The 270499-nt window shown below is 36.2% G+C and overlaps 5 protein-coding genes and 4 long non-coding RNA genes across 11 annotated transcripts; 8 read left to right on the top strand and 1 right to left on the bottom strand.

Moving 5' to 3' along the window:
* Window positions 1–35415: 35415 nt before the first annotated feature.
* LOC137927491 (uncharacterized) lies at window positions 35416–37620 on the top strand. Its single transcript, XR_011107767.1, has 3 exons — window positions 35416–35504; window positions 36613–36640; window positions 37480–37620. It is a non-coding gene; the product is annotated as an uncharacterized lncRNA (long non-coding RNA).
* Window positions 37621–38852: 1232 nt separating this feature from the next.
* On the top strand, window positions 38853–40937 carry LOC137927485 (uncharacterized). Its single transcript, XR_011107766.1, has 3 exons — window positions 38853–38883; window positions 39131–39313; window positions 40838–40937. It is a non-coding gene; the product is annotated as an uncharacterized lncRNA (long non-coding RNA).
* A 1698-nt stretch (window positions 40938–42635) lies between these two features.
* On the top strand, window positions 42636–43647 carry LOC137927484 (uncharacterized). Its single transcript, XR_011107765.1, has 3 exons — window positions 42636–42728; window positions 43381–43482; window positions 43557–43647. It is a non-coding gene; the product is annotated as an uncharacterized lncRNA (long non-coding RNA).
* Window positions 43648–44534: 887 nt separating this feature from the next.
* LOC137927483 (uncharacterized) lies at window positions 44535–46068 on the top strand. The gene is made up of 3 exons (XR_011107764.1): window positions 44535–44627; window positions 44791–44889; window positions 45979–46068. It is a non-coding gene; the product is annotated as an uncharacterized lncRNA (long non-coding RNA).
* A 229-nt stretch (window positions 46069–46297) lies between these two features.
* Window positions 46298–65671, top strand: LOC137927257 (mucin-2-like). The gene is made up of 23 exons (XM_068771036.1): window positions 46298–46370; window positions 46881–48284; window positions 48953–49087; window positions 50024–50119; window positions 51175–51315; window positions 52268–52360; window positions 53043–53426; window positions 53763–53906; window positions 54267–54458; window positions 54555–55082; window positions 55251–55985; window positions 56706–56851; window positions 57035–57818; window positions 58587–58730; window positions 59307–59465; window positions 61314–61730; window positions 61827–62066; window positions 62139–62282; window positions 62763–63002; window positions 63075–63218; window positions 63315–63554; window positions 63627–63770; window positions 64155–65671. The coding sequence occupies exons 1-23, from the start codon at window positions 46298–46300 to the stop codon at window positions 65537–65539; spliced, it is 8112 nt and encodes a 2703-aa protein (XP_068627137.1). The 3' UTR covers window positions 65540–65671.
* Window positions 65672–80754: 15083 nt separating this feature from the next.
* LOC137927489 (uncharacterized) lies at window positions 80755–174596 on the top strand. The gene is made up of 9 exons (XM_068771305.1): window positions 80755–80939; window positions 144536–145160; window positions 154951–155759; window positions 167493–167620; window positions 169434–169567; window positions 170383–170518; window positions 171675–171781; window positions 172521–172654; window positions 174270–174596. The coding sequence occupies exons 2-9, from the start codon at window positions 144570–144572 to the stop codon at window positions 174367–174369; spliced, it is 2139 nt and encodes a 712-aa protein (XP_068627406.1). The 5' UTR covers window positions 80755–80939; window positions 144536–144569; the 3' UTR covers window positions 174370–174596.
* Window positions 174597–181595: 6999 nt separating this feature from the next.
* CycG (cyclin G) lies at window positions 181596–225846 on the top strand. 3 transcript variants are annotated; one of them, XM_068771307.1, is made up of 11 exons: window positions 181596–182026; window positions 207339–207454; window positions 207821–208027; window positions 218121–218236; window positions 219028–219155; window positions 219721–219872; window positions 220857–220959; window positions 221441–221535; window positions 222052–222177; window positions 223228–223316; window positions 224038–225846. In XM_068771307.1, exons 3-11 carry the CDS (start codon window positions 207860–207862, stop codon window positions 224117–224119), a joined length of 1059 nt encoding a protein of 352 aa, XP_068627408.1. In that variant the 5' UTR covers window positions 181596–182026; window positions 207339–207454; window positions 207821–207859; the 3' UTR covers window positions 224120–225846. The 3 variants fall into 3 exon arrangements, with proteins under 3 accessions (XP_068627408.1, XP_068627407.1, XP_068627409.1); XM_068771306.1 differs by lacking the exon at window positions 181596–182026 and adding an exon at window positions 182176–182263; XM_068771308.1 differs by lacking the exons at window positions 181596–182026; window positions 207339–207454 and adding an exon at window positions 182176–182263.
* Window positions 225847–230648: 4802 nt separating this feature from the next.
* On the bottom strand, window positions 230649–251155 carry LOC137927256 (uncharacterized). The gene is made up of 13 exons (XM_068771035.1): window positions 250903–251155; window positions 248753–248854; window positions 248419–248543; window positions 246045–246187; window positions 245276–245406; window positions 242491–242597; window positions 241934–242050; window positions 241098–241270; window positions 239926–240037; window positions 236740–236792; window positions 234507–234774; window positions 233328–233445; window positions 230649–232009 (listed from the first exon to the last, which is right to left on the bottom strand). Exons 1-13 carry the CDS (start codon window positions 251062–251064, stop codon window positions 231251–231253), a joined length of 2370 nt encoding a protein of 789 aa, XP_068627136.1. The 5' UTR covers window positions 251065–251155; the 3' UTR covers window positions 230649–231250.
* Window positions 251156–251513: 358 nt separating this feature from the next.
* On the top strand, window positions 251514–260251 carry LOC137927372 (uncharacterized). Its single transcript, XM_068771167.1, has 6 exons — window positions 251514–251857; window positions 251975–252291; window positions 254752–254940; window positions 257110–257279; window positions 257508–257715; window positions 258847–260251. Exons 2-6 carry the CDS (start codon window positions 252122–252124, stop codon window positions 258923–258925), a joined length of 816 nt encoding a protein of 271 aa, XP_068627268.1. The 5' UTR covers window positions 251514–251857; window positions 251975–252121; the 3' UTR covers window positions 258926–260251.
* The last annotated feature ends 10248 nt before the right edge of the window (window positions 260252–270499 follow it).

Genomic DNA, 270499 nt, shown 5'->3' with positions numbered 1-270499 from the left:
AAGCGTTTTATGTACACTTACTCTAAACGAGCAATGATAAAATAATTACCATCACATTTGCAAACTTCCGAATTTAGATTAAATTAAATCTTTTAGATTTTCATGAAAAATGTTATTATGAAGTAAGTTTATAATTTTGTAGAAGTCCTGGAATGCGAGCAGCGCAAGGCCATTGGAGAAGACCTGTGCGTTGCAGTGCACGTTTTTTGGCCGAATGAATCAATTTTGCAGATGAGCCTTTGGAAGGTAATAAACATCACCAATGGGATTAAAAGGAAGGTTGGTAGGAGAAAGTAGTCGTGGCTTCGTAACATTAGAGAGTGGACCGGAATCGCCAGCGCTGCTGAGCTATTACGCAGAACCAAAAATAAGGAAGAGAGCAGGAAGCTGATAGCCGACCTCCACTAATTGGAGAGGCACTTCAAGAAGAAGAATGGGATTAAATCATCATCATCATATCAGCCGACAGATCTCTCCCTCGGGAGCCTCTCTTAACCCTTTTCTTGATAATGTATCTGTAGAGATACATCAGAATTAAAAGAAATAGTGTCATCAATTTTGAACGCCAAGTAATCATTTGTATGTGAATGTTTAGGTAATTTTTTAATTTTCGAACGCATGTTCAGTTTTTTCTGTTGGCATCCTTGGGTCTTAAATGTCAAGTGGTATGAATATTAATGTAATATTATAAAAATATTTATGCCAAGTTAAGGGCTAGAGGCCTCCCCTAAAGATCGTCAAGATGACCAGGGACCAGGATACTACGCTGCCAGCATCCAGCGATTTCCTGAAACGTTATCTATATCTTCAGTTTACATAATAGAGGACGTTTCCGGTGGATATGTACCTACGCCTATGGTTATATATGGGATTAAATTCTAGAAAAAAATCGAGTCTCATTTTTTATCTAATTCAACTTAGGCAAGCGTGTAATTTGGCGCGCAAAATAACTATTGAAAAATACCATCACCAATCTCATATGTTATTATTCGCCGGTTTGCATCAACAAATGTCTTTATCAGTTTCAACCGGCCTTCCAGAACGTGGTGTATCTTTTATATCAAAATTTCCGAAATTTTGCAAACCAGTTCTGGCATTGGCGTATTGTCAACATACACATCTCCGTACAGATGGGTTAATTTCTTTCTGGCTTAAACAGCATTTGTATCTTTTCTATAGTAAAAAAGTAAAACATGTTGAAAATGCTGCTTATTGCTCTTCATATTTAAAAGGGCACCGACCAAAAACTATTGCGTAAAATCAATTGAAGTTATTCACACATTTAATTATCAACTTTATTCACACACACAAAAGCCTAGCTATATCAGCTGTCGAAACATTTAATGACAATGCGACGAGTGAGGCGAAGTGTGAAAAAATATAATTAAATCCTCTGTCGGGAAAAAAAGAAATTACTTTCCGAACAACCCAATAATACAAGATAACGTAGTATTTATATACAATCAGAAGCCCTAACAGATCTCGTATTGTAAAATATTCTTAGCCCGCCTCAATGTAAATACAAACACGTATTTCAGAGTGTTTATTTATTGGTTTAGTACGAGTATCTTAACAATCGATTCGTATGATTTTAATAATGAAATATCTTATCAATTTCGTGCATTTCAAAACATTAATAATATTGTGATTATATTTTCATTGTAATGCATTATGGAATATAATATTTTTGTTTGTTTACGTCTTAACGTTCTTTAAACTCTTTTTTGGATTTGGAGGTCGCCAAGTGATCAGGCTCAAGGCGTCCCACGACTGGACCTGGGCTTGTGTAGTCGTCAATCACCTACTTAGCATTCCGATAAAATGGCGCCCAAGATGGTCGAAACTAGACTTGATTATGGGTTATATGTGTACAATTGGGAAGTAAAATCATACAAGACACAATTCCAATGTGATATTGTATGTTTACTGTGTCTGTGATATTTCGGGAATTATGGAGCATGAGAGACACTTTAAAGGTATTTGAAAAATGATAAAAATTGCAGAACTTTTGAAGGAAGAAGAAATAAAAACTAAAACTGAAAAAAATTATTAACCCTATGAATATTAAAGTTCCTGCCCATATTTATAAAGGATGAACGAAAGACCCTTATAATAGAGCCATAAAAACTGACGTGGTCTATTGCCTAGCTAATATCACTACTACACTTCGGAGAGCGTTACCACTGGGAGAAGAACTAGCGGAAGAAACTCCAGGAACGTTTCTATCTATTTTGGTCAGGGGTTGGCGTTGCCTATGATATACAATCCTTTCTGGTTTCCTATGAGAGCGGCTGATTATGGAACGGCGTTAATTGACGTCAAATGTTTAACTAGGGTCAAGTATTCCTATTTACTCTATGGTTTGTATGAGAAAACTTGTTTTGACTTTAATATTCGTATTGCAATTTTTTTTTCGTTCTTACCTTTGTCTGTATAACTAAAATTTATAAAAAGTTAGCACGCGTTTTGTTTTACAGTAAGCACTCCTTTGTAAGTCCGATAATATTTGTATAAAAAAGTTATCAGCAAATAGACGTTTTGTTTTAATATAGTCAAATTTTATATAAAAAATCAGCAGTCCAGCGTTTATAAAAAAAATTGTTCCTTCTAAATAATAGATTTTCCGTAGACCCTCAGAATTCGAAATTTTACTACCAAGTACATTCATCCAGGTTTGAAAAAATAATATAGTCGAAGAGGGTAAATCTGGAAAATATTCTGGGTTTGATTGCAGTTCGTAACCCAGATTATCTATTTAGATTAGTCACATGCATTGTACACTCATGTATCGTCCTGATAAAACTACACTTTTTTTCGCCAAATTTTGCTCTAAATAAGTAAAATTACACCGAACGCATCCAAGCAAACTGTGGTTATAACTTTGTTGGCTGACTGACTCACCTTGTCCTTCTTTGATGCAGGTTCACCTGGGGTATTGCACTCGTCAGGTTGCGGTTGAACATCGTCAAGCACTCCTTTGAAGTGGTCACACGATTGTAGTATATAACACCAGTCTCGAGGATACGTTTTCATGTAAAAATATTAATGTAAAATAAAAATCGGTAAAAAAACTTTTAAGTTAAACGGTTTTATTTGATACCCATATTGTGGTGGTTGTTGAGAAATATGTACCTAGTCCGCCATATTGGAACGGCGTCCATCTTGAATTTTAAATTTTGACATAATCATCGTGTTTTACTAGTGTAGCCCTTTCATTTGATATCCATATTGAGGGGGTTAAGGAAAAATATGTAATCCGCCATTTTGTATCGGCGGCCGTCTTAGATTTATAATGTTATTGATTTTATGGCCATCTAAATTAAATGTGTGTACCAAATTTCAGATCAATCTGACAACGGGAATGTGCTTAAATTTCAATTTCTAATTTTGACCCAATTAAATAAACATATAAATTCCGTACGGGTCGAACTAAATAAAACCGTTTAATATAATGCAATCGCTCAGTTGAGATATCTACCGTCTCCGCGTATATTTTTTCTCTGACCATCCAATATTATTCCATGAATTTTATAGATGATTTCTGTCGTGATGACCTCTTTCGAGCGACCGGAACGTAACAGCGTCACGTGTGATGATACCATCACAATGGAACTTAGTTCAACCACTTCTCAACCATCGATATGGTTGGTGCAGAGTTCCCATAGAATTTAGGGTGATGATGGTTTTTCCAAAAAAATGCATTAATCCACACAACTTTTTATACACTTTTTTATATTTGTTATACCTCATGAGATTGTAGGCTTTAAATGGTTGTCAAACATACTATATGAACCTGCTTGCTTAAAATTTGTCAATAGCCAAGTTACAGTGAGGTGAAATTCCTTCATGTCTCTCATCTCTATCTAAAAGTTGTCTGGTAGAGATCGCCTCTAGCGATAAGACCGCCTGTTGTAACACCACTAAATTTGTTTAATTTATAGTTATTATCTATTTTTTTTATACATTTCCTTTTAAATTTTTTTATTGTTATTTTCGTTTATTATAAATCCAAAAAGTTACGGAATAATCAAATCTCACTCGTATAAAGAATTGCACGTATGTACTGACTCATCACAATATGACTAAAACTTTTAAGTTCAGATACTTGAAAATTTGTAGTAATACTTATTTTGCTAAGTAAATATCACCTAAGAAAGTATTTTGCAAAATTCTATTCCCAAGAGATAAAAGGGGTAAACGGCTAGTAGTATATAAACTCGCAGTAATTATGTTAGTCTTTACCAAATTTCCCACTGCTGAGTTTTAAGTTGGTCTATAAAATAGTACGGATGGTAAATAATTCGTGCAGCCTTATCTGAGTGGTCATGGTCAGGTCCTTTTGCTAAACGTCATCATGCAGCTCGGTGTTTGGCAAACCTACATATAAGTCCAATTGAAATATATAACAAGTAAATAAATCTAAAACAGAATCAAACTTACAACCATGCCTAGAACGACAAGTTAACCTACTAATTCTTTTTTTATGTATGTAATGCTATGAGTCAGCCAAAAAAGCCTAAGGCAAAACTATACACAAAGATGATAAAAGTCTGCGAGTAGTTGTGCCCTGCGGTAGAGGACTGTGACTTGCGATCGTAGGATTGGGGTTCGATTCCCGGCGTACAATCTTATATGATTCACCCTTTTTTCATTAATTTGCAATTGCTACTGCTCACAGAACAAGTTTCTAGAGAATGGGCAGCAGCGTCCTCTGCATCATAATACCACATTACGATATCTAACCCGCCTACCAAGGGTTTATGGTATATCTCTCCATAGATATATAATGGGGAAATCCTATCCCATGCAGTGGGCTTCTGTTGCCTGAAACGATGACGAGATGAAAAGTCTATCCAACGGTTGTGTGGAAGAAATAGCTAATATAGATATAGGCACAGGTATTTTCCAATTTCGCCACTATCTCCGGTCTTGCGTTGCCCGCTCCTAACAATTTCCCTAGGCTTTCACTATTTCGTCGGTCCTCCTAATATGCTACCCACGTCACGTCCACTGCATATGCGATGTCCTCCGCCCCCTCCTTCGCCCACTCCCACGCCCACTCCCACGCCCACCCCCGCCCGTGCAATTTTTTAAGATACGTCTGTAATTTAGGTTTTTGTGCAGAACTCCTGATTACTGTTTGGATCTTGCAGTGAATCTTTTCCCTATTCATTGCTCTCTGCGTCACCTACAGCCTAACGTAATCATTCTAAATAGTAGCGAGTTTGTTAACAATAAAGTTACAAAACCTGTACTTTATAATTTTTTAAGGCATAACTTTAGACAACTAACTCCAGTGGTACCATCTCCATTCAACACTCGACTCCTTTTAACTTAGGTTAGGTTTTTCAATTTAAAACTTACGACTCAACTCTTATACTAGTTATTTTCATAACATTTTGTCTTAGCGTATTTTATAAGAGATAATGCCGCCGAAATTAATTCTATATTTATTTTATAGACACCTTAAATAAAATAAAAATAAACTCGTAACGCTTAAATTTCGCTTTCAAAAAGTTAACGAATACTTCTCGGGTCTGGGTGTACGCATATATAATAATGTTCCACAAGATATCTTATGACATACTTATCTTAGTTTCAAATCTAAAATTAAAAATATATTTTTTAATGAAACTATTTTTTATTCAAGAGTTTTTAGTTGATCGAAATGTGTGAAAATTGATTTGTACACTCATTTCGTTGATATTACATTATTACATCAAACATAGATAGATTTCATTTATAAAGAGTAACTAACAAATTTCTGACTGGCTTTTCTCAGTGGATCAGTATTCCTGGTATCTTACTTCTTTTGTTAAAATAATTTATGGTTCAAATGTGCGTGTAGATGCAACGATGAAGGCATTTAACGGTCTGTAGCGCTTGGGCAGCGACTTAAAATAAAATAATGTAGCAACCAATATGTAATTGAGTATTCCAAATTTTATTTTTAATATATATAAAAGCTGTATTTACCCATAAGAGAAAATTGTGTAAGAAAAATTGTAAAAAATTATAAAACGCTGTCGTGCCTCGCAGCTGAGAGAAGAAAGATCCGTATCAAATAGCGGCAACCCTCTCCCAACTGTCTGCGTTTAGTTAAAGCGAAAGATAAATACTGTAAAAAAAAACACTAGCGATACAAATTAGAATTAATAATGATAATAATAAAAAATAAAGATGCCACGATGATCGCTCTTGCACTGCCCTCATCCTGCGACTGCTCTTGACCCTAATTATGTTGTCGCCACTTGAAAACCTTTTGGCCCCGAAAAGCCATCGGTTTCACGAGCTATATGCCCCGCCGAGCAACGAGCAATTCTTCGAACTCTGTCGGTGATCTTGGTTCTTCTGCTTTATAATATCTACTTCAATAAAGACAATTTTAAATTTAAAAATTTACTCATAATTTTAATACGAATGTCAAAATCAGCTAGTCACAGACATAGCTGTATGATAGACCATAGCTGGGATAAATATTGCGCGGGAGTGGGCGTGGGCGTACAGCGTCAAATTACGTTACGCTGTGCAGGACGTATTGAAGGTCACCCTTATCATCGCCGGGAAGTGTCTGTTATGAACAGTGATCGAAATTGATCAGACTATTTACTGTCTGCATACGTATTCTTCCTATTATTTAGTAAAATGTTCATGAATACCATGCTAGAAAAGCGAGAAGATAAAGTGGCAGTGCAGACACAGGCGATACGTTTCGGGGTAGAAACCACGGACTGGCAGGCACACAAGGTGAAATCAAAATGAACCCCGAAATATTCTTTGTTCGAATAGGTTGGTAAAAGCACTTTCAAATCGTCAATCAACATAAAATGTCGGCATTGTTGTCCTTACAGAAACTCAGTGGCGTAGCTATGGTATTTGGGGCCTGGAACAGATTGGGGCTTGGTGCCCCCCTCCCCCCCCCCACTGTGTATATTATATTTTGGTAACCGTTTACTTTTTTTTAATGTTCATATTATTTAACAACTTTTTTAGCACAGTAATAGTAAAATTCGATATTCTTTTTATGTTATTTACTTTAAATTATGGTTTTCATTTTTCTTTTAACATTTCATTATTCATCATTCAAAAAAAAAAATTAAAAAAAATTATTTTCAACTTTGGTGCCCCCCCTGCTTGTGGTGCCTGGTGCAGCCGCCCCGTCCGCCACCCCCTAGCTACGCCACTGCAGAAACTACCATCGGATGTAAAGGCAGTTCTGCTGATAAGAACCAGCTAGAAACTGAACAGTTGCCCCTTTCAAATATAATTTTACAGAGTCCACGACAATAATTAGCTTCCCGAGTAAGCATCGACAACATTTAATTCCACACATTAACATCAGTAGAGTATTGTTGGATATAATAATATACCTTTTTCAATAATATATTTTTAATATTGATTTTAAATCTCTCCAGTAGCAGATATGAAATTGTGTATGGAATTTTATTGTACATACGTACACCTTGTGTTATGAATGATTTATTTAATTTTTAAACACGAAATCTAGGAGTGTACAGATTATTTTTATTCCTTGTATTAATACCGTGTCTATTACTGTCTTTTTAATAATTCTGAATGTGACGCTATCATAATAATACTAGATTTATTAAAAACATCTCACAAAGGATCCTGAGTTGGTGCAATTAAATTGCTCGTCCTGCTTTCTTTTTGAAATAAAAGTATTGACTCAAAATCTGCAGTGTTGCCGCAGTGTAATATGACAGATCTTCTTGTTAAGGTGCTCAGAAGACGCTGGATGCAGACCATTTTCAACCTATCCTATTGGAAATCTATGGAAGTGGCTTATGACTAGTATGTAGAAGCTAGAGAATATATATATATATATATTCTCTAACAAATAAATATATTCTCTCTCTCTCTCTTTCAGTCTCTCTCTCTCCCTCTTTCTCTCTCTCTCTCTATATTACCTAACTTGCCCATTGTCATTCTAACCTGCCAATCCACTGGACACGTGATTGATGTGATTTTTTTTTCTTTCTAGATTCGATCTCGTGAATAAATCCCGAGCATAGCTCTCTCATGGTTTGTTAAATGATTGTGTTTGCCTGATAGGCATGGAATGATAAACCTATATATACTTAATTTGATATGTTATATTAATTTAAAATGTTCCGGCTTATTTTAAGTAAGTAGATGAAAATATTTGTGAAGACATCTCTACTTATTATTAATAAACAATTTCTCTTTACTGTTTTATTATTGTATTGTAAAAAAAACTATTTTGACTTTGACTTTACTTGTAGTTAAAGCAGGTTTGCTAACTTATTTAACGTCAACTTAGTTTGATGATGCTTTAGCTAATGGCGATGTAAGTAATGATTAGATTCGTACTTTATTGACGCCGGTAGCCATCAGGTCAATTGAGTTATGTAGATAATATTTCTATAAATAAATTTTAATGTAACGTCTTCTTGCAATAAATTTAAGAAGTTCACAAAACAAAAACTGGTAACAAAATCCTATTATACTGTAAAGAATTTTGGCCACCCCTGCCCTATAAGACACGAATGTATATATTATAGCAGCTGCCAGAAATTATTCGCTTATCGCATTCAAATGAAAAAAATATTAATGTAACATATTTACATATAGAGATGATTGGAAATACGGGTAAAAATTTTATAGCTTTTTGCTGCCCAATGACCTATATATATATATATATATATATATATATATATATATATATATATCTCTACCTTTTCGAATCTTTAATATCTATAACCTGTCTTTACCTATATTATTTTTCTATATGAAAGCGATATCCATAACATACCAGCTAAAGGTAATAAAAAGGTGCAAGAGATAAAATCTACAAGCCAAGAATGATAGATTATGTGAAGTATAAAATCAATTAATAAAAGATTGTATGAAGGAGAAAAGAGAGTGTACAATAAAAAAAAAACTGAAAAGCTCATTTTACCCGAACTTGTAAAGACTCAGGGAAAGCAGGGGGATTGAGACGCGTCCATCGAAGGTCACAAAAAACATGCTAACTCCCTATCCTTAGGTAAATATGGACTCAACTATCTAATCTCAGATAATATCTTGACTATAGCAATAATTACTATGACTAAATAGGTTTTTAATAAATAACACGTATTCCAGTAGCACGCGGGTTTTTACCACACGCTTTTAAATATATTTCGATTAAAATCGGCCAGTGGAGTCAAAACTTAACAATGTCTAAATAAACAAAGATTAAATTTAGGTGTGTCGCAAAAAAATATCAATATACATATTAACAAATATTTTTATTTTTACTAGTACATTGCAATAAACGTATATAAAGATAAATTATTATTTACGTCCTGATATGTGTCGTCTCGTTTCTAATGCTATCTTTAATATTTCAGGAGTGATATCATTGGATGTGAATATCATTAACAAAATATTTACATCGGGCCGCAAGTTTGACACCCCTGGCGTTGGCAGCAGCAGTGGTAGCTGAGCGGTAAGGATTGAGACTCGATCAAAGGTCGCAGACTCGATTCCCAGAATACGGTCCCGTATATAATTCATGTATATACAGAGGATGGGCATCAGTGACATCTGCGTACCATAATACCTCAATACGACCGCCAACCCTCCTGCCAAGCGTGGCAATTATGGTAATTCCCTTCAAAGAAAAAGAAAAAAGAAAGAGAAGAAAGAGGTGGGCGATTCTTCTGTCTTTATAAATTACGAACGTATGTTTACATATTATATAATTTAAGGTATACGCATTTTCAATTTTATTCTGATTAGATATATATATATATTATTTAAATTTGGAAAACCAAAGACAATTCAAAATGATAAGGTAATGATAATATAGTAAAATAAGCATTTTTAAACTTCGAATCACTGCAATTTAAAATTAAAGGTTGTATAATATTTGTGTATATATTTTATACTGCCTTCAATTATAGGTCTGTAGCATTTCAATTGAGTTTCAGAGTTATCACTATATGATGATTTGAAATAGGCTGAAATGAACCTATACATTCTTATATTTTAAGCTTGTATATGTACTTTATATCAGTCTATATTACTTTTTTGGACTTATTACCGTGAAGTGACGAGGAATTTATATTTTTTGCAAATATACCTAATTATTCGAACTTTCACAGCATAAATTTCACGAAAAATTTAAGTTAATATTAGATTTCTTACTATTTTATTAAACGAATGTAACAAACATTAATGTGTACATTAACTATAATTTTCGTTATAGGAAGTCCACAGCTTGGACATATATCTCTCCCATAGATTTCCAATAGAATCAGTTGGAAGAGGCTTCCATTCAGCGTCTTCGGATGACTTTACCAAGGTTGCATGTCCTACACTGTGCTCCAAAATATTCAGGTCCCAGCAGTCATACGTTCTGCGCGTTATATAGCCAACCCACAGCTGGACCACGTCAGTTACTTCTATTGGTGTACGGATCTCATTATTACTGATTTTTTTTAGGATCTATAGTCTGCAGTCATTAGCGTACGTGACTTTTTTATATTTAAATTTAAAATTTCTTTCATTTATATATGAATACTAGCTGATCCCGCAAACGTTGTTTTGCAAAAAAAAATTAAAGTTTTTCATTAACAAATAAAAAATAAGGGTTGATCGTAGAGGGGTGAAAATTTAGGTGAAAATGTATTTTTGTATGCTGTATCATAATAAAATAAAAACCAAATAATTTGTCTAAAAAATAAAAAAAAAACAAATTTAGGGGTGAACCACCCTTATCATCTAGGGGTATGGAAAATATATAGTGGCCGATTCTCAAACCTACTGAATACGCATATAAAATTTGGTAAAAATCAGTCAAGCCGTTTCAGAGGAGTTCAAGTTCGAACACCGTGACACGAGAATTTTATATATTAGATATATATGCTCTATACACATTTATGTTTGTATATATATGTGTGTATGTTTTGTACACATTAATTACCCATTATTTATACTTCTGTTTCAATACTATGGTTGTCTGTAAGAGATAACCTCGTGTGATAAAACCGCTCATTGTACTTTTTCGTTTATTATTATGAAACTATTTATATCTATTCTTTTATACAATAAAGAATATTAAATTGATATTTTGAATGTAACAGTGTTTAAGTCTTAAACTATTTACTAGCTTGAATCGTAAACTTATTAAGTTCATGTATTGTTTATTTTTAATGACTCCCTAAATATGTCCAGTTCTTAAAACCTGCGATAACCATAGAGGATTATCAAATGTAATACAATAGGGTCATGTCATGTTAATTTGTACGTGTTTCACAATATGTTTGACCTTTGCTAAACTAGTTCATTACGCAAGGTTCTAACGCTACAATTTCTAATTTGCATTCACGCCGAAATAATGTCAGATTTACGTAAATTTGGGTATTGTACTAACATTTCAAACTTCACTCAACATTCTATGGTTTTGAATCGCTTCTGCTTGTGTTAATAACTTCTTATTACTTCTATAGGATATTTTATAGGAGGATATTTTATTCTTATATATAGAATATATATTTTCCCGTTTACTGAACGCAGACAGTTAGGGATTGTCGCTATTTGATACGGATCTTTCTTCTGCTGCGTGTTACGAAAGTGTTTTATTATTATGTACAATTTATAAGTAAATACAGCTAAAATTTATACATATAAACAATATCGTTTAAAGATTTTACACGGTTATACATTAATTATTACATTATTATATTTCAAGTCGCTGTTGAAGCGCCTAAGACCTAATTAAAAGATTACTTCTATAGCATAGGCCATAACATAGTTTACTTATGAATAAATACATTTAAAAACTTTTAAGTAAAACTGTTTTTTGACACCCATATTGTGGTGGTTGTGGGAAAATATGTACCTAGTCCGCCATATTGGAACGGCATCCATCTGGAATTTTAAATTTTGACATAATCATCGTGTTTTACTTGTGTAGCCCTATCATTTGATACCCATATTGAGGGGGTTAAGGAAAAATATTTAATCCGCCATTTTGTATCGGCGGCCATCTTAGGTTTATAATGTTATTGATTTTATTATATTGTATTGTCATCTAAATTAAATGTGTGTACCAAATTTCAGATCAATCTGACTACGGGAAGGTGCTTAAATTTCAATTTCTAATTTTGACCAAAATAAACAAATTCCGTACGGGTCGAACTAAATAAAACCGTTTAAAATTGACAATTTTTTATAAAGTACATGTCCCCGAAATGTTCTAAAACATTATTTCATATATCTGCAGGGTTTTTAAAAACACGTCCGCAAGTTGCTTTTGATGCGCCGTCATTTTTTCAAGATTTGTTTTTAATTCAGCACGTGTTTTCGGAGAGATACAAAATACTCTACACTTGAGATATTCACATGTCACAAGGTCACAAATCTGCACTTAATGGTGATCACAGAATGTCCCTCTTTGGTATGAATTTCTTGTGAACATTTCTCGAACGTCCACTCTGGCATTTAAATGTGTGATGAGTAAACACGGCCTCTTGTAACAGGCTTAATGACAACAAAAAATTAAAATAGAACCCTACGGTTATGCTGGAAATATATGACTTACATATTTACTGATTGTCTAGTCCTTAATAAACGTACACGCTTCTTATCAAGTGGCAAGGAATATATAAATATATATATATATATATATATATATATAATATACAAATATATGTACAAATTAGAATTAAATAAGACCCACTAACTTGCCGAAGGAATGAGTCTTGTCAGGAGCGAACATTAGCGTATGTTCGGGCTTCTAAAATATTGAGAAGTGACCGAGATGGCATATAGAGAAATTGTTTATAAATACGTATTATTCATAATTTTCTGTTTATGAATTCCAGTCGATATTCGAATTTGAATTTAAATTTAGAATTATTTTAAATACCATAACATATTGTGTTCGTTGTTACCAGTAATTGTTGTTTTCAAGTGAATGCTACACAATATAGGTATAATCATTTTAACAACAGCTGCTGGTCGTGTGATGGCATGAGGCGCGGTGTGTACGGCGAGGAGCCGGTCTCGCGCGGGCGCGAGATGCCCACCGACCATCTTTTATAAGCCAGTACGGTGTCATCATCGCTAATGTGCCTACACTGTGTATTTTCTTTATAAAATATGTTTTATTATTATTATTAATAACGATAGAATCATTTTTAAACAAACAAACAACAAAAAAGAAACTTGGTTTCTGATTAACTACCATGTTCAAGACACTGACAATGAAATTGTTAATTTGAGAGAAAACTAATTCATTGCAAAACCTGGTGAAGCCTGCTGCACGGACCGTCAGCCCCGAGAACCTTACAACGCTTTGAACTCCGCAACCACAAAAAAATCTTTGAGCTGAAAAATTAAGTCTCTTCTGACCTGGATTTTAATGTCGACATTGATAACAGCGACATAGTTTTAAAGCAGACAAAACACAATACACAATTGAAAAAACTAATGCCCGTTGAAGCTAAAATTTTAATCATAGGTTAAGCAATGATTTGCTAATTTTTATTTAACAAAACTATTTAAGACAAGGTGTTAACGACAGCTATTAGTTGATAATTTTAACCACAATTTTACGTCAATGCCACCTTTCATAAATTGGACATTAGAGTAAGCAATTTTGGTAAAAAAAAAAACAATAAAATAAAAAAAACACATGTTTATAAATAATATTTCGTAAACGCTTGGCAAGTAGCTGTCACATAGCATGCAGTATGTAATGGCTGCTGTGACCTTAAGGATCACGAATGAAGACCACAAATTGGCATCGTAGTAGAGGACGTCCAGACGACCTGATCAAGGTTATCGGTAGACACTTTATGCAGGCGACTTCCAAACGGAGCTATTAGAAGTTTATATGGGGAGGCCTAAAACCAGGCGTGGAAGACCTGCTTCTGAAATGAAGATGAATGTGAAACACTTCAGTCACTTTGTCTTTAGTCGTAACTTCTCTTCTTAGTAACCACTTAAAGTATAGATGTATTCTCATATGTATTTGTTATTCTTTTTTTGATGCCGCAATGATACGATTTAAATTTTGTCGCGTTTTCAACAAATTCTTCCTCAGTCTGTACACAATTTCGGAAGCCATTTCCTCTTTTACTTCTGGGAATTCACCTAATATAGTCTCTTTTACATTCTCGAACATTCCATCAGACACACCGTCTGTTATATCTTCCGAATCACTTTTCAAAGCATTCCCTGTAAATATCTCCGTCAAATCATTAGCAAAAGTTTTTACGAAATTATCTAGATTGATTTTTACTTCTTCCTTTTCTTGATCCGATAGGCTTTTAAACTCTGAATTCACGTATTCGGTCATTAAAATTTTAAAATCTTTGTATGAATCCAAATCCTGTATTTGTAGTTCTTCAAATAACTTCTTTTCACTGCTATCTTCTAGAGGTGCTGAGCTAGCTATTGCAGCGGCTAATAATAAAATTAATGCGTCTGGAACAAAGGTTTTAACAATTAATACAGAATTTTGTTAACTGTAAAGGAAAGAGACAGCGATAATTCTTTCGTTATATCTTGTTAGATATTTATCTTATTACATTATGATGTATTTATGTATTTTATGTATACGATCATTGTCATCATTTCAATCTTAGAAAGTCCACAGTTGGACCTGTCACTCTTGTCGAATACAACTCGACTCGACTGCGTTCAAGAAACTACGAAACATCTTCAAGTCCAAGATCCAGTCCAAGTCCACGCACAGTAGCTTAAGACGAAAGTCTACATCCAAGGAGTGTTACAAGTGATAAAGTATGTTACAGGAAAGTGGTACCTTATTCCTGGTCTCATTTACAAGGTCACAGCTGCTCAACAAGCTAAGAAGAGGGCTATGCTGGAGATTTATCTACGAGATCAAATGAGGAGATCCGTGGAAAAGCGAAATTACCGATCATAGCTCAGTGGATTGGCAATTTCAAGTGCCAGTTGGCAGACCATATATCGCCCAGAACAAGAGATTGCGGAGGCCTTAAGTTTCTGTTTTCAGTTGACCTTATTAAGGTCGTAAAATGTTGGATGCAAGTCGCTTCCTAATGGTCTTGGATTGAAATCTATGTGGATCCAGGTCTGTACGACCTACTGCTGAAATGATGATGATAATGATAAAAGCCATCACTCTTTCAAGAAATACTGCAACGAATTATATCCTGTCAATAATATTATCATGATTCTCATATAAAAATAAATATATTTCCACTTACTCATTTCGGAACAGCGTGAGCCTCTGGCGTATCAACTCGACTGCAATGGATATCTTCATCTCTCTCTTTATATAAGTTACACAGGGTTATGTGAATTATAACAATCGACAATAGGTTACCCAATGCCGTGTCCCACAGAGAGGTCTGTGACCTTTCTACTACCCAACGCGCCACGCTAAAACCTTCATTTAAACTACATACATCGTTACCATATTTAATCTATAAACATCTGAATATTAAAAATATCTATTAAGAGATTCTAATTCGATACGATTAAAGATTTTCATTGACTAACCTTTTTACGGTTTATTTTTTATGTACTCGCATTAATGCGTTTACTTATAATTTTTATTAAAATTATACACACTATTTAGGCCCACCATACTTTGATTGTTATTCTTTCTTTAGATATCAATTTTAAAAATATTTTCTGCCCTGGTCTTAACTTCTTTGCTTCTATTTTAACTTGTCTACTACAATTTTCCATCATTTTTCCTCCCATGTTTTATTTAGAATACCTTGCCTATTTTATTTACAAATATCGTCCTCATTTTCTATATTTACTTGCTTTTTTATGACCGTTTTTGGGTACTTCTCGTTACAACTGGGGTAAATATTTTTTTCATTTTAACAGGTTGTCAAATATCTCCCTTCCGCTTTTTTGCTCTTTATTCAATGCTTTACAAAAAGTGTTACAGTGATCGGATTTAGTTCAAATATGCGCCGTTTTGTTCGATAATTTGTTTCCATCTAGACGGCAACTTCATAATACCTCCCTCGTAGAAGCTCCCCTCCTTATTTGCGAAGAACTCGGACAGCCACTTTTCACAAACCTCTTTTGAGTTCAACTTTACACCACCAAGGGCGTTCGCCATGGACAGAAACAGGTGGTAATCACTTGGCGCTATGTCCGGGCTATATGGTGGATGTGATAAAACCTCCCATCCGAGCTCCCGTAGCTTCTGACGAGTCATCAACGAAGTGTGTGGTCTGGCGTTGTCCTGGTGGAACACTACACCCTTCCTGTTGGCCAATTCTGGACGCTTCTGGTCGATCGCCTTCTTCAAGCGGTCCAGTTGTTCGCAGTAGATGATAGAATTAAGCGTCTGGCCATATGGGAGCAGCTCGTAGTGGATGATTCCCTTTCAATCCCACCAAACACGCAGCAAAACCTTCCTGGTCGTCAATCCCGGCTTGGCCACTGTTTGGGACGATTCACCGGCCTTCGACCACGACCGTTTTCACTTGATATTGTCGTATGTGATCCATTTTTCGTCGCCAGTCACCATCCGCTTCAAGAATGGGTCGAGTTCGTTCCGTTTCAGCAGCATATCGCAGGTTGATCATGATCGGTTTTTGTCGTCATAGGTCTTCCGTCGGCTGCCTTATCCATGGTGTCGTTTTCGCCGGCTCTAAATCGTCGAAACCATTCCTCCGCGGTTCGAAGTGATAGAGTACCATCCCCCAAAACACCATTAATCTCATGGAACGTTTCTCTAGCGGATTTACCTTTAACGAAGGAAAATTAAAATAGCGCGAATTTCGGCGTTAGTGAACTCCATGTTTACACGTCTATAACTGTTGAACGCAATATCCAAACTCATCATGCATAGCGTCGTTTTGTAGGTTATGTCAAGACCTTAATTATATATAATATTGCTAGATACGAGCTCTGTAGCGCTTTGTACATAGCCGCGAAATTCAAAAGACAAAAAGGCGGAAGGGAGATATTTGACAACCTATTATACTCTTATTTCACTTGCTCCCTTTATTCTTCACAATTTCTTTAATAACAATTTCCTTCTGTCTTTCACGATCTCTATCTTTATTACATTTCAATCGTCAGTCATGCCTCACTCTTCGTTTGAAATTTATTTGAAAATAAAGATGGTAAAAAAAAGATTGTTACATTATCACGTTTTTGTCTTAATTTTTCTATTTTATATTCATTTCACTATTTGTTGTAATTTTTATTTTTATATTTATACAATTATAGGTATTTTACTATATTTTCTTTTTTACTAAACCTATATTTCTTTATTCATGACTACTACTTGTAACTTTGTTCTGAGTTTATTATTTTCTATTACCACTGTTTTGAAGAATTCCAGAAATGTCGCCAATATTTGTCGTCACCCATGAGGAAGGCGATGCTGCCTTCTTCGATTTCCTTTTCCATCTTAGCCGTGGAGTCAAAGTGGGGTCCACCAAACATAATTCAACCGGCATATGTTTACTTGTCGTAGGAGATGGTATTGTCAACAATATGGCTGCCAGTGCTTGTCTATTGAACTGGAGACACCTACGTCACTAGGATGGCAAAGAAAGGAGGTTCTTTATCTGCATTGGTAACACAAAGAATATATTACTTTAATCACCACGCATCTCAGTACAGTCATATTCATATATAAGTTATTTACATGGTTGTCTTGATTATAGATTAAACCAACCGTGAGGAAAATACACATTTATATATTACCGTAACTTATTCCTAAATACAATCAAGGTAAGGTCAAGTCAAGCAATGCCTTCCCAAGTTTTATTATCACTCAATAAATCCTTTACACTGTAATTTGAGTGTAAGAACTGCAACACTTCGTATTCTGTGGCGCATCGAGCAGGGGATTCCCACGCCATAGAGCTTTACTTCGGACGAAAGAGAGCGCTCTACGACACTTCTCATTTTGTAATTAACTGACAGTTTTGTGTTTTTATTAATTAAATATATATTCATAGTTAAGATTTAGTATAAACATAGGATTTGTATACACACTTTAACTTTGCACTTCCTCCAAGACCCTAAGAAGAATCCCACCGGAATATTTTAAAAGTCTTTGTATAATAAACTTTTTAAATTTAAATTTAGATCCAGGAAACATTATGCGGCGTTTTGTAAAACTGTTTACATTTGCCTAAAAAAAATTAATAATTTTATAATGGGCGTTCAAGGATACTACAGAAGAAGAAAGAAAATACACGGAATAGCCTTCTATAGTACTCGGCATGTGATATGGCACAACGGAAACGAAAAAGACTTATGAAAAAAAAATGTTGTTTGGTTCTTTATACAGAGCGTTGTTCTTATAACACAACCACTCAACACGTGTTTCACCAATCCACGGGGTATCTTCAGGAGTTATGTTACACCGATTAGTGCCAAACGCAGAGTGACACTCTGGCTGGCGGGCGGTGCACTTTGTTGCACGACTACCACTGCATGTGCGGAAGTGGCTAAATATTAATCCTTTTTTTACTTAGATTAATATTTTTAAAAGGCGAATAAAGTAACTAAATTCTCAGCAAACCAGGTGAAAACCGTCGATTGTTATATTATTTATATTTGTATATTATATTCGATATTCTTCGACGAAAAGATTCGATATTTGTAATTTGTAATCATATAACACTGACCTTCTTCTCACCAAGATGACCTGTCTTATCCAGTCACTTCCGGCGACATTGACTATGTAAGAAAAGGACCAATATTTAGCCACATCCGCACATACAGGGAATCTCTGTGTTTGGCACTAATCCGTGTAACTTATGTTAAAAGATCCTTAAGATCTCCTAAGATCTCTTTAAGATGCCCCGTGGAGGGGTGAAACACGTATTGAGTAGTTTGGCGATGGCGGTTGTGTGATTCGCATTGTTTACTGCATACGCATTTATCAGCGGGCTGGCGGGCGGTGCACTTTGCCGCACGACTACCACTGCATGTGCGGAAGTGGCTAAATATTGATCCTTTTCTTACTTAGGATGGACTTCCGCAAGGTAACGCCTGATTCCAATAGACTTTGACTATGTCGGTCTATCTAGGAAAGCCTACCCATGCCGCGTTTACTGAGTCGTGGCTGTCACTAGAAAACCTTTCAGCCCAACGGCCATCTGTTGCACGAGCGATTTGCCACGCTCACTGCCATTACAGATGAGCAACTCTTCGAGGTACGTCGGTGACTTACTCACCTATCTTTTTAGATAGGATAATTTAATTGATTGCTATTCTTAATAAAAAAAGTATAAAGTCTGAGTTCATAAAGTTTACACATATTTTTTTTAAAATATCATCTTAATTATAGAGTAAAACACAGTGTATAATGTTATCTTTTTTTATTACTTAAAATAGAGACATTTAAATGGTATTATTAAGCGTAACAACTATTAAAAATTCCGATGCACCTGCCTATTAAATGTGTGCGTGTAAAATATTCAATATATTTATGTAGTTAAGCAAATAAATATTAAAATACTTATTAAAATTTCATTATTATGCACATATCTAATATACATATATAGATATAAACAATAAATATTTCTAAACATAACAAAAATTAAATCATTTTTACCAATTTACGACATTACCACATTCTACCGTTTTTGGTAGTTTTAGTACCACGTTCTAACTTGTGTTGGTAGGTTTTAAACTCAAGGACAGTTCATCGAGCGCCTGTAACCCTGCGGTGGACCGGAACTTAGCGAACCAGATCACCGGTTGTCCTGTATTTCTCTCTCTGCTCGGAGAGAATAGATGAAGATGAAAGACTATCATTGTTAACATAATAAAGAATAACAAATCCTAAACCAGTTAGACGAGGGAAAAAAAAACAAATTGTGTGGTAATACGATAAAGCATTTAATAAGGTAAAAGAAAATATGTTAAATATTAAATTTTAATAAAGAAAAATGAAGGAATAAAAATTAAACGAAAATAAAAATATAAAAGTAGTAGTCTGAAGATGAAGGCGAAGTAAGTAAGGCGATATAAGAGAATAAAGTATGGAAAGGAATGATAGTAATAAAATAAATAAAAAAACACTGTAAATATATTTCAAATTTTATCCAATCTTTGTATCATGGTATCATAATTAAATTATGCCCGTTCAGATACACGAGGAATGGTTTGACGCCACGTTTTTTATTCAAATACCTCAGTAACTCCTCTCCACTTTCAGCTAGACGTAACCAAACGACATTTCCTTTCTCCTTTACTTCTCTTTCTCGTATTAGATCTAATTCTTCTGATTCTCTATCTTCTACATCTTCTTTAGCTGTTTGTAATGCTTCATTCTTGTCAACATATTTACGATTATTTGAATCTTTGCAGTCGTTGACTACGATATCAATGATTGTATCTTTTCCATCGTCATCTTGGTCGAAGTGTCTATCTATGCTTAAAGTCATTGACCTGACGTCGAACTGCTCATGCCGGGCAGACATGCTCGAGACGAATTCTACTATATCTGACACCATGTTATTCAGTTTCGCTTCGTTTTCTATTGTCATGTTGATGCAATTCGGGTCATTGTGTATGCGGTCTTCTGAAATTTATTTTCATATTAATGAAGCATAACATACGGGACAATAAATTAAAAACTATAATGCTATTAGATTTTACGAAAAGTAATACTTTTGTTAAAATGAATAAAAAAATTTATTCAATGCATAAATATTTTATTATATAATATTTGCAATCTAGGAGTTTCAATATACCTTGTCAATTTTGTCCATAAATTTTTCATATTTTTTTGGAAAATCTTATACAGATAATTTAATGAGTCAATTTTGAAACACAAAACTCTAGAACGATAGGAGTCAAATTTATTTACAAAGCTTTCTGAGATTAAGAGACATGAATAAAGCGATGATGAAAAGATGATGAAATATGAAGATTAAAAGAAGACGATGAAAAAAAAGATAAAAGGTTAGAAAGAGATGAAGGAATGCTCATTGATAGTGATTATGTCGCAAGTTGCAAAAATTTTACCTGGAACCGCATGTCCAATGGAAGATATCTGAAAAAATACAATGAAAATTATATCCATTAAAACAATCAGATAAACCATGGCAGCCTAGTTGCATAAAAAAATAGGCTTAGGAATTGCACTTCTTGCAGGTTACTTCAATATTTATATATACCAGCAGTCCCCCACCTGCATCGCATGGACTGCAATGCCTTTTGTGAGGGTAATTTCATAAATTCATTTTAACATGCTAAAAAAATATTAGGAGGGTCGAAAAGTAATGTCCCTTTCTTAAGTTAAATCCACACATTTACAAAATTAAAACTGCTACACATTAAAATTAATTATTGTATACTATATAACCCTGCAGATTTTGTATTGCCGGAAGTTATAGGCCTATAAAAATCTATATATTAGGGGATCGTAAAGTAATGTCGCTTTCTTAAGTTAAAATCACACATTTACAAAATTAAAACTGCTTGATTAAAATTAATTATTGTATAGTATATAACTCTGCAGACTTTGTACTGCCGGCAGTTATAGCCCTATAAAAATATATATATTAGAGGGATCGGAAAGTAATGTCGCTTTCTTAAGTTAAATTCGCACATTTACAAAATTAAAACTGCTATACATTAAAATTAATTATTGTATACTATATAACTGCAGACTTTGTACTGCCGGAAGTTATAGGCCTATAAAAATCTATATATTAGGGGGATCGAAAAGTTATGTACGTTTCCTTAAGTTAAATCCACACATTTACAATACTAAAACTGCTACACATTGAAATTAATTATTGTATAGTATATAACCTTGCAGACTTTGTACTGCCGGAAGTTGTAGGCCTATAAAAATCTATATATCAGGGGGATCGAAAGGTAATGTACGCTTTCTTAAATTAAATTCACACATTTACAATACTAAAACTGCTACACATTTAAATTAATTATTGTATAGTATATAACCTTGCAGACTTTGTACTGCTGGAAATTATAGGCCTATAAAAATCTATATATTAGGGGGATCGAAAAGTGATGTACGTTTCCTTAAGTTAAATCCACACATTTACAATACTAAAACTGCTACACATTGAAATTAATGATTGTATAGTATATAACCTTGCAGACTTTGTACTGCTGGAAATTATAGGCCTATAAAAATCTATATATTAGGGGGATCGAAAAGTGATGTACGTTTCCTTAAGTTAAATCCACACATTTACAATACTAAAACTGCTACACATTGAAATTAATTATTGTATAGTATATAACCTTGCAGACTTTGTACTGCCGGAAGTTGTAGGCCTATAAAATTCTATATATCAGGGGGATCGAAAGGTAATGTACGCTTTCTTAAATTAAATTCACACATTTACAATACTAAAACTGCTACACATTTAAATTAATTATTGTATAGTATATAACCTTGCAGACTTTGTACTGCTGGAAATTATAGGCCTATAAAAATCTATATATTAGGGGGATCGAAAAGTTATGTACGTTTCCTTAAGTTAAATCCACACATTTACAATACTAAAACTGCTACACATTGAAATTAATTATTGTATAGTATATAACCTTGCAGACTTTGTACTGCCGGAAGTTGTAGGCCTATAAAAATCTATATATCAGGGGGATCGAAAGGTAATGTACGCTTTCTTAAATTAAATTCACACATTTACAATACTAAAACTGCTACACATTTAAATTAATTATTGTATAGTATATAACCTTGCAGACTTTGTACTGCTGGAAATTATAGGCCTATAAAAATCTATATATTAGGGGGATCGAAAAGTTATGTACGTTTCCTTAAGTTAAATCCACACATTTACAATACTAAAACTGCTACACATTGAAATTAATTATTGTATAGTATATAACCTTGCAGACTTTGTACTGCCGGAAGTTGTAGGCCTATAAAAATCTATATATCAGGGGGATCGAAAGGTAATGTACGCTTTCTTAAATTAAATTCACACATTTACAATACTAAAACTGCTACACATTTAAATTAATTATTGTATAGTATATAACCTTGCAGACTTTGTACTGCTGGAAATTATAGGCCTATAAAAATCTATATATTAGGGGGATCGAAAAGTGATGTACGTTTCCTTAAGTTAAATCCACACATTTACAATACTAAAACTGCTACACATTTAAATTAATTATTGTATAGTATATAACCTTGCAGACTTTGTACTGCTGGAAATTATAGGCCTATAAAAATCTATATATTAGGGGGATCGAAAAGTGATGTACGTTTCCTTAAGTTAAATCCACACATTCACAAAACTAAAACTGCTACACATTGAAATTAATGATTGTATAGTATATAACCTTGCAGACTTTGTACTGCTGGAAATTATAGGCCTATAAAAATCTATATATTAGGGGGATCGAAGAGTGATGTACGTTTCCTTAAGTTAAATCCACACATTTACAATACTAAAACTGCTCCACATTGAAATTAATTATTGTATAGTATATAACCTTGCAGACTTTGTACTGCTGGAAATTATAGGCCTTTAAAAATCTATATATTAGGGGGATCGAAAAGTGATGTACGTTTCCTTAAGTTAAATCCACACATTTACAATACTAAAACTGCTACACATTGAAATTAATTATTGTATAGTATATAACCTTGCAGACTTTATACTGTCGGAAATTATAGGCCTGTAAAAATCTATATATTAGGGGATCGAAAAGTGATGTACGTTTCCTTAAGTTAAATCCACACATTTACAATACTAAAACTGCTACACATTGAAATTAATTATTGTATAGTATATAACCCTGCAGACTTTGTACTGCTGGAAATTATAGGCCTATAAAAATCTATATATTAGGGGGATCGAAAAGTGACGTACGTTTCCTTAAGTTAAATCCACACATTTACAAAACTAAAACTGCTACACATTGAAATTAATGATTGTATAGTATATAACCTTGCAGACTTTGTACTGCTGGAAATTATAGGCCTATAAAAATCTATATATTAGGGGGATCGAAAAGTGATGTACGTTTCCTTAAGTTAAATCCACACATTTACAATACTAAAACTGCTACACATTGAAATTAATTATTGTATAGTATATAACCTTGCAGACTTTGTACTGCTGGAAATTATAGGCCTATAAAAATCTATATATTAGGGGGATCGAAAAGTGATGTACGTTTCCTTAAGTTAAATCCACACATTTACAATACTAAAACTGCTACACATTTAAATTAATTATTGTATAGTATATAACCTTGCAGACTTTGTACTGCTGGAAATTATAGGCCTATAAAAATCTATATATTAGGGGGATCGAAAAGTGATGTACGTTTCCTTAAGTTAAATCCACACATTCACAAAACTAAAACTGCTACACATTGAAATTAATTATTGTATAGTATATAACCTTGCAGACTTTGTACTGCTGGAAATTATAGGCCTATAAAAATCTATATATTAGGGGGATCGAAAAGTGATGTACGTTTCCTTAAGTTAAATCCACACATTTACAATACTAAAACTGCTACACATTGAAATTAATTATTGTATAGTATATAACCTTGCAGACTTTATACTGTCGGAAATTATAGGCCTATAAAAATCTATATATTAGGGGATCAAAAAGTGATGTACGTTTCCTTAAGTTAAATCCACACATTTACAAAACTAAAACTGCTACACATTAAAATTAATTATTGTATAGTATATAACCTTGCAGACTTTATACTGTCGGAAGTTATACCTATAAAAATACCTATAAACCTATAAAAATCTATATATTAGGGGTTCGGAAAGTAATGTCGCTTTCTCAAGTTAAATTCACACAGCTACATTTTTAACAAATTTTTATTTCTGATCAACAATATATGCACCATCGTTTTCAACAACCTTTTGTTATCCAGTATAAAACGTGTTCGAAATACGTAATGAGCTACCAAATGACAATCAAATATCGACATGCGCAGAAACAACATTACTTTCCGGTCCCCCTGATATTTGCAATACTTAAATTTTTTTAATGCACGCCTTCTCAACCCATTGCGGATGAAATTTCTTAGCTCAATTTAACTTGGCTAGAGTAATAATCCTACCAAATATAAAGCCTTATGATTTTTTCCGGAGATATTAAGATAAACCATTACCGATGTACTTAAAATCATATATACAGAAGTATTTTTTTAATGTTTGGATTAACTGAGTATCCTTCGTCTTTTTTTTCGGGTCTAAGCTATTTATCATTTGAACAAAAAGTAAAGTTATGTCAATAAGTGATGCAATCTTAAAATTACATCTTATCACATGTAATGTTCGATAATTTTTTTAGTTTTCTTTTGAGAGCCTTAGCATAGCATTTTCAACCGCAACCACAGAAATTTTCTTTTATTTTTAGGAATAAATGGAAACACCATTGCGCAGGGGAGACTACTATGAAAATCTGAATTAATCATACGGTAGACAAAAATAATTGACACAGCTTAGCGGATTGGCGAGGTGAAGTGGCATTGGTAAGATCACAACGCAACAAATGACCCCTGGAACCTTAAGGTTATGGAGTGGTGGCTACGTACCAACAAGTACAGCGTAAAACAACCCACTAAGTTAAGAGACGACCTTGATAAAGTTGTCAGAAATCAATAAATGCAGGTCGCTTTCAATCGATCTTATTTGAAATCTGTGGCAGCAGAAGCCTATGTCCAACGGTGGACATACTACAGCTAAAATAATAACTTACACATTATCATTCTGAGATGGCAAATCTTAAATTACATTCACCACCAAATATTTTTTTTATATCAGCAACACATACATTATGTTTCTTGGCATGTTCTTCAGAATTCTAATCTAAAAATAGTAAATGTAAAAAATAAAATGGTATCACATATTTTGCCTATGTAACCTATCTGATACTACAATATGAACACAAAATTGAATTGAACCCTGAAGGGCAGACGTAAGAGAACTTAAAAACTACGACTACTACTCAAAAACTAGTGTTTTTTTTACAATATTTTTTGAGGTTTACTAAACGCAGACCGTTGGGAGAATGTTGACGCTTTTTGATACGGATCTTTCTTCTCCCAGCTGCGAGTCACGACAGCGTTTTATTATTATTTTCAATATTTCTTATGGATAGTAATATGCTAAAATTTATACATATAAACATTAAATTTTAAAAGTTTTACTCAATTATGCATTAGTTGGTACATTATTTTATTTTAATTTGCTGCCCAAGCGCTACAGACCGTTAAATGCCTTGAGGTTTAGGAAAATATGCCGGGTCAAATCATCAAAAGATTACACCGTAGATTTTTTCCTGAGGAGGTCTGGTAAGTTGAACGGAGGTATATTGAGGTTTTCGCATAGGGTCACGTGGTTACATTTTTGGATTCGAATCGAAAGCAGTGTCTGTCTAAGTGGTGAAAAGTCTGTACTGTGGAGCTACAATCTCTTTGCATTAAGTAATAGGTTCACTTAAATTCCTCAACTCGAAGCATTATATAACTAGTCAAATGAAATTTTTAAATAGTATTATACATAAACTTTAATAGTTTAAAATATAGGTTTGACGAAAATTAACCTATCAAAATTGTTATTTCTTGCAATAAAAATTATACATATTAATGTTAAATAAGATTTAATACAGTTAATCATACATGATAAAAAAGCCTGGTATACAGATAGTTTTATGTTAACATAAATGAAATAATATGTTATACCTACGCTCTTATTTTCTTAAGAAAATAACATGTATCTTACGATCTCTGTAAGGATCAAATTTTATAAAAAAATACATATTCTCAAATATCAGAGAAACCATTGAAAATTTCTGAACATAAGTTGAAACGGAAACGTATTAAGGACCCAATGGGTCACGTTGGATCCAACAAAGAGTTATTTAAAGTCTTTTTAGTAAAAGATCAATAAAAATTTCTTGAAATTTTTTTTCAGCAAAGCATAAACTTTAAATAAGCTTAATAAATAAACCTTCCATAACTTAACTGAATTACATGTTAATAATAAATTTATACTATTTTATATATGTTACGAAAATGTGAGAGTACTTATATAAGCTATTATAACTTACTAAGAGACAGCAAATAATCAGTAAAATCATGATGGAAAAATTTTTATGTTAATTTTTAAACAACACGGCGCACCATCACCGAAACTCGACTGAATGTTAGCTAATAAAAGCAAACGTCTAAAACATATGTTTAATCACTAAATACATTGTTTAATATGTAAATCATGATTAACGTTGTTAAAAGTAACTTACATTGCTATTTACAACTCTCCGATACAATTATAATACTAGTGTACATTTCCAAGAAATAAAGTTAGAATGTTAAATTGAGCAATGGTAGCACGGCGGTAAACACTGAGACATGCTTTCGTACGACTTTTCAAACTGATTGAGCCATCTCCATTCCTTTATCGTACTACTAGTTCCAGGCAAAAGTTTCATCCATACGTTGTTGACATACCCGACTTTTGGGTAAATCAACAACTAAACGGTTTGACAGCTCGTTTTTGGTGAGAGTCGCAAAGATTTGGAACGACCTGCCTTGGTCTATTTTTCCTGATGAGTTGAACTCTGGAGCCTTTATGAGTAGAGTGAACAGGTTTCTTTTGGATGGGCGAGTACGACCTTCGTCTTTATCTTCACTTTCAATTAGGTGAGATGGAAGATAAACATCTATTCCATTACAACTATATAAAAAAATTCCCATTATACAATCATATATCATTCATACTTTGTGCATTAATTATATATTATTGTCACCGTGAGCAGACATGTTTCCAAAGGATAAGTAACATCGTTCTCTGCGTACCATAATACTACATTGCGACCGTCTGGCAAGCGAGGCGATCATGGTATATCTCTCATAGATATCTATGCCTTAAGAAAAGTCCATCCAACGGTTTTATAGATAAAATAACCGTTTGCTAAAATATTGTATGCACTTCTTTTTATTTTGTCTCTTTTATTCCCCATATTTTCATTTCATTTATTACTGAACAATAAAGAGTTAAATAAATATCTAATTATTGTTTTATTAATAACATTCTGAAGAATTATTCGTCTGTGTGGCTTTTATAAGATATCCTCCCGTAGATATCTTTGAGGGAGGCCTAGGCTTTGCAACACGCGTCTATGGATTGAAACGACGACGACCTGGAAAGTCGGTATAACATTGGTCATCATTTCAGCTGTAGCGCATCCATTGTTGGAGATAGGTTATTCTCGTTCATCCTTCATAAATTATTTAAAAAATTGGAAGCATTATACGGCGTCTTCCTACAATCCTAAATACATCTCCTCAGTCCTTGGGCTTTGGTCTTCACTCCAGAACTTAAGGTTCTGCTCTGCCCCAGTGGTCATCTGTTTTGCGCACTATGCCCACTTTCAAATCAAGTTATTAATCCGCTGAACTATATATGTTACTTTCTTCTTGTATGTAGAGAGAACATTTTATCTTTCATTGGCCAGTCTCAAAGTCTTACTTATCATTTTGCATAAAGATTACGACCACTGCTTGGCGTAGGCTTTAATATAGTCGCCTGTTCTTGTGGGTGGATGCCCTAATCTCTCAACACTATATATATCTTGAGCATTATTAATCCCTTCTGATCATAGTGGTGATCTAAGCCGACTCTCTTGTAGCTTATCGGCAATGTCACGTACCCCGAGGCTACCGTGAACGTACTCGTTGCGTATTTTATTAGGCCCCGTTACTCCGCACATCCACCGAAGCATCTTCATTACAGCGACTTGGACTGAACGGAGCCCAAGTTTTACTCCTTATATATATATATATATATATATATATATACATACATATATATATATATATATATATATATATATATATATGTAATTATATATACATACATATATATATATATATATATATATATGTAATTATATATATATATATATTATAGTGCAATCAAAAGTAAGTTAGATTTGTTTATAAAGTGTAAATTCTTTTTTCACACTTTTGCCATCGCTTTCACAAGTCCTCGTAACATTCAGAATAGTCTTCTTCCAGTGACGCGTATAAAACCTTCGATTAGGTATTTATCTCATCTATCTTGTCCAAACGGCGTCCCCGCATTGGCATTTTGAGTTTGCTGAATAGCCAAAAGTTGTACTAAGCCAAGTCAGACTAATATACAAGTCGAGTTTTTGACAAAAAGTCGGGAAGAACCAGTGCAGTATGACATTGAATAATCGGGACTTGACGCGTTGGAAACACAAAAGATGTTTGAAAATGGTTTGGGCTGAGTCAAATTATTGATCAACTTTTGACAAACAGACGCTTGGCAAATATTATACATAGTCATACCAGCTTAGAAAAATAAATTTACCTGCTTTCCCAATGTCCGAGAGTTTTAAATTACATTTCACCTTATTTTATGATCACAGTAGTTATTATTAGTAGTTTTAGTTATTATCAGTAGTTAGTATTAGTATTTTCCTATGTTTATAACACGTCTACGTATGTAATTTAGAAAACTGATAGTCATCTGGAATATTAACCTAGCATCACTGCAACTGGAAAAAATAATAGACGACGTTTTGAGGAGCTATGAGGCAACTAAACGCATTTAGGATGGACTTCCGCAAGGTAACGCCTGATTCCATTAAATATTTAAGATCAGCATGCCTAGCTGAACAGGCGCGTTTGTACATCAGACTCTGTGTTTGGCACTAATCGGTGTAACATAACTCCTGAAGATGCCCCGTGGAGGGATGAAACACGTGTTGAGTGATTTAACGGTGGCAGTTGTGTAATTTGCATTGTTTGCCGCCTACGCATTTATCAGCGGGCTGGCGGGCGGTGCACTTTGTTGCACGACTACCACTGCATGTGCGGAAGTGGCTAAATATTGGTCCTTTTTTTACTTAGGATGGACTTCCGCAAGGTGACGCCTGATTCCATTAAATAAACGCATTAATTAAAATGAGATTCTGTAGCGATCTCGGTGATAAAATTGTTAACCTCTTCGGTTTATCTACAACTAAATGTATAGAATGAAAATATTAGTGAATTTATTTTGAGTACAGAATGACTTTGGCTATATAAAACATTGAGACTAGAATAATTAATGCATTTCTTTATATTTTATTTCGAGGAACTTGAACTTGGAACTGCCTGGTGTACTTATGGGGTACCTTCACAGCGTATCGAGGAAATACAGGGAGCTTTTACTATCTATTTGACCCACGCGCATCTCGCACAGAAGACCGTACATTCAGCGTCTAAATCACTTTCGTATGTTCTCCCTCAATAACCTTTATTAGTATTTTTGCATAAAATATTGAATGATGATTTTTCTAATTCTACAAATTTTTACTTGCGAGTTCAAAAAAAATCAAACTCCTGTACGGATAGACGTTGATTTATAGGTAAAATTGGTAAAGTTACATTCAGTATTGTTAAATTTTTAAAAATAAAAAGAACTTTTTCGAGTAGACGTGGTTTTTAAAAAATTAAATGATTTTGTAAATTAGCTAAAGCATCGTACGTGTGAGAACATATTGAATTTCCTTAATGAGTTTTTATTTGAATTTCGTTTACAAATAGTTCAAAATTGCGCCATATAGATTTCAGCTTGAACTTTAAGGTTCTGGAGTTGAAATCACGGAACAGCAAGCACAGCGCAGGGCGTCCGATCACAATTGTGACAGACGATCTTGTTAACGTTATCGGAAGGTGCCGGGCCCATTCCAACTAGTCCTATTCGAAATCTGTTTATAATCTATATCCAGTAATAGACGTCTTGGGGTTCAGACGATGATGACAGTTACACATTTTTATAAAAAAAAAGATATTTTGATTTGAATTCAGAACGAAAGTCTGGCCGAAAACCCGGTTTATACGAAATGTTAGCATAAAAATAATATTTTTTCATAAGCAATTATTTAATTGGAATGTTTGTACAATTGTTTCCTATGTTTACCCGGATAACTTCACACAAAAGATGATATATTTTGTTTGAATTTAAATTTACGCATTTACCTTAGTTATATAATGAAGCAAAAGAAAGAAACTTCTGTTACGTATGTTCTACGCAAGAATGAAGTAAATAAAACATCCTGTAACAAACAATGAAGTACTAAAATGTAATTTTATATCATCCGGTATATGCCCATTGCAAGATAAAAGGTCCAATTTGTTTGTTCAACATTGGAACTTGTAACAGAACTCTTAATGATCATCAACCTTATCTATTCTTTTACATTTTTGACGCCATTTCACAGCACAAACAATATGCAATCATTGAAATGTTTCTATTAGGGGGACCGGAAAGTAATGTCGTTTCTGTCGACATATTTTACAGAAAAACCGATTGATTTTTACTGTTCTCTCATTCAATATTTGTATACTAGACGGCAAGAAGCTGTTTACAACCAAGGTGTATATATTGTTGGTTAAAAATAAAAACTTGTTAAAAATGTAGTCGTGTGCATATATCTCAAGAAAGCGACATTACTTTCCGGTCCTCCTTATAATTCATCAACAGATGATTCTAACCAATATTATTATTAAAAAATCCACTCATTTCGTGAAAGACATTACAATTTTTGGGAATAAAAAGTATTTTCAAAATAAAAACTGCAACACGTTAAAATGAATTATAATATACTATCTATCTTTGCATACTTTGTACTGCCAGAAGTTATTGGCCTGTCGCGTTCCTAAAGAAAAATCAACACATATAAAAATAAAAATTAATGTTTGTCTATATGTCCTTTATGGAGTCGTGAAGCATTTATTTGATCATGTGATGATTTGTAGCAAATACTTTCGGTATAACACCGATGTATTTAATCAAAATAAATAAATGAATGTGTAGGAAGTAAAATCATTAAAACTTTCCTATTTTTATAGATCACGGTCCTCGTTTATGAAATGTCAGATACATAATATGTATTAGACACATGTTATATAAATCTTATATGGCTCCTCGTACACCTGTCTTGTTTTAAGTCAGCGTTTGTATTCGTTTTATAATAATTTTTTTCACATGTTTTTTAATTTTATTTCTCTTCTGTCATTCCTATTAAAATCTATATTTTCTCTTCTTTCATTCTTTTCCATCGCCACATTTCACATTCGTATATTTGTTTATGCTATTTTACATATTTATCCTCCTTATAATATGCTAATTATTACTATTTATCACAGATCACCATTTTTTGTTTTATGTTTTATTTTCTTAACATTTAATTCTAATTCTATCTCCTGTTTACTTGGTGGCTTAACGGACCTGTATTTTTTTGTTTTTCTGACATCCTTCACTATCCCCCTGCAGAACTCGAGGAACGCTGGCCTGTCGTTGTGATCTCCCATTAATGAAGCGATGTGTTCCTTGCTTATCTTTTTACTTAAATGGCATTCGGAGTCGTATCGAAGTCCTTCAAATGCGGTGCAGTCAGTCACCAGATGCATCACGGTCTGATCGACTCCCTGTTCACCGAAGCACGAGGGACTCTCCTTGAGAATAAGCTGGTGCATGTACACGAAGAATCCCTTTAGTTTCATTTAAATCTATTTAATTTAAAGTTACATTAACGTACAGTGTTTATACAATCCCATAATAAGCGCGCTAAGAATGGATTGTCGCATTTAGTTGCAACAAGGGTCGAAGAAAGGACCATCGCATCACTGATGGACAACGACGAGAGTCGCAGGACCTTTCTAGAGCTGCGGAAAGTCATAGGTGAAACCATTGAAAGGAACAAGTAAGCTTAAAAACAAAGTGTTTAAGTCTAGTCAAGATAAGTTCTTATATTTGTAAATATAGTGTGAAAACATAGGAAAGAAAAAAAAACATAGCAATGTAATTGTAAGAATAAAGCAAATAAAGAAATAAAAATAAAGCAAAACAGAATAAAATGTAAACCTGTCGTATTCTGGTATGAAGGCGACGAAAGTGAGATGATGAATGAAAGGGTTAGTAAAAATTGAAAGAATCTGTGGAGAACAAAAGATGAATGAATAAACGACATTAAGAAGGAAAAAAGATGAGAATGAAAATATTATGATGAAAAAAAATGTAAAAATAAGCACACAAAAAGGAAGCCATAAAAACAGTGTCCAACAATCTGTGGAAATATCAGAGACTATTCCTGCAATCCTAGCTTATGACGCCAAATGAAACACCGTGGGACATTAGCTTAATTAAATTGAAAGATAACTTCTATGATGGATTCAACATGTGCCAGGTCTATTGCATTGTAGGAGGAAGGGTTGACTGCGATACTCAGGGCTGACGAGCTCTTCGAAGTAAGGTGGGTTTGTTGTTTTGATTTAGTAAATCAGAGAATGGACGTCGTCATCGTACGTAGTTTCAACCCATACACGCTATCTGCAAGGCATAATTCTCCCGCAAAAATATCAACGTGGGATATACCGTGATCGCCACGCTTAGCAGGCAGGCTGGCGATCACAGTGTGTGTTGGTACGCAGTGATCGTTGCTGCTCATCTTCTGGAAATTTTTCTGTGAGCAGTGGCAATCCTATGTAATTAATCCTATGTTAGCAAGTATCAGTCCTCTACCGCTGGGCTACCACAACGGAATGGTATGTCGCCTTTTATCATAAATAGAACGCACATGAGATCGATCATTTTGTTTTATAACAAAACCTTAGATTATCAATCAATGTGTGTTTGTATATTTCATATGGAAATTACTGTTATTTTTTTATAACAATTTTTCAATTATTCAAAATTATTATCCCAGAGGCATCTTTCTGATTCAAGGTGAACTTAATCTAGATTACATTATGTTTCTATATTTGGTTAAATAAATAATAAAGAACTGGACAAAATGAGATTAAGTAGAAATCTAAAAATCTCATTGTAACATGTACTCGTATAAAAGGTGGGTAAGAAAGACGTGCGAATTTCTTTCTTCACTTTTTCTTCTTTTACTTTTTCTTTCCACAAATAAATAATTTTGAAATTAATATTAACGGCCACCTCGGAGCCTAGTTCTGATGCCACTGGATTTTTTTTCCACTGAGGGTCTTCTAGAGCCACGTTTACGTCAACGACGTCTGCCCAATTCAAAAACAAAGATCGGAAAAAATAGTTTATATGGTATAAGAGGCGGTCTTATCGCTCGAGGCGACCTCTGCCAGACAACCTTTATACTAGTTATATTTAGTTGCCTTATTCATCATCGTATACAGCCAAAGACCGTCCACCGCTGAACATAGGCTAAACCCATAAGTTTGTAATAAAACCGGTTAAAAGAAGGATAAAGGACTCGGTCGTATGTCCATCTTGGGGGTTTACTACCTACGCTTCATTTGCCAGACAACCTTTCCTATTGGAAATCTCTGGGAAAGGCTGAATCGTCGTAGACTTTCCTCATCTGACACGACCACGAATAAGTATTTTTGGAATTATTAAAACAAAATTTATATTAGAAAAAACGTATATTCATGGGTTATTCAGCTAAATATTAGCTGATATGTGATCAATTGAAAACATATATGAACGTTTTGTTCAGCGATTGAGAAATTTCATTTTCAAAATACGGGATGCAAGCCGCTTCCGTCAGATGGAAACCTGTTTTGTTATGTCCAGCTGTGGACTTTCTTCGGCTGAAATGATGCCAAAACAAATGTTATTTTAATAATTCTTCCATCCATCTAATATATACTCCAAAGAATTTTCCAGATAAGTCTGATTTAGACTAAATTACCATATATAATTTTATTCATAACAAAAATAAATACATTTAAAAAACTTTTAAGTTAAACGGTTTTTTGATACCCATATTATGGTGGTTGTGGAAAAATATGTACCCAGTCCGCCATATTTGAACAGCGTCCATCTTGAATTTTAAATTTTGACATAATCATCGTGTTTTACTTGTGTAGCCCTTTCATTTGATACACATATTGAGGCGGTTAAGTAAAAATATGTAATCCGCCATTTTGTATCGGCGGCCATCTTAGATTTATAATGTTATTGATTTTATTATATTGTATTGTCTTTTAAATTAAATGTGTGTACCAAATTTAAGATCAATCTGACAGCGGGAAGGTGCTTAAATTTAAATTTCTAATTTTGACCCAAACAAATAAATTCAGTACGGGTCGGACTAAATATTTAAAATTGTTTAATAAAGAAATGGTTGTGACTAAACAATAATCGAAGATAAGACTTAGTTAATTATTTTTGAAGATTTTAACCGTGAAATCTTCGCCACCAGAACATAGCGTCCCATATTTCTATAACAACAGACGCACTGCCCATAAATTATCGTATCGCAAACATTAGCTTATTCTGGGTGAGAACAAAAGATTGTCACTGTACAGGTGAATTTTTGGTTAATTTATTGCTTTCTTGTTTAATTTGACAACAATTTTTTTTGGTATATAAACTGAAAATTTTCAGTATTTCAGCACAGTCAGCCTGGCTTCAGGTCATATAGGGTCATATTTGATCCATAGGCCTCGATATGAGTCGGTTTACGACTTTCTCCTTGGTGTTCGCGCTCAGTGTGAGTATTTATTTACCTTTTCTCTTTTTATCTCTTTTTTTTAGCTCTTATTGTGGTTCTCAATTAAGATATGTGAAATATTTTCTGGTGATTCTGATCTTACATGTAATCACTTTTGGTACTCTTCGTCAAGAGTAGAGTCTTCTACTACTTTTCTTTTTTACTTCTGAACTTCTTCTTTTGGTGTCCTTCGTCAAGAAGCGTTTAGAATAGACTTCTTTCCAATAATTAAACTTTAAGCATAACTCAGGGACTTTTTCTATTTATTCATATAGGGCTTAAACCCTTTAGATCAGATATGTGCAACATGCGGCCCGCCACACGGTCTTCAAAATGGTCCTGACGAAAGATCAGTACTGTCAGTGTTTTGTTTAACGCTTGGTGATATACTGAGTCATCGCCTTTTTTTCGACACAATGTTTCTAATTGTAAAAGTCCGATATCTACTATTTTAATTTATTACTCTGTTACATATTAATATACTCATAATTATTGTTATGATCAAATAAAGATGTATTATTATTAGATTATAAAAAAGTGTTAAAAAGTAATAATTTAAATTGGCCAGTCGAATAAAAATGTTGTTCACACCTGAAATATATTATAAAGGACACTACGTAAATATTTTTGTGTTTCATTTAGGAAAGGCGTGACTTATCGTCGGTTCAGTCCAATGACGCCCACTGCTGGGCACAGACTAAAGATATCTATGGAAGGATGTGCCATAATCACCACGGATGACTGGCGAGTGGTAGTGGTAGTGGTATGCAGAAGACGCTCCTGCCTATCCTTTAGATGAAAACTTGTTTATGAACAATGATAATCATATATAGTTAATGCATAAAATGTGAATTATATGAGATTGCATCCGCCTGAACCCGGGGCCTATGATCGCAAGTCCTAATCTTCTACCGCTGGGCTACCACTACCATCTCAACGTAAACACGGTACTGTCTATAAAGATATCGATTTTCCTAAAGTTTGTTTACAATGGAACCATGTTGTACAGTCAGCCCCATAAGTTGCAACCTTAGGTCTTTCATCAACATTCTGCTACTGAACAGTGTTATCTTTATTTCTATAAGCTTAATTTTGTTTTATTTCGCAGATTTTGAGCACGTATGCTGCACCGCAAGGTAAGGATAACATTTTTAAAATTATTTAAAATAACAATAACGTGTCCTATACGTATCATCCAAAGCATGGACACACAGACCGCGGCCCGCCGGTCGAATACTGGTGGCCCGCCGACAGCAACATTCGAAAAATATTGAATTCTATTCCAGAGTAAAACCAAAAAAATTAAACTACCTATACTTCTGGCGGCCGGCCCGCCAACAGTTCATGATTTGCCCGAGTGGCCCCTAGTCTTAATAAGTCTGTGCAACCATGATTTAAAAGTTATATCTGTATATTGTTCATATTGTTTTATCATCAGGCTATGATCATCTATTTCTGGACAAAGATTTTTAACGATATATTACATCCTGTGTAATATAATTTTATATCGACGTACGAAATACGCTCTTTCGCCGTAGTGGAATCCGCATCAAAACTTCTTTTCTCTCTATTGTTCATTTATGCTACAAAATTTGCGTATTACCTTTTAAATTTTTCCCTCGTTATATTTTTAAGTTAACTTTATTACGAATAATATTTTTAAATTATTTGGTACAGAGATAGAAAGTTTATTTTATTCCTCTACAATTATATTTCTCAGAGATGCTCACAACAATTGCAAATCGCCAAGACCAGACTTAATTTTTAACTAATCAATCTAATATAATAAGTTAATTTTATTGTGGTTAAATTTAAAAGCATAATAGATTATATGATTCACTTTTTCATATATCTACGTAGTGTCATATAGTTAACCAGATAAATAAAGTCTCAACTAATGTTGTAAGTTAGAAGTATAAGATCAACATTCATTGGTCATTTCAGAATCGATATTAATAACTTTTTTTAAATCTAGAATCGATTAACGTCGCCAATGGCAACCAGTATCATACGGTGAGGAGCAGCCATCCTCAGGGTTATGGAGTCAAAGGAGAGCAGATCAGTTACAACACGCCGTGGTACGCACCAGGTTATCCAAGTTACCCCGCGTACACAGGACAGGGCAAGTATTAAAAATTATTTATTTATTTCTAAGACAGTCAAAATTAAAGACTGATATACTCCGATATTTAATGGAATTAGACGTTACCTTGCGGAAGTCCATCCTAAGTAAGAAAAAGACCAATATTTAGCTACTTCCGCACATGCAGTGGTAGTTGTGCAACAAAGTGCACCGTCCGCCAGCCCGCTGATAAATGCGTATGCGGTAAACAATGCTAATTACACAACTGGCACCGTCAAATCACTCAACACGTGTTTCACCCCTCCACGAGGCAACTTCAGGAGTTATGTTACACCGATTAGTGAAAATATAGGCTCTGTGTTTGGCACTAATCAGTACGCATTTGTCAGCGGGCTGGCGGGCGGTGCACTTTGTTGCACGACTACCACTGCATGTGCGGAAGTGGCTAAATATTGGTCCTTTTCTTACTTGATATACTTCGTTTTTAAATAACCTATTCAAATTTACAATTAGTTTAATACTCTTAAATTAAGAGGCAATTTTTTGTTGATAAAGCATATTTATAGGGCCTGTCTGGACTATTGATAGGTTCCTTCAAAAAAAAAAAAAAATTGCTCTGTCTCTATGAATACACATTTTATTTATTTATTCATGTCATTATTCACTTTGGATTACATTTCGTTAAGAACAGATAACAGATAATACCTAATAATCTATAATGACAAGGAGCCCTGATCTGAAAGAATTCCAAAACAAATTCAGAAGACTTTTTTATTTACGACATATATTACATTTTTTGTCTAACACACTTGTAATATTACATCAATGCCGATGTCCATTATTCTAATAAGAATTTAATAATAGACCAAAAATTTAATTATAATTTACAAAAAATAGTTTTACATAGTTACATTAAAAATAACCTGATTCATCCATTTTAAATGAGTAGGTAGTTCAAAAGAATCTGTACAATTTCTTATAAATATTATTCAATAAAATGAATTTGGTTCGAGAGAAAATAACTTTATTTAGCTTAATAAAAACACATACTTTAATCACAGGAAACGTAAAATCAACAATTAATTACGAAGATTAATTAATTTGATGATAATTTTTAATCAAAATGTTATTTTAACGCTACGTGTTAAACAACGATTAACAAGAGATTCGATCGTAAATTAAAAGCGTTGTCTTTACGAAAGTTTCGACTAATCAACATTTATATGAAATCAAAAACCATTTGAATAAACAATTTTTGTATTTTTTCAGATCCACGGGAAATCGACGTTCCACAAGGTGAGTTTATATAATTAAGACATCTATTACAAATGAGGTAGACTGAAAGGTCTAATGTCTACGACCTATTTACTTTTGACTACTAAATATATGAAGAAAAACTTGTTAAAACGTATATATTCAAAGAAATTGCGTTAATCTCATGGCTTGATTTACTATTAAGTCAAAAGATTAGAAGCAAATAAACCAAATATATGTAACAAACCTTAAGAGATAACTTAGTGAAGGAATACCTATTTATTTCTAGGAGCGGCTTGGAAAGGAAGCGGCGTTCCTCCCGTAGTACCCTATCCACCATACCTCCCTCTGTATCAGACTCTCTACGAACCCGTACCTGTCTATCCGACCGGACCTAACTATGTCCCTCTGCCGGAATACGAACCTCTCCCTCCAGTATCTCCGTACCCACAGTCGCCTCTGATTTTACCGAGTAAGTCCTTTTGTTTTATTCATAATTTAAATTAAAATGTAAAAAAAAAATCCCAGTTGATTTGCAGATTTAAAAAAAAAGCGTTTACATGCTTTTCCTTTATCTAATATATAAAATTCTCGTGTCACGGTGTTCGAACTTGAACTCCTCCGAAACGGCTTGACCGATTTTTACCAAATTTTACATGCGTATTCAGTATGTCTGAGAATCGGCTACTATCTATTTTCCATACCCCTAAGTGATAAGGGTGGTCCACCCCTAAATTTTATTTTTAATTTTTTAGACAATTTTTTTGGTTTTTATTTTATTATGATACAGCATACAAAAATACATACAAACCTAAATTTTCACCCCTCTACGATCGACCCTTATCTTACATTTGTTAATTAAAAACTTTAATTTTTTTTGCAAAACAACGTTTGCGGGATCAGCTATTATTTTATAAAATTACTTCAAAAAAATTATTCGCAATAAATATAAACAAGGAGACAAATACATACGATAATTCGTGCAATAACTTAATAAATATATGGAGATTTAAAAAATTTTGCAAAAGGAATTGAATTAACGTTATTGGTAAAGATTTAGCAAAAAAAACAGCGTTGTAATAAATTATTTATTCATTATTCCGTATTATGACTGAATTAATAATTTTTGCAATACGTCGTTACATGAGACACGTAATCTAAGGATTTTAGGAATCCTTTGTACACTTTCAATTGATTTTATTCAACTTAACCCAACTTTTCTATACATAAAGTCTACATTTAAGCATTTAACTTATCCTTCTGTTTCCTTTCGTATTATGTTGCTAATTGTTAAACTTTGACGAATTGTCGAAAATTGTATCCATGCATCTGCAAGATGATTAGTTATAGATGTAAAATCTAAGGGATGATTGTTTATTATATATATTGTACCCTACCAAAAAAATCAATGATTTCAGAAATAATATATAACGTAACAATAGTATATTACATATACGAGTAGGAACAGGCAGACCCTGCAGACATTGTACTTGCCAGAAGTTATTGACCTGCTCTATTCAAATAAACTAAATTAATGTAACATATTTCAGAGTGAATACCATATACAGATTGATTGGAAATATGAAAGGTTTTTGGTGATAAATGAGCTGTACTTTCACCCCTATAACGCTTTCATGTATACGATCAACCACCTAGTTATACAAGACCGAAAGATGACTACACATGTTTAAATTTCAATATATGAATTGTTTAAAATAAATCGAGATACACAACATGTTCTCCAATCTATGAATAGTCAAAGTGTAATTATTTTGAGTCGCACACATGAGATAGTCTCTTATCGTCATAATATCAGATTGGAGCCAAAGGTCGCTACGATGGATAGTGACGCCTTTCTCGGTGCCCGCGTCTAAATTTCCTGCGACCTTGTGGGGACCTACCTGATCCTCGTCTACTGGCTTGTAGTCATCACCCGAAAACCTTTCAACCTCAACAGCCATCAGTTGCACATTCACATATGTTTATTCAATTTCAGGGCCAACGGGAGGAGCTTCATCATATAGCCATGGCAGCAGTGGTTTCGACAGCGATGACTCTGCGTATTCCAACACGTACTCGGGAGCAAGTGCCTTCAATAAAGGTAAAGTAGATCTTATTTCATTTAAATAAAAACATTATTGTTTTGTGGTTAAAAATCTCGGCTGAGGACGTTGAGTAGCAGGTTGATTAACAAAAATTTCGGAAACATTCATACCTACTTCTAATTAACTGTATAAAGCGATCGGTTTAAAATATGTTACATCAACTATATTTCTATTGGAATGCGACTAGCGAATAACTTCTCGCAGTACAAAGTCTCCAGGGAGGGATAGTACACAATAATTAATTTTAGAAGTAATTCGAATTTTGAAAAGAATTTTTCTCTAAAATATCAGGATAAAGTTATTTATTATTTTTGTTAACTTTGATTTGAAGTTTACCCTACATTAATTGGCAGAAAATAAGCTGTACCTTAACCCATTTAAAGCTATTACATTTAAAAAGTTTAAATGCAAAAGTCGCTGTGTGAAGAAAAGGAGAAATATCTCATGAAAAACAGTTAATATATATGGTTTTAATTTCTTGTTAGGCAAGAAACAGTTCCGAAAAGACTTAATAATAAATAGATACATAAAAATAGATAGATAGCCTTGTCAATGTCGGAACACGCTTGATGAAGGCCCCTTCCATTAGGTCCTGTTGGAAATCTACGGAGAAAGAGTAACGTCTCACATATGAACAGATACATTACCGATCAATGTATTTAAATTTTGTACCATCAGGTCTACCATCACCGTTATTGCGAGGAAGACCCATCCCCGGTCTGAAAGGATACTACGATCCATCTCAAGTTATCCATTCAGTACCTTACAACCCTAATCAAGGAGAACAGGTCGTCCAAAATGAAGAACAAGGACCAAATGGAGAGTCTATCCAAATCGGAAAAACCACACCAGGTATGACAATAATCTCTTTTCTTCTGTTCTGATATCTTGGAAAAACACTGCGTTGATCCTTCAACGATTGCAATCGAGTCTTTAAATGGGGGTCTATTGGGGGCCTCTTATTCTCCCTATTTTAATGTTAGGGACAGGGGAGTATTTTACAATTTACACTTTATCCTCTTTCAAACTTTACAATTTTTTGGATTCTATTTCTTTCATTTACCTTATACAAGTCGCCACTCTTTCTTCACCACACTCTTTGATATTACAGTGCAATCGAGATTTAAAAGGTCATCTAAAATAAGACATAAACAAATATAAGAAATAAAAATACAATAAATACTTAAATGAAAGTAATTATGTTAATCATTTTCGCTAGGGACTCAATGGTATGTAGGTTTAAAATCTCTGTGACCCTTTTATACTTTGGAGAGAACCTTTGAAGATGCAATGAAGGTGGCAGTCATTTAGTGATTCTATTCAATACGTCAAGCGCTAAAAATGTACCTGTGCCTCATGTTTATGCACTTTTTGAGGAGTTAAGCTTCCTCCAGTATTCTAATGGTGTCACAGCAAAAAAGAAAATTATATACGACAGGCAGATGGTTTTTGAAAACTTTTTTTAATAGAGTATCTAAGAAATCTATTGAACTGTTAAATAGATAAGATTAAGAATATTACTCTCATTGATAAGATAAATTACCAATAAATGAAGTAAAATGTTTTTTTGTTATAATGCTATTGGTTTCATCTTTGAGCTTGTTGTTTACCTTGGTTTTTGTCTTCCAAACTCTGAGTTTGCTTCTAAAAGACTAATAAAATATATGTTAACCATTGCTCTAACAGGAAAAGGATCAAGTTATACAACTTCGTACAGCGCCTCTGGTGCGTCGGCCAGATCTTCTTCAGCTAGGATATCTTCCACCAAAAATGGACCAGATGGTAATCATTTTGTAATAGCTTTGTAATTTCCCACTGCTGAAATACAAGCCTCTCCTCTAACAGAGAACTATACGTAATTGGTTATAAATGAAGGCTTAGAAGGGGTGAACATATAGCTAATTTTATGTAAATTTATGTATCGCATCTAAACCCATAACGTTAAATGATGAAATATAAAACTAAGTACATTTTAAATTTAATTATTGTTTACTATCTGCTCCTCAAGACATTGTATTGGCCAGAAGATATTGGCCTGACGCATTCCAATATAAATATAAATTAATGCAACACATTACTGACGGATCACTTTATACAGGATGATTAGAAATAATTTACAATTATTAAGAACCTGCCGCCCAAGATCCTAAGCCACAATTTTAACCACGAAGCAATAATTGTTTGGTTTAAATTAAATATGATTTATTGTACCTTTATTGTATGTAACATATTTCATAGTAATTACTTTAAACAAGGTGATTAGATATCGGTGTGAAAGCTTAATTTCTTTTGCTGTTAAAAGTGCTATACATTCCCCCTTTTTTATATCCATAACTTTCGGATTTTTACTAAAAAAAACCATGATACTGACTTGCTAAATGAAAACTTAAATTACTCAAAATAAAAAATAATGAATTGTTCCTTATTTAAACAGGATTTGAAGACGTTTCGATCGCAACCTCGAATAGTGACGGCAGTAGCAACAGTGATGACATCACAACGACTGTAGATATTGAAAGCTTCGAAGACTCTCCAGGTATTTTCTATCACCGTTTTATACATCATCATCGATTTTATGAAAACACTCACAATATTATTTATTCTTCACAGAAGATAGCGATTCTGATGACGGAACTCAACCAGACGAAGATTCCAGCGGAAGTCCTGGCTCAAGCAAAATCATCAGGCATAGAATAATCAAAAAAGGTGACAGTTTTATATACCTATTGTAGATGATCATAACATATACTAGTCAAAAGTGTCATAACTATTTCCGTCCAACTTAGGCTGTAAATAACGCTCTCCACTAATGGGGAGAACTCATAATTCGTTTATGTAGCAGTCGTCGTGCAATAAAGTGCACCGCCCGCCAGCCCGCTGATAAATGCGCATGCGGCAAACAATGCGAATTATACAACTATCACCGTTAAATCACTCAACACGTGTTTCACCCCTCCATGGGGTATCCTCAGGAGTAATTTTACACCGATTGTTTGGCACTACACAACAATACAATCGGTGACACTACACGACAATAATAATCGGTGGTAGTTGTGTAATTCGCATTGTTTGCCGCATGCGCATTTATTAGAGGGCTGGCGGGCGGTGCACTTTATTGCACGGCTACTGCTGCATTAGCGGAAGTAACTATATATTGGTCCTTTTCTTACTTAGGAAGGACTTCCGCAAAATAACGCCTGAATCCATTAGATATCATAATTCGTTTACGGGGGCGGCCTCCCGCTCCTTAGCCGTGAACATCGTAGGCAATCCGAGAGAGGATCCGTATCCTCCCTGATACCACCGAGTGGTTGACGTTGCCGTCCCAAGCTACAACACAATACACCAAACATCACGTCATCATACGTTCCCCGAAAGTTTTTTTTTGTGCAAGTTCTCGAACCTTTCTCTAACAGATGAAGCTGTAAAAGCAATAGCGGGAGGACATATTTTATTGTAAACTCGTGTGGTGAGATGTTACATGAATGTATGTGTTATGAAACACTATAATAACAAAAAAATATATTACTCATTGTATTTCAATGTTTTAAACACTGAAATAATAACTATAATGTTTATTTTAAACAGGATCAAGGAACGTATTTTCAGGAAGTAACTCCAGGAGCAACAGCGGAAGCTATTCATCTTATGTAGAGAATGATAGCTCTGATGATTCTCCAGGTAGGTTATACATATAAGCATTTTTTTTTAAATTTTGGAATCTATTTCTAAAAATTTTGATTTACTCAAGACGTTTTCCATAGCTCCTTTTGTTTATTTATTTCAAAAAATCTTTATATAATAATGCTAAAATGCTCATTCAAGTTATTTTATTGATAAACAGATGATGAAGATGATAGCCCGTCCGACGAATCTCAAGATGATGTACCAAGCCCAGATGACGGAAATCCTAGCAAGAGAAAACACAAGAAGAGCAAGAAAGGTAGATAACATTGTAACTTCCAACATTCTTTAATGCGACTCTCTCTCTCTCTCTCTGTCTCTCTACATTTATTAAAGAGAGAATGACAACAGTACGTCCCCAACGAGGACATAGGTACTTTTGCTAGAGCAGTAGCGAATCTATAATGTCATCTTCGTTTCAATGCATAGACAACCAAAGTCATCGATATCTATAGGAGGTACCATAATCGTCAGGCTTGTCAGAAGGGTAAGGCGATGGCAGTTTGGTATAATGGTATACAGAGAACACTGCTGCCATCGTCTGGAAACTTGTTTGCGAGCAGAAGGAATCCTGCACAATTAATCCACAAAGAGTGAATTTGAATAGGATTTTGTCCTGGAAATCGAACTCGTGATCTTCGATCGCAAGTCTCAGTCCTTTGCCACTGGATTACCACTGAAAGTCACAGTGTAGGTATTTTGAATTACTCTTTTTTTTTTTTGATTGGGCTAAAATTGGATTTAGGACAAAATTATTAAACAAAACTCAGAAGGTTTAGGTTATTATATCAGATTAGTCGATGCAAGATCGTACGGATTTCTCAACAAGATCGGTAATAAAGATATACATAAACTAAAGAAGTAACTTAGGTCAGCTGGTTGACAAGTTGTAGTGGCAATGGACGAACCAATTAGCGCGCAAAATAGATCGCCGCTGAAGCTTCAAGGTTTTGGTGGGCTAAACCACGGGTCAACAAAGATACCGTAGGAAGTTCACCCACTAATTGAATAGACCACCTTATTTAATATTTAATGGAATCATGCGTTACCTTGCGGAAGTCCATCCTAAGTTGATACACTGATTAGTGAACATAACTCCTTAAGATGCCCCGTGGAGGGGCGAAACACGTGGCGGGCGGTGCACTTTGTTGCACGACTACCACTGCATGTGCGGAAGTGGCTAAATATTGGTCATTGGTCGTTTAATATTGGACGCTGAATGCAAAAGGTTTACGACCAGCCCTATCAAAAATGTAAGAGGAAAAATGAAGAGACCGACAACCTATATTGGACGTCTTATGGCTGAAATATATGCTTGTTTGTATTAATAATTGTTGCTCTCTGACAGGTACCAAGATCTCGTCATCTTCTAGCAGCAGCTCCAACAGTAATGGCAGCATCATTACAATAGAAGAGACCGAAAGCTCCGAGGAAATACCTGGTACTATACAAACTCTTATACACAATACATATATAAAGCTTTTAAGACAATTATGTTTGTTGGAAATAGGTATTGAAAAAATCAAATAATGATCGTACCATCGCTCTCAACTTGACGATCACAAAATTAATGAAACATGTGATTTTATACATTAAAACTTCGGTTGGCATCACATGATCAAGAATCACTTTGTATCAAAATAGATCTTTTCGGCGCTGTCACAGCGATGGCAAGTCAATCACTACCTATAGGTGCTCATATACCTATTGTGGATATGGTACAGTATTGCTTGGCAAATTGTAAGCAGTTGGCAGGACATAGTGGACAAATCTAACTACTAGCTTTTGGTAAGGTTCCGCAGTGAAGACCACGGAATAGCAATGGCAGCACAGATCCCCCTATATAGTGCTGGCTTTGTTACCGTCTTTTAATCGATCTTAAGTGATAACGACAATCCTTTTATTATTAAAGATAAACGTCATTTATACAACATTGGAATTTTTAAAGAACTCTTATTGATCAACATATTTTTAATCGTTTTTTTATTCTACTCCGCTTCGCAATGTGTTATCATCATTTCAGCCATTTCACCCATAGATTTTCAAAAGAACTAGTCGAAAGCAGTCAACATCTTGCGTCTTTCGAACACCTTAGCCAGGTCTATTCTGCGCGCTATGTGGCCTACCTATTGCTACTTCAACTTGCCAATCCGACAACAACTATTAACATAGTGATAGTAAAAGGTAGTTAAAGTCAGCAAAAAGTGGTACTGCATATTTTTATCGTCTAATAAAAGATTTGTGATTTAGGTAACAACGGATCGTCTCCTACGGGCGCTAAAGGTACATCCCGACCCGGAAAAAGGCCGTCTCAACCTGGAAGCAAGGGATCATCTAGCCCAGGTGGCAACGAGTCACCTGAATCAGGTAACAAGGGAAAATCTCCGCCAGGAACCAAAGGAACTTCTAAGCCAGATGACAAGGAACCATCAAAGCCAAGCGATAAAGGACACTCTCATCCAGGAGGCAAGGAACCGTCGAAACCAGGTGACAAAGGACACTCTCATCCAGGAGGCAAGGAACCGTCCAAACTAGGAGACAAAGGACATTCTCATTCAGGAGGCAAAGAACCTTCTCATCCAGGTGGCAAGGTACCATCCAAACCAGGTGACAAAGAACACTCTCATCCAGGAGGCAAGGAACCATCCAAACCAGCTGACAAAGGACACTCTCATCCAGGAGGCAAGGAACCGTCCAAACCAGGTAACAGAGGACACTCTCATCCAGGAGGCAAGGAGCCGTCCAAACCAGGCGACAAAGGACACTCTCATCCAGGAGGCAAGGAACCGTCCAAACCAGGTGACAGAGGACACCCTCATCCAGGAGGCAAGGAGCCGTCCAAACCAGGAGACAAAGGACATTCTCATCCAGGAGGCAAAGAACCTTCTCATCCAGGTGGCAAGGTACCATCCAAACCAGGTGACAAAGGACACTCTCATCCAGGAGGCAAGGAACCATCCAAACCAGGTGACAATGGACATTCTCATCCAGGAGGCAAGGAACCGTCCAAACCAGGCGACAAAGGACACTCTCATCCAGGAGGCAAGGAACCGTCCAAACCAGGTGACAGAGGACACTCTCATCCAGGAGGCAAGGAACCGTCCAAACCAGGTGACAGAGGACACTCTCATCCAGGAGGCAAGGAGCCGTCCAAACCGGGTGACAAAGGACACTCTCATCCAGGAGGCAAGGAACCGTCCAAACCGGGTGACAAAGGACACTCTCATCCAGGAGGCAAGGAACCGTCCAAACCAGGTGACAGAGGACACTCTCATCCAGGAGGCAAGGAGCCGTCCAAACCGGGTGACAAAGGACACTCTCATCCAGGAGGCAAGGAACCGTCCAAACCAGGTGACAAAGGACACTCTCATCCAGGAGGCAAAGAACCTTCTCATCCAGGTGGCAAAGTACCATCCAAACCAGACGATAATGGACCTTCTTATCCAGGAGGCAAAGGATCATCTAAACCAGACGGCAAAGAACCATCAAAACCAGACGACAATGGACCTTCTTATCCAGGAGGCAAAGGATCATCTAAACCAGACGGCAAAGAACCATCCAAACCAGACGACAATGGACCTTCTTATCCAGAAGGCAAAGGATCATCTAAACCAGACGGCAAAGAACCATCAAAACCTGATGACAAAAAACCAGGTATTTAACTTTTATCTATATGTTATATAACTAATAATATAACTATATAAGATACAAGATACGTTACTTGGCGATGTAGAGGAAACACAATTTATTATTATAGCAGTACTCGATTTTTTTTCGATATTGAACAGAATTACAAACAATTATTTTAATAAATATCTCTTATTTTGGTTATTGTTTACAAAACGTACACGTGGATTGGTAATAGGTTCAAAAGTATTAAAGGAATGAATGTATTTTAATTTATCAGCAGAAATCCTCAAAATTACACCTATCCTAAATCTACCTGTGTAAAGTGATCACTCTTAAATATGTTGCTTTACTTTGTTTTTTCTACTGAAACACGAAAGGCTATTAACTAAATAATAAATAATTTTAATATGTAGCTAAATGAGTTTTGACAACGGTTTTTCTTACCACATTATCATTACTTTGTTTATTATTTTTAAAACCAGTCATTTTTGGATAGGGCTTACCATACACTAATTGCCAACAAACTAGCTACAAGTCCACTTCTTTAAATATCTAACATATTTTACCAATCATCTTTTGTAAGCGTCAATATATAGCCATTTGCTTGACTTTAAAGTTTCTGTACTTCTAAATACTTCTTTGTTCATAACATAGAATATAAAGTAATTTAAAATAACATATGTGATGAACAGGAGATGGCAGTGGTCAGCCTATTGACAATGGAGGATTACCTGGACCAGGTGATGATGGTAATCCCGATGAAGATGGACCGGACGGACCATCTCAACCAGACAAAAAGGGAGGCAGACACAGGAAAGTCCATAAAGGTAATAGAGAACGTGCATTGAGTAATTTGGTATAAAAATAAATAACAGACGTAAGGCGTCCACTACTGGACATTGACCTACCTTTAAATTTCGAATAAGACTGGTAGAAAGCCTGCGTCTAACGTCTTCTTTGACAAGGTTGTCTGACCTCCTTGTAGATGAACTTCCTACGCTGCGTTTGTCGATCTGTGATTTCCACTCCAGAACTTTAATTATCCAGCAGCCATCTGTTCTGCGTGCAAATTGGCCAGCTCACTGCCAGTTTATCTCGTACCAAATATGTTTAATATCAGACTGCATTACTAGTTTTACTTCTAACTGATTTACCGTCGTCTATAGCAGATCGTAATTCGTTGAATTATGATTTACTGTCAGATTTAAAAAATGCAGCATAGTGTAAATGCCATTGCCAGATGCCATGACGAGAATGTGTGATTCTATCCATAATCGTTTATACGAATTTATTAACAAGCTTTTGAACAAGCTTTATATAACTCTAATGTTATTACATTAATGTATAAACTAAGAAACATTACAGTTAAAAAGACAAAAGATTGTTCTGTAACAATGTTTATAGCTTTAACTAATTTTCCAATCCCAATGTTTGAGTTGTATTGAAAATTTAACTGATTATTTGATCTCTATCTATTGATAGCCGAAATAGATTTTGACGATGCATCTATAATAATAATGCTTGTTTTATTAATTGTTTGGACAATACTAATGATAGGCCAACATACCAAGATCACTAACAATAAATCTACTTACCTACATACCTCAATTGTATTTTAAAAGTAAGGGAAAAACAATGATTATACCTTTATTTAATTATTTACTTACTGTCGGAATGTACTTGCTGTTATTAAAATAGTCTAGGAAAGAAAATAATATATTAAATCTTCATTCACATTAAAAGTATATATTTGTCTTAAACAGGAAAGAGCAGCGTTTCCTTAAACTCAGCAAACAGCAGTTCCAGCACTAGCAGCGCGACATCAACTATTGAGACTGAAAGTTCAGAAGAGATTATAGGTACCAAGAGTCTTTAGTTACTTTCCAATAATTTGATAAGTTTTTTGGAAGACTTTTTAATAGTAATATGTATATGGAACAACAAAGTTCTATTTTAAAACGAAATCTACTTTCTAAATATCGTAACTAAATGTACTTGCGAGCGATCATGATCGTCTATGACTGAGATCTGCGGTCGTAGGTCGCGGGATAGATTTCCGGAATACAATCTTATGGAAAATCACACTTTGTGCCTTAATTACATAGGATTGCCAGTTTCAAGAGAATATGCAGCAGCATCACGAAAAGCGTAACGATTATGACATATCCCACCACAGATACCTTCAGGCAGATGCCTTGCAAAGGCGTCCATGGGTTGAAACAACAATGGCAAAAATAGGCTCTTCCAAAGACAGTACCGTTGGTAGTTCAGAATCAAATTATATCATCACAACTACAATATAATGATAGCAAACACTTTGTTAAATTGAAATCCTGTCGCCAATGACTTGAAGATTTTTTTTTATCAGTGCTTACATTTGATAAAATGTTTACACAGTAGCTGATTCCGTATGTTTCTCGTGTTCTGCATAGCCTTTTGTAGAAGTAATTTCATAACTTTCCTTAAAAATATTCTGACCGTGGTTTATCCTATAAGATATAATTTGAACGAACTTCCACCTTACGTGGGGGGAGGAATTTTGTAAGGTCCATTCTGGACTTAGCTTTACTTGTCGGAAGGGAAATTCCTACCAAATCAATATATAGATGAAAATCTCTTAAATATACACTAATTAAAATATAATAAGACTATTAAACGGTTACCATGTATTCCTAGCTAGTATGTTAATGAGAAACAATGGCACAGAACTAAACGCGGTAAATCAGTGAAAATACAAAAATAAGAGAATACATAAACATAATGATATCAAAAACTAAGGAGCAAATAATACACAGAAAATAGTAAATACTATTAAGTTTTATTATTACCTTAATGACATGGAACCGGGATATTAGTGGCGAAGCTGTTCTTTGTATGAAAATATGACTAATATAAAAATATATATCTCGAACAGATGAGGATGGCACAATCAGACATCATCGCCGTAGGAGACCAAGACCAGGTAAAAACGAGCCACAACCTGATGATGACGATGATTACTCTGACGAAGATGCCCCATCAAGAAAGCACAAGAAACACAGGAAGACCAAAAAAGGTAATATCCCAGATTGAATAACATTATGTAAAAATTGCATTCATTGAAAAGTGTCTGAGTGCTCACCACGTAAACCTTTTACTAAGTGGCGCGATGTCACTGTAACATAGTGCAATCTTATGATGATAACATATGATGATCATATCATACGTTTAGATGATGTTTTAAACATCACATTACTTACATATTCAGACGCCTATATAATGTTATGATTCCTACAGTAGAAGTTTATTCAACAATAACTTTTTATTGATAATAAAATTCCTAAAGATTAAATGCTCTAATATTGTGAGAATTTCCTTGTTCTTTTCATATCCGGGGGAGTTTATAACTATCTTTGTTTTTAATTTAAGGATGCTATTACAGAACAACTTCATTCGGTGTTTCCCATAGTGACGCCCACACTCCACAGTTGGGGCAATTTGATTTTTAAAGGGGGCAATTCTAAAATGGACCCTTTCACTCCAGGCCGTACATGCAATGTTAAATTTAGTGCCAAATTTAAAACAAATGATGAAATAATTATAAATGTTAAGGAGCATAAGAATTTTAAAAAGGCCGTATGGAGTATGGCTTGAAAAAGGTTGGGAAACACTGGCTGTCTCTGATTCGTTTCTATCAAAATGTGCTGCACAAGCTTTCTTATGACGTGCCCTAGTGTTCGGTGCAAATGATCTTTAAAGGACAAGAATGTCAATAAAATTAATTACAGACTATTCGTCTTAATAAAGCAGTGTTACTTTCCACCAGCTAACAAACGAATAGATTGGTTGACCATTCTACAAGCTAATAGACCGTTGGCAACAAATGGATATTTTTTAATAATAAGTGTGTGTCTTATGCAAAATATGCTACAAGATACCAGTACTACGTTAGTTATTATAGGAGCAACTGTAATTAAATCTGAAGTACCATTGAAATGAGTCACAATTATAATTTTTATCCTCCATAGGATCTACCAGCACTTCATCATCTACAAGCATTTCCAGCAATAGCGGTACAGTCATAATAACAGAAGAGAGCGAAAGTTCCGAAGAGATACCAGGTAGTTATCACTTTAAATAAAAAGAAGTATATATATATCTACATAATAAATGTCAAAACACAGTGACATTGGTCCACACTATCTGTATATATTAAATCAAGTTCACGTTACTACATTACTTTTGCACCACCTTATATATTTATGTTATAATCGGTGGTTGATCTAAGTAAACATAATATTATCCTAATCATAACTTAAATCGTATCTCTACTACTAGACATGCTTCCGCATAAGTTTCAAATAAGACTAGTAAGAAGAGGCAAGCACCCAGCATTTTTCTTAACAAAGTCAATTGTCCACCCTATGGCTGAAAAATCAACAGCGAGTACCAAACCAATAATAACTTTCTAACTATGCTTGGAAAATATTAGAATTATTTATATAAAAAAAACTCATATGTAATACACATTTCAAAGAAAATTAATAACATCGATGAGTTTGTTCTTAATTGTTCTTAGTAGTTAGCGCTATACGTAATGACGTAAAATTAAATTTTATCACACGAATGTAGATGATTGTAATGATAATGTTATGGAGTTGATTGACTTCGGATTTTAACTTTGAAACGAAAAGAACAAAAGAATGCCAGCAAAGTGCCAATGACAGTAATTAGATAATAAAATAAGCATTATTAGAACAAGTTTTAGCATAACAATTCGCTAAAATTAATAATATGATGTAGATGATGATGAGCCATCCCAACAAGGCAGCAAACGACCACACAAACCAGGAGACAAGGGATCGCCTACCCCAGGTGACAAGGGAACACCTACCCCAGGCGACAAGGGATCACCTACCCCTGGCGACAAGGGATCACAAACACCAGGCGACAAGGGATCACAAACACCAAGCGACAAGGGATCACCTACCCCAGGCGACAAGGGAACGCCTACCCCAGGCGACAAGGGATCACCTACCCCAGGCGACAAGGGAACACCTACCCCAGGCGATAAGGGATCACCTACCCCAGGCGACAAGGGATCACATACCCCTGACGACAAGGGATCACCAACACCAGGCGACAAGAGATCACCTACCCCTGGCGACAAGGGAACACCTACCCCAGGCGACAAGGGAACACCTACCCCAGGTGACAAGGGAACACCTACCCCTGGCGACAAGGGATCACCTACCCCAGGCGACAAGGGATCACATACCCCTGGCGACAAGGGATCACCTACCCCAGGCGACAAGGGAACACCTACCCCTGGTGACAAGGGATCACCTACCCCAGGCGACAAGGGAACACCTACCCCAGGCGACAATGGAACACCTACCCCAGGCGACAAGGGAACACCTACCCCAGGCGACAAGGGATCACCTACCCCAGGCGACAAGGGAACACCTACCCCAGGCGACAAGGGAACACCTACCCCAGGCGACAAGGGAACACCTACCCCAGGTGACAAGGGAACACCTACCCCTGGCGACAAGGGATCACCTACCCCAGGCGACAAGGAAACACCTACACCAGGTGACAAGGGAACACCAACACCAGGCGACAAGGGCTCACCTACCCCAGGCGACAAGGGATCACCTACCCCTGGCGACAAGGGATCACCAACACCAGGCGACAAGGGATCACCTACCCCAGGCGACAAGGGATCACCTACCCCAGGCGACAAGGGATCACCTACCCCAGGCGACAAGGGATCACCAACACCAGGCGACAAGGGATCACCTACCCCAGGCGACAAGGGAACACCTACCCCAGGCGACAAGGGATCACCAACACCAGGCGACAAGGGATCACCTACCCCAGGCGACAAGGGATCACCTACCCCAGGCGACAAGGGATCACCGACCCCTGGCGACAAGGGATCACCAACACCAGGCGACAAGGGAACACCTACCCCAGGTGACAAGGGAACACCTACCCCTGGCGATAAGGGATCACCTACCCCAGGCGACAAGGGAACACCTACCCCAGGCGATAAGGGAGCACCAACACCAGGCGACAAAGGAACACCTACTCCTGGCGACAGAGGAACACCTACCCCAGGCGATAAGGGATCACCTACCCCAGGCGACAAAGGAACACCTACCCCAAGTGACAGAGGAACACCTACCCCAGGCGACAAGGGATCACCAACACCAGGCGACAGAGGAACACCTACCCCTGGCGACAAGGGATCACCAACACCAGGCGACAAGGGATCACCTACCCCAGGCGACAAGGGATCACCTACCCCAGGCGACAAGGGATCACCGACCCCTGGCGACAAGGGATCACCAACACCAGGCGACAAGGGAACACCTACCCCAGGTGACAAGGGAACATCTACCCCTGGCGATAAGGGATCACCTACCCCAGGCGACATGGGAACACCTACCCCAGGCGATAAGGGAGCACCAACACCAGGCGACAAAGGAACACCTACTCCTGGCGACAGAAGAACACCTACCCCAGGCGATAAGGGATCACCGACCCCTGGCGACAAGGGATCACCAACACCAGGCGACAAGGGAACACCTACCCCAGGTGACAAGGGAACACCTACCCCTGGCGATAAGGGATCACCTACCCCAGGCGACAAGGGAACACCTACCCCAGGCGATAAGGGAGCACCAACACCAGGCGACAAAGGAACACCTACTCCTGGCGACAGAGGAACACCTACCCCAGGCGATAAGGGATCACCTACCCCAGGCGACAAAGGAACACCTACCCCAAGTGACAGACGAACACCTACCCCAGGCGACAAGGGATCACCAACACCAGGCGACAGAGGAACACCTACCCCTGGCGACAAGGGAGCACCAACACCAGGCGACAAAGGAACACCTACCCCTGGCGACAAGGGATCACCTACCCCAGGCGACAAGGGAACACCTACCCCTGGTGACAAGGGATCACCTACCCCAGGCGACAAGGGAACACCTACCCCAGGCGACAATGGAACACCTACCCCAGGCGACAAGGGAACACCTACCCCAGGCGACAAGGGAGCACCAACAACAGGCGACAAAGGAACACCTACCCCTGGCGACAGAGGAACACCTACCCCAGGCGATAAGGGATCACCCACCCCAGGCGACAAGGGAACACCTACCCCAGGCGACAAGGGAACACCTACCCCAGGCGACAAGGGATCACCTACCCCAGGTGACAGAGGAACACCTACCCCAGGCGACAAGGGATCAACAACACCAGGCGACAAGGGATCACCAACACCAGGCGACAAGGGATCACCAACACCAGGCGACAAGGGAACACCTACCCCAGGCGACAAGGGAACACCTACCCCAGGCGACAGAGGAACACCTACCCCTGGCGACAAGGGATCACCAACACCAGGCGACAAGGGAACACCTACTCCAGGCGACAAGGGAACACCAACACCAGGCGACAAAGGAACACCTACCCCTGGCGACAGAGGAACACCTACCCCAGGCGACAAGGGAGCACCAACACCAGGCGACAAGGGATCACCTACCCCTAGCGACAAGGGATCACCAACACCAGGCGACAAGGGATCACCTACCCCAGGCGACAAGGGAACACCTACCCCAGGCGACAAGGGAACACCTACCCCAGGCGACAAGGGATCACCAACACCAGGCGACAAGGGATCTCCTACCCCGGGTGACAAAGGAACATCTGCTCCTTGCGACAAAGGAACACCTACCCCTGGCGATAAGGGATCACCTACTCCAGGCGACAAGGGAACACCTACCCCAGGCGACAAGGGAACACCTACCCCAGGCGACAAGGGATCACATACCACTGGGGACAAGGGATCACCAACACCAGGCGACAAGGGATCACCTACCCCAGGCGACAAGGGATCACCTACCCCTGGCGACAAGGGATCACCTACCCCTGGTGACAAGGGAACACCTACCCCAGGCGACAAGGAAACACCTACACCAGGTGACAAGGGAACACCAACACCAGGCGACAAGGGCTCACCTACCCCAGGCGACAAGGGATCACCTACCCCTGGCGACAAGGGATCGCCTACCCCAGGCGACAAGGGAACACCTACCCCTGGTGACAAGGGATTACCTACCCCAGGTGACAAGGGAACACCTACCCCAGGCGACAAGGGAACACCTACCCCAGGCGACAAGGGAACACCTACCCCAGGCGATAAGGGATCACCTACCCCAGGCGACAAGGGAACACCTACCCCAGGCGACAAGGGATCACCAACACCAGGCGACAAGGGATCACCTACCCCTGGCGACAAGGGATCACCTACCCCAGGCGATAAGGGATCACCTACCTCAGGCGACAAAGGAACACCTACCCCAGGCGACAAGGGAACACCTACCCCAGGCGACAAGGGATCACCTACCCCAGGCGACAAGGGATCACCAACACCAGGCGACAAGGGATCACCTACCCCTGGCGACAGAGGAACACCTACCCCAGGCGATAAGGGATCACCTACTCCAGGCGACAAGGGATCACCTACCCCAGGCGACAAGGGAACACCTACCCCAGGCGACAAGGGATCACATACCCCTGGCGACAAGGGATCACCTACCCCAGGCGACAAGGGAACACCTACCCCTGGTGACAAGGGATCACCTACCCCAGGCGACAAGGGAACACCTACCCCAGGCGACAATGGAACACCTACCCCAGGCGACAAGGGAACACCTACCCCAGGCGACAAGGGATCACCTACCCCAGGCGACAAGGGAACACCAACCCCAGGCGACAAGGGATCACCTACCCCAGGCGATAAGGGATCACCTACCCCAGGCGACAAGGGATCACATACCCTTGGCGACAAGGGATCACCTACCCCAGGCGACAAGGGATCACCTACCCCTGGCGACAAGGGATCACCTACCCCAGGCGACAAGGGAACACCTACCCCTGGTGACAAGGGATCACCTACCCCAGGCGACAAGGGAACACCTACCCCAGGCGACAAGGGAACACCTACCCCAGGCGACAAGGAAACACCTACACCAGGTGACAAGGGAACACCAACACCAGGCGACAAGGGCTCACCTACCCCAGGCGACAAGGGATCACCTACCCCTGGCGACAAGGGATCGCCTACCCCAGGCGACAAGGGAACACCTACCCCAGGCGACAAGGGAACACCTACCCCAGGCGACAAGGGATCACATACCACTGGGGACAAGGGATCACCAACACCAGGCGACAAGGGATCACCTACCCCAGGCGACAAGGGATCACCTACCCCTGGCGACAAGGGATCACCTACCCCTGGTGACAAGGGAACACCTACCCCAGGCGACAAGGAAACACCTACACCAGGTGACAAGGGAACACCAACACCAGGCGACAAGGGCTCACCTACCCCAGGCGACAAGGGATCACCTACCCCTGGCGACAAGGGATCGCCTACCCCAGGCGACAAGGGAACACCTACCCCTGGTGACAAGGGATTACCTACCCCAGGTGACAAGGGAACACCTACCCCAGGCGACAAGGGAACACCTACCCCAGGCGACAAGGGAACACCTACCCCAGGCGATAAGGGATCACCTACCCCAGGCGACAAGGGAACACCTACCCCAGGCGACAAGGGATCACCAACACCAGGCGACAAGGGATCACCTACCCCTGGCGACAAGGGATCACCTACCCCAGGCGATAAGGGATCACCTACCTCAGGCGACAAAGGAACACCTACCCCAGGCGACAAGGGAACACCTACCCCAGGCGACAAGGGATCACCTACCCCAGGCGACAAGGGATCACCAACACCAGGCGACAAGGGATCACCTACCCCTGGCGACAGAGGAACACCTACCCCAGGCGATAAGGGATCACCTACTCCAGGCGACAAGGGATCACCTACCCCAGGCGACAAGGGAACACCTACCCCAGGCGACAAGGGATCACATACCCCTGGCGACAAGGGATCACCTACCCCAGGCGACAGGGGAACACCTACCCCTGGTGACAAGGGATCACCTACCCCAGGCGACAAGGGAACACCTACCCCAGGCGACAATGGAACACCTACCCCAGGCGACAAGGGAACACCTACCCCAGGCGACAAGGGATCACCTACCCCAGGCGACAAGGGAACACCAACCCCAGGCGACAAGGGATCACCTACCCCAGGCGATAAGGGATCACCTACCCCAGGCGACAAGGGATCACATACCCCTGGCGACAAGGGATCACCTACCCCAGGCGACAAGGGATCACCTACCCCTGGCGACAAGGGATCACCTACCCCAGGCGACAAGGGAACACCTACCCCTGGTGACAAGGGATCACCTACCCCAGGCGACAAGGGAACACCTACCCCAGGCGACAAGGGAACACCTACCCCAGGCGACAAGGAAACACCTACACCAGGTGACAAGGGAACACCAACACCAGGCGACAAGGGCTCACCTACCCCAGGCGACAAGGGATCACCTACCCCTGGCGACAAGGGATCGCCTACCCCAGGCGACAAGGGAACACCTACCCCTGGTGACAAGGGATCACCTACCCTAGGCGACAAGGGAACACCTACCCCAGGCGACAAGGGAACACCTACCCCAGGCGACAAGGGATCACCTACCCCTGGCGACAAGGGAACACCTACCCCAGACGACAAGGGATCACCTACCCCAGGCGACAAGGGATCACCTACCCCAGGCGACAAGGGATCACATACCCCTGGCGACAAGGGATCACCAACACCAGGCGACAAGGGAACACCTACCCCAGGCGACAAGGAAACACCTACACCAGGTGACAAGGGAACACCAACACCAGGCGACAAGGGCTCACCTACCCCAGGCGACAAGGGATCACCTACCCCTGGCGACAAGGGATCGCCTACCCCAGGCGACAAGGGAACACCTACCCCTGGTGACAAGGGATCACCTACCCCAGGCGACAAGGGAACACCTACCCCAGGCGACAAGGGATCACCAACACCAGGCGACAAGGGATCACCTACCCCTGGCGACAAGGGATCACCTACCCCAGGCGACAAGGGATCACCAACACCAGGCGACAAGGGATCACCTACCCCAGGCGACAAGGGATCACCTACCCCTGGCGACAAGGGAACACCTACCCCAGGTGACATGGGTACACCTACCCCTGGCGACAGAGGAACACCTACCCCTGGCGACAAGGGATCACCAACACCAGGCGACAAGGGAACACCTACTCCAGGCGACAAGGGATCACCTACTCCAGGCGACAAGGGATCACCTACCCCAGGCGACAAGGGAACACCTACCCCTGGCGACAAGGGAGCACCAACACCAGGTGACAAAGGAACACCTACTCCTGGCGACAGAGGAACACCTACCCCAGGCGATAAGGGATCACCTACCCCAGGCGACAAGGGAACACCTACCCCAGGCGACAAGGGAACACCTACCCCAGGCGACAAGGGATCACCTACCCCAGGCGACAAGGGATCACCAACACCAGGCGACAAGGGATCACCTACCCCTGGCGACAGAGGAACACCTACCCCAGGCGATAAGGGATCACCTACTCCAGGCGACAAGGGATCACCTACCCCAGGCGACAAGGGAACACCTACCCCAGGCGACAAGGGATCACATACCCCTGGCGACAAGGGATCACCAACACCAGGCGACAAGGGATCACCTACCCCTGGTGACAAGGGATCACCTACCCCAGGCGACAAGGGAACACCTACCCCAGGCGACAATGGAACACCTACCCCAGGCGACAAGGGAACACCTACCCCAGGCGACAAGGGATCACCTACCCCAGGCGACAAGGGAACACCTACCCCAGGCGACAAGGGATCACCTACCCCAGGCGATAAGGGATCATCTACCCCAGGCGACAAGGGATCACATACCCCTGGCGACAAGGGATCACCAACACCAGGCGACAAGGGAACACCTACCCCAGGCGACAAGGGATCACCTACCCCAGGCGATAAGGGATCATCTACCCCAGGCGACAAGGGATCACATACCCCTGGCGACAAGGGATCACCAACACCAGGCGACAAGGGCTCACCTACCCCAGGTGATAAGGGATCACCTACCCCTGGTGACAAGGGATCACCAACACCAGGCGACAAGGAAACACCTACACCAGGTGACAAGGGAACACCAACACCAGGCGACAAGGGCTCACCTACCCCAGGCGACAAGGGATCACCTACCCCTGGCGACAAGGGATCGCCTACCCCAGGCGACAAGGGAACACCTACCCCTGGTGACAAGGGATCACCTACCCCAGGCGACAAGGGAACACCTACCCCAGGCGACAAGGGAACACCTACCCCAGGCGACAAGGGATCACCTACCCCTGGCGACAAGGGAACACCTACCCCAGGCGACAAGGGATCACCTACCCCAGGCGACAAGGGATCACCTACCCCAGGCGACAAGGGATCACATACCCCTGGCGACAAGGGATCACCAACACCAGGCGACAAGGGAACACCTACTCCAGGTGACAAGGGAACACCTACCCCTGGCGATAAGGGATCACCTACCCCAGGCGACAAGGGAACACCTACCCCGGGTGACAAAGGAACATCTGCTCCTTGCGACAAAGGAACACCTACCCCTGGCGACAGAGGAACACCTACCCCAGGCGATAAGGGATCACCTACTCCAGGCGACAAGGGATCACCTACCCCAGGCGACAAGGGAACACCTACCCCAGGCGACAAGGGATCACATACCCCTGGCGACAAGGGATCACCAACACCAGGCGACAAGGGATCACCTACCCCAGGCGACAAGGGAACACCTACCCCAGGCGACAAGGGAACACCTACCCCAGGCGACAAGGGAACACCTACCCCAGGCGATAAGGGATCACCTACCCCAGGCGACAAGGGAACACCTACCCCAGGCGACAAGGGAACACCTACCCCAGGCGACAAGGGATCACCAACACCAGGCGACAAGGGATCACCTACCCCAGGCGACAAGGGATCACCTACCCCTGGCGACAAGGGAACACCTACCCCAGGCGACAAGGGATCACCTACCTCTGGTGACAAGGGAACACCAACACCAGGCGACAAGGGATCTCCTACCCCGGGTGACAAGGGATCACCTACCCCTGGCGACAAGGGAACACCTACCCCTGGCGACAGAGGAACACCTACCCCTGGCGACAAGGGAGCACCAACACCAGGCGACAAAGGAACACCTACTCCTGGCGACAAGGGATCACCAACACCAGGCGACAAGGGATCACCTACCCCAGGCGACAAGGGATCACCTACCCCAGGCGACAAGGGAACACCTACCCCAGGCGACAAGGGAACACCTACCCCAGGCGACAAGGGATCACCAACACCAGGCGACAAGGGATCACCTACCCCAGGCGACAAGGGATCACCTACCCCAGTTGACAAGGGATCACCGACCCCTGGCGACAAGGGATCACCAACACCAGGCGACAAGGGAACACCTACCCCAGGCGACAAGGGATCACATACCCCTGGCGACAAGGGATCACCAACACCAGGCGACAAGGGATCACCTACCCCTGGCGACAAGGGAACACCTACCCCAGGCGACAAGGGATCACCTACCTCTGGTGACAAGGGAACACCAACACCAGGCGACAAGGGATCTCCTACCCCGGGTGACAAGGGATCACCTACCCCAGGCGACAAGGGAACACCTACCCCTGGCGACAGAGGAACACCTACCCCTGGCGACAAGGGAGCACCAACACCAGGCGACAAAGGAACACCTACTCCTGGCGACAAGGGATCACCAACACCAGGCGACAAGGGATCACCTACCCCAGGCGACAAGGGATCACCTACCCCAGGCGACAAGGGAACACCTACCCCAGGCGACAAGGGAACACCTACCCCAGGCGACAAGGGATCACCAACACCAGGCGACAAGGGATCACCTACCCCAGGCGACAAGGGATCACCTACCCCAGTTGACAAGGGATCACCGACCCCTGGCGACAAGGGATCACCAACACCAGGCGACAAGGGAACACCTACCCCAGGCGACAAGGGAACACCTATCCCAGGCGACAAGGGAACACCTACCCCAGGCGACAAGGGATCACATACCCCTGGCGACAAGGGATCACCAACACCAGGCGACAAGGGATCACCTACCCCAGGCGACAAGGGATCACCTACCCCAGGCGACAAGGGATCACCGACCCCTGGCGACAAGGGATCACCAACACCAGGCGACAAGGGAACACCTACCCCAGGTGACAAGGGAACATCTACCCCTGGCGATAAGGGATCACCTACCCCAGGCGACATGGGAACACCTACCCCAGGCGACAAGGGAACACCTACCCCAGGCGATAAGGGATCACCTACCCCAGGCGACAAGGGAACACCTACCCCAGGCGACAAGGGAACACCTACCCCAGGCGACAAGGGATCACCAACACCAGGCGACAAGGGATCACCTACCCCAGGCGACAAGGGATCACCTACCCCTGGCGACAAGGGAACACCTACCCCAGGCGACAAGGGATCACCTACCTCTGGTGACAAGGGAACACCAACACCAGGCGACAAGGGATCTCCTACCCCGGGTGACAAGGGATCACCTACCCCTGGCGACAAGGGAACACCTACCCCTGGCGACAGAGGAACACCTACCCCTGGCGACAAGGGAGCACCAACACCAGGCGACAAAGGAACACCTACTCCTGGCGACAAGGGATCACCAACACCAGGCGACAAGGGATCACCTACCCCAGGCGACAAGGGATCACCTACCCCAGGCGACAAGGGAACACCTACCCCAGGCGACAAGGGAACACCTACCCCAGGCGACAAGGGATCACCAACACCAGGCGACAAGGGATCACCTACCCCAGGCGACAAGGGATCACCTACCCCAGTTGACAAGGGATCACCGACCCCTGGCGACAAGGGATCACCAACACCAGGCGACAAGGGAACACCTACCCCAGGCGACAAGGGATCACATACCCCTGGCGACAAGGGATCACCAACACCAGGCGACAAGGGATCACCTACCCCTGGCGACAAGGGAACACCTACCCCAGGCGACAAGGGATCACCTACCTCTGGTGACAAGGGAACACCAACACCAGGCGACAAGGGATCTCCTACCCCGGGTGACAAGGGATCACCTACCCCAGGCGACAAGGGAACACCTACCCCTGGCGACAGAGGAACACCTACCCCTGGCGACAAGGGAGCACCAACACCAGGCGACAAAGGAACACCTACTCCTGGCGACAAGGGATCACCAACACCAGGCGACAAGGGATCACCTACCCCAGGCGACAAGGGATCACCTACCCCAGGCGACAAGGGAACACCTACCCCAGGCGACAAGGGAACACCTACCCCAGGCGACAAGGGATCACCAACACCAGGCGACAAGGGATCACCTACCCCAGGCGACAAGGGATCACCTACCCCAGTTGACAAGGGATCACCGACCCCTGGCGACAAGGGATCACCAACACCAGGCGACAAGGGAACACCTACCCCAGGCGACAAGGGAACACCTATCCCAGGCGACAAGGGAACACCTACCCCAGGCGACAAGGGATCACATACCCCTGGCGACAAGGGATCACCAACACCAGGCGACAAGGGATCACCTACCCCAGGCGACAAGGGATCACCTACCCCTGGCGACAAGGGATCACCTACCCCAGGCGACAAGGGAACACCTACCCCTGGTGACAAGGGATCACCTACCCCAGGCGACAAGGGAACACCTACCCCAGGCGACAAGGGAACACCTACCCCAGGCGACAAGGGAACACCTACCCCAGGCGATAAGGGATCACCTACCCCAGGCGACAAGGGAACACCTACCCCAGGCGACAAGGGAACACCTACCCCTGGTGACAAGGGATCACCAACACCAGGCGACAAGGGAACACCTACACCAGGCGACAAGGGAACACCTACCCCAGGCGACAAGGGATCACCTACCCCTGGCGACAAGGGATCACCTACCCCAGGCGACAAGGGAACACCTACCCCTGGTGACAAGGGATCACCTACCCCAGTCGACAAGGGAACACCTACCCCAGGCGACAAGGGAACACCTACCCCAGGCGACAAGGGAACACCTACCCCAGGCGATAAGGGATCACCTACCCCAGGCGACAAGGGAACACCTACCCCAGGCGACAAGGGAACACCTACCCCAGGCGACAAGGGATCACCAACACCAGGCGACAAGGGATCACCTACCCCAGGCGACAAGGGATTTCCTACCCCTGGCGACAAGGGAACACCTACCCCAGGCGACAAGGGATCACCAACACCAGGCGACAAGGGATCACCTACCCCTGGTGACAAGGGAACACCTACCCCAGGCGACAAGGGAACACCTACCCCTGGTGACAAGGGAACACCTACCCCTGGCGACAAGCGATCACCAACACCAGGCGACAAGGGATCACCAACACCAGGGGACAAGGGATCTCCTACCCCGGGTGACAAAGGAACATCTGCTCCTTGCGACAAAGGAACACCTACCCCTGGCGACAGAGGAACACCTACCCCAGGCGATAAGGGATCACCTACTCCAGGCGACAAGGGATCACCTACCCCAGGCGACAAGGGAACACCTACCCCAGGCGACAAGGGATCACATACCCCTGGCGACAAGGGATCACCAACACCAGGCGACAAGGGATCACCTACCCCAGGCGACAAGGGATCACCTACCCCTGGCGACAAGGGATCACCAACACCAGGCGACAAGGGATCACCTACCCCTGGCGACAAGGGAACACCTACCCCAGGCGACAAGGGAACACCTACCCCAGGCGACAAGGGATCACCTACCCCTGGCGACAAGGGATCACCAACACCAGGCGACAAGGGATCACCTACCCCAGGCGACAAGGGATCACCTACCCCAGGCGACAAGGGATCACCTACCCCTGGCGACAAGGGATCACCAACACCAGGCGACAAGGGATCACCTATCCCTGGTGACAAGGGAACATCTACCCCAGGCGACAAGGGAACACCTACCCCAGGTGACAAGGGAACACCTACCCCTGGCGACAAGGGATCACCAACACCAGGCGACAAGGGATCACCAACACCCGGCGACAAGGGATCTCCTACCACGGGTGACAAAGGAACATCTGCTCCTTGCGACAAGGGATCAAGGGGTGTTGGTAAACCCAAACCTGGTCATTCAGGGCCTTTCCACGATGGAGGAAAAGTCTGCATCTGTTTTGACTCACTTAATGGAATCCCTCATTACCTTCGAAAATCCATTGGACTCTAGATCAACGATCTTTTTGCATTCGCAACGGACCGAATTCGACTATTATTATTTCTTTTATTTCCTAACGTTTGCAATTGTAAAAATGACTACGTGTCGCCAAAAATATTATTAAATATAAAGCATTAAACTGTTCTTGTGTTTTTTTTTCGTATTTATGTAACTTATTTTTTAATTAATTTTATATATACACATTACCGATTCGAGCAATCCGTAGACATTGGTAAAGCTTTTTTAGTTGTGAGAAAAGATATGCGGTGATAATTAAAAATTAAAACCTTTGTAAAGGCGCTTTGTAGACGAAGTTGTTTTCAATCGGTGAATTATACGATGTGATATAGTGTACACATTCAAAAAAATTAAATTATTTTTATTTTAACACATCCTCAAAGTGCCAATGTTTTATATTGGCGGCCATTATGCACTTATTACGCTCATTACAATAGAGTGTATATTTTTTAATTTTTCACCCATCAATAGGTAGTGGTAGAAATTAAAAATTCATTTATTACAATATATGCTATATATATATAAATATATTGTAATTTATGTCACATTGTCATTTATACGTAAAGTAATACTGATTGATTTTTCAGTTAAATCATTTGAATAATAAGCAAATACGTAACAATTTTATTAGTTTATTGAAATCTTTATATTTAAATAGCCTTAAAACTATTGTCATGTACCAATATTTAGTCTTTTTGGTATTTTCATGACAAAAAAATAATAAGTAAGTAGGATACTGGTACTGAAGATCTTAGTCTAATTAACAGAATAATGTAGTATAATAATATACTTCACATTATTAATTTCTATATTAAATAATAACACAATTAACCATCTACCTAGTGTAAACAAAGTTGTTAAAAAATCATTTTTAGTAATTCTAAAGTCTTCAGTTATTTCATTAATTATCGCTTTTATTTATTAGTACAGTATCATAAGATACAACATTTTCGTAATACATGTGGGATAATATTGCTACGTACTTTGGGTACTGACTCAGAATAAAACACCACTGGTTCACAAGGAGTCCTTTATTCACAAATCAGATGGTCACCCTACTTTATCACAAAGTATACTTTTGCTTAGTCCAAACTTCGCTTCCAAATCGCTCAGGAAATCACTGTCCAAATAAAAAATCACCTTCTACTTCAATTTATTCCTACTGATTTATAAATTGAAAGTAAATTGTCTTTCGGTCAACCTTAGTAGATTACTATTGCGGAGATACTTTTGTTATATTTCATATTTTAGTTTCCAAATAAATGCTTTACTTTCAAAGAATTATTTTTTACTAAAGACGCATTCAATAACATGATTGTACCATTAGAGGAATCAATTCAATAACAATGCAATGTAAGGAACGGCAAATGGATGCCACCTAATTCCGACGCTGGTACACGGGGCGTCCAGCGCTGGTAACGAAAGGGTTAAAGTAGCCGGGACTAAAACGACGTTTAATACATATTTATCCTCAAACATGGCCGCCATCTTTTTCACACACATTTTCCCGCCATGTCACATAAGACTACGTAACGTTTTTAATCGTTGATCCTTTGACGTAAGTCCGTCAATTTAAAATAAATTACCGACTGCGATGCAATTATATCAGAATCGATTATGTAACTAAAGTAATAGGTAAAACTAATCCGTACAAACAATTCAATACTCAATACGCGAATTTATGTTATACATACAAGACCTCTTGTAAATATTATATTTAGTTTTGCCATTAATATTGTTACAAAGAAAGACATTTTTTATTGTACGTAATATTTATTACTATTACAATGTGTTTAATTATTACTTTAATATAAAACCATTAACACATATAAAAGCGTATTCGAAGTTGTGTCTCCATTAAAGCTAGTTATCGATAGCAACACTCTCTATCGGAAAAGTTCTTTACTGCCAATTGTTTGGATTGTTTTATGAACTCTAAATTATAATGGCGTTTAGAGGAAGCCATACCCTTTAAAACTTAACATAAATCATAATCCAGTGATTTCGATCAGGACTAGATGACGGTCAGTCTTCAGCTGTAATAAACTTGGGACCATTCATTTCTAGCCAAGCTTGGGTGGATCAAGCTTAATGAACTGGTGCCGTGTCTTGTTGGAAGGACCATTCTTGGTTATCAAACCTGGTTTTGTTAAGAGGATTAACTACCTTCTCAAGAATAGTATCTTGGTACACTTGGGATTATGTTTTGATACCTTTCTCACAAAAATATGGCTCTATTTAAAGTTTTATAAATTATTAATATGTGTTACTATATGTGCGCCCGCCAAAAAAAAATTAAATTGGACCGTTATTTAAAAAGGTTGCGCACACCTTATTTAGAGACATGACATGGAAGTTTACAATACATGCAGTTGCCAATAAAAGAGTTAATAATTTTATGAAGCATAGAAAAAGGTATAACAGTAGTGAGAGATAAGGGTAAACATAAAATACAAGATTTTTACGGACAGTTCATTTTTTATTTTTAAACATTGTGCGCTTTGTCATGGAACAAATGCATGATTATAAATATCTCCATATACACCTGAGACGACTCTCTCGTCCGCTTAATATTCAACGTTTCCAAACGCGAAAAAAATAAATTTGATTTCTTTTGAACAAATTGAGCACTGTAAATAGTAAGTTTATAGTGTTAAAATAATCGATAATTCAAAAGCGCGTGTAAACGTCTACTTGAATAAAGATATTATGAATAAAAAAAAATTCAACCAGTATGCTGAATTAAAAAAGACGATAGACCATCTCCGTTTTTCTAAAAAACGAGTAAGAAGTCATCCCATTAGCACCATTCCACTGGAGAGTTTTCTTAGAGGCGTACCAAGCGTCTCCACTTCCTTCTGATCCACACAGACCGAGTATAGCCCTGATCTCTCCAGAGTCAAAGTGAATAAGTGCCAGCTTGCGCGCTTCTCTTAGACCACATCGTTGTTTTCCATCAGGTGAGTTGGCGATCAAACGCTGACAAGCAGGTGTTAGAAAAAATAATTCTTTTATTACATATATCAAATCTTTTTTTAACCTATGTATATATAGTTTAGGAGTCAGTAAACAATGGCTCAAGCCGCTGGTGATTCTGTGACCAAATTTTAAGAGCATACAAAATGAAATATAATTTCATTTCTTTATATTATTATCAACATAGCATTATTCATAGTGAACTCATTTGTATGTCATGGAAGAAAACAGAAGACTGAAATTTAATAAAAACTAGAAACAGATTTAGCTCTCAAGTAAAGGCAAAAACTTGAACTTAAAACTGCGAGGATTCCGAAGATGTTGTAAGGCGGACCAGCTGGCCAAAGACGCGACCCTGAAGAGTAGAAAGAAGAACCTGAAGAACCAGTGTACGAGAGATGTCCTATTTTATTCGTCAAGCGACAGATTAGGATTCGGTGACGGGAATATTTTTCCCGAACGCCATCTCATCTTACCGCAAGCTTCGCCAGTTAAAGCTGTACTTGGTTCTAGTCCAGATATTCCCCAGGTTCAGATTACACAAGGCACAGGGTTCTACCTGATTACCTGCATAGGTTTAAACTCAAGGAGAGTCTCTCGTGCAAATTCTGCGGTTGACCAGATCGTGGTACGCCTTATCATACGCTGCACCGTATTTGGCGCGGAACTACTCGATTGCCAGTTTCGGTTGTTGTAAAGAATAGAGAAGGCCAACTGGCTATGCTGGTAGAAGATGAAGAAGAACATCACATCTTCTTAGAGCACTGAAAAAGGTAATAAGTTACATAATTATAATAAATAAGTCCTGGTCGGGTAAGAGTAGAATGAAATACAAAATGTAAATAAACAAAATAAAATATGAAAAATGTAAACTAAAGTTTTGAATGCCAAAATAAATAAATATAAAAATAAAAATGTTCAAAGTAGTATCCTGGAGATGAAGGCGAAGTAAGAAAGGCGATGTAAGAAAGGAAAATAAAGTATGAAAAATAATGAGATTATGTGACTAATAAAAGAAACATGTGTGGAAATTATTAAGCAGGACAAAATATGAGGATGAAAATAAAATTACTAAGTGAAAAACTTGTTAAAAAGAATAATTTCCCTGCGCACCCCAGACAGGGGATGTATAGGGTCATATATGGGAGCCATATAAAACAAAAGTGCCGTCGTTCAAGAGGCCACAACAAAATCAAACGGTATGGGTTTTGTAAATACAAGAGCAGGCAATTCATTCTCAAGTTTTACTATTGCATATTTTCCTTTAGACTTTAAAAGGATTTTTTACAAATTTGTAAACTAGTATTTATTGATACAAGGTACAAGAATATTTTTATTTCCAGTGCTCACCTTATGTACATCGCTATTTTTTTAATTTATTATCATACTAATGCATATAGACAAGGTTATATAAGATAAACAAAATAAACAAGACTGACATTTTAAACTTTACATGTAATGGGATGCTAAACATTTTATTTTGTGATGAAATTATAATGCAATAGATATAGATATGTTGTATGTTTTTTTTATTAATTCTAATTGGTATTGCTAGTTTTTTTTTTTCAAATTATTCATTTTTCGCTTAAACTAAACGCAGACAGTTGGGAGATGGTTGCCGCTATTTGATACGGATCTTTCTTCTCCCAGCTGCGAGGCACGAGAGCGTTTTATAATTTTTGCAATTTGTCTTGCACAATTTTTTCTTATGGGTTATTAATTTATACATATTAACAATATAATTTGAAATACTTAATAATATATTAGTTGCTACATTATTTTATTTGATATCGCTGCCCAAGCACTACAGACCGTGATATTTTGTATGTTATACAGGTACGATCGTTAGTTACATATTTAAATTAAGATAATATATGAGGTGCAGAATAATAATCAATAAATAACCGGTTCTATTGTTGGTTATAAAGTAAGCGGATAATAAATCTAAGACATGATAAATTCTCAAGGTTTATTATTAGTTATAAATTCTTTACAATGTATATAGATATTTTTTTAAGTTTTTTTTTTTAATACGCTTCTTAAATTGATTTCATCGTGATCTGTAAATAGCCCAAAAAGAAACAAGTTTATTGTGGTCACTTTTACAACATCCTTTTAATTTTTTCTGCACCGGTCTCACACTGCCCAAATGTGATTTGCAGATTCGTCAAGTTCGAGGTGGCAGAGCTGAGAGTGTGGCTAGCCCAAGATTTCTTTTAAGGTGGCGAAGCTCGAAGATCACTTCGGTGAACGCACCATGGAGTGACTAGGATCAAGGGCGTGCTCTCTCCGATGGGGCGTTCAGGCCGCATCTCCTCGCCTTTATAGACAATATAATTTTTAAAGCTCAGGCAAGGAACGGCAGCTGCACCCAGGTATAGGAAGAGGAAATAACGCCCACGCGCTGGTATGGACTGGCCAATTAATGTAAAAATTAAACAAATATGGAAAATAGTAAAATAAAATGGAAAACAGTAATAGTAAAAAAAATTTCAAAAATTTATATTACAAATATAGCAAGAGGATCTTGTATTATTTCTTGAAACGTTTTCGTAACAATATGTCGTTTATATATTATTTACTGTGAGAGATTTACAGCTGTGTGTTATTATGTAAGTACAAAATAACAGTATTATTAAACTAGAAACCAATTACACGTCTTTACACTAGACACACTATTGTGTTAAGTTACAAATAGCAAGTGAAGTAAATTTATAGATATTGTCGAAAAATTAGGTGTGAACATTTTCAGATCTGCTACTGAATAGATTTAAACCCAATATTACAAAAAATATTGTTGAAAAAAGTTAATAATGTGTGAAATTAAACGTTGTCGACATTCATTTATATAGCTAATACTACAAAAGACACTTTTTCTAAAACTATATTTTCATAGAGCAACTATTGAGTTTCTCGCCGGCTCTCAGCAGAACTGCCTTCCGAGCAGGTGGTAACCGTCTGTTTTTTAAAAACCTCTCTGCTCTCCTACTAAGTGTAAGCAAAGTACATTATTTACGATAAGTTTTTCACGATTAATTTTTTTTTATTTTCACACTCCTCTTTATCTTTCTTAGGATATTTTATTCAATCCTCTGTTGTCCTATTCATTCTCTTCTATTCCTTTCCATATCCTTATACCTATCATACATTGTCTCCTTCAACTTCCCTCCAAAATACTGTAACAATTCTTAATTTTTAATTTAGATCTTTGTTTTACAATTTTTGTGTTTAATTAAGTTTTATTTTATATTTATTATTTTATTATACTTTACTATTATACATTTCCATATTACAATTTTCATTTCGGTTCTTCACAGTTTTTTCGCAATGTTAATCTCTCTTTATTTGACATACGTCTTATTCATTTTTATTAATATTCCGATTATCCTTCTTCAGTACTTCAGAAAGATCTGGTGACCATGCTCTTGGCTAACCAGCGAGGTGATGTAATTGTTCTCTATTCTTTTCTGCAACCAAAACTGCAGCAGTCTGTTTTTTGAGCGCCTTATACGGGATAGGCGGTGACTTTGTATACCACGGTCTGGTCCACTCTCAGATCTATGAAGATACTCGGAGAATCCACAGTGTTCCGTGAAGGTCGCTTCATGTTGAAGTAACAATGCCGACATTTTATGTTGATTGAAGATTCGAAAGTGTTTGTGACAGCCTATTTGAATAAAGAATATTTTGATTACTTTATATTTACTTTATTATTATTAATGTGCCAGTTAAAAACAAAAGATGGACACAAAAAGGTTCTACTTTAGCTGTCACGTTAAAATAAAAAAAATACAAAAACAAAAAGATGATTCTATGAGCTTAATTTATCCATTGCTTGACTTTGGATCTAGTTGAGGTGTTAAAAAAGGATTACAGCATTGAAATGTAGGGGAGAGTAGGGTAATGAGAGTCAGTGGGTAATGAGAATCACCCACACATCCACAAAACAGTACACGAGAGCGACTCGTAAATGAGGTTCTCTACCCTGCCCTGGCCCCCAGGCGTTGCCTCGAAAGTCTCGCACCAGTTGGCGCCCGCACTTCTGAGATATGGCTGTATTTTGTTTTTTCGCTCCGCTGATCGAATTTTTCGTCAATGTAAATTAAAAGGTAAGTGTCGAATAATTTGCAGTATACGATTAAGACATTCACACGTGCTTAGTTAGACATTCAAAATTGTGATGTGCAGTTCTTAGCGTGATAATATGTTACAGTTTTATTTTCATTCATTTTTTTTCTAATTTGTGTAGAAGTGGGTAATGAGAGTCGGGCGACTCCCATTTCCCACGAATGATCATGTATCGAAAGAATCATAATCACCAGTTCCGAGCAAATCAAAAGAATTTCATCCCATAGTACCGAGCACACCAAAACAGTCAGTGTCTGCGATTAACTCATCAGATCCTAGCACTTCAAGTCAAATTACATTGCATGATTTAATCAAGTTACCAGAGAAGACACGTATTATTAATACAAGACAATGCCGAAAGAAACAACATGCAACACTTTTAACTTCAACGCCATTGAAAGAAAACCTTGTAGAAAAAGAAAATAAGAAAGAAAAGAAAAAAGGAGAAACACAGAAAGAAAATAAGAAATGGAAAGGTAAAGGTCAGGGGAAAAAAGTAAAGTAGTGAAGAAGACTCATGAAAAGGTAAAGCGTCAAATACTTCAAGAATCGAATGAAACCTCTGTATCTGATGTTGGTACTAACGATTTGTGCCAGCATGATGAGGATGATGAGCTAAAAGATGTGGGAAACAAGTGCCCAGTATGCAACGATTTCGGCAGAAACAATGAGATATGGTTCAGATGTACCTCATGTGGTCTATGGGCTCACTCGGAATGCACTGGGTGGGACTCAGCTCAAGGTTATGTCTGTGATATGTGCTAGATTTTCATTGACTCTGATTGCCCCCAGGGTGACCACCATTACCCTCATATCGGTGCAATGGGAGTCAAATCTGTTTTTTTTTTAAACTTGAATAATTTTCGAAGTTGATTGCCAAAGTGAATGAAACTGATCTCAATTGATAGTATATTAGTTATATTATATTTAAAGGCGGTTGCAATAAATATTTTGTTTTATAATTAATGTTTATTTGATTTCTCGCTTAAGTGACCCCCATTACCCTGTTTTACCCTACGTACTGGAAGACCTGCAGTTTGACACAAGAGCTTTTTTTTCATTTCTAGACGATAAATTTTTTCGACCCTCGCAACGCATCCGTCATCTAGATACGGTAAAACCTTACAGGTGTACCTATCAGAGACTTTGAATTTTCATTCTTTATGTCCTCCGTTTCTGAGCGCCTCTCGTACCTCGTCTTGCGTACACAAGGATATTATATCAATAATAATTTCTTTACAGAATTCTATTATTTACATCCTCATTTTTCTTCCATCTTAATGTACCACTTTTTCTTTTATTTCACATAATTTTCATTCGTTGGGAATGACTATGGAGTGGCGACCACTAGCCGGCAGGTACTTCTAGGTGGAATGTCGTCATAGGTAGCAGGAATTCGCTGGATAGGAACAGTGGAAGACTGATCATCGTGTCAATTGTTGGCGGATGATAATGCTATGAAATGTTTACTGACTGATATATGATAATGAGTGTGATGTGATACGGCAAAAAATGTGACCGTGAAGTTACTAGGAAATTATATAGCCGCAAGTGTTTTCTGACCCCCACTATCGGGACCTCTAGTAACCTTATCTATTCTGAGACAGAGACTTTGTTTTTATTCAATAATTTTTTCATGTGTTAATAATTTTTTCATTGTTCACTCTTCTATCGTTCGATCTTTCATTCGTTTATTTTCCCCCTTTCTACAATACTTCTATCTTTCCCTTACATATCCATTTTTTCCTTTTATTCACCATTCTTCCTTTTTCTCATATCTTAACTATTACAATTTCTTCGTTTTTATTCTATATCACATTTTTTATCTATTCTAGGTAAACATTTTTTATATATATTATTTAATTTACCTATTTATTTGCCTATTTTTACACTTGTTTTACAATTTTTTATTTAAGCTCAATTTTTGTTTAGTTACACACAATAGTTTTGCACATTAGGAACGTCAGTCTTGTTTCTTCGTCGTTGGTTAGCGAGGCCATAGTCCTCGCCAATGTCGTCCCTGCCTAACCGGCATTCGGAGTCGACCCGGAGTCCTGAGTATATCCTGATGTCGTGAGTATTAGGAGTGATGTACCATCATGCGTAATGGCCCGCGCTATAGGGGACCTTTCGTACAACCTCTGTCTTGGTTTGAAAGGGAAATTTTTGCTTAATCATTTATTTTCTGTCTTCTTACGTCGTTCTCTCCCTCATTCTTCTTTTATCCGTCAGATTATCTTCCACACCTATCAATTTTAAACTTTCACCCTTGCTTAGTAACCCTTACCGTTCCTCCTATATTGATACTTTAAAATTTAAATTCATTTTGTAACATTCTAAATTCTAATTTTTATTGTTTTAATTTATTTTCGTATCACAGTATTATCATTTAATTTCTTTATCAAATTTTGTTACCTTTATTTTTTATTACTTCTTCGTTTCATTACCTCATATTACTTTATTTAAAACCTTCTAGCAGTAATCCAAGAAGTTCCGGCGGCTTTCCTCTTAACTTATCAATGAGGCGATGTTCCCTTGTATTACTTTTTGCAATTAAACCGGCATTCAACTCGTAACGCGACAAATGCGAAACTTCTCATCTAAGAGTGAGTTTATGAGAATATTTCATAATCATCGGTTCATGTTAAATTTTATATTTTTTTGTATTTTGCTCTTTTTCAAAAGGTTGCCGATCTCTGGTGTAGGCGATGTAATTCCACATAAACCGGTCCATCCGATTAAGGCGACATGCTTAGAGAACCTAGCTCTTAGATAGCAGGTTATATGTACAGGATATGAAAGTGTAATATTGAATAAATTCACACTTTTCCTTTCGTTTTGATTATTGGAGAAAGATATTGAGAAGAAGAGAAGAAATTCGTTCCAAAGACGCCTATACATACGTACATTCAGTTTTATTTTAATAAATTTAAATAGTTTGCAGTTGCAGATTGCGTTTACCTAACCCCCACCAAAAATACGCCTTTTAATTTTCTAGAGTTTGGACAACGGAACTGGCAGCGATTCTGCCCACAGCAGCTCTTTCTCTACTGTTCTCACTATTATGAGTCTTGTTGTTCATTTCTCTTCAGGATGTAGACCTAGAATGCCCACAGTATCGGCTTTTATAGTCGTCAACGAGCATTCTAGTATGTAATAATTTTAATACTTGAAAGTTTGAAATGTATGACATTGTCAATTTATTTGCAAGCCAGCTGCAGTAAAAACCTAAGCAGTCGTTACAAAGCTATAATTTGGATACTCGATCTGATGGATTTTAGTCATACCAACTTCTTGAAACTTTTCTTAACATTTTGTGGGTGACAGCTATATTGACGTTTCCTGCTTTCATGACAATATTTATTTATTTTCATTATTTATTATGCACTCTGTGTTTGGCACTAATCGGTGTAACATAACTCTTGAAGATGCCTCGTTGAGGGGTGAAACACGTGTTGAGTGGTTTGGCGGTGGCAGTTGTATTATTAGCACTGTTTGCCGCATACGCATTTATCAGCGGGCTGGCGGGCGGTGCACTTTGTTGCACGACTACCACTGCATGTGCGGAAGTAGCTAAATATTGGTCCTTTTTTTACTTAGGATGGACTTCCATAAGGTAACGCCTGATTCCATTAAATATTATTTATTTACACTTAAAATTTGTGTACTACTATTTCGGATGAAGTTAGTGGTACTAAGCATGGGAACTTTTACAGCTTCATCGGTACTGAGTTCACAGGGTTCGTGAATCCCACATCCATCATCAGAACTCATTTTTCGTTAGTTTATTTTATTATTAAAAAGTATTAACCCAATCTTTATATCCATCTCTCCTTTTTTACATATACACATATGTATATGTAAACTCGTCTACAATTCTAAAAACAAAGAAAAAAAATATATTTCTTGTTTTTACTACTACGACTACTAATATTTTGTTTCTATTTAAACATAAATAAAAACAAATGAAATACAGTTTCAATAAATAATTTATTAGCTTTTCATTTTTTGAAAATAGAACCTTGTAATGTTTTCTTCTATTTTTTTCTCTTCCAAGATCGCTGTGATGATCGGTCTTACATAACACGCAGTCAGACATTCCGATACCGTCAGACATTCCGATATTGCGCTTTTAATAAAAAAAATTAGTTAGATGCAAATATTAAAGCCTAAGAGATTTTGTTACAAGTCTGTGCATACTGTTAGGTTGATCGGAAAGTAAAACCGTTTCCGTCGACATATTTTACAGAAAAACCGATTGATTTTTACCGCTCTTTTCTTCAAAATAAATATAGAATTAACTTCAGCAGCGCTGCCCTGTAATAAATTACAATTAAAAATGCTATTTAATTTATTTTATCGCTCGAGCCGTACCAAAATCCTGCTGATTACCTTGTGATCGCAAAGTATAAATTTCTAAAACCATTTTACCATTAGGAATTTAAGAATAGTTAACGGTGGTGCTAATGTGTAAGAAAAATTGTAAAAAATTATAAAACGCTGTCGTGCCTCGCAGCTGGGAGAAGATAGATCCGTATCAAATAGCGGCAACCCTCTCCCAACTGTCTGTGTTTAGTTTAAGCAAAAAAAAATATCGTAAAAAAAAAAACACTAGCGATACAAATTAGAATTAATAAAAAAAATGAAACATAAAGGGGGATCTGGCGAAGTGGACCCCTGACTACGGGCCCGTACGCATAGAACAGCCTCAATAAGCCTACAGACATCACCACAGATAACTAATTAAATTTACCAATATTACACTCGAAATATAACGACACAATTTTTTTTGTTAGTAATTAGACAAAATATTAAACGAAAAATTAATGCAAGCAATTTCATTTATATAAATAAAACTTATATAATTTTTAATATATTTTAAGTAAGAAAAGGACCAATATTTAGCCACTTTTGCACATGCAGTGGTAGTCGTGCATTAAAATGCACCGCCCGCCAGCCCGCCGATAAATGCGTATGCGGCAAACAATGCTAATCACACAACCGCCACCACCAAATTACTCAACACGTGTTTCACCCCTCCACGGGGCATCTTCAGGAGTTATGTTACACCGATTAGTGCCAAACACAGAGTCATCTCTGTCTACTACCACTGCATGTGCGGAAGTGACTAAATATTGGTCCTTTTCTTACTTAGGATGGACTTTCGCGAGGTAACGCCTGATTCCATTAAATAATATATTTTGATTACATTACAATAAATGGCTACATTGCACTGAACAGATGTTAGCTGGGCCCTTATATTTCTGACGTCCACACCCTGTGTGTGTTCATAATCAATCTTGTTAAGACCGTCAGATGACGCCAGCTGCAAACGGGTCTATTGTAAAAACAATGGGATAGGCCTAAGTCCAGCATTGAACGTAATACGAATGTAATGATTATAATGAATTAGTAAATAATTGTTTATTGATTTCATTTTAAATTTAAATATCTTTAATTGTAAGTATCAAACATTATATTATTATTAAGAATTGTATTTTAAATGTGCGCATTGATTTCAAGATTTAATTTACTTAGACATTTTCTGTATAAATGTATAATATTGTGATCAGAAAGTAAGGTAATGTTTATAAAATCCTTTATTTAACAAATCAAATGTCAAATCAATTTCGTCCCCTTCATAGTAACACTCGTCCGATAAAACAAACTTTTGCCAACACTTTTCCCAATGCTCAGAACAGTCGGAGTAGTATTTTTCCGGTATAGCCTTCAAGACATTCTTTGATTCAGTTTTTATGTCCTCATTTATTTATGTCGTCGGTCCAACTTCCTCTGGGGGAAGGACAGGGTTATGGGTACCACAGCAATACTAGATCACTACGCTTTGCTGCCTTTCACGGGTTCGCTGGTGGACGATGAAGGCCCCCACCCTCAACGCTCGCGAACCTGACAACCTTTTAATCGCCTTTTACGACAGGCAGCGAATACCTTAGCTCTATTCTAGTGAATCTGTGCTAAAAGGTTAAGTTGAACTCTTAGCCGGTTATTGTGCTAAAAGATTGTTAAACTTACCTAGCCGGTTATCATTATTAAAACTAAAATACTATTAAAAAAAAACAGGAACTAAATCTAAATAAATTAAATTTCATCTTTTTAGCGAATAGACGCCCACTGCAAGGTAGACATGTCCGAAATATGGTCACAATGACCGAAATAGCGCTGCTGGCATCCAACGAGTTCCCGCGACCTTCACTGTATTGTTAGACTACCTAGTGCGGGTCTGCCCACGCCGCGTCTAGCTGCTCGTGATCAATACTCGAGAACCGCAATTAATAAAGAAGATAATAAAAAACTATATATGTATATATATTATTTTCTAATAACAAGTTAAAACGCATATATGATATAATATTATATACGAGTCAATTACGTCGTTATCTATAAAAACGAAGAGGACAGAAGAATCGGCACGCGTACTAGCTACATATTAATCGAAATTTACAAGCGTGCGGTAAAACCCGTGTGCTGCTTAAATACGTTTTATTTATAAAACATCTATTTATACTAATTATTGCAATACTTTGACTTATCTGACATTAGATACATATTAACATACTGATGAAGACGTAATATATTATTGAATTCACTTTTGTATAGAGAAATAATCAGCGAAAATCTTTTACATATATCTCCAAACATCTTGTGTAATTATTCTGTAATATGTTATATTAATTTATATTTTCTATTTGATTGTGACAGGCTGATTACTTCTGGCAGCAGTCTGCAAGGACAAAGAAAACAAAAGTATTATCATTATAATTTTAATTGACTTTTTGGATACCATATACAAAACATTAATTAACAAAATCAAACATTTAGTCACTAGTAGAAGCTTTTACACCTATAACCAATCACGCTGTACTTATAAATGCCTTTTCTATTAATTTATTACAAAATTACTTTAGGTAAATAGACTTACATACATCGGATTTATACTAGTGCAATTAAAATGCTTATTGTTATTAAAATATCAAAAAGTAATTAGTATTTGTAACACCGAACGCTTAAATAATTACGCGCTCCAAGGGGAATTACGATTTGCAAAACCTGCGCAGAAACCAGTCTGCTATAACTAACATAAAACGATAAAATCGTAAGGCGCGACCAGAATATATTGTTGCGTCACCGACTGAAATATAACGGACACATTGCAATGTCACCACACATGCCAAATTATTATAATACGTTTCATAAATATTCAGGAAAATCTAAAAATTAACAGGAGCATGAAAAATTGTATATGATCTTTTCCAAAAAATGATAATATTTTTAAACTAAATTTGAATATCGTATTATATTTACAACTCACGATTTTATTCTTCATTTACGCAACATTGTAAAGTGAGTAGTAGTATTATATTACTATTTTTAAAACTTACATGTTTTGTTTAAATTTTTTTGAATAAAACTTTATTTTATCAAAATAAAACTTTAGGATAATTTTGATTTAATTCTCTATTACTGAAAGTTTTGAAATTCTTCCTAGAAATACAGAAATTAATAGTCCTTACTGACGTTTCTTTAATAAACCATTACATAAACTTTATGATGTAATAATGAGATGTATCTTGATGTACATCTTTAGATTAATCAGAGAAACATGTGTGTAAAGCTTACAGTCCAGATTTAAATACTGAAAAAATGTCACATATTCATAGTTACCTATTTTATACCATCCGCATACAAAACTAATTTAGTCTGTTATTAACCATACTATAAAAAAATGTTTACAAAATCTATAAATTGGTACTATAGTATTTATAATACATTACAGACTTATCTAACATATTTCGCAACGTAGTGAAACAATTCGTTAAATTATTGGATTTACGACATAACTATATATATGTTTAAATATCAAAGTAAGTATTTCGAGTCATTGTAAGTAAATTAAATAATAAATATAAATATAAGTGTTTATTGTAGGTGTTGATAATAATGAAAAGTGTAGTACACGTATCGTTATCATGTCGTCGTTGTGATATTGTAAGCAGCAGTTATGTCAAATGTATGTTTAATCTGTGGCTTTGTACACCTGTCATAGTCTGTAGAAGCTATTTTGAGCTCACAAGTTAAGACTCGTGCGCCGAGTGTTGTTGTGTCGTTTGCAAATAAAATTCGCTAACGAAATAGCCATTTTAAGTGTACTTTAATGTTGTGTTTTAATAACGTTAGACGTCCACGGATATAAACTGGATTGCAGTGTTTATTGTGACGATGAAATAGTTATGAGAAACTTGTTTTGGTGATTGCACATTTACCAGATGAGGTATGTTCCAAATAAATAATTGAATCACAATGTTTTCCTTGTGCATTATCAGTGCATTCTGCATAACGGCATAAAAACACTGTTAAATGCTTGACAAGTTGTTTTTATTTAATGTGTATATTATTGTTGATATGAAAATCGATTTATTGATTGTCAATAGCAATTAAATTAAAAATAAAATTGCTCGATTTTGTTTTTGACCTAACTTTTCCTCTAATATTTTTAGACATGTACATTTGTAATACAATTTATTTATATAGATTATCGATATTTAATATAACATACTAGATTTAAGATATAGATTACACAAAATTATAAGAGAGCAAACACAAGATAACCAATACAAACTTTTTAGCAATTAATGCCAGTGGTATTCTTAAGAGTTCTGGACTATTTACGATTAATGTTCTTTGTTTAACACAAATAACTGTTGTAATGATAGCACAAGTATTTTTTTAATAATTTTACCACAGAAATTTTATCCACAGAATAAAAATATACAAAAAGCTTAGCATTATTAAGTTATATTTATTCGATAATAATAATGATATCATTTTAATACAAACTTGCTGTATAAAACAATTCTTCATATCCTTTTTACAGCCATGAATATGTCACAAGCATTTTGTAACTACTGCTAAATCTCAATACTTGTATGAAGTTGAAGAATACACAGAATTCATTATTTCCTTAGAATACACTCACTCCACTACCATGTTAACTTCTTAAACTTCTCTATATAATCAAAAGTCAATGTATCATGCTTTATATCCACAAAAAGTATAAGAATGAACACTTATTTACAAATATATCAAGCATCTGAGCACTACTTCTTACTCTTTACTCTTTCGGTGGCTTCACCCCTGTTACAGTGTTTCTGAGAGCCTGAAAACTTAGTAACTGTAAGGAGATTTAAGATATATAGAGGTTGTATATGGTAGAGTACCCTTTGCATTCTACCATATGTAACCTGGTAAAGTTTTAAATATCAAAGATACTGAAAGACATATCAATTTAATTATTAGCCAAACAGTCACAAGAAACAATTAATATGCTGAATCATCATGTCATCACCTAAATAAGATTTTTCTAAATTGACAATGTGTTGATTGAGTCTGTGCTTGAATATATGTGTATTCTGTGCTGACACTACATCTTCTAGTAATTTGTTTTATGCTTTGAATACTATAACATATTGAATATTTTGTCAGGGTTCCTAATAGCAGCTTATTTGTAGATATTTATCATGTCAGATGGAGATCCTTTGCAAAGCATAGACATTAGTCTTGTGCTGCTTGCTTTGTGATGAATGACTTTCTGGGGCCTTGACTGTATTGTTGGTCCATCTACCCATGCCACATCTATCAGCTCATGGTTGCCATTCAAGATTTTTCTTTCCCCAGCAACCATCAATTGTCCACCACCCACTATTACTTCAAGCAAGCAATTCTTCAAGCTACATTGCTAACCTTGAATTTAATTATTATTGGGTGTACAATTTTTAATATCTTATATCAATATCGTTTCTTGTGTAAATTTTTAAATATGAACCGTAATGAAATATAAATTTTGCTAACACTCACAGATATGATTAATGAAATTTTCACCTCAAGCCTCTAAAATTACACAGTATCCAGTATACTTGCGAATTGATAATTTATGTTCCTAATAGAACATCAAAACAGTCACCGGGATGCCTGTAAATAAAAATATTTATAGTCAGTTGTAATAACTTATCTTTTAAATTACATGTCATGTTTGTACATAAATACATGTCAATCACCTTGCTAGGTATATCCTTAAATATTCTATTTACAGATGTTCCATAATTCAAAGTCAAGCCAATACTTGATATTGATTGCAAAGGTTGTGCTTAATATGCATAATAAATTTGTATTGTAATATAGCTCTTGAACTACATATTAATATTTCATCTAAATTATTTTGAGATTTGTCATTCCATTTTATATAAACACTTATTTTGTTATTCTGGATGAACGCAAATGCTAAAACCCAAAATCATAAAAATTGATCCAGCCTTCTTGAATTAAATGAATGGTGTAATTAACACATGTTTATTTTATGATTGTCAACAAAAAGCTTTAAAGCTTATATCTATTTCCAATCACTCTGTATAGTGATTATATTGAAATATGTTACATTAATTTAATTTTTTTTTTTTGAAATTTGACTGGCTAATAACTTCTGGCAAGATAAATACAGTTTGCAGGGTCTGATAGTAAATAAAATTTAATTTATAATAAGAGGAATTTTGACAATGATTTTTTTGCTATATTTTCATAACAATAATTATTACTTCTGAAAACCATTGATTTTTGTGGATGGGTTGTTACATATTAGTGTAACTGGAAAGTAATGTTACTATAAATTAAATTCACATGACTACATTTTTAACAAGTTTTTATTTCTAATCAACAATATATTCACCTTCCTTATCAACAACCTTTTTCCACTGAGTATACAAATTTTTAATGCCGGAGTGGTAAAAATCAATTGGTGTCCCTTTAAAATATGCCGACAGAAACGACATTACTTTCTGGTCCACCTAACACTTTAATTGACTGCAAAAATGAGCAAGAAAAATAAGTTGCATAAAATTATACAAGTTACATTTGACATATGATATAGTTCTCGGACTCATCTTTGTTTTACTGTTCATATTTTATTTGATAATGACCACACCCCAATGTTATCTTATCAATGATAACATGTCCACACATTTACAATCATCACATGTTTATTATCTACATATGTCTTGGTTAAGAAGATTCTTAGTCAATATTTTTTTTAAGTAGTGTAATAAACTTACAAGTGGATTGGTTGAAATGTACTCTAGGATAGGTATGTAGATTCAATTCCATGGACAGTGCAAACAAAAATATAATTTGAAAAACATTATTGTATTTATTTTCTCCTAAAAGTTAGTAAGTCTTTTAGAGGAACTGTTTATACATAAATCTATTCAATTTAATTGTAAATACAATTGTTTTGGGCACAAAACCTGTAAGGTTATATTTAATAAATGTGTATTATTTATTGGGGGACCAAAAAAGTAAAGTCATTTTCTAAAGTTAAATTCACACAACTGCATTTTGTCATAAAATACGTCCACCCCGAAATTTGTTGTAATTATTATTAATCTGTATGTTTTAAAAAAAATTAATACGATTTATATTTTGGGAGGGTCCGAAAGTAATGTCGCTTTCTTAAATTAGATTCACATGACTACATTTTTAACAAGTTTTTATTTCTAATCAACAATATATTCACCTTCATTATCAACAACCTATTGCCATCTAGTATACAAATTTTCAACTAATAAATAGATTTCACAATGTGTCATCAAGGATATAAAGGTACATTCTGTTTTTAAACATACAGGATAAAATTTTCAATTGCTCTCAGGGTTTTGATACCGGAAGATTTTTGAGGAAAATTTCGACGACTTCATAAGGAAAATAATATGCTGTCTCTGTCTATAAGTGATTTATAGTTTTTTTTTATGGTGGCGGCCATAAACTAGATGCCAGCATTATCTGTCTATGAAGGTTATTACATACATTATGTACACTTATATCAATATTTTTATTACTTTTCTAAATAAATTTTCATCTTATAGAAAAAAATGAGTTACAAGCTTTATAAAGTTTTTTTATCCTTTATGGACGAAACATTTGATCTCTGTCTCGTCTGATCTTAAGCGATGACGAGGTCAATGGTACCTTGGATGGGTTTTATTGCCTCCTAAGTTATAAAGGAAATAATAATACAGAAAGGTTTTCCACTTGGCTGTTTACATTATAAGAGTGTTAGCATCTTATTGTCTGATGAAAGAAAGGAGTTGGGTGAATAATATAGTGTAATTCTGCTGCACAATACAAAATGCAGTCTGCAGAATATGGTGAAACAGGCTGCTAAAACAATCTGATGTGCGCTTAAATAATATATTATATTGGATTGAACAAGACGAAACTTTGTTCGATTTAATAATACATCATGGAAGAAAATACAAAAAAATTGTATGTACAAAATGTAGTAATTTATTATTAATTAATACACATATATAGTAATAAACAATTCGGTGTTAATAATAGTGTATAATAGATGGCGTGGGCGTCAGCTTCTCAAGCCGTCAACGCCATATATGCATTAGCGTTTGAAGTATTTTATATTCAGTGACTTGTACAAGGTCAAGATTCGTACAGTTTAGTTTTTAGTTCGCGGATCTATGATTATAATTTAAAACTTAACAACTTTTCCGCCTATTTCCAATCTTGTGTAAAATTATCACTTTGAAGTATGTTACATTTTTCTTCTATTAGGATGCGATAGGACAATAACTAAAGGCAGTATGTCTGCAGGGACAGATAGTAAACTATAATTAATTTTGATATATATATATATATATATATATATATATACATATATATTCTTTTCTATTTTATATCCACGTAGGAACACTCACAGTGACCACTTGTCGTGTAAGTCATGCCTTCGAGCTACGAGGGTTCTGAACGCGCCCTGATATGAGAAGAGATCACAAAAAACTCGGATGTGTTTTCTCTGGTAGTTTTGTGTCCTATAAGTTATATAATAATCTCCTACCATGTTTTGTTATATATATATCGCGTCTCTTTTCGTGTCAAAAAGCTTCGACAAGGATCGGCCATCTATGATTACTATGTACTAAGCCGGTTTCTAGAAACTTCCACCGATTGAAGTCTAAACGCGAAGCCTTTGATTTTTTCATTCACCGTGATGCTCCAATGCTTCACTGGTGTTATCAATATATGTTTTCCTCTATAAATATTCACGGGTATTACCGACCGGCCATTAGAAACGAACACGGTGATAATAACTTTACTTTGCTTGTTCAATTACGATGATTAGAGAGGATTGATGTTGGAAATGTATCGATATCGACATCGACACATCGATTTTTTTTGACCCTTTTTAATTTTTTGAAAAGTTTTTCCCGAAATATGTATCACACATTATCAGTGATTCTAAAAGCTTTCTTAAAAATTGTCAGTCTACTATCATCATAGAAAGGTATTGTATCATGCATATGCTTTTATGCTGCTTAATATATGAAGACTAGTGCAACCACCCGGACTGCCTACATGTGTGCCTCATCAAGTTATCTTCGGAACCATGCGGTTGAGAAACTTTATATTTAGTTTGAATATTCCTTTTGAAGAGTGGAGATCAGCTAAGAAGGGATTTTACGTAAGTTCACCTACAGGAGGGTTGAAAAGGCGTTCATTTATTTGGCGAATGGGGGCGAAGAGGGACAGATTTATATTATATGATATTTAATTATAAGAAGAGTCTTTAATTATGAAATTCTTAACGCTGTGGCTAGCCCGCGATTTTGTGATAATTTATTTATGTATCTAGGCACTCTAATAGCAAAACATCCAGGCCATGGGCCTCCTCAAAATAAATCTATGGATCGATATACCATTACCATCTCGCTTGGAATGTGTGTTATAGAAACACGTGGTAGACTTATGACGTCAATACGAGATGTAATTCATTCTATGTTGATCCATCGTCAGTTACGTAAACGAGATAGGATCAGTATCCTTCCTTAGATTGCCAAGTGGTCCACGCTGACCTCCAAAGTTTCACGCCACACTTAGTACACGAACAACACTGAATCGACCAGGTAAGCCTTGTCTTAGCTGCCTCATCCTCCATCTGAGTGTCTAATGCAGGTTCAGAAACCCGAATGCTCTGGTTTAGTATAGTTCACAGACCCTTACGTCCCGTGAACTCATTTCAGATGAAACTATAAAAGCCTTAATGCTAACAGTAAAAACATCACAGAAACAATACAATATATGTTGAATAAAGAATTTTATAATTCGAAATTAGTACCTAATTCACCCGGGCGGGTACCCCAGCGGTAAAGAACTGAGACATACCATCGTAGGTCGCAGGATCAAATCTCCGGACACAACTTTATATATTTCACATTTTGTAGCGATAATTATATAGGATTGCCACTGCTCACAAATAAGTTTCCAGAGCGTGGTCAGCAGCGTCCTCTGCGTGCAAATCGTGGCGCCCATTGTATATCCCCCCTATAGATATCTTTGGGAGTGGCATACACCATGCAGTAAGCGTCTAGGGGCTGGAACAATGATGTTGACGAAGCTGTACAAGTTTTTGTTTTATTCGACTTAAAATGCTGCTAAAGGCTGCCCCGGGTAGTGCCTTTGCTTACCGAATTGGACAATCACACTTTCGACTCCCACCTTCCATCTCACTCTGACATACGTCAGTCTGCAAAATTTAATCGGAAAGTGACATCACTTTTGTATCTCTTTCGTTCATTCAATTTGTACACTATTTGTGTCACACACATACGTTTTATTTTCATATGTATATAAAAATATCAATTTAGATGTACACAAAATGTCCAAATGACAAATAAATTGAATGGTAAATCTAACGTCAGAAAATTAAAAAATATATAAACAATTAAGCTGTAGAATATCTTATACGATTTTGTGGAAAAGAAAAAAGATTTAATGGAATGAGGCGTTACATTGCGGAAGTCCATCCTAAATAAGAAAGGACCAATATCTAGCCACTTCCGCACATGCAGTGGTTGTCGTGCATGAAAGTGCACCGCCCGCCAACCCGCTCGTAAATGCGCATGCGACAGACAATGCCAACTACACAACCGCCACCGTAAATTCACCCAACACGTGTTTCACCCCTCCACGGGGCATCTTCAGGAGTTGTTACACCGATTAGTGCTAAACACCGAGTCCGAAAAAAGAAAAAAGAGCCGGTAAACGCGGCGTGAGTAGGTCCACTATTAGGTGAAGCGACGACATAGTCAAAGTCAGGAAGATCGATGCGATCAGCGTGACACCCATCATTGGGAGAGGCTTATGCCTCGCAGTGGGCATCTTTCAGCTAAAAAGAAAAAGAAGAAAATCAGATTGGTTTCCTCAATAATAACATCTTTCTCACAAAAAACTCTGAGGGGATTATTTGTGGTCGCTTTTACAATTTTTACACTATGATCGGATAATTTAGAAGGTTTAGTTTTTAAACTTCTTAAACTTATTTTGATTGAATTTATTTAGTTTGATCATAGCAGCAATCTTTAGGAAAGGCATGTGGCTTGCACTGGCGTCTATCGACTGCAACGATGATGATGGTTGGGAAACGGTAAACCTGTCATAACGTGTACTTAGTAACTATATGTCTCGGAAGCCCAGTATTCGACCTCCGGCAATGTGGACATACGACCCTGTCAGGGTCCTTAAAAAATGGATAAATCCATGGGATCATTATTACATCTCATAGGATCATTGACGTCAAGTTGAATCCACCATCAAGTTCGGATGAATTGCCTCAGACCTAAGAAGAACAGGCGATATAAAAACAGCTTTATTTTACAATTTGATATATTAATTATTCATAATTGAGATAATTATCCTTGATAATCACATATAAAACTAAATAACAGCCGTGCATACAAATTCAGTATACAAATTGCAGTTTTCATACTACACGGTAATTACGTAGTTTTATTGCAAAAAAATATATATACGTAACAGTGTAGATACTAAAAGAGAAAGGCGCCAAAAACCGCAAGGTACATCAACAGATAATGGTCGAAATGCTATCGACCACAGAATAAAAATTACGGCCGTCACACATATACGAATACCTCGGCTCGCGTGTTTGAATTTATTAAAAAAAGATTAAAGTGTGCACGCGGCCAGTTTCACTGCGGATAATGCATTATCGTAAAGAAGTAACATTCTAGAACAATTTGACATTTCTTTTACTAGTCCATGATTGCTGCTAGCTTGCTTGCAATCTTTAAGCTTTATAAACTTTGTAACTCTGGTGGGCAACTATGTGCAGTAATACAAAACATTCCCACTAATGGTTAATTATCATTTATCATAGGGGGGGGGGGGGGCTTTAGTTCCCCCTGTCTTTTGCTTAAAATGAGTGTCAGTTTTTATTTTATTAATTATAAATCCTCTTTCGTTCTTCACATTGTTTTTCTTTTATTTGCGCTTCACGCGATGTATCATTCTTCGCTTGCAGAACTTAGTGCTTCTTCCTTTCTTTATCTTTATTTTAAAGTAATAATAAAACTTGGCAACACCACTCCGCTTCTAGTCTCCTGTTAAAGCTTTTGAATGGACATTTATCTTTGTTTAACTAAATATAAGTTCATATACGCGGTATGACATATCTGGCTTCATTGGAGAAATTACAGCCGCTCAACATTCCATGAAAAGACAGATTTTCCACCAGGTTGAATCAGGGTTGAGGAGATCCGTAGACGAACGTATGTATAGCCGAGCAGATTGACAAGTTGTAATAGCAGTGGGCATGCTGCATAGCGCACAGAACAGATGGCAGCTGGAGCCTTAAGGTTCTGGAGACCACGTACCACTCACTAGTTGGACGCTGCGCTTGCCGGTAGGAGCTTGGTAAGGTCGACGGAATGATGACATGAATGAAATGATGATAGGACCTCTTTGTCGTCTGTGCTCCGGTATTCGAATGGGGGAGGCTGGTCCGAAGCCGTCTTGTTTTTTGTCTTGTTATTTCTTGGCCAAATCGCAGGCCTTGGCTCTCAGGGCAATTTTAAGCACCCCTAACAATACGCATCGATTTTTTTGGATCGGATTCTCGTTGTTTCAGCCCACTGCAAGGCATCATCCTCCCTATATGCCTAGGATATATAAGATATATCATAATTGTGAAGTTTAACAGGTGTGGCAGGAAGTTTGACAGGCGCAGTGCATTGTTATGGTACGCAGAGGACGCAGCTGTTCATCCTCTAGAAACTTGTTTGTGAGCAGTTGCAATTTCATAGAATTAATGTATAAAGTGTGAATTTTGTAAGATTGTATCTGGGGATTTAAACCCGCGACCTACGATCGCAAATGTCAATCCTCGCGGCTGTGCTACCACTGCTCGGCTATAACTACTATCTAAATGGCATGGTGTTTAGTCTGAAACATCTTTTAAGGTTGCGAAGCTCAAAGGCTTTCAGTGGAGACCGAGGTTTTAGAAGGCCTCGCCGAAGCGACTAGTTTCTCCCCCCACAAGAATCGGGATGAAGTTGTGAAGCCTTTTTTTAAAAAAAAAAGATAAATAATAAACTATAAATGTTACAAAAGGCTTTAAATAAGAAAAGAATTGGTGAACAATTCTACCGTTTCTCTCTCACCAGGTGAAGTCTATTCTTCGGATGACTTTTCACTAAAATCAGATACGTAAATGTCTAAAATCGCACACACTCGAATAAATTTGCCGAAATACGATTATAATGGTCGTGAAAGTTTTGCGGTGCTGAAGCTCCCCGCCGGCGGTGAAGGTTGCTGACGTCACGGTTATGACGTAACAAGCGCATTCTAAACACGTTGCTTATTGAATTTGCAAACAATGTCCTCTAATAAGGCGCTAGAAGGAAGTTAATAGATTTGAATGAAGTACGACATTGCCGAATTTTAACCTTCAACCAGCTGGCAGTGAATGATAAGTTTTGACAACTGACTGGGGCATTTAGAACCTTTTTAAATACTTTATTTGTTTTTTATACTTTTGATGTTGACAGTTTGTGTCGCGATGCAGTTATGGCTGGTTTGTTTTCTTCTGTAAGTCTTGTTACGTATTATTTTACTGGTATCTAGTTTTGTAAAATTATAATTAAATCACTGCCATCATTTAAATTTATTTAATACGTTTATAAAGTCCACACGCTCGTCAACAATCATACTATATGATATATATATATATAATAATGTATAATATATATATATATATATATATATATATATATATATATATATATATATATATAGAGAGAGAGAGAGAGAGAGAGAGAGAGAGCGGAGGTTCGAAACTCTTTCAGAGTGACTCAAGACTCATGCGCCCAGTCGTTAAGAAGCAAACAGAGATCTATAAATACAGGTTCGACGTTACTAAAATTTTATCATCACCATTTCAGTTTTAGTTAGCCCACTGTTGGACCTAGGGCTCTCCTATTATTTACTAATAGAATCAGTTTGAAGCGGCCAAGAACTTAGCTACTTCTGACGACATTAATAAGGTCATGTACCCACCTTGTGGGCTGACTTCCAACGCTGGGCTTGTCGTTCCGAGGTCTCTGCTCTAAAACCAAACACCCATATGTTCTCGCCTGCCAATTGCGACTTTTATTTGACAATTTTGGCAATGCTCAACTTTCGTGTATAAAATGTGCACTAATTGTCCCACTTGTGGCCGAAATTTCTCGCTTTTAACGACAGTCAAGATGTCACCGCTGTCAGTGCAAATTGATCGACCATTTAAAGCAATAATGTGAAGATTTTAGAGAAAATATATCTATTTATTCATAAATATGATACTGTTTAGGTTCCACAAGGCACAATATCATTCAGATAGCTTTGTATTTTTATATATAGATTACTAGTGTAAATCTACAAAGCATATACACCTATGAATCATCCTGTATAAAATTATCACTCTGAATTATGTTATACTAATTTCTTTTCTATTGGCGTCATGCCAAAAACTTCTGACAGTACAGTCTGTTGGAAAAGATGGTAAACAATAATTAATTTTAATATGTAGTAATTAACATGGAGTATAGGGAGGAGGAGTTGTTAGGGATGTAAATACTCGTCATATCAGAGATATTAAATAGTGTAATGTAATATAATATGTACCGTATTATAGTCGGATTACAGTAATCTTTTCTGCTTCCGAATGAACAAAGTTTTAAATCGATTTTTGTACTAAAGTATTATTTCTGATGCCATTGATTTTTTGGATAGTGCGTTCCGTACACCACTATAAAGGTGTTACGTCAATCATTCTGTATGTACGTAACAGTACATTTAATATGTGGGAGAAAAATGGCAACATAAAATAGAGAGATGGAAGAATTGACATTGAGAGATGTCAGTTGTTGTGTGGTTAGGAGAAGAGCTTTTAAGTAGTTGTATTAATTAAAGTTTTAGAAGTAAAATCGAGTGGTTTTTTACATTGAGCATTCCACAAAATTATGGTGGCTCGTCCGAGATGCTTAGAACATTCGAGTACTAGAAAAGACGATGAATATATATATATATATATATATATATATATATATATATATATATATATATATATATATATATATATATGTTTCTTGAACATTTATTATAATAACATTAGTAACACTTTTGTACGCAACTGTACGCTTTTATAACGAACTAAACTGAACAAAACGACAATGTATGTAATATATTATATATTAATACTAATAGTTTTTGGGGAAAACGGAAGATTTTTACGACGTATTGTTATATAATTATAGATTGAGGTATAAGTTTTTATATCGCATTTCTTTAGACCAGGGGTGTCCAAGCACTTTAATAGTTAGAGCCGCAAATAAATACGTGTTTAAAATTATCGGAAAAGGTATCATTTTTTTCATAATACTTCAAAATGTTTGTTCATTTCAGCCCATAGAATCCCACTGCATGGCATTGGCTAAAGATAGTGGGATATACAATAATCACCACGCTAGGCAAGTCGGGTGGGTAATTGCAGTGTGGTATTATGGTACGCAGAGGACACTACTCTTCATCATCTGATAACTTGTTTGTGTGCAGTGGGAATCCTATATAATTAATGCACAAAGTGTGAATTATATAAGATTGTATCCCAGGAATCCAAGCCTCAGTCTTACTGCTCACCAAATATGATTATTGAAAGTAAATAGTGCACATTAATTTAAAATACATATTCGGTATATTTTATCGATACTTTTTTTTTAAAAAGTAAAAAAAAAATAAAAGTGAACACGGTTACATTAAACGCGAGCCAAAAATAATCCTTTAAAGAACAGCGTCTGTCTTGCGGGCCGCAGGTTATCCTCCCCTGCTATAGACCTTCCACGAAATGTGGTCTGTTGGAATATATAAAAATGAGTTAAATTAAAAGAGCTATGGTAAAAGGAGTGGCGACAGCGCAACTCGTCCGACCGGCTGCTTGCAACTTGCGAATAAAAAAAATAAACGGAGCGTGTCCGCCATCTTGCACGCGTGACGTCATTGCCGGCTGCCGCGAGATATCTCCTAGTTGACTATATAAGTCCACCGGTTTTTGTGGAACAGTTCTACCAGTCTTTCCAGGCATTCCTTTAGGAATGATGAGTCATCGAACACTTGGTGGAAAAATATAACAGTTTCAGAAATGATAAATGACGTAATGTTAAAATAGTAAGTAAAAGAGGTTTTAAAATTCTAATTACTACGTGTAAAAATTAATTATTGTTTAAGACTACTACCCGAAGTAACCGGCCAGTTGCATTCGGATAGAAAAAAAAACGAGTGATCAGTTTATACAGGACGATTGAATAGTAGTAAAAGCTTTGAATATATATATATATATATATATATATATATATATATATATATATATATATATATATATATATATATATATATATATATCGGTCATATATATATATATATATATGACCGATTTTTACCAAATTTTATATGTGTATTCAGTAGGTCTGAGAATCGGCTACTATCTATTTTCCATACCCCTAAGTGACAAGAGTGGTCCACCTCTAAATTTATTATACAGCATACAAAAATACGTACAACTAAATTTTCATCTCTCTACAATCAACCCTTATTTTTTATTTGTTAATTAAAAACTTTATTTCTTTTTGCAAAACGACTTTTGCGGGATCAACTAGTACTTACTTACTTACTCCGCTGGCTCAGTGACCCAAAGTGGGTCTTGGCCTCCGAAACGAGAGACTTCCACTCCTTTCCTCTATCTTGCGCCATCGTCTGCCATTGGTTGACATTCAATTCGCGCAAATCTGGCTCAACGCGATCGATCCAGCGATACCTGGGTCTACCCACTGGTCTTCGACCCCTCAGTTTTTCCAGGTACGCTACCTTCACTATTTATTCATCAACTAGTATGTGTATATATAAACATGTGTGTGTGCGTGTGTGTGTATGTGTGTAAAGTCAATAATTATGTATATCAGACGATTTGATGCATTTAAATGTCTTCGTTCAATGAAATGGTGGAGGTTACAAAAAGATTTTTGTTACGGGTCCAAGCTACCATTCTGGTACGTACAAGAGATAAGAGACCACAACACGGCGAGCTGGGGATCGTTAGCGTCACAAACAGATAAGGTCTAATCGCTTTGACCTTGTTAGGTCCAATTAGTTCGATGTTTACTTATTCCGCTCGCATATTTATATGTACCCACATGTATCGTATATATATTCGTTAGTTATATATGTTTCATATGAAGCTAATACGACGCATATGCTGATTATATGTTGTTGTTCGATGGTTTTTATTGACACATTATTTGTTCCTCTAAAACCATCTTGTTGAAGTAAGTAATGGACCAATATTTAGCCACTACTGCACATGCAGACAGCGGACTCTGTGTTTGGCACTAATCGGTGTAACATAACTCCTTAAGATGTCCCGTGGAGGTGTGAAACACGTGTTGAGTGATTTGACGGTGGCCGTTGTGTAATTCGCATTGTTTGTCGCATACGCATTTATCAGCGGGCTGGCGGGCGGTGCACTTTGTTGCACGACTACCACTGCATGTGCGGAAGTAGCTAAATATTGGTCCATTTCTTACTTAGGATGGACTTCCGCAAGGTAACGCTTGGTTCCTTTAAACATCTTGTTGAAGCCAGGAACTATTTATACAATATTTTTTTCACATTTCATTTTCTTTAAAACACTTTATACTTTTTATGTATAATGATGAAAGTAATGCTAAAGACATTCTCTACCAGTTAACCGTTAGGCGGTGCTGAGGGTTGGTGAAACTAGCTATCATAGGAGACAAAAAATAAAACTATAAAATTTGAGCGGAAACAATCACATAAAACACCTTATATAAATAAAATAATGGCTAGTATTATATATTAATATAGCTTTATTTATTTAACATATCTTTTATCCTTCATTCTTTCGTCTAAGATCAAAAAATATTCCAAGTTGTAAACACTATGTTCTGTATTTACATTCTTTGTAATGATCCTATGGAGTGACTTGATAAAATTAAAATCCACCATTGTTAATAAAGATGTGATCAATATTTAATAGATGATTGAAATAAATTTGCTCAAATAAGTCGTCAAATTTTGTTATTATATTACAATGTTTTAGCTTCACTGCTAGCATATTAGTGTGCTACTTCGCGCAATGCCGGCGCCGTACTGGCTCATAAAAGTTGGTAGGTTGGGATCTAGCGCCGGCGCGAGACCGGCACCTCACCGTATACTCCGAGTCTCGCACCGGCGCGATACCGGCAACTAAGTTTTATTAAAATATGTAACTAGTTCGCTTATCTGAGAAATGAACCATTAGTGGAAATAGAAACATGTTTTTGTAAGCACTCTTATCAATTCGCTGTAAAACTGACGTAATGTAGTTTGATTCGTCATAAAACCTGACTCTGCGAAAGATATAGGTATTGATTTTTTATGCATTATGTGGTGTATAGGCCTCCTCCAAACACAACCACGATGACCGGTCTCCAACGACTTCCCACGACCTTGATTTTGTGGGTTGTCCATCTATTTGGTGACAGAATTATAGATTATCTGTGTTCCAGTATCGTGTAATACATGACCTTGTATTTTATCAAATAAAATGTTTATCACACGTAACGCGTAGTATTAGTTTCAAAAGAAATTTTGCATTTATGCTTTAATCTGTTTTATTCTTTACACTGTCTGTTTTAAACTACCCGTATCTCTAGAATTTTCTTATTTCTTAGTATCTGTTATTGTTGTGGGAATATGTATATATAAATAATAATAGATTACGGAAAATGTTACTGCGTATTTTATATAAAGTTTTGACATATATTTAAATTTAACTTTAGTATATAGGTAATAGAAATGGGCGGGTCACGTATACAAAGATGATAGATCAGTTTCCCAACTTGGGGACAATGTCCCACAGGTGGGAAATTTGAAATTGGATTACACAAGTTTAACCCTTTGCTTTAATTTAAAAATTATATATGTAACATAGGGGTACGTTAGTAAGGCTATGGGTATGGCATAAGAAAGGTTGGAAAATACTGTGATTGGTGATCAGCAAAGTGGTCATAGCTGAGAGGTATCAGACAAAGTTGATGATTATACTCGAGATGAAAGATGAAATTGAAGCAAGCGCTTGCAAAAGTTACTTGAACACAGCTAAGGACAGAGAAACGTGTCATGCCTTGAAAGAGGTTTTTACGGGATTCCATAGATGCACTAAATAATTAATCAAAATTAAATTAAATAATAATTAAAACGCAATAGATACCTAAAATAATAAAAGAATTTTTTTAAATTATATTTGTAACTAATTAGTATACTATAAGGTATATGACAGACCACGGCAGTTGGAGTCGAAGGGTTCTCGTGTGTAACTCTGCTTGGAGCCACCCACTAGGACACCGTCGATATAATTGCATGACCATTGTTTCGATATTTGGGAGGAGGTCTAGACCTTGAAGTGATCGTATATCAGATGATATAAATGAATCAATGATGATAAACTTGATCATCAGATACAATCTAGGCCATTGATTGTGTTAAAAAGGTTGATATTTTTACTTTGCAAACTCATAGTCTTTATACAATTAAATAACTTCGCGTCGAGTCAGGCGTTAACTGAATTAGCCGCGCCGCGTTTAACAGTAACCGTTGAATTAACTTTACAACCGTGTCGCTGTGAACGCCAACTGACGGTTGGTTCTGCTCGATACAAACACGAAACCGACTCGTATTTAAGGAATAAGGCTTGCTCTTAACGCTTTGATAATTTGCAGGCCTTTAAACAATCCAACATGTAGTAGCAACATCGCACTTAAATTCAGGGGCGATCGGTAATAGATGTAAAAGCTTAATTGATTGTAAAAGCACTATGGAATATATGCTTTGAAAAAAAAATATATATTTTTGGATTTTAACGCGCCAGTAATTTTTAGTCAAAACCGCCAGAACAGCTTAGTTTGATATGAATAGAAATTTAAAACGTTTCCTACTTAGTGTGGGTCAGGGTCAAGACTCGTGCAATATGTTTATGTGATAACATCTTATCAGGAGCGTTACGTCGTTTGGTAATTCCGTCTAAGATAACTCTCTTGGAAAGTACTATCGTGCGTCTCTATTTCCTGGTTTATTTTTTTTATCTGGATCTACAACTTTAACCAACTGTCATTTACAGAGATCGCAGGCTTTTGCGCAGACTTGAATTATCGCGTAAACCAATTTAACATAACTTAAGTTGAAAGCGCAGCCTGAATATCAAGTGGGGCTACTGCATATTAATTTACTCAAGAGATATAAACTGTAACCAGTTTGAAGTCCCCATATAATGGCATCGTTTAACTTAAACTGTTGATTGCCAATGTACATATTTGTCCGAACTCCCCGGCTGCGTACGGGTCAGATCTGCCCGAAATAAACTAACCTACATATATTAAATATGAATTATTAAATTTAACAATTTTTCATGAATACATAATAATATCAATCATGTAAATGAGTCAACAAACTCAAGTTCCAAATATTTCGATCAAATAAAAAATTTATTGATTGCTATAATGAGATTTATTTATTCATTTACTTTTAATTTTAAATTTAAAACTGTAAAATGGAAGATTTAACACAGACCCGTACAGAATTTGTTAGTCTTTTAAAGACAGGCGGTACGAGTATATTATTATTTGTTTTATTTATCATGTTTGTAATTATTTTTTGTTGTGTTGTTGTGATTATCAGTATTGAGAGGCAACCTTTAGAATACCAACTTGTTTAAGAACATCTTTCAGGTTCACTAGCTTTTAAGATAAAAGTTTCATGATGAGCGGGCAAGTAATATTGTTTCAAATGTACAAGGTTTCCGAACGCAGTCAAAAGCGTACAGTGACGTCATTCGTTAGACTGATTTTTTTTTATGTCTACAACTCTGGACATAATTCTCGGAGCGAGCGTCCGCTGTACCACTTGCGTGGGACCATTGCTGAACGAGTAATTGATTCAGTCATAAAGGTGTACACACACTAGTGTGATCGCATAAAATCTAAATAGACAATATATTTTGTTACTTTCGTACATATAAAGTATATAAGGGGACTATGGATCAACTGAAATCGGGAACAGATAACTAAAGCCGCAGAACGAAGACTTGAAGAGAAATTATACAACGAATGTGGGATTGTTGGTGAAGGTTGATTTTAAACATATAGCGTTCACATTTGAAATACATGTTTCACAGTTCCAATATTGCTAGTAGTTCTATAATAAAGGTTAAGCTTTACTTAATTTACCAACTTGCCGAGAACTTGACAAAGTAATTGCACACATCAATGACGTGATTTCAAATTCAAAACCAGGTTTTTCATCCTACGTCGAGTAGGAGTCTTAACACGTTCCGTGCCGCAGCAATTTTTGAAGATTTTCCATTCAGGCCGCGTGGGGCATATACGACCCACACTTTAAATATTATAAAAAGTCGTTTAAGACGTGTGCTTTACACTTTTTCAATACTACAAAGCTATAATTAGCGGGAAAAAGTTATAAATTTTAATATGCATCATGAACGCGCATACGCGATGTGAAGTTATCTATATTCGAGCCTACAATTCATTTGTTTAAGAATCCTTTGTTGTTCAATGAGAACTGCAAATGGCCTGAACGGAAAGTGCAGCGGGGATAGTATACCGCCCACGCGGCATGAAATGTGTTAATATTCCCTGTGGCATGGTTTTTTATATGATGACTGGTCGACAAACAGAGCATTTTTGATTTCCGACATTTAACGTATTTCTAATATTTTTATGAAAGAAAGTAAAAAAATACCGTATCGATCTGATAGTCAAACACCTTTATATATATCAGAGAAAATTAGTTTATATTCAATTGGATAAAATATATTATAAAAGGTTTGTACTAAGCTTCTTTAAAGCTATGGTACATCAATCCCGGTGGAAGATATGTCGACGAGACAAAAGTATTTTTACAAATCAAAAATATAATTAAAATAATATGTTGCAGCTTTAGTGTGACAACAGCCTTGTGTGTTAATCGGGATACTCAGTGACTGGCCTCTTTATTACTATCTCTCTCTCTTTGACATTTATTATTCCCATCTCAGTCTGCCTTCTTCATTTTCTGCTTCCATTTCCCTCTATCCGACGTTTCATTTTCGAAAACATTGCAGAACCACATGTCTTTTTTGACCACATCCATCTAGTTTTCGGTCGCCCACTGGGTCTGGAACCTGGTACGTTGAGATTGGATGCGACGTTGACTACGTACTCTGGTGGTCTCTTCTTCACGTGTCCAAACCAACGTGGTCAGCTTTCTTGAAGCTTATCAGCGATGTCACGTACACAGAGACTGCCCCTAACGTTTTCGTTGCTAACTTTGTCCAATTTCGTCACGTCATCCACCGAAGCATCTTCATTTCTGCAACTTGGATGGTGTTGACTTTGCGCTTTGTTACTGGCTTTTCGGTTCTTTATTACAATAAAATTATTCATTTGAGACAGGTGAATTTTGTATTATGAATGAGATGTTGCGTGACAATTATAAGTCGTCAGTGTTGATCGGCTTTGTCATATGAACATATTGCAAAATAAATACAATTAAAAAACTTTTAAGTTAAACGGTTTTTTGATACCCATATTGTGGTGGTTGTGGAAAAATATGTACCTAGTCCGCCATATTGGAACGGCGTCCATCTTGAATTTTAAATTTTGACATAATCATCGTGTTTTGCTATTGTAGCCCTTTCATTTGATACCCATATTGAGGGGGTTAAGGAAAAATACGTAATCCGCCATTTTGTATCGGCGGCTATCTTAGATTTATAATGTTATTGATTTTATTATATTGTATTGTCATCTAAATTAAATGTGTGTACTAAATTTCAGATCAATCTGACAACGGGAAGGTGCTTAAATTTCAATTACTAATTTTGATCCAAATAAACAAATTCCGTACGGGTTGAACTAAATAAAACCGTTTAACAAATTCGACACGTTTTAAATGCATCTGTGGCTATATGTGAAACATATAACTACGGTCACCGAAGACGACGCGCTTCGAAAATGATTTTTATTTCGGAAGTTTCTAGAACGGAATTTCTAAAACTAATAAACAATGTCTTTCTTTTAGGACCTTATCACTGTAAACAATACGTAAATTTTCGACAGCTGATGATCAAATACAGCAAAATTTTATTACAAGTTTATAAATACAATTTGCGAAAAAAATTCTGATTTTTTTAAATAATTATTAGTAGACATGGTACTGCTAGAAGTTATTGGCTTCTATCATCCCAATAGGAAAAAAAAGATTGTGACATATTTCAAGGAGATCACTGTACATCGGGTGATTGAATATAGATGTAAAACCTTTGAAGGCTTTTGCAGACAAATGAGCCATACATACACCCTTTTAAAATATTTACACTTATAACTAATGAGTCTGTAGAATAAGTGGATAAAAATATTGATGTATGTCATCAAAACGGCAGTGCGTCTAGAACCGTAATTGTCAATTACTTGTGCCAAATCAGCAGTCCAGTGATTGACAGCGATCCCACTTAAAGTCAATTGGTAGCGGTAACGGTAGACCAGTAGCGTCGACCGCGCATCTGCAACAATTAAATAAACATCAACCGCGACGACGGCGATGTAGAAAGCTGCCCAATTCGCTCGCGAATTTCTTTTTTTTTATTCATGTCCATCCTCCGCCGAAGTGTTTTCATGAGAATAGACGTTAAGTGTACTATTAGATTTTAATTTCGACTAGGGTTGCCACGCGATTAGAATTTTTTTTCGGGACATTTTTTTTTAAATTTAATTATGGCTATCGTCATAAATTTATCTGATACTAAACAACAAGTTTCCCCAGTAAGAAAAGGACCAATATTTAGCCTCTTTCGCACATGCAGTGGTAGTCGTGCAACAAAATGCACCGCCCGCCAGCCCGCTGACAAATACGTCCCATACGCATTTGTCAGCGGGCAAACAATGCGAATCACACAACCGCCTTCCCCGGCTGCGTCCTGCGTTTTCCAACGATCACAATCACAATTATTATAATGTCTTTTGTAGTATTACTCACAAGTGATGATCGTGGCCCTTAAAGTTTGATGCGTACAATTTTTAATGGCCCCCGCCATTAGTGACCTCTCGGACCCCTGATTTTTGGGACTGTGTCATTATTTCTCTTTTATATAATTTTCTTATCATTTTTATTTTTGCGCTCTTCTATCATTCCTCGTTAAGATATTTCTTTCTTCTTACATTCTACAATTCCTTTGTCGTTCTATTTCATATCAATTTTCCCTTTCGTTCGTTGCCATTCCTTCTTCACCTCGTTGCTCAATTATTGCACATACTTTAACGCGTGTAATGTTAGGTATTCTGTGCCGGTCTTCGGCGGTGTTTACGTCTATAATAATTTTTAATTAATAAATAGTAAGTTGAGTAACTATTTCATATGTTTTTCTAAGCAAATATTTCTTAATACCAATAGTATTAGGAGTATTCAAGTTACGCGGGATATTGGTGATGGGTACATACAATATTTAATGGAATCAGGCGTTCATTAATTCACCCAACACGTGTTTCACCCACGGGGCTTCTTCAGGAGTTATGTTACACCAATTAGTGCCAACTTTGACTTTGTGTTTGTGTAATTCACATTGTTTGCCGCATACGCATTTATCAGCGGGCTGGCGGGCGGTGCTTGTTGCACGACTACCACTGCATGTGCGGAAGTGGCTAAATATTGGTCCTTTTCTTACTTAGGATGGGTACAATGTATTGCTGATGGCAGAAATACCACTTCATAACCATCATTTCAGCAGACGGATGTCTCTCGAAATTGGCATCTAGTGACTTCCGGGAACCTTAACAATTCGTCTGTTTATCTTAAAGGTGTACGTTCTACGCTGCGCTTTCTGGTCTGTGGTCTCCACTTCAGAATTTTAAGCCTCAACAGCCATTCTGACCATTTCAACTTGACAATCGAAAGAATTTGCCAACGAAGAACGTTCAAGCGCAGTGCAGTCACGTTAGCATGTTACTTCGCGAGATGCCGGTGCCGTACTGGCTCATAACAGTTGGTTGGTAGGCATCTTGCGTCGGCGCGATACCGGCAGCTGACTTGTTAACCCTTAACTTGGCAGATTTTTTTTAATATTACATTAATATTCATACCACTTGACTTTTAAGACTCAAGGATGCCAACAGAAAAAACTGAACAAGCGTTCGAAAATTAAGAAATTACTTAAACATTCACATACAAATGATTACTTTGCGTTCAAAATTGATGTCACTATTTTTTTTTAATTCTGATGTATCTCTAAAGATACATTATCAAGAAAAGGGTTAAGCGATGTCGAGGTCTACGATGTTACACGATTACCTAGAAGTAACCTATTCACTCTTGTCTTGAAGACTCCTAAGTTATAATTGTCTGGGAACAATGACGCCGGTGGGTAGTTCAACACCTTGGCTGTTATAAAAGTATTAGCAAATCGCTTAGTGCGAAAGATATTTCAATTGTGTTATATTTACGAAATCCATGCATACAGCAGTCAAGCGATTGGTTCCGTAGCTTTATTATCACTGAAGTTAACAGGTTGACTGCCACGTCGGTCATCTATGACTGACAACGATCTTTCTATTTAGGCCGCGTCAGTCATTACTGACTGTCACAACTTTTCGTCCAGGTCTCGACAGTCACCGGTGACTGACAATTCTCTAAGATTTATCCAACAATTAAATTCATTTCATTCTTTATTAATGCCAGATTTTGCTATCAGTGTACTTGAACATATTCTACTTTTATTTGATTATATTAAAACATTTTCCTCTATCTTGCGCCATCGTCTGCCATTGGTTAACATTCAATTCGCGCAAGTCTGCCTCAACGCGATCGGTCCAGCGATACCTGGGTCTACCCGCTGGTCTTCGACCCCTCGGTTTTTCCAGGTACGCTACCTTCACGCTCGGATCCGATCCCATTCGCTCCAAGTGCCCAAGCCAGCGGATTCGTGCTTTCGCGCATATGAGCTTTATATTCGCCAATGATATTTGGTTGTGCTACTAAAGTCTCAATTTCGGCATTCTTTCGGAGCCTCCAAGATCCGTCTTGATTTCTCGCTGGTCCCAAGATCTTCCGCATGATTTTGCGTTCCGTCACTAACAGTTTTTGTTCTTCTTTCAAAGTTAGCTTCTTCGTTCTCTCGCTTCGGAGGCCAAGACCCACTTTGGGTCACTGAGCTAGCGGAGTAGTAGTAGTAGTATATTAAAACATGGTAAACTGAAAAAAAAATTGCCCCTCATATGTATCATAAAATGTCAATTTTTTTGGAAATATACCGTTCGATTGAGTAAATTCTATATCGATAGTATTGTACTTCACATTGATATAACATGATAACAGGCCGCGAATAACGGAGAAGTCGTTTTAAAACTGCGTGGCATTCAACTTGTTAAAACACTTTTTTTTATTTAACGACGCGCTGATAAGATCCCATAACAAACATTTACAAATAAAACGTTGCTTCCGTAACCTTTTGCGAAACATTGATACGTTATTTTTTTTTTCCATAAACAGTTTCAAGCCGCGTAACCGCAGTGTTTTGACAAGCGCGGCGCAATCGGCAAGTGGCCAGTGTTGAGTCACTTTATTTTTTAATGACAGACGTACGAACGCGCGCTCCTTTATTCACAATACAGTTATCTTTAGATATACACGCAGGCCGTTCGATTGTGGAATGATTTACCGCTGAATATAAGACGTGCTAACTCACTACTTATTTTCAAGAAAATGGTTAAGAACCATTTACTAGACCTATAATTATCTATATCTCAGTTCATTTCTTTTTCTTCTTGCTTCTTTCTGAGGCAAGTGCGATCGAACCAACACTGATCGAAGTCAGATGTTTTTATTTATTACTAGCTGATCCCGCAAACGTTGTTTTGCAAAAAAAATTAAAGTTTTTAATTAACAAATGTAAGATAAGGGTTAATCATAAAGAGGTGAAAATTTAGGTTTGTATGTATTTTTGTATGCTGTATCATAATAAAAAAATTAAAAATAAAATTTAGGGGTGGACCACTCTTATCACTTAGGGGTATGGAAAATAGATAGTAGTCGATTCTCAGACATACTGAATACGCATATTAAATTTGGTAAAAATCGGTCAAGCCGTTTCGGAGGAGTTCAAGTTCGAACACCGTGACACGAGAATTTTATATATTAGATTGTATTATATTTATAATATGTATTAAACCTTTTTTATTATAAGTATATATGTTATATACGTATGTGTGTATGTTTAAGTATGTATGTCTATGTATGTTTATGTATATTTATGTTCATTTGTTTGTGAATATGTATTTTTTTTGTACACGTGAACTAACCTTTATAAGTACTTTTATCTTTTCCTTACTATGGTTTTCTGTAAGAGATTGCCTTGTGTGATAAGACCGCCCATTGTACTTTTCTGTATATTATTGTAAAACTTATTAAATGTATCTTATCGTGTACAATAAAGAATATTAAATAAATAAAATAAATAAATAAATACATGACTGGAGTTAGACGCGGTTAAAACGAAGTCATTATATATTGTGAAAATACTTTTTAATAATATAAAAAGGGGGCTGGAGAGTAATGTCGTTCGGAGTTAAACTCACAAGACTACATTTTTAATAAGCTTTAATTTCTTATCAACAATATCTTGCGTTTTGTAAGAGGTATTTTAATATATAATACATTAATTAAAATTACTTTGTTTACCATATTTTTCATCGTGTACTACCAGATGTACTAAGCCCGTAGCGTTCTAATAGGAATCATTTTATCGTAACACTTTTCAATGTTATCATCTTGTATAGACGATTGGAAATAAGTGTAAAATTTTTAAATCTTTTATTGACAAATGAGCACTTAGAGAAAAGAGTGTACAAAAGAATGTAAAGAATGGAAGAAGATATAATAAAAGAACTTGTGAGGGAGAACAGAAGACGCTATTCAAAAAAATATTTGAAAATACCAACTTCTTAAATCTTTTCTAAACATTTTGTTTGTGATATATATATATATATATATATGGGACCAGAAAGTAATGTCGTTTCTTTCGACATATATTACAGAAAAACCGATTGTCTTTTACCGATCCGGCATTGATTTATATACTAGACGGCAAAAGATTGTTGATAGCGAAGGTGAATATATTGTTGATTAGAAATAATAACTTGTTAAAAATGTAGTCGTGTCAATTTCACTTAAGAAAGCGACATTACTTTCTGGTCCACCTAATATAAACAAATTGGCACAAATAAATTTGATAATTCATAATTATTTATACAGATTTAAGATGAATGTAAATGCCTATTCATATATATATATATATATATATATATATATATAACCATAGTATTGAAACAGAAACAGAAATAATGGCTAGTTAACGTGCACAAAACATACACATATAGATACAAACATACATGTGTATAGAGCATATATACTTATAATAAATAATGAATAATACTAATATATATATATATATATATCTAAATTAAATTAAACTTCCGTTGGGATATGCTCCATGATCATGGAGACAATCTTCATGGAACTGCACCTACCCTAGCGGTCATAGTAAACAAGGCCCACTTAGTGTCGGTGTCTTCCGTAATTATTTTCACACGATATTAACTCGGATAAGAGACCCAGTTAACGTATATAAAGGTGACTGATTACAAGCCTCGGCACCAATTACGTATTGAAAGAAACACGATGTGTCGATAAAAAAAAATTCTATTCGTAAATTGTACACGTAATTAACACCACGATTTCCATTAAAGATAAATCTTTATTCTTTTGTAATATTGTTAATAGATTGTGAATGTATTTACAAAGGTCATTAAAACAACATGTATACTAGTTAGCTATATATAGAAAGTTTACGCTAATGTTATAGGTTCTAAAGTAGAGGGATCTAAATAAAATTAACCAAAGTTTGGTTTTAAAGTATTTATTTCTATATATATTTATACATGACAGAATAGAGATCATATACAGACGAACCCCTCGTAAGACATTTACCCAGAAGATAGACAGAATTCCTTGTTAAAGTGTTTGGAAAATTCTGTGCACAGGAAATTTTGATGGGATAGCCTATGTCCAGCTTTGGAACGGACTGGACTGTCACTGCAGTCCAAAAGACATTTGCAGAGAGCACCTGGCCTGAGATCTCTTAATAGCAGAACTCCAGGCCTTAGGAAGCTTCAGCTCGAGCCGCTACGTACTATTATTTTACCACCAAGCACTTCGATCGCTTTCGTAGATGCTCCATGGAGTGAGGATCAAGGACACGAGGAGTTCAGCTTTGGCTGTCACTCGACAATCAAGATACGTTTAAATTCATTTATTCAAAATTGGAACTTTTAACAGAATTCTAATCGATCTTCAACTTATTATTTATTTATTTTATATTTGACTCTGTTCTGCTTCGCAAGGTGTTATAGTTGTGGAGAAGAAACAAAAGGAAACTTCACAACAACGGATTTCGACTACCACTACATGTGCGGAAGTGGCAAAATATTGGTCCTTTTCTTACTTAGGATGGACTTCCGCAAGGTAACGCCTGGTTCCATTAAATATTACAATATAACACCAAACATTTATTATAATCTAATATATAAAATTCTCGTGTCACGGTGTTCGAACTTGAACTCCTCCGAAACGGCTTGACCGATTTTTACCAAATTTTACATGCGTATTCAGTATGTCTGAGAATCGGCTACTATCTATTTTCCATACCCCTAAGTGATAAGGGTGGTCCACCCCTAAATTTTATTTTTAATTTTTTAGACAATTTTTTTGGTTTTTATTTTATTATGATACAGCATACATAAATACATACAAACCTAAATTTTCACCCCTCTACTATCAACCCATATCTTACATTTGTTAATTAAAAACTTTAATTTTTTTGCAAAACAACGTTTGCGGGATCAGCTAGTTATTCATATAATTAACATGTATATATGAATGTAATTAGTGTTATAAATATTCATAGCATAAGTAATGCGGGTATTAGCATGCGCTGCTTTAGTTTAAATGTTTTGAATAAACAATTTTTTTTTGTAATTAACGTGTAGGCACTTTGTCCAATTTACTGTACAATGTTCGTAATGCTCGGGTTAACGGTCGGACGATTGTGCGCTACCGTTAAAATTACATATAAATTATGATGTAAGTATGATAAAAATTATTCATTACGTCGATTCAGCATATATACACCCACTACAAGGCAAAGACCCCACCCAAAGATATGTGAGAGATCTACAATGATCGCCACGCTTGGTAAAGGGGTTGGCGATCGCAGTGTGGTATTATGGTAAGAAGAATATGCTGCTGACCATTATCTATAAACTCGTTTGTGAGCAGTGGTAATGTTTTTATTTTAATTAGTCGTCATACACTTAGTTATTTATATTTTTTTCATAATTTTCTATTTACTATATCAAAATACTTAACCATAGCTCTCATGATTATTTTGGTATGTAATATTTTTTTTTACACGATAGGATGCATTTAAATAGTTTCATAATAATATAAAAAGAGTACAATAGGCGGTTTTACACAAGGCAATCTCTTACAGATAACCATAGTATTGAAAATGTATAAGTATAAATTACGGATAGTTAACGTGTACAAAACATACAGATATACAAATATACACACACATACACAAATATAGTACAATAATAAATAAAAAGATTAAATTTAATGGATCGCAATTGCCTAAGAAACAAAAAGAAAAAGAAGTGAATTAACAGATAAATAATCATACATGAATATATATACATATATATATATATATGTATGTATATATATGTATGTATATATATATATACACATATATATATATATATATATATATATATATAACTTGATGGTATAGCTTGTATGTTTGTTTCATTTTGGAAATCCTGTGTAATTACATAAAATGTAAATTATATAAAATTCCATTCCGGGAATCAAACCCTATAGCAGTCCACTACCTTTAGGCAAACACTACTCTGGTTTCTCTTCCAAACGAAAAAATCAAATAATTCCTGCTTCGTTATTATTACATTATAAAATAAATATTTATAACTATACAGCGATCTTTAAGCGCGTAAAAAGGTCGTTCCTATACTAGTCCTCCGTATTGTCTTAAATACAGCTGATCAAGCTGGTCGCCATCTTGAATTTCCAGAAGTATCTTCATATATTGTAAAGTATATACCAGTAAGAGTATCTCTTATGTTACTAATTATTTAAAATGCAAAATAAAATATTCTGAAAGGAATTCCATGAGACGAGTTTAATTTTTAAAGTGAGGATAGACAGAAATTTTTGTAAAAATTCAAAGGCAATGTTGAAAAGCGGGGACATCTATTCAATCATTATTATGTTAGACCTTATGTTACCACTACAAGCCCTAAGCCTTCCCCATCACCATTGTTCGAACCCTAAGAGACAAAGAGAAATAGTTATAAAACAAAACAATTCTGAATATTTATGCATTAAATTTAATATTGTTTGTGAATGGTGATGACGTCACAAGTCAATGTATTATTAAAAGCCACTGTTTTGACCGTTAAATAACCTTTACCAAGTAATATTACTCATCAAAGTCGACGACTTATTAAATAAGAAAAACAATATAAAATGTGTGTGTGTGTGCCCATGACTCTGTTCGCCTGAAATTTAACGAAAAAAAAACATTTACTATTTTTTCGCATTACAATTTTTTTCTTAAATAAAAGTAACCTAAGTTACTCTTCACTACATCAGCTATCTGCCAATACAAGTGCAGTCAAAATAGGTCCAGCCATTTCAAAGATTAGCCAGAACAAACGGACATACAAAAATTAAAAAAAAATGTAATGTTGGTTTATATACCGTATCATATGCATGTAGTAAAAAGCGATTATTTTAATATTACAAACAGACAATCCAATTTTATTTATTTGTATAGATTATCACCTGTTTGGAAGCTTTCAACTATATATGAAACGAATCATTAAATTTTTCGATTAGAGTTCCAAGAAAAGTGGATGACGGCGACCACGGGGCCGCAGTACCATACGCTGGTTAATACTGGTTAATAAACGAAAGTAATACATACCACAGAAGAATCATACAACCTAAACCATCACCCTGTATAAGTGTCATTTAGTAGCGCAATTAAACACTACATTACTATATATCACATCTAATAAGATGTAATAATGTTAATATAACTTATTTAATTATAAAATTTTGTTTATTATGTTTTGTTTAATTTTTTTATAATGTAAATCAACGTGGGCACTGGCAGAAACAATTAGTTTATATGGTGTAATGTTTATAAACACAATTTATTGTGATGACAAAATTAATTATAAACGAGAGGTTTGATTCGGAATGCTAAGCGGTTGCTATCGCTATAGCCCAAACTGAAATCTCCTGGTAGGGGCCCTTGAGTCTAGTCACTCTATGATGCGTCTATCGAAGCCTTCGTCTGGTGAAATAGAAGCACGTAGAAGCTGGAGCTGTTCCTCCAAGAGCTCTCAAGCTTGTATAACATTAAATGGTTCTTAGACTAATCCTTCTGTTCCCTGCCACTTGGAACCCGTGGAATGTGCAAATTCCATTGGCATATTCATTCCACAGGCAGCAGTGAAGATCTAGTCAAAAAAAAAGTATGCAGTGATCACTTGTTTAGGTAATAAGAACAATTCTAGTGTCCTGTTTGATAGAGTGAATTTGAAGCTTCCTTAAAATTGAATCATGCAAAATAGAGTCTTTTAAGTTTCGAAAGCAAACTAATAACACTGTATCACTTTGAATGAATGCCGTGACAGCGTTTTAAAAATACCAAGTAGCTACACAGATCCGCGAGACGAATATCAATAGGAGACAATGCGTTCAAAGATATGCCTCATGTATTATACAGCCGTGCAGAAATGCATTCTCGTTGCATTGAGATCGATGCTTATTTAAATGAAGAACGATGCCCGTCGGTAAAACGAACAAAGTTGACATTTTACATTAATGCCTTCTATTCAATCTTAACCCTTAATAGCCTAGTTTCAATTTTGATACCAATCTTTTAAACCGAATGTTCACATTACTATTAGTTTTTTTTTATAGGTTGGCTGTACGAATTTTTCTGTTGTATAATATTCTTTCCAACAAAATTTAAAAAAAAATCTATTATTCCCTTCATCTAGACCCTCAAGCAAACATGGTAATATTAAAAAAAATCACTTTCGTAAATCAGGCTATTAAGGGTCAAGAATTCAAATAGTTTAATTCGAGAGTAAATGTCTTTAAAATAGCAACTGGCTTATATAAATTATATGTTTCCCAAAATACCAAAGCCACCCCACCCCCACCCCCCACAATTTTGCCAAGCATAAATAAGAAAGGACCAATATCTAGCCACCTCCGCACATGCAGTGGTTGTCGTGCATGAAAGTGCACCGCCCGCCAGCCCGCTGATAAATGCGTATGCGGCAAACAATGCGAATTACACAACTGCCACCGTTAAACCACTCAACACGTGTTTCACCCCTCAGTGGGGCATCTTCAGTAGTTATGTTACACCGATTAGTGCCAAACACAGTCTCTGTGTTTAACAATTTATCAGCGGGCTGGCGAGCGGTGCACTTTGTTGCACGACTACCACTGCATGTGCGGAAGTGACTAAATATTGGTCCTTTTCTTATTTTGTAATTCTTGTTTTATGTAAATAAATTAATAAACGACCAAGTTCAGCATTATTAAGTTGAAGTGACAATGGTCACATAAAGAAAAGATGGCGATGATATAAAAAAAAATTGTTAATAGAAAAAAATGAGCTAAAATTAAGTTTTAATGTTTACGTAAATTTTTTTTAGGTGCCCATAAGATAAGCAGAGATTTTAATTATATTTTACATCAGACGAAAAGAGTGTTCCATACACGATTCATTCACGAAAAAGTAATTATAAAGTAAGAAGTAGTTCAATGAAAAATACGGCATGATTTGTTCTATTAAAAAGACATTTCTGCGTTTATCTGTAAATATATGATAAATTAATAATATAATTATATAAAATAATAGCACACACGTGTACGTGACTCTAAATATAAAACAAATTCTTATCTAATAAAATTTATCTAGAAATTATTGTAAAAATATGACATTGCAAAAACATTAAAGGTGATTTTATCAAATATGATAATGTAGCATAATCGCAGTCATACTAGTAAATTTATGGCTTGACGTTGATTAATGGGACACACTCTAATATGAGACAATGTCTGAATTATATTTTTAGAAATACTTTCATGAGAAAACATTAACCCTTAAATGCATGACTTTTATTTATACTTTTAAAAAAATATTTATCTTGCAGATAAGTACACTAAAACGCAGGGCAAAAAAAAGTGTATATAATATTTCTAACTTACTTTTTAAAAAACCTTATGTTGCATATATACAACACTATGCATTTACTCTCTCATTTTACGTTTAAGTGGTATGTTGCAGTTTTACATCATTATGCATTTAAGAGTTAATAATAATAAAAATCTGCGCAATTGAGCTGGGCATGATTGTAACAAGAAAATTAAGACCTAAAATGAGATAGATAAACATCTTTTGTCTGACCCCGAACAATCGTCAAACGTTAAAGTTAAAAATCGGTGTCAATGCTATAAATGCGCACGCGATGGAATTCGGCAAATCTATATTGTGTACACATACGATGATATTTGGAAGTCGTGACGTCAATTGGAAGTAGTGACGTCATCGCATACGTTTCTAATCGAGCTACCATTCACATAAAAACGGAAGTCAAACGTTGCATGCTTTCACATGATTCGATTGAAAATAAACGAGTGAATAAATATAAAATATAATTGTATTTATACAGGATGATTGGTTATAGGTGTAAAATATTTTAAGTGGTGAATTTATAGATTATTTACCGTCTGAATGTACACACTATACAGAAATCGATAGTAAATAATGTAATATAGTAAGAAAAAGAGTTTTTAAAATTTGTATTACCATATATGAAAATCAATTATTGATTATATGTCCCTGTAGTTTATGTACTGTCTGAAGCTATAAGCATATCACATTCTAATAATAAAAAATATATAACAGAGTGATCAAATTATACAGGATGATTAGTGATAAGTGTAAAAGCATTTTGCTGACAAATGAGTTATACTATTTTTTGTGACCCCGCTCTGGAGACCTCTCGTACCTCCATCTATTGTGGGACAGGGACATATATTTTCGCGCTCTTCTATAGTTCTTTCTATGATCTTTGATTTCTTTATTTTCTTTCTACAATTATTCTATCTTTCCTTTTCATATCTATTTCCTCTTTTTTTCATTCCATTCTTTCTTCTCCTCATACCTTAACCCATTCGCTGCCAAGGACGAGTATACTCGTCTTTAGCAGGGTGTCACGCATCGCCAAGACGAGTATACTCGTCCTACTTTAAATAACATGCAGGCTTTTGAATAGGCAATTTTTTGCCACAAACATAATATAAATATGTAAAAAAAAACCTGGAAAATACTAAAAATATTTTTTACAAAAATAATACTCTATTTTTTATAGAGATTTTGGTGAACAATAACGCGCAAAATATAAATGCAATGGGGCATTTGCACATGCAATGGCAATGGGGATGGGGATGATGACTTCATATAATTTGGGCTTGGCAGCGAACGTGTTAACTATTACAATTTCTTTGTTTTTATTCTATATCACATTTTTGATCTATTCTAGGTAAACATTTTTATATATATTATTTTATTCACCTATTTTTTTGCCTATTTTTATACTTGTATAAACAGTTTTTAATTTTAGCTAACTTGTGTAACTTGTTTTTTTATCGCGTTTTCCGCAATCGTTCTGCACATTTTTAGGAACGTTGATCTTGCTTCCTAGTCGTTGATTAGCGAGACAAATGAGCAATACTTTCAACATTTTAAAACTATAACCAATCATTCTATATAAAGATGTACCTCGATCACGATATCTCTGGAACCTAAGGCTAAAGCTATCCTAGCCAAACCATAAGGCTTATAGAAATTCTAGCTGAGAATTTTAGGAAATTTCACTTGCAATTGGTATTGATAGGGTGGCCATTAAGTTCGCGAAGCTACCTAGTGTGACGCCTTGTATATATCTACAATTATTTATATATTATTTTATTATAAACATATAGAAATAAAGTAAATATAAGAATAAATCCAATGCTTAGTAGGGACATTGTGTAAATAGATTTAATCTGAATTCGGTACGCACACCAAGAAAGAGGTACTTTCCCGGGCACATGTTTTTAGTGACTAGTTTAAGTCGTTTAAATGCCAGTTCGAGGAATCTCGATGCGATCTGATTATTAATAATATATTCGCTTTTGCAACGACTTCCTATTAAAATAACCAGATGTCCTTGTCGGTGGTAAGACTGTATAAAACGAGAGACAATTTTATATAGTAATTATTATGTTAATGGAGTCACTATTACTGAATAATATTATCGTGTCATCGATTTGAAGTTTTTAGGCTTTGTCCAGATTGATCGGAATGATTCTGCGGACTATAAAAATGAAAGGGTGATGGACTTCACCTGCGTGGGTGTAGATTGTAGCGTGTGAAGTGTGATGTAAATTGCAAAGCGAGAACTATAGGGAGGGGGGAGGATTTATTAAAATTCCTCTTTAAGAGCGCGGAGAATTGTCGAGTGTCTTGAAGGTGTGCACGCTTCGGTTTATTTAAATCTTAACTCGACTACCTTTACAGTATATATTCTTTTTCTTCACGAAACTTCGCTAAGATCCGTTTATTCTCATTGTACGAAAATGAAGTAACTTCTCCAGCCAGGCAAAGTAACAAATTTAGTTTTTCCTAATAATACAAACATTATTATTTTCCTATAAACCCGTTTTGTAAAGTTTCCCAACATTGCAACAGAGCAGTGACTTGATTAATTAATTTTTGCGGCTGTCTATTACACAGTTCATGGGTAAATTAAACATTTTAGAAAAAAAATACACGGAATTCAACAAAAAAAAATTTCAGGTTCTTGCGAAACAGGCAGACTGTGTTAACTATGAATAATTAATTGTAAAGTTTCTTTTTAATTGTTAATGCTTTTGTATGTGTATCAAATAATATTGTAAATTTATTTTGTAGCTGTTTATGCGAAAAACGCATTTCACTAATGTTGATTGATGCCACAAATACAACGTCAAACCTGCACGCTATACACACGGCCGCGCCCATTTACAAATACGTTCACTCGACAATGACAACGCAAAATTGTATTGTAATATGTTTGCATTATTAATTATTGGTAGGTCTAACAAATGAACATCTAGGTAGACCAGGAGTGAACAACCTTTTTAATCAAGGTGCAAATTTGAATTTAAAATTGTTATGCGGGCTGCACATAAAGTAACACTTACTAATAACATAAAACTATTTATAATAAACATTAAAATAAATGAATTTAACATTAAAAATTAAAGTTTTGCTTACAAATTGAATTAAAAAATCGTGCAAATACGTAGCGTTCGTTGCGAACAGAGTATAATAATATATTGATGGTAGAAAGTCGATAAAAAAAACTAAATTTTAGAAATGGTAAGCGGACCGCATAAACACGTTTAAATGGCCGCAAGCGACTTGCAGGCCGCGTGTTAGTCATCCCTGAGGTAGAAAATTTCAATGTAAAACAAAAATAAAGAGACAATGGAAAATTTTATTAAGGCAACATATCACAATTTGTACTGAAAACGTTACTGAATGAACGTGTAAAAGTGAAAAAGCCTGATTAATGCGATAAAGGCCTGTAAGTCTACTGTATGAACACTTAAGATAACAGGTTGTCAAATATCTCCCTTCCGCTTTTTTGCTCTTTATTCAATGCTTTATAAAAAGTGTTACAGTGATCGGATTTAGTTCAAATATGCGCCGTTTTGTTCGATAATCTGTTTCCATCTAGACGGCAACTTCATAATACCTCCCTCGTAGAAGCCCCCCTCCTTATTTGCGAAGAACTCGGACAGCCACTTTTCACAAACCTCTTTTGAGTTAAACTTTACACCACCAAGGGCGTTCGCCATGGACAGGAACAGGTGGTAATCACTTGGCGCTATGTCCGGGCTATATGGTGGATGTGATAAAACCTCCCATCCGAGCTCCCGTAGCTTCTGACGAGTCATCAACGAAGTGTGTGGTCTGGCGTTGTCCTGGTGGAACACTACACCCTTCCTGTTGGCCAATTCTGGACGCTTCTGGTCGATCGCCTGCTTCAAGCGGTCCAGTTGTTCGCAGTAGATGGTAGAATTAAGCGTCTGGCCATATGGGAGCAGCTCATAGTGGATGATTCCCTTCCAATCCCACCAAACACACAGCAAAACCTTCCTGGCCGTCAATCCCGGCTTGGCCACTGTTTGGGACGATTCACCGGCCTTCGACCACGACCGTTTTCGCTTGATATTGTCGTATGTGATCCATTTTTCGTCGCCAGTCACCATCCGCTTCAAGAATGGGTCGAGTTCGTTCCGTTTCAGCAGCATATCGCAGGCGTTGATTCGGTCCAGAAGGTTTTTTTGCGTCAAATCATGCGGCACCCAAACATCAAGCTTTTTTTTGTATCCAGCCTTCTGCAGATGGTTTAAAATGGTTTGGTGACTAACTCCCATCTCCTGGGCGATGTCACGAGATGCCACATGCCGGTCTAACTCGATGTTGTCCATGATTTGATCGGTATTCGTCGTCACAGGTCTTCCGCCGGCTGGCTTATCCATGGTGTCGTTTTCGCCGGCTCTGAATCGTCGAAACCATTCCTCCGCGGTTCGAAGTGATAGAGTACCATCCCCCAAAACACCATTAACCTCACGGAACGTTTCTCTAGCGGATTTGCCTTTAACGAAGGAAAACTTTAAAATAGCGCGAATTTCGGCGTTAGTGAACCCCATGTTTACACGTCTATAACTGTTGAACGCAATATCCAAACTAATCATGCATAGCGTCGTTTTGTAGGTTATGTCAAGACCTTTCAAATTATGTATAGTATTGCCAGATACGAGCTCTGTAGCGCTTTGTACATAGCCGCGAAATTCAAAAGACAAAAAGGCGGAAGGGAGATATTTGACTACCTATTATATTATTTGCATCAATTAAAGACTTACAAGTCAACAAATAAATTCAACAAAAAGAGGTCGAACAGGTTATAATAGAGAGAAATAATATAAAGCAGTAAGGATTGGGTATAATAGATCATAACTAAAAAATTATAAAAATTGTACAAGAATCTAATTAGATAGATAAATAGGAGGGATGAGAAACCTACTGTGACATTTTGGGAATGAAGGAGAAGCAAGAAAGGTGATGTATGAAGAAGACGAGTAAGCTAGAGGAATGTGAGATATTGTGAAGAAAAATAGAGGAATGTATGACAGGTTGTGACGGAAAAAAATAGGGTAAAAATATCAGGGGGACCGGAAAATAATGTCGTTTCTGTCGATGTCTGTCTATTTTACAGAAAAGCCGATTGATTTGTTACCGGTCCGGCATTGATTTGTATACTAGACGACAAAACGTTGTTGATAACGAAGGTGAATATATTGTTGATTAGAAATAATAATTTGTTAAAAATGTAGTCGTGTTAATTTAACTTAAGAAAGCGACGTTACATTCCGGTCCATCTAATATATAAATAGATGTCAAAAAAATTATTGAATTGTAGAAAACCTCCTCCATAACATGATAGACATAAGATGTATATATAGATGTATTGTATACATAGACATATATATATATATATATATTATGATAATGTTCATAGATTCGTACAACCAACGAACGAAAGGTCCCGATCATACCAAATAGAAGCGTTGATGTAGTTTCTTCTACTTTTTCTACCAGCGGTAACGCTTTCTGAAGTGCAGTAGGAGTAGTGTGTAGTAGAGATATTAGATAGGCAATAGCAACCGTCTAAGTTCAAGTTCTGACATCTTTGGCGCCCTTGTGTCTAAATGCTAAACAGGTGTTGTCGACAAGTGACAGTCGGAACCGAGATCCCCTCATGGGGGCCTTTTAACTTAGCTACTTTAAAAGAGATTTTAGGCTAGGCTTTATGCTGTCATTTGGCCAGCAGTGGGAGTTCAATCAACAAAACCGAACCAGAGTAAGAAGCTGTTGAATGTCGTCCATTTGTAAATAAGATACACTTTGTAATACGAAATGAAGAATATATTTCGACAAACGAATTTTATCACATAAAATCTCAAGTATGTCAATATCGAATATAATTATAATAAATATTTTTAAATTCACCACACGACTGTACAGGCATGGAAATCCGTAATGTTTGTATATTAAACGTAAGACGAACAAAGAGTTGATTTAATATACATGTATACAGTTCTGCGCAGTATCGTTTATGGATATCACCTTGAGAAGATACGAGAGGATTCATGAGTGAATCTGAGACAAAAATAAATTGTGTCGTCGTTTCACTCGGATATACTTATTGTTTACATGGGACAGTGCATTCGGATATGCCTTTAGGAGGGCAGGAGGGGGAAGCAAAAACTTGCTGCATCATGCAGTGTTCATTATGTATATATATGACAAAATGTACATGTATAGATCTGTTTTGTACTTTATTAAATGATGTGTTGTTAGCGACACAGTAGAAGTGATTAGTACCCGGAGATGAATATTGCACATCGACATTTAGAAAGAGACGATTGGCTAATTTCGGCTTCGTAGAGCGATCTCTATCGCACGAAATACAAACAGTCCGGTATCTATTAAGAGCTGTTACAACAAGTATTTTTATTACAATGTCTCATTATAACAATATCTATTATTGTGTTTATTATGTACAGTTGTAATTTTCCTAAATAATTAAATACGTGAACATAATGTGAACATGTTTTTTTTTGTTTTATTTTATCCCCAACCTAAAGTCATCACTTATAGAAAAATTGGTGTATTTTATACAAAGAATAAAAATAGTTATCAAAAGAAATAACGTGACCATGGGAAATAGAGGTTTATATTTTAGTTTGGGAACCACTGTATCCGCAAACGCATTTCGACGAAGCTGTAATAGTCCACAAGACTGATAGCAGCGTCTTCAACAGAAAGAGAAAGAGAGAGGGATTAATTGAATTACGTAGAGATAACTACATGCGTATAAAGCTCTGGAGATAGCTAAGTAGATGAGTTCTTAGTGATGAATATTTAGAAAAACTTAAAAATAAATAGTACAACACTGTTCCAGAAACAATAAGCCGATTTACCCGTATTTAATTTCTCCACACTAGATGGACTCTTCCATAATAAAAGAATTATAGACTCTAGGTTGTAATAATTAGTCATTGTCAACATTTCAGCAACAGGATGTTCACGGCTAGACATAGAAATACCCCTTATGTTACCAAAACAAGTTGGAAGCGGCCTGCATCGATAGCCTTTCGGCGACTTTAAAGAAGTCGATCTTGCAAGTGGTCCCACACCGCGCTCATCGTTCCGTGGTACCTTCCCATACAAATTGGACGATACCACAGACAGCAATAAATGTAAATCAACTTTTATACACAGTAAAATAATGGAGGCAGTTGAACACGTGTGCAAATGCCAAAACCTAATTATGCCATAAATCGGATCCACATACAGAATAAATCTTTCAGTGTATTGTTTTCTTGCATTCAATTTGTTTCTCGGACGTCATTCGTGTCGCATTAGAATTGTGAGGCGGAATATATTTGTTTTATATGTCAAAGAAGATTCTGGAAATATAGAAACTAAGATGTCTGTGACTTGGAGCGAATGGGATCGGATCGGAGCGTGAAGGTAGCGTACCTGGAAAAACCGAGGGGTCGAAGACCAGTGGGTAGACCCAGGTATCGCTGGATCGATCGCGTTGAGGCAGACTTGCGCGAATTGAATGTCAACCAATGGCAGACGATGGCGCAAGATAGAGGAAAGTGGAAGTCTCTTGCTTCGGAGGCCAAGACCCACTTTGGGTCATAGAGCCAGCGGAGTAAGTAAGATGTCTGTGAACCTCCCTGATAATCAGTATCTTAATGAATCCTTTCATCAAGGCGGTCGTGTAGATGAAATTTCTTTATCAATATTTATGAATCTATTTATTTTACGACGTGTACAATAGTATATTAGATAAGTAAATATTCGCATGTTCGCTTCGGTGTGATAGGGGCCCTCGTTAAGATTCAAGGCACTCTGCCAACGAACCTAAGACGTCACGGCGTGAATATATCTCGCAAGTTAATGCGCGGTATTCTTGGAAATGTTTTTCACGTTATCAACTGTATATGTAACAATTTTATCAATGTTATATAAAAAAATATTCAATATACAACCTTGTAAAAGAGCATTAGACTCCTCTATAAAATATGTACACCCCCAAATTTATTGTAATTATTATTAATCTGTATGTTTTAAAAATATTAATACGATATATGTTTTGGTGGGGGGGGGGGGTCGGAAAATAATGTCGCATTCTTAAGTTAGATTCATGCGACTACATTTTTAACAAGATCGGTCGTTATTAACAACCTTTTGCCGTCTAGTATACAATTTTTTAATGCCGGAGCGGTAACAAACCAATCAGTTTTTCTGTAAAATATGTCGACTAAAACGGCATTACTTCCCAGTCCGCCTAAATATATGCATATATGTATGCCCCCCCACCCTTTTTTGGGGGGTCTTTCCTTACGATATATTAAATCTATGACAGGGGCATCATGATGTCATGATGTCATTCCTCACAAGTTCTTTTACTCTATCTTCTTCCATTCTTAACATTCTCTTGTATATTCTTTTCTTTCATTCACAATCCTTACACACATCTTTTCCTTCGCTGCATTTTTTAGTATTATAATTTAGTTTAATATAGTACAATACGACATATTTGTTCATAATTTAGTTCAATATACTTTATTACGTTATGGTTATTTGCTTTATTTGGTATCCCGTCGTTACAAGAAACCCATTAGCATTTGGACCCTGAAAAGAAGACTCACGGGAACTGATCTAAAAGACTGCAAGACCAAAAAGAAGCTCTGTCTCTGCGACGATAACGAAATTTAAATATATTAAGAAATTTCTCAAATCGAACACAAATAATTAATTCTAAGATATCTATAATTATCTTTGAAGTACCTTAAAGGTTATCGTCATCTTTTTTAGACCGTCCTCCTGTGTTCTCATGTCAAAATCAAAAATAGAAAATATTCTTTATTCGAATAGGCCATTGTTGTACAGACTTATTAAGACTAGGGGCCACTCTGGCAAATCATGAACTGATGGCGGGCCGGCCGCCAGAAGTATAGGTAATTAAATTTTTTTGGTTTTATTCTGGAATAGAATTCAATATTTTTCGAATGTACGAGAGTATTATTTTTGCTGTCGGCGGGCCACCAGTATTCGACCGGCGGGCCGCGGTCTGTGCATCCATGGAATAGGCTATTACCAGCACTTACGAATTGTCAATCAACATAAATTGTCGGTATTGTTGTCCCTACAGGAAGCTATCAACCGGCTCGGAACGCAGTTCTGCTGAGAGCCGGCAAGAAACTCGACAGTTGCTCTTTACAAATATGGTTTTATAAAAACAATAATCCAGAGTGAGAAAATTATACTTTTTTTAACAATACTTTTTTAATATTGGTTTTAAATCTAGTTGCACGTCTGATGAATGAAGAATGTTTTGCCGTGAATGATTTATTTAATTTTTGATGACGAAAACTAGGAGCATGCAGCTTATTTTTATTTCTTGTATTAACACTGTGTTAATGACTGCTTTTTAAACGGTTTTTTTTAGTTCGACCCGTACGGAATTTGTTTATTAGGGTCAAAATTAAAAATTGAAGTATTTAAGCACCTTCCCGTTGTCAGATTGATCTGGAATTTGGTACACACATTTAATTTAGATGACAATACAATATAATAAAATCAATAACATTATAAATCTAAGATGGCCGCCGATACAAAATGGCGGATTACATATTTTTCCTTAACCCCCTCAATATGGGTATCAAATGAAAAGGCTACACTAGTAAAACACGATGATTATGTCAAAATTTTAAATTCAAGATGGACGCCGTTCCAATATGGCGGACTAGGTACATATTTTTCCACAACCACCACAATATGGGTATCAAAAAACCGTTTAACTTAAAAGTTTTTTAAATGTATTTATTAAATAACAAAACATTACTAAAGATAGAACGACGTAATAAAGAATCACATTACATTGAGGACACTTAGCGATCCAAATTCTCTTTTGTGTACGGACCCTGAAGTACTAGTGGGTTCTGTAGATATCCTTTTTAAAGTACTGTGGAGGATCAACGATATGGTTTGAATGAGTTCGAATTTCAAATTACTCAGTCTTCAGAGGATATAGTGAGTAAAGAAATATCTTCAGCTATGATGCAAGGTGCAGTATCCTTCATTGTGACTGTCTATACATCATGATATAGTTCAAGAATGTTCCATGTATTTTCCTTCCGTGTTCCACATTTTCCTTTATCACGATTAATTGATATGAATTCTTGTGTTATATGTGTATGTGTGCATATGTATATATGTATATGGGCGTTGTAAGACCGCATTCTCGCGCTGTTCGTCCTCGTATGTGACATGGTATTGTTAAGGATGTAGTTTCTCTTGACCTTTAAATATTTTTATAGCAATATATACGGGATGATTGGTTATAGGTGCGAAAGCTTTAAACGCGTGAATGTATATATTATAAATTATGACATCAAAAGTTATGTATATTTCATATGCCAACCAAGGAATATGAAACTGATACAGGTATACATAAGTATAGGTATTTAATCAAATGTAAACAATATTCAATGGTCAGACTTGATATAATTTCTGATATGTGTACGGTCTATCCTATTAAATTATCACTATACTGCATTTTAACTGTATAATCATTGTTATAGTATGTGTTTGTGCGTGCGTGCGCTTGCGTGTGTGTGTGTGTCTGTGTCTGTCTGTCTGCGTGATGGATAAATACGGAAGTATAGCTCACTCTCTCTCTCTCTCTTTCTCATACACACACACACACAAATATATATATATATATATATATATATGTATATAGTACCATAATCGCCACGCTTGGACATACAATTTTACCACGTAATATTGACAATTGGAAACGCATTCACGAAATAAACATACGAACATTTTTGTTTCATTCTTTAATTTGAGCATTCGATCTCCTGTAGGATGATAGGCCTCCCCCAAAGATATCTATGGGGAGATATACTATAATCGCCATGCTTGGTAGGTGGGTTTGCGATCGCAGTGTGGTATTATGGTACGCAGAGAACGCTGCTGACCATCTCCTGAAAACTTTAGTAGTTAGTATCCGGAATCGAACCCGCGAACTGCGATCGCAAGTCTCAGTCCTATACCATTGGGCTACCACTGCTCAAATATTATATCATAGGATCATCACCACGTCCTTCCAATGATTAATATCGTCAACATCATTTCAGTGGGACTTCTAATGCTGAACATAAGCCTACCGTATAGATTTACAATAAAACCGATTGGAAGCGATTTGTATCCAACGTCCTCTGGAAACTTTCATCGTCTAATACTACTCCTGCTGATCCGTAGTCTTCAGTTCAGGACCTTAACGCCCATGTAGTTTGTCCAAAGATATCGAACATAGACCATGGACTATGAGGATTGGAATTGACCATGGAATATGGATTAAGATCTCTATTTGACTTACAATTCTTTGGTCTATTTTTTAAATGTTTTATTTTAAAGTTAAATATATAAATTCTAAAACCATTTATCTACGAGACCTCTGTCATGACGCCTTGTGCAAAAGTTGGCGGTGAACCGGAAAAACTACAACAGCACCATCAATTACTCACGTCAATCCGACTATAAATAGAACAAGATGGCGTCCGAGCCGCCATTGTGGTCTATATGGCGTTGTGTGCCCATCGCTAATTTAATTAATTCCATTTTAAAAGCGCCGTGTGTTTTATTAACACGGGCGGACCTTACAGTGCGAGGTTATGGTGCTAATTAGTGATGTTTTAATTTTCCATAAATAAAAATTACGATGTTGTTGCTTTGAAAATTTGGATGAGTTACATAATGTTTATGTGTTGGCTTAGCATGGAAAACACTTTTGTATGAAACTATTCATACTGTGATTTGAGTCGTAATGCCTTTAAGAGAAAATTTTAAATTAAATGATACATCAACTGTTGCCATTTAGCGCAAAAACATCACCAATTTTTTTAAGACGTGATCATCCGGTGATGTAATCGGGATGATTGAGTGGTCATTTAAGACGTATGACGTCCTCTGCTTGACTTAGACCTTCGCCATAAATCTTCAATTGCACGAGGTCAAATTAGCCTGCATTTAGTCTTACGACGATAAACAAGTCGTTTTTCCCCAGACGCCGTCGCGGCCTACCGCTCCTTAGCATGGAAGTGGACGCGGTCTTGGTCCAGCTCTTCACGGGGCACGGGGGGTTCTCTGAGTACCTTTATAGGTTTAAGCTCAGGGAGGACCCCCCGTGCTTCGGTCAACCGGGCGTGGACCAAACCGTGATCCACCTGGTAGCAGAATGTTCCACATTTGGAGGGTTCCGGTACGAGACCGAATGCCGGATAGGAGAAAAGATTGAGGAGCCTCCATTATAATGGAAAAGGATGCAAGAGAGTCCGTCCTCAAACTCTTTAGGAAAGTTGCACAATATGTAATTACTAGGAATAAAACATAGTTAAACATAAAATATTGTAAGTCTTATTATATATTTAATACTTATTAAGATAGATTTATTGAAATTAAAATAAAAAATGTAAAATTGATGTACACGAGAAAAATAAATAAACTAAATAAAGCTGTGATACTGCAATAGAAAATACAACTGAAGTGTTTGAGGATGGATGAAACGAATGGAATGATTGAGAAAGGAAAATGGAATTATAGAATGATAGAACGAAGAAAAAAAGATATTGTGAACTATAGAAGACGAGGACGAAAATAAAAAATTCATGTGAAAAAATTGTTAAGAAATAAAAAAACCCTGTTCCCAACAAAATAGGGGTGGAAGGAGAGGTCCCAATAGTGAAGGCCTGATAAAAAAAAAACAAGTTGTCTAGCTATCTGCTATGCGCTATGAAGACTAGAAGAAGGAGAAATATTTTTAAATAATTATTATTCATTATTTTGTGACATTCTATTTTGATGTAGCATTTTTGTAATTAGTTTTCTTATAATTGAGTTTGTAATTGTGGGTTAGTAATGTGAAATAAATGTTTATATAATGGAATAATCGCCACCTTTTAATGCTTGAGCGAGACTGATAACTCCATCTGCTTGTGCGCAGGGTGGAGACTCCGGAAATATCAATTTATTGATACTTTATTATACTTAAAGAGGACATCGCTGTTCCCTCCGAATAAAATGACAATCGCCATTTTTATTTTTATGCAATCTACGAGATACAATACACCTTGTTAATTTATTCCATTATTTTCTGTGTAAAAATGGCGGAGATAGAGTTACATTTTTTATTTTCTCTAAATAAACAAGTATAAGGTACAAACAATAATAAAAAGTTTATAGTACATAAGTATAAACTTTACTCCTTTTCGGCATTCTAAGAATAGATACAATTATATCGTTATTATTTTTACTGCTTTATGTAGAGATAATTTTTGAGATATAACCAATATTTTAGGAGAGACCATTTCCTGCAAAGTTGTATTTTTGAAACTATCATTTTATTCGCAGATTGAAGCTATTTAAAAAGAAACCAGATAAAATCGTCAAAAAATTACTTACCCAAGGATGTTATTGCAAAGAGCGATTTCCTAGACAAATATAAATATCTTTATTTGTGTGTTTGTACTTGATTAAAGTTACCTCTAGAATCTAAAAATTAAGCTTTATACATATATATTATAAATGTATTTGTGTCAGGACATGCCTAGAAGTTAGAATTTCGATTAATTACCTGTTCATCATCATGTCATTCGAAGGTCTGGCACGCATCAAACGACTTCCCGCCGCCTTGGCTATGTCGTCGCTCCTGCTCGTGGTGGATAGTCGAGAACCTTTTGACCCCAAAAGCCTTCTGCACAAGCGATGTGTTTTCACTCACTACAATCTGATAATCCTAAAAAAAAACAATTGTAAAATAAATCCGTGATAAAATTGATGTACACGAGAAAATAATTAAACCAATTAAAACTGTGATACTGTAATAGAAATGGATAACTGAAGTGTTTGAGGATATACGAAAGGAATGGAATGATTGAGAAAGGAAGATGGAATTGTAGAATGATAGAAGAATGAAAAAAGATATTGTGTACTATGGAAGACGAGAACGAAAATAAAATTTCTAGTGAAAAAAAAAATATTAAGAAATACAAAACCCTGTTCCCAATTAAATAGGGGGAAGGAGAGGGAATAGCGGGGGGCCATAATAAAATCTGTTAATCCTACAAGACCTTCTAAAAAGCCATCTCCACTCTAAGCACATCACCTTATAAATAGTAATATATATTCAAAACATACATACCCGCACTTGCGTCAGAGCGGTGGTAATTATATTAACAATAAAGTGATATATTTATGAGTACAGTAATTTTCCTTAGATCGGCGGGCTTTGTACATTATATATACATACATATATCATTTCATAATAAAACTTCATTGTTTAGCTTTATTTGTGTTACTATTTTAGTTTAACGTCCACTGTTTTGCGGTTATTAATAGATATCTAATAGGACTCTACCAAAGTGGACTTCGTACTCTGATCCTGTCGTTCGTCTAGACTTCAGAACCTAATGGCCTAAGCGGCTATGTTCTGCGCGCTATGTTGGTTTCTAAGGAAATCGTTCGGAAACGGCCTTAACCAAGTGAACAGACCCAACCTGTGAGTGGAATTCTATTGCTACGTCATTCCAGGACCTTCAGACTGTCAGACTCTAAATGCTACGTGACCTGCAGTCCAGTCTTCATCGGTCACATTATTAGTCTATGTTAGTTATTTTAATTTGTTTATCAATCTCCTCATTCCTAATTCAATTTCGAATAAAAAGAGCATTGCTTAAAGAGCTTTTAACGGCTCGTTCAGTGACTGAGTTTACATATGTGTATATATATATATATATATATATATATATATATATTTGTTGTCGATGTTGTCTTTCACTTAGTACTGTGTTTCGGCTTTATTGGTAAACTCAGTCACTATATATACCACATTCAAAATTTAGCTGGTTCCGGTGAACCTACTCTATCTACATTTCTACCATATTGTCAAAACTCAACATAATATTACGTTACGACTGAGTTCTAACCAAAAAAAAAAGAATTGATAGTCGTTAAAAAAGGGAGTCTATTGACTAGCTAATACATTGTGCAGTACTAGTCTTGATACGTTGTAGTGAATATGTAATATGGAAGATTTTACAAGCAACGGTGCCTGAGCTTCTAATAATATTGTCTACCTACATACAATGCAATTTAAACCATAATATAAATATATAAACAAACATAATATGAATATAAACCATAGTCTTTGATCCCCGTTTAGTAATTTTTATTGGTTTCTTCATTGTTTGACTATAAATCATTATATGTTCTCAGTGAGATAGTTATAAGGTAACAACTGTAACTAATTTTATATTTCTAAGCTCCTAAGTTTGTACTTTATTACTGCCTTTTGTTACTGTCTATCTCCAATAAAGTAAATAAAAACTACGTAATGCTGTAATCAAAAAGTAAAGTGAATTTGTTTATAAAATGTAAATTCTTAATTTTTTCATCCAAATCAATTTCAAACCCTCAAAAGTAATCCCCGTACAATAAAAACGCACTTTTACCAACGCTTTCTTCAGTCCTCAAAACCGCTGGAATAATCCTTTTACGGTATAGCGTTCAACACCTTCGATTCGATTTTTATATCCTCAATCGTGTCAAAACGGTCTGGTCTTTTGAGTTTGCTGAATAACCAAAGGTCGCACGGAGGCAAAACAGTATGACAACAACCAGTTGAGACTTGACACGTTTGAGATACAAAACATCTAATGGATTCAGGCATTATTTTGCGGAAGTCCATTCTAAGTAAGAAAAGGACCAATATATAGCTACTTCCGCTATGCAGCAGTAGTCGTGCTATAAAGTGCACCGCCCGCCAGCCCGCTGATAAAAGCGCATGCGGCAAACATTGCGAATTACACAACTACAATAGTTAAATCACTCAACTCGTGTTTTACCCCTCCACGGGGCATCTTCAGGAGTAATGTTACAAGGATTAGTGCCAAAAACAGAGTGACTCTGTCTGACAAAACATCTTTTAAAATGGTTTGTACTGAGCCAAATGATATTACAAACTTTTGAAAAACAGACGCTTGGCAAATGTTATAGAATTAAAATGTTATAGATATAAAATTTACCCGCTCGTCTAATGCCCGGAAGTTTTAAATGACAATTTCACTTTACTTATTGATCGCAAAAGTATATGGGTGAAGTTAAGCTAAAATTTTATGTTCTTCACTATCGAAAGCAGATAAATTTTCGTTGATCCTCGCTTACGAATTGTGTACTTCCATTTATTTGCCACGCAAAGGCAGTCTCGTTGAGTTTTCCGTGAACCCATGAGTCTGGATCCTGGATCCAAATCTTCAACCTGGATCCAATCGGAAAGCACAAATTTAGTTTATTCCATAATCAAAGGTCACACACGTACAGGCCTCGGAAATTTCCTTGCGTTTAAATTCAACCTTTTGATTCGTTGTTTCATTGGAATTATTTAGATAAGGATGAGGGCATACACAGTACACAATGTGACCTCCGTGTACGAGGGCAACAGACAGAGGTCACTGCTTCATTATGCCCGTTCGATATCATCTTGTTAAATATGTCAATAGGTATAAATAGAGGTCACTGTTGGGAAAAGGTGGCGATATATTTTTTTATATTCTTGTAAAAAAAGTATACGAAGCAAATTGAAAATAGTTTGCCAGTTATTGAAAAAAGTGTGTGCTTGTGAGTCTCATAGAGAGATATAGTACGTATGTGAGGGTGAAAAAGCGCGAGCGTGAATGTAAGAGATGAATAGGGAAAGTCTAGGAGTATCTACGTGAGGGACATTGCGTGAACACGTGTTAGAGAGAAGAACTCAACACAAATGAGAGGTTATCGTTCAAATAAGAATCCTCAAGTTCTTTGGACATGGCATCCACTTAATGAAATGTCTGGCGGTGCAAGGTAAAGTGGAAGGCAAGCGATCTCCTCGACACTTTCCAGCAAGCTCTACGCCAAGCTCCGAGCTACATGGTGACGAGCACCGGGGACACCAGAACCTACCGGGGCATGACCACTACCAATCTGACAAGAGCTCACGAATGAGAAGAAGTGTGATAGAAGTAAACTGCACTGGTATATATGTGTGAGCAGATGAAGAGTCCGGCTGCGGATTTGAAAGAAAAATAGTGTGTACTTAAATTAAGAGAAAGACGTGATATGTGTGCTATGTGAGAGAAAAAGAGATAAAACATGTTCGTGGGTGAAAGAGATGAAAAGAAAGTGGGTGGAAGATGTTTGAGTGGAAGGAAGACCAGGTGTGGATGGGCCACTTCTTTCCAGTAAAAAGTTTTGTGTGTTTAAATCTAGGAAATTTAAAAAAAATGCAATTTACATTAGACTTGTTTCAATTCATGTTCGCAAACGGGATGTTGAAACGGAACTGTACCCGCTTGTGCCCTTTACGTAAATTTGTTGCAGATGAAAGTTCTCAAGTTAGACCTAATTACATAGTTTATATAACTCTTTTACAGTATAAAGAACTTGTGAAATGCATTACCTGGGATAATGTGTGATGAGTCATCCGTAATTTTGTGTGTAACAAGTGGTTAATATTATATTGTGACAGGTGTCGGTAACCTGCGGCTCTTTGGTTTTGAACCTGAGGAGAACCTTTTTAGTTCCGTACGCAAAAATTTTTCCTGAAAAAAAAAAACAAAAAAAATTAAAATTCGATTCTAATATTTTTTTTATTTTTATGCATAAGACACATTATTAAAAAAAGGTTCATAATTAACTAGGTTAATAACCATGCAAAGCCTTCGCTCTCATCGAATCTATCAAATTTCATGATAATCTTCTTCTTCTTCTTCTTCTTTCCCTTTTCCCTTTATTTGGGGTCGGGTCTCCTTATCAATTTGCGCCAGGCCACTCTATCCTGGGTTGTCCCTGCATCAAGTTGAAGGGTTTCCAGTTCCTTTCTGATATTAGACCACCACGTAGCTTTTGGACGCCCTCTCCCTCTTGGGAATTCTGGGAGGCTTAAGGCAGTTTTTACTACGTGGTTATCTGGTTTCCGTTGAATGTGGCCATACCATCGTAATCTTTTTTCCTGTAATTTGCTGGGGATCGGAGCTACCTTAAACGAACCTCTGATATATTCGTTCCGTATTTTGTCCATTCTAGTGACGCCACCCGACCATCTAAGCATCTTCATCTCATTGACATGAAGTGTTTGCTCGTGTCTCTGACTTACAGTCCAGCATTGCGAGCCGTAGAGCATAGCTGGTCTGACAACTGCTTTGTAGACTTTACCCTTGGTCTTAATGGGCATACGGTTATCACATAGAACGCCTGACACTTCCCTCCACTTCATCCATGCAGTTTGTACCCTGTTCTTGACATCAGCGGTTGAGTCTGCATCGATACTTAAGGTCGACCCTAGGTACCTGAACTTAGTGACGGATGGTATTGGAATGCCACTGATGTTCAGATTGCTATGGCCTTGTGTTGGTGTTGGTGCAAATACACAGTGCATGTGTTCCGTTTTGGATCTACTTATGCGGAGGCCGTTGGATTCTAGTTCTCTAATCCATAGGTTCAGGTCTCTCTGCAAATCATCCGCTGATTTGTTTGCAAGAACAATATCATCTGCATATAGAAGGCACCATGGTAAGGCATTCTGTATATCCTTTGTGAGGTAATGCATGACGCAGTTAAATAATAATGGGCTAAGTGCGGATCCCTGATGAACGCCAACTGTTACTTCGAACGGGTCACTGAGTCCTGCCGGGCTTCTCACCTGGGTCGCGCAGTTGTAGTACATGTCTTTCACTATGGAGACATACTTTTCGGGGAGGCCTTGAGACCTGAGAGCTTGCCATACAAGTTGTCTTGGCACTCTATCGAAAGCTTTTTCCAGGTCAATGAAGACAATATGTAAATCTTCTTTATTGCATCTATGTTTCTCCATAATAATTCTCATGGCTTGAATTGCGTCCGACGTTGATTTACCAGCAGTGAAGCCGAATTGGTTTTCCGTGACCGTTGTTAGCAGCCGCAGTCTATTATTAATAATTCTTTCGAAGAGTTTAAAAGTGTGTGATGTTAATTTTATCCCCCTGTAATTTCCACAAAGTGAAACGTCTCCTTTATGCTTGTAAAATGGTATTAAGTAGCTCTTCCGCCAGGAGTCTGGCATTGTACCGGACGTGAGGACAAGATTTAGGAGTTTCGTAAGCCACCTTATAGCTACCATTCCTCCACGCTTCCATATCTCCGCAGGTATCTGATCTGGCCCTGTAGCTTTCTTGTTCTTCATCTTTAGTATCGCTACTTTAACTTCGGATTCTGTTATGGCTTCGATGGGCCCTGAGGTCACACGTATGGAGGGGAGTTTTTCGCTTGGAAATTCTTCGTTGGATAATTCGACGTAGTAATCTTTCCATCTTTTGTTGATGTCATTATTTGAGGTCAAGAGTTTACCATTAACATCTCTGATATATTTATTTATGTTTATGTCCAATGTACTGCGCTGGCGCTGCTTAGCAATTTTGTATATATCATAATCGTCTGTGTTTTCCTCTAACTGTCTATAGAAATTATCTCTAGCTTTCTGTCTTTCTTGGGCAACGATATTTTTGGTGTGGGCTTTGGTTATTTTATATGCCTTTAGGTCCTCGTCATTTTCCGAATCTTGCCAAGCCTTGAAATGCTCTTTTTTGTTCCGCACTGCTGCTTTCACGGTATCGTTCCACCAACTAGGGTCTTTATTTGGAATTATGCCTTTTGACTCTCCTAGTATAGTTTTTGCTGCCGGGACCGTTAGATCTTCGAATTTGGACCACATTTCATTTACGTTTTGGTACTTGTTGTCCAAGTCAGATTTTAAATAGTTTGTAATACATTCTAACAAGCGATTTCCTTCTGGTCCGTTCAGTTTAGCCCATTTGATTTTTGGTGTTTTATCTTTGACATTTCTCAGTGGTTTCCGCAATTTGAACTTCGTAACAAGTATTCGATGTTGACTTGTTAATGCTTCCCCTGGGATAACCTTACAGTCCTTGAATCTAGATATTAAGCTTTTTTCTCCCAGTATGTAACCAACCTGCGTCTTCTTACCTCCACTTTTGTAAGTTATAAGGTGCTCTTCCTTTTTCTCAAAGCATGTGTTAATGATCATTAAATTGTGTCTACTTGAAAAATCTAAAATACTATGTCCTTCTTGATTTAGCTTGCCATAGCCAAAACCGCCATGGTGTTCACTGCCATTTGGAGTTTTATGGCCAACGTGCCCATTAAGGTCACCGCCGATTAGTTTTATTTCATTAACTCCTATAGAGGCTATCACATCATCAAAGTCCTCCCAGAAATCTTGTTTTTCCTCCTTAGAGCATCCAATTTGAGGAGCGTATGCTGATATGATATTTAGTGGTGGCTGATTGTCAAGCGCTAGTTTTATGGCTAGGAGCCGGTCAGACTTCCTATTTATGCTAATGATTCTATCTTTTAGACAAGAGTTTAGAGCTATGGCCACACCATTTCGGTGTGTTAATGTTCCATTATATATTAGTTTAAATCCTAGTCCAATATCACGAGACTTGGAACCCTTCCACTTGGTTTCCTGTAAGCAACACGCATCAATGTATCTTCGTTTGAGGACTTCACTTAGTTCGCTGGTGCGACCGGTAAGGGAACCTAAGTTCCACGTAGCGAATCTCAGAGTGTCAATTACGTCGCTTGCGGGGGACGCCCTAGTGTTGTCTTCTTTTGTCGCCCTTTTATTCGCCTCTAAAGTATATGCGTCGCTTGTGGGGTACGCCCTAGTATGATCTCGTCTATTATTTCTTGTAACTTTCATGATAAGGAGAATTTGTTTTGGCAATTGGGTTTTTACAGCCGGCTGCCGCCTGACGCTAAGGTAGTAACTCTCTTGGAGAGCTATGGGTGCTTCTGCCGACCGCGGTCTTCATCACCAACCCTACTACACCACCCCACCTGGCAGCGTAGCTCCAGAGCAACCTGTGACCCCAATATGTGAGGGCAGCTTGCGACTGGGATATTTGCCTCTTCCGCCTGCTTTACCGTACCAATGGACTCCATCTCCGCCTTTGCAGCCATTAAGGTCTTCACCCGTAACCCTGGGCAAGGGGCCGCGCTATACCCCGCGGCACTAGGTCCCTATCCGAACTCGGCCACCAATTTCACTCCGGCCTACTGGAGTGAGTGGTGCCCACCCCCGCGACGTGGACGCGCCGGACAGGTATTACCCAAGTGACGAGTAGAGAATTTGGCTCTACCCACCTTCAGGCCGAGGAGCATCAAATTTCATGATAATGTTTAGATTAATTACCGTTTTTAATGTTTTAACTAATTTCTTCTGGAAATTAAATATGTATGATTTAAAAAAAAATTGATCAAAAAACTCTATTTATAAACAACTATTTATTGTTCGCATGAAAAAAAACTTACATTTTAAAAACATTCATGTTTTGTAAATTGGTTTTAGATTTTTAACACAAAAACCTAGTTTTCATACAGTTTTCCTTTTCGAGAACCAGCTGAATCTTAGGTCGTTTTGTAGAGTTTCTGGCCAGTTCATAATTTTAAAATATTCGTTTTAAAAGAACATCTAGATGCGTAGTTGAAAAAAAAACATTAATTTAAATTCATTTCTTTATCTTAGGGAGGAAACCTGTGCAATAGGAATGAGCGGGTGACAAAATTCAGAGAGACGGTACAGCATTCGCAAATAATCCTATCGTTTAAGAGGTAGTGCAACATAACCCCACCTAGCCTCTATAACAGAGTTCCCCAAACTTTTTTGTGTCGTAGACCCCTTGCCATGTTTTTCCGTATCGGGTAGACCCCCTACTTACCTGATATTTATTTCCTGTAAATTTCTAAGTGTAGTGAAGTTTAGTGTTAAAAATTTAAAGTAAAAACACATGTTAATTTATACATTTATTAATTGAATTTAAATTAAAACTGCTCAAAATAAAATTTTGTATCTGTTATGTAAAATATACGTAACATTAAATAAACATAAAATAAACTATAAATAAAATAACATAAGCAATAAGTCAATATTTTTAGTGAGAAGGATGAACCTGATGCTTTAATAATAAATTATCAACATTTGGCGTCAATTTTGTAAGTAATTAAAGTAATTTTATAATCATATATAATAATTTTTTTACTTCATAGGTACTTTTATAAAAAATGTGAATGTTTTGATATTATAAGATAGTAACAGGTTGTCAAATATCTCCCTTCCGCTTTTTTGCTCTTTATTCAATGCTTTATAAAAAGTGTTACAGTGATCGGATTTAGTTCAAATATGCGCCGTTTTGTTCGATAATCTGTTTCCATCTAGACGGCAACTTCATAATACCTCCCTCGTAGAAGCCCCCCTCCTTATTTGCGAAGAACTCGGACAGCCACTTTTCACAAACCTCTTTTGAGTTCAACTTTACACTACCAAGGGCGTTCGCCATGGACAGGAACAGGTGGTAATCACTTGGCGCTATGTCCGGGCTATATGGTGGATGTGATAAAACCTCCCATCCGAGCTCCCGTAGCTTCTGACGAGTCATCAACGAAGTGTGTTGTCTGACGTTGTCCTGGTGGAACACTACACCCTTCCTGTTGGCCAATTCTGGACGCTTCTGGTCGATCGCCTGCTTCAAGCGGTCCAGTTGTTCGCAGTAGATGGTAGAATTAAGCGTCTGGCCATATGGGAGCAGCTCATAGTGGATGATTCCCTTCCAATCCCACCAAACACACAGCAAAACCTTCCTGGCCGTCAATCCCGGCTTGGCCACCGGCTTGGACGATTCACCGGCCTTCGACCACGACCGTTTTCGCTTGATATTGTCGTATGTGATCCATTTTTCGTCGCCAGTCACCATCCACTTCAAGAATGGGTCGAGTTCGTTCCGTTTCAGCAGCATATCGCAGGCGTTGATTCGGTCCAGAAGGTTTTTTTGCGTCAAATCATGGGGCACTCAAACATCAAGTTTTTTTTCTATCTAGCCTTCTGCAGATGGTTTAAAATGGTTTGGTGACTAACTCCCATCTCCTGGGCGATGTCACGAGATGCCACATGCCGGTCTAACTCGATGTAGTCCATGATTTGATCGGTATTTGTCGTCACAGGTCTTCCGCCGGCTGGCTTATCCATGGTGTCGTTTTCGCCAGCTCTGAATCGTCGAAACCATTCCTCCGCGGTTCGAAGTGATAGAGTACCATCCCCCAAAACACCATTTATCTCACGGAACGTTTCTCTAGCGGATTTGCCTTTAACGAAGGAAAACTTTAAATTAGCGCGAATTTCGGCGTTAGTGAACTCCATGTTTACACGTCTATAACTGTTGAACGCAATATCCAAACTAATCATGCATAGCGTTGTTTTGTAGGTTATGTCAAGACCTTTCAAATTATGTATAGTATTGCCAGATACGAGCTCTGTAGCGCTTTGTACATAGCCGCGAAATTCAAAAGACAAAAAGGCGGAAGGGAGATATTTGACAACCTTTTATGATGTAAGTAAATAGGTACTATCAGTATATGTGTTGAGATCAACTATCGTGGACCCCCATTTTAATTTCATGGACCCCCAAATTTTTTTTCGCTGACGTAGACACCTTGCAGTTTGTCATAGACCCCTAGGGATCGATATAGACCACTTTGGGAATCACTGCTCTATAAGAATGAATCTATTTAAATTTAAATTCTGCAAACGTAGGATGAAATCACTACGCATATCAGCATTCATTGTGTTCAAACGGAAACGACCGGCGCTTAATATACTGATTGGTTATATGTGTGAAAGGTTTAAACGTGCGGAAGTATAGAGTGATCGCTCTGAGATATTTTAAATTAATTTATTTGTTTATCCGAATCCAACAGACTAATACCTTCTGGCAGTAATTCTACAGGGATATTTAGTAAACAATAATTCATTTTAATATGTACATAGTCGGTATATACTGTCAGAAGTGTACTAACCCTTTCCTTATCGCAGTACGTTCCGCCGAAGTGACGCTACTGAACCGTGCATGTGCGCCGCGAAATGTGCACATTGCATGGCGGTAGGCTGATGTTCGAATTTTCACATTTGTGTTACATATTTAAATATTTCACTGGTATATTAAGTAAAAATACAAGTTATGATATTTCTTAGTAAGTTATTTGGATGTGATAAATCTTAAAACAAGGGATCTACACATAAGCCCACATTACAAGATGGATGCCGGCTAACTCCGGCGCTGGTAACGAAAAGGTTAAAGCGTGCCTAGAGTGGCTTGTGAAGTGGAAATGGGTAGGAGCATTGCTAGCGGCAACATCGCTTCCCTTTTGGAAGAGGAGGAGAGTCGCCACATTTTCTTGCGGTTTTGTTGCAAGGTGGTAGGTGACGTATTTAAACAAAACAAAACCGTGTCACAGAAAGTGTGGCGAGGGATGGAAGGCGATGCTGAAGAATGCAGTATGCTAAATGATAAAAAATATGAAGGATTGAAGAGGGAATAAAGAGAGGAGTTATAAAGGATGAGAGAGGGAAAGTGAAAGTAGGAGGACACCCTCCTATCCCTGTATATCCCTGTCCCGAAAACAAGATGGGGAAAATAGTGTATTATAGCTAAGACTTAACCCTTTAAGTATCAACATAAGATATATGTTATAAGTAAGGCACCGTTTTTATCACATATCTCGACACGTCATTGTCCGTTACACACATGATATAGACATGAATATCAATACAGGGACAAATAGTAAACAATAAATTATTATAATTAATATTTATATCGATATCATACATTATATATCTATATATATATGTGTGTGTCTGTGTGTATGTATTTAAATATGTGTACTCTCTATCAAAGCTTTTACACTTATAACCAATCATTCTATATATCAATGTGTAAGTGAAATTAAGAAAAACATACGGTAATAAAGATTACAGTCAGTCTAATAAAACCTACATATTCAACACACGCAACCGAATGTGTTTATTGTAAATTTCACGGTTCCGTATATCCGGGTGAGAGGTAGCTAGCTTTATACAGCTAACCGAAGAACGCGTTTAGTATAGCTTGACGATTTAAACCACACCTGTAACATCTGGAACAGTGTTTCCCAACGTAGCCCACGCCCCATAGGGGGGCAATTTGATACTTAAGGTAGGCTATTCGAAAGTGGAAATATAAAAAAATATGTATTTTACATAGGGGGGTGTAAGAATTGTAGGAAGGCTAAAAAGGGGAATTGGACAAAAAAACTGTGGAGATTATTGGTCTAGAATTATTTTGCCATAAATTGTTCTAAGAACTATAGAGGGGTTTATTCTCGAAGCTTCGTGGTCGGATCAGAAATGAAAATATACGTAAACGAACGAAAGCCATCGATAACTCAGCCGATTGGCCAGTACGCTGGCCACAAGGAGAAAACAACCACGTAGAACTGGGAAAAGTGTGTGAAGTACCGTGTCATATTTTAATGTACACGAATTACCCAATCCAACAACAACAAGTTCTTTACTGCCGAATGGTGACCATTAGCCTCTGACAGTTTAAACAGATTGACATCTCGTGCAGTTGAATTGAGGAAAATTGCGTTTTTTTTTTGCACAACGATCTTTGTAAATATTTCATTTGATATTTTATCACATTGAGCTGTGGTAGTCCAGCGGTAGAGGTACAACTTGCGATCGTAGGTCGCGGGTTCTATACCAGAATACAATTATATTTAAATAAGAAAGGACCAATATCTAGCCACTTCCGCACATGCAGTGGTTGTCGTGCACGAAAGTGCACCGCCCGCCAGCCCGCTCGTAAATGCGCATGCGACAGACAATGCCAACTACACAACCGCCACCGTAAATTCACCTAACACGTGTTTCACCCCTCCACGGGGCATCTTCAGGAGTTGCTACACCGATTAGTGCCAAACACCGACTCGGTCTTTCATGCACGACAACCACTGCATGTGCGGAAGTGGCTAGATATTGGTCCTTTCTTATTTAGGATGGACTTCCGCAATGTAACGCCTGATTCCATTAAAAACAATTATATTTAATTCGCACTAATACTTATATAGGATTGCAACTACTTGCAAACAAGTTTCCAGAGGATGGATAGCAGCGTCCTCTGTGTACCATAATACCACACAGCGAAGCTTGATAAACTTGGTATATCCCTCCTTTGGCCTAGGCCTTGCAGTGATGTATATAAGCTGAAACGATGATTAACACGTTTCATCGGACCCTTCCGCTCCGTGAACTCAGCTCAGATGAAGCTGTAAAAGCCTTGGGGCTAACAGCATTAACATCTTCTGAAGCAACAGAACACGTTTCACGCATTTTGGACTCAGAGTTGATTCAAGTAGCATTAGTTTTGGGTTTAAAAATAATGTTAAATAAATAGATACATCAAATACAAATTTAAAAATGAATTATTCAAATATGTATAATGGCGATTTATGATGGTCTTGAAAAGGTCTATTGCATGACCTCAAGGCTCAATCTGTTCTGCATGCAATACTACCTATACTACCATAACCTACCAATCCGCTGAACTATATAGGTTACTTTCGTTCATCTACAGATCTTATTGCCTTTACTACATATGACTGTAATATAGGAGGTATAGATAAACTAGGGGTGGACAAGCATCCCGGCGGGGGGGGTGTTAGTGGGTAGGAATCCCACATACCCCTGTCCTCCCCCCAGAGACAAGGCATCTTGAACACCGGAAGATTTCCCCCACCGAAACAAAAAAAAGGGGTGGACAAGCATTGTGATAGTCGGAGTCATTTGTCAAAATTTACATTTTAGCATGTCGCAAATAAATACGTAATGAAAAGAAATGCAAAAAGTACTGTCGTGAATTTGTGCGTCTTTTTGTCAAACGGAAAAAAAGAGATGGGGGAATTTATTTATGTAACTCCGACGCATTCTCCAAAATACAGTCTATAGATGCACCAGTTCTGGAATTAGCGCTCACCAGCGCGTCATTACCAATCAGCCTCTTGCCTCGTCTCTGTTTGAAGTCCAAAGCTTGGATCTGGTACTACGCCGGTCCATCTCACAGGTGGCTACAGTATTTTACACATGCCCTGGAGCTGTTCCGGTGTAAAACAATGTCGAACTTTTAACCTAACCCACATTAACCAACTTTTTGGCAGTTAATTTAGTTTTGGACTACATAAACAACCAAATAAATACATTTAAAAAACTTTTAAGTTAAACGGTTTTTTGATACCCATATTGTGGTGGTTGTGGAAAAATATGTCCCTAGTCCGCCATATTGGAACGGCGTCCATCTTGAATTTTAAATTTTGACATAATCATCGTGTTTTATTAGTGTAGCCCTTTCATTTGATACCCATATTGAGGGGTTTAAGGAAAAATATGTAATCCGCCATTTTGTATCGGCGGCCATCTTAGATTTATAATGTTATTGATTTTATTATATTGTATTGTCATCTAAATTAAATATGTGTACCAAATTTCAGATCAATTTGATAACGGGAAGGTGCTTAATTTCAATTTCTAATTTTAACTCAAATAAAAAAATTCCGTACGGATCGAACTAAATAAAACCGTTTAAAAATTAAAATTTGATTCTAGTGTAAAATGCACTATGAAAAGTCGGATATAGTTGAAAAGGAATCGCTCGTGTGAAGTAGCAGTAGCGGTTCATTAACGTCCGTAGAGCCCGAATGGTTTTCGAGTGGTGACCACCAGTCGGTAGACTCGGTGTGGGCGACGATAGGTAGACTAATGACATAGTCAATTTCGCGAGAAATCGCTGGATGCTATCAGCGCAAGGCCTGTCGTTTTGTTGACATTTAGAAGATAAATAACTACACCAATCCGACTTATACAATGTATTCCTCCGTGCGTATATTTTTTTTTTAATTTTTTTTTAAACAAATTTTCCTCTAACATAGTCAGAGCCTTTATTTACTAAATTACAATTTCTAGACGGGGGGGGGGGGGGATCCTCATCGGACGCCTGGGAATGCAGGGCCCAGGCAGTGTCAGACTTTTACTGACTAAAACCCCCCACCGTCGGCTCTGTTACAATTAGTTTCTAATTATTTTGCTTATTTCCTAGTATTTATTTATATTAGTCTATTCTTATATATGAATTTTACGCTAAATACTATTTCCTATCTGCCTATCCTTATACAATACAAAACTTATGTGCGTATATTTCAGTATACCTTGCAATATATCTTTAAGTAGTGTTATCTTTGTTCTGCGAATAAAGTAATCTCTTGCAGCTGACGTCGCGGCACACTACACGCAACCCTGACACTTTAGAGATCTTGATAGTGAAATTAAGCCACTTATCTCTTGCGCTGACTCAACCTCTGGACGATATCGCTGTGACTACAGTTGCCCACTTCACAGATAAGCGCTTGTATTTGATAAATTTACTTATAAATTTATTACGGAAATATATAAGTGTCATTTTAAAGTGAACAATGCATTTACAGGTAAAATACAATGGTATTTTGTTAAATATAATGAAATAGTTCTACCTGCATGAGATATAGAAGCCGTGTTTTTAAGTCCGTCTGTCTCTTTTCACCTCTGCGTCCTACGTTCGTTCCCGTGAAGCCAAGTTGAAGCTTTTAGTTTTTTTTTAAGTTGAAATATACGTTGACATAGTTCAGCTAGTTATATTTTTATTCAAACTCAGACAATTGCAATGTTTATAATCTGTCTGTTACAGAAGGGTTACTAAACGTAACGTATGAGAAGCGAAAAAAATTAAGACTTTGTAGACATATTAATAGAATGGATTTCAAAAAGTGCATAATTTTTAAAATTAATTTTAAGCGTTGACGTTGATTTATGGGACACACTTTAAAAATAAATAACGTTACATGGAGGCTACTCTTTACATCGATAATATTAAAAATGTATGTAGGATGGTCTATACCTCGCAATGGACGCCGTCCAGCTGATACACTACTGTGTTTAAAAAGTAAGTTGAAATTATAATTTAAAACTCCCGGGCATTAGGAAGGTAATTTGTTGTAAGTTTATTCTATGTTGGTAGAACTGTCTATAATATTTGGCAAGCGTCTGTTTGTCAAACGTTGGAATATCATTTGGCCTATCCCAAAACATTTTAAAATATATTTTGTGTCTCAAAGCCTTTAGGCTTCGATTGGTCGTTGTCATACTGCATTGGTTCTTTGCAAATATTTTTCATTCGACTGATATGTTTCCGCGCCTGATTTGGCTCCCTGCTACTTCTGGCTGTTCAACAAACTCAAAGGGCTAATGTGGGGACACCGTTTTGATACGATTGAGGAGATAGAAAACTAATCTAAAGTCTTGAAGATTATACTGGAAAAAGACCATACCGTCTGTTAAAAAAGTACGTTTTATTTGACGGGAATGAAATTGATTTGGAAGAATAAATAAACAATTTAAGTTTTATTAACATATTTACCTTAGTTTTTTATCATAGTATATATGTAAAGAGGTAAAGAGATAACAGAAGGGTAGTTAGATATACTATTTAAAATCAGATTCTCAGCACGGATTCGCTCCGCTTGGTAGTTGTTTATAACTTCAGCACATCCTGTATCTCCCACGCGTGCGGACACGCGAATGTTTCTCCACCGAACGTACAGTGAGTCATTCTCTATTACAGTTACATAGCACATTCGACGCCGGGAATTGAACCCGACGCGACTATGATATAATACATATGGAGCTAGTTCTAAATGTGTACAGACACAATATGAAACATTTCAAATTAGATTTTTGATAGATCGAAACCACCGGACTGATAATTTACGCATTTTTAACTACTTTTTTCTTATTGCTCAATTACATATAAAATATCTACGGAATTATGATTTCTGTAAATAAAAAGGTGACTAAGCAAAAAAAACGGTTTCAAAATTCGAAATATGTATGTACTGCGAAAAGAAATTCTATTATAATGCGACAGGTGTTTTGAAAAAGATTTTCGAAATGATCAATTTATATAGGGTGATTGGAATAGATGTAATAGCTTTTTGATGTTAATTAGCTTAACATTCATCTCTTTAAATTTTAATTTTTCTGCCATCATATTTTGTGTTTTTAAGTAGCAGTATTGATATTTTGTTGATGTATTTTGTTTATTCCTTTATTTATCTCTTTATTGATTAAGAAAAGGACCAATATTAAGCCACTTCCGCACATGCAGTCGTACAACAAAGTGCACCGCCTGCCAACCCGCTGATAAATGCGCATGCGGCAAACAATGCGAATTACACAACTGCCACTGTCAAATCACTCAACACGTGTTTCACCCCTCTACGGCGCATCTTCAGGAGTTATGTTACACCGATTAGTGCCAAACACAGTCACTTTATTGATGACAAAAGAAAAGATATGATATATTTAGTATATTTGACTTTGAATTAAACATTTAATTTCATTAATTATTTAATTATACATTATATCACTCTGTATAGTTATTTTGGCAAATAATCGTAACTATAAACAATGTCTATAACTGACATATCGGTTTATACAACAGTTTTTTGCTGTGAACTAAATATGTAATGTATTCCCAGTATTCATTGCCGGAATAAACCAACCTTGATCTCGAACTGCGCTTGCCAGGACTTCGTCGAAATTAAAAAAAAATAAAACAACATGATGGGTTTATGTATTTATTTATTCACGCTTTTTACAATCTTTGTTATGGCAGATCAAAGGTGGTGCAGAGATAATTTGTCTTATAAAGTTGATTAATTATATGAACTTATAAAAACACACGTTTTGAGGGAACGGCCGCCTGACCAAGTAAAGTATGGGCGAACCTATGTTGGAGGTCATGAAGGCTGTGCCGGAAAAGGACTAATCGGACTGTTTCGAGGACTGGAAAATAGCGTTTGCAAGAGTGTTTTATCGGAAGGGACTTTTTGATTACAGTACTTATATAACAATTATACAATATAGAGTAAAAAATTAGGTATTAAAAAGGCTATACAAATGCGTTATCGACGGGTTAGTCCAAAACGGAGTATCCTTGTGGTTCGTCACTTCATGAAGCGTCAGCCGTAGAGATCTAAGAGCCGGCTTCCAAAGCCGATAATAGCATGTAGCTTCGCTAACTAAACTTTAAGTAAAAGTTTAAGGATAAGTAAAGGTAAGTAAAGGATAAGCGCCCTACCCTATACAGCTATAATTAAGAAAAGGACCAATATTTAGCCACTTCCGCACATGCAGTAGTAGTAGTGCAACAAAATGCACCGCCCGCCAGCCCGCTGATAAATGCGTATGCGGCAAACAATGCGAATCACACAACCGCCACCGCCAAATTACTCGTGTTTCACCCCTCCACGGGGCATCTTCAGGAGTTATGTTACACCGATTAGTGCCAAACACAGAGTCAGCTATAATTTGCAAATGGGTAGCAGTATAAGCATAGGAATACGAGGTATAATACAGACAACATGAAAACGTGTACAAGTGAACCGTGACGGAAGGATAACAAGGTGATTTATTTTAGTGGGATACTAGCGATTTGGTCGGAATTGAAATTGGTAGTACTAACGCAATACTTCGCTAATTTGCACATTCGTAGTGTTAGAGAGAGAGAGGCAAATATGGGTCCTCTATTAGAGTGGTACATGGACTTCGCTTTTTCGAGTTCAATTCACACGACTACAATTTTAATAAATTTTTATTTCAACAACCTTTTGCCATCTAGCATACAAGTTTTCAATGCCGGAGCGGCAAAAATTAATCGGGTTTTCTGTGAAATATGTGGACAGAAACGACATTACTCTCAGGTCCCCCTAATATTATTTAAGTGCAAATAAATTTTAGAACTATTCACACCAGCTATTCCGATCTGTATTCTGTAGTTATAAATACATTTATTTTAAAAAAGATCCTATAGTTTATATCTATCAATGACCATTGGATATTTTTATTAACTTTGCAATTATCGAGTTGATATTTATAACAGTGTTAAGTAATAACTTATTTGCACTTAAACATGTCGGTATATATTTAATGGAATCAGGCGTTACCTCGCGGAAGTCCATCCTAAGTAAGAAAAGGACCAATATTTAGTATGTATATGTCTGAATGTGTATGTTATATGTCTGAATATGTCGAAATACAAACAAAACCATGTTCATTACAAGAGAACTATTATAGTTAACAAGCAAATCTTTATTGAAGTACTTGTAGATTTAATAGACCAGTTTTCGGTGATATGAGAGATATCATTTCATTTCTATATTTTGTTAATAACTTCATTAATAAATATATTATACTTTATTAATATTAATATCCATACTAATATATTAGGGGGACCAGAAAGTAATATCGCTCTCTTAAATTTAATTCACACGACTACATTTTAACAAGTTTTTATTTCTTGTGAACAATATATTCACCTTATTTATTTATTTTATTTAATATTCTTTATTGTACACGATAAGATACATAATATACAGATACAATAATATACACAAAAGTACAATGGGCGGTCTTATCACTCAAGGCAATCTCTTACAGACAACCATAGTAAGGAAAAGATAAAAGTACTTATAAAGGGTAGTTCACGTGTACAAAAAAAATACATATTCACAAACAAATGAACTTAAACATACAGACATACGTATATAACACATATACTCATAATAAAAAAGGTTTAATACATATTATAAATATAATACAATAATAAATAAAAACATCAAACTGATTTGGATCGCACTTGCCTCGGATAAAATTAAAAAACAGAGGAAGAAAAAGTAACGAATGAAGGTATGAATAATCATAGATCTAGTAAATAATTTTTAACCATTTTCTTAAAAATAGGTAGTGTCTTGGCACGTCTTATTGTCAGCGGTAAATCATTCCAATTATTATTAATAAATTCCATTCCACCTTAGTTATCAACAACCTTTTGCAATCTATACGAATCGTCAAAGTCAGAGCGGTCAATATCAATCGTTGTTTATTTAAATATGTCAACAGAAACGACAATACTTTCCGATCTCGCTAATACTTTCAAATAAGGCTTTGTTAGCATCAATAACCTAGTTCATGTTTGTTACAGATTTAAGAAACTCTGGCGCTGAAAAGACGTCCTTATGTTCAACCACCTTCTAATTATGGGAAGTGCAGAGAGACCTGACGTTAAACCACATTTACCAATGGCGGAAAGCGACAAGAAGTCAATTAAAAGCATCCTGAAGAAGCCATTCCAGGCTCTCTTCCAGAAGGAGAGAAAGAAAGATAAGAAACAAGTCGTCGTAGCTGAGAAAAACGATGCAAAATCTCCCGCAAAAGTCACACCGGTACGGACACTTCTGGAAAAGTTTCAGAATTTAGAAATAGAAACGAAAGAAGAAGAAGAAGATGAATTCGCAAACTTTTCCCATCAAGTAGTAGAAGAAGAGAAAGATAGAGCTCCGGTACGAACGGACTCGCATTCTTCAGAAGACAGCGGCTTTTCTGAAAAGTGTCCTGATACAAGTTTAGAAACAGAGAAAGAGGAAGAATTGATAGAATCGTTAAAAGAACTGAAAGTAAATAATGATGATAAAGTGAAGAAGAAAAAGAAAATTCAGAACGTATTCATATCAAGGAAACCTGTTAGGAATAAAGTTAGTGATTACGGAGCGACCTCACATCCTTATAATCCTGGACAGGAGAAGGCATCGGAAAACGTTTATAGACAGGTAAGACAAAATGCGTAAAAATATTGTACGTTATTTAAATAAATAAACATGTTTAAACACATTCAGACAATAGAATATTATATAACGAAACATACAATGATAAGTTGCGATGTTTGTCATGAATTGACTAAGCGTGAACGAAAAGTGAATAAATAATAAAATTGGTTGGGACTGTCAATACAATAGTACAAGCACATTCACATCATGAGCAATGGTTTCTAAATTCATTGTTAAACTATCCACTATACGACGTTGTGTTTTCACACGTATTTCTGGTTTTACTTGAACGACATCGCCATTATTGCAACCACAGGATATTACTTACATAGACCTCCCCCAAACCAATTGAAAGTGTGTTCTGCATATTAAAGTTTCTCAAGATATCTTAGACTTTAATTTTCTTAGTTTTAAATATAAAATTAAAAGTATATTAAGTAATATAATAATATACTGTATAAGTATAATATATACTATACTATGTAGTGTACTAAAGTAATTAAGTAATATAGAATTAAAAGTATATTAAGTAAGCAGCGCTTGATAAGTACATAGTTCAGTCTTAGGTAGATATGGTGGTGGAATCGGTGGCAGAAATGGTGGTGTATATGGAGAAATAGGGCGGGGACGTAACGGTGGTAGTGCCGGTGATGGTGATAGGCAGTCTGATCATGTTTTCTACCCACGGGTAAAAAACATGACTAGTATATAATTTACCAACGAAAACTTTTGTTACTTAGAATGGAATTTCGCAAAATAACGCCTGAATCCATTAGATATAAAAGTGTATTAATAAATATATCTTATTGCAGAGTTTTTAGTTGATAGAAATGCGTGTTACTTGGTTTGTTGACTTTTTACTTGATTGATTTTATGATGTACACTTCAAAAATTGTTGAATTACATTTAAAAGAGCATCTGTTGAGTTTCTGGTCGGCTCTTAGCAGATAATCTGCCATTGGTAGCTTACTACGTATAATGTTAAAAGAATGGACGATTCACAAGCGCATATAAATGCGTACACCAACACCTCACTTTGCGTCGTTTCATTTTGCGTTTTTTTCGAAGTTGCGTCGCTGCTTAATTAGCGCTAATTTTCACTGTACGTCGTTAGATTTTCGAGGTTGCGTTGTTTTTGGTTAGTCTTTAATTTTTTTTCTAAAAGATGGTGACACTTTTGTTTCTAACGCGCCACGCCATCAAAACTCGGGGATACCCTTTCTAACTAAAAATCAACGCAATTTTAATAGTTTTATTTTCACTTTGTTTTAGCTAATTTTAGAGTTCAGTTTCAATTACGTAGTGTGTTGTAGTTTGTTAAAAGAGAATTATAAATTTATATAAATTTTTACCTGTTGTTTCTGGTTACGAAAAAGGTAAATATTATTCAAATTTATTTATTGGCAGAGTAATATTATTTTTTTTTTTAAATGTTTACTTTGTTTAATTTTCTTTTTAAAAAGTTTTATTTTCGTGACTCTGGAACCTGTCTTCTACATGATTTGCTATAGAAAACGACGCAAAGTGAGGTATTGGTGTACTTGAATAAAGATATTTTGAATTTTAATCTGCTACGGTATAGCAATAACTTTCGATAGTCTACGGATCTCCTCGTTTCTAATTCGATGTCATTATAGCAAATACTACTTTAGTGTAAGACAATTTAAAGCTTAATATTCATGTTGACATGGTTTAACTCATGGTTGCACAGACTTATTAAGACTAGGGGCCACTCGGGCAAATCATGAACTGATGGCGGGCCGGCCTCCAGAAGTATAGGTAATTAAATTTTTTTGGTTTTATTCTGGAATAGAATTCAATATTTTTCGAATGTACGAGAGTATTATTTTTGCTGCCGGCGGGCCAACAGTATTCGACTGGCGGGCCGCGGTCTTGGTATCCATGGTTTAACTAGATATATTTTCATTTAAAATCAGGCTATTGCAACAGTAGTCCATATCACAAGGTGGATACCGGCTATCTCCGGCGCTGGTAACGAAAGGGTTAAGATACTATGAGCTTTACAATGATCTGTTTCTAAATTTAAATAATAGAATTGAAATATTTCAATTCTATTTTCAAAGAGTACACGATAGTTGAGAATCTCCGATGTGTTTGTATGACTAACATCTATAAACACGTACAGCATTCCAGACGTTCGCTTATACCTCGAACTCTTGAAACTATATTTATACACACACGCACTTGTAAATATTACTCCCAAATATTACAACAAATTAAGAGGTCCGGAGAGTAATGTTGCATTCTTACGTTAAATTCACGCGACTACATTTTTAACAAGTATTTATTTCTAATCAACAATACATTCACCTTCGTTATCAACAACCTTTTGCCATCTAGTATACAAATCAATGCCGGTGCGGTAGCAAATCAACCGGTTTTTCTGTGAAATATGTCGACAGAAACGACATTACTTTCCGGTCTCCTTAATATTTTTGTTGGATAGAAGAACCCACATAACTCTTCCTCTAGATTAGAGGTTCCCAGATTTTTTTATCAAAGACAACAGACACTAGTTCTGATAGATACCATGCAGCTAAATTTCTACCATATCAGTCGCTTTCTTAAGTTAAATTCACACGACTACATTTTTAACAAGTTTTTATTTCTTATCAACAATATATTCACCTTCGTTATCAACAACATTTTGTCAAGTATACAAATCAATGCCGGAGCGGTAACAAATCAAAAACGACGTTACTTTCCAGTCCTCTTGATATATTTTCACATGATTCGTGAAGGTACTTGACATTACGGGTTGGCGAGTGCAGACGAAAGGCCTAATCTCATCTCATCATTCTCTTATCTGGAAAGCAATTAATTGTTATTACAAAAAAAATATCTTTGTGTACTGCACAAATTCAATTCATAGGTATAGGACATGAATTTCAAATCTAAATGCGGAATAAAAATCGATTTTGCAAACTATACATCGCTACTTGATAACAAGCGTGCACCTATACCTATATTCAGTGGCGTACCTAGGGGGGGGGGCGGTGGGTGCGGTCCGCACCGGGCGGCACTTGCCTTGGGGCGGCATTTTTTGTATTTACTTATAGTTGTAAAAAGCAACTTATTCATTTCAAATTTATTTTCTTTCTTGAATAATAAATGATTATTAGAAGAAGAAAATAGTAAAACGAGATCAGATGCTGGAATATTACTCAATTCTATGCAATCTTTTTCTTTTCTATGTTACCTTCATTTATGGGAACCCGTCTTTTTGGAAATTAAGGACGCTCAAAAATACTTGTAAGTAAAAGGGTTGAATGTCCACCAATGACATAAAATATAAAACTAAATTCTTTGCAAACACATTTCATGGAACAAAGAGATACGCTAGTACAAAACGCTGTTATAGCAGCCAAAATAATTTGTGAAGAGTTGGAGATATCGACTGAGCGTTGAGTTAGAAGGAGAAAAAATATGAGTGGGGAAAATTCGACGTGGAGACGTGGGGCTATCCTTACAAGAAGAAGTACGAAGAGAAATGTTTTCATCTATGGACAGAATTATAAAGGAAATAAAAGAACGCTTCGATCAGTTGCATGGCCTTGTAAGAAAATATTCGTGTATAATACCGTGTAACCTACTAAATGAAGAATTTGAATGTCAAATAAATGACTTGATTGACATTGATAAAGAACAGTTCCATATTGAAAGAAAAAGGATCCTCGTTTTTATGGCTGTACCTACACTAAAAAAAGAGGCAAAACATTAGAAAAAGGGGGAGAAGGGCCCTCTCGATCTGCTAAAATTTATTCAGCAGTATAGGTTGAAAAATTCTGTTCCCAACATTGTAATTTTGTTAAAAAATTTTTTAACAATTTCAATTAGTGTCGCCAGTTGCGAAAGAAGCTTCTCAAAATTTAAGTTAATAAAAAATTATCTTCGTTCTACAATGAGTCAATTAGGATTACAAAATCTTGCAATATTGTCAAAAGAACAAGAAATTACAAATAATATAAATTTTGAGAGCATTATACACGATTTTTCTAGTATGAAAGCTAGAAGAGTAGATATTATATAAATATATTTACGAGTGCATACAAAAATGTCTAAAAAAATTTACTCTGTCTATTAATTAATATTGATTAAATAACTTAATAATTTATTTAAGTGTTAATTATTTATTTATATATTAAAAACCATTATTTGATTGACTTATAATAGAAAGGGCGGCAAACTGGAGATCGCCCCGGGCGGCAAAAGTTCTAGGTACGCCACTGCCTATACTAAGAACTGGACCAAAAATGATATCATCAGAAGTTGCGACAGATATATTTACAACTACTGCAGGTCTTTAAGAATTTCGTTCGAGTTATTAATAGGTTTATATCTTATTAGCGGCTGGTTTTTTATTTTCTCTAGTTGTTGGTATAATTCAAAACATACAACTACACGTTAAAATTTTAATACTCCGTATAGTATAAGAAAATAGGTTTTTGGAGATTGCTGCAAAAAAAAACTAGTGTAAAAAAATATTTGAGTGTAAATGCATTCTTACAATTAAATGATAATAAACATTGCTTGCACCACGATAGATACAAGATATAGAATCTTTGTAACACGCGTGGCTCTCTTCTCTCTATTTTCAGCCGATGGACGCCCATTGCAAGGCGTACATCTCTCTCAAAGATCGCCACTATGACCAGTCTTCCAATACCCTCATCCAGCGACTTCCGGCGATCTATGTCGTTGGTCTATTTAGTGTGGGATATAGATCCCAGAAGAAGCCATGTATACAGATTTATGACTCCACTGGCGACCGCTCATCGCACGGAAAAACGCGTGCGATGCTTTAAAATCATTCACCACACTTCCTACCGTCCGTTACGTAAATGGCGACGGCCTCTCGACGCTGCCGCCGCGAACAGCGTGGGCGATCCGAGGTAGGATCAGTATCCTTCCTTGGATTACTGAGTGGTCCACGCTGCCCTCCACACTTAACTCCTCATTCAGTACACTATCAGTAACACTTACTAGACTGTTTGGCACTAATCGGTGTAACATAACTCCTGAAGATGCCCTGTGGAGGGGCGAAACACGTGTTGAGTGATTTGGCGGTGGCGGTTGTGTGATACGCATTTATCAGCGGGCTGGTGGGCGGTGCATTTTGTTGCATGACTGCCGCTGCATGTGCGGAAGTGGCTAAGTGTTGGTCCTTTTCTTGCTTAGGATGGACTTCCGCGAGGTAACGCCTGATTCCATTAAATACTGACTAGACAGACGTACTTAGGCGCGCTAGCCGCGTGTTCTACCGGCCTACTGGGTCGCGCTGGGTTTGTGTCCTCGAGGGCTGGCTGGGTGAGCCCCGCTGCTACTATCTCGCGGCCACTACCTGTGTGACTTCCTCTTCCTCCCGCCGAGTGCTGATACGGGTTCGGAAACTAGAACCCTTTAATTTTATATAGTTCACGGACCCCTCCGTTCCGTGAACTCGTTTCCGATGAAGCTGTAAAAGCCGCAAGGCTAACAGCAAAAACTTCACATGGGACAATAGACAATAGACTTGTGATCACCACTTAAACTTAAGGCCCCAACGGCTATCAGTTGTAAGAGCAATGTGCCACGTACACTGCTACTTCAGATGAACAATTCTTGGTATTCCATTTCTAGATCAATCTCGCAGCGAAACACCAAGCATAGCTCTCTCTATTGCTCTCTTGGCGACCTTGAGACTTCTGATGAAGCCTGTCGTAAGCGACCACGTCTCGGATCCGTATCTCATCACCGGCAACACACATTGATCAAAGACCTTCGTCTTCAGACAATGTACATCACATATTAGGCACACCTAACTACCTAGATATATATAATTCAGATTTTGTGTCGAGACCATAGATTATATCGTAATGTTTAGTAATACGCACGTTTTAAAGTTCACGTTTCTTGTGAATAATACAGTGTTTTTAGGCCAGATGGTTAATGTAGATATCTATGCTATCGCGTTGTAGAATTCCACGTAAAATTATTCACCGTTCGTGTGTTTACAATGAATTCGTATCGAAGCTAAGATAAACTTTGGCAACGCTCTGAGAAATACATACATATATAAAAACAAACCAAACTTCTTCGTAGTATGATATCTCGACATTCTCCTGGTAAACTGAATCAATATCTCTTTCGACACTTGGAAATACTACCTAGTATATATTTACATTAGTTCCACTAGACGCTTGTATTTGTTTCGGTAGATATACAAGATTATACCTTATAATTTTTTTATTGATGACCTTCTCAATATGTTACAATTTGATTAAAACTGCATTCCTCAAAAAAGATGTTTAATTTGCGCTCCAAATACTGCTGGCCAGTATCATTTTGGCAGCGTATAAACTGTCTCAAGTGACTTTAATATTGTTCCAACGTCCACCAATTTTTATTCACCCTTGAGATATCATGAGAAATCCACGATGCCAAGGAAAAGGTGGAATAATAAAAGTTACTCCGTATCCAGGTCCTCGGTAATAAAGAGAAGGATACATGAAAGATGTAGAAGAACAATAATACAAAAACCATTCATCGCCATAATTCCAGTTATAGGATGTTCACTGTAGGTATAGGCCTTCCCTGAGCATTTACAACGAGACTGGATAAAAGCCTGCATCCAGAACTATAAGTCAGCTTTGAAAAGGTCGTTTGTCCCCCTAGTTGTAAGTCATAGGCCTATATAGCCTACCTACTCTCTCTAGTGTCACTTCATCTTTCCAATCCACAGGGCTGTCCGTTACATACGAGGGCCAAACTGAAAATTTTTAGAACTGGCAACTTAAAAGCATTATATTAAAAAAATAAGTTTAAATTTTAAAAATAGAACTCTTTACCAATAATATTGAGTATACATTTCATTCATTTGTCATTTGTTTTACGATTTGGCGGCAAATTGAAAATTGTCTGTGCACGTCAGAATGAATTTAAGCCGAGAAAATTTTCGTGCAATGATTTTTTATGACTTTCGATGTCATATAAGTCAACAAGAAAGTTATGATAGACTTCGATTGGTTTTTCACGATGAAGCCCCATCTCGTGCCACAGTTTACAACTGGTTTAATGAATTCAAACGTGGTCGAACTAATCTCACCGATGATTTGCGTGAGGGACGGCCTTCTACAGCGACGACTGAAGACTATATCAGTGTTGTGCGGCGTATGATAGAGACTGACAAAAGAGTGACCTATCAGCAGATTCGGACAAGTCTAGGCATAGGTATGAGTCAAGTGCACAAAATCCTCCATGAACATTTAGCGGTCAGGAAGCTTTGTGCCCGCTGGATACCGCATAATTTGACCGAGGCTCAAAAACTCCGCCGTGTTGATTGGTGCCGAGAAATGATCCAAAAATTTAACGGAGGTGACTCAAATGCTGTGTTCGACATACTAACGGGTGACGAAAGCTGGATTTACTGTTATGATCCGGAAACCAAAAGACAGTCTGCTCAGTGGATGTTTCCTTCCGAAGAGTTGCCAACTAAAGTGAAGAGAGGTCGAAGTGTTGGAAAAAAGATGGTGGCCTCGTTCTTCGGAAAGACAGGTCATTACGCGACAGTTGTCTTAGAGGATCAGAAAACGGTTAATGCAGAGTGGTACACTAACAACTGTTTGCCACTTGTCTTGGAAAAAGTTCGAGAGAAACGACCTCGCAGCAGGATCCTCCTTCATCACGACAATGCCTCGTCGCACACCGCCAGGCAAATGATCGACTATTTGGCGACCTCAGACGTGGAATTACTGGGTCACCCGCCGTATAGCCCCGACCTCGCACCCTGCGATTTTTATTTATTCCCGAAAATAAAAGAAAAACTTCGAGGAAAACATTTTATGGACGCCGAAGAAGCAGTGGCTGCGTTTCAAAACGCCGTCGAAGAGACCCCTAAGGCCGAGTGGGCATGGTGCTTTTCTCAATGGTTCCATCGAATGCAGCGATGTATTGATGTAAATGGACGCTATTTTGAAAAGTTATAATAAAACTAATAACTTGCTAGAATGCTTAGTTTTTGATTTTCTAAGAACTTTCAGTTTGACCCTCGTATGTTCGTCTATAGCAGAGTTCCCCAAAATTTTTTGTGTCGTAGACTCCTTGCCATGTTTTTCCGTGTTGGGTAGACACCCTACTTACCTGATATTGATTTCCTGTAAATTTCTAACTGTAGTGAAGTTTAGTGTTAAAAACTTAAAGTAAAAACACATGTTAATTTATACATTTATTAATTGAATTTAAATTAAAACTACTCAAAATAAAATTTTGTATCAGTTATGTAAAACATACGTAACATTAAATAAACAAAAAATAAACTATAAATTAAATAATATAAGCAATAAGTCAAAATTTTTAGTGGGAAAGATGAACCTGATGCTTTGAAAGTAAATTATCAACATTTGGTATCAATTTTGTAATAATCTTAAATCTCCTCAGCTAATGATGTCCAGTCTGATTCTTTTTTTCGTTAGGAGATTGGTAACAGCGCTGAACCCCGTTTCCACTAGGTATGACGATGGAAAGGATATTAAAAATTTCCTTGCTATATTCCATAATACATATACATATAACATATATAATAATTTTTTTACTTCATAGGTACTTTTATAAATAATGTAAATGTTTTGATATTATAAGATAGTATGATGTAAGTAAATAGGTACTATTAGTGTATGTGTTGAGATCCACTATCATGGACCCCCTTTTTTATTTCATGGACCCCCAATTTTTTTTTTGTTGACGTAGACACCTTGCAGGTTGTCATAGACCTCTAGGTGTCAATGTAGACCACTCTGGGAATCACTGGGCTATAGGTTTAAGACAATAACAATGTAATGACCTTTTTAAATTCGATAATTTGTACCATCACTGCTATAGCTTGAATCTAAAATTGATTTATAACGATCATTGAACATAAAAAATGTTCGCACACTTCCTTTTTTAAGGAAAGGTCGCAAAAAGTTCAATAACCTTCGTGGGTTTTTAAAATTTGCAACTTATAACATCAAACGTGTTTCTTTATCAATAAAGTCATTCGTCTGACCGTTCCGTACAATTTTAAGATGAATGCAGACATATGTGTGGGATGTGACTGGAAAAATAATTTTGTAGCAATTTTCACTTTAATATTTATTGAATTATAATTTTCATTACAGTAACAAGTTATTGTGTTTTTGACTCATTAAATGTTTTTTTTTCAATCAAAAATTACCATATAAAAATATACTTAATAGAGATATTATATAAACCACACATATATTTACATTTAAATGTTTCATTTTCTTTTAACATAATTTTTTTGGATTATATATAATTAATTTTAATTAGTAATATAATCATTTGGTGGATCGTACTTTCGTCTGCATTTATTTCAATCGTCTTACTGACTTTCGTTCAATATTGACTGCACATAAGGCCGGGCACATCCGGAGCGATAGGTTGACCACGAGCCGGGAGACGCGGCGTGGATCCCCCCCCCCTCCCCCCTAGATGGATAAACGGCATAGTCAAGGTGGTAGGAAGTCGCTGGATGCTGGCAGCGCAAGACCTGTCATCGTGGCGATCTTTGGGTAAAGCCTTGCAGTGGACGTCTATCGGCTGGCATGGTGGTGATGATGAAATAAAAAGACATTTTGAAACATACGGAAGATGTTACATGAATGATACTCCTTTTCATTCTCTGGTACATTTATCGCGAGTCACAAACAATCCTTAAAAATATCGCATGTGGATCTTTAGGTTGAACTTCCCTGCTATATACGAACTCATTTAATAGCTATTTCCCTATTTTCAGATAAACCAAGTGAACAAGCAAACCTTCTCTGGCGGCCACGTACTTACCAAATGCACGCCTACAGACTACGTCTCCGAAATCAACTACGTGCTGAAGCAAGTGGAACAGAATGTCCAGAACTTTGCGCAGAACTCCGAGGACCAGGAGAGCTACTGGCAAGTCGCTATGGAGTACCTCAAGACATCCGAACCGAAGAACATCCTTCACGGTTTCCCTGAAGAAGAGATATCTCAGGAGTTCAACATCATCAGTAGCTATCAGCCTACGCTGCCGGAACCGAACCCCATTGAAGAGTTCTCCACAGCTAACCATGCGGCATACGAAGAGTTTACCGACCTCGAGCTTGCCTCCATAACAGATTACGTTGAGGACAACACCACACGCGTGGACAAAACATCGATTTTTCCCACTCCGCCCCGATCCGAAACCCTGGCTAGCCCTATGTCTGACGCTTACAATACCCTGTCCCCGGAACTATCATCACCGCTCTACAACAGCGACAACGAGAAGTACCAAGAAATACCATACGAAGTCAGCAACCTGGACTACCCGAGCTGCGTCTCCAATTTAGACAACGAATCATTCGATAGATCGAAGAAGGAAAGGTCCTCAACTTCCTCGATGACCATGAAACAGTACAAAGACCTGCAAAAGGAAATGTCAAGTGGATTCTCCAAGAAGGAATGCTGTCAGATTAATAGGAAGGCTTGCAAACAGATCTTTCTGGAACACATAGAGAAGCTGAAGATGGAAGACCGGAAGGGTCTGTGTGTGAAGGTGGCGAATTTGGATTTGAAGACTGCATACGGGTGAGCATTGTTTTGTTTTTATTCTTTTTAGCGGATAGTTGTCCACTGCAACGCAAAGGCCTTCTCCAGAGATCGTCATGATGACCAGTCTTGCACTGAACTTAAGTATGTCATCGGTCTACCTGGTGGTGGGCCTGCCCACGCCGCGTTTACCAATGTTCGTCACTCGAAAACCTTTCGGCCCCATTTGCCATCGCCTGCACGAACGTAATCCTTCGGGCTACATCGGTCACCTCTCTTCTTCTGCGAATCTCATGTGTGATTTGATTTTTTGGTACTAGCTTTTTATAATTTAAAAACCTACAGAAAACATAACTTACATAAATGACGCTGCTGCACTTTCTCTGGAAACATATTTATGAGCAGCGACAATTCTATATAATTAATGCACAAAGTGTGAAAAACGTAAGACTGTATACTGGTAATGGAACTCGTGACCAAGGATCGCAAGTTTTAATTCTTACTTCAGGGCAACCATTGCTCATGTATACATTTATCCGCAATAAACTTTAAAGTTTTTCATCTATTTCCAAATATTCTGTATAAAGTAAACACTGAAATATGTTACATCAATTTTTTTTATTAGACCTCGAAAGAGCAACTTCTGACACTAAATTCAGCTAAGACAGATAATAAATAATATTTAATTTTAATATGATATAATCTTAATTTGGAAAAGGCGTTTTCTTACTTTATTATCATTACGTTATCTATTGTTTATAAAATCATTGATATTTTAATAAGGTGTATTATATATTATTTGACAAATGATCTATACCAGAGGTGACCAAACTCAAATTTTTTTCGAGCCGCAATTGAATACGCATTTAAAACACGCAAGAGAACAATTTTCACAAAAATCATATTAATTGAAATTATTTAAATAAAAGTACACAATTTGTGTATTGAAGTTACACACTCGTATAATAATGGCACACGTATATGACAGCCCTCCAAATAACACTAAAGATGACAATTAATTATGATCGCGGTTTGGATTTCGTTAACTTTATGGTGGAATAATACCAATAATTATTCACACCAGTAATTTGTTTCGATTTCCCAGGAGTTGACGGGATATATAAATTAAAATATAGAAGTAAGAAAAGGACCAATATTTAGCCACTTCCGCACATGCATTGGTAGTCGTGCAATAAAGTGCACCGCCCGCCAGCCCGCTGATAAATGTGTATGCGGCAAACAATGCGAATCACACAACCGCCACCGCCAAATTACTCAACACGTGTTTCACCCCTCCACGGGGCATCTTCAGGAGTTATGTTACACCGATTAATGCCAAACACAGAGTCAAGCGAGTTTGGCCACCCCTGATATATACATTCACGTCTTTAAAGGTTTTAAACCTATACCCAATCACCTTGTAAGTGAAGTAAAAGTTGTAATGTATTTTGCCATTTGCATCAATTACTTGTTGGAATTCATTCAGAGTGTTTTTTTGCGCGCGGGGAAACACTTGCCGTCCGCGGAGTCGTGACTGTATTATCAATGCGGAATCCTAGCGGCACGGCGGTTGGTAAACATCTACCTGACTACACAGCTCTGGGTTCAGTTATCACTAAACATAATCTTCTTTATCAGGCTTATTATCGAATATGTTTAGTTCTATAAATTTTCAGGATTATCGTTATTATTATAGGTATACTAGCTGATAGCCGCAAACGTTGTTTTGCAAAAAAATTAAAGTTTTTAATTAACAAATGTAAGATAAGGGTTGATCGCAGAGGGGTGAAGATTTAGGTTTGTATGTATTTTTGTATGCTGTATCATAATAAAATAAAAACCAAAAATTGTCTAAAAAATTAAAAATAAAATTTAGGGGTGGACCACCCTTATCACATAGGGGAATGAAAAATAGATAGTGGCCGATTCTCAGACCTACTAAATACGCATATAAAATTTGGTAAAAATCGGTCAAGCCGTTTCGGAGGAGTTCAAGTTCGAACACCGTGACATGAGAATTTTATATATTAGATATGATCTAACAAATCAATAGTTCTGTTCAGGTCTGTTAGGTTTATTACGCACGAGATTTTGCTAATATATTTATAGGCAATGTGTGTGTCGATAGATATTTATTTTGGATGTGTTCTTATTTTAAATTATTTTCTATTTAAATTAATCGAAAAGGTTTTATTACATAGTGTCTAGTTTTTGTAGCTACAAGTCGTTAAAGAAAAATATTCACATAAATTGTTCCAATATAGAAATCTTGTTTCCATTGTAAATATTAGCTTCTTGCAAGAGGTAAATATATATCTAATATATAAAATTCTCGTGTCACGGTGTTCGAACTTGAACTCCTCTGAAACGGCTTGACCGATTTTTACCAAATTTTATATGCGTATTTAGTAGGTCTGAGAATCGGCCACTATCTATTTTTCATTCCCCTAAGTGATAAGGGTTGTTCACCCTTAATTTTTTTTTTTTACGAAATTTTTTGTTTTTATTTTTTTATGATACAACATACAAAAATACTTACAACCCTAATTACTATAACTATAATTTTTACCCCTCTACGATCAACCCTTATTTTCAAATTGAAAATTAAAAATATTTTTTTGCAATACAACGTTTGCGGGATCAGCTAGTTTTAATAGATCATTTGCGTATTTGATAATATAAATGTGTTTTTAAGAGGACAAAATTAACATTCATAAAATATTAGACAAAAAGTACTTCATCAACTTTTTTTGTCACAATCACAAGTAATTCCGGTAATTGCAAATATTCGCCCAGGTTCAAGAATAAACAACTCTGTTCACGTGATCCGTGGACGTTAGCTGTGTTTTAAAACCGATAAAGCCTGTCATATCATATTACTGTGAAGTTTGCCGAAAAAAAGGAGACCAACGCGAACAAAGAACGAATTCGACTAACGAGCCAGTCGGGGCTGACGGTTCGACATCAAAAAAGCGGAGTTGGGGTTAAGGCAACTTACGCGGGCTTAGTGCGAGTCTTTTTCACAGCAGCTACTACAATAGAGGTATTCTTTTTGGTGGCTTTATTGTTTCTTTACTGGGAAGACGTAGAACCTTCCAGAAATTACTTGCCTGCGGTACTAATGGACTCGTTTCGAGGAAGGTCGGGGGGTATGTCGTTTGACGTCTCGTCAGCGATACGAAGCGATAACAAAGCGATTGTCAGCACCATACCGACTGTCAAAGAGAAGCTATATTTGCGTAGTTACAAATAATTATTATTCGTCCGTGACTATTTATTAACCCTTAATAGCCTAGAGTTTCAATTTTGATACCAATCTTTTAAATCGAATGTTCACATTACTATTAGTTTTTTTATAGGTTGGCTGTACGAATTTTACTGTTGTATAATATTCTTTCCAACGAAATTAAAAAATATATATTTTTCCCTTCATCTAGACCCTCAAGCAAACACAGTAATATTTAAAAAAAATCACTTTAGTAAATCAGGCTATTAAGGGTTACTTCGATGCCGTGAATAAACACATATATAAATACATATATATGTACATATACGTGAATAAATACATATAACATTAGAACTGAATAAAGCTAATACTCGTGTCGCTAATTTGTTTAAAAAGATATAAAATCGATTTCCGATGCAGACTTGCGTCAGCCCCGATGAAAAAAATTAAAATTCAAACAAGAGTCTTGCATAAATCTATTTCAAAGTCGATTGTTTTCAATGTAAGACATCACAAAAAACATTGACGTAGTATGTTGTATGTTCAATATTATTAATAGCTTCCATCGATAAACTTTAATGATAGTTTCGTGTAAAAAAATATCTAACGTTTTCCGAGAATATGAGTTTCTGTAAAATTTATTTATGTTTACAATGAATTGATCGCAGCAATGTATATGCGAATAAATACTTTATTGCGGTAATAAATATCAAAATATTCAAAATATCTTTATTCGAGTAAGAATACACACATTTAAATCTCTGTTTGAACACTATAAGTAAAAAATTACCACCGGCAAGGACCTGTTTTTAAATTAAATCGAAGTTTACCTTTTTTTTTAATCTCCTCTGTTAGTGGAGACCTCGTTTTCTTATCTTATTTTTGGGACATGGATAAATTTTTCATTTACTTTTTTTATTTTTTCCTCTTTCGTTCTTCACATTATGTGTCATTGCATTTTTAATTCTTGGTGTTCTAATGTTCTTTATTCAAAGTTACATTGTTTAAAATTTTTTTTATACAATACAAGCTAATGTACAGTTAAAATCTTTCCTTATTATACTTATCAAAGTTGTTTAGACCCGTATTTTTAGGCGACCTCTGGTTTGTTCCGTTTACCTTGAGCTTATTTCTTATCATCGTTTCAACCATAAAACGTCCACTGTTGGGCACAACCCTCTCCGATAGGTTTTTAACCCTTAAATGCATATGAGGAAAAACTGCAACATACCACTTGAAAGTAAAATTACTACACCTGAAAGTTTTTTTTAAAGTAAATGCATAGTGTTGTATATCTGCAACATAAGGATTCTTTTTTAAAAAAGTGTTTTATGTGTATATATTCTATTTTGCCCTGCATTGTAGCGTACTTATCTGCAAGATATATATATATATATTTATATATATAAAATTCTCGTGTCATAGTGTTCGAACTTGAACTCCTCTGAAACGGCTCGACCGATTTTTACCAAATTTTATATGCGTATTCAGTAGGTATGAGAATCGGCTACTATCTATTTTCCATACTCCTAAGTGACAAGGGTGGTCCACCCCTAATTTTTTTTTTAAACAAATTTTTTGGTTTTTATTTTATTATGATACAGAATACCAAAATACATACAACCCTCAATTTTCACCCCTCTACGATTATCCCTTATTTTTTATTTGTTAATTAAAAACTTATTTTTTTTGCAAAACAACGTTTGCGGGATCAGCTAGTATATATATAAAATAAGTCATGCATTTAAGGGTTAATACGAACGTTTGAATGCGGTCTGCATCAAGTGTCTTATTACGACCATAACCGTATCGTTACGAGCGCGTGTACCAGCCCTGGAGTTAGCTGGCATCCACCTTGTATTGTGGGCTTATGTGTAGATCCCTGTTTTAAGATTTATCACAGAGAAATAAATTACCAACAATTATCCTAACTTGTATTTTTAATTAATATACCAGTAAAACCTTTAAATATGTAACAAAAATGAGAAAATTCGTACATCAGCTTACCGCCATGCAATGTGCAATTCGCGGCGCACATGCACGGTTCAGTAGCGTCACTTCGGAGCGTACTGCGGTAAGGAAAGGGTTAACAATGTCTGTCCATCTCTTGAGTAGATGTTTTACACTGCGCCTACTAGTTCTTGGTCTTCATTCTATAAACAATCAGAAGCAAGGACACATTTTACAAGACGCACACGAGAAAACAGGCGATTGACAAAATCATATATTTTTTTTTAAAAAATACATAGCAAACAATGTTTCCTTATTTTCGATTTCTATAAATTTTTAATTTAATGTCAAAATTTAATTTTTTTTTTTTTAGCCCTTCGGATTTTGGGGACCTCTCGTTCAGCACTATAAGTAGAATAGGAACTTGTTTACAGAGGTTTTGATAATCTTTTTAAGGTTAAAATTTTTATTTTATTTTTTCCTTTCATTTTTAAAATTTCTTCTTCTATTCTTCATCTTTCTCTCATCAGAAATTGTAACATTCTTTAGATCACCATTCATCCCTAAACATTTCCAAGATATCAAAGCTTTTTATTTTTGATAATCACAATACACGATATCAAAGCCTCAGGTAGTATTTACTAGTAGTGTCTTTCTTTTACTTCGTATTTGTAAACACCTTATCTATGTATTTATTTTATCTTAAAATTTTATTATCACAGTAAGTTTTCCTACTTGATTTATATCAGTGATTAGAGACTAAACATAGATATCCATATATGAAGTAGTTTAAATACAAATCCTGCTGGTGCAAGGTGGACATGGTTCCTCAAATGTTGTAGAACGATAATTGAGAACGTGATTAATAGGAACAAAGGTGAAAATAGCACAGGTCGGCTAATAAACTAAGGGAATAGAAAAAAATACTAATGTAAAATAAGCAAAGCTAAAGTAAATAAAACAGAAACCTATGTAAATGTGCAAAAATTGTTTAATTGTGAAAGTAAATTGAAATTAAGGATGATATATATTATATATAAGATTGTAATGCCCTGTCCCATAAATACGATAGGAGAGAGCGAGAGGCACTCAATAGCGGGATTATAAAAAAGAGAAGGACAGATGGCCTTTTTAAGGTGATCATAAAATACTCAAAGCCAGCAGCTTCCTGTCGGCTGTATTAGAAATCTATAAAGAATTCAGTGTCCAGCTGTGCACGTACTATAGCTTAAATGACGGTGTGTGTATGCCTATTTAGAAGTAAATACGGCATTTTATTATGCTAATATACCGGGTCGCCTAAACACCGTGTCTGGTATCTCGACCTTGTCCCACCGTGGCCCCCGAAACGGGCGCATAAATTGAATCAGTCGCTTTAAATAGCACTTATGACTCGTAATTACAGCAGTAACTGAGTTCGTATCATGGAGTAGGGTGTCCATGCCGTAAATAGTTATCGGACTGTCCGTGTTTATTTATATTACTGTACATTTTAAATTATTTATAGATAATATTCACGTACATTATCAGAAGATTGACGGTTAGGGTTTTAAAATGTAATTGCTTGCAATTTTTTCGAACAAAAGAATGTTAGCCCATAATATTCTTTTACAATTTATTATCATAGTCATTGTTCAACTGGAATACGATCGGACAAGTAAATTGTATCAACATCACGTACCCTTCAGTTCTCTTCAATTTTATATTTAGTAATGTTGTACGAATCGCAAAAGTAATTGCTTATCTAACTTTTTTGGATTATATTCCCAGTTGTGGACCAAATAATAGAATAGATTCTGATTAAGCGCCTAAACAAGTGACGACCTTCAAAATAGAATAAAACAACGGTGTGCATTTATATCGATCTGAGAAACCCACAAGAAAATATGACGGGTTTTTCTTGTAATACAGTAGATACGAGTAATTAATAACAAAGCTATACTGTGAAAATCCTTTATCTTGTAGTAAAATTATAAATATTTTTTGTATGATAAACTTTTAATAAATTCTATATGCTTTATAAGGATTCTTGTACTATTTATATATATATATATATATATATATATATGTGTATGTACATATATATATATATATAATCATGATTATTCCGTCAACTCATCTAACAACCTTCGATAATATATGCAAAGATTTTCTGTATATCGTGTGCTTGTTTTGAATCGAACTAAGTAAAGGTGAAACAGGCTTCATAATACCTCCCCCGTAGAAGCCCCCCTCCTTATTTGCGAAGAACTCGGACAGCCACTTTTCACAAACCTCTTTTGAGTTCAACTTTACACCACCAAGGGCGTTCGCCATGGACAGGAACAGGTGGTAATCACTTGGCGCTATGTCCGGGCTATATGGTGGATGTGATAAAACCTCCCATCCGAGCTCCCGTAGCTTCTGACGAGTCATCAACGAAGTGTGTGGTCTGGCGTTGTCCTAGTGGAACACTACACCCTTCCTGTTGGCCAATTCTGGACGCTTCTGGTCGACCGCCTGCTTCAAGCGGTCCAGTTGTTCGCAGTAGATGGTAGAATTAAGCGTCTGGCCATATAGGAGCAGCTCATAGTGGATGATTCCCTTCCAATCCCACCAAACACACAGCAAAACCTTCTTGGCCGTCAATCCCGGCTTGGCCACTGTTTGGGACGATCAGGCCTTCGACCACGACCGTTTTCGCTTGATATTGTCGTATGTGATCCATTTTTCGTCGCCAGTCACCATCCGCTTCAAGAATGGGTCGAGTTCGTTCCGTTTCAGCAGCATATCGCAGGCGTTGATTCGGTCCAGAAGGTTTTTTTGCGTCAAATCATGCGGCACCCAAACATCAAGCTTTTTTTGTATCCAGCCTTCTGCAGATGGTTTAAAATGGTTTGGTGACAAACTCCCATCTCCTGGGCGATGTCACGAGATGCCACATGCCGGTCTAACTCGATGTAGTCCATGATTTGATCGGTATTTGTCGTCACAGGTCTCCCGCCGACTGGCTTATCCATGATGTCGTTTTCGCCGGCTCTGAATCGTCGAAACCATTCCTCTGCGGTTCGAAGTGATAGAGTACCATCCCCCAAAACACCAATAATCTCACGGAACGTTTCTCTAGCGGATTTGCCTTTAACGAAGGAAAACTTTAAAATAGCGCGAATTTCGGCGTTAGTGAACTCCATGTTTACACGTCTATAACTGTTGAACGCAATATCCAAACTAATCATGCATAGCGTCGTTTTGTAGGTTATGTCAAGACCTTTCAAATTATGTATAGTATTGCCAGATACGAGCTCTGTAGCGCTTTGTACATAGCCGCGAAATTCAAAAGACAAAAAGGCGGAAGGGAGATATTTGACAACCTTTTATTTTTAAACTTGTCCCAGCTGTGAACAAGCCGCCAAAAAAATGGTGTTAATATTTTTAATTTTGTCAAGATTCATTATTAGATATGTAATTATATTACACAATAATTTTATTAAAAGTTTGAGTATTTTATAGTCGCAATAGTGTTTTAGTTCACCGGATTCAAAAAAGACCAAGGCAAAATCGAATACCAAACTAAAATGATACAAACTCTCAACCGCTCAAAGACAGCGATCTACAGCACTTGTCGTACCTAATCCGAAACAATTACTGTTAATTTTGATAAACGGCTTTAATGTCTTTGTTTATCTTATCATATTTAATTGAATTAATAATATTTAAAATTTAATTTCGTTGTAATCTCGGAGCTTGCGTCCACTGATATTATCTTATTTTTGTTTATCACTAATAATATCCTTAAGTTATTAAAGTTTTAATAAATTAAAGTAATTATCGCTGATAAAATATGAAGACGGTTTCAATTAATAATAAATAAATTAACAGAAATAATATTATCGTAGCAGCGTTGGGAATACATCAATACCTCGCTTTGCGTCGTTTCGTTTTGCGTTTTTTTCGAAGTTGCGTCGCTGCTTAATTAGCACAAATTTTCACTGTGCGTCGCTATATTTTCGAGGTTGCGTTGTTTTGGGTTCGAGTCTTTAATTTTTTTTTTAATTTTCTATTTTGTCTAAAAGATAGCAACACTTTTGTTTCTAATTGCGGCATGCCATCAAAACTCGGGGATTCCTTTTCTAACTAAACACAGCGCAATTTGAATACAGTTTTATTTTCACTTTATTTTGCTAATTTTAGAGTTCAGTTTCAATTACGTAGTGTGTTGTAATGTGATGTATTGTGCTTTTTTTAAAAGAGAATTATAAATTTTTACGTGTTGTTTCTGGTTGCAAAAAAGGTAAATATTTTTAAATTTAATAATTGGCAGAGTAATATTATTTTTGTTTTTTAAAATGTTTTCTTTGTTCAATTTTCTTTTTAAAAAGTAGTATTTTCGTAACCCTGGAACCTATCTTCGATCTTTACATGGTTTGCTATAGAAAATCTTAACTCACTTTGCGGCATTTCGACGAACGTAACTACGACGCAAAGTGAGGTATTGGTGTACTTCTAAATATCACGTCTAATATCCTAGTACCTTAGTAAGTTCTAAAACCAATGAATGTTACCAATGACAAGGCACTGAAAGGTGTATCTCTTACTTTAGACCTCATTACTCCTGTTGGTGTACCATACATTCTACTTCTTCTTTTCAGCAGATATATGCCCACTACTTCCTCTTAAGATCGCCACGATGACCGATCCTGCACTGTCCACATCCAGCGACTTACTGTGACCATGTCTATATCGTCGATAGTGCAGATTCCCCATACATTAATCGGCAGCAAATAACCTAAAACTTCACCTCATTACAGGTTTTACATTTATAATCAACCACCCAGTATTTCTAGGCTACTGAAATTAAAAAAATAATTTGTCCTGGAATAGATAACTAAACTCATGGACAGCTTATTATAGAGATCAGTTTGCGGTTTACATCGATACGCATAGCAGTACTCCGTTGTAGGGTGACCACTGTTTTTTTATTAATGAACGTTGATTATATTGGTTGGTAAACTGAATAGTACGGAACAAAATTTGCTTTACAATGACAATGCGGTAAAAGTAACCAAGCGTGATGGTGTAACGGTGGATTTTGATTATTTTTGGAGTGAACTAATCGAGTATGATACACCGGTTTTGATTTAAATCACGTTCACAAATCCAATTCCGTGGATAGATTGAATGCATCCCTAAAATACTATGAAAAAAGTTATAGAATTATAGAAATTACATTTCGTGCCACGTTCATTTATAAGAATATTACCAGAATCAAATTATTTAAATAACAGGCTGTCTCCCAACCTCCTCGAAGTAGTCGCTACCAATTTTATTACACTAGTTTCCATGGGGACGTACCAAGCGCTTCAGCTCATCGTTTTAAATCTGCACATAGTGGAGAGCATGGACCGATCTAGACGTTGCCTTATTTCCCGAGAATTATAACCCAGATCTTCAGGGTCAGAGTGAAGTGAAACATGCAGACTCAGTGGGTACTTACCCACTGAGTCTGCATGTTTCATATTAGACCACATCGTCGCTTTCCATCAGGCGAGTTGGTGGTAAAACGCGTATAAGAAAGTGTTAAAAAAGTAGCTCGCACTGCCCCTCGCGAATGTAATTTCATAAAATATATTTTTGTAAATTTTTTACACACCAAAAAAAATAATAAATGGGGGCGGGGCCACTGTAAAAAAAAACATACCAAAAAATATTTTGCCAAAGTTTTAAATTTAGGACAAATTATTTTTATAAACGCTACTGCTACCATTTGCAAGTAATTTTTCTTAAAAATCCATCCTTAGCCGACTTCTACTCGATAAAAGGTATATTAACACTAAATTTCATGTCTCGAAAGCTTATGGTTCCAGATCCCATCGTGATGAGTTTGTACACTATATAAATATATAGATAAGCAATCGTCAGATTTTTAACGCCCGAAAATCGTAGCGGGCACTGGAGGTCGCCAAAAAGTTAGAGGGACCGAAGACAAATCGAGGACGTTAAAATTATTCATTATCTTCATTAATCAAAGTTTCCTAGAAAATGTAAGACGTGAAATAGAAAATAAAATATTAAGAAATAAATTCCTCGTCTTAATACCACAGGACTGACTCCCAAAAACAAAGCCCATATATAAAAAAAACCCGTTTGTCCGACGTTACGTTTGCCGGTTCGTGACCTCCGCTTTAGAATCATAAGGTCCCAAGTACCATATAAATAAATAAAATATAAGAAAAGGACCAATATTGAGCCACTTCCGCACATGCAGTGGTAGTCGTGCAACAAAGTGCACCGCCCGCCAGCCCGCTGATAAATGCGCATGCGGCAAACAATGCGAATTACACAACTGCCACTGTTAAATTACTCAACACGTGTTTCACCCCTCCACGGGGCATCTTCAGGAGTTATGTTACACCGATTAGTGCCAAACACTGTGGTTCTTACTTAGGATAGACTTCTGCAAAATAACGCCTGATTCCATCAAATAAAATATGTTTGCACCGGATCGAAAGTTGAACCCAAGAATACCGAAGCTCCGCACGATCAATTCCTATTATAAGAATTATGTAATGAACGCGGTGACCTGACGTCAAATATAAAGACACAAATTTCTATTCCAGAGTTCTTCACCACATTGTTCTCAGTCTGTCTGCGAGTGAGAAGGAGGAAGACTTCCAGCTGGCCTTGTTTAGTCTTATCTGCGAACGAGTGATGGCGCAGAAGTCTGATTTATTTATCGGTGATTTTGGTGAGTTTATTTATTTTGTTACTTAACACATTGTTGGCAATTTGACAGAAAAAAATATCTCATGTCACTGGCTATTATTTCATTCAACTTTTAATATTATATGATAAGCAGTATATCAATCACCTACGTACTTACATAACAACTTTAACAAATATATCTAGTTTCGCTTCGTATTTCCTATGAAGAACATACTCTACACACTTTAGTCGATTTTGCTTTTCTGGCATTGACTATTTTTTCTAAAACGTGATCTCTTACTTGTCCGGAAACCCTGGTGCTATCATGTTCGTTCCATTCTTCTTTCAAATTGTCATCACTATCTGATGCTATAATATTTATTTTTTGATTTTAGTGATCTAATATCAGAGTCGCTCTCTTCTGATACATTAACACACAGGGTGATGTTATATATAAGTGTAAAAGTTTTAAAAAGGTCAATCTATAGTTCATTTGTCAGCAAAAATATCCAAGGCTTTTACACCAATTTACATTCATCCCCCGTAGAATATAACTCAACGCTCAGCAGCTGTAGAATTAAACTTGCATATTCCAATTTTATTTTGCTTTCATTTTTACAATTTCTCCTTTTATTCTTCAACTTTCTCTCATCACAAATTGTATCATTCTATAGATCACCATTCATCCCTAAACATCATTTCCAAGGTATCACAGCTTTTTATTTTTTAAAAATCACAATACATTATATCAAAGCCTCAGGTAGTATTTACTAGTAGTGTCTTTCTATTACTTCGTATTTGTAAGCACCTTATCTATTTATTTTATCTTCAAATTTTATTATCACAGTAAGTTTTCCTCCTTGATTTATGTCAGTGATTAGAGACTCAACATTTATACTACTCAAAACAAAATAGGGCCCACCATCATTTTGCCCCTTAATTTATGTGCATACATGATTATTAAATTTTTACAATTAGTCGATGTTGAATTAGGGTTTTACACATTAAGTAGACACAAAATAACGTTTGAATTGTTTAATTTTATCGCAATACACTCAAATACACATTTTTAGAGAAAGCACTAAGTAGACTGTCAATAAAAACTTTTATAGTCACTGTTTGTTTTTAATAAACTTGCCGGGAGCTTTTCTTTAGTATCGAGTAGGACCTCCTTTGCTCCGTATGCACTCTCTGAGCCTATTTATATATATTTGTCGAGTTTTAGGTATATATAATATATCTATATTTCTACGGAACCAGCTATGTTTTGAAAGTGGTCTTTGGTTAAAAAAATCCATGAACCTTAGGTCTAGAGGAATAGTTGTGTAATATATCTATTCCAATAAAATATATAATATCCTAGATGATATTCAGGACTTTGGAGTAATCACTGATTGATTTTCTGATGATGTTTACATATGTGACGCCGTGAATGTGATGTGCGTCAATAGATGGCGCTACGTGTAGCCTTAACAACATTACAAAAATAAGTTTTCTTGTTGCTTACATGTTTGTAAAAGTCCAAGGGAGAGAAAGGAAGATGGAATTATGGAATAATAGAAGGAAGAAAAAAAGATATTGTGAACTATGGAAGACGAAGACGAAAAAAAATCATGTGAAAAAATAGTTAAGAAATAAAAAACCCTGTTCCCAACAAAATAGGGGTGGAAGAAGAGGTCCCAATAGCGGAGGTATCATTTAAAAAAAAAGTCCAAGGGAACCAGCTAATTTTTTTAAAAAAAAATCTGGAAATCTCTGATATAGAAAATGTTTTGTTTGAATTCTAAAATATTTATAATTTTGATGTCCTTAACAGTTCCATAGAGTTTGAGATGATGAATTGCATTCGTCCTCAGGTTTGAGCCTCATAAAGTCTGCGGCTCTGCGATGCCACCGCCGGCCCATACTCACGCGGTATCTAGTGCAGTGCGTAAGAACTGCATTGAAACACAGCCAGCCACCGCAACCGAGTGACCACGTGTTTCATGAGGTAAATTTAACACATCATCCATCCATCATTTCAGCCATAGGAGTTCAAAAACTGAATATACCCCCCCCCCCCTCCTCGCGTCTTGCCTGCATCCAGCATATTTAAACAACCTTAACAAAGTCATCTATACACCTGGTAAATGTCCCGCCGCCCGTGGTCTTCTCTCCATAACTCTTAGACCCCATTAGTGGTCTATTTTGTCCACTATGTTGCACTGTCTGGGTCCTAAGCTGCGTTTGTACTGAACATGTTATGGTACTCCATTTCTTAATCTACACCTTTCGCAAATAACTTTTGTATTTCAACTTGTAATCTTAGCATTTGTTACCAATTCAGTTACTTTCGACTCAGGTGTTATACGAGTAAGTATAATGCGTAAATTGATTACATTCCCGTTAGTTGAGCGCAAGAGAAAAATAATAATAGCGAAAATATTTGGGTTTTTGTCGTTTTAACCCATAAACACACACTGAAAGGTATAGGCCTCCCTCAAACATATGGGATGATATACCACGCCACGGTTAGCAGGTGGGTTGTTGATCCCTGTGTGGTATTATGGTACGCAGAGGACGCATATATAATAGATTCACAAAGATTGAATTATATAAGATTGTATCCTGGGAGTCAAAATCTCAACCAGCGATCGCAAGTCCCAGTTCTCCACCGCTAAGCTACCACTGCTCAAATTTAGATTAAGATAGTTGATCATCCAAAAGTTAGCTCCCACGACATGAAGAAGTTCTTAGTGACATTTGCATAATGTTAAGTGAAAAAAGTAAAGTATTGTATGTACCCAACAAAAAATTGTTTTCCAGGTGGATGCTCGTGGTGATAATCTGCTGATTGCGTGCGTTCGCGCAGGAGACGCCTGCGCTGACGCTCTCAGCGAACTGGTGAGGAAGGGAGACGGTGAACTGCCACTCTTTGACATCCACCACACTAATACCGACGGTAAGTAATACCACCTTCTAATGGAAATCTCTGAACATCTTCAACTCCTGGCCTTAATTCCAGAAGGATCCAGAGGGTCTACGATGGCGTGATAATGATGAAGAACTAAAACGATGGCAGACAATATTTTAAGAAGTTCAGTTCAGCTCAAGACTCTTAATTGTAAAACTTGCATGTTACATGTTCAGTATACAACTTGTGATGTGTTTCTAAACATATAATCTTCACATACTCTGTCTAGTTTTACTAATAAAGCTAATTTAGCTGCATGGTATTCATCAGAACTAGTGTCAGATGTCTTTGATAAAAATTGTAGGAACCTCTAATCTAAAGGAAGAGTTATATGGGATTTCTATCCAGCAAAAATATTAGGGAGACCAGAAAATAATGTAGTTTCTATCGACACATTTTACAGAAAAAAACATAAGAATAACATTGAATTGTTACAGCTCCGGCTTTGATTTGTATACTAGACGGCAAAAGGTTGATGACGAAGGTGAATATAGTGTTGATTAGAAATAAAAATTTGTGAAAAATGTAGTCGTGTGAATTTTACTTGAGAAAGAGACATTACTTTCCGGTCTCCCTAATAAATACTTTCGATGATCTTCAGTGCTTTGGAACAGGCACTGATTGATTTTTTGGTGATGATTATATATGTGAAGCCGTGACTGTAAAATACTTACGTCAACAGATGGCGCTGTGAGCAGTGTTACCAAAATTATTTTGAAACACATTTTTTATTACGTTTTGGAGCCGAAAGATTTTCCTGTAGACGTGGCAATGATATATGCTACCTACCAATTAGCAGACGACAGTTTTAGTTGCATATATATATATATCGAATGCCTTTGAATTATCATCAGTAAATGTCGAAGTTGCAGACATAAGAAATTCATAAAAAAAAGTTATTAAAGCTATTTTTCGACTTTTGCCGGGAAGTCAGTTGCTAAGGGGTGACGCATGACCGGTCATCGTGGAGATATGTGGGGGATGCCTTACAGTCAGCGAATATCAGCTGATATGATGATAATGATGATGATGTTTTATGGTACAAAATAATATTGGTTTATTTGTTATTATTGTTTACCTAATCATAGAGTGCCATTGAGAAATGCAATTGTCTACTATAAGAAAAAAAAATTATTAATTACAGGATACACAGCACTACACGTCGCCTGCAGCCTGCACTCTGCAGACACACCCAAGCTCCACACGCTGCATGTGTTACTGCAGCATGGAGATGCAGACGTCTGGAGAGGGGTGAGTTTTCAACCATCTGCTGGGCCTACCCTGGGACACACTAGGTCACCAGTGTGTTCCAGAGTAAGCCCAACCATTCTAATCTGAATTTTGGCACGGGGTATTCTCCGAGTACCTTCACCGGTTTAAACTCAAGGAGGATCCCTCGTGTTTCTGAAAACCGGGCGTGGACCAGACCGAGTTCCACCTGGTAGCCGACTGTCCCGCATTCGAAGGACGCCGAGTCGACACCGAACGCAGGTTGAGCGTAAAAATAAACGAGGGAAACGTCGCCTCCATGTTAGAAGATATCAAAAGTAGGGAATTGTTTCTCGATTTTTGTAAAGTAATAGGTTAAACTGGAAAAAATGTGAAATAAAGTAAACAACATTGTAAAATAAGAAGGCGAGGTATGAAGGAGAATTAGAACTAAAGAGAAGTGAATTGTGGAAAGAAAGAATGGAACGATAGATCATGTGAAGAATTACGTCAGTAGGGAATGAAAATAAAAGACTGTGAAAAAGATTAATAAGATAAAAAATGTCCCTATCCTTTCCAAAGAGAGGCCCTCATTAGCGGGGGCCATAAAAAAATCTTATTTCTGGATTGATTCTGACGTACAATCTGAGGGTGGCAATTTGGAGTAAAAATGAGAAAGTTGTTGCATGGAAGAGTAATTTTAAAAACCGGACATTTTTAAAAATAGATTAACATGCAAAAACAATAATGTACCTTCACCTACTAATATCATTTTTTCCAGGACGTGAAGGGTGGTGACACTGCAGTCCACTTGGCGGTCAATTCGCCGTCATGCGATCTGCGCGCCCTCATGATCATCTTCCGTCACATTGATCGGAAACTATGGAAACGGCTTGCGCACGCACAGAACCGCAGGTATATACCTTCTTTATTTGTGTGCTATGTTATTAAAAAAGATACAATGTCACCTAAAGAGCAACGGACAGGTCTGTAGTCTGGGCTTCACTGCGAGATTGAATCCGCTTGAAGAATTGCTCGTAAGATGTGGTAGTGGGCAAAGTATATCAGGGTCCAAAGGACATGGCCACCACTAAGTGGACCTACGACTTAGTCAAGGTCAGGAGGTCGCTGGATGAGATCAGAGGGACACCCGTCATGTGATGTTTGTGGGAAATCTATGCCTTGCAAGGAAGTTCTACTAGCTCACATGAAGACGACTCATGTACATATCAAACCAATCGAGGCTGCAGTGGATGCACAAATCGCGGCCCGCCGGTCAAATACTGGCGGCCCGCCAACAGAAAAAATATTACTCTCGTACATTCGAAAAATCTAGCGCCCAAAAACGCTAAGACAATTAACATCGCATAAAAAGTTTAAATAGTAGAGAAATCAAGATTTTTCTAGCGCGGTGTGAGCAAGCGAGATAGCAATAGTCCCAAATTCTTCTTTATTGTCTTTAATTACCGATACTCCTGGCGGCCGGCCCGCCATTAGTTCAAGATTTGCCCGAGTGGCCCCTAGTCTTAATAAGTCTGTGCAACCATGCTGTAGTGGTTATGTGACCATCTCAATTTACTGCGCATTTCTTTCTCAAACACTTTGGTTAAACAAACTTAGGAGTGCCGTCTTGTCAGACATAGAGAATTTTTTTTTAAATTACATTTACAGTGGCTAAAGGTTGATTTGTTATAGATACAGATACAGTTTTAAATATATTGCAGTGAATGTATAGCTCTATTGACAGAAAAGTTTTTAAGCGTTTTTACCATTTCCAATCAACCTGTATAAAGCAATCACTCTATGTTAAATTAATTTGTTTTTTCTATTGAAATGCGACAAGCCTATTACTTCTGTAAGTATAAAGTCAATACAGACATATAGTAAAGAATAATTAGTTTTAATATGTAGCATTCCGAATTTTGAAAACGATTTTTCTTAATTTACAATCATTACGTCGTTTATTATTTTTAAAATTATTGATTTTAATACAGGATGTACCATATTTCAATTGACAGCATATAAACTATATATTTATCCCTATGAAGCTTTTAAATATTGTTAAATGTCACTTCGGTATATATTAGTCAACCAAATGTCCTCCAGTATAATGTCATTAATTTCAAATTCATTACGTAAATATTACTACCTCATGATGTGAAATAAAATATATCAGGGGTGGTCAACCTGTGGTCCGCAAGCCACATGCGGCACTTTGATGTTTTATTTGTAGCTGGCGATAAATGTACTTGAAATCACTTTTCAACTTTATGTTATTATATTAAGTTTATCTTTTAATTGTTAGATTAACTAAATACATATTATGTACTAAAATTTATGCTGTAAAACCAGTAAGTAGTAATAGTAACATCTTTTTTATTTGCGTATGTGTTAAATAAATTTATAAGTGCAGCCCGTTAAAAATGACAATTTAAAAAAATAACTCAGACTATCAAGTAGCTTGACCACCCCTGGAATATAACAATAGTCGGTATAAATCTAAACTTGAATTACTTGTGATATTTTACAGTTCGGTGACGCCGTTGGAGTACGCCCGTAGTGCCGTCAAGTCAGCTGCACGCCAGCAGTATCCCCACGAGGTTCTTGAGTTCCTCAAGAAGTGTCGCTGAATCACCACCACCAAACGAACGGCACCATCACCGCTACCACAAATGCAAGTTATCTGGTATAGCTCGTGGAGAGCTGACGTCATAAACCAGCCTACAAATGCCTGTTAGAAAGGCAACCTGTAACACTATACATGTAATCTATATCATCGATTCCAAAATTGTGATTCATGTAACTCTACAGGTACATAAATTTTTATTGAGGGTAGTTGAAGATTATATTTGTTATGGAATACAGTGAACTTTTAATATATATATATCAGATTAATTATGGCTACATTCATCACAAAACAATGTCGTGTTCAAGTATTCTTAATTGAGAAAAATTGAGGGTAGTTGAAAATTATATTTGTTAGGGCGGAAATAGTAAGAACTTCCAATATATTTTATAAAAGATCCGTGAAAACAATAGATAAATAATAAAATAACTGCTAAAGTAATTCCCTATAAATCACAAGTCTTCAGACATAAATATAAGATTGATAATAGATAAAACTTTAGGGAAACGAAATACATTGTTAAAAGTAGGAGCGAAGTTAGCAAGGTAGAGTATCAATAAATATTTATGACGGAGATGAATTATGTTGGAATGTACTAACATATATGCATATATATATATATTTACTAGTATAACATAAATATTGCATCTGTTTGATAAAGAAAAGCCTCCGCTGGCAACGGGACATCAGGCATTGTATAACTGTTCATAGTGGGAGTAGTTATATATTTGTTCCTTTTTAGTTCACTTATGTTCGTTAGTAAACAGCGCCATCTTTTGTCGCAGTTAGTGATCAAAGTGCCTTAAACATAATAATTTTCTTTATATTAAAGTCATATTTATCTGAACCCACATAAATTATTAAATAGCTCTAACATGACTTCATTACAAGATACACAACATCCAAAAATGTTAACAAAATAAACTTTATTTTCTTATTGTTTAAAAAAATATTTTTTTGACAATATCTCTCTTTCAAATCATTATAAATAATGATTATGTTTTTATTTAATGAGGTATAAATGTTATTTCTTTGTACCGATTGAGAATATATATTTTAATTACTAATATTAAGCTATTCAGATTCCTAGTTGCATAGATCTTAATCGTTGGATTATGAAAATTCGAGAATTTACAAATAATCGCCACGAAAACATGTAAAATGTTGGTGATACCTTTTTCAAAATTACATTCCAGTAATTCAAAATTATTGATTCAGAATATTGAATTTTTCGCTTCAATTATATTTATTATTGCCAAAAAGTTAAGGTTTATAAATACATCCTAAATTCTGATTTTTAAATATTCTTTATATAAAACTTTAAATTTAAACATCTAAAGTTAAAACAATAGAAATGTAAAATAAATCATTCAATGTTGACATTACATTAGTAAATCCTAATATTCAATCTATGGTAACACTTGATGTCTTAACGACTTTAAAATGGCTCGATTTATTTCAAATGAGTAATAAGTCAAAGAAAATGTTGGTTTTGTTTATTCAAAGGTACAAAACTAAATGACTCGAAATAACATCGATATTAAAAATGAAAACATATTTTCAAATTTTAATTAAATTCAAAATCATTTCTTATTTATCTACAAAACAATAAGCCGTAATTGCTACAAGTATGACGTCATCAAAATGCGTCCGAACGTCCATCGAAACTTCCAGAAATAATGTACAAGTAATGTTGTTAAATTTTAAAATATTTTGACAATTTTTTGTAATGTGTTTTTAATTTTTAAGTTCTATTTTTTAAGGTTACATTTTTAATTATAATTTTTATTAGTTGGATACTTGTCATAGTTCTAAATTAATATTTTTGTGTATTATTATTTGAAGTGAACGCTTTGGACCAGGGGTTGTCAAACTTTTTTTTTAAATTAAAATATATTCAAAGGGATCTTTTTTTTACAAACATCATTTTCTAAGAGATTTTTATGGAAATAATTGGGATTAAATATACTTTACATAGATCATCTTTCGATATAAAATAAGCATAACGTTTATTTTGAAAAATATAATGTTTATTTTATGATATCCACACAGTGGCGTAGCTAGGGGGTGGCGAGCGGGGCGGCCGCACCAGGCACTACAAGCAGGGGGGGCACCAAAGTTGAAAATAATTTTTTTGAATTGTTTTTTTTAATGATGAATAATGAAATGTTAAAAGAAAACCATAATTTAAAGTAAATAACATAAAAAGAATATCGAATTATACTTTTTTTTTGCTAAAAAAGTTGATAAATAATATGATCATTAAAAAAAGTAAACGGTTACAAATTATAATATACACAGTGTTTTAAGCCTTTCATCCGCAAAACACATAAAGTGTTTTTTAAAAGGGCCCTAAATCACAAAAACACATATCTGTGTTTCAAACTAGTCGACACTATTGATTTTGAAAATGTGATTAATGACTTTGCAGGCCAAAAAGCGAGGAATGTTCTTTTATAAATTTACCCAATAAATTTTATTAAGATCTGATGTTATTATATATACATTTATTATTATTTAGAATAAAAAAAAATCATATATTAACTACATTCTGTTCTGAATTTTGAAATTATATAGACTCTTGGGGGGAGGGGGGAGGGCACCAAGCCCCAATCTGCCCCAGGCCCCAAATACCATAGCTACGCCACTGTATCCACAAGAGAACTTTGATAAAATTAAAATTCTCTCTTTTAAACGATGTGAAAGTAGCTCAGAAAATATAAGTTTTAGTTATTTATATATACTAGTGTAAACATAGTGAAAAATATAAAAAAATCTTGTCAAAACAGATCCCTGGATTTGAAAAGCGGAAAACAAATGCTATGTTAACATTAATGTTAAATAAATAACTTGATGTGTATGTCTTTATATTTAGTGATTGTTTTATCCAGTCATCTGATACTGTATTTATTGTATATTGTTGGTATTTTAGTATAAAAATTTAATTAAAATATTATGACACGGGAGAGAAATTTTTCTTTCGATCACATTGTATTCTTATGAAATCAATGCAAGTTAGACTAAGTCGAATTTCTTTGTTTTTGATATATTTAAAATATTGTACTTGTTATGTATATATGAGCTTTATATATGTATTTCATAGGTTGTATGAAATAATAAATTTGCATAATTGAATAGTTATATATGAAGTTGTGAAAAATTACTTTCGTGATAAATAATAAATAGGTATTTCAATTTATCTGTGAAATATATATAGAAGGAATTATAATCATAGACAACATATGGGGATGTATATTTACCTAAAGCCTTAATTTGCGAAGTGGTCAAAATGGACCTCCAAGCGTCTATGGGAGACTAGGCGAGGTCTAATTTGACTAATTTTTGGTCACATTTGACTGTCAAAAGTCTGTGAATCTGGTCTAGTATTTGCTAAATATTGAATGACATAAATTAGACAAATATGCATCTATGTATATGATTATAATTTCTTTAAATAATTATTTTTATAATTCTTTACAATTGTTGTTCATTTTCATTTTATATACGTAAATGTTAAACGTAGTTACACATAGTGTAACTATGTGTGTAAACGAGTTGTTAATTAAACTAATTTCTTTTGTATCTATGTTAACCAGAGACAAACATTTTTTTTATTATCTGTGCTGGTTTAGTATTGCTGTAGAGAGAAAATAGAGCGGTGTAGATAGTGTAAATTTTACTCACAGAATTAATATCAGAGAATGCACTATACATGCCATTTGTGATAAGCTAAGGATGTATCTATAAGCTAAGATCTGTGTTCTGCATGATGTAGACGCTTTCTAAAGGAAAAAGAATAAATTTTTAATGAAATAAATATTAAAATTCATAATGTCAAATTTTTGAATCATAAAAGATAAAAATGTCAAACGTACTTGTTAAAAAAGTAACCACATGTAAACGCATATTTATCCATATCCGCCGCCGCTCCCTTCACCTCAAGTTTATGTTTTAATTAAATTTTTTCTACACATTAACGATAATTTTATTGTAAGATATTTTTTATATTAACACGTACATCTTTTTTATCATTTTCGTTTTTAAAATTGATCTCTCTTCAGTGTCGTACGTCGATCTGATATTATTAAAACTTTATATATTCTAACATATAATAGTAATTAGTTAGTTTACAAACACTTAGAATGTGGCCCACCATTTTGATATTCGTTTCCCGCGTTTTTTTTTAACACAATATTGGAATTGTATGTATTTCATGTATGTTTCGTCGAAAATTGTAAATAAATTGTTGAATTGAATAATAAAATATTTTCTAATTAAAATTTGTTTATTTTTTACCCTATTTCTGAGAAGGATCTGAAATACAAAATTTCATCAATTTAAAAAATATATCACTGCTTATTTTCATACATAAGACACAAGTTTTTGGCTAAAGCTATATTTTTTTGTTCTTTTTATTAATAATCTCTTATGTCTTCTTCCATTCTTTATCATTTACACTTTGTTTTCATTTTTATTAATTTCATTTCTTCATCACCTTTTGGGTTAAAGCTATAGTAGTGTAGCAGAAAAAATCATTTTTTTTTGTTTTTTTTTTCAGTTAATTTTCGTTTAAAAATCTTTATTATAATCTGGGGCTGACAAATTACAAAGTGATCTTGTTAGGGTCACAGCAGATTTTTTATTTGCATGTCGCTTTCTTTCGGTCCTATTGGAAATCTATGGCGGAGGCTCAAACATGAAATAAAGATATGGGTTACCTAGTTAGAACATTATCCAATAAGAAGAATACTAGGAAAGCCTTATCTCATCGAAAATGGAACCAAATTTAGCTGTCCTATGGTGGCGTCCTTCTATTTAACGCTACGAGTTGGACTGATCTAAGAGCTCACAACAAACACAGAGTTTATTCTGTGTGCAATTCTTTCACAAGTTTTATTAACATATAGAAAATTATATGTCTGACTAGTCCTACAGAATGTCACGTTACAAAAAAAAGCCAATACTATATGTTGGACAGTCAGAAAACGACGTGAAGGGGCTGGCTTATTGTTCCTTCATATTATTTTCTACTTTATATAATTTATAATGTTCATTCCTTTTTCTAATGAGAATATAAGAAAATTCCAGTTTGACAGAAGTTAGAATCAAATTAAACGCCCGTATAGAGACATTCCTTAACATAAAATAAAACTATTAAAATTCAAAACTAGTTCTAATCTGAAAAGCTCACAGTAAACATAATGTACGTTTTTTTGTACGATTTTATCATAGTCCCTAAACTAAGCGCCCTCTAAAAGACGTTTGTAGCTAATCGAATGCCAGTGTTGCCTAAACAAATATACAATATTATTTCATTATTTTCGGTATAAACTTCTTGTTTAAAATTCATCGTCAGAAGAAATAAACAAACATTATCACCATTTCATCCACAGGAGTACCACTGTTGGACATAGGCATGCCTAGAGGTACGGAAAATTCGCAAATAAAAATCATCAATTTCGCATTTATATTTTTCAAAATTTGAAAATTTCGCATAAATTTCGCATTTATATTTTTGAAATTATAAAATTTGTGTAGATTAGGTATTTATTAAACAAAAATACTTGTTTAGTAATTTTATTACTAAATATGAAAGTAAAGTTTAACAAAATACAAAATTTCAAAGTACAAGTCTTACTTAACATTAAACAATTTTAAATAATTAAAAGATAACATTGTAGAAATTTAACGTTTGACTCCTTAAGCGTCGTTCTTCGGTCCGTTACGACGACATTGTATATGCTGAAGAAGCGTTCAGCGTCCACGCTGTTGGTTGGACTCCAAATACTCTGTAATGCTGCTTCAGCAAAGGATGGGAAGTTGCATTTGACAGCCAACAATATGTCCCTTACATTGGAGTTTTCATTTGTATTAATAGGCCGAAGAATTAACCTATGAGTGCGCATACCCATCAATTAGCTCATTTTGAGGAAATCCTTGGAAGAAAGGAATTTTCGAAAAGCTTTCCAGCAATACGTTTATATTTAATGTAGTTGAACTTGCAGCCACAAGTGGAGAAAACAATTGGCCAATGTGAAAGAAAGCATCGTTCGTTTTATTTAATTTCATGTCAAGAGAAAGCTTACTGAAACTTTTGTCGCTTGCTGATTTCAACATAGTTTTTATTGTCTCGTCAATTTCTTTATAGTCCTTAAGACATAGTGACGTCTTCTCATCAAAATAATCTCGACGTTGCCGTTCAAGCGATGATTTAAAATCCTCTTATTTTTTCCATAACAGGTGTGCAATTGGATTACTTGTCCCTTCTAACTCATCAATCAATTTCATTATTTTGGGGCAGAACTCAGAGATATAAGTTATTTGAATTTTTAGTTTTCGCTTAAAAGTTATATCAACGTAACATTTTTTCAAAAATAGAATACTAGAATTTGGATTCTCCACTTCATCAAAAAAGTCAAGTATGTAATACAAATAATCATTAAGATATAAAACTGCAATTGACGCGAGTCGCGACTCAGTCGATACGATAATAATTTAATAAATAATTTAATAATCAATACGAACACTACCATACATTTCGCATTTTTTCGCATTTATTCGCATCTATTTCGTAAATGCGAAATTTCCGTACCCCTAGGCATGCCCTATATATTTCCAATAAGACCGACTGGGAATGGAACATGTTAGAAAAGAAATGTAAATTAATGTAAATGTTTAAAATTAGTTACTCTAAAGAAAGAAATAATTTTCATTTTTAAAATTTAATTGGCATTACTTTATTTATAATTTTGTAAATTATTGCGATAATGATTTTTTCTAAACGTAAATACCAAATGTAATATATTAATTACATACATTATTTTTAATAAAAACTTTTTTTTGAAAATAGAAGATATACTAATAACTGTTTGGATATTTAATAAAACATTTTTTATGTATACTGGAGTTATATACGTTATAATGGTTAATAATAAAAACTTGTAACATAGTCTAAATCATATTTCAATGAAAAAGTAAGCAAGTAAATATGTTATCCTGCAGAGGTAACATTAGTTTTTGCCATATTAAAATGGTATTAGAAAAAAAATATCGTAATCCTATTGGTAAAAATATTTCTCCGAGTATATCGTGCAACAATAAATAATTCTATTTGGAAGTTCATATTTACTTCCGTCAGTAACAGTAAATTTTAATACACATGGCAACATAAGGCTTTTGTTTACTGTAGCCTCGGACGAAACAAAAACAAGAACGAATCAGTTAATATTGTAACGTCGAGCGTTCAACATATTATTGATACAAGTATTGATCAGTTGTTATAAAATAAGATTTTATATAATTCAATTAACGTTAAAGTTAAGCATTAAACTTCAATTCGTATATAAAGTTCGTTTCTTTGTCCGTTGTACTCCAAGTGAAAAGCGACGTTGCCGCTCTTAAAGTGGTTAACTTTCTTTGTTTTAATAACTTAAACTCAGTATATTACACTGAATTTAGCTGTATTGATTAAAGGATTATAACAATACAAGCTAGGCATGCTTTTGTGGTATGAAATGTGTATTTCGGAACGATATTCACTTTCTGACGCAATAACGGTTTGGCAACGCGCGGAATCTCTCTGAATAGAAGTATAGATATACCGATGTGGTAAACAACACTCAGCACCGTCCGCGTCTCCAGCTTAAGAATCACTTTATGAGGTAAGTTATATTTAATATACAATCTTATATTAATATCATTAATAATTATTTAAAAAAAGTTATTGTAAAGGCAATTTGAAATTTCCCGCGTAATGACGTAATCGGTCGGCCATTTTTCTGGAACCGCAACCAGTCATCTGTCAATTGCCAGTTGGAATTTGTCGTCTAAGTTGTTAACAAAAATTTCCCGGGACATAGGAGTTTTCTTCAATAATAACCCGCCACGGAAGCATCCGGGTAAGTTTTAATTTGCCTTTACAAATGATTTACATGCCTTGAAGATATTATTCATTCGCAAAATATAAACGCTGCCATGGCTAACGTAACCTAAAATTTCAAGGGTTTTTGGGTCAACCGTCGTGTTCATTGTGCCCGGAATTGCTCTGCCTGACTGTATTTGCATAATCCGAAGGCGAGGGTCTATTAAGTGCGCCTTACTCACGCCTAAACTCACGTTATTATAACTGCTTTAAACTTAGACAAACTTGGAGAAAGTTACTATTTTAAATATGTAGTTTTAATTTAAACACATTATTTTTAAATATTGCTAACCGTCTTTCAAATATATACTGATACCACTTCTAATTGTAAATCGAACCACGCAGAGTTTTCTAGATACTTCTACGAATTCTATTATTAGTAAACTTGTCTTAACATGTTGGCGATTGCGTAAGTCAATTATATTTAATAAAATCATAGCATTTTAAATTATATTGGAATTATAGTACACGAATTTTTGTAATAATGACATCATGAAGGATGCATGAGGCATGAAGATGATTCAACATCCTATATTAGTTAAGATTTCATCATAAATCAATATCCAAGCTACCTTTACCTAGATACCTTTTGATAATGAATTTTAAAGAATGTTGGATAAATTGAAAATGACAAATAATCATTTGTAGAATCCACAAGTGTTTTTTTTTTGAACATATGTTAATTCTCAAGCATGCTTCCTAGCAGATATTAACATTGTAACTTCTACTCACTATACACTTTTTCTGAACTTTGAAATACTCAAAAAAAACTGACATGTGACCCTAAATACCTATAAGGGCATATAAGGACATAGAACTATGGTCACAAAAAACATTTTGTCAAATGATCTCTAATAAATATGTTTTTGTATGCCAACATTGGTTTTACAAAAATATTTGACAATATTATAAATGTTTGAATAAATCAATAGACTCATTAAAAGAAAAATTTGAAATGAGAGATATCAAAATACACAAGGAATCATAAAGATAGAAGTAGTTTACTTTTACCACCATATATCAGGTAATTTCAACCATTAATGATAAATATGTACCATGAGTTTTTTTTATGGACAGAGAAATTTCAACACTTATCATAGTGATATTAATGTTAACTTAAGATGTTTACCTTATTATCCTATAGCAGCAAGCTATCGGATTGGAGTCATTCATTGACTTTGAATGTTTAAAGTAAATACAATGTGACAACCCAAGCCTAGATCAACTAATAAGGCTTCTGTGGTGGTCAGTCACTCCTTTTAGCATTCATCTGAGCAAACTTAGACTACACAGACCTTGTGATAATTAAAATAATGTAATGGCCCACACTGATATTTTTGTGGCAACTCTATAAAAATATTAGTTACTTTAATGACGATTAGGCCAACTACTTTTTAGCCATGTGAAACCTTGAACCTTCTTAGTTGTTTCCTCATGACCAAAGATTGTGGCAATCATGTAACTTCCTACTATAATTTTTGTTCTAGACTTATCTATTTTGTTAAAGTTCTATAGAACGGTGCGGCGTGATGCTGCACACTATTCTGACTATACGAGTCCAGTATGTGAGCATCCTCTTTTACTTTTAACATTAATAAGTTAACAAATCCTTTATAGATCTGAGTGTATGCATATGTAATAAAGTACCACAAGATACTTTCGTTTTCTTAATTTTAGATCTAAGATTAAAAGTGTATGAATAAATAAATCTTAATAAAGCGTTTAGGAGTTTTGGTTAGTCAATGTGTGTGGAGCTTATTGTGTTGTGTCATTTACATGGTTGCTATTATAATTTACACAAAGAATTGTTATATTTAAATTAAACAGAGCAACTGTAGAGTTTCTGTCTGGATCTTAGGAGATCAGAATTACAAGCCAGGTGTCTTATTACTTTTATTGTAGTACATGGCAAAGGAACAACATTTTTAGTAAAAATTTGCACCGCTTGAACAATATGACCCGATTGTTTATCAGTTTGCCCTCAATAGTTATCTATTGATCGACACCAAAATTATTACAACACACACGTGTTTAGTTTGGTAGAAAATGTGATTTTTAAATTAATACTACCAAAAATATTTAAACATTACTAGTAGAAAAGTGTTGCCATATGGCAACTGCAACTACTAACATACTAAAAGGTTGATTATTAACCTTTTGAATGCCTATGGACATATCTGTCCAACTCCCCGGGTGTGTACGGGGTAGATCTGTCTGAAATAAAGTATACTACATTATATAGAATCACCTTAAAAATACAGTTTGAAATCTGCAATCCATAGGGTCATAAACAATAATATATCATTTATCATTTAAATAAACTCAATCCTGACACTGGCAGGCACCTTTTGGACCAAACAAAGGATTAAAAATAAAGTGTAATATCACAGCTCATCCTGAGATTTTCTGAGTATTTGTAGTTACAGTTAAGCAGTTGTAAATGGTCTCAGAAATTTTTCTTTCCTGTTCATGTGAATTCCAATAGGTAGCAAAATTTGTCAATGTCAATATATACAGTGTTTGGTTACAGTTGTAAAAGCTTTATATGGGGTTAATGCATTGTTCATACATTAGCGAAAACCTTTAAAGATTTCACTCCTATTTCCAATCATCCTTTATAAAGTTATCACTGCGAAGTATGTTACATTAAATTGGTTCTCTATGGAAGTAGAGGCTTATTACTTTAACTGGAACAAATATGAAAATATATTGATATAAAAGTCCTTTTCATTGGTTAAGATAGAGGAAAGAGAGGGTCCCTAAAAAGAGGTCCTTTAAACTTTAGTAAGTAAGGTCTACCCGGACAGATAGGGAACAATAATTAATTTTATATACTGCTATATTATTATTACCGTTATTTATTATTTCTGAAGCCATTGATATTTGAATAGATATACCATACATTAACTGACAGTACAATAGATTTATACCTTTTACGCCTGTAACCAATTAATTTATGTAAAAACAAGCACAAGTTCTTTCTACAATATAATGCCTCTTGTTTCTTTATTTTACTTTTTAATCGCTTCAAGGTACAATACAGGAGTATCGGTAGGGTTACATCTAATACTAATTGCCTTGACTTGGTCGTCTTCGTTTCAGACCATAGACCATAAGGCATAGACCTCCCCCAAAATTTTTCGAGCTAAGTAGGTGAGCATGGTTCCTCTGTGGAGTTTCCAGTGCTACTTCCCTTGACGGACTTAGTCATCTTCGTTTCAGACCATAGACAATAGCATGTCATAGACCTCCACCAAAGATACCCCTTTAAAGCTATTACCAATGAATCTATGAGTAAATAATTGTTGTTTAATTATTAAATACGGAGTCGGCAAGGCCAGATAGTATTTAAAATTAAATGTTAATTGTTCACGATTAAAATGATTTGCTCCGTGATGCATAACACCTTCACATTTATGTCGATGCGCAAAACGGTGTATTTGAACAGCTTCTGATATTTATTGTGAAAATACCAATTTCAACGTACGATTCTTCATGTTTTTATATATCAGGGATACCGGAAAGTAATGTCGCTTTCTCAATTTAAATTCACACGACTACACCTTTAATTTTTTTTATTTCTAATCAACAATATATTCAGCTACGTTATCAAAAACCTTTTGCCGTCTAGTATACAAATCAGCGGAGCGGTAACAAATCAATCGGTTTATCTGTAAAATATGTCGACAGAAACGACACTACTTTCCGGTTCACCTAATACATTTATTCATATTATGTTCCAATCATTAATATGAAAACACCAAAGAAGTACCAATGTCACCAGCTTAGTTTAAAGAATTGTCTAGCTGATGTGGCAAAGGACTGGAAAACAATGCTCGTGCAATCGATGAAACTTTGGGTGATGAAATGTTTTCGAATGGCAAACATGAGGCAGTAGACGCGGTGTGGGTAAGCCAAGATACGGGCAGCGGAAGACAAATCATCAGGGCGTACTTTGGGACAGGCCTGTGCCTTGAAATGGGCGTTCATCACATGACGGTGATGGTGATTTTAATAGATAGTCTGTCTCTGTTGTATAGTTATAACAGTCTATTTAAAAATGAGATGAAATCGTTTAAACTCCGGCCGTGAAGATATCTCCGCGCATTGTACTAAGGCTGTATTATTGCACAATATCTTCAAGGTGCTTTAAACTTACAGCATTGATTGCGTTCATAACATTTTATTCACCTCGGAATGTGGTTGACATAATTTGGAAGAACTTTGTTCGTTACTTTTAACTTGAAGTATAATAACTTTAACTAGCTAAACTTTAATCTCCCGATGGCGCGTTGCTCTTTCTTTTCGTATTTCATCTCACTCTAACAAACAAGTTACGGAACCAATTTGGTTGAGTAAAAACTGCTATTTTATCTAGTAAACATTCCGAAATGGTATCAATAATTACATTCGATTGATATACATCGATATGTATATCAATCGAATGTACGTTTCGATAGACATAATTTTTTTTTTTTTTTGTTCTTCAAAACATGCTTCTCAGTGGTGGTCAAGTTAACCCTTTTAGTGCCGGTCGAAAAAGATGTGTCTATACGAGAATATCCGGCCGAATTTCACAATTTCACTAGGGTCTGATAAAATGCGTATAAAAACCTAAGGAGAAACAATATTTACATGATTCAAGGTGCAGTGTACTTTGGATGAAGTAGAGAACAAAACGTTGACTAGTTTTTCTCTACTCATTAAAAGTTATATAAATAACAAAGATAAAAATTTTCATGAAAATAGTAAAAGTTGAGTTCTCTCTTACGCAACGTATTTGCATATAAAAGTCATCTTTTCGTATTAACTTGTATGGACTAATTATGATAATATATCTCGAAAAGGTTCGACAAGGGCCCAAAACACGGCAAATGAAGCTGCAGCTTGGATGTCGCAGGAGCCGCCACCATCGGTGTTTATGTCAGATTTCGGTGGTGTCTAATAATGAAATTACATCATTTAAAAAGAAGAGCTTTCTTCAAAATAAATTTGTAATGCGTTATACATTACAAATTTATTTTGAAATAAAGTTCTTCCGCGATACGAAAAGTAAAGCACTATGAGTCGCGGGCAGATATATCTACTCCCGGCACTAGAAGGGTTAAGAGTAATGTCGCGGTTTAGATGAAGGTCTTTGCCCAGCCGTGGACGTTCCGATTCTGAAATAAATGATTGACATTTATTGAGTTTAATTTGAGATTTGTTTAGGATTAATGCACCATTAAATCTAAAGTCTATGATTTCTATTCCCACAAAATAAATACAAAAATATTGTAAATTTATCGAAAGTTTCATTGAGTTATATATTGGCGAAGTGAAAACATTTGGGTAGGTTGTTCTGTGCGTGAACATTAAAATTCTTACGCATTTAAATTGATAAGCTAGAGAAATGTCGGTCGAATTTTGAATAAAGACGACAGACTAATATATACGGTTTTTGAATAATTCCAAATTTTGTCTTTGTTACCTAACTTAATTTTTTGCTTAAATTGACTTATCACTGTATGTGTCAACGTAAGGAAACGATAAATAAAAGTTTTTTTATAATAATTGTCATACTTTTTCTTTTCTTGAAAAATACTTAAACAATAATAGCATGCAAAAATAATAAAAACGAATTACATTTATTATTTCCGATTTTTTGTTTTTTGCACGCGTTTCTTTCTGTCACAATGTTCACTAAGTTTCTTATACTATTTCCTGACTAAAATCTTAGGTTTATAATTATTGAATCACTCTTAGCTACTACCACTGGATCCCCCACCCCTAAAGGATCCGCCAGTGCGGAAAAATTGAAACCTGGTTTCTTCGTTTTGAGATGCCTAAGGCCAAGACCCCAATTCTCTGTCAAACAAAAAATAGAATCTGCTTATTTTTAGTAGTAATTTCTATGAATAGTGCAGATCTAACAGCGTAAGACTTCACTTTCAGAATGGACTAGAAGGAAAGAGACTTAATCCAGGTCGCTTCCAACTGGTTCTATTGGAAATATATGGAAGGGGCTTATGGACCAGCAGTATATGTCCCACGTCATATTTTATAGTTAGTTATATTTCAAATAACATTTAAAAAAATATTCTTAGTATATATGACGTCCTTACTAAACGTTTAGTTCCTTGCGTTGATATGATGCAATGGATGAATATGTGCTTCAGAATTAGTTTCAACAATAAAAAAGTACGTTTTTATTGCGTCAACGTTGCGGTTTTTGCGCGTGTAGATATCGTCTTGACGGCGACGCGTTGCGAGTGAGAACCTGTTTGCCTTCGAACTCGGCGTGCTTACTAACTTGACCCTGTGAGGAGGGCCAACATGCGGGCGCCTCCTACATAACTCACGTCGTTTGCGTGGAATGATGAAAAAAAACTCAGTTGTATGTACACGCGCGATGATATGACATCTAATATTTTAAAATACACCTATCCCCCGATTTACACGGTAGATACGTTCCCGAGTACGTGTAAATCGAAAATTAAAAATTTTCAACTCAAAATCGTGTAAATCGAAAAACTTGCAGAAAATACATGATTTTGCTATTTAACAGTTGTAATTTTTTTCAATTATTTTAGGTGTATACAGAAATAAAAATAAAATGCATTGACAAGTTAAAATATTTAGTATATTACCGAAAAACTGTTTTTGTTTTATATTTAATTACATTATACATTAAACAGAAGAACAAAAAAGAAATTAGTCTCAATCGTTTTTCGGATTCGAAGGTTCGAATTCACTTTCATCACTCGAAATTATTTGTGCCGATTCGATGTTTGAAGCAGAAATATTTACATTATGAGAGATGGTAATAAAATCGGCTATTAAAATAAAAAAAAAAAACTTTTTTGGAAAACGGTGTAAAAGCGAAAACGTGTTAAACGAGTACCGTGTAAATCGGAGGATAGGTGTATACTAAAATATGTGTATATTTACATGGCAATAGACGCTGGTAAACTCTAATTTATATATTTATAGTTAAATAATAATAAAAAAGTCAAAAAAGTTGGTTACTTTAGCCTCAGGCAGGCTACTACTTTGAAATAGAATCCCTTATTGAGAATAGCTTCCTACACTAGCCACAGAGTGATGTCCAACAAGAAAAATACACGAATAATATATGTTATCGAAATATGTCGCCGTTTCAGACATACTACTCATATAGATATATACACTGCAAGGTATAGACCTCCCCCAAAGATATCTACGAAAGGAAGGCAGGCGGGTTGGCGATCGCCTGGTAGTACTATGGTACGCAGACGATGATGTCCGACCTTTGGAAACTTGTTTTCAAAAATTGTCGAAACCGTATATATATATATTAGAAGGACCGGAAAGTAATGTCGATTTGTTAAGTTAAATTCACACGACTACATTTTAAACATGTTTTTAATTCTAACCAAACCATATATTCACCTTTTGCCGTATATATATATATATAATATTTCTAGAATATACATTACTACATTAAAAAGAAGTAAATTAATAATTAAAAAAATACAAAATCAATTATATAAATGTCCGTAAACATTGCAATAAAATGTTTTTTTTTAATTAGGTTGCGTGCACACTAGTTTCAAAATCGATTAGGTGATATCGTATGTAAATCGGTCGCCTGCCGTGTCTTTGCGAGCGCTGCTCACGGTTCAATGCCAGATGAGTTCCTGCCGTCTACGTCACGTAGGCGGGGCCTCGGATGGGTGACCGCTTCGACGCGTTATCTATTCGCACAGATATACTAGATTTCCGTGACATTGTAACAACATGTATAAATGATATCTGTATAACAAGTATAATACTTCTTATTTATACATTTTTTTGATTAACTTTTACAGTTATTGTTAATCTTTTATTTTATCATAGATTAACTGACCCGTGTTTCAAGATGTCTTGCTTCTAGGACAGTGGTCCGCAACCTTTTCTCATCTACGGCATACTAAAAACTTTACAAGAATTTCACGGCACACCACACCACTGTGTCTCAGATACAAAATAGGTATAATGAAAAATTGTTAAATTTAAATTTAATAATTTCTCCTGCGACACACCAACTGCGGAGCACTGCTCTAGGGCAGAGTTCCCCAAACTTTTTGGTGTCTTGGACCCCTTGCCATGTTTTTCCGTGTCGGGTAGACCCCCTACTTACCTGATATTGATTTCCTGTAAATTTATAACTGTAGTGAAGTTTAGTGTTAAAAACTTAAAGTAAAAACACATGTTAATTTATACATTTATTAATTGAATTTAAATTAAAACTACTCAAAATAAAATTTTGTATCTGTTATGTAGAATATACGTAACATTACTGACTCGGTCTCCAAGTCTTCAAGAATTCATGAAATTTCAAGATACCACAATGTCATTGTACGTAGTACAAATTTAAGTTCAAATGGCTTGCAAAAAAATAAAAACGATCGACGATGTAACACTTTAATAATTTTTTTTTAATTAATCCAAAATATATTTGATCAGTTTAAAAAGTTTTTAATAAAACATATCGTAAAATATTTAAAGACCACGCGAGGAATGCTGCCAAAAAATTGTGTCAAAAAAAACTACACCTCCACCGCGGTGACGTCAGGGTCGTACATATATGTCAACGGGCTAATTTTAAACGTCTGAAACATTTGAACTTGACTTCATGTACACTGTTCTGTAAATAAAATACTAATCGTTTCGTAACTTTACATAATTCGTCTTTAAATGTACTAATAGCTGTTTCCCGCTCACTTCGTGGCCCGCACTGTCTTGTTTCGGTGTTATTTCATTATATTTTGACGTTTGAAAAAAAGCGGTAAGGTTTATTTTAAAGAAAAGAGAAGCTTATATTAAAAAAAATAATAATTAAAGTGTTACATCGTCGATCGTTTTTATTTTTTTTGCAAGCCATTTGAACTTAAATTTTGTACTACGTACAATGACATAGTGGTATCTTGAAATTTCATGAATTCTTGAACACTTGGAGATCGAGTCAGCGATAACCTTGGAATAACTCTTGCATTGAAGTTAGCACTAGAAATAAAGATAGGCTTTGTAAAATTATTCTTTCAAATACTATATATACATACATGCCGTTCAAATACAGTGTTTTCTATATATCACCAGCTTTTTATGAATAAGATGAATATATATCGAAATATCTGTTTATGATAGTACTTATTGAAAGCGCAGCCAGGAGTATAAATGTATTTTCTACCGTACCACATCACTTTAATGCAATAAACTGTATTACATATGATTTCTAAAACAGTAAATATTATGAAACACAGCGAGAAAGATAAGCTACAAACTATTTTCGCTTTAAATAACAAACTTGAAGGGCAATGAACCGAAATATCTAGAAATTCGTAAACATTGTGTTATTGAAACATTTTCAGCGCAGAGTTGGCTAATTTTAACTTTGACATTTTTATTTTCTATCCTTATTACTGTGAAGTTTGAAAGTTATATGAAATCTCATTTAAAACTGACTTGCCAGGTGTACGTTTCTCTTAAATGTCTTTTAATAGATCGTGAAAAAAGTTTCTTCGTCTTTTATATGAAAATCGTGATATATTTATTCAAAGTTCTTTTACATTGAACTATAGTATGCAGATCTTGTAAATCACCGACTTAACATGTTCCGTGTTATTTTATACATTTATGAAAAATTTTGATTCAGGCTGCGTGGGGCAAATATGACCCACACTTTAAAATTTTAAAAGAAGTCGTTTACATTTTTTCAATACTGCCAAGCTATAATTAGCGGGAAAAAGTAATAAATTTAAAATTAATATGCCTATATATATATATATATATTCGAGCCTACAATTCATTTGATAAAGAATCCTTTGTTTTTCAATGAGGACTGCAAAATGGACTGCAAATTGAAAAAAGTTAATTCTGTACGAGTGCGTGGTAGAAACCTGAAGTAATGTGAGCAATTTTTAATCATTTACCACAAGAATGTTAAATTTTTCCATCGTCGTCTGTGGTATTTCTAAAACGTAATCTCATTATCGGTAATGCGTATTATCAATTGCTAGTTATTTCGAAAGTGTTTGAATAATTTTTATGTGACCCGTTTTTTTATGCGGTATTTATTAATGGCAAACAAAATTATTTTTTAATTGTGTTTTGGTTCTCGTGTATATTTATATTTAATATATCGCACGAGAACCGGTCGAGTATATTCGTAATAAATGAACAACAGCGAAAACAACATAAATCTGGCTGAACGGCGTGCGATCTTTGACTCGCGTCCCACTTTCCCGCCAACGGGGCGGCCGAAAATAGGCGCGTCCCGCAATAAGCCACGCCGCTAGATGGCGTCGCGTAACGGCACCGCACGGCCTCTACGTTATCTGTGCGACCAACGGGACAATTCCAAATTTAAATTGATTATAGTTTTTTTTTTTTGCTATAAACGGACTATAAAACTTTTATTTGTATTTCAATCTATTACGCTGTATGAATGGTTAAATTATATTAAAATAGAATCATGAATTAAACGCAGTAATGTAGATTTGAACAAATACCTTATTTGTGATACAGTATTTCTACAAAAATGAGACGTAGTGTACGACAGAGATAACGCTCTACAAAGCCGAAATTAGCCGATTGTCTCTCCAAAGGTCGATGTGCAATATTTATCGCCCGTAGTTGGACATCTAGCAAGACTTTTGTATAGGAAAAAAAATAAAACTTAGACAGCTTTTGACATGCTCGAGCCACTTACTATTTATTACGAATTTTTTCTTCGAAGAAGATACCAAATTTTGAAAATGGATTACCACATCTAATTCTAAATTCTCTCTCTTGTCAAAAGAAAAAGTTTGTAAGTTATGCTAGTAAATAGAAATATCTGTAAACTCACGACGAAGTTTTTTTTTTAATTTATTAGCTCGCGGATTTCAGATCTGCGAGCCCTCAGTCCGATGAAGCTGTAAAAGCCAAAACGGCTAATAACGTCCAGCACCAATCGAATATAGCCATAGCCAAACCCACATCGTGGGCTGGCGTGGTGGGGGAGACTTTCATGATTTTTATTTTCTTAATAGACGTAGAGTTGTCTAGCCTGCGGGAGAGCTTCCTGATAAAATACGACGCGATGAATAAAACTAAGTGGTTAGCACGTTGTTAATAGTCAAATTAGGCCAAGCGCCGGTTGCCATGTGTTTGCACAGTGCTTGTTTGTCTATTCGTGTAGGATGACCATGATAAGTGAATAAATATTTGGTACAACGAAAATGTTAATTGATACGCAGATAAGTTGCAATATTTAGGGGGAGATTCTTTCTTGGCTCGCCTGTGGTCCACGCTACTGTCCCAAGCCCGTATATACATCAACACTACACAGCTCTACATGGGTAGAGCGGTTTACTATGTGCGAATGACTTCATGCAACGCTTCTGTCCAGTTTTTGTTTTGTTTTTAGGTTCACGCACCCTTCCACTCTGTGAACTCAGTTCCGATGAAGCTCTAAAAACCCTCTGTTTAATAGCACTAACTTCTGTAGAAACAATACAAGTTGCAATACATAAGACGTTCTACTATGTCGATCAAATTTAGTTATGTTTTATTTAGGAGCCTATCTCTTGGAGTTAAAATAAAACTCGAGTGCAGACTAGATTTATGATTTTATTTGCCGAAATTCTATATTTATACAGAGCCATAAAAGTGAGTTAATTAATTCTAGAACTAACTTTATTTATACTACCAATCACAAGTGTCGTTTGTGTGAAAGGGATGGACGATGTGTGCGAAAGCCAAATTGTAATAAGTAATAAATTGATACAAATTACATATTAATTAAATCCATAGCATTTTTTACTATATAGGACAGTTCTTTTGCCGGCGTTGTTTGCTAATAAATATTAAAATTGTACCACTCATGCTACCTGAATATAATTCGATTGACCGGTTAAACCGAGGTTCTTTCCATGGACTCTCCGTCCTGATACCGGGTCTATACCACCGACCAGACTCTTCTCCCTACAGAACCGATCTAATGTAATTGTCCATACCGAAGTTCCCAATGGAGTCCAATGCCATAAAGCACCCGCAAAGTTTGGGGGCAAACAGAAATGTTTTTCCTCCTTACGGTTTAACAATGATATATATTGTTTATATATATTGAAGGTTTAGAGACTTGACATTTGATTTAAAAGAATACACTTTATCCTTAAGGTGTTGAATAGGTTTATGTTATTATTTTTTTATATAAAACAAGTCTCGCATAAATAATGGTTACCCTGGTGCGTAGTTATGTATATGATAATCGTAAACATCTGGCATATGCGGACAGCTCCGTCGGTGAGCAGCTGTCGAAGTTTCCACACCGCGAAGTATATTAGAGGCGAAGGAAAGTAGTTTATGTAACGCAAAATACATATATTTTGGAGTTGTATAGAAAGTATTGTTATAAAAGGTACGCGTTATACGGGTGGCTGATATTACCAATGCACTTGGACTATGCTATCTATTTGCACGCAAAAGAGTTAATCAATTTTTTCAATGAGGATTTTTTGAATTTGTCAATGAGGATGAAAAGTCAATCATTTTTTAATCAATCATTGTAATGCTCTGAGCCCATAAATATGATATGGGAGAAGGAGAGGCCCCCCCAATAGCTCGGGCATTTTTTTTAAAAAAAGTCAACGTAATATCCATATCTAATATGCATTAAAATAGGAACTAAACTCTCAAATCACTTACGCGGTTGCTACATTGAAAATTGGAAGCAAGGGTTCCAAGAGAAAAACATCCATTGGCGTGAAATTTACGCTCCGGGGAAATCCCCTAAATGCTTCGATAGTGCGAGCCATTTTTCGATATTTGAAATTTTTGAGAGCCGCAGTTGAATACGTATTACACTTTGCGGTCGATGCCACAGTGTGCAAAAATAATGTTTTTTTTTTTGACAGAATCATATATATAGAAATTATTTAACGGTACAAAATTGTGTATTGAAGTCGGATGTAATGGCACAAGTATATGACAGGACTCCTAATAAATCTTAAGACGCCGGTTAGTTAATTATATATGATCGATTTGGATGAATTTTGCGTGCAATTTTATGGTGGAATATATTAATAGTTATTCACACCAGTAGTTTGTTTAGATTTCCAAGGATCTAACATGGGTTATATAAATTTAAAAATTGCGAAAATTCGTCAATCAATTGGAGACAAAAATAATCGTTCAAAGAACCGCAGTTTGATCACCTTCTGTTATATCAATTTTTTACTGAACATTTCTGATGCATGGGTTATCGTGCCATCTTGATCAAGTAACTTTGGTTGCGTCGTTGATACACCTATGACGTTGGACTCGGAATTTTCTTCGACGTAAATAAGCTTTTCTAATTAAACATTGCCTTTTGATGCACCCTGTATGGATCAATTGTATTGTTAGACTGTTACATCTAATTACCGAAGCCGCACCATTGTCTCCCTCATCGCGCGCAAAACGAGCGCGCGCGGCCATTGTGCTCTCTAACAATGGTGCGTTTCATAAAGATATCAGCGGCCGCTCGGGTGGCAACGCGAGACCCATTGTGAAATCGGCCGGTTACGCACACGCTTGTAGAAACTTGACGGCCGCGATTGCGAACTTTTACGTGCATGGGTGAACGCGCTCGTGTGCACAGGTCTGCACAGGTCTGCGATACACAATCGTCGAATGCTATCATAATAATATATTTCTGCTAGAGCTATGTATGCATGCAAGGCATACATTACATGCAGGCCGCTTTAAAACGATCCTATTGAATAATTAGTAGCATTAGTCAATAATTAATTTATGCGGGGGAGTACCTTGAGCTTATTTTAACAACACATGTCAAAAATAATCTAGCAATAAAAAACATTTTCGACTAGAAAAGAGGGACGCTCCGAGTGGCGAGCGGGGCGGCCGCACCAGGCACCACAAGCAGGGGGGCACCAAAGTTGAAAATAATTTTTTTTGAATTTTTTTTTAGAATAAAAAGATAATCGAATTTTACTATTTTGGTGCTAAAAAAAATGTTAAATAATATGAACATTAAAAAAAAGTAAACGGTTACAAATTATAATATACACAGTGTTTAAGCCTTTCATTCGCAAAACACATAAAGTGTTTTTTAAAAAGGCCCTAAATCCCAAAACACATATCTGTGTTCATGAAATGTACAAGAAGATATATGTGTTCAACATTTAAGGACATGATCCTCTCTCTTAATGTATATCTTTACTGACGAATAAGTACAGAAACACTCCATGTGCAGAATGTATATCGAGTTGTTTCTGTACTTTTTTTTTTTCCTGTACTGTGTACATTACCCGTCCTTTGAGAGGGAGTGCGTGTGTGGAGCTTCGCACATGGAGTCAGCACATACTGCAAAAATCAGCTGGGTTCGGTATCATAGAACCCGTTTATGGGGGATAATACCATAATCGGCCACGGTTGGGGTTCCCGATAATAGTGTGATTTTATAGCTCGCGGACAACTTTCCATCTCATCCAGGAACAATTCCATCTTATAATTACACAAATTGTGATTTATATGAAATTATATTCTGGGAATGGATTCATCGACCAAAGATCACAAGTATATATACAGAGTAATAAAAACATATTTCCGACTTGTCAAATCAAATGCCGGATAGCAATACATATTGTGTCGTCAGAGAAAGCAACCTCTTGTACTAAAGAGTGATAGTATTCAATCGGTAGAGACTATAAAAGTAAAATGTGTCTATAGTACACTGTTAAACTGGCAACTTTTCGTCGATGCTACGAGCTCTGAAACTTGGCGCTCACCAAAGCATTGATCACCACATCATTGGTTCCAATATTAACCATATTCTAGCCTAGTGAGGTAACTTAGGTAAAGTCTAAGTGTGAATTTAGTAAAATATAACTGCAAATAAATTAGTAATGGATATGATTCTAGTATATATCTAATATATAAAATTCTTGCGTCCCGGTGTTCAAACTTGAACTCCTCTGAAACGGCTTGACCGATTTTTACCAAATTTTATATGCGTATTCAGTAGGTCTGAGAATCGGCTACTGTCTATTTTCCATACCCCTAAGTGATAAGGGTGGTCCACCCCGAAATTTTTTTTTTAATTTGTTATACAAAATTTTTGTTTTTATTTTTTTATGATACAGCATACAAAAATACATATAACCCTAAATTTTCACTCCTCTACGATCAACCCTTATCTTACATTTGTTAATTAAAAACTTTAATTTTTTTTTTGCAAAACCTTTTTTGCGGGATCAGCTAGTATCTATAATGTATATAGATACTAGCTGATACTTGATATATATCAAGTCATGAATTTGATGGAACTAAACTGTGACGAAGATGACACGATAGCATCGCTGTAGCCTAGCTATAGCTGGTGTGGGTAGTGTAGTGTAATATTAAACATTTGCGTAAAGTGGTAAACGTGCAGATTGGAGAGGCGGCGCCGGCGACGCGAGACGCGTGAAATATATTCATAGTGCGATTAATGCGTAATGTACACCGCGGCACTAGGGTTGGCACACCAAACTGTCGATATTCGACCTCCCTATGTACCCTATTGGAGACTATAAATGTTTAAGGTTCTGCTAGAAAGTGGTGCAGCAGACGAAGCTATCGGCAGGAATAGGAGTAAAGAATAAAAAAATAATAAAATTGACTATCGATGTATCTAAATAAATAAATAAAAGCAAAAGAACAAATAAATATTGTATAATGAATTATTAATAAAAAATGAAAAGATGCTGTAACAAGAACCAATTTTGGAATGTAAATAGGGGAAATAAGGTCATACGTGAAACAACATTAAAATGTGATGAATGAAAGAAATTGTGAAAAAATATTTAACTCGGAATTGCAACGTCAACGAGGTATGGGGCGGGGGAGGGGGGCGAGAGGCCCCCAAAACGGGGAAAATTAAAAATAAAAACTGTCGATGTTCATGCGCTTATACGATCTGTGATCTTTAAAAATATGTCTAAAAATTTTTTACGATAGGAGAACGTGTTAGTTATGTATGTCAGATTTTCATTGGTTCTTCATCATCATCATGTATGAAAGACCCCCGCGGCAAAGCACAGGTCTTCCCATAGATCACCACGTCACTGTCCAGCGATATTTCACCTCTTTATACCGTCGGTGCTTTGTTATGGATATTAATACAAGCAAACGGTGACACAGGCGTATTAATTTTATGTATCAACCATTTCTTTAATATATATACATATACAGATTTTAAAATATTTTTTCGAAGGTATCGTAAACCGGGGTTACTTTAACACATTTTTGAAAAAAAAAATTGTAAGCACCCTGTGGGACTTTATATTGGTGTGAGTTTGATAGCGAAGGAAGGACACATTGTCCGGTTAAAGCGAAATAAATCGTAAATTTTTATTGCTAAAAAAGTAACATCCAATAAACTACCAAAACGTATGCAAAGTGGCCCTATAACGATAGTCATTACTTACTTTGACGTAAATTTGGCACATCATAGATGGTATGAAATCTTTTTTGTATTAATTTTATTAAGTCGATATCTGGTTAGCGGCCATCCCTAATGAACGCTTCACACCGGCCGGGCGGTGCGGTAACTTTCACTGCTGTCATTGTTATGCCGCTTCGATTCCCGGGCTGCACGGGCGTTGTTAATTTCGCAATGTTAATATACACGCCTTTTTTTAGTTCATCGCGTGCTGAGGATTTTATTATTAATTATGATTAGTTTAGGACAATGTCCCAACTGGATTAAAGACTAAGAGATAGTATTGGCTTTAGTTTATCATCTGAGTCGGTGTAGACATTGAAAATTTTGCATATATCATCAACGAGTGACAACCAAAGTTGAGATCGCCTTGAAAGGGCACTGGAGCGTATATATTTGAAGATAGATCATGGGCTAGGCCCCTCCTGCGCAATACCGCCTCGAACCCGCAGAATTTGCAAAAGGCATTTAGACACCAGTGAGGGCAATAAAAACGGTGTACTTTTTTCTTAATTAAAAAAGGTTTGCTGTAAAAAATTGCTTTATGACGTACAATAAGGCTACATAAAGGGGGATTAGAACTTTGTGCTTAAACTACTGTAGTTTTAGTAGCTGTGATACCAGAGGTAGCAAGTAAGACTGGTCATTGATCCGAGTAAAACTCATATAGCATCGAGATATCGTTAATGGGTAGAGATATACCATTGACTAACGCGAAGGCTTTGTTTTGTCGATGGCCTCAGAGTTTAATAAGTCTAAGAGGGCTACAAGTCTCTTCTTTTGTGCATTAATAGTATTGGCGTTCCATCTGGTTGGTTTCCTGTTGAAGTACCAAGCTAGAATGGTCGCTCGTTCGATTGCAGTTTATCAGAGTTCAACAGTTAGTGTCAGTATAGCACAAAAATTACTATAACAGATGGTATATATAGTGGTGCAGAGATAACAAGTAGACAGGGATGTGTAGATGCTATAACTGATAAAAATAACTAAGGACGTATAAAATATTATATATATACAAGTCGGATGAAAAACTACGTGAAATCGAGGATATCATTTAACACAAAAACTAAATAAGCTCATATTATACAAGACGCACACGAGATATCCGAGGACAGACGGCTTGATAATTTTCTACCATCTCCATCCTACCGTTCAAATACTTTAGGAGGTGACCACCTCTTACGGACACACTTATTAAAGTTATCTATGATGTGAAATCCACACAACTTACCTGTACTTATTCAAAATCATCTCTGCATGTTTCCATTCGCAAGTACTATAATTACCTAATTCGTGGCTATTGTGTTCCGTTCATCGGTCGACCCACCCCCGGGTACAAAGGCTGTTGTCGCGCTGACGTCAAATGTAATGGGATATTGTCGCTTAGACGTGCCCACGTCATGAGCAAAGCCTTTTAAATGCGTTCACATAATGGACGCGATCAATGGGCAATTTATTCATGTGTCTCGGTAATATATGCCTTAACTAAATTGATACATTGTTTTTTACTATATATTTTAACCATAAGACAGTCTTCTGGACATAGACCCCCCCGCCCCAGATTCCAGTAGGAAACTGGCCTGTATCCAGCGTCAGCTGTTGACCACTAGGTCGTCTATGGCTTTGGCCCTTTGATCTTAAAGCCTTATAGTTTGTTAAGGTCTTTGGGATCTTCCTTCTATGGAGTCTTTCAATAAGGTCTGGCTATTGGTACAGTTTAATGGATACAATTATTTATCAATTTATGACGAAACTAAAATTCATTTAGTATGCGAAGGTTTTTTTTTTAATTAGTTTACTGTGAAGGGATAAGACACCCCCCCCCCCACTAGATGAACTAATGACGTAATTAAGGTCCAAGTTGGTGTAAACAGGAAGCGCGAGACCAGTCATCCTGGGGATATTTAGGGGGAACCTTTGTCTTGCAGGGGGCGTCTAACGGCTAGAAAGAAGAAGAAAGGAGAATAGAGTAAACTCATTTAGTGCTCTAGAACTAAACCCAGTTAAAATGTACGCGCAAATAGGAAAGCAGAAGAAATACGTGACAAAAAACATTCTTAATTCAAAAATGAAGGAGTTTAACGTAAACCCGAGTACGTCTCGGAAGGTCCAGTAAATTGTTTATGAAGTCGAGAAATGACTACGTGACTTCTCGCACGCGCGCCTGTCCAAAAACCAGGACGTCGATACGAGTTGTCCGCATTTTGAACTCTGTGCTATAGGAATTAAGGTACAAAATGTACCCAGCACGTACGCCAATGCTTCGAGAGTACAAGGTGGATTGTCGGCTATGGCCTGGCTAGCCATTTTTCTCTTTAACCGCTAGGTTTACTTTATTTTACCGAGACATTGAAACGTTACTATTGTACGTAATGGGATATTTTTGTACCCCGCTCTATACAGGATGGTTGGTTATAGGTGTAAAATCATTAAAAGGTATAATTTGAAATATTTAGTTTTCATATGAAAAAAAAACATAAAAATTGTTTTTTCGTGATATTTTAATAATTTTGTTTTATTAAATAATTGTCAAATCATAATAAATTATTTAAAATTACAAAAATTAAAGAAACCGAGATTACGTAGTTTAGAATAATAAAAGTATGTTATTCAATTGATTACTTTAGTGTAATAACAAAGAATGTATAAATCACAGGAATATGTTTGGTTTCTCAATATAATAGCAATCTAAAATTATATAAAATTCCGTACAAGTTTGTTCAAAAGAAAAGTTTTGTGGTAGCTATATTGAAATTGTTTACGTAAATAAACTTTGTCCGACGCTTTCAAAGACAGGCGTTTCATAAATTTAGCTTTTGAAAAAGCCTTTCGAATAAAATAATGAAATAAATATTGAATCGAATAAATATTTTTAAAATGACGCTTATTTGGGTCAGACCCTAAAGAGAGCCCCCTGCAAGGAGACTGTCTAACTCTTTCTGCCATTCTCTTCTCTTTCTCTGCCATTCTATGCTGCATGCGGACTTTAAAAACAATATTCTCACCAAAATATTTATGAATGCGATGAATTGAAGTTTCTCTTTCAAACTTCAATTCAGTTTACAAATGTTCATAATATTAGTTGGTCTCTGCGATATGAAAATCCCCAAGTGATTAGAGCAGAAGCTTATCGGTGAAGATTCTCTTCCCTTAACTCCCCGTTTCGGAAGTATTGCGTAGAAAATGCAATCAGGGAAACGGAGGCTTGTTGGCTGCACACCAAGGTTCGCGAGTGGCGGCCACGATGCGGTAGATGTGGTGTAGATAGGTGGTGGTCAACGTGACCATTTTTAGGGGAGCCAACGCCTTGCAGTGGGCGTTTATCGGCTGTCATAATGAGCGTTCGGAGTGACCTCAATCGTTATCGTAACACAGGCATGACGTCGTACAAATTACAACGCAATAATGTAAAAAATATTTATTTTCATGTTCACGCAAGCGAAAGAAAGTTACAAACAATATTTTATCAACAGATAGCATGAGTGTCGATGACCTGACAGCTGTTTGCGTCGTAATTTTGTCTTTGAGTCAATTGCACTGAATGGTTGATAAATATTTAATATTTAGACGGAATAATATGTTCTAGTTAATACGTTTTGTGCCGCGGCAATTTTTGAAGATATTCCATTCGGGCCGCGTGGGGCGTATTCGCCCCCACACTAAATATTAAAAAGTCGTTAAGATGTATGTTTTACACTTTTTCAAAACTGCAAAGCTATAATTAGCGGGAAGATGTTATAAGTTTGAATATGCATTACGTACGCGCGTACGTGATATGAAGTTATCTATATTCGAGCCTACAGTTCATTTGTTTAAGAATCCTTTGTTGTTCAATAAGAACTGCAAATGAACGGAAAGTGCAGCGGGGGTCGTATACACGTCCCATATGGCATGGAATGTATTAATTTTGCCGTTGTTATACGTGTAAATCTTTAAAAACGTGAACTAAACATTGATAGCAAACAATTATACATTTCAGCTAAGCATACTGATCTTAAATATTTAATGGTCTCCGGCGTTACCTTGCGGGAAGTCCATCCTAAGTAAGAAAAGGACAATATTTCACCCCTCCACGGGGCATCTTCAGGAGTTATGTTACACCGATTAGTGACAAACACAAAGCACTCTGTATTTCTGCATGTGCGGAAATGGCTATTTATTGGTCCTTTTCTTAACTATACAGTTGTCTGCTATCAATGTTTATGCAACATACCAAAACATCAATCGTTTTTAGAAATAATGAACACGTTACAAAATGTTAATAATGAAATGAGGTATTGTTCACTATCTGTGTACAATTTGCACTGCCAGAAGTTATTGTCACGTCGCATTCCTATAGAAAAATAAATGTAACATGTTTCAGAATGATCAGTTTGTAAAAAGTCTTTCAGCAAAAGGCTATATAAACTAACACATAATAGCTAATTATTTTGTGTACGCAATTATTTGTAAAACTGTCCTTGGCATAGAATTTTCACTGTATTTTCTGTGTCGGATTTATGTAATGTAAAAAGTGAGGCGATTATGTAAAATCAATTTTAAGATAAGAGATACTTACGGCTTAGTGAAACATGATCTCGGGGCTGATGGCAAACCCACAGTAACTCAACGAGTCGTGGAGACTGACGCTATGCCTGTGCTACTGATTTCTTTACTACATAACCCGGCGGATGGGTAAATTGAAATAGCAGTGATCAGGTCATGCCGCTCGGAGAACAGATGGCCACTTGGACCTGAACGTTCTGAAGTGGAGATGACGATCGGTAGTGTGTTAAGGATGTAGGTTCTATGGGATATTATAAGATAATTCTATAGTAGTAGGGAGTAGAACAGTAGTAAATGTGTGGCAGACATGAAGATGAAACATGTTGCTTTTTCTTTCTAACTTATATGTAACTCATTTACATCAATGATAACGTCTTCGTCAACGGTGAATCGAAAAGGGGAATTCCGCAAAAATATAATTGTTTATATAAATCGGTATATAACAGTAAATGGATATACACACTTCTATCTCGGACTTGATGTTGTTATTACCTACAAGACATACCGATCCTAGGAATAATCCCATAATATAACGATATATATATATATTGGCTCTATATATGTTTTTTAATATAGAAGACAAGTCTTCCAACTATGCACCGAGAATTAATGTATTGTATTAAACTGACCCATTACGTCAGAATCCAGTTACGTATGCGACTGCGTTAAGTATACATTCAGAGACATTGAATTATATGATAAGTTTCTCAAATAAATGAATTCCTCGAATAGAACTAAACGTTATAAAAAGATTGGGTAGATTTTTCGTTCACAAGACTAGGCTGCGTGGGCGGCCGTCGATGGCTGTGCTGTGGATATTTGAACGCAGTCCCGTGATTCTTTCATATTGGTGACGACGGTAGGAATGTCGTGATGGTTTCATTTCGTGGTAGTTCGACTTGAACCGTAAATGTTTTTAACTACGACTTCTGGTTCAGATTCTTTTAAAGAAAAATCTGGAAAGGAACTCAAAGTGGCTTCTTTATAAGGAACAATAATGGCGTTTAAAAATTTTTAAGGATTTTTTTTTACTTTTGGTTGGAGCAAATTGACCAGATGTAAAGGCTTACGGAGATACCGCCACGTAACATCTCCAGGTGTGCCAGCAGATGATGCGCAATTTATATTTCGTACAAAACATCTGCCGTGTTGTTTTGGACAAGTTTGTCGGCGGACGTAATCTGTAAAAATGTATGCGGGACCGGTTGTGTTTTTTTCCAGATAAAAACAAGCTCCACTCGCTAGGGTTGTCACACGATACTTTTTTATTATTAAAATTTATATTAAAGTTGTTTATTTTATCTAAATAGACCGAGATAAGGATCATGTTCAACCATGCAAAGGTTTTACTTGTTTTAATATGGTCAATGACCTCTAATCTACCCTTAACGAATGACGTCAATTCCTTCAATGACAAACGCTGTTTGTTTGAGGGCATTTTAACTTCACACGTAGACGCATTGATTGCGTTTAGCTTATAATCTTGTTTTGAAAAATTCATTTATATTAAAATGATGACGCCACTTCAACCATCATCATTTCAGCCGTAAGTCGTCCATTTCTGGACATAGATGCCCAAATTCAAATTCCAAATTTCTTTATTGAACTAGGCGTTTACACACACGCATTTGAAATGTCAATTATTTTAACATAAGTAGTAAGCTACCATCGTATTAGCCGACCAGAAACTCAACAGTTGTTGATTTAAATTAAATTTAAAAATGTTTGATGTGTACATTCAATTTTCATTTTATCTTTCGTTCAACTAGTAAATCTTGAAAGCTGTTATAAGATTTATTTAATATTTTCTTACAATTTTACATTTAAATATATGAAAAGGAAGGTGGAATGTATGTTGTGGAACTTTATTATATATGCATATATTTAGCATGAAGCATACGTAAGCTTTTTGAAGACAAAATCTAGGCCAAATCTATCATCCGTCTAAATAAGTCAGTGTCACAGTATCCTAAATAGTGCAAATCAATTACTGTTGTACTGCCAACCCTATCCGCTCACGCGACAATGATGTGTTATTTGAACTTCAAGGTCGCACCGGAATATCTTACGTACGTATGATAATCACTGTATGTGATAATGGTAGTACACTATCACCGATTTTTAGTTCACATGTACTCATATTTTTCATTTTTTACCTTTTCAAGTATTAAGGGGACAGGAAATGTCGTTTCTGTCGACATATTTTACAGAAAAACCGATTGATTTGTTATCGCTCCGGCATTGATTTTATACACTAGATGGCGAAAGATTGTTGATTACGAAGGTTGAATATATTGTTGATTAGCATTTAACGAACTCATTTTTAATCTGTATTTTTTGTTTTAAATCATAGGGCACATAGATACACCACGTAATGCATATATATATATATATATATATTAAAATCACCGGAGAGTGATGTCGCTTTCTTAAGTTAAATTCGCCCGACTACACTTTTAGCAAGTTTTCATTTCTAATCAGCAATATATTCATCTTCGTTATCAACAACCATTTGCCGTCTAGTATACAAATTTTCAATGCCGGAGTGGTAAAAATCAATCGGTTTTTCTGTGAAATATGTCTACAGAAACGACATTACTTTCTGGTGGCCCTAATATATATATTTATTTATTTATTTACTTTACTTTATTGGAGATAGACAGTAACAAAGGGCAGTAAGAAAGTACAAACTTAGAAGCTTAGAAATATAAAATTAGTTACAGTTGTTACCTTATAACTATCTCATTGAGAACATATATTGATTTCTAGTCAAACAATGAAAAAACAAATAAGAATAAAAACATTTCTAAACAGGGATCAAAGACTATGGTTTATATAATTTATGTTATGTTTGTTTTTATATTATGGTTTAAATTGCATTGTATGTACTCAATAATTTCGAACGAAATTGTTATATGCTTATAATGCCAATGCAGTTATTTAAAACGACAAGCTAGCAGTCATACTGAAGGCTTTTTATTGTAGTTTTGGCACTCTTACAATAATGCCAACTAATACTAAACTGTCATATTTAAAAATAAACTTTATCTTCTCGTTCAACGTATCGCGCGATGTCGGCGGGGCGTTGAGATAAACAGTTGTTTTGCACAATAAACTATTCCGAAATATACAAAATTATGATATTTCTTTGTAAAAATACATATATACAGAATGATTGGTCACAAGTGTAAAAGATTTAAACTCGGCGAAAGAAATACCAAATTTTATGGTCTGTAAGCCATTTGGTTTCAGAGATATCATTATGGGTCTGTACATAGATGGAAATCTCTTATAAATTATTATTTACATTGCTGTACCTTAGTAAAGCGCGGCGAGGTGGGGGCCGAAGAAAAAGTCACGAATGATGGCACGAAGCGGCCAATACTCCCCTACTTACTACTTCTTTATTAAATAAACAAATTTTGTTAATTATAAAATTCTTTTTTTTTTGCTCATCATAGTCGAGGCAAAACTTCGTGTTTACTAATTAAAAGTACCAAAAATATAATAGTTAGTGCATGCAACTGATTAACCACGTGAAGGAAGAAGAAAATATGAACCCTTTATTTCGGATCGTGTATGGCAGCAGTAGAGCAATGAGTTTGTCAGCCGGCACGTGTTGTGTTCACGCGAATGACGTATTTACGAATATTTTCCAGGTATTAGAAACTTAGTTTACTTAATCCCTATCAAGCGGCCCATTATCTCTTTGCGAGACGTAAAAATAGCATCAAGGGTGCGAGCCCGGTGTATGCTAGCTGGGCCAGGGATTGACCGTGGCTAATATATATTAACGTATTGCAACTCACGCTGAGTTGGCTTCGGGCCTGCAGCATTGCTCAACCATTGTTGTGGGTATCTGACGTGAAAGCGCTCGGCGGCTGGGCAATTGTCTTTCAACAAGACATTGCACCCGGTAGCCATACCCTACCATCACCAACCTCATCCAACTCCCGCTCTCCCTCCCCCTACTCCGGTGCAGCGTCCCCCGGTCGCAGGACCGTGGAGCGCTGGGCGCTAACCGTCGCGCTCTTGTCAGGTACTAGGCCTCGTAGCCCGGTCGCTCGGACCGTCGGGTCGGGCAGTGGGGGGATCGGCGCGGGCAACGAGAGGGGGGAACCTGTCGGCCGCTGCTCTGCTCCTGCGCACGCTTTGGTAAGTGCGCTTTTACATATGCACTCTTTTGAATTTTAATTTATATTAAACGCCGGTACTTAACGGGGGTCATATACGCCCCCACGCGGCCTGAATGGAAAACCTTCAAAAATTGCCACGGCACGGAACGTAATAAAACAGTTATGTAAGTGCTTATGTTTTACAAATTAAAGTGCCAAAAGTATCTTGTTAAGCGCAAGAGATTCAAAATATGCAATTTTAAAAACATTTGAAATAAACTGCAATAACTAAATAATTGTAAAATTTGTGTTCAAATGCTATAGAAACTGCAGGTGTTTAGGCGCCGCGAGGTAGCGCTATAACAAATTGTTTTGTGACGTCAGTAACAGTGGTATTATGGTCCAGGTGCCGATTCACCCGCCGCTCGAATCGCCTAGCCCGACCATGTCGAGAGCGGGCGCGAGGCACCCGGATGCTGACGACTGCGCCCCGAGCTCCTCGGGCGCCCAGTGCGAGGACACTCTGCCCCAGCAGCTGTACGCGACGCTCAACGAGTACCTGCAGCTGGAGTACAAGTTCCAGCCGCGCCTCTGTTTGCCCGATGAGTCGGAGGTTAGTTCTCACTCATGTTTACCAACCATCATCATCATCAGCCGGTACACTCCCACTGTAAGAGCACCTCGATTTCCTTCGCGATCTTGATTATGACTTCGATCCATCTAACGAGGGGTCTTCCTCCGCCATATCATTTCAGCCATAGATCAACTTCTAGACATAGATTTCAAATAGGACAGGTTGGAAGCCACATAATTTATACATTTATTAATTGAATTTAAATTAAAACTACTCAAAATTAAAATTTTGTATCTGTTATGTAAAATATACGTAACATTAAATTTTTTACTTCATAGATACTTTTATAAATAATGTTAATGTTTTGATATTATAAGATAGTATGATGTAAGTAAATAGGTACTATCAGTGTATGTGTTGAGATGCATTATCGTGGACCCCCAATTTCATTTCATGGACCCCCAAATTTTTTTTCGCTGACGTAGACCCCTTGCAGGTTGTCATAGACCCCCAGGAGTCGATATAGATCACTTTGGGAATCACTGTTTTAAACAGATGAAGAAGAATAGTCTTGAAATCTTTACATGGTGATTAGTTATGGAATTTAAATAATTTAAGTGGTGGATATATAGCTCATTTGTCAGCTAAAACATTTTAAGCTTTTACACTTATTTCCAAACATCAAGTGTAGTGATCACTTTTAAACTATTGGAATGTACAATGGACAGATAGTAAACAATAATTCATTTTAATATACAGTAAATACGAATTTCGAAAACGCTTTTTACTAAATTATAATTTCATCATTCATTTCTAAATAGATTGTTTTTGTATACAGTGTCTGTATGTGCAAAGTTTTTACCCCTTCACAATTACACATATATAATCAAACACTATCTATTTATAAACCAAATAATATTATGAGCAGCAGCGTATTTAATTTACCATAAGAGTCATACAAGAGTCACGCAGCGCGGATACGCTGAGGCGAACAGTTTATCAAAGCGACCTCGTGGCGTTTGCATATCGCTGAGGTCACACAATGTGCCTACGAACGCATCCAGTGCGTAATTTGAAAAAATAAACGCTAAAACATCATTCCCAAACATTTAATGTTGATATAACACTCGAGATTAAAAGTCAAAACGATTACAATACGCAAACAATGAAAGAAACATCGATTTATTCGAATAGGTTACTCTAAGCACCTTTAATACTTCAAAACACTTATACAATGTACATTTAAATATATATAATACACAGTGCTATGATTATTTTTTCTGTACTCTACACTGCCAGGCTCGAAATGTTGATTCTACAGTAAAGAAAATGAGGAAAAAAACTATACATGTCGTTAGCGATACTCGGGATTTCACTAAGAGATCGAATAATGAATGAGGATCCGAAGATGATGATGAATGAAAGTAACAGACAGCCCAGCGGATTGACAAGTTGAAGTGGAAAGGGAGGGGGGGGGGGAGATTAGCGTACAGGATTTGCTGCCATTGGGACCTAAACGTTCTGCATCAAAGCAAACGCAGTAAAGGACGTTCATCCACGAAGCTAGGAAAGGTAGTCTAAACACTAGATGCAGGACACTTCTAATCCTATTGTAAATCTGTGGTGGGTAGACCCATGTCTAGGAGACATCTTGCAGCTGAAATGATGAAATATATTTTGACACGTTGAACGCCGTGGCGGACACCATGTGTCCGACAGCATACTGTCCCCGGGGGCCACACCATTAAATCGAAAATCGTCAAAAAATCGCCAAGGTGTTTTTTTTGCAAACATTGTCAGTAAAACCCTTAAAAATAATGGGCGAATTACGGAACTGCGATTTACTCATTATTTTTCTGCGGGGCCGGCTTCTGACCCAACATGATGGCAGTCACATGGTGTCCGTCGTGGCCCACTGAACTAAACATGGTTTTTAGTCTGGCGTTCAAGTTTTAAAAGTGACAAAATTGTTAATATCATCGCCTGATTTTGTCTTCCAATGACCCCTTTAATTTGACTACACATTTGTAATATGAATAACGTACACCCCCCCCCCCACTCCACGTCAAGGGACACGCGACACGCTCGATGTGTCACGCTGCCGTGACCCCAATAAGCCGAAAAGTGTTTTTTCATCGATCTCTTTTAAAATAACGCTAGCGACGACCGCGCTTTGGACGATTATTTAAAAAAAAAATTCCACGCACAGTTTATTTGGAGAATTGCTTTTTAGTGCTCAATGTTTTAGTTTTTTACTCTTTACTTACATAAGTCTTAGTCCTTTCCTCATGACTGAGAGTTATCCACATCAGTTTTCAGTTGGAGCCGTCATAAATTATTTTTATATAGAAAAGCACATTAGAAAGAGATGCATTAATATGACCAATATTTAGCCACTTCCGCACATGCAGTGGTAGTCATGCAATATAAATATATAAACAAACATAATATAGATGTATAAACCGTAGTCTTTGATCCCTGTCTAGTAATGTTTTTATTTTTATTTGTTTTTTCATTGTTTGACTATAAATCATTAAGTGTTCTCAGTGAGATAGTTATAAGGTAACAACTGTAATTAATTTTATATTTCTAAGCTTCTAAGTTTGTACTTTCTTACTGCCTTTTGTTACTGTCTATCTCCTATAAAGTAAATAAATAAATAAAATGCACCGCCCTCCAGCCCGCTGATAAATACGTATGCGGCAAACAATGCGAATCACACAACCGCCACCGCCAAATCACCCAACACGTGTTTCACCCCTACATTGCGCATTTATTGAGATTTTGCAAGTATGGGTAAAATAAGAGTGGATATTATTTTTGAGAAGTATTTATTTATGCTTCATTATGATATTTATAAAAACAATTGCTTTTTTTCGTATCATATAAAGATACACGACATTTTTGGCACATTTTGAATATAAAGCCTGAACATTTTGGGAATTTGCACCTGCTGCTACTTATCCAGCCAAACTGCCCAATGACATGTCTGATCCAATCTGACGTCTTTCAAAGGAATTGCTTGAGCTGGTCTTCGAAACTTCTTCATTACAAGTTCTCTTTGTATAGTGCTCCCACTAGGTCGACCACGTTTAGCGCCATTTGCAGTAGTAGATTTGTATCTGGGCTGCGTATAAGTTACTTTGTTCTACATATTTATTTTTTAGATCTGATGTAAAATAAAATTTAAAAAAAACATACGGCGTGTTACAAGACATCAATGCTTCTGTTATCTGAGTTTCTCTCCTAAAAATAAGGCTGTCTTCAGCAGTAACAAGGTTTCGTTTTCGCCAAACCAGAGGTCGTCTAGGAATCCCTTGTGATTTACTCTGGGGTGCTGCTTCTTCGGCTTCCAAAATAGAAGGGTCTGGCATATTTTCATCGTTGTCAATAACGAGAAGAGGATCAGCATCCACTTCATCAGGCTGGGGATTTTCACCGTCATCACTATATTCAAGGTCTCGAAGAACATCTCGAGCGATTTAATAATAGTGACCTGCATCCTCTACTTCGGAGTCTCACCCGTCTAAGCCATCTTCTGAATCTTCAAGAGTTTCTAAATACTTTGTAATTTTGCTTTCTAGTAATTGCGGCATGGTGAAAACCATAAGAAAAATCCTTCACCAAACATGCATTTATTTAGCAGGCAATGCGCATTGTAGTTTTCCTACAACATACCAGATTTCGCTCTATTCGACTGTAGCATCAAGTGATTTTCAATGTTTTACAACGTGAACATGTATTAGAAGATATAATCAAGCAAATAAAAATATATTATATACTTACATGATATTTTATCAGTCCAAACACAGCTATAAAACTTAGTTTCGCGCCACTAGAAAAGTTTTCTTCAAAGTGACCTTTGAAATTAACTTATTTTCAATGCTTATAAACAATGGATAGTGCTAACATTCAAAAAATGTACAAAATTAGTTCACAAATAAGTACTAGTTGTCAAATTTAACAAAAAATTAAAAGAAGGTCAATTTTATCTGTGGTTTTTAGTATGTTGTTTAAAAACAACAATACGCATTTAAGGGTTAAATATAAAAGCATTAAATATAATACAATTACGCTATATAGCATGTAAAATTTTGATGCACGTTTAGTGTGTGTGTAAGAAATTCGCAATCATTGAGATGAACAGTTTAATAATTAAACACATACACTATTAATAACAGTTGGTGCAAGAGTAATGTCATAATTAGAGCCGGCAGCCATTTTGTTATAAATTGAAAAAGAGCTCTGTTGTTGAACAAAATGCAATTTGAAAGTGTAAGATTAATGACATTGGAAAAAAAATATATCGCTCTAGTGGCCACCTATTGAGTTTATACGTTTACTATTTAGAATAGTTGACAAAACACCTAGTTTCAAATTGGCGATATTTAAATTACATTTTTATTTCCTATTATTTTTATTATTACATTGTTGTTTGTTACTATATCACAGCTATTTATTACTACAACTCGATCTTAGGTAGGTTTTGTTCATATTTATGACCTCGCAGTATTGTAAGAAAATGTGGCGTCTTTCTTGCATCTTCTATTAGGGAGGCGATGTTACCACTATCTACCTTCCTTCCTATCTCGATCTCTATATCTATTCGAATAGTTTTGGATAAGAGAGAGCATCAATTGTGCACCACGGCCTGGTCCACCGCTGGGACACAGATGCACGAGGAACCTATGCAGGTGCTCAGCAAATCCAGTAACCATCTTGGCTGGACTGACTTCTAGAACTTGATCTTCAAATAAATGTAGTATATATAGTTCAGTTTTGCAAGTTTGGAGCAAGACTTTATGACTCAGAAATTTAATAGTGATTATTAATAATTGTTTCAAATTACTTTGAATATAGTCGATCATTTTAAATCATACGAATAAACTTTATGACGAACATTTGAATCTTGAAAAATTCGTGCTGCGAGTGTAATATATATAAACGTTGCAGATATAAATACAATGTAAGAGAATGGACTGATCTGTGTGTTAGCAAAAAAATCAGAATATCTTTATTCAAGTAGGTATTTACATGCGCTTTTGAATTGTTGATTATTTTAACGTAAGCAGCAAGCTGCCACTAGCACGGAACAATGATCTGTTGAGAGTCGACCAGAAACTCAACAGTGGCTTTTTTAAAAAGTTGTTTATTTGAATGGTATAATAATATTTATTTAATAACTAGCTGATCCCGCAAACGTTGTTTTGCAAAAAAAAATATTTTTAATTTTCAATTTAAAAATAAGGGTTGATCGTAGAGGGGTGAAAATTTAGGGTTGTATGTATTTTTGTATGTTGTATCATAAAAAAATAAAAACAAAAAATTTAAGGGTGAACAACCCTTATCACTTAGGGGTATGAAAAATAGATTGTAGCCGATTCTCAGACCTACTAAATACGCATATAAAATTTGGTAAAAATCGGTCAAGCCGTTTCAGAGGAGTTCAAGTTCGAACACCGTGATACGAGAATTTTATATATTAGATATACCATGTTTGATTTAAAACTAAGAAAAGGAACGTCTTAGATATCTCGTAAAACTTTATTATAAATGCGTACACCAATACCCATGTATGATATGTTAACTTCTTAAAGACGAAATATGGGTGTTACGAGTTTATTTTTATTTTTTGTATTTATAATCTGTATGTCACTATTATAGATGTAATAGCTTTAAAGGGGTGAGTGACCTTAAGGGCAAAAAAGTTTGACATTCTTTTTTAATCTACCGAGAGGTTTCATTATCAGGTATCCTATTGCAATAGCATTATTTAAAACTATAAAAACATTGCCCATAAGGAGATTTTATAACTCAAAGTCGAATGAAGACACAAAAAAAAATATTTTTGGTTGAAGTATTTAGAAAAATCGGTAATTTTTTATGTCCAGCTGTGGACGTTTCAATTGCTGAAATGATGGGAATATCACTCGATATGAATGAATCACAGATAAGATATGTCACAAGAAATAAGTTAAAACAGGTAATGGTGTGTACAAGCAACGATGCAAATTTATTCTCACAACGTTCCCGTTTACGTAAACACTAGCCTAGCACTGGCCACTAGCGCCGTTATGGAAGCTGAATGTGTGGCGCCATTTTCATTTCGAAATTCAAAAGTAAACCCGTTCGCGCGGCGATAGACGCGTCTTTATCGACGACATATGGCGGTTGACCCCGATCGGCAACTGCGCAGTTGTTGGTGCAGCAATATTATTTGTTTTCAATAACAAATGCTCACAGCATCGGTTTGATACAGAGCGATGATGGCATAGCCTAAACAAAGGACACAAAATAAAAGAAACTTATTAGCTATAGAATGGCATCATTAGATACATATAAAAACTTGCTGGAAAGAAAAAAAATCATTATTGAAAATAAAAATTACAATTGTGATACTGTAATCTGTGATACAGAAATAAGAAAGAGGAAAAGAAGGCTGTGTTTGAAAGAAGATATGAAAGAGGAAAAAAGAGATTGTAATAGACGGAAGGAAAGTATATAAGAAATTGAAAAGAAAAAAATTACACGATAATGTAAAATCCCTGCCCCAAACACAGCAAGGGGAAAATAAAAAGGATAAAAAATAGCATCGTTCAATTCAGAGCTTAGAAGGATATTAGCTTATGAACTATTGGCATCTTTACAGATAATGTATTTAGAATATTCTGAAAGGGACCACAAAAAAACTGTCTGAGTTTGATGTGGGCTCTTTTCAGATCAGAGTGTGTTTGGAACCTTTGTAGCTGTCTATATGAATGCGGTGGTTTCTATCAAATTAGACTCTTGAGGCATTCTTCTCTATAAATGACCCTAAGCGGTTAATAATATTTTTCATTATTTATATAGGTTCCCAAGCGTTTATAAAATATAGTGTCTACCTTGAAAAATCCTAACGAAACTTAAAATAATAGACGCCATAGTAATAAACTAAACATTTTAGATACATGAAATGTATGTATCCTTTGTACATGCTGTTAAAGAAACCAGTTTGTATGAATTTAATAAATTTATTGTATTAGTTATAAAAATGTACATAGGTGACTTATCGATCATGGGATCAAGAAATTAAAAAAAAATGTTACAATGTTGCCAGCACACAAATTATATTGTCTGTTGCCAGTTAAATAATAATATTTTGAATCATTTTTTTATTTAATTTTTTTACAAATACCATTAACCATATGCTATGGTCTACTATGAAAGAAGTAAAGCTAATCTAGTGGTCCTTACAGTCTTTATATAGTATCCCATAGGCTAGATAGGTCACGAATATTTTTTTTAAATTTCAAAACAATAAATGCATTCACCTCGCCAAATACAAGGCTATGTATATTGTACGTTTGGCATACAAAATTAGCAACAATACGAAAACGTTCCTCACCTTGGATTATAAGATTGAGTCGATAGCCTACTAATTGCCCACACTACAATACAACTATTAAGTTTTTTTTTTTAAATAATGTCATGATATTCACAAAACACATTCTGTATTATAGTTTATTTAAATGTAAATTTAATATAAAAAGACATTCTAATATTATTTAATGGAATCAGGCGTTATTTTGCGGAAGTCCATCTTAACCCTTTTATTGCCGGGCGAAAAAGATGTGCCTTCGCGTAAATAACCGGTCGAATTTCACAGTTTTACTAGGGTTTGGGAAAATGCGCATAAAAACCTAAAAAGAAACAATATTTACATGATTTAAAAAGCAATGTACTTTGGATGAAGTAGAGAACAAAACATTGACTGGTTTTTCTCTACTTATTAAAAATTATGTAAATGGAAAAGGTATAAATATTCATAAAAATAGTAAAAGTTGAGTTCTGTCTTACACAATGTATTTGCATATACAAATAGCTATCTTTTCATCATAATTTTATATGGGCTAATTATTATAAAGTATATCTGGAAACGGTTCGATAAGAGCTCAAAGCCTCAGAAAACGACTCATGAATCAGCTTGTATGTCGCCGGAGCGGCAACCATCGGTGTTTATGTTAGATTTCGGTATCTCCACAGAGTTAGGATGAAAACCAATATTTTTAATTCTCTCGTAATGAAATTAGATCATTTATAACGTATTACCAATTTATTTTGAAATAAAGTTCTTCTTGCAATGCCGATATATCGGCTCCCGGTACTAAAAGGGTTAAGTAAGAAAAGGACCAATATTTAGCCACTTCCGCACATGCAGTCGTAGTCGTGCAACAAAGTGCACCGCCCGCCAGCCCGCTGATAAATACGCATGCGGCAAACAATGCGAAAAAACTGACACAACACTCTGTGTTTGGCAAGAGCGATAAAAACAGTTGATATTAGAAAAGATAAAGATAGTAAGAAAATTAATAATGAATAAGAATAAATAAATTATAATACCCAGGGGGAAAGAGAAGGATGTGAGTCGGCGATGTATGAGAGGGAAGTATGAAAAAGAAAGAAAGATGTTTTGAACGAAATTAGAGGAAAGAATGAAAGACATTGAGAAGGACTAAAATTGAGTGTGGAACTAAAAATCTAATGAGATAACGCTCTACGAAGCCGAAATTAGCCGATTGTCTCTTTCTAAATGTCGATGTGCAATAATTATCGCCGGTGCTGTACATAATTTCTCCTTGTCCTATTTGAACGTTTTCCTCTAATGGTTGTCTGAACCTTGAACGTTTATCTGTATGGTTGATAAATCATTACTGCAATAAAACATTTGTTAATCCAAATAGGTTTTACAGCATTTAAACGTCGGTTTAAACTCTTCCTGTATAACAAGATAAGAGTTCTTTTCTATTACTTCCGCTCGCGCTATAGTTACCGTGAAGTTCTGCGACCTTGAATATGAATTATAAATTCGTATCAATGAAAGAAAACATAAAATACTATATACTACACATCCTGTATACAAATTTAATCAATTAAAATTTGAAATTATAAAACAAATTTCTTATAATACATGTCGACTGCCTATGGACATATCTGCACAAACTCTCCGGGTGTGTACGGGTCAGATTTGCCCAAAATAAAGCAAGCTACATTATATCTAATCGCCTTAGAAATACAGTTTAAAGTCGCTTGCTCTGAATGTACTATACCACAGGGTGATAAAGAATAATATTTCATTAATCATTTAAATAATTCCTGACGCTGATAGACGCCATGTTGCAGCAAATGAAGGGTTAATAAGAGAATAAATCTATATTTCTTAGTAGTCCAGCGGTAAGAACTAATACATGCGATTGTAGGTAGGTAGTTCAATTCCCGGCATACAATCTTATGTAATTCACGCTTTGTGCATTAATTATATAGAATTGCCACTGCAAAAAAGTTTTTTAAAGATAAGCAGCGTCTTCTGTGTACCATACTACCGCGTTTCGCCAACCCGCCTGCCTTATTGATTGTGTTATATTCCCCATAGACATATTGGGGGAGGCCTACACTTTGCAGTGAGAGTCTGTGCTGAACAGTCATATAATTACACATATATATACAGTGTGAGACGTGTTTACCCGCAAGGTAAACTGACGACCTCGAAGGTGGTCAAAATACATTGGATTCCGCTTCCGGCCGGTCCTATTGGATATCTAAGGGGAAGGCCCAAGTCCAGCTGTGGACGTCATACGTCTAAAATAATAATTTCTATAGATTGAAATTTATAATATCTTTATTCAAGAAGGCATTTATAGGCACTATTGAATAGTTAATTATTTTAACATTATATGTGGTAAGCTACCATCGGCTCTGAATGCTATCTGCTAAGAAAAGCCGGCCAAAAACTCTAAAGTCGCTCTTTTGAAATAAAATTTAACTACTTTTATTACAAGTTCCACACATTTCGAGCAACTAAAAACTCCTGAATGCTATTATTATAGCATATAATAGGTATATTATATAAGATAAATTTATAATATAAGAGGTATATTTAATAATATATTTTTAATTTTAAATTAATAATTCAGACAATGAAGGTTTTATATCGTGTGGAACACGTACGTAGACTCAGACCCATGGAGGAATATATTTCGTACTTTTTTTCTGTGTTCTGCGAATTTTTGTTAAGTTTTTAAGTTGTTTTTTTTTGTCGCAGCAATTAAGTTTATAAGTTAATATTTTAAGTAACGATGTAACGTTTGACCAACAGAGTGGTGAGGTGACCATCGGCGCCCGAGACGGCGCGGCTCATGTGCTACGCTGCCTCAAGGTGTGGTTCGATCTACCTGCAGACGTTCTCATCAGCGCCATCAACCTCTTCGACAGGTAATAACCCTCAAACTGCACTGTCATTCATTCACGTCAGCCAATTCGCCTACTAAAAAGTATAGACCCCCCCTTCTAACCCTTAATAGCCTAGAGTTTCAATTTTGATACCAATCTTTTAAACCGAATGTTCACATTACTATTAGTTTTTTTATAGGTTGGCTGTACGAATTTTACTGTTGTATAATATTATTTCCAACGATATTTAAAAAAAATCTATTTTTCCCTTCATCTAGACCCTCAGGCAAACACAGTAATATTAAAAAAAAAACACTTTCGTAAATCAGGCTATTAAGAGTTAAATCGCCACGAGGACCGGTCTCTCATAATCGTCATCTTTTAGCAGCAGGAAGTCCGCTGCAATCCTTTAGCTCGAGTTCATTAGAATTGGTCTAAAATATCTCCAGTCTGTTTGAGAGTGGGGAGCATTCAACGCTCAATCAATGCGAATGCCATGGAGGGCAGCAATGCGAAGTGGCCTTGTGTTTCTATTAGGACATCGGTGGAGGTTCAGTTTCCTCAAACGATGTGTCTTGTGCCAAGGAACAGAATAGTAAAGGTCACCAGCGAGTTCCATAGATCTGTTGAGCACTCTAAAGGAATAGAGGATCACTACCGAGGGGTTCTTGTTGAGTAGGAGGGTATCACACATAAGTTCCCTGCAAAGGATTTCCACCGCTGAACATAGGCTTCCCTCATGCGTAATACATTAATCCTCTTTAACATCTATAAGCAATCATCCTGTACATGCTGTATAGAGTATGTATTTAATATTGTAACCTCTTGATCAGGTTCCTGACGAAGATGAAAGTTCGCCCATGCCATGTGCCGTGCATCACAGTCTCCTGCATGAACGTAGCGTTGGACGAGTACGCGGAACTGACCAAACAGCCCAGGAAAGTCTCCGTCGAAGAGCTGGGTGAGTTTCATTTGCACCATAGTTACATTTACATCTATTGAAAACATATTTCCCCCTTATGTCGAGACATCATTCTCCTTCCGAGGTAAGGAGTAGATATGCCAGGAAGGAATATAAGTTTTTATAACTAACAATCGCTGAACTTCTTTAAATATCATCTGCCTACATTGATAGGGGAAAAGAAGACATTTTAGTTCCTCGCTAATAAAAGCTGATAAATTTTCGTGGAACGTTTGTGAATTGGCAATCACTGTTATATTTTCACGTCAACATCTGGTCTACACCCGGGAAAAGTCTTATGTAAACCCCTGGAGGTTTTGTACCACTTCGGGAACTTCGGGTTCATGTTAATTATATATTTAACTGATGATATATATGTTAATTTTCTCTAACCACAAGGTAAACATAGGACCTCGAAAAGGTTGTCAGTAGACGTTGGGTATTGGCCTATGTCCAGCTGTTGATGAAATGATGATGATGCTGAATGTGGGCACTGACAAAAAATGCTAGTTGCGATATTTTGGTGATGAATGAAAAATAAAATATCGGTGTCGTTACGTTGCAGTGTCGGTGTCGCAGTCTGCGTGCACGTGGCGGGACGTGGCGCGCATGTCGCGCGTGCTCGCCGACAAGCTCGCGCTCAACAACGCGCGCGCCATCACCCCGCTGCACTGGCTGCGGCTGGTGCGAGCTCTCGCGGCTGCACATCTGCCACAGGTACCACCAGCCCTGCCATACTCCTTGATCTTCCTCCCACCACTTGCACCATTCATTGTGACGTCAAATCACTACCCTGCTCTTTACCATCTCATCTTACCAACTATCTCTCTTATAGTCCAAATAATTGCATCCTTCCCACAGGGCACACTCCTGAACCTGTCAATTACTACCTCCTTTAGTAATTACTGCCTCCTTTCAATATGCTTTGCACTGGAATAGCCTGATTAAGTAATATCAACTGGTTAATACAACTTGTAGCATATAAATGATGGAAAAAATGTAACAAACCAGGAGGGCAATGTAAAGGAAATGTGTGAATTGAGATAGCGTTTATATATAAACCTTCAGGCTAGCTGACCAGCTCTGTGACACTTCTTAGGGTTCTTCCATCCCTCAGTTCCCTGCCCTTATTGTTACTGCCTCAACCTACCGGTCTTTACATTCGACTATGGCACCTTCAGATTTCTACCTGATTGAATTATTTAGGTATTGAGATGCTAATATCAAAATAGAACTGCCAAAACTATTGGTGGCGGCATCATATTACTACTTCGCCGTTTCAGCCAACAAACGCTCACTCAAAGATATCTATGAGGGGATAGACCACAATTACTATGCAGAGGATGCTGCTGCCTATACTTTGGAAACTTATTAGTCAGCAGTGGCAAACTCGTATAATTAATACACAAAGTGTGAATTATATAACTTAGTGTCCCGGGCATATCAAACCCGCGACCTATGATCGTAATGCTCAGTACTCTACCACTGGGCCATCAGTGCTCACTACCTACAGAATCACAATTGGTCTAACAAGATATCATCTTTATACTATAGTTACATGCTTATTAACTTGTGTCAAAACTGTCCAGTATATTCATATAAAGTGTAAATAAAGGACCTTTTTCCTCTACACTATAATAGGTTAAAGCTAATTAATTTCTGTATGTCTATAGGAGATATTAACACTAGTGTTTTGTTTAGGAAAGCGAATTGGTGAATCTCTTGGAAATCGCCATCTGCGACGCCGGCTGTGCCAACGCCAGGATGAGTGAGTTGGCGCTGGTCATCGTCTACCATCAGCTCGGTGAGTTTTACACTTGCCACCTTTACTAGTTTGTATGTCCACCTTGTGGGTGTACATCTTACTTTTGTGTCATCATTTTAGCTGTATGACGCCCACCGCTGGACGTAGGCTGCCCTATTAAATTATATTCACTACTTAGAAGCAGCAAGCGTCTACCTAACCTCAAACAGGTCTGTGTCTACCTTGTAAGTGGACGTCGTACTTACGTATCATTATTTCAGCAGTAAAATGTCCACTATTTGACTTAGGCCGCTTCTGTAAATTTCCATTAGATCCTGTTGGAAGCAGCATTTACTGTTTTCTGACGATCTTGCCAGGTAGTTTGTCTTCCTTGTGAACGTTTCATATATATATATATACATTATATATATATACATGTATGTATGTATGTGTAAATATAAATTTGATTTTGAAATTCGTCATATTTATATGATATAATTTAATGTAACAACGAGATATAAGTGTAACGATGGTTTTGCAGAGAAACAGCTGACGGAGTGCGCGCGGGTGAGAGACGTGTCGGACGAGCTGTACTATCTGTATGAGTTCGCGGCGCAGCTACAGGCGTACTGCAACGTAAGTACACTGCCACCCCGCACTTTACAAGAATAAACTGTTTTCATTAATTTAGTTAGCATCAGAAATAAAAAAGACGTATCTCTAGGCTTCATAAAATTAATAACTCTTTTGTAGGCAACTGGGAAAATAATGGTTGACAAAAATGTTGATTTTTTTATTAATTACGAAATGTTTATATAATAATTGAATTTTAAAACGGACACTTCCCCTCTTGTTTTCCGTGTTACCTCTGGTAGGTAAGTCATTCTGTACATCTGGAACACATTATTTGATATGCCCTTAACCCTTAACTTGGCAGTTTTTTTTAAATTCCATTAATATTTATACCACTTGACTTGGATGCCAACAGATAAAACTGAATAAGCGTTCGAAAATTAAGAAATTACCTAAACATTCACATACAAATGATTACTTTGCGGTTAAAATTGATGCCACTATTATATTAATTCTGATGTATCTCTACAGATACATTATCAGGAAAAGGGTTAATATAAAACACCGTGTTATGTACAGATGTCGGACGCGTCGCTTGTGCGCACGCGCAACACCTTCCGCACAGTGCTGTCGCGGTACGAGGCGCGCAGCGCGGCTCCGCAGCGGCAGCGTCTCGTCTGGCGCCTTTCTGAACGCACGCTCAAGGTACATATATACACACACCCTCTCTATCTTCCCTTAAATAAAACAAAATATAAAATGCATCAACAAATAATTGACTCGTACTTGTTGCGTGCCTAAGACAGGGGAATGTACGAGAGATTTCCAATAATGACATGAGACATCTAAAAGAAAAAAATGTATTGACTTATAAAAAGTCATCCCTTTCCTAATAATAAACAATAATTACTTACCATATCTAATATATAAAATTCTCGTGTCACGGTGTTCGATCTTGAACTCCTCCGAAACGGCTTGACCGATTTTTACCAAATTTTACATGCGTATTCAGTATGTCCGAGAATCGGCTACTATCTATTTTCCATACCCCTAAGTGATAAGGGTCCACCCCTAAATTTTATTTTTAATATTTTAGACAATTTTTTTGGTTTTTATTTAATTATGATACAGCATACAAAAATACATACAAACCTAAATTTTCACCCCTCTACGATCAACCCTTATCTTACATTTGTTAATTAAAAACTTTAATTTTTTTTGTAAAACAACGTTTGCGGGATCAGCTAGTAATATATAAATATTTGGGTTTCTATTTAATATTTAATGTCATATAGTATGATTATATTCTAATACACTTTTTATTTAAATAGACGCCAACTATTTTGCAACAGAAAACAGAGTATTGCATTTACTACTTTTCACAAATATATTTTTTATAAGAACCGTTCTCATGCCTTAATATAAGATATAAAAAGTTAGCAAAATTGGTCAAGCTGTTTTTGATTGTTGCTTTTAGCATTGTTTTCAAATTTATTTTTAAAATATTTTTAGCATACTATTAGCTGAATATGATAGATATATTTAAAGAAATAACGCTTATATAAATATATATATGGAATAATGCCTTGTAAAGTGCAAAGGACAACATTCAAAAATATATAGTACTCTTGCATATGTCTTAGAACAATGGTTGAAGATATATATACACATAAGCATTATTTTGTGTTATACTGTCTTAGCTTCATTGTTTAATGTACAGTACAAGTCCGTTACTACATTCCACTGTTTCCACAGGTTCTACGGCCAACAGACCGTCTCACTTCGCTTTTGCCCACTATCGAAGAGCAGCATTTAGCAGCGGACACCACGCCCAGCCGAAACAGGTGAGCCCACGCATACAATATAACGAAATTTAATTCAAATAAAATGACAAGACAGTGGTTTTAAAGACTTGTAATTGTAAGTCGTGTGTTATTTCTTCGATAATCTCATCTGGCAATTTTACAACTTACAAAAATGAGAAAAATATGTCCCAACACTGGGAACAATAATATTCAAAAATTGACTGTTGCTTCTCGTGAAAATGTAAATGTATTTCACAAAAACATTACAGATTTTCCCTGGAAGTGACATACAATTTAAATATCAGAATCAAAGTCAAATGTTATATACCAAGACTACAGTCCATAGACAACCACTTCATGGTATTAACCTCCCCCAAAGACATTTATGGGAGATATACCATAATCGCCACGCTTAACAGGCAAGTTGACGATTGCACTGTGGTATCATGGTACGTAGAGAATGCTGTTGCCCAACCATCCTCTGCAAATTTGTTTGTAAGCAAGCAGTGGCAGTCTTGTTTAATAAATGTACAAAGTGTGAATTATATAACATTTTATCCTAGGAATCGAACTCATGACTTACTAACGCAAGTTTCGTCCTCTACCGCTGAGATACTACTACTATGGGTATATTTGAACCACTTCCAAAACTTCAACTAAAACTTCAAAACTAAGGCTATTATTCTAGTGTAACAGCTTTACCATGATGTGGTCAAGACTATGTTTGAATTTTTTGCTTAATTTTTTTATTTGGTAATAGATCGGGCAGCGAGAGTAGTGAAAGCGAAGAGACTTCGGACTGGCCACGGAGCCCTGTGCTGCCCGTGTACTGCAGCAACTGACACGCGCCCAAGCGGGCCTCGTGCTCCGCCCCTCCACGTCCAGCGGGGAGCCCTGACCCGTGTCTCCAGCCCTACCACCTCACCGCCAAGCCAGCGCAGCGAACACTTGAATAAAATCTACCAGTGTGATCGGAGATAAACCAAAAGCTCATGTTGAAAATCAAGCAATATCATTATAAAGAATGGAAATCATGATCCAATTGAAACGCATTTAAAGTTACAAGGCGAACGGGACAAGAAAGAAATCAATCAATAAAATCTTTTTAACATCATATACAGAATATAATAAGGTAAATCTAACCACGCAGTCAAGGCACTCGAGGCTGTCAATCGAATGTCAAGTCGTTCCCGCGATTGGTATTGTAATCATATAAACGCAGTGCATGTGAATATTAACGTCACCGGCGAGAGGAGCTGCGATCCCACTTTTGAACTTACTCAAAATCCCGTGATCCGCTGACAGCTGTGTGTCGGTGGCTGAATTTAGAAGCATTTGTGTGCAGGCGCTCGTTGCGGTTGGACGTGTTTTTGTGACGCTGGACCAAATAACCTCGCGTTTACAACGTTAACAAAATTTAAATAAATTGTCGATCTACGATCTGACGACCACAGTTTACTGTGTAATGTTTACATAACTCTCTTTGTATAATTAAAACTAATTAGTTCGACAATGGCTTTCTCAATAAAGAGATATTATTTTTTGACAGTTTTTTCAATCAAATTCATTAAAGTATTAGCCATTGTTTCTTGTTAGAAGCACATGGTCCAAGCGCAACGAGTACATTTACACTGTGAAATAAATATAAAATAATAATAGAGAATTTTTTACAATTTTTAAAAATGGTGCAATCGGCTCGGCAATTATAAATGGTACTGTATCGGTGGTAGGGCGGATTTGCTCGCGAACTGAAGTCTGCAGATGGATTGTTGTTTAAGATATATAATTATCGTCCCACTACTGGACATAGGCTTTTCCTGATTTCCAATAACACCACTCTAAAACAAACTTGAATAATCAAAATTTTTATTCAATAAAATTTTCTTGAAACTTGAAATTACTGTGATGATTAAAAAACAACAGTATGGACCAGTATTTTCCAACCTCTTGTGCCATGCTTCTCCTTAGAGTTAAAGTTCTTACGCCCCCCATATGTAACATACATAATTTCAATGTCTTGCTTTAGCAAAGGGGTCAAATTCGTCTCGAGTCCACTTTCGAATTGCGTTGTGGGGCGTGGGCCTAACGTCGGGAAACAATGGTACAGACAGTGTAGAAATTTGTATTTAATTACCTTACAGAAATTAATATTATATAAAATATTTGCTTCTTAACATCATCCATTAAAAAGGTTAGTGGCATTAAAATCTATAAAAAGAAATGGTAAAGAAAAAACCTTGAAAATTTAAAACAAAGATGAGCAGATGTCTTATCACAGCTATGGATAATTTATTTGAACTTTTATAAATATCACAGGTTAAAACAGTATTGTAATGCTTTGTGATTTTGATTATTTCTATTTTTTGGTATGTAAATCAATAACTTTGATATTTTTCTTACGCGGGAATAGGCCACGTGAATAATTGATTTTCTATATTAACGGCATAACAAAGAATGCCACTGAATTTATGAATCTAAATTTTGAATATAATTGGTAATTGTAAATTTTTTATATAAATGTCTTGTATATATTAATAATTTTAAAAGATAAATAAGATAAATGTATAAAATCGTTCCCAATTAATGAAATATTTATTTTCTTTCATTTAACAAAATCAGATAAAAAGGTTAAAGATGAACCTGATATTGGCAGGAAAATTAAAAAAAAAACAATCCATCTGCATAGTTCGTGGCTCTATCGTTGTAAAGCTTTAATCGTTATTTAAAAAAAATTGTGTCACGTCAAAAAGCCCGCGCTTTTTCGCCCTACCGCCGTGTAGCTTCCTCACTGTGATGGTTTTTATGAAAACAAATGGCGGAGAAATAAAACATATTCCATAGCGTAGCGCGTAAGTAGAGCCGGGGTGTAAGGGGAATGAAAATGCCACCGAATGTTTTGTTTAAAACGAGTAAGTACATTAAATAGTATTACGTTAGTTGGCTACACTTTTTTTTAATATTTTATTTTCACGACTAACTCCCTTAAAGGGGTTTCAAAACAATTTCTAAAATATACAAAAAAAATTAAAATAAATATATATATAATTAATAATAAATGTAATGAAAATTAATTTTTATCAGATAATTTCGTAGTTTACGTAATATTTGATACTTATTTCTTATTAATGTCGTATCTAGGTATAAATGTATAAATGACAAAAAAAATGATATAAACTTTGAGAAAATCCGCAAAAAAAATGATCTCAGGTATTTTTTTCATAGTGTTTACGGGAAATATCGAATTAATCATTTTGAAAACACAAAAAAAAAATGTATAAATAAATCTTTTGTCTTGTGTGTGCAATGTGTATGTGCGAGTGGGACAGTCATATTGCATTTACGCTCAGTGTGTGTGTGTAAATGTATTTTTTAATGTTAAATGTAAATGAATCACAAATGAGGTCTTAGTTTTTTGTTTTAAAAATGTAAGATCTATACGACGTATGTTTGGAGGCGAATGGTTTTTTGTTGTAAAAACGAGTTGACGGCTTGATGACCGGAATATTGGCACTTGGTTGTCCTCTTTTGCTGCATTCAAACTGTCAGCTCGTTTGGTCGCAATGGAAGAGGTCGGGCCGCGGCGCAGCGGATACAAATCAAATGAAGATATATTTTTAAAAAATATAAATAAAATTTTGAGTAGATTTAATTTATTTATGTAGAGGTCGGGATGTGCGCGCGCCACGTGGGCCGGCCTCGAGTTAATTGTGATGGTAACACCAATTCCTGTGATGATGCAGAGAGAAATATTGTCTCGAATGAGAATAAACAGAACAGTTGCAACTCTTACTTTGATATTTTATTTTGTCCCCATCTCCACATGTGTAACATTTAAATATAAGTCATTTCCCATTGGATTTATTAATTCATTCATTCACACTTTATTATCATCATATCAGCTATAAGACTGCCACTGCTAGACATAGGCCTTCAGAGCCTAGCCGACCAATATGACCTGTTAGAAGCAACCTGCATCCAACGCCTTCCGACAACCTTAACTGTCGTAGCCGTGGCATTCTGTCTATAGGAAAGAGTGTGGACGCTTCCGCACCTGTGGTTCAGATTTGTTTTGCCAGTGGCCGAGGACGAAGGTCCTAATTGTTTCACACGGGTGCCGTGCCTGGGTTTGTGGGACTCTTAGGTAGGACTGGGTGTCCTAGGTAGAGGCCCATATGATTGAGACAGTGGGTTCACCTGCTTATTAATATAGGAGCCGTGCAGTGTTTCTGGGACTCCTGGGTGGTTCTGGGTGTTAGATAATTGGTAGACATCAGTAGCTGAGCAGTGGCTGGCCGTGCACCGTTTGGTGACTCCCGGGTGCGACCGTGTCAGTGCGGGTTCGATTACAGGTGTTCGGTCTTCATTTCTCGGTATACATCAACGTGCTTTTGTCGCCAAAATGATTTTCTGTTTAAACCTAAAGTTGATATGTGAGGCATATTGTAGATTACACTATTTGTGACGGTAGAGTTTTAGTATAGTGTTCTTATACAATAGACAGTCAAAGGCATTTTAAAGAGTAATGATTGTTACATACTGTTTCATTGACTATTTTGTTCATCTTTCGGTATATGAAAGCTAAGCATCGAAAAGGGGAATTCCGCAGAAATATAATTCTTCATATATATCGGGCGACAGAGGGCGCTCTACAATACTTCTTATGCAATTGGCTGACCGACCTTGAATGAAAATACAACACTTCTGCTTCGGACTTCGTGTCGTTATTACGTTCAGGACCAACCAGCCCAAGGAAGATTCCTACAACAGTTTCCACGCTTTTGCTTTTTCTATATACAGCATATCTATATACAAAACTTTCTATTATATGTCTAATATATAATAATGATGACCGTTAAACAGCTATGGTCCACCGCGTCCTTTTTATTTATTTATATGCGACATGATACAAAATTAAAATAATATAGATATTATCAATTTATTTCTAAATAAATAGCTTTTTGATAAGTGATGGGATGTCTAGCACATGTCTAAAATCAAAAATGAAGAACTTGTTCGGTGCATACATTTAATGAACTGCGTTTATACAACTGGTAAGACTAATTAGTAAAACTACTGGGAATAGGCGAAACATAGATGATATTACTCAAAGTGCGACATTTTAATATAGATTTTATTTAAAAAATGTCTTTATGGACACCATTTATATGTGTGTTGTGTTAACGGCCATGCTGCACCTGGTCACCGGTTGTTCCGCATTTTCGAGGCAAATAACGGAACTTGAAAATAGAAGTAGGGAAGAAGATGGAGCCTTGATATATTGCCTCCTGGATGGGCGACGAAGAGTCGCCATTCGTTCCTGAAGCAGTGATGTAATTAAAAAAGTCATAATTAAAAATGAAACAAAATAGCAAAGGAATGGTAAGGCTGCAACAATTTGTATTGAATTTTAGAAGGTAAACATTGTTGTGTTAAAGAAATAGAAACATAGTAAAAAAATAAAAAGTTTATAAATAACAAAGATAAGATTGATAAAAAGGAGAAAAAAAATACAATCGATAAAACTGTACTGTGATGTAAAGAAGTAACTTACTGTATTTTTTGAGTGGAAGAGAAGGTAGGAAGGTGGCGTGCATAAGGAGACAAGTAAGCCAGGAGAGTGTAAGAAGTTGTGACATAAAATAGATGATGAATGAAAGAAATTGTGAAGAATGCAGGAGAAATAAAATAAAAATAGGGACTTAAAAATTATTTAACACAAAAAAAGGCCCCAGCCCTACCTAGATAGAGACAAACAAGAGAAAAAAGGTTATAATAATTCAACCTTCCTGGATAAAGTGTACCAGCTCAATAATATCCTTTTTACTCTTCTCTTGAAGGCACCAAAATGGATCATTTGTGTATGTTCAAGACCAACTATATTGAATGTGTTTATGACCTGTGGCTAAGATTACAAAGATGAGTGGTGGTCACAAGCTTCTTACCTTCGCCAATTTTTCGTTCGATCACCGAAAAAGTCTATCGAAAGGAGTATGAATTAGGATGAAATAAAACATTTTGAAATATAGACTTAATTATTATATTTAACAAAAATGCAGATACATAGCCATCCATAAATGTTATCACAATTTAAAAAAGGCTTTTTTACTGTAATTAGCATACTGATGTATGTAACATATGTTAAAGATATAATAAAAGATACACTGTTATACCTCAAACATACAAAAATATGGGTCCTGTATGACAAAAGTCTATGATTAAATAAGTGAAAATAATTGTAATAATTTTTGATGCCAAACGATGAAGAATCCTTGTGTATTGTTAATATGAAAGGATTCTGTACTCATATTTTTAAAAATGATATAATAAAAATTTAGGTTACTTGTCTCAACCACTTCGGTACCACAGCTTAGCATTAACTTTAGTTATCAACCAAGAAATTTTAAACTGTCTATGCAATTACTTCGATATAATTACATTAGGTGAACATCCATCGTATCGGGATGATTTTGTGCATATTTATCCAGCATTAGTGCTACTCTCTCTTCGCAGACAGCACTCTCTTTATCTAAAGGAAAAAAAAAACTTCTGTTGATCTTATATGGCATGTTCCACAGTATTGTTCGGTAGTTTTTATATGTAAATTACCAAAACATAGATAATTTTCACACAAATTTCTGGAAAACATGATCGGCCAAGACCCTGAAAGGATGGGTTCCTTGCCACCTAGTCCATGCCAGAAGAAAAGATACTGCCACCGTCCAATCAATTATTAATTTATAAAAATAAAACTCAATTTATTGAAACACTGAAATAAAAACATAGACTGTCTTAATTACAAGTGATATCTATTTGTAATATAAAACACTCATCACAAATTGCATTCACCTGTGGCCATTGACTATTCTTGATGCTCGTACCAAAGTGGGTAATATAAAGTCTGTCAATTGAATTCTAAATGTAAGTTGTAAATGTAATTAAGATATAAAATCATAATATAACAGGCATTTTCATGTTATTACTTAATGACTGCTAAAATATGTGTATGATATATACATATCTAGTATGGTTATAAATCCTGTCATATGATCAAAATTAAAGATGTTATTTTATTGCATTAATGTAGTTTTGGTACGGCTTAAAATTTTAAAACAACTTACAGATTTGTTTAATACCGTATCATGCTGAGAAGTGTGATTCACCGTGCATTCTATTAGAGGTAGTTTCACAGAGAAAAGCTTTGAGAAGAAAAATTGCGGCATTGTCGATATTTATAAGTATGTATGTATGATAAATATGAAATAGCAATATACATAAACTTAACACTAAAAATAAAGATAATCTTGAACCTTTCTTTAGAGTTCAAAAAATTAGTATACACTACCATGCAATGTCTCATAAACTGATGGTTCTGCATAATGAAAGTGAAAAATATTCTGTGATAATGGCTCTCACAAATGAGGAGGGAAACGACATGCTGCAAAATCCTCAGACATCATTCTGCACAATTTTATCCTATGAGGTCTTAGAATCAAAACCTGACTTTCTACCATTTCCGTGCACCGAGTATCGATTTTTTTAGTCACATAGCCCAAAAAAGATGAACATAACTTTAAACATATGATGGTCATTGAGGAAGTAAATGGAAACTTGACATAATTTTTAATGTCATACTCCGCTATGTCAAATATCCTGTGAAACATTCATAGCTGAACACAGTCCTTCACCTAAAATTTCCAAGAAGCCTGATAGGAAACGGCCTGAGCAAGATTGACATTTGGTTGACATCCTTCACTACATTTACTGGTCTGTGGTCTTCTTTATCATAATGTTCCCTTTGCCACCTTAACTTGATATGCTGGGCTAATTTGTAGCAAAAGAAGACTCTGAATAATAATAATGATAACTCCATTTCAAAAGAACAATTGAATCTGTGTAAGTTACAATTTTATATGACAGAACTTATATTCCTGCTATACATATATACTAAAAATATAATCCTAAAAGTATCATTGTTAATTAATAGGTTTAAAAAAGTTATGAAGTGAAGTCTGCACTAAATTATCATTGACTCTATGTGCCTTCGTGTATCTCCTTTTAATTGGACTCACCTCATCCTCTGACCTAGCCAACATGGCAATTTTTTTCCCTACTCCACTGGAGTATTTCAGTATGTACTGCTTCATTTCGGATTTTCTTTTCTTCTGTTTCAGGATCTTGGTGGTTTTCATCTTCTTTTTTGCCTTCAATTCAGGTCTTCGTCTCTTGGTCATCTCCGTGACTTCCATCTTCAGCTTCTCCCGCCACTTTATCTTAATTTTCACATCACTTCTTACATATTTATTGCACTTAATTTTAGATTTCACTTTCTGTTCACGTTGATCTGTTTGTATATCACTTTTGCACCTAACAATCACTTTCCTGGACTTGTGTTTCTTCGAAACTTCGTCCTTGTTCCTTCGTTTCTTTTTTACAGTGACTTTATGAGCGTTCACAGTCAAGTCTTGTATTAGATCATCTACAGTGTTACTGAATTCTTGTTTTGAGGAACTTTTAAAATCTCTGTCCACCTCGTTCAGGTATTGACTCTTGAAGCTCTCTACATCTATATCCATCGTATTGTCCTGCAGCACCTCTTTGTTCATTGAACTGAGTTTTATGTTAAACTTGTCATTTTTTAAAGGACTAATTGTCACTGTATCCTTTATTGATCCACCTTCAGTTGACTTCACATCATCATCATCCAGTTCTATAACTTCATCTTCAATTATTTTCTATAAAAACAAACAGTTTTGCATATTAATTAAAAAAATATTAATTTTTAAAAATAATAAAATATCACAATGGTTCAAATAAATCAGAAACAATTTATAAGTAATCTTATATAATAGTCTGTGTTAGTACTCTTTTTATATTTTTTACCCTAATGTAGAACAAAAAGATATAAAGATATATAAATAGCATATTCCAAAGTCATTATTACAAAAATAGATATGAAAGGGAAAGAAAGAAAATAAAAGGACCAAAGATCATAGGAGGAACAATAGAATAGCGCGAAAAAATTATAAATAAAAACAAAGTCCCTGTCTTACAACAGACGCGTACGAGGGGTCCCCATAGAAGGGGCCTTCGTTTAAAAAAAAATCATTATTCCATCCTTAAACTTTTTTTAAGTTACTTTTTTCTAAGTCATGAAGGTTCCAGACGCGCCTTAATTTGAGAAGTGTCCACTACAAACACAGACGATTTTTTGGTCACTTTTACTATAAAACAGTTTTCTTTTTATTTTGATCTCCTGAGCTTGTGTAATTTCAAAATACACCAATTTTTCTATAAGCAGTGGCTTTAGGTTGGGGTAAAATAAAATAAAAAACCTGTTCACATTATGTTTACGTATTTCATTATAATCATTATATCTATTGTTAAAATGAGACATTGTAATAAAAATAATATATACTTGTTTTAACTGATCCTAATAGATACCAGACTGTTTGTATTTTGTGCGACAGAGATAGTGCTCTACGAAGCCGAAATTAGCAGATTGTCTCTTTCCAAAGGTCGATATGCAGAAGAATTTTCTAGAAGTTTTTATTACAGTGTCATAGCTTTTTTTAAAGAGATAACCTTGGTAATGAATTGCTATACAGCTGTATTAAGAACATTATGATGACAAAAAATTCCATCCGAGTATGTTGTACTCTTATTTGAGTGTGTTTGGAACCCTTGCAGCTTGAAAAATACCATCTGATATTCTTCTTGAGCTGGGTGGCAACGGGTTCGATTCTTGGGATATAGTGCTATATATAATTCACAATTTGTGCAATAATTATATAGGATTGCCACTGATTACATATTAGTTTCTAGAGGATAGGCAGAGACGACCCAGATACTGCACTGATACATCGCCAACACGCCTGTACCTTGCAGTGGGCGTTTATGAGCTAAAGATACAAGGAAGACATTCTTCTCACGTTTCCAAATGCTTTCTGTAAATTAACCTAAATATATAATAATATAAATAAGATGATTTACCAAGACAATAAATAGTCAGCGTGTCCCGTTATTTTATATATGAAACATCTATACACATACCTCAACGTTATCCGCTATAGTATTGGTGCATTTCTTCGGTGAATTCCATTCTCTTATCGGCTCCTTTATTTTGATTACCTCTTTTAATGAACTCTCCAAAACTGTTTCCAGGATGTCACTGAAAGAAAATTTTCAGGTTCCCATAAATCGACGTCACATCAATTTACTAAAAAAAATTTAAAAATACCTCTAATGAAGTGAACTTTGTTCATATATACACACATACACACACACACACAAATATATATATATATATATATGTGTGTGTATATATATATATATATGTGTGTGTTTATATATATATATATATATATAAAATTTTTCAAATGATCCCTGTTATTGACTTTTCGTTTTCATTACTTTGCATGGGGCACGGATGTTGCAATGCAGGTGTAAATAATTCTTTTATTTTTTATTTTTTTAGCTCTTTCTCCTTTCTCTCCTCCCAACCTTTGTCTCTCTCTCCCCTCACATCCTTGACAAAATCTTCCATTCTACACGTTCTGATCTTCTTTTACACGGTGCCTTTTTTTCCTCCACCAAAATTAGATTTTTTTAAATTTTTGTCTGTCTGCTTGTTCAAGCTAATCTCTAAAATGGCTGAACCGATTTTGACGGGACTTATACCGGCATATAGCTGATGTAATAAGCAATAACTTAGGTCACTTATTTATAAAAATCTTAAACCAAAATGAAAAAACATTTTAAACTATTTTTTTTTAATTCCACACAAAGAAATTCGCGGGCATAGCTACTAGATAATTTAAAATAATGGATTTGAAATAAAACTTAAACAAAATGTAAAATAAGGATATTCTGGAGAGAAAGCGAAGAGAGATGTATGAAAGGTAACAAGATTTAGAAAGAAATGAAAGAGAACGACAAGAACAACAGAGAAGAGAGAAAACAACAAAACTCTTCAAAAAAATTGTTGCATTGTCCCCACTACACATAGCAGAGGAGACAAGAAGAAGAAGAGAAGAAGTCCAAAAACCAAAAAAGGAGAAAAAAACTCTACAGAATTAACATAATCTCCTCTCAAGAAATTTCATTTAATATTTCAAGTGTATACAATATGTTTCTACCCTACAGCAGTAGTCAAATTTGTTATATTTCAGCTGAGAACATTCACAAGTCGATTAATACTATATGATTCATTTTATTTTTAAAACTACTCACTTGACAATCTTTCTCTTCTCGACCAGCGGTTTCGGCTTCTTGAATCTCTGCCTCATCTCCTCTAGCAGCTTCCTGGAGTCGAACTGGACTGCCTCGGCGTCCACCTTCGAGATCTTCTCGTAAAGCCCCTGCTCTAACAGCTTCAGGGGCGATAACAGCATGTTCTCCACATTCTTCAGTAGATCAGGCTCTATGATGGGGCGGAGAGGTTTCTTAGGTGCTTTTAGATTCAGTTCCAGCCGGCTTGTTGTAATGTCATCTGATTCCGCTGTAAAACAATTTAACAAAGACTTAGTTGACTTAAATATATTTCATAATTAGACTATGTTATTCAGAATAATCTTCCTAAATATTAAACAGGGTGTTTCAGTTGCGTAGCTAGAATATTTGGGGCCCCTGGCAAAATTATGGTCAGGTGCCCCCCGCCCCATTTTTTTACGGAGTTTAAAAAATTTTAGATTTCAAAAACCAATGGCCTTATCTTTTCACGCGCATAAGACCATATGGTGTTCTCTTGGGGTGTTTTTTTAAAACTTCCTATGGTGTTCTCCTCAAATGAATCTTTTTTTCTGAAAACGCCATATGGTGGATACGATTGTGAAGGTGGACCAACCCCTACATGCAAAAAATAAATGAACATAAACGAACTTTACAAAACGAGAAAATATGGATAATTTGGGCAATTTGCATATACACTGAGAATAGTGCTCTGAAAGTAACACATAGACATCGTACTGTAGATTGTGTATATTTTGTTAAAGTACATGTTAATTCGGTATCCAAATAGTGACTTATTATTAGAGGTAACCAATTAAGTTCAAACGTTTACGTCGCGAAACAGTCACCACAGTCTACACTTTGTTGACCCTAACGATTTAATAATTCATACACAAAATATCGAATGTTTATGGAAAGTATTCAAAACTACTTGCGTTAAAACCAATGATTTAGGTCTATTGAAATAGCTGCAAATCGTTTCGTTTTCAATAAAAATATGCGGTTAGTTTCCTATTTTAATAAATTCTTGGCCTATTTCATTAAATTCTTGATTTTTAATTTTGGGGCCTCAAAAGATACCAACTCCCGAAAAAAATTAAATAATAAAAATGTCTGACTAACGAACCGAACCAGTTTCGGCATATATTAAATTTGTAAATGTTCTTAGGGCCCCACTAGTCTGTTGAATGTGTCATTTTTGGCAAAAAAGGCCCCACTGGAGATCTGAACTCTGACATCGCTTGTTAAAATCGTGGTTTTTATTTTTCTTTTAACATTTTTTTGTTCATCAAAAAAAATATTTTCATTTTGGGTGCCCCTTTGCCCGTGGTGCCCTAGGGCGACCGCCCCTCTTGCCACCCCCTAGCTACGCCACTGGGGTGTTTGTTTATAGGTGATGAAGATTTTTTTGCATATCACCCTATATAAAGTGATCATTCTGAAATATTACATTAATATTTTTTTCCTTTTGTAATGCGACTAGTCTGTTTTTTCAGATATAAGAATTATTTTTTATTTATTTATTATAATAAACATTTTGAAATTACTTTTTGGTATTATATTATCATTACGTTATTCATTATTTCTGAAACCATTGATTTTTGTATCATGCGTTAATTTAATAAATGATCTGTACATTCACCCTATTAAACCTTTTACACCTATAAACAATCAACCTGTATTTTACCAGAACTTTTCTTATAAGCGGTCACGAGGAAGAATTATTCACTCAAATTTATAATAATAAACGGAATGTTTATTTGACCATTCATTTAAAATAAACTACATTTTCTCTATATTTAAGAACTATAATATTTGTAAAAGAAAACAGGAAAATTTATAGGCTTAGAACTGAAAAAGATGAAATGCATTATTATTATTAGAAATTGACATTTCATTTCGTTAGAGTAGGTTATAAACAAATATAAAGCAAATGGTCACTTGCAATGGAGGGGGCTATGGTCGGAGAACCAAGGTCTGAAGTGAAAGCTACATTCCACTAGATGGACCGACGACGTAGCCAAGGTCGCGTGAAGTCGGTGGATGTGGACAGCCAAGGACTGGTCATCTTTGGAGAAGGTATATGCCTTGCAATGGGCGTCTATTGGCTTAAAATAAGGTAAATAAGTTCGGTAGGTAAATAAGTCTGCCACTCTTAACCCCACTTTGCTGAACCGAGTTATTGTAATATATTTATAATTTAATAAGTTAACATATTACTATAAAATTAAATTACCTTCACATCTAACGGTTTTGTCACCAAGTATGTTCGCATTCGAACCTGAAGCTCTGAAATGAAAACTTTAATATTACTTTTACATAATTTTAACTTTCTTTTGAGACACCTTCGAATCGGATTTGGAAACTAACAATATTGAGAACATTAACATAACAATATAAAAACATGTTGTTACAAAGCACAAGTTACAGAACTCTCTGAACAATAAACACGGAACCCTAGGATCAAGAACACGCGTAACCATGAAGTAATAATTCTTTGTCACGGTTCTCGGAACTTCAAAACGAGTACTATCTCGAACTTACTAGAACCTACTCCGTAGTATAAATAGGTGTACTCCCCATGTCGATAGTTCAGTGTTGTTTTTAGAGTTATAAGATTAAGATCTATGATCAGTAATACAAAGTGACTATTTGGTAAGTTATTTGGAAAGCGAATTCTTGAGCGATTTGGAAGCGTAGTTTGGACTGAGCGAAAGTATACTTTGAGTTGAAGTAAGGTTACCATCTGATTTGTAAATAAAGGACTCCTTGTGAACCAGTGGTGTTTCATTTCGAGTCAAAACCTACAGTACGTAACAATATGTTTGAAAAAAAATTGAAAATCAAAATCTCTCACAACTAAATCTAACTTCTTTATTGTTTGACTATCTATTTATTGTGACATTTTATGAGTCATAATTTAAAATCTTATATTAGAAATAGTGAAACTTGATAAATATAATAAATAAAAATTATTTTTTAGAGTCTAAATTTGGTCCCCAAAAACCTAAATCTTTCACGGATAGTATACACATACAATGCGATTAAAATAAGAATAGGACCGGCCTAGCGCCATGTTGTGACGTCACAACGGGAACTTGGTATAGTGTGCAAAAAAAGCAATGTTAAAAAATAATACCAGTGGCTAAAGTCACTCGCTCGGTCACCTCCGAAGCAGTTTCCAAATGCTTAATGAAACTTCCAAATACATCACGCGATATATGAATATTGCCATCTGGCCCTGGTACAATTTTTGCTTGTTTTAACTGGTCCAACAACATAATGGCACGTTTTTTCTCTCCCTCGAAGTACTTATCAACATTGCTGATAATCTCTCGAGCTCGCCGATGTAAAACACTACCTCTTTTGCTCATTGTAGAACAAATTAAACAATCAACAAAAACAATTATTATTATTTTTTATTTTATATATTTAATGCTGACCGTACTTATATGAGTGAAGTTAGCCGAGTGCCCGTCCTATTCTTATTTTAATCGCATTGTATATAATTATGTTCCACTAGATATCTTAGATCTTTATTTTCTTAGTTATGAATCTAAAATTGAAAGTATGATTAACACGTTCTATGCCGAGAAAAAAACGCAGTTTTCTGTCCAGGCCCTGTCGGTCAATGCTGCCTGATGTTATTTCCATAAATAATGCCTCTAATTGACTTTTGTTACGACCACATTTGAGTAAAAGAATAAATAAGAAAAGGACCAATATATAGCTACTTCCGCCATGCAGCAGTAGTCGTGCAATAAATGTGCATGCGGCAAACAATGCGAAACACAACTACCACCGTTAAATCACTCAACACGTGCTTCACCCCTCCACGGGGCATCCTCACGAGTAATGTTACACCGATTAGTGCCAAACACAGAGTGAGTAAAAGAATAAAAGCATAAAATCAAAAAACGATTTAGTAAATTTTAATCAGGTTTATGATCTTTAATATGCCTAAAGGGAAACTTCTCTGACTGTCAGTACTGACCACGTTGGCGGAGAACGTGTTAAATATACATTATTGAATAATATACCTTTAATTGCTACTCAAATAAAAAAATTGCTCGAACTATGTAGAAACTTGTCCACCCTTGACCTATTACGATTTATATTATATTAAAGCCCAGGGATGAGCAACACGCGGCCCTCGAGGCAGGTAAATTTTAATTTATTTTTTTTTAAATGCTAGAATCAAGGCTTTAAAGATAATAAAAGTGTCTAATTAATTGTAAATCGGTTGATTACGAACATAAATTACGTTTAGAACATGGTTTGAACCTTGGATATAGACTTTTTTTTTCATGGCCCACTGTTGCTACAAAAAAGGTTTGTTGTTACAAAAAAGGTTGCTCACCCCTGTTATAATCTGTATATGGTCAGTAGATAGTGTCTACTGAGCGGTAGTAGTCCAACGGTAGAAGCTTGAGACTTGCATTCGGGTTCGATTCCCGGAACAAAATCTTATATAATTCACACTTTGATAGTTATAAAGTATTGTCACTGCACACAAACAAGTTTCCAAAGAATGGGCAGAAGCGTGCTCCGATGATCATAATACCACACTGATCACCAACCTCAAGCGTGGTGATTATGGTATATCTCCTCATAGATATCTTTGGTGGAGGCCTGTGTCGTGCAGTGGGTATCTTTGGAATAAAATAACGACGACCTGACTGTACCCGTGAAACAACTTCAAATTGGTTAACGATTTTTGGCGCAGACTGTACCTGTTCAAGACAGGCTGTTAACCTTCTAAGAGCCAAGCTGTTTTGGCCATGACTTCCCCAGGTGCCAAATGGAAATATCAAGTGTAGGCTTTCCCTATGTGAAAATTTGGGATCTTTACATTGTATGAATGAATATAACACATTATGTATATCATTATGTACTGAGACCGCCGGCGACCTTTATGGCACTTAAAGGCAACAGAGTACACGGTGTGCCATGAGGTCGCCGGCGGGTCACGTTTTTGTAACACAGAAAACACGATAGGTTTTCAAAGCCAGCTTGAAATATGAATAAATTGTGAATTCAATACAAAGAAAGGTTTCTATATACATATTCTAATGTAAAAGAGCGAGTCCTGGAAATGAATAGGTGAACAAAAATTGATCAAAACTGATTTTTTATTGACTGAAATACGAATAAATTGAATGAGAGACAAACATGAAGTGAATGAAAAACAGTATTCCTAATGAAGCTAATAATTACCAGAGGGTCGGAAAAAAATAATATTCCTTAGATGTACAGATGAAAAATTGTGAGGTAGCCGGCGGCCCTCACAGCACCTATTGTTGGGTATCGTGAGGTAGACAGCGGTCCTCAAGGCACTTAAAAGGTTAAATGTCATTCAAATACCAGAAGCATAATATTGGTATAGTTATGTTGCCCAGCAGTGGTCTGGATTGGAACTTACGTAGTGGGCGACTGCCGCTTCGTACGACGTAAAGACATGCGACTCGGCATGGCGGGACCACGACGCGGGGGCGCGGACTGGGACTGCGCCTGGGACTCGGTCTGGAGCACCACTGTACAAACAGATTTATTATGATATAAATTTAACACGATATATATACCATAATTAACAAAAGTAACCAACAGCCCTGAGGATTGGTAGCTGGTAAGAAAAGGACCAATATTTAGCCACTTCCGCACATGCAGTGGTAGTCGTGCAACAAAGTGTACCGCCCGCCAGCCCGCTGAAAAATGCGTATGCGGCAAACAATGCAAATTACACAACTGCCACCGTTAAATCACTCAACACGTGTTTTACCCCTCATCGGTCCTCCATCTTCAGGAGTTATGTTACACCGATTAGTACCAAACACAGAGTCAAGTTTGTTGCACGACTACCACTGCATGTGCGGAAGTGGCTAAATATTGGTCCTTTTCTTACTTAGGATAGACTTGCGCAAGGTAACGCCTGATTCCATTTTATAGATTGATAGTTGGTCCATAAAGTTCCTGAGTGGGGAACACGGTACAGCATTGTAACATGTCCAACAATGTGGATCGACGACCATGTTAAGGTCTTCAGAAGACACTGGATGCAGGCCATTTCTAGCCAGGTCCTACTTCAAATCTAGGGGGGGGGGGGTCATGTCCACTATAGGTCTCACGGCTGAAATGATAACGACGACAGTTTCCAAAGAACTATCATAAAGCCCACTGCAAGGCAGAGGCCTTCCCCAACAATTGCCTTGATCACGCAGCCTGCTACTTCCCGCGACCTTGATTATTTCGTAGTTCCACCTAGTAGGGGGCACCACGTCACGTCTACATGCTCGTGAGAACCTCAGAACTCCTCCAGAACCTTAACTCTTTCACGAACGATGTGCCCTGGCCACTGTCTCTTCAGGCGTGCAATTCTTCGAGCCACCTCTGTGACTTTGGTTCTTCAATGAATCTTCTCATTGACCTTGAGCTGTCTCATAAGGCCATAACTTATAACACATTTGTCAAAGACTTTCGTCGCGTAGCGTTCGTTGCGTTATTTTGGACGTAAAACTGTCTTGGAGTTTATATTCTTTCATAAGAACTGAACACAAAAATTATCTCTAGTTACCTTCCTGTAATTTGACCACCAACCTTTCTCCATGGTGTCAGCGAGGGAGTCCAAGTCGTCAGGCGCGGCAGGTGCACATGTGGGGCACACGTAGCGGGCGCTTCGCCCCGCAGTCGTCTCCGTTTCTTCCACCGCACGACATTGCACATGCATGCCAACACTGCCACACAGCACGCACAGCATCAGGTCCCAGGACCTGAGTGACATTTAAAGAAAATTGTGAACTAAATATTTGTGATACAATATTTGTACGATATTGATTTAAATAATAGTACAAACCATATTTATTAGCATCTACGTACACAAATTAGACACATTCATAAGAGATGTGAAACATTCAAAGCATCCAGCTTTATGTGAAAGTGAGCGTGATTATGGGAAGAATAGTGCGTTTAGAGAAAAGAGAGTGCGGTTCGGGGGATCTTTTCCAGTTTGGTTATGAGACGAAGAGTGTAGTCAAGGGCAGAAGAGTATAGTTACGGGAAGGATGGTGTGATTAAGGGAAGAATACCGTGATCGGGGGCAGAAGAGTAATAGTTACGGGAAGGATAGTGTGATTAGAGGAAGAATACCGTAATCGGGGGCAGAAGAGTATAGTTACGGGAAAGATAGTGTGATTAGGAGAAGAACAGTGTGGTCGGGAGCAGAAGAATATAGTGACGGGAAGGAGAGTGTAATTAAGGGTAGGAGAATGTGGATAACGGAAGTACTGTATGATTATCGGAAGGAGTGATTAGGGGAAGCAGAGTGTGGTCATGGGTAAGTGTGGTTAGGGAGTCTGTAAGGGCAAGCTAGGTGGAGAAGGAGAAGTGAGTACATAGACAGGGGACTCAAAATGCGGAGAAGAGAGATAACTCACCCCACATCCGCATCGTGGTCACGGCCCATCGGACATCCGCATTGTACCGCGCCACAGCTTACATATCGCTCGTATATCTCCGAGAACGCGTTCTGCTCCAGCTCCCACGCTGCATCCCTGCAAACCAGACATGGACATATTTTAATGTACTCACGACTGCTTAAAATGGATGGGTATTACCCCTTTAATTGTGTTTAAGTAGTATATATAATGTAAGTAGTATAAATATATATATATATATATATATATATATATATATATATATATATATATATATATATATATATATTTATATATATATATATATATATTATCTCCGTCGCACGAAATACAACGACTGACAAAACATCTCACAAGTAGTGTGGGACAGAGATAGTACTCTATGAAGCAGAAATTAGCCGATTATCTCTTTCCAAAGGCCGATGTGCAATATTAATCGCCAGGTACTGTACCAACATTATTATTCATTAAACTCGAGCAGACTAACTGATATAATGAAGAAAGAAATATGTATTGAATATTTGTTTATATAACACAATTAAAAAGAATAAACTCACCGATCTGGTATATAATATCCTTGGCTGAGAACTGCCTTGTAGAACCGTTCCTTCTCATTGCACAGCGGACACTTGAGGTAGTGCATGCCAGCACTCAGGGCCATGCGCTGTTGAACAATATGAGGAATCAATATACGCTTGATATAAGGTTGATTGGTTATGAAAGTTTAAAACATGCAAATGTATTTCTAATCACTCTTTCTCTCTACATTAATTTATTGTTTGTCCAATTGCTACTGGCAGTACAAAGTTTGTAGAGTCAGATAATAAACATTAACCTTTAACTATGGACGTCATTTTTTTGTCACACTACCAAGGACGCGCGGTCTCTCGGACCGCTATGTTCTGAAGTCCAAATATTACGTAAATATTAATTTTATTTGTACACTTTTGTATTTTTTGTTTTTTATGTATATTAAAATTAAATAATTTCGATGCTTTTAATCAATCTTTCTTTATTTGTAAATAAAATAAAGCATAATAACAATTAAAGACACTTTTTGGCATACATTTACTAGAGATCAATTGTAGGACGAAAAACTCGAACGAATTAAACTTTTCAGAAAAAATAACAATCAAAACTATAAATCTAAGGTTTAACCTAAAATAAAAACGAATAAAAGTCTTCTCAAATTCAAATAAAAAAATTTTGACATTGGTCCAATTGTTTAAAATTATTGGCAGTCCTTGCACAAGGGTTTGGAACACTGTAAACATATGACCTGCCTACAACTTATACAAGTGTAATTGGACTTTCTCTTTAGTTTTGGTGGACAAAGACGACATGTTTTTCGCTTTTTTAATGAATCACTACTCTCCTGGCTAGGGGGTTCATCTAGGAGCATATCTGACCATAATAAAACTCGCCTCATTGTCATTTTCAATTCGTTTGAAATACTTGGTTTTATTGCTCGTCTTTGCATATGCGGAACGACTAAAGATCGTGCTATTTTTTTAGGAATACTCCACTTTCTATTTTTTTGCTCTGGTGCTCATTGTGTAGTACATGAGCATTTATACCACACAAGTCAAGAATGCGATATAAAATGAGCATAGGCCATTTCTGCCTTCAATATTCATTGACATTTTGAATGAAAATAACATAAAACAATAAAATAGACAAAATCACCTTTTATATTATTTACGCAGGAAACGTGGACGTGCGGTCTGACAGACCGCGGTCAAAGTATAAAGTAAAATAACTCAGCTAATTTGTGGCCGCCGACACAACTTCTCATCTCAACATACGTTTCGGCGCTAAAACTAAAGCTACTGAGAGCATTAAACGCGGGGAGCAAGGGGAAAGGTGTAAACTCAAAAATTACAAACTGCAAGCGGTCTGTGAGACCGCGCGTCCACAGTTAAAGGTTAAATAATTTTAATATGTAGTGATATGAATTTTTAAAAAACTATTTATGACTATATTATCATAACAATATTTAAATATTCAAAAGCCCATTGATTTTTGAAATAAGGTGTACCATACCTTATTTGAATAGCAATAAGCTTTTTATTTATTCATTTAAAGCAGTGATTCCCAAAGTGGTCTATAACGACTACCAAGGGTTATGGACCCCTAGGAGTCGATATAGACAACTTGCAAGGGGCCTACGTCAGGGAAAAAGAAAATTTAGGGGTCCATGAAATGAAAATGGGGGTCCACAGACTGGACATCATTAACCGAGAAGATTTAAGATTAACCATTACAAAATTGACGCCAAATATTAAAAATTTATTATTAAAATATCAGGATCATCCTTCTCACTAAAAAAATATTGACTTATTGCTTATGTTATTTTATTTATAGTTTATTTTATGTTACGTATATTTTACATAACAGATACAAAATTTTATTTTGAGTAGTTTTAATTTAAATTCAATTAATAAATGTATAAATTAACATGTGTTTTTACTTTAAGTTTTTAACACTAAACTTCACTACACTTAGAAATTTACAGGAAATCAATATCAGGTAATTAGGGGGTCTACCCAACACGGAAAAACATAGCAAGGGGTGTACGACACTAAAAAGTTTGGGGAACTAAATTATAACTAGCTTTTACACATATAATCAATCATCGCTTGTGGGATAGTAATATTTTTTGCAGTATAATCGGACTGTGTTTGCAGGGCGGTTGATCAAATTACGCGGTATGAAATATTATGCAGTGTCAGTTTGTTACAGCAGGGAAAAATATAGTAAGATAGGAAGCCCAGGGCCAAGGAATTCACTGTGTGAGTATTAATTCTGGTCCTCAGAGTCCTGAGAGAGGCATGGATGATGATCCTCGTTGTAAAATTAATTGTCTATTGCACAGTAAAATCACAGGGCATCGATGCGGTTAGTAACAATGTCAAAACAATAATGATAGGCGGAAGCAAGTATTGTCACAGTTTTTAACTTAAGCGTCAATGTTGCCACTTCACACGTGAGGAGGAATGTATATGGAAAGAACAAAGTGACAGCTACATGATCATTTAATAAATTTCGAATGTGAAATATTGATAATTAGAAAAATTGTAAATACTATATATATCTCTGCGTAAACACACCCTGTATTTAATAATATATACAACTCATAAAACTCACTATATATTACTTTGACTTATTTAATTAAACTAATACAAATTTAATCGTCTTTCCAACGGTAAAGCTCGTTTTTAAAAGCTAACAATCACTTTCAAGAGTACCTTCACTTTTATCGACTGTGGCTTTTTTGGTCTTTGTCACTTTGGTTAAGTGACTGTCCACAAGAACACTTTTATTTATATGTCAAACACAAACCTGCAAACAAGTCCTGTGGAACCAAGCATCCCTTGCACAGCATGGAGGCCAGAAAGTTCCAACCGTGGGATATCCTTCCACTGTCTCGTAGCATATTACACACACACATTCAGTGTTCTGGGTTTGTTCATCTGTAGAAATAAATCTGTGTTATAAACCAACATTTAATACAAATTTAAATTAATATATATCTTTATCAGTACCATAGTAATATATGTCTCATATATACAAAATTACAGAGGTGGTTTAGTTATATACCAAACTGTTAGAATTATCTTTAAATTCATAATTTCTCAGTCAAAGGATGTTCACTGCTGGAAATAGACTTCCCCTTAGATTGCCAACAGGAACATTGGGAAGCGACCTGCATTCTGCACCTACTGTCAATGTTAACAAGATCATCTGTCTACCATGTGGGTGAACATCCTATGCTGTGTTTGCAGGTCCATGGTCTTCGCTTCCTTTGAAGCGATCTTAAGGCCCCAATGGCCATTTGTTCTGCGCACTACATGACCTGCTTATTGCTACTTCAACTTGCCAAACCGGTAAGCTATGCTAGTAAATTTCGTTTGTGTAGAGATCTCCTAATCCCTGATTTGAACTTGTAGAGGAATCCTGAAAAAAGCCTTCTCTGTGGCTTAATGTGAGACTGAGTTAATCAATAAGGTCCAGAACGACTCAAGACACTCAGGGATATTGACAAGATGTTTCAGTTTCCATATTTACTCACCCTCAACAATTCTCTGGTCACCATCAACAGCAAGATCACCCACAACTTCTGTTTTCATCACAGATTCACTTCCAGAACTCTTCAAGTATTTTGACTTCTTCTGACTAAGCATCCTTTGTCTGGCTTTGCACATAATTTCGTCGTTAATGTTTTGCACCGGTGCATGCTTTTTACAGAAGGTCCTGTGAAAACAATACTTGAAATTAAAACAATATACTATATTTAATATATTTTAGATCTGCTATAATGTGAAGGTCTGCCAGAAGTTAAAGACCTCGCTAAAAAAAAAATGACAAAAAGAAACCAGTACTCCAAGAACTTTGCAGGAAAATTACAGAAAATGCAATCAGTAGAAATAAAAGTTAAAAATAAGAAAATGTATAAACAATAAAATAGCAACTAAAGCAATATAAAATAGAAATATAAAACTGAGGAATGAGGTGAAGAATGAATGATACAAATGAAAGAGAAAAGCAGAAGAAATGTGGAAAGAAAGATAAAGTATGAAAGTTTATAAAATGAATGCAAGAAGTATAACAAATAAAAGTAATGTGAAAAAATTATTAAATTAAATAAAACGACACAGTCCTTCCTAAAGATAGGGAGTACTAGAGGCCCCGAATAGCAGGGGCCATATAAAAAAATGTGAAAACCATAGGATATAGGTACAAATATAAAGTATTGTATAGTTACCTAAATAATCATTTTCTATCACTTAATTTCTACATTATTGCATTCTACAAACATAGCTATAGTGTGCAAAAAACTAGGACAATAATACTTTATATAAAAAGATATTTCTTCTTTTTATTGCAAGTAATAGGCCTCCATATATGGTCACAATGACGACAACTTCCCGTGGCTAACTGTGCCATTGGTCCATCTAGTGGTGGATCTACCTACGCCATGCCTACCAGCTGGTCGCCACTCGAAGACCTTTCGGCCGTCGACTGCACGAGCGATGTAACCCGCCCACTCCCACTTCAGAGGAACAACTCTTCAAACCATGTCCATGACTTGGATTCTCATGCAGATCTCGAAATTTATGATTCGATCTCACAAGAAAACTTCGAGTGTTGCCCTCTCTATTGCACTCTCAGTGGGTGTACAGCTATAAGTGCCTTCGAAAGTGGAGGATGTGCGGTGAATTAGTGTTGGCTTTAATCCGGTCAATGTACCACTCATCTTCCTTGTATACACACGCCTTGTATAGCAACGCCAGTCTTGCATCCGTCAGGACAGAAGGGTGCAAAATAATAAACACGAGTTAACAATACTCGGATGCGCCTTCTGGTCCTTGGAAGCAGGATTCATGGTTATGAGATGAAAGGATCCTGGAGAGCTTAGCTTAACTGTGCAGGGTCAGTTGTGCTGCAAGGCAACACACTTTAGCGTGGATTTCACGCTAAACGGTAGCCCCTCTGCTAGAAACAGTTGGGGAAACGGCTCTAGTGTCCCGTTAGAGGGACACTACAAGGTTTGCGGGTGCCAGTTGACGGCCATGCTGACGGAGCCAGCGAAAGCGGGCCACCGGTAGGACAGGGATACCTGACCTGAACTATCGCCGTCTAGCGAGCACCCGTTGTCGCGCTAGCTGTCTTCTGTAAACCTATGTCCACTCGGTAATCCTAGCGACCGAAACCTTTAGTGAATAGTCGTTCCCAAAGGCGCTAACTACTCTCTCGGTAAATATTTATTTTAATGTTCATTATTAATCAATATATCACGACGATATAATTGTTTTGTTTCATTGTTTCACTAATGTAAAACAAAATTTTACACTACTGCCCAAGTGGCACTTGCATATTCCGTGGGTACGAAGTGGCAGAGGGCGCCTAGCCTAAGATGTTCTAAAGGATGCGACGGTCAAAGGCTTCTGGGTAAACCTTGACTTGGACTACTACATACTACAGTTTCACTGGATTAGGAGGAGGCCGCATAGCTCTTAGATCAATTGGGCGGAACGAGTGACTATGTCCAAGGGATCCCTCGATAGGATCTTGGGTTGGGTTGTCGTCAATAATACTTATTTAGCATTCCAACACAAGCATCTTAGAAGTTGCCTCACTATTAACTCTACTATCACTTTGGATTATTAACGTAGGGAATAGTATTATTAATGTTGGGAGAAGTGGCATAAGAAATTCCAAGATTGCTTCTATCTAGTATGATCAGATATTTGCCCTCTTTGATGTACATTTGGATATCCACTGGCGATCCCAATACCATTTTTTGAGTTTACAGTCTACAACAATTTTAAAAATACCCACACTTTTAACATTTTAAATCCTTTATTAACTTCTATCCAGAACATATAACTATGTAATTTTAATAAGTGCTAGTAGTGGCTAGTAACATTTTGGATTGTGAAGCAAAGATAAACCATAAAAATTAAAAGTAAATATTCACTTACTTGTAATTACCGTAGAACAATGTGACTGCATCGCGTTCTCTGCCACAAGGCAGGTGGAATTGCTTTCTGCAGCGGCTAACACTGCAGCCGAGTGTGGCACCATCTCGGCCACAATATGAACATTTCTATAACAAATAAAGATCAAAAGTAAAGTATTTTTATTTCCACAATGTCGCCTATTGTGAACCTTTTATGAATCCATGTCAAACTCTGTTATGCCATCTGTGCCAATTTCCAGCATGTATTGCTGTTACTACTGTGGTAAACTAATGCAACTTCGGGTTTTCAAGCACTGTGATATCATTATATATATAAAACAGACAAATATACTTACATGTTTTTTACTCCTTTCTACCTCAGCAAGAATATCTGGGTATAGGAAACCAAAGAGTCCTTCATGATCCTTGCCCTTTTGCACCAAACAGCATGAAAGGAGCTGGAAATAGATTAATAGATAAATATTCAGTAAAATTAATTTGAAAATTAATATGTCTATTGGGCATTAAGAATATTCTTGGGACCAACATGTCGGACTCCTACAGAAAAGTTTAGTAAAGTAATTATGGTACATAGTCAATGCAAGTAGATAGCTGAGCAGTGGTTTCCCAGCACAAGTTCAATTCCTGGGGTGGAGTCTTATAAATAATTTAGATTTTGTGCATTAATTATAAAGGATTGCAACTGCTCACACACAAGTTTCCAAGTGATGGGCAGTACTGTTATATACCTTTGGGGTAGACTTATACATTACAGTGAGCATCTATGGGCTGAAATGAAGGTGACACAGTCAAATATATAAGACAATCTGGTCTATTTAAATAAGAATATTATTAATTAAATAAAAAAGTAATTTACATAAGTTTAGCAGTTAAAATAAATATTAACATGTTATACATTTCTCTAAGCTTCATAAAATTAGTAACTTTTTTGTGGACAATCAAGTATATATACAATAGTATATATACAATACATCACTGTGTGATTACAATACATCACTGTATAGTCTGAAGGTTTTTTTTAAGCAAAAGTAACTTTGAATGAATTAGGCTAATGCTTAAGGATATTGTAATTGTGACCAAAAAAATCCTTTCCAAGTTTGTTGTGGGCTCTTCTCACATCAAGGCATGTTTGATACCTTCATAGCTTTGTTTCTAGCTTTACAATTATAGTTTGTATCAAATTTGGCTCTCATGCCATTCATCACATGATGGAATAAATAATTTAAAAACTCATATTATATTAGGTCTTTGTCTGTATTATTATTTTATTAATTATGTCAATATTTTTTAAAGGTTCAAAAAAGATTTGAAACCTATGCAATAGAATAATTGAGAAGACCTGTTTTATAGTAACTAGAATGTCTAGAATAAAGGTAGGATGCCTTTCTTCAATTTTACTGACAACTAAAGAAAATGAGAACAGATGTTTCAAACTGGGTAAACCTTTTTTTTTTCTTACTACTACTAGCTTGGTTAATTTCTATTTACAAACAGAGCAATAAAAATACCCAACACTCAACTCCAACTCAACTAACAATTATGTCATAGAAATAAAAATAAAGGCTTTGCACACTTTGGAATATAATAAAGTTTAGAAGTTTAAATGAAGCATTACTTTAAAAAATTAGCATAAATAAATATTGATACAACTTTTTTGTATAATAGTTATAGGGGGTATGTAGATTTAATGTTTTCATTTGTAAAAATGTGCTTAAGGATTTTGTTATATACGGGAAGATTGAAAATAGGTATAGAAGGTGTAGAAGTAAATAAAGTTAAATGTGTGAATGTATATTAACTACTTTCAATTAATCAAAGGGCTTAGATATAATATAACAACATTATAGTAAGAAAAAGCATTTTCAAAATTTGTGTCACTGCATGTTTAATTTAATTATTGTTTACCATCTGTCCTTGCATACATTTCAATAAAAAAAATATAACATGTTTTAGAGTTAATAATACATCTTTATACAGGGTTTGTGGTGTAAAGCAAGCTTTTTATCATCACCTGTATATCTAATACTGTTGGAAGTAATGCATATATTTTTTAGAAAAATAAGTTGTTGTAAGTAATTCTCATTATTAGGTAATAAGTAATTTTGAGCATTAGAATTACTTGTTACATGAAAATATATTTTATTCTCACTTATTGCAAATTAAAAAGACTATATAGGTATAATAAAAAATTATATTATTTTACAACAGTTTATTAGCAAAAATGTTTGTAAGGTAAACGTATTCTTTCTTTTTACAATGGCTCAAGTTTTCTACCATTCTACTGCATTACTGGAGTGAGTGCAACTGCTATTGAACTGATAATTATACTACCCATTGAAGCGTGGTACCGCATTTGAATGATTAATATATCACAAAATTTAAATCTACTACCAAAAATCATTATATCTTCCTACCGTTACGATAGTGTAGTGTAAATTATATGTTAAACGACGTTTTCGCCTTGTAGACACGAAAACAAACTTACCACACAAAAATAATGGCAATGAATATCTCCAATTGCATAAAGTTTGCCGTATATAATTTCGTCGTCAATTTCCCTTTGGCAAAATATACACGGAGCACACTTGTCTGCTAGTTTAGCGAGAAGTAAATGTTTCTTCGTTTTACCGCCTTTCTTATATGACATGATTGCTAAGAGTCAGTTTTATAACATTTTACAAAAGGTAATTATGCTTAACATTAAAAATTTTTGTCATAATTCCATGCAGATCTTAGCTCAAAACGTAAATATTAAATATGTCAAAATAAATGGCAGTTGGCGGGAATTGTGTATACTTTATTAGCGTTCAGAAATATTTACCCTTATTTGCATAACTATCTAATATTTTCTAATTAAATTATCATTTTGTTAATAACAATGTAATAAAATTCTTCAATAAAAGTTAAGCCATATTTTAACAAATACTAAAGGAGTAGATTTAAAGAAAAGTCTATCATTCGGTCCTAATTTCAAAACCAGAGATCAAAATCATTTCCTGGGAAGCAGTCAGAGTGAGTAAACGCCTTGCATATAACTTTAAGTTAAGCAATTGTGCTAGTAAAACAACATATAGCAACTACGGACGATAACTTGAACGCCTTTATCTTATTACAATTCGTTATGGTGATAAACGTGCTGCCTATGCCGGAAAGAGATATTTTATTAAAAATTATGTGCAATTAACGTCAAGCAACACTAGATTTAAAACGTCAAAAAAACCACAAAAAAAAACAAGAAAACACCGCAATTATTTCTGTAGTTTTAATTTAGTTTTTAGTGTTATTTGTGTATTTTATTATTATATTGTGCTTTAAAAGCGCACAAAAACCAATCGTTATATCTAGTCTTTGCCATTACGTTCATTAATTCGTTAAGATGTTCAAGAAATGACTTTTATGCCATTAAGTGTCTGATTGACGACCCTTTGTTTTGGAACAAAGTAAGTTTTGCTGCGCTGGATAAATAAATAACATTTTTATTTCCTTTGAATATCCAACGAAATACATAAGCTATTCGATATTTAAAATTAAAACTGTTTTAAGTAAAATTATTACAGAATCCCGCCATTTTAACGATATATCCTTCAGTCAACAACATATTGGATTTTCTCCAATAAGCATGGGTAAACTGGGATATATTGATGAAATGGGTTCAATAAAAGTGATAAATATATAAAGTATCGTCGTCAATTTCTGTGAATAAGATGTCGACGTTACAAAATGCTGTTTGGTCGAATATATCGGGCGAATCGTTGGATCCTAAATATGAAAAATGTCGTAACATCACAGAAGAGATATATAAAAGGATTAATATAACTTTTCAAATCAAGAAACTGGAAGAAACCGGATCTCAAAGTGATATATCTAATTGCAGGTAAATAGTGTTTAGTTTTATCGAAATATCACGCGTCAAATACAGTGTTTTTTTTTTTAATATTGCTTTTGATCTATGAACTAAGGGTTTCCAATAAAAATAATTTGATTACCGCCGTGAGACTTAGATCTGGTCACATACCATTAAATAGCTTAAGTTTTAGGATGAAAAAAAAAAATAACCTCCTCAAACTGTGCAATTTGCAATTTAGTGGTCTTTATATATAGATGACTTTAGTGTTTCTAATTGTATTGTGATGCACCCATGTATGGAAGAGGCAAAATTGTTATACTAAGCTATTTTGGTGATTAGAGATAGATATTTTTTTTGTAAACAATATTTGTAATTGGTCATAAATTATGGAGATGACATTTATGGACAAAATGACCACTTTCCGTTTAGGCTCTTCATTGAAAAACAAAAGATTCCTAAAAAATGAATTGTAGGATTGAATATAGATACCTTCACATCATATATGCAGTTTGTAATTGTAATTTTTTCCTGCAAATTATGCGACCTGAATGGAAAATTTTCAAAAATTGCTGTGACATGGAATGTGTTGATATAGAAATAAATAATAAAAAAAAACTAAAAGTCAAATAGCTTATTATAGTATGGACTGTGTGATTTTTCCTGACAAAACTACTTTTTCCTTATGAATTTGAATGTGTGAATCTGTTTACGTTAACTCCAGTGAAACAAAAATTTTACAATAATTATCACAGCTGTTCTTTTCTTTAACCTTTAATTTAGTTGTTAGTTCTATCATAAGGATATCCTGACAAGGATAAAACTACATTTATGTTGACATATGTCAACCCCATTGTGACTATCATAGCTGCTATAAACTGTGACTTGCCAGATGCGGAGGAAGAGTCTCCACTGATAGCTATGTCATAAAATGTGTTGTGTGTTCCAGTCATATTTAATTTTGTGATCTTATCCTAAAATAATGCCTTCTCATATACAAAATTTCTTACTATTATTACTACTATTTATAAAAGCACTTGCTACTTTTACTGAATAGTGCCTTATATATGTTTGGCTAGTACACTATATTACCATGCAGAGAGTTGGGTTATGTATTAGGAGGACCGGAAAATAATGTAGCTTCTTAAATTAAATTCTCACGAATACATTTTCAACAAGTTTTTATTTCTCATAAACAATATATTCACCTTTGTTATCAACAATCTTTTAGCGTCTAGTATACAATGGGTTCCAAATATGTAACGAGCTGCCAAATGACAATCAAATAGTGACATGCGCAGAAACAATATTACTATCTGGTCCCTTCATTATGAGGCATATTTCATAGACTTAGAGTCATGTAACATCTAAGAGTGTTAACAAATCATTTGGTTGTAATGTTTTTTGAAACAAATAAAATTAGCCAAACTTAGTTTAGTCTGAGAAAAGACCTGAAATTAATTCTAAATGTAATTAAGAATAACCAAATAATAAATATGTGTTATTTGATTATCCTTGAATAATTTTAGATAAGTAATTTCATAAACATCTAAAAATATAAGACATAGATATTGTAGCATTCCAGGAATTCCACAGAAATATAATTCTTTATATACATTGGGTGAAAAAGAGTGCTCTGCAATACTTCTTGACTAGTGTTTTTTATTTTGTGAAACTTCTTATCATAGTTTTTTATCGGTATAAATAGGGGCTAAGCTTGAATATACACCAATACCTCGCCTTGCGTCGTTTCGTTTTGCATTTTTTTCGAAGTTGCGTCGCTGCTTAATTAGTACTAATTTTCACTGTGCGTCGTAAGATTTTCGAGGTTGCGTTGTTTTAGGTTAGTCTTTAATTTTTTTTTTTATTTTTTTTTTTAAAGATAGCTACACTTGTTTCTAATTACGCCTTTGTAACTAAAAACAACGCAATTTGAATACAGTTTTATTTTCACTTTGTTTTGGTAATTTTAGAGTTCAGTTTCAATTACGTAGTGTGTTGTGCTTTTTTTTTAAAAGAGAACAATCAATTTATATAAATTTTTACATGTTGTTTCTGGTTACAAAAAAGGTAAATATTTTTCCAATTTATTTATTGGCAGAGTCATATTATTCTTGTCTTTTAAATGTTAATTTGTTCAATTTTCTTTTTAAAAAGTAGTATAATCGTAACCCTGGAACCTATCTTCGATCTTTACTTGGTTTGCTATACAAAATCTTAATTCACTTTGCGGCGTTTCAATTTGCGTCGTGTTTTTTTGGAACGTAACTACGACGCAAAGTGAGGTATTGGTGTACACACTTCTACTATGGACTTTATGTTGTTATTACTTCCAAAACCTACTGTCCCTATGAGAGTCCCACAATGTTTTAATTAATTTTATTTTAGGATTAATTCTATCACCATTTTTTTTTGATAATTTATAAGACACTGTATGTGCCTTGTGTTTGTTATAATTTAATGGTGCCATAACAGTATAATATATTTCAGTGATCAAATAGACAGCAATGAGCTGAGCAATGAAACGGACCTGTTTGCATGTGACAAGAGCTCATTGTCAAGCAGTACCGACCAGGAGAGGGCCATCAGCAAGTGCGAGAAGTACATCAACATCAATAACAATGAGGAGCCTAAGATCACCAAAGTTGTGCCGCCTATTTACAAGAGACCTAGGAAACGGTATGCACACTTAATATAATCTGTGAACAAAAAGTAAGGTGAATTTGTTTATGAAATATAAAATCTTTATTTATTCTTGCAAAGAAAAAATTTTATCTCCTTCAAAGTAATCCCTTTCCCATAAAATGCACTTTTTCCAGTCCTCAGTATTGTCTTTTTCCTATATAGTCTTCAAGACCTTCTTTGATTTGGTTTTTATCAAAATTTTGTCTTTGTCTAAGTGGTGTCCCCGTATAACCTTTTGAATTTACTCAATAACCAGAAGTTGGACAGAACAAACTTAAGTGAATTATGATGGTTGTTGAACTAACTCGGAGATAAAAGGCAGTAAGAAAGTACAAACTTAGAAACTTGGAAATATAAAATTAGTTACTATTGTTACCTGAGAACATTTAATGATTTATAGTCAAACAATGACAAAACAAATAAAAACATTACTCAACAGGGATCAAGGATCCAGCGCATTCTGCATATCACACCGCAATAATTACGAGTCACAGCAAGCCGTCACGTTCCAATGAGGTTTAAATTGTATTGTGTGTACTCAATTATTTCGAACGAGATTGTCTTTTAAATGATACGAGAGAGCAAGAGAATATATCAATATCACAAATATATGGATTGTCACACATCCTGTATAAGGGTGCACGTTTACCGATATTTGTCTTAGCCGTTGATAAAGAAGGAGAGATCTAGAACGCGTTCTTGCTGCAGGAATTCGAAAGTTTACCTCGGACAACAGTTCCGAACAGTTAACATTGCCGCCACAAATATTTTTAAGTGTAGTGGCGTCCATTAGAGAACGTCGATCCTTCAATGATAATATTAAGTATCTGTTTAAAAACATTTTATAAGAATCCCGGGACAATGCATTGAGTAGTTCAGAATATGAAGGAATTTTTTTTGTACTTTTTCAATTTTATTTTCGTAGACTGCATACAGTGGATTCCAAACGGCAATGTATGTAAGTAGATTGGAAATAAAACCTATAACTATAACTAACCAACCTGTATAAGTCTCCTTTGGGTTTTTTCTGTGTTGTCAAAAACCACGGAGATTGTGGGATCCTCCAGGGTGTTTTGGTTTACGCAGTTGATGAATGCGCATTATAGTTGAACTCTATTTATTTTGGGTTCCTATGAAAATATGAACTTCTGCGGAACTTTAATTCTTATGACATATTAAACTCAAGTATGTAACTATGTTATGTACATATAAACTTGCGGTTATATTAACTGAAATAATTTTTTCATTCGTACCAAAAGTTCTGTTGCAAGGTCGAATCAGAAATGAGATCCGCAGAAGAACCAACATCATCTACGTAGCTGGAAGAATTGCTCGTCTGGAATGGCAGTATAGGCGGGGTATATCGCTCGTGCAACTGATGGTGGTTGGGGCCGAAAGGTTCTCGAGTGATGACCACGTGCTCGTAGACACAGTGTTTGGTGAAAATAGTGCGAATTTGCTAGATGCCCACAGTGCAAAACCCAGGTCATTGTGATAATCTTTGAGGAAGGCATATGTCTTGTAGTGTTCGTCTATCAGCAGGAGAGAAGTCATCACTTTTTCTTCCTAAGTAGAGAAATAAAACTTATTATTTTATTTTTGTATTATTGTGTATAACAAAAGGTATATAGGTAATGCCGAAATTGAGACTTTAGTAGCGCAGCCAAATATCATTGGCGAATATAAAGCTCAACGAATCCGCTGGCTTGGTCACTTGGAGCGAATGGGATCGGATTGGAGCGTGAAGGTAGCGTACCTGAAAAAACCGAGGGGTCGAAGACCAGTGGGTAGACCCAGGTATCGCTGGATCGATCGCATTGAGGCAGACTTGCGCGAATTGAATGTCAACCAATGGCAGACGATGGCGCAAGATAGAGGAAAGTGAAAGTCTCTCGCTTCGAAGGCCAAGACCGACTTTGGGTCACTGAGCCAACGGAGTAGTAGTAGTAGTAACAAAAGGTATCACTGGTGCTTGTATATTTACTCTGTTATTTTTATAATGATAGGTGCTGCACTTCTTAAAGGATTATCTTTTTAAAAAAAATAACATCCACTACTTGACTCATCCCATGGATTTACAATAGACCCAATTAAAAGCGGCTTACATTCAGTAGTATATCAACAATTAATTTTACTTATATACGAAAATTAAATTGATTACAGATTCAGAAAGCGTGTGAAGAAACATCAGACAAACAGGAATCGAAGCGACACTGACGGCTCCAGTGATGAGGGTCTACCGCTCAGTCGCGTTGATGTGGACACCAGGAACAGTCAGAGCGCATCACCAGAAAACGTCATGGGAGTTCCAAACATAGTTATTGTCACTAAAGGTAATGTTTCATTATCATGTCAACCGAAGATCCCTATAACGGGCCTTACAATCAAATCTAGTTTAGCTAGGTTCCATATAGCCCAGGGATGTCAGATGAACATTTTTGCGGCTCACTCAATATCCGAAGAAGAATTTTAGATAGGCTAAAGTAGAGCATGGCACAAAAAAGATAAAGAATAATTGATCTAGATAAATAATGGTTTTATTATTTCATTTTAAATTCCAGATATGAAGTCAAAAATAAAGACAATCAAACCACAACAAAACGAAATGGAATCTCCCAAATCAACATCGCAGAAATCTAAGGATTGTTCTATTAAAAGTGGTAACAATGGAGCCAAGCTGGCCTCTCCTGAAAAGAGTATTGACAAGCCTAATCAAGAGTGGAACTGTTCACAATGCTCTTCATCATTCCGAGCAGAGAAGAGTCTTAGGTATGTATGTATGTCCTTAAAACAAATCCGGTACTAGGTACCTATCCCATAGTATGTTTACAAAGGGTCCTATAAAAAAGTTCAAAGAAACATGGAGCTCGAAGAATTGGTCGTCTAAAGTGGCAGTAACGGCCATTGGAATTGAATAATTCTATAGTGGCGATCATGAAGTGGACAGTAGCGTGGGTAGACACACATCTAGATGGACCAATGACAAGGTCAAGGTCTTGGGAAATTTCTGGATGTGGGCAGTGCAAGATTGGTCGTAGTGGCGATCTTTGGGGAGGCCTATACTTTACAGTGGGCATATAATGCTTGACATGATAATGGTTATTGAAACTGTAATAGAGGCAGAAGGACGCATCTCTTATTGGCTGATCGAGGCCGTAGTTTCAAGTTTCACTGGTTTTCAGCCTTTCCATCTTAAATGAATCTTCAGTTCAATACCGGACCACAGTAAAACTGTATCATTAGTTGTACCAGTCGTTCTCATTTAAAAAATAACTTCACACTGAGTGATTGATTATAGGTGTAGAAGCTTTCAAGGGGTGAATGTATAGCGCATTTGTTAATCTTTCCAATGATAAAGTGGTCACTCTGAAAAAAAAATTGTAATGCGATAGGGTAATTACATCTGGCAACACAGTATGCAGGGACAGATAGTAAACAATTATTAATATGCAGTAATTATCTGAAAGCATTTTCTTACTACATTATCATTATTTTTGAAACCATTGATTTTTAGATTTGGTGTATCATACAATTGATAGCAATAAATACATTCACTCTATTCAAGCTTTTAAATCTATAACCAATCACCCTGTAGTTTTAGTTAGGATTACAACTGGTTTTTTGTCCACGTTTTCCTATGTGATTGTGGTCACTGAAAATTTTCAATATCTTTTTGTAAAATTTATACCTAAATATTATATTAGACGATTATAGATGTGGCTATGACAAAATTTAATTTGTCCACTGTTGAACATAATTTCCGTTAACGGCCTCCCACATGCGAATATCTATTGTATTTCTAGTGTATTTATTTTCCTGACTATGTACACATGTTTATGTGAAATTTTTATTGTGGTTGTATTTAAGAACATATATATATGTTTTTAAATGATTTTCCAGACGTCATATGACTATGTCGCACTTGGAAAATGAAGAATACAAGAAATCAAACCCAACTAATAAGGATTCAACTAATTAATTAGATATGTATGAAAGGAGCAATATTTCATAAGAAACATTTCATCTATGTTGTAAACTAAAATTTTAAAAGGCAACACAGTGCAAGTATCAGTGAATATGGCAATATTGGTAAGATACATAAGAAGTTTTTATGTCTGGCGAAAATTTTGTTATTTTCGTTATTTTCCAGTGTTATTTTAGTTGATAGTCATTATTATAAACGAAGTCAACAAAAAAAAGGCGTGAAGAATTCAATATGGGCGTCTTTTACAACATTAGCCAGTTGACATGTAAGTATTGTAAGTTTTTGAACGAAAGTTTGTTTAGTAAATAGGTGAAGTTATTCGCGATGCCATTTTAATATTTTAAATTGTAAATTTAAAATATATAATATACAAATTTGGCATATATTTATTAAAAAGTAAATTAGTTATTGTGAATATATGGAAAGATGATGATATCAGGTGATTAATTTATTCATGCAAATTAAAATTCTGAAGAGTATCTATACTGTGAAAAACTTTGGTGAAATTATGGGGGTAGTCCTAAAAATGGTAATGATGGATTGTAAATGTACCGTGTGTAAAAAGATAATTTTATTTTTGATTTTAAATAATATTTGAAACATTCTCGACGAGAATTCAATCTATCAATATTTATATCATAATATTTTAAATTAGTACTTTATCTAGTTATTACGTTTAGATATGGATTTTGAAAATTAGACGAGGCATATGGGATGGAAGCGGAAGATGAACGAAGTTAGGTGTTGCCGCTACATTAAAAAATACACAGATAATAAATTGAAATTATTAAAACCATTTTTGTATCTATGTTTGTAATAATATTAGTTATATTTGACGGCCTAAAAATAATAACGAAAGTACATATTTAATAGTTTTTATGTAAGGTAAAGGTTGACTTAAGCGGTCGGGAATAAAAAATGAAGTTGAAAATTTACGGTAGCGGCAGCAAAGAGGCAGGGTCAAATTATCTGTGATCTGTGGGCATAATGTGATCATAGGGTAGATTGGTAACGGCTTACCATAGACACGCTTCGCTCTATATTCAACAATTTTTCATAATTACAAAAGGTAGTTAATTACATATATGTTATCTGTGCTATAGTAAAATTTTGACCCAAAAATAAAATCAATGGCATCTTATATATTTTGTGGTAATAACCTTATTATTTAAATATTTTATACAAGCGTCTGAAATAGAAAATAAATTAAATTTATTATCTATTTCCAGCACCCTTACGACTGTTCAGAAGGTAGTTTTAATTCAAAATTAATTGCTATTTATGAATATAAAAATAACTTCTATGTTATATTTGTTTAAATTTAACACCTGTAAATAAAATAAATTTGTTTTTGTTAGCAAAACCTATAATTTTATTAAATTATAATTCATTATGTCGGGGAATGTAAATGTTTTTTTTTTTAGTTCTAAATTTAAAACTGCAATTTCGTGTCTAGGGTCGAAGTTGTCTATGGTGAGAGATTTAGAAAAGTGAGTGGGTAAAAAAGGAATCGGCCGTTTTTCAGTACAAAATTCTATTATAAATAGTCCTTTTGAAATTGGTAGGTTAATAACAAGATTTTTAATATTACGTAGGGCATTAGATTTGAGGATTTTCGCTACTATTAAGATTTAACATTACATAGGATAATGTATGGTAACCAGAGATCGAATATTCGGATGCATGTTATTCTGAGGGTAGTTTAAGTTTAGAAATTATGGAAGAGACTTTTGCAAGTTAATATATAAATTAACAATAAGAACTGTACTAAGGTGGGTCATAAAATTTCGCTGATTTAAAAAGTCATAAAAAACCACAAAGTTTAGAAAAGAAAATCCGAATGCCAGAACTCTGTAGTGTAAACCGCCGTCGACAGATGGCGCTAGTAGTTTGTTAGCATAAAGGTATAAAACGGGCAACGCGCGATGAAATTGACATTAACAAAGAAGACTTGACTACGACATGACATGTATTTATAATATAGTGATTACTAAATGTGTGATTACATTACCGATATGTGTGCCATCTTAACATTTGTCTTATTTTGATCGCTTCGTTTAAACTCACTGGCATATTTCTCGTGAGATAGACATTTTTTATCGCGGATTCAGTTTTTGAACCGGGTAATCTTTGGTTTATTACCGTAAATGGGTCTCTTGAGATGGCCCCAGAGATCATACAGAGATATATATGGAACGTCAATCCATCTTGTTGGAATCTTCTTACATTGTTGTGTAGTAACTGGCCCACTTTATAGTTATCTCTCTCGCCTATTCGCATTCCAAAATTTGAGACAAAAAGTTCTTTCCATATTAATCTAACACTTAAATCTTGTATGTGCATCTTTATATACGATCTCTGATAATAATTGTCTATGGTAAAGGGTGTTGCAATAAAAAAATATAGCTTGCTATTATTTAACGCTATCGCGTATGAACTTGGTGCTATGTTATTTTTTTTAAATCATTTGTTGAGCGTACATCTGTAGGCTGACGTCATATTTTGTGCCAAAACGTTTAACTTGCCTTGCTTGCGTCTGCGTAGTTTTCACAGTTTTGTCTGGACATTTCTCCAGTTTTTAGATATTCTCTAATGTATATAACATTGAACTAGTTTAGGCTCCATCAATCCGCTGCTTGGGTTATGATGCTTCTTTTTTGATCGATGGTGTTTAAAAATATGACCTTCGGATTCGAATGGTGGTCGCTAGAGAGCAATGGAGATGGCTATCGCGATATGAATCAAAAATGAGATTCGAAGAAGAACCAAGGGCACCGAGGTAGCTCGAGGAATCTCTGAAGTCTGAAATGGCAGTGGCCGTTGTGGCCTAACTGTTCTCAGGCGTCGACTATGAGCCGATAAATATATAATACGGTGGGTTGACCCCTAGGTCGATCGAAGACACGATCAAGCCCCGCTCCTTGAGGGAGATCTATCCATCTGATTTGTAATTAAAGTAGGGTTGCCTACCCAACTTAGGTCGCTGGTACAAATTTCGGGATATAATTCACACTATGTGCATTAATTATATACGATTGCTACTGCTCATAAACAAGTTTTCAGAAGATAGCAGCGTCTTCTGCGTACTATAATACCAGATTGCGATCGCCTACTCTCCAAACGTGGCGATTATGGTATGCACTGGTTGAAACGAGAACTACCCTATGTGGGTATCCGAAAATTAATTTTGTTTTAAATTTCACGATAGGCACATCCGTTAAAATTAATAATATTTACTTGATTGTTAAAGAAGAAATAAGTACAAGATCGCAATGTATTTATGGAGAGAAGAAGTTTAGTTTTATTTTTAGGATCGACATATATGTAATACTACGTCAAAGCAGTAGTTTGTGGGGAATCCCCGCGACTCGGAAATATTATTTACCTATTGTTGCGTGTGCTCTTCGCTTTCTATTCATTTAACTGGCGTGCTCATTATTGTAGTTATTCTGGGAGACGAGGTTAACTGTTTGATCTCTTTAGTGTCATGCGGTGTTGGTGCAAATGGTGTTGCCATACTTTACATTAATAATATACTGATAAATATGTAAGTTGTCGTTTCTTTGCTTATTATTATGATTCCGTTAATTGTTATTATTATTGGTCGTGTTTGAAATGGCCGGATGGTCCTGAAATTAGTGTTCATATATACTAGTTTTTGTTATAGTGCTACCGAAACCACTGTATCGCGCCTGAGGTATACAAACAGCGTGAGGGGAGGGGTGGGGTTAATTTTCCTTCATTCTTATCTACAGTGATTACTTAGTGACCAATTGACCACATATGTCATGAAAAAAATTACCAATTTGATATAAACTAGAATCAAATTTAGCCCATAATAAACTCATTTGGGTTTTTTGTGGTCACTCCGCTCTATGCTCTTTTTTCCTCGACCCCACCATTCCTTGAGTTCCTAAGGTACGGTACAGCTGTTTCGGTAACATAAAGGAAAGACATTTGACTGGCAGACCTTTCGTCGCCAAATACAAGTTGAATTACGTTTTTACTGTAAACTTGCATATAGGATAGAGTACATTTTTATTTAAAAATAATAATTGACGTTGAAAATCCATGAAGTGTTACAAAAGTGAATAATTACTTGTAACGAAAATATAAGAGATAATTTCGATTCTTGTTGGTTAGCCAAATGTCCGTCGGTATGTCGGGGAACAGTACGAAGTATTTGTAACGTATTTTTAGACGGGCCTTCCCAGTTTTTAGAGGGAATTCCCGAATGCCAATCTATGGATAATTACATTTACTGTTTTTTTTTTGTTTTGCGTTAAAGTATTAGTAGGATCCATTGATTTAATTGTACTCTGACATTTTTAAATATAAAAAACTAGTCAGATTGGTTTTCGAAAAATTGCCATCTATATTCGTAATCATAATTCGTAATCATTCGGATCATAGGATGAAGGAATATTATAGCTAAGTTTTAATTTTAAAATTATTGTTCCTCGGTGATTTGTTCTTTTTTTTATTAGATTTTAAGTATTTGTTGTTACGGCTGACTAGATTCGTGGCGTTGGAATAATAAAACGTGTCATGTGAAACTAAAAAAGTACAGTGTATTGTTTATGTTTTGGCGTAGTGTTTTAAGTGTGTTTAGCGTGTACGGTATATATCCTGAGGTGAAAAACCTTTCTTACACACACATATATCTGAATAGTGTTTTTGATGTTAGCACTCCTCTTATACCAGAATAGAGTCTGAAAAGATTCTATTGCCACAGTGGAATCAAAGCTATGTTCCCACTGGAATATTGACACAAAGGATTGCGACCGCCAGTACATGTCAAAAAGCATATCTCTTATGTCGGCGGTTATCAAAAGTTGAAAGAGGGCAGGGCAGACTTCAAATTGTATCGTCGAAATTAGCCCGCATTTTGACATTTGTGCGAATTGTATGTAGCTTCTAGTGTGACAGTTATACGTCAAATAGTTTTTAATCTGTCTTCAATATCACCAGAAAACTATGATATCAGACCTTCATCATCAATTCATACATAGGACCTAGACCTTGGATTCCCAACGGAACCGGTTCAGAGCGACCTGCTACCAGCGTCTTCTAACAACCTCAACCAGGTTGTCTGTACCGGTTGTAAATATACTAGTCCTGATTTACTTTAAAGATATATATATATATATATGTACCTTCTCAAGAAAAATAATAGCCAGTAAAATAATGAAGGTTTTATTATTCCAACGCTAATTCAAAATTATTTGGCGGTTAAATTTGTTTTTTAGATGTTACATTGAGGTTAAAAAGTTGTAAATTAAAAATGCCTTTAGGCGCGCTAGTCAGCTACCCGTTGGGGGAATGATCGAGGAAAAAAATATATAAATATATTGTTTTCTCTTTTTTTTTGTTATGGAATTGAAATATTTTTAGTTTTTAGCAAAGAAGTTCGTTGGACATGATCGTGTCACATTTAAAAATTTGGCGGGAAAAATATGAATACGTCATCGATGTACAAAAAAAGGTTACACTTTAAAACATTTCATTGTCCAGTTTATTCGGTAGTTTTCCTAACGTTAATATTTATTTAATGTAAGTATTTATGTATTTGACAATTTTCTCTATTTGGTCGCCATTTTGGTAAAAATATTTTACTAAAATAATGTTTTATTTCCATACAATAAATTGATAACTAATTAAATCAAAAACGTTGTGTTATTTCGTAAAATTAAGTTTATCTATTTAATTTAACTTTGGTTGATTTTATTGAAAACAATAACTAAAATATTTTTATCAAAATTTTCGATTACATTTCTAAGGTTCTGTTATTACAATCTACAATGCATAATCCTATATAAAATGTATGGTCAGTTTGACCATATGTCGTTTAAAGGTAAATTTAATTTTTGGTCATAATTTTTTTCGTTCTACCCTCGCATGACGGTGGTCCAACGAACTTCTTGTTAACCATAGATTTCTAATATATCTAGTCTGTATTTTGTTCTATAAGAATTGTTTAGAATTATCGAAAGTGGTGGATAAATAAATTTGTCTATTTCTTATCATCGCTTGTTTTATTTTTTGTACCTTGAACCTACTGTTTGATTGGTGGTGAATAATATGTTTTGAATTAATGACTCAGGGAATGTCGCAGGGAGATCGAATCATATTTCAAAGAGTTCTGCAAAAGAACATAGGTCCACAAAGTAGCTCGAAGAATGGCTTATCTGAAGTGGCAGTGATGACTGTTGGGGGCGAAAGTTTCTCGAGTGCCGACCACAGGCATCCCACTAGGTGGACAAGGGATATAGTCATAGTGGCAGGAAGCAACAGGATGCGGGCAGCATAAGACCGGTTATGATGTTTGGGGGGGCCTTTGCCTTGTACCACTGCAAGGCATAGATCCTTCTCAAACGGAATGTGTATATGGTCTGACATGATGATTGTGTTAAGAATATTTATGTGTGATCATAGAGATAACTAGACCAGTTTGTTGTAGGGTAATAATAGGTATAAAAGATCAGGAGTGGCAAAAGTACAATACGATATATGAATTACTCGTAATTCTAGTTTTAAGCTCTTTGAATATATTTAAATAAAAACCCTTTTTCAGAAAAAAATCGACGAATTTTTTTTAGAAAAAAGAAACAATTACGGAGTGACAGCTCAAAACATGATTACACCATGATGTCTAACTTTTTACAAAAGGTCAAAAGTAAGTAAAGGACCAATATTTAGCCACTTCCGCACATGCAGTGGTAGTAGTGCAACAACTGCATGTGCGGAAGTGGCTAAATATTGGTCCTTTTCTTACTTAGGATGGACTTCCGCAAGGTAACGCCTGATTCCATTAAATAAAAGGTCAAAAACCTGCAACTACTTCGCAGCTGTGAAAGTAAAAAACCTGAATTCTAATGAATAACTGGTAAAATATAAATGTGTTTTTATTTCAAATTGTATGAAATGTATTCTAGTTTTTAATATTGTTTACATTTTAAAACATGAAATTATCTAGTCTACTAAAAGTACAAAACTTAAACTACACCATTTGTTACTAAGATAGTAAATGCAACTTGCTCTCAAGTGCTGTACAGTTTTTAGGACTCTTGGGGTACTGTAAAGGATAGTACAGTCAAACGATTTGCAAACCATTTACATATATTTTTTTGCATTATCACTAATTATAAAATCTTCGTCTAAAACATGTCTTTCATGTTTTATTAATATATTTAATATTTACCATGAGATCTGTTCTTGAACTGTACAAAGACGAGGTTTTTTAAATTTGTTGTCGAGCTAATTGGCAAATGGGGAAAATCCTCATGGACACCTGGGAATGTTGCCCAGGTAGTGTCGGACTCTAACCGACTAAAAACCCCATTTGCCAATCTCTTTTATTTATATATATATTTATCAATTATATATATATATTTTTTTTTTTTAATTAAGTGTTGTGGCTATGATTATCATAGTCGTTTCCTTATCTCTTTTGTATTATTTTTACTTTTTTTTTTTGTATTATAATTATAAATATATTTTTTTTCCTATGGCCTTTTTTTTTTTTATTTCTTATACTTACTACATGGTTACTTATTACTACTATTTTATATGTTACCTGTATATACATTAGTATATACATTCTACATATCTTTCTTACTTAACTTTGTTTCTTTGCACGGCGTCCTCCGCCACCCGGACGCAGAATTCGGCGAAATCACTGCGAGTAGTCTCGCCTTCTAGCCAATCTTTAAGCGTATTGTGCCCTATTTCCATTCCGTGTTTGATTTCCAATTCAGCTCTATGGCGAATGTACTTTGGGCACGCGGTTAGTAGATGAATTATACTTTCCTCCGCGTCCGGGCCGCAGATACACGTCGGATCTGTTTTGCATTTGAACCTACACAAATAAGACGAGAAACCACCATGACCTGTTAGCACTTGAACCAATATAGGGTCCAATTTTAAGTTTTTGACTACTTTCTTCGCTTTTCTAACGTCCGGGAGAAAAATTTTCGTTATTTCTCCCGTGCTCTCTGCGGTATATCGCCTTTGCCATTCCTCAATGGAGCCTGTCCTTATTATTCTTTTAGCATATGACACTGGGAAGCTGCTGTATTCTGCTGCGGTCTTTCTGTATAGGGCGGCGTCCTTTGCCAGTTCATCAGCCCTTTCATTACCAGGTATTCCTGTGTGGGCCTTAACCCAACACCACTTCACCGTTTTTCTATGTTCAGTCATTTTCTTCATCGACAACTTGATGTCATGGGAAAGTGGGTGACAATCCGAACAGCTGCTTATTAAATCTAGCGCTGACCTGGAGTCACTCAAAATGGTGATTCTATCTTCTTTGCGTTTCTCCGCTATGCAGAGTGCCTTTTTTATGGCAAGGAGCTCCGCTTGGAAGACTGAGCAATATGGCTCCAGTCTCATTTTTACAGATTTCACTTCCTCCCCATTTTTCCATAACGACACTGCGGCCCCCACTCTTTCCTGTATCTTACTGCCATCTGTATATATGAACAGGGATTCCTCTCCGGGAGGGAGTTCATCCACTCCATTCACGCATTCGTATAAGATTTTTATTTGCTGTGATGGGTGAATCCTCTCCAGGACATTCGCGCGCCCTTCAATGGGCCAATCGTCAGGTAGTCCTTTTAGCGTCTCACCACGCTTAGCACGGAAAAGCTGGGCACTTTCTCTTATTCGAATGTCCAGCGGCAGAAGTCCCGAAATCACTAAGGCCGCGTTCAGTGACACCGTACGGTATGAGCGGCAGATTTTCTGGGCAAAGCCTCTTTGGATGGTATTAAGTTGCTTCTGTACTGTGATTTTCCTAGTTGCTGGAGCCCATGCGCTGGCGGCATACATCACCATGGGCTCTATCACTGCTACATACATGGTTCTGATGATTTCCGAATTTATCCCCCAGTTTATTTTAGCTGCTTTAGAAAGCTGTCTGTAAATGTTTGTGGCCTTTTTACAGATATATGAGACATGTTTGTTGAATGTCATTTTACTATCTATTATCAGCCCAAGTAATTTTATCTCTTCCACTGCTTTTATAATTTCACCCCCCATGCTTAGTCTCGGTGTATCAAATTTGAGTTTATTTGTAATCACCATAAGGTTAGTTTTGTGCGCTGCAAATTTTAATTTATTATCCAATCCCCATTTATTGACTTTTTCTAACGTTTTGTTAGCTTTCGTTTCTATAGCTTCTGTGGAGCTTTCGGAGAACACCAGAACCACGTCGTCCGCGAAGGCCTGAACGTACGTTCCTTCCTTTTCCAGTGCGTCCAATAGTGGATCCAACAGCACGTTCCAAAAGAGTGGTCCAGCTATGGATCCCTGCACACAGCCCTTATTTGTAGCCTTCTCGAACTTTTTTCCTCCATAAGCCACGGAAACACTTCTGTCTTTCAGGTAGCTACTCACTACTCTGCGAAGGTTCCACGGGCATCTTTTCTTGATTAGTTGTAGCTTGACCGCAGGCCACCACGCACCGTCAAACGCCCCCTCTATGTCTAGCGACACTAGAGCTATGATATGTTTCTGGCTTAGCTTATTGTCTATATGTGTGACCAGATCATAGAGGGAGTCCTCCGTCGAGCGCCGCGGCACAAACCCATACTGTTGTTTGTTTCCTTTTGGTAAGAGATGCCACTTCAGCCTCGCGACCAGCATCTTCTCTAGAACTTTGCCCAGAATTGAGAGCAAGCCTATGGGCCGGTATGATTTGGGATGGGTATAATCAGTTTTGCCCGGTTTTCACAATATTATTACTGAAGCTACTTTCCACATTTGTGGGAAATATCCCAGTTTCAGACAGCGATTGGCAATGGTTAGGAAAATGCCGGGCGCCGCTCTTATCGCTGCCAGGCAAATGTCGGCTGTAAACCCATCGGGACCGGGCGCCTTTTTGGATGAGAAACTGCTCGCCGCGACCTCCACCTCAGTTGCAGTGAAGATAGGGTCGCCTTCGAGCGCATTTAGCTCTCCCGTGTTCGATTCTTCGACTTCTTTTCTGATTTTCTGCTGGACTGATGTTTCCCCTTCCTCACTATCATCCGGGTAGAAAGTTTCGGCGAGCAGCTTCACTGATTCTTCCGGGTCCAACTGTCTGCCGTTTGCTATAAGCATTTGGTCACTTTCCACTGCGCGCGTCTTGTTCAATACCCTATAAATACCATCCCACATACTCTCTCGCTCTTGTTTTGTGCAGAACTCCCTCCATCCAGCAGTCTGTGCCTCAGTTGCAGCCTCTTCGTACTTCCTTTTTGCTTTGAGGTATTCTTCAATGACATATTTCCTCCTGCTGGCTGCCGCATTCCGTATGCGCCTCTTCTTCGTAACAGTGTTGCGCTTTAATTGCTCTAACTTCTCAGACCACCAAGGGACCGTTCTTTTCCTGATAGGATTTTTCTTTTTTGGAATACTTTTTTCACACGCCCTTGTAACGCAGTCACTGTATATTCTAATAGTCGATTCCAACCTTACTACATCCGTGATGACTTCTATTTTTTCTATGGTGATGGCCTCTGCGATCAAGTTCTTTTCAAATTCTTCCTTAAAATCAGGCCAATTCGCCCTTTTAGTGTTAAAAATCCTAGTGGACAAATTTTGCATTTGACTGAGTTGTTCAAATAAGATGGTGAATGTCACTGCATTGTGGTCCGAGCTTGTGACCCCTTTATCCACCCTCCACTTGCCAACATATTGCAGCAGATTTAAGTTACAGACCGTCACATCCACTCTGCTGCTGTACTGTTTGTCGCCTCTAACAGTTTCAAATGTCGGATCTTCCCCTATGTTGAGGATTTGAAGCCCGATCTCTTCGAAGAAAGTCGACAGTTCAGCTCCTCTATGGTTTTCAATTTTACTGCCCCACCACGTACTCCATGCATTAATGTCTCCTCCAATGAGCAAATATTTTGTCGCTGATTTTTTGCACGAGGTCGAGATATAGGGCCAAGGGCTTGTCCTCCTCGAAATAAACCGAAACGAGGGCCAGAGTTTTTGTACCTGCCTTCGCAGCCAAGACCACTACATTCTCAGTGGTTAGCTGGGGGTCTTCGACTATTAGCAGGTCCTGGTCGAACACGATCACGGCAGCCTTCACTGGGCCCTGCCTGTTTTGGGTTTTTTGTATTACCCTTGTTCCGGGATTCCTCTTTAGCTCCCCCATTGCTCAAAGACGAGGTTCTTTAACATCTGTTACAAAGCGGAGTCTGGACTACTCCAGACACGTATCATCAAAGGCAACGAGTGTCTATAACATGTGTGGCAAAGTGCCTTGATAATACTCGTACAAGCCAATTTTCGAAATTTGAAATTTTTGGCAATCCTCAAATAACGTTTCAGAACTGTTTTATTTTTTTTTTACAAAAGTACATGCTTTAAAACAAACATTAAAGTAATTTTAAAAAAGGTTTTGAAACACGAAACGATAATTTTTTTTAAATATAATTACGTAAAAATTGAAATTGTACTCTGTTCCATTTACCGCGACCTACAATCTTTTAAATGTCCGCATGTGACTCGCGTGCCGCAGGTTTTTTTAACACAGTTTTTCCCCCACCATTAGTTTATAGGGTAAATAAGTTTTTC

Source organism: Battus philenor, unplaced genomic scaffold, assembly GCF_028537555.1.
Source record: "Battus philenor isolate CCGP_79_NKW_IND1 unplaced genomic scaffold, ilBatPhil1.0.hap1 SCAF_30, whole genome shotgun sequence".
In the NCBI taxonomy this organism is placed as follows: domain Eukaryota; kingdom Metazoa; phylum Arthropoda; class Insecta; order Lepidoptera; family Papilionidae; genus Battus; species Battus philenor.
This window is presented reverse-complemented; position numbering and strand designations above follow the sequence as displayed.

Excerpts from the sequence above, each read along its gene's own strand:
- LOC137927256 (XM_068771035.1), bottom strand. The coding sequence starts at position 251,064 with ATGTCATATAAGAAAGGCGGTAAAACGAAGAAACATTTACTTCTCGCT. Across the intron at positions 248,855-250,902 it reads ATTGCCATTATTTTTGTGTG|CTCCTTTCATGCTGTTTGGT; the intron begins GTAAGTTTGTTT and ends ATCTATTTCCAG. Across the intron at positions 233,446-234,506 it reads GAGAAGAGAAAGATTGTCAA|TGACATCCTGGAAACAGTTT; the intron begins GTGAGTAGTTTT and ends ATTTTCTTTCAG.
- LOC137927372 (XM_068771167.1), top strand. The coding sequence starts at position 252,122 with ATGTCGACGTTACAAAATGCTGTTTGGTCGAATATATCGGGCGAATCG. Across the intron at positions 254,941-257,109 it reads TACAAGAGACCTAGGAAACG|ATTCAGAAAGCGTGTGAAGA; the intron begins GTATGCACACTT and ends AATTGATTACAG. Across the intron at positions 257,280-257,507 it reads CATAGTTATTGTCACTAAAG|ATATGAAGTCAAAAATAAAG; the intron begins GTAATGTTTCAT and ends TTTAAATTCCAG.
- LOC137927489 (XM_068771305.1), top strand. The coding sequence starts at position 144,570 with ATGTTCAACCACCTTCTAATTATGGGAAGTGCAGAGAGACCTGACGTT. Across the intron at positions 170,519-171,674 it reads CCACCACACTAATACCGACG|GATACACAGCACTACACGTC; the intron begins GTAAGTAATACC and ends TATTAATTACAG. Across the intron at positions 172,655-174,269 it reads GCGCACGCACAGAACCGCAG|TTCGGTGACGCCGTTGGAGT; the intron begins GTATATACCTTC and ends GATATTTTACAG.
- LOC137927257 (XM_068771036.1), top strand. The coding sequence starts at position 46,298 with ATGGCAAGTCAATCACTACCTATAGGTGCTCATATACCTATTGTGGAT. Across the intron at positions 54,459-54,554 it reads CAAGGGATCACCAACACCAG|GCGACAAGGGATCACCGACC; the intron begins GCGACAGAGGAA and ends CACCTACCCCAG. Across the intron at positions 59,466-61,313 it reads ACCAGGCGACAAGGGAACAC|CAACACCAGGCGACAAGGGA; the intron begins CTACTCCAGGCG and ends ACAAGGGAACAC.
- CycG (XM_068771307.1), top strand. The coding sequence starts at position 207,860 with ATGTCGAGAGCGGGCGCGAGGCACCCGGATGCTGACGACTGCGCCCCG. Across the intron at positions 208,028-218,120 it reads GTTTGCCCGATGAGTCGGAG|AGTGGTGAGGTGACCATCGG; the intron begins GTTAGTTCTCAC and ends TTTGACCAACAG. Across the intron at positions 219,156-219,720 it reads AGTCTCCGTCGAAGAGCTGG|TGTCGGTGTCGCAGTCTGCG; the intron begins GTGAGTTTCATT and ends GTTACGTTGCAG.